Source organism: Haliotis rufescens, unplaced genomic scaffold (genome assembly GCF_023055435.1).
Source record: "Haliotis rufescens isolate VD_foot unplaced genomic scaffold, xgHalRufe1.0.p SCAF_22, whole genome shotgun sequence".
Classification (NCBI taxonomy): domain Eukaryota; kingdom Metazoa; phylum Mollusca; class Gastropoda; order Lepetellida; family Haliotidae; genus Haliotis; species Haliotis rufescens.
This window is the reverse complement of record NW_025963913.1, coordinates 13581300-13835785: the sequence shown is the minus strand read 5'-3', so window position 1 is coordinate 13835785 and position 254486 is coordinate 13581300. Positions and strand designations below refer to the sequence as shown.

Sequence of the window (254486 nt, the reverse complement as noted above, 5' to 3'; positions counted from 1 at the left end):
ATAAATTGCATTGTGTCAATGATCCTTATTCATTGTATCACGTTCCGTACCAAAGGTATATTACCCTTATTAACAGTTATCAGCATGACCAGTGCCAAAGTATGGTGGCTTTAATGATCGTTCTCAGCATGACCTGCACTAAGGTATCATTAGCATCAACTGAAGCCTCCCCATTGCCCTTCTACAAATATTAGACGCCAGAGAATAATCAGTCTCGATTATCTGCCGAAACAGATTCCATTTGGCGTAAAAGGCAAAATAGTGGTACAAAATATATGAATGGATCACTAAAAAAGTATTGATGGCACCAGGGGTTCGCGACAAGGATACACATGTCCCGTTCAAGCGGTAGCACAACCCCCCCCCCCCCCCCCACACACACACACACACCCCCCCCCCCCCCCACACACACACACCCTACACCCCCCACCCCACCCCACCCCACCCCACCCCCCACTCCCCAATTTGAATAAAACGTAAGTGTTTGTTTTTGTTTTGTTGCCTAACGCCACACAGCAGTACTCTTGCACTACGGCGATGGCCTGTCAGCATTGAAGTTTAAACCAGACGATTCAGACGTGTACCATAAATTAATGTCACTTACTGATGGATATGATATAATTATACTCTCAAGAAAAGTGGGCGATATTCGAGCATATTGACGTGATTATAGTAATACCTAGGTTTCGAGTGATGGTAATGAATGGATAGGCACAAAGACGCACTAGGTTCAACATGACAATCAACAGAACATGTTGGCGGTGTTTTGTAAGGCTGTAAACAACCAAGAAAGACGACAGGGTGCGTAGTAAAAAAAAACGTTCGAGATGACTTGATCAATAACGGGTCATGCCCCACGATTGGTCAAACATTCCTTCCTACGGCGTGGTCCGAATCAATCCCCAAATGACAGTTTGTGGGAGTCATCACCACTCCTCTTGCAGCACCTGTCCCAGTTCAGCTGACGTAGAGGGTGGCCTTGACATCGGCGTACACGTCTTCCGATTATGTCCCAGACGTGCTGTATAGGGAAAGGCCAGGACTCATGGCTGGCCATTGCAGTCGAGTTTGCTTGCTACTGTCGGTAGTCAGTTATGATGCGTGCACAGTGGGCACGAGCGTTATCGTCTCGAAAGACCGTGGACCACCATGGCACGCAAACGGCACATCCGTTGACGCAAGTATGGTGTATCGGTAGTATTGTTCAGTGACCTTTTCATGGACAATATGCAGTGGCGTTATGTCAGTCATCGTGATCCCGCCCCCATAATTCAGGCCTACCCCCAAAGTCTGTCAAGTTGCTTCATGTGGACGTTCGCATGACGTTCGCATGACGTTTGTAAGGACGTCTCCAGACACGTCCAAGACAATCCAGAAAGCCCAGAATAAATCTGGACTCACCCGAAAACATTACAGGGACCATCGGCGATTCCCAAGTTTCTACGCCCTAAACACCTGGCGTCGACATAGAATGTGTCGATTCGTGAAAGGTGGTACAACACGTGTAGTCGTCTGGTAAGTAACTGGTGGAAGTGAACGGTGATTTGATTGGCTGTTTGGCTTGGTTCCTTAAAGCCTAGTTTCTGATTAAACGACCCTGGACATGTGTTGTTGACCTACGGGGGCCTGTGCGGGGCCGACCATTCACATTTTGTGTCCGCAGAAACCTGTTCCAAAGTCTGCTAATCACAGACTGGGAGACCCGTGAAGATCCGGGTTAGAATAGGTCTTCAGCAACCCATGCTTTCCGTAGAAGGCGACTATGCTTGTCGTAAGAGGCGACTCGCCGACTTGGTTGATGCGTGTCATCGTATCCCCATTTCGTGGATCGATGCTCATGATATCAATCACTGGACTGTATGATCCAGACTCGATTATTTGCAGACCGTCATATAGCTGGAATATTTGCTGAGTGCGGCGTAAAACAACCAACCAACCAACCAACTAACCAACCACAGACTAGGACACATTGAACATATTGGCTATCTCGCACAGAGCTCAAACAGTTTCAAACATGACAATCAGGCGTCCATCACGTTGTAGACGACGCATTCCCAATCCGATCACACATATTGTATTAAGGCAAGAGAAGAGACCATGCTTGTAACTGTGGATAAGGAAAATCAACAATGCAATTTTTGACGGAGAGTAAATATGTTTTTCAGCTTGAGCTGCAAAACCAGACATATATGTTTAATTAAAATAATAAGCCCAAATCAAGCAAAATTTAAAACACATCTTGGAACAATGTATTGTCTGTGGCAGTCCTACCTACACACGTGCTTTCACGAATGAAGTGCGTGGGCCACGTGCAATGTTTCGGGTGTGTTTGGGCGTTAGAATTTGTTTCTGTCTCTGGTAGTTATTTTTTTAAAGCTGATTTTTCTTCAGACGACCGACCATAACATTTATTTGTCAATACCCCCTATCGTATTCGAAGAGTATAGAACATTTCTTTTTCTATGTTTACACATGTTACCTCTTAATAACTGGGTGTGGCCAAAACCTCTGACAAACTATGCGCTCACAAAGCCTGACAACACCCAGGCGGCAAGCGGGTGAACCCTCGTCTTATCACAATAGACTGTAGAGGTTTCCTACTGTTAATTATAACATTAACTAAATATATAACATTAACTAAATATGTAAAATATGTCGCATAGGAAAATAGGGTTAATGTAAATGACAGCATAAGAAAACTGTCCTGGTTTTTTGCACCGCCAAAAGGTGACTTAGAGACACGGAGGAATGTTCGGGCTCTGCTTCGTTATTTGATTCAATGAGAGGCGCTGTCGCCTCGTTAACCTCGTTAAGGTATTGGTGATCTCACACGCTATGTTTTCTGCCCTGTAAAGATCATTTTGAAGAACAGATATACATGTTTCTTATTAACGTGTCAAAACATAAAAGTATAAAAAAAATCTGCAATATATTTTATCGTCAATGTACGCAATTTCTGTAGTGATTGACCAATATCCATAACTTTCATGACGCTTCTCTAAAGTTGTCCACTCTTTAATTCTCTAAATTCCAAAAATCGTGAAGTAAAAAGCATCTGTCTTTTCTCATAGCTACAGCTTCAGTACTTCAGGTTTCACAAAATGTTAAAAGTGCATGATAGTGCGCTTTAAATTCATTTGATCATGTAAAGGTTACCGGTTTGCTGAACATTGCTAAGCAAATATCACCCCAACGTAATTAGCGTTCTTTAAAGCTCCCAAGAGGATGGTTGACAACGACCCTGACCCGCTGTGCGGCCTGGGGTGGGCAGTTAACGCTCCTGTCATTTCGGTAAAAGAAAAGACCAAGCATGAAACATATTCAATTAGTTAAAACAAAAATGTCGGTTAACACCGACAGGCGTCAAATTGAACGTTATATGTCAAAGATGAAAGGGGCGAAACCAAATTATGAAGAGAAGAATTTCTTGTCAAACAAAATTAACAGAGTGTATTATATGCTAATGCACTCGTACTGGTGTTGACCTACACAGCTACCAAGTAAATGCGATGTTGTCACAAAAACAACATGGAGTATGCCAAGGTCTTATGTGGGTGTGTAGGTACGAATATTCCCTGTATATATATGTATATATATTTGATGTAAGTTCGTGAATACAAGTCAGAGATATATTACAGAACATCGGAAAGTCATAAACGTGTTAAGAATCAAAGGCAAAAAAAATAACAAAAGTTTCAACTAAACTGACATTCTGACAACATGTTGAAAATTACACCATGGTACTATTGGCAGCCACAGCAGTAGACCATAAAGTTCAAAAGTTAAAACTGTGACAAATATCCAGATACATAGCAATATATACTCTGTAAAAAAACACAAATGTGATTTCAGATGTATATTTTATATATCATATAAATAATCAACAGATGGTAATCAATTGTCTCAAATTGTCACACATCATTGCCATTGACCCAGGTTCCATATGGCATACATGGAACAGTAGATTTTCAAGTGGAATGTAATATGTTCTAAATATCTTTATAGCCACGATTAGAGTCCAAAACTGACTGGCATCATCATCCATTGAAGCAATCCCGAACTGTGGCCTTGGGAATGTTCACCCACTCTACCTGCGGTGCTTGTGTCAACTGTCGGAGGTTCTGTGGTTGTTGCTGGCGTGCTCGCAGTCGTTGATCCAGTTTATCCCCGCATTAATGTTTGATTAGGTTTAAATCTGGAGACCTGGAGGGCCATGTCAGGACCTGGATGTTGTGAATCCTGGAAAAGGCTGTTGTCAGACTTGTCGTGTGAGGTCGAGCTTTGTCTTGTTCCAAAATGACGTTCGCTTAGTGCATAATATGATGGACGTGTGGTCGAAGAATCTCATCCGTGTAACGTTGTGCCGTTAAATTCTCCAGAATTTAAAGCAAGTCTGTTATACCAGTGCAGGAGATGGCTGCCAACATCATCACACTAAACCCATCAAATCTGTCCACTTCCTGTATGTAGGTTCGTGTATAACGTTCCCCGCGACGCCTGGAAACACGACGTCTGCCATCCGCATTGCCAACCAAAAACCGTGAATTGTCAGTAAGCCACGCTTGTTTCCATCGCAGTTATTTCCATACTCTGTGACCTCGATACCATTGACGTCACAGCCAACGATGCAGGTCTGTCAACATGACACCTCTTACTGTTTGAGTTAGAGTAACGGTTCCTCACTGGGCTGATATCCTCCGTAATCCTGGCATCGCTATAGTTTGTAGAGATGGCCGTGGTGGCTACGTGACGTAGCCGTATCAATCTGTCCTATGCTGGAGAAGTCGACCGGATCTGGGACGGTCGTGCGTTGTCCCGTGTGTCTGATAACGGTTCCACAGTCTTGCAATGGTGCTTGGTGCTACGTGGACAAACCTGGCTACAGCTGAAGACGATTCTCCTGTTTGCAGTCGGCCGATGGCGTCGTTGCGTTGGGCTTCCTTCAGTCGTGGCATGTTTTCGCAGTTCACTTGGTGTAAGATTGTGATGGCATGCAAATGAAATCCCAACGTTTTTTTAATCCAAGTGATGTTGCACGTGCATGTCATGTTGGTGTGTTTCAGCGCAAGGCTCTCACGTGGTTGTGTTTTTACAATTTCCCCATCTTTTCACCAATTTCTGTAGTACCTCATTTTTTCCAAACAAATCAATTCCAATCCAATCAGAAAGAACTAATTCATTTTGGGTATTAATTTTGTATGGATATCCGCGACACAGATATTTATGATTTTACTTCTTTTGCGTTTTTTGTTGTTATTTTAACCATTTGTTATATTTACTATTTGTGATAATTATACATCAAGAAATGACTAAACAATGGGTAAGAAATAGATTTTTCATATGATATATTTAAAGTCGGATCAAAGTGAGTGAGTGAGTGAGTTGGGTTTAACGCCGCTTTTAACATTATTCCAGTTATATCACGGCGTGTCAGCTTAATGTGGGAGGAAAGCCCGAAGTGATGCAGGTCTCAGACGTTTACCACTTTGGTGAAACCCACGAGCACGGGTATGGTGCTGACAAACCTAGAAACATAATCGGGGCGAACCGGGATTCGAACCCACGATCATAGGTTTCTGGCGTGCCCAAGGGACGCAACTCTGCACAGCGAATCGCGGCGCCTTAGACGACTGGGCCACCCGTGCCCCCAAAGTCGGATAACAAATCTGTGATCAAACTTTAGAGACTACATAGAGATCACAAACATAAATCTTCACATCATAAACCCGGGGGTTGGGGGCAAATGTCGAACATGCTGCACATCTTGATAAGCGAGGTTGTTGAGGTCACGCAGAGATCAAAGGTCGTAGCTTGATCAGAATCAATACATACCAAAAGGAATATCACATGTTTTTGCACATACTACCTACCACCTGCATAACATAAGACATGGAGTAACGGCTGAGTAACTGGCGGGGTGATTGTTTTAATATGGCCACGATGCCGGTCATGTTTGAAGACGGATGGGAAATGTATGTGCATACTTTAAAGACACTACAGCTGGGATTATTTATACAACATTTTCAGCTTCAGTCTACCGCCTTACAGTCAGATGAGATCAAACATCATTTAATCTGGGGTAACTCGTAATATGTTAGGAATAACAATGACTTATTCTAAAATATTCTTTGTTAATATCGAAGAAATATATTCCCGAATTCCTCCCTGCCGACAAAGTGTAAAACCATTTGTCAGACCATAAGGATGTAAGGGGTTTCATTGTAGAAGAGTCTACTTCATTGTTTGCTGAAGTCTAAAACAATCTTTACAAGTAAACACACTCATGCGTTCTTGTCGTAGTAAGCATAACATGTCTTAAGATTGTCCGTACATTAGCGACAAATATTATTTGAAACAGCGACATATTATTTTGCTACACACCTTTGCAACTGTACTTTTATGCATTATAACCTCACAGTCATAGTTTGATCACCGTTGTTGTCGTGAACCTTTCAGTGCCTCTCGCCCACTCGCCATCACTCCAATCCACTAACCTATATATCGGTCCTTATATCATTCAATAAAGAACTACGTCATCTCCAAATACTCCCCTCTCATACAATTAAACACATGTGACGTTTCGTCAATGCAGATGAAACATGTGTCCGCGAACAAACACTCCCTATGAAATAAACCATTTACACATACATGTCCTTCGATTCTATCTTGTCCGTTAAAAGGGAAAAAAATGAGTCCCTCCCAAAATCTACGCCGCCCCCTCACAAGTACCCCATCCCCCTACAGTCGTTTAGGAAGGGGGTGCGAGTCGATAACGTACCCAGTTAATTGCTAGTATAATATCTAGAAGAATTGTATGGATTGTTTCATGTCAAATGTAACGTAATGTCACGCTTAATTTATCAATAGTTTCCAAAATAGCATCACCTGGCGAAGCATGAAATATATAGAATCTATTTGCAGGCCAGGACAAAGGCATGCGATACGAATATAATTGAATCTTAAGTACCTCGCCAAATGGCCACTCCCATATACTCAATGCATGCATCTATATTCGGCAGTTACGCCAGCGGTTTTCGTTTATTCAATACTACAGAGAAACAATTTTCGTGGCGATGTCAAATATCATTAATTCATTCTACTTGAATGGTTTTCTGACGTCTTTCATGTTAAATATTTTATGACTACTAACACCTATTGTTCCTGAGCACTAGTTTTGTGATGTATTCCATCCAGTAAAATCATACAATTAGTTAGTCTTCAGTTTCACTCTAATCACAGCCGGTAAATGAGTTGAATTTGTAAGAAAGAAAAAACCATTTTAAAATGCATTTTATACTTTCCTATCATCATTTTCTTCAATAACACATTTTCTGCAATAGCACAAACACGAAACTGTTTCAGTGAAATGCGTCTCATTTGTTTCTAAATGAAGGACAGATCTATATTTTAGAAGCTTAAATAAAACACCATCCTTCGCTATCAGCATATTTAGAATAAAGATATAACCTTTTTTTATTTATCTTACCTTAATAACACGAATGTTTAGTATTTATCCGAAAGTGACATATCTTTAGCAAACAAACATGTGTTTATGTCATGGCATCGAGGTGATTGAGCATTGCTGAGAACCGAACTGTGTAGGACACATATCACGAAACAAAAATAATTGTTAAAAAGAGGTGTCAACTGTTGTGTACCTGCGATTGTCCTTCTTGTTTTTACTTAAGTTTTTTGTCCCTTTGTGAGAGCAGGCCATTTATGAATATTAATATGACATATCGTTAGAACCAGTGATTTTTAAAAAAAAGGTTTTATGGCTCTTCCCTCGCAAGTACTGAGTTTGAATACACTTCCCCCGCATGTACCCAGTCACATTTGCACATATTTAGGGGAGGGTAATCGTCAATAGTGTACCAGGATAAATGATCGTGTAATACCTTCAGAAGGAAGCTACGTATTGTTTCAGTCCGTACCTATTTTTTTACAACAACAGACGTATCAAGAAATCAAAACATGTGGTTGCTCAGTAGACCACGAACTATGCCCGACGTAATTGCCGAGGTTGTAGATAAAAATAAAAGCCTTTGTAGTCATCTATAAAGGTACCTAAAATATCAATACATCATACTAACTGTATTTGTGGCGACCGGATCGCGTGCTGAACATGTTCCTACAGTCCAGATTGCAGGGATACACAACACAATGATTCAAGTTGTCTAAAAGATAGCATGTTTGTTTCAATCACACAACAGTACTCGGGCTGCTTTCGGTGTTAGCAATATGATAAAACCTTGTCATATGACGTTGATGAATGTTCATCGGAAAAACAGAGTAGTTTCTCGTGTATATATTGTTGTATCGCCAAACATCAGTCAATGTATTGCTGAGAGTTAAATACTGTTATTTCATCGTGTGTTATTGACAACACTTGTTGTACAAAGACAAAAAAGGAATGCATATTTTCTGAGTGAATGAGTGAGTGATACGTTTTAAATTGATGCCGAGTAAAACTCTCTGCAGAGGATGATCTTCACGAACTCTCATAACCACAATTTAATCGAGAAATTGAACACACACACATTAGGACAATATCTACCATTCAGTTGGAAAGTCATACACGTTAATTTGAGAAGTTATACGCGTTAGTTTGAGAAGTTACACAAGTCATTTTGAGAAGTTATACGCGTTAGTTTGAGAAGTTACACAAGTCATTTGGAGAAGTTATACGCGTTAGTTTGAGAAGTTACACAAGTCATTTGGAGAAGTTATACGCGTCAGTTTGAGAAGTTACACAAGTCATTTGGAGAAGTTATACGCGTCAGTTTGAGAAGTTACACAAGTCATTTGGAGAAGTTATACGCGTCAGTTTGAGAAGTTACACAAGTCATTTGGAGAAGTTATACGCGTCAGTTTGAGAAGTTACACAAGTCACTTGGAGAAGTTATACGCGTTAGTTTGAGAAGTTACACAAGTCACTTGGAGAAGTTATACGCGTTAGTTTGAGAAGTTACACAAGTCACTTGGAGAAGTTATACGCGTTAGTTTGAGAAGTTACACAAGTCATTTGGAGAAGTTATAGTAAGTATGGTTTTACGCCGCATTTAGCAATATTCCAGCAAAATCACGGCGGGGGACATTAGAAATTGGCTTCAAACATTGTCCCGTTATTGGGAATCGAAGTTATACCAGTTGGAGACATTATACCAGTCAGTTGGAGAAGTTATACCAATTCAGTACGAGACGTTATACCAGTCAGTAAGAGAAGTTATATAAGTTTGTTAAGTACTGGCTTCCATACTATCAGCGCTAATTACTGTAAAGTGTTGGCTTCCATTGTCTATTTTCAATCACCTATCAGAGCCAATCATCTGTTGGCTTTCCTTGTCGGGTTACATCCCTTGTTAGTTTCCAACTTTTGTTATCTTATTAATTTTGTTGTCCTTACATGTACATAAACTGACGTCCAAAAGAAACTTTACCAGAGTTTGAAATCACTCTTGCTCAAAAACAACAAAACATACATGCATGAAGTAAAGTGTATTGAGAAGATCAATATATCAACATAATCAACACTGAAAATGACAATCATACCGCGACCGAGAATGACGTCAGAGCCCCCCAAAGTTGGGTGTGGTACAAAACTCGAGCTTTCAGAATCATGGACAATAGGCAGAGTACATAAACAATCGCTCACGTTCAATAACAAGTCATTAGTAGCGAGTGTGACCACCAAATGCCTCAATACACGCAAAAACTCTTCGACGCACAGAAAAAGTCAGTCGTCTGATGAGGTCACGTGGGATTTGACGCCATTCTTCTTGGAGGGCCAAGATCAGTTCTTGCCGGTTGGCTGGATAGTGTGGTCTTTGTCGAACACGACGATCAATCAAGTCCCAGAGGTGTTCTATGGGGGACATGTCGGGTGAGCGTGCAGGCCACGGCAGGACGTTGACGTTGTTGCCTGCAAGGAAGTTAGTGACAATTCTGGCTGTATGGGCTCTAGCGTTAACGTTGTCATGCTGATAAATAACAGCACGTGGCTGCTGTTGGAGAAATGGTAGGAAAGCTGGACGAAGAATGTTATCCATGTAATGCTGAGCTGTCAAGTTTCCGTCAACGATGACCAGCGGTGTCCTCTCCTGCCCACAGATCCCTCCCCGCACCATGACACTCCCTTCACCATATGGTACGACCTCCTGCACGCAACACGCCGCCGTTCGTTCACCCCTTAGGCGGTAAACACGTTGTCTTCCATTAGCCCTAAACATACAGAATCGACTTTCGTTAGTGAAAACAACCCTCTGCCAGTCACGACGTTGCCAACGTCGTACATCCCGGGCCCATTTTAATCGCAGACGACGATGTTGCGCTGTCAATAGCTGTCCTCTGTATGGTCTAAAAGCCCTGATTCCATGAGCCCTGAGTCTCCTGGCCACTGTCTGTCGACTAACCCTGTGACCAAAGGCATTTGTCGCCGATGACGTCACTGTCAGGAAGCGATTTCGGAGGTGCAAGGTACGCAAGTACCGGTCATCCTTGGGCGTTGTCTTGGGGCGTGCCTGTTCTTGGCCTGTCAGCGGTCCGCCCTGTCTGTCTGTAACGTTGCATCAAGTTGGTAACGGCAACACGGGAGCAACCGAAGGTTCGTGCAATATGGGCGTGGGTGGCTCCCATCTGTACCATACCCAAGGCTCGTTCACGTTGTTCGACTGTGAGTCGTGGCATTTCTTTTGTGTTTTTTATCACTGTGGATGTCTGACTTGCCGTTGCAAACGTTTTATACCCTTACCCGCACGTGCATTTGCAGTTGTCCGTTGTGCACGTGTTTTCACCTTTTCTCGTGTTATCTCGCAAACATGCAACAGACGATTAACATTTTCTGCATCCACTATTGTTGTATTTAGGTTATGTGTTTTAGATAGACTTCATCGAAAAAAATTCATACTTTGTCTGAAATTTATATTTTCAGTTGGTAAAGTTTCTTTTGGACGTCAGTTTATATATGCTCCCTGCCTCATGGCATTCACTCACCTGATGTTATTACACTCAGTTGGGGGTTATACCAGTCAGTTGGAGGTGTTATTACACTCAGTTGGGGATGTTATACCAGTCAGTTAGAGATGTTATTACACTCAGTTTGGGATGTTATACCAGTCAGTTGGAGGTGTTATTACACTCAGTTGGGGGTTATACCAGTCAGTTGGAGATGTTATACCAGTCAGTTGGGGATGTTATACCAGTCAGTTGGAGGTGTTATTACACTCAGTTGGGGATGTTATACCAGTCAGCTAGAGATGTTATTACACTCAGTTGGGGATGTTATACCAGTCAGTTGGAGGTGTTATTACAGTCAGTTGGAGATGTTATACCAATTCAGTAGGAGACGTTATACCAGTCAGTAAGAGAAGTTGTATGTCTGTTGGAGAAGGTCTACACGTGAGTTGGAGAAGATATAAACCTCGTTTGTAGACATTTACACTTCTGTTTGAATATGATTTACATGTGCAACACAACTGATGTCATATCAAATATTATGACGTCATGGTATCCGTACACGTTTAGAGCCAACTTGTATTTGTTTATCCTAGACGACAAGTGGCCAATCACGTAGCTAGATTTTTTTTAAAGGGTAATGATATAAGTTATCATGTGGGTAAATTGGAGACGGTGTACCTTTCAGCTGGAGAAGTTATACCAGCAAGTTGGAGAAGTTGTAATTGTTTTTGTTACGTTATGCAGTCTTGAACATATATTACATTGAATTGAGATTTCAAATACCAGTGACAATGAATTTTATCTCAAATGCTCTTAACTGTTGTGAATCAAATGATTCAATTGACTACTGCTACCTTATCTTGTCCAACTGCAAGATTTCACCAAGAACAGCATATTCAATTTCCTATTGCATCTTATCCTCTTTTAACACACCAGACAAACTTCAAATATCACAGGGGCGGTCGGGTAGCCTAGTGGTTAAAGCGTTCGCTCGTCACGCCGAAGGTCCCGGGTTCGATTCCCGACATGGGTACAATGTGTGAAGCCCATTTCTGGTGCCCGACGCCGTTGTAATGCTGGAGTATTGCTAAAAGCGGCGTAAAAGCATACTCACTCAATTATCACAAATAATAGTAACGCACAATCTTTATGTTCTTTTTCAGCAACAATGTGAGACTTAATAGTCCAAACCCAAGCATCCTGTCCTCAAACACATTCTCACATTTGCAAACGCAAATCCGATTTTGCACCGGAATACCAAAAACGATACCACACCATATTTAATGCGAAAACATTAAAGATCACCAGTCTAGAACATCCCAGAAATGACAGTCACAAATCAGATTGGATGACAGTTAGAGAGACCATGACAATGACCAATGACACAGTATCTTGTGTGACCACCATTGGCCCGCGCACATGCACGAAGGCGACAGCGGGAATGTTTTTTCTACTTTGTTTGCAAAGCCTGAACGAGATCGTGAAGGTCATACGGGGCTGGTTGATGCTGGCGCATACTACATCCCAAGATCTCCAACAGATGTTTAATTGGGTTTGAGTCCGGAGGAACAGCTGGACAGGTCATGACACTGATCCCTGCTTGTTGGAGAAAGTCTGGGGTAATCCTTGCGGTGTGAGGTCGAGCACTGGCATGCTGAAACCACATCTGTTGACGAAGTTGGTCCCAACATTGCGTTGACAATGATATGATTTGCGTTGATTGATGTCCAAATCATGATGCTGCCACCACCAAAACCCGCGTATTTGACGGTCCGGTCACGGACACTTTCTGTTTGTAGGTATCGGTCAACCATACGACCTGTTGTTGAGGGCACATTCTGGTCGCAATGACGTCCCCGTCACCACCATGCGCCATGCCTAGAGCTCTTTCTGCCTCAGTGAGACATGACATCTTTGCTGAATGATACCATCTGACGGATTTGAACCAGGACCTTTTATAAATATAACGTGTTTACCGCATAAAAATATCATATTCATCCACCTTCACAAATTATGAACCCCCCCCCCCCCCCCCCATCCATAAAAGCAATGTGTTTCTTAGTGTATGAGCCAATTTCGGAAAGCTTGCAGTACTTTTAAACACATAATTAATTATGATGTCTAATTCTAAAAAAGTCGAATTCTGTAGGGTTTTTTTAAACGATTTTGTTATCTGTGGTCGTCTTCATACGTGGCGTGGCCGAAAGGTTTGCGTGTGTCAAATATAATACTTCCCATGCTTACAGGCTGCATTTGAACCAAATACACAACCAGGGAGCATATTTCTCCAGGCATCAACATGACTAGGTATTCTCTGTTGATGAAAATGGACAAAATTGGTCACAGCGATGTCATCAAGTGTCTCCAGCCGAAAGGTCTAACTCCAACAAGCATCCATGCGGACATTGTGTGGATAATGCTCACTCCTTTGCCACTGTTACACAGAGAAGGGACAGCCTCGAAGATGATAAAAGATCAGGAAGACCTTGAACAGACACCAGTGTGGAAAATGTTGATAAAATACATGATATCATTATGGATGATTGACGACTCACCACACGTCAATAAAACCAATACAGTAGGCATCTCCAACGAGAGAGTTGAGAACATTCATGGGAATGAACTGGCTTTGACAAAGGTTTCAGCACGCTGGGGTTTAAAGGCTTTTGTGTGAGTGAGTGAGTTAGCTAATATTTAACGTCACATCGGCAATGTTCCAGCCATACTGTGTAAAGATTTTAACTCCTGATCAGGAAGGCTCCAGGTTGATCATGTCTCGTGAGAATTTACGTCGTTGTACAGCACACCCAGGTGACTTTGTTGTGCGATCGGAAACAATGAATGAGTCTTGGGTTCATCAATATCAGCCACAGTAGCGAGGAAGAACTCACCAAAGGGAACATTCAGGTGTGTTGTTCCGCCAGGAATATGCACATGTGCACAAGTGTGCCATAGCTATTGCTTCAATGGATGGCTGGGGCTCATTGAAAACCCTCCGCAGTCACCAGACTTTGCATCGTTTGATTCCAACCTCTTCCACGACGAAAGAACTGTCCGGCCAGAATTCCTATGATGACGTCATTACATCTGTGGACACCATTTATACCACGAGGTAGCCTTATACAACAGTGGAATCCAGGCTCTCCAGCATCGTTGGCAGAAGTGGGGATTTTGTTGAAACATAATTAGCAAACAACTCCATCAACGCAGTTAGGTTCATACATTTTCAGCCACCCCTCGTATATGCACCTTAATAATAGGCAACGCTATTTTAAATTCGGTTATCTTGAATTTTGGATTGTTCTTCTCTATGTTGGAACTCAAATTTTCAGATTGAGTCACAAAACCACTCACGCTTTTAAAAACCATTATTATTGTATATTCAAACCACTGGGGGTGTCTTCACTTTTGCATCATAGTGTTTTACACGCTTGTGGTGATCATAAACCACCATGACGCGAATTCAACACCCAGTGAGTTACAAAGCCACCATTATTACTTGTTTGTTTGTTGTCTACGGCCGCACTCAGCAATATTCCAGCTTTATGACGGTGGTCTGTAAATAATCGAGTCTGGACGAGACAATCCAGTGATTGACATCATGAGCATCGACCCACGCAATTGGGATCAATGGCATGCATCAACCAAGTCAGCGAGCCTGATCACCCGATCCCGTTAGTCGCCCCTTACAAGCATATTCGCCTTTTACGGCAAGCATGGGTTGCTGAAGATCTATTTTACCCCGGATCATCACGTGTGGCCACCGCTATTGAGAAGTCCCTACTGATATATGTATGTGAAGGGTTTGTCACGTAAACCGCCTCTCATAGACGAAAGTGGCATATGGAACTTAAATGAAATCTACTTTATCACGTTCTATGTTGGAATGATTAATAATGAAAATCAAAATGGTAACAATTCGAAACCACTAGCCTCTCCCCAGGTAGAATGTGTCCAAAGCACCCAAGTGCTAGTCGTGAGAGGCGACTGAATTGGAAACCTGTTTAAATTGCGGGTAAGAACTAGGCCCTAGCTGCCTTTTCTTGTCGTAAGTGGCGACTTGACGGATCAGATGTAACAGTGACAGGGAAGAAGATAGAAATCGCGAACACATGTACTGACTATTACGTATAATTCTGAATACAAAATAACATGTGGCGGATACAAGACAGACGGTGAATGGATATATACAAACTAATCAATGACCATGTAATAAATAGAATTTCAACCGATAAAAACTTATTTGGTTAACGTATTTGAGTTAATCGCACGCAGAGAAGTCATTTTCTCTTAAAATCTAGCTGTGAAATTATTAATGTGGAAGCTGTTATCCCAACATCCTTCCGGAAGAGTAGATTTGATAACAAAACGTGTGTGCTGTTTACTTAAGTAGGTGGAGTGGTCGGTTCATCAAAGCTGTTTAATCAAGAAAGACTCGACTAGACGCTACACTATACACTGATTGACCTGGTCTATTCATACACTGTAGGAGTGTGGTTCCAATGCCAGCATTCTTTTTAGAAGTAAATTATCGATATATATAAGCGCTCAATTTAGTGTTGCAGAGTGATTATACATGTCTAACCCCCGCATTTCGTGCAGTGAGGAACAAACTAAGATATATATTATAGTAAATAATATCCGTTATATAACAACAATTATTTTCACTCTACTTGAGGCAATAATTTAAAAAAAATATATTTAAACATTATTAAAATGAGAATGGTTTCGATTATCTTTAATGTAAAGAATTGGGTTAAAATATGAAACTAGTCATTTCGTGAATTTCATTATTTAAATGTTTCTATTACGATTCTTCATAGAATCGTGCTTCACATTGTATTTATAGTATTACAAAATATTTTCCCAATACCAACTTACAAATGTTGTGAAATCACACACGTACTTATTCACCTAAACAAAACTGTGGCTATTAAGACACAACGGTATAAGTGATCATGTTTTAATTTGGAATGTTGTAGGTTTTATTTGATTTTGTTTGTTCTAAAACCCGATGTTCCAGGCGTTCGAAACTTAGTAAATTAGGGAATACAATGGTAAACAGAAATAAGAAACTGGATTTATCTGAGATTTAACGCAACAGTGGCAGTGATGATGAGGGACGCATAGCATACTTTTTAAGGAGGCAACAATGACACCTCGCTCATTTCTGAGGGTCAGTGCACAAAGTATCTTTCTATTGACGATGTATTCCCATGCGTAGCTTGTTTCTCCATCACTTGCATCAACCGTTTGCAATGTATCATCTCCTCCAAACAGACATTTTAGGATATTATTTTCATTTTTTTCAACACAAATGACCCAACGATACAGATGCCATTTTGTATAACATACTTAAATGTTGTACTTAAAAGTCTGACCAATCACCTCTTATTGACATCACTATCTATTTTCGAAATGTGGCTTTGCCGGCCTGTAACCAATCAATCAAGTAGAAGAAATTTACCTATTAGCATCACTTATTGAAGAGGTGTCAGTATTGACCTCTGATGATATCACTTGTCAATCAACTATCAGAATTGTACCTATTAGCTTCACTTATTGAAGAGGTGTCAGTATTGACCTCTGATGATATCACTTGTCAATCAACTATCAGAATTGTACCTATTAGCTTCACTTATTGAAGAGGTGTCAGTATTGACCTTCAGTGATATCACCAGAGAATCAATTATCAGAGATTACCGTTATCATCAATGATTGAAGAGGTGTCAATATTGATCTCTAATGATATCACAAATCAATCAAGTATAAAAAAATAACCCATATCATTACTGATTGATTTGGTGTCATTTTAACCTCGTTTGACAATATTAATATCTTATTGATTTAATTAAATGGTTTATCAGATGGACACTGATGTATCACTAATGAACTTTATCAACATCAACATTGATCAGTTAAAACTTCACTTTATTGATAACATATAAATACTGATTCCTTTCAAGACATTTACATCGATAAAATCACAGCCCATCACCCCAGAATATGAAATGGTCAGTGCCATACCAACGGTATAGGATTTCATCTCTCAGGTTGACATTTCTTTCAAATTTCCAAGGTATTTGTTTTCTTAAGTGATATGTAATCTATCGATGTACTAGGTTAAATATGTGACTTTAACTCTTCCCGTCTCTATTTCTTTCGAAGGCATGGTGTATATTAGACAAAATACTTGATCCATTGAAAAAGGATACCTGCATATGATGCCTTACAGAATCTTTCATGACAAATGAGTTTGGTAGAGGACAGGCTTGCTGAAGGATGATGCCTATTCTTTTCCTGTTATAACTGCATGTGAGACGCAGTCTCTGCCTCATGCTCTCTTCATCTCTCATGTGCGACTATTGCTCTAGGTTAGAGCCCTTTGATCCCCGCATCGACCCTCGTTATTGGGTGCCAAATGGATGTCCTCATCCTTGACTTTAGCCGGACGGGTCTGCTTGCTTTGACAGTCGGTCTGACAGTGACCGCCAGTTGTTCCCATCTTATCAGCTTATTGGAGTGTTTAATCTCTATCCCTTATACAGACGCGATATCGACTCTCTCCCTCTCTCTCCACTATTGATTCTGGCTGATGCGGTGCGGGGGTGGGATGACGTCACGAACGCGAATTGAACGCCCGCTACAAAGCGATGGCTGGACGGCCGCGTGTCCCGAAGAGTTCGGTGTGTGTCTTATTACGCACCGATGGATCAGACACCGTCAGTGAGACCGCATGCAAAGGGGGTGGCTTGGAGGTGATAACAGGCAAATTAACCCGCTGCACGTTCCGCTATGTATCAAAGACAGGGTGATTAAGTCCAAGAGACCAAACTTAGGCTAGGAGTCAATCACTGCTTATTGGATGGGCGTTTAAGAATTCCACCATTCCTAGTTGAAAACAGTCTATTTTGGGCTGAGTTTTGTTATGAACGTATTGATCATGGGTGTTTGACAATGACTCTTTCTAAGTGGGACCTTAGCTTATGAGGTAAAGATTAAGACGAAGTTCTCCCCAGCCCTATGTCGGATTATGCTTTCAAATCAGAATCAGAAAACTTTTGTTGCCCAAGTGTTCAATCGAACTCTCACAATGTCTTCGTGAGAGACCTATTATGACATTTCGATCCAAACTTGACAGAAACATCAGAACCCTTCACATAAGACCACCATGCAAGCTTGATAACACGTTATAACATACGGTGGCATATGACAGCCGTTCAAATACTATCAATTACCCCGTTGCGATGGTTCTGTTGTTGCTATATTGGGCAGATAATTGAACATTTCGCCAGGTAATTGTGACTAATTGGTCACCGAGGCCATGAAGATGTCAGAGTAAATAAACTACCCCACCCTGTAGGTGGCTGCCGTTTCGGACGGGAAATCGGATTACAAATTCTAACAACGTCCCCAAACCTAAAGATCAATTCATCAACACAGTAAATTGTAGGGCGATTTGACGGAAGAATTATTTTGGGATAACTGTGCCAAATGAACTGCTTAATGGTGTATGTACATGTTGTCAACAACAATACAGGAGAACATTATGAATCTATGTTAGCCTGCTGGTGAACGTATTGAATAGCACATGCACATTTGAAAACAATCAATTACTCTACGCAAAACAAGCCTGAAACTCGAAAATATTGAAAATGAAATTATTCACTTTTTTGTGTGTGCATGTGGTAATGCAACGCGACCTTTGTCTTGCAACATATTTGCAACACTTTGCTTTGTTTTCCAGTGGCTCTTATGTGTGTTCGTTGGTATCCCTTTGGGTGTCTCGATCCAGAAAAAATAAATTTAAATTTAATAACTGCATGCATAACTGTTGCCAGAAAGCCAATTTAGTGCAACACCCTGCTGTAATGTCATATTTCATTCACTCCAGATTAATGTGATTATTCTAATGTTTGACCGAATTTTCAGTCAGTTACAAACAAGTAGGTTTACTGAGAACAAAATTCGGTATTAAGACATCATCTAATAATGAGGAAGAATATGAAATAATTTGCCAGAAGGCTGTTCCAGTGTCTTTAAAATATACACTCTCCTCTTACAATTGTAATTGTTGCCTTACAGTAGACGCAACGTGAGCACGTAATCCAAAATCATCAACTATTAGCCCAAATATACATTAGCAAATCCTTTTGTGTACGCATATCATATCTTTATCGTGACCTTTATATCATTTGTAATTTCACCACCCTTTAACAATGCTTGCCGCGATATCAATAATGTTCTATCAAACAAAAACTAATATGCAATAATGATTAAGTGTCAAAGACACTGCGATTAATGTGATCATGAAGAGAAGATCTGAAGGTAATGTAAACCGTTTCTATACGTAATGCATTGGCAAGCTGACGTTGAATGTGTAAGATCTATGTCGACAGGTGATTAGTATTCTGAAGACAGTGGTAATCAATACTATATCTGACGCACGTGTATCCATTGATAACCGAGCAACTTATAAAGGACAAGATACATTGATTGGTCAGATCGATTTGTCGTATTTTATCTATCTACAATGCGCACGCTAGTCACGGAGCTGACATGGTTATTGCGGTTTTAGAAACTACAGTACATCTTCGCCAAGAGTAACAACTGTGTGGCAGACTGCCTTAATGTATGCATTCAGATTTGATAGTTTCACTACTTTTTGCGTCCTGTTCCAACAAAATCAGTGCAATACCGTACACATACATATGCTATCCATGCTCGTCATGAACACGAAATATGTACTTTCGTTTAAGGGCACATAGGGCGGTTGACGAAGATGTATTTTTCAGTGGTACCGTAATTGACATAGCCATATTTGAATAGTAAGATACTTCACTGTGTTGACAAATTGAGCCTTGAATCTTCACATGGATCAGTGGTACATGTTCTTTAGTCTCATCTTTCACATTATTGAAACGCCGACAAAACGCCCTCGCCTACTTGCGTTAGTCTTAATACCATCCCGAACACAGGACAAAGAAGAACTCCATAGCAACCGCTGAAAACAAAGTTGATTACAAAGTTAGAAGGCGGCAGTCGTCACTGAAGTGTGTGATATTTTCTATAACAACAATACGGTAGGTTATTACATGTGAGCTCTCCTCTCAGTTTGGCGCTTCGTTCTCTGCCCCTCCCTGTCTGATCGACTGGCCCCTCCCAAATACTCCCCGTGCGTCGCTATGCGGGCTTGCTATGTCCCCTCCCGCCCACGACTGACAGCCGTAAGACTGACGACAAACTGAACTAAGGCCTGAGTAGTTTATTTCCATCCCAACAGATAGACTTCAATCATCAAGTGTGTGCTTTCCCCGTTACTGCATTCCCAAACAGTGTTGACAATAAAATATGGCGTCATGAATGAAGTCACGTGACTGGAGGTACCCACTGCCCATGCAGCAACAAGTTCGCTAAGTAGCAATCGTTCAATAACGTGACTTCTTACAGACGATGCCAATTATTGGCAATATATGCGCGTTTTTGTGTGTACTAGCCTGTCTGTGGCGAGGTTGGTAGTGGGTGGGCGGCGGCGGGCTGAACCTGCTCCAAGCGATAAGCAGCACCGATCATCCGTTGTCAGATCAGCTCGCTCATGGAACCGTTGATGTTAATAAATCGGTCAGGACATAAAGTCACCAATGAATATATTCCGAATGTAAATTAGTTGTAAAGTAGTTAGTATAGAGCTAACATGATGACTTTGTTCTGTACGTGAGATTATACTTCAGGGCGGGGTGAACCAATTTCTCCACCATCAGTGACCGGGCGAGATTGTGACGTAGTTGTCCTGCCCATTGTCGGTGCTTTAGAAATCTTGACATCCAACTTCTCACCACTTGAATGGAAGAGCCAGTGACCGGAACGCCGAGCTGAGACAGGTTTATTATAATCCAGTAACATCAATCCTGGTTTATAATCATTGGCCGCTGTGAAAGACGGCTGGTCTGACGGACGGACATGCGGACGGTTCATGCCGCCGGCTACCTGTAAACATGAAGTTAGCAAAGTTTGTGGTGGTATCCCCAAGAGAGTAGCCAGAAGTTGAACACCACGGAGAGAACAAGACGCGCTCATCTCGCAGGTAAGATGTGCATACAACATTGCATACAAAGAATGGTATAAGTTATCATAAGAGATCAACACCATGCACCTTTACTTCAGATCCATGTCACCATAGTTGGAACTCCATATGAAGGGTAATATCTATTTGACCTGATATGTGTGATGATATAATTAAAAGTTATTTTTCGGATTATATAGTTATACTTTATAATCTTATTAAGAAATGTTTGGTGTATTTTATTAACGATAAACATCATGGCTAACCAACTAAGTATAGACAGCATTGTCTAATATAATGTTGTTATCTAATATGACACTGTGTTATAATGAATGTATAATATAACGTATATGAATATATTTACTACTCCCAGCTGGTAAAAATGTAGAGTTTAGCATAAAACTGATGAGTATGTACATTATAAGGTTTAAAACAAGCAAGTGAAGAGATTTACTCTTACAACATTCCCAGGATAGTGCTCTGTGGTAGTAGTTTCTTCCATGTGTAGTATTGTCACTCAAGTAATTGCATGGTTGATATAATAACATCGTTCATACATCCACAGAATCAATATCCATAGATGTACTTCTAACTCACGTGTTGCTTGTCCTTCACACATCGATATGATTCCCAGTGTATAACACTATCAAAGACCAACTCTTCACCAGACAATAGCGCCATATTTCCACGGAAATCCACTGATTGTATTGTCTCGGCCTTGATTTACTTTCAGCCATTTGCTCCTTTATAAAATGGTATGATTTATCCAGTTTCCTGTCTATAAGAACAGTTGGTCTCATGCGATTTCATAAGCCTCCAAGCTGATCATAACATCAAAATATCACATGGTGTGTATGTACGGTACATTCAGTTACAGTAAATATGTATGATATTAATTCATATAGATCATGTGTAAGTACATCATGACCAGCCGTTCCTACTGTTGGGTTCTACACTTTACCAAGGTGACTATGAATACCGTGGATGATGTCTTAAGCGATCAGATGGATAGCGCAGTCTTAGTGTTCATAGTAGATTACAATAAATGCACGGCGTCTTCGATTCTAAGAAGCAACAAGACATGGCGTTGTAACAATAATGTTTATTCTGAGCAAATTATCGTAGGCAGAAAGAAAACATGGCGCCTGATTCATCATCTTTGAATAAGAGATTAGATGTCACACTTGTCTGCATGACTTCACGATACACATCTGTTACTGTATATGACAGGTAGGCCGACAACACGAGAAATAACCGTTAATCATAGCAGTAGACTAAACAACAGTCAGCATGTCCATTCATCTTTGTACGAGATTGTTCTGACGATACGTATTCGTTAATTAAAGTTTGACAAGATCCATATTATGCACTATTGATGCGCCTTGGTACACGACACAACACAATATAACTTTCTAAACGGAAGTTACTGATGTTCTCCATACGATGCAAAAGTTTTACTTTCTCCAACGTTTTAGCGGGGAAAAGACGTTGGGGAAAGTGCATTTTTATATTGTTCTCACGTACGCATATTTCTCGCAGACGTCTTTCTGGAACATAAGTGTGAAGTTTTGGGTACATAATGGCTTTGAAAATCACTTGATATGATATTAGTACCTTTTCTCTGGCAACACGTATTCCTTTTGAGAACACTAAAATATGTTGTTTCTAACTTTCATGAAGGAAAGGGACCGTCCGTGGTAGATGTATTTCCTGTAACCTGTATACACAGTTGTATTATCATACAGACATCATGTGTTGAATATACATGTGTTGACTAATACCGTTTGTCAATCACTAGAATACAGACCCCTGGCTTAAAACATATATGATTATATGATACAGCCAAGAATGGTAGCTTAGTGGCAGAAGCGTTGACTCTTCACGGGCTCGATTCTTCACATGGGTACGTCTTAAGTCATTTCTTGCCTCCTCCCTAATATTGTTGGAATATTGCTGAAAGGAGCGAAGAGCCATACTCATACATTATATCAAATACTAGTAGTTATAACAATTACTCGAAATAAAACGCTATCTAGTTGAGGCCTGAAGTCCATCAAAATATATTATAAACATGATAATTACGTTATTATCTGACACAATGCACTGGCACTGCGCATTTATTAGAAACAAGTGGTTCTTCAACCAATTATTTCAATTTGAGATGTAAAAACCAAGCTGAGATTGTACTGCCGGTGACAAGCGCCGATCCGCAGAGAAAATGAGTGACAGACATACTGCTAATTACCCATGTTGAGACACTGAGATAGCCCCACCAAAATATATTTCGCTCCCATGCAAATTGATACCAATAGGCAAATACTCCCTCTTAAACATCTATTGTAATTATATCTTCCAACAGACAGACATATAGTTTATAAAATGTTTCTTAACCAAGGGTATGGTGGGTGGACGTGACCCCTATGCCCCAAAACACATTGATTTTTTCCTATTTGTCAGCGATGAGCTAAACACATTTAGTTGACAGTATGTGTTCCACTCTTGTACTGTTTTATTTCATTGTTAAGCCTGTGCTATCATAGATGATGTGTTAAAGTCACAAATGATTACCTTCTAAATCTCACTTCATTCCTCATATCTCAATCGATCAAGACATCAAATATCTGTTTTAAGCTTTATGTAAAGACCTGTAAAAGTACGTTTCAGAAACATGAAACTCATGAAATGATAGAACATGTGCTAGTTATATAGAGAAGTGAATGAGAAATATTTCAAGCACCAACAGTGGAACTTGAGCATTGTGTGTCATCTGGTACCGTCAAGAAACGGGATACTGTGATGAAATGACAATGGATATGTTCGGTTTCAAAGGAAGAAGTATTCTTACATAGCACCTGGTTCAGTTGTACATTGCAGACTGTCCCGAACTGACGCCTTTAATGCACCATGCCTGCAACACAATTAAGTACCTATCAGGTCTACCAGTCCATTGGTAAAGCTCTTTACCTCTTCCCCCTACTGACAACATATTGCTCCAGTAGGTACTAAAGTGTCTTCAGATTATACTATTAAGGTTTTACGAGGAAATTTGAATATGCTTATACTTCGTGTTCTCTTTAGAGCCATGTGCTTCAACTTGGCATTAGACGGAGAATCTCATGCACACACAAACACTCACACACTTGCACTAACAAACACACACGAACACAAGAGCACTAACAGATACACACAGACACGCACACAAACACACACAAGCACACACACACACACACACACACACACACACTAGCACTAATAAACACAGAGACACAAATACACACACACGCACGCACACACACACACAAAAACAACACACACACACACACACACAAAACACACCCACATATCTCTGAAATTGTCGGCCCCAGTTAGTTTGGACTTTTCATCACAGAGGCACATACACCTGAGGTGAGGTGAAACGGGGTTTAATATCGCGTTCAAGAATATTGCACTTATATAGCGACGTAGCATGCAGCTGTGTGTGTGTGGCTGCTTAAACTTGTCAGAACTAATCCCGATTTCATAGTGCTAGCACACTGAGATTCCATACCGCAGATTCACATGAATACCCCACTCAGACACTGTGTACTGACTCCGAGCCGACCAGGCCTTGTCATAGCCTCTTAAAGTCAGGCAGGGTAACAACAAGTACCATCTTTTAACGTCTTTTGGTATGACGTGGCGGGGATCGAACCCACGACCTTCCGCTCTCCGGACAGACGCTCTACCACTAGACTACGAAGGCGATTCAAATACACCCGAAGCTTCAACGTTTTGTAAAACCACATGGTTATGTGTCATGACAATTCTACTGTAATGTTTATTTGCCAAAGGATAATTTTGTAGAAATCATTAATAAAGACAGAACGTATTTCCCTATATGGTCGAGATATTCTTGAGGTATTCCATCAAATATTCAAGAAGTTCAAACCTCACTTTCAAGAGATGTGAAACTTAAGTTTTATGATCTAAAGTGAAATACGATTTTGACAAAAATAAATCACTTTGGCTGGATACAAGCCTTTTTGTCATGCATTTCTTTCACATTAAACCACAGAGCGCTGTTTATAAATCATACGAAAAAAGCAACCTTTATAAATAAATTACTTAGGCGTATTATTTCTTGCATATCTGTCTTCTGAAAAGTACCAACATTTTAACGTCGATATCCTAATTGCATAATTGTGTTAACATCTTTGGTCACACACATCCTCTGTCATTAATCAGGAATGATCGGATAATAAGACCTTTATGTATCCTCTCGCGCACGATGTCTACTGCGAGGCATATCTGTAACATGGCTTCGCACATGTGATGTTTATTATGTATCACACATATCCAGTCAGTCTTCTTTCTCACTACGAAGTCAGTATTGACACATGACAAAGATTCCGTAAAGATTTTGTTTCTCGGTAAGAAAAATAGCAACAAAGTGACAAATTGCGTGCTGAAATTGGAATATCACCTGGCATATTCAGAAACGGTATAAGCAGCACGTAATGAACATAATCAGCAAACAAGAAGGGTTTCAAGAATCTAGAATGCTCAATAGTCAGGGAATGGGATGTTTAATCACTGGGGGGGGGGGGGGGGGGGGGGTGTTTCAAATAGACGTTAAATGCATCCACAAAGATAGTTGATCAAACATCACAGAACAATGAAACTAGATAAAAAGCATTGGCTCGTAACATTATCATTTACAAACGTTTACCAGTTTTAAATTCATAAGAAAAAGATCGAATGTTTTATAAGTGGTTTAAAAAGCCCACTCCATATAAAAACAATGATAATTAATGTTTTCAGTATGTGAACTTAATGTTCCTTAAAATTGGGTTGCTTTCTATGTACACCTATCACAAGTTACAATCTTAAAACCGTGCTCACAAATCATACTCCTTAAAAAGGTTGTAGGGATCCCACATCAGTCTTCTTTGTTGCAACTAGCATTCACTGACTGCAAAACACTCCTCACCGTCCTTATCTTTTGTCAACTATATGATGGGGCCCTCCTGTTATATTGCAGCAAGATGACATTGTCCATTGATACGATTGTAGAAAGTGTCTTTTAAAATGACTGTATTGAAAATATTCCTAATTTAGTTCTGATAAATCTTTCGAAGTTAAAAATATAAAAAAAATTCCATCTCATAAAATATTCTTTTTCTTTGTCACCAGAGTTTATTTACTACAATTATACCTTTACAGGAAATCGCCTTTCGGGGATTTTGATAGTGAAGGGAATTATGTATCTAAAACAATATCTAAATGACCTAAATAAAAGATTCCCGTAAAGGACTTCAAAACCTATATAATTAAAGATAATAAAAATCAACCCTCAGGCAGTATACAGATAAATATAAAACTTAAAGGAAATTCGTCCTTATATAGGCGAGCGCTTCAGTCCAACGAGCCACTTCAGGCCATACATAACGGATACCATGTTTCTGTGTGTGACGTTATAACATCAAAGATTTCTTCACATTCTAGAATTTAACTTCAGTGAAAACAGTTTAATGAACCCGTCTTCATTATTTTCTAACAGGTAATCGTGACAAAAATAAGTTTGTACATTGGAAAAATTTAAATCTCCCGTTTCCACATTTTTAAAGGAATAATGCGATTTGAGGCTGATTTATTGATTTTCTGATCTGATCAAATTCGGGATTAATTGCAGTTTAAGTTTCCAAAGTAATTTTCATTACAACCGGAGCTTATAATAACATATACACTAGTTTTGCTGTTAAATTACGATTTTGTTGATCGAAGTAATAAATTGGTTACATAGGTGGTCCTTCAATGACTTTCACGTGTCAGGCAGTGAATCACCACATTTCGAAACTCACCGAATTTACAGGACGTTCACGGTTGTCTCAAATGTTTTCTGTTCAAACGACTGTTTTCTATCTGACTTTTGGATAACAGTTTTCCCATTTGTTCTGCTTTGGGAAGAAATGGGTACTAGTTTTGATGTATGATAGACATAGAACTTTGATGGTTATGATCAAACGTCGACACTAATGTAAAAACGTTTTTGTCGTCAGTGATTATGATACAACATGACACTTTCATAATGCTGTCTGAAATTATCATTTTCTTGATAATTATTCGGTTATAAAAAATGTTTTAATATTTCAATCGCCCTTTCCTCATACCATCACTGGAAACAATAGTACGTACTCTCAGGCATAGTGAGGTAAGGTGACATGAATGTCTAAGAACTGATGCGTGTCCGTGTCTTTGTAATATAGGTCAGTCTATAAAGTTCCATCAAGTTCTAACTAGGACTGTTACATCAAGAAAACTTAAGCCTGTTGAACTTCTTTCCTCGGTGAATTTTATGGATGGATGTAAAGAGTCAATTATATGATGCAATGTTGCAAGCTCCCGCTCACTTCCATTAAATGGCAGGAAGCAATGATGGTTACATCTTTTTCCGAACTTTTTCAACATGTTTCTGCATATTTTGCCAAGTACCTGTCTGACTTCATGTTACGCTGAATCATTTTCTCGAGGTATCCAAGTACAAGCGTCACATAAGTAGGCTGCATCTTTAGTTCCCATAAAGTCCCTTAATGCATTAAACCCTTGTTGAAATTATATTGTTACATACAACTAGTCCTAGTGCTTCTGGAATGAACTTATGGGAGAATCTTTGGGGAATTCCACCCCGATCATTTTTCAACCAATACTGTATAGCTTCTAATCCTTGTCAATATTATCATACAAGTTTAACTATATCAAATCTTATAAACACATTGCTGGGTTATATTAGCTTAGGAGGAAATTTACACATGACATCTATGTCGGATCGTTAATAACTAGTAAGGTTTTAGGTTTATATTGTCAATGAACTTACTAAGTCTCTGAGTGCGATTTGTTGGTCGGAAAATATCTCACTGATCTTGAACGGACACTGCAGTGCTTCCCGTAAATACATTTTAGACGCTGCTAAACATGGATATCAAATCTAACATTTACTATGGAAACGGATCCTACTAATAAAATCGCATTTCTTGACACTGAAATTATCAAGAATGACACTAAAGTGGATACTGACCTATTCTAGAAATCAGACACTAAGCAGTACCTCATATTTTCGACCTGTCATCACAGAGACACCAAAAGACTCAGTTTGAAAACAAAGGGGCTACTTATTGATGACAGGATATCCGATAGCACTCATGGAAGATGGAATATCAAACAGAATAAATCGACGGAAAAGAATTATGAGCAGTAAAAAGGAAGAACGACAAAGACAATAAATCAATTACCTTTGCATCCACATATAATCCACGAAATTCAAACATATTCCACAATATTCAGGCAAATTGAAGTATTTTAGAACTGACCGGGAGAAGAAAAGCCCTTTGAACTCTGTTAACATTGTGAACAGCTAACGGCCAAGTTCGAACCTCTTACCCAAAGCCCGTTTTGATTCAAGTACTCACAATGAGTGGATTTGGTTAAGTGCAAGAGAGGCAACTTTGGGACTTGTCAACATATTATAGACGGTAGCTCAGTAACACTTAAAAACAAAAGGATTTTCCATGTTCGATGTGATCTAAATTGCCAGAATTGATATATATATATATATATATATATATATATATATATATATATATATATATATATATATATATACTTGCGAGCCCAAATCAAGTGCACAAGCGGCATATAAAACACCCAGTACTTCCTTGTATGACCCTTATTGCATATGTCGGCACATGTGCGCGGGAAAGGGAAATCAAATGTATTCCTTTCCATATAATGTCTATAAGGGACAAACTGAAAACAATTCTAAAAGAACACTGTTGTATTAATAAATACTATCGGGCATTAAATAGATCATATATACATCAAAAGCGCAGTTTTGTTGCTACATAAAAAGCACTATCCACTTGCGCCGTACCCCGCTATTCGTGTCATCACAATCAGTATAACTTCCTTCTCCTTGATGATGAGAGCGAAACAAGATCGAGAACGTATTCAGCGTTGTGTGTGTGTGTGTGTGTGCGTGCGCGCGTGCGTGCGCGCGTGCGTGTGTGTCTCTCTCTCTTCCAGTGTGTGTGTATGTCTGTCTAGTTGTGTGTGTCTGTGTGTGTTGTATAGTTTTGAGAACATAATGTAAAATAAATGGCCTAGAATAAGAATGCATGAACACATAAATCTATGTTCTGATTAATAAATATAATCCGCAATGCCACACCTTGTTACTACCTGATCATGCATCAGTCGATTGTTGCGGCAAGCTTTGCACACTTCAGATCAAGTCCCATATCGTCGTTTAAATCAATGATAAAACTAAATGTTTCGGCTTCGTACAATCCCTGTGCGTTAATGAATATTAGATGATGTTCATATTGGAGCCAGTGTGGTACAGCATGATAGTTTTATAGTCACTGACTAGAAACTGTCTAAAAACCCGCTTTTGAATGCAGTGATAATTAGGTATTTCATAAAGTAGTCTTGCTACACACAGTTTACCATACGAATACCCTCGCCATCATATAACACAGGTAATATAAAACTTTCTAAAATGACTATCATTACTTAAACACATACGTCGGAGTATTGTGCTGGGCGTGAGCCTGTGTGCTTCAGTGGTTTACGTTGCTTAGAACAATATTTCAGATACGATTTGTCAATTCAAGGCGAAAGTAATACCTGTCACATAGAACTGTTTGATTGGCCCTTTTTGAGTAAGTATGATGCGACGTTTCGATATAGATCCTTATACCATTGTCAAGCAAGTCATCCAAAAAATGTTGTCTTTACTGTTACCTGTCACATAGGTTTACTACTTTGGTGAAACACACAAGGGTATGTTGCTGACAAACCAATGATAACGACCAGTCCAAATCTGTGTTCCGAATTTACGATCAACGATCCTGGCGAGGAGGACGGACGCCTCAGGCTACCCATCGATGTGAAAATATTAAGATGTGCTCAAAACGTCTTGCCGCAACCGGATTAAGATCTGATCGTTACTTGATCGTCAGAGATGAGATGGATGATATTAAAGGATCGCACTCCTTACATGAATCGATCACACCCTATCTGATCCGATGTGTATTTCGATGCTCAAGTACATGGAATATCACGATCGCGATGTAGGGGAAGACAATTTTGAGGGTATATATTTCAATTTCACTGTGACGTAATCAAAATATACACGATGAAAACAAATGTATTCTCGACTCGTCACGTTTTACCGTTTTACAACTTGTGCAGGAATAGAACTGATTGTTTTAAAACAAACAAACTCTGCTTAGTGCATATCAACATTCAAGGAAAATAATGTTTTCAGAATATTTGAAATATAGTCTTTAGATAAAAACAGATAACGGTGTTTTATATATACAGTATATATAATTATGAACTGACTTTCACTTTGTCACAAGCCCCGACGTTCATACAGTTTGACCCTCATTCTATGAAAATTCATACACCAATGAACTCACACAAAGTGAAAGTCAAAGTCTAACAATATTTCAGTCACAATAACAGAGCGTCGTAATTCGTTTACATCAAGTACAAGACGTCCAAATGGCCAACACGATAAATTTGACGGGAGAGATTTCAGAAGCTGTCAATGCGTTAGTCATCACTGATCAGTTGGCCGATCACTGAATGGTGATTATGAAGATGTGTCAAATATATATTAAGGTAAGGTTAGGGTATGTATTCGTGGAATGTGGAGTGCTCCGTCAGTGTTTGCGTTTTTTCAAGAATACAGTCTCGTGAAAAACGTATGAACATCAAATTGTGTCGTTCATACGCTTATTAACGTCATTTTCGCTGCCATGTGACCGGCCTCTCATCCCATGGACAGGCCATATGTCGTGTAAACAAGTTAAAACAGTATATGTTAATAGTGTAAGATGAATTTAAATGTAAGTCGTTCATTTTGATGCTGTAGTCATGGTAGGATACTCCCCCGTATCCTGTAATGTAGATGAACAAAAATATAATAACAATCTATACCTATTAGTTTTTTTCCTGTTTTTTTCTTTGTTTGTGAACTATAACAAAGGAATTGAAAAAATGGTTTAATGGTTATCTCTATTTGCAGAATCGTAATCCACAGTAATCTATAAAACCGAAACACCAAGTTGATTGTGGTTTGTTCCCAGATTGATTTCCTCAGCATCGTGATTGGTGAAAACAATCCGTTGAATATGTTCATTGCCTCAACATGAACAAGTCATTAAATCAGCCCACAAGGAGGTCCACTGTCTGAATATCATGGCTTAATTGTAACTGGTGGTTATTTAATCATGAAGTATATTCATGAAGTTCGAAAATAGAAAGTAGACTTTAAATGTATACCTTGAATTCAGACGCTACGTCATTCATATTGTTCCTTTTGCCACGTGTGACTCTATTCTGACAGGAGAGACTCATCCCTGTAAAATAGATGCGAGTAATTGATTCGTAAATATATTTGGAGTTTGATTTTTTTAAATGAGGCGGTCTGAACAGACCAGTAGTCGAATTACATTTGCCTAGAAAATACGCGCAAAAGGACATATGTCTTGATTGGGACGAAATGCATTTCTGAATGTAATTTCCTCCGATCAGATCGCATGTAGTCACGTTTTACCGCGAGATTTTAATGTAGATGTAGTATACAAAACCACTATTTTGATTTATTACACAATAATAAAATCGACATATTCAATATATATCTGCTAAAAGCAGAGATTTACACACGATTAATACTTATCACACTTTTAACATATTACTCTAGCAGCAGTTCATGTTTCTGTTTATTCGTTAATGATATGTGCGGTATGATAACGTTGGGCAAATAGGTGAGGTGAAATGTGGTTTAACGTCGCGTTCAAGATTATTGCACTCATATAGCGACGAGCATGCACGTGTGTGTGCGTAGCTGCTTGCACTAGTCCGGACTGATGCCGATTTATAGTGCTAGCTATATCCCACTCAGATACAATGCCGCAGTTTGACATGAATACCCCTCCCAGACACAGTAAACTAACTCCGAGCCGACCTTTGTCTTGGATTTTGCCCCGTTTTAACAAGAAGAACTTTTAACGTCTATTGGCATGACGCTGCAGGGGATCGAACCCACGACCTTCCGATCTCCGGAGGCGGTCGTTGACAAATAAGGTCATATTGACACATATGTGAAAAAAACTTGTCAGTAGGTAAGCATATATACTCTCCATAATGTATGGCCGGTGTTGTCTTGGTAATGCCTATAGCATGTTAGTATCGGGTATTGTCGGTTTAATTATCGATAGAGGAAAGTGTTTGACCGGAATTAGGAATATTCTTTGAGCATATGGTTCACGTCTCATGTTGCAAATTTACATATTATCACAGGTAGCATAAGCTGGAAACTGTGCATAGTCTTTGACCGAAAGTTAAAAAAATAGCAAGCCAAATCCAAGAGATGAAAGCATGTCGTGTAAGAGCTGTATGAATTACAAAGAGAGCCAATCTGCAAAGTTGTTTCTATGACATGCTAATCAACCGTGGACACAAATAATCGTGAAACGGTACACATATTTAACATTTGAGACATTGTTATTCCTCTGAAGTCTCACTTGGCATGTGAAACAGTCATTATATCCTTCACTGAACATCGTCGTCACTAATTGTTCTATATGCAAATTGGATACAGTACTCCGATTTTTGAAACTACACATACTACTACTACTACTACTACTACTACTACTACTACTACTACTACTACTACTACTACTAACAATAATGATAAGAATTTCTTTAGATTGGATTACAAATGAATGCAATATTACGTTTTCAATATATATGAAAACTGTCATACTAAAATTCTTCCAAGATATCTGTTGAGGGAGCATGTTCCTTGATTTGCACACGCCCACGTACACAGAAGGTAAATATAACCACGTGGCCCATCTCTTTACAATATCAACAATCTCTATTTATAATGCACTGAAATAATACATGTGCCACTTTTACAAACGCGAACAGGACTTAGACGTGCGCTCAACTTGGTAAGCTATATTTGATATAGTTCCATTTTTTATTGTTGTCAGATTCAGATAAATAGGTAACCTATGTTGTTTTCGCCTACGAGAACATTTCTTTTCATGAGTACTGTTCATAAACATGACTGTATTTACTGAACGAGAATTTCTTTTGTCAAAAAAATGCATTGTTACGACGGTTTTTGTCAGTTTGATTATGTCAAATCATTCTTGACATTTATCAAGATTTTTGTTTTAAGATATCCGACATTTATACTGTTGTATGTACAAAAATACCGCAGCTCTCTGTAAAATGTATAGTTTACCTTAGACACGGCTTTTATCCACTGCGCACATATATTGTGACTTACACTGTCACTCAAACCGATCACCCTTGTAATGGGGATGTTTGATTACTGGTGGTTACATCGTTCGCTCGTCGGGCGATCGTACAGTCGGTGTTTCCCCGATCGCAATATTGCTGCAATAAGGTCCTTAATCTCACGTAAATCCTGTCAACAGACAGTCAGTAAAGTCATAGTATGCTTATGTCGCATGATTCCGTGTAATTGACATATTTTAGTATTACACACCTTTGTCTTATTTTGCGATTCTTTTATCTAACAGAATCAGGTAAAATGGTAAGGATCGTTGACCTTAGCACGTGTCAAGTCCTGTTCACCAACAAAAGATATCTTGTAAAGAACAATAAATCGAAATGTCATTAACCTAAGGCTCGTTATTTCCCTTTGAAATCCCATACACCACACAGCGTGTGGGAGGTCCAATCCCTCTCTGTCCAAACCTTTACCCATGGGCATTAGTCCAAAGCATTGCCAGAGTCTACAACTGAAAGTTAAGACTGCCTTCAAGGCTCCCTCGCCTTGTTTAACGACTGATCGTGAAATATCTGTCGCTGCCGGAGCTACAATTATTTCCGAAATTCTGCACTAGCGCTGTTGTACTGGAGGGCATTTATCAGTAGTGTTAAATCCGTATTTGTCGTGCTGAGTCGCATAGTTGTAGGTTCTTGTGCGTCTTGTCTGAAAGGAGTTTGCCGCGCTGTCTTTTTCTTTATTACATGCTGTTAATCAACAAGGTTAAATGGTTTACGTTGTTGGATTTTGAATGACAGACAAATTTTCTTCTTGTAATTAAAAACGTATTACAACTGTCAGTACTACAAGAGACAGCGCCTCGCTGTTATAATACCGCCTTTTGTGCTATACATACCAGCGATGCTAGTGCACGATAAACACAATATTCGCTATGTCTGCAAGGAAGACCTCTTTAGACTGACATTACAACAATTGGCAATATGATGCACTGACCACCACAAACAAAATGTGATGTACCTTACGCCACCGGCAATGAGATCTCGCCATCCTTGGTGTCATGACACGATACCACATGTACCGCTACATCTCGCGAACATCTGACGTCATTGCATCTCGATACAACCTGGAGCAGCCACATCTCGCAAACACCTGACGTCATTGCACCTCGATACAACCTGGTGCAGTCACATCTCGCAAACACCCGATGTCATTGCATCTCGATACAACCTGATGCAGCAATATCTCGCAAACACCCGGCGTCATTGCATCTCGATACAACCTGGTGCATCCATATCTTGCAAACATCCGACGTCATTGCATCTCGATACAACCTGGTGCAGCCACATCTCGTAGACACCTGACATCATTGCATCTCGATACAACCTGGTGCATCCATATCTTGCAAACATCCGACGTCATTGCATCTCGATACAACCTGGTGCAGCCACATCTCGCAAACACCCGACGTCATTGCATCTCGATACAACCTGGTGCATCCATATCTTGCAAACATCCGACGTCATTGCATCTCGATACAACCTGGTGCAGCCACATCTCGTAGACACCTGACGTCATTGCATCTCGATACAACCTGGTGCAGCCACATCTCACAAACACCTGACGTCATTGCATCTCGATACAACCTGGTGCAGCCACATCTCGCAGACACCCGACATCATTGCATCTCGATACAACTTGGAGCAGCCACATCTCGCAAACATCTGACGTCATTGCATTTCGATACAAGCTTGTGCAGCCACATCTCGCGAACACCAAACGTCATTGCACCTCGATACAACCTGGTGCAGCCATATCTCGCAAACACCTGACGTCATTGCATCTCGATACAACCTGGTGCAGCAATATCTTGCAAACACCATACGTTATTGACCTCGATACAACCTGGAGCAGCCACATCTCGCAAACATCTGACGTCATTGCATCTCGATACAACCTGCTGCGGCAATATCTCGAAAACACCTGATATCATTGTGACTCGATACAACCTGGTGCAGCCACATCTCAAAAACACCCAACGTCATTGCATCTCGATACAACCTGGTGCAGCAATATCTCTCAAACACCCGACATCATTGCATCTCGATACAACCTGGTGCAGCCACATCTCACAAACACCTGACGTCATTGCATCTCGATACAACTTGGAGCAGCCACATCTCACAAACACCTGACTTCATTGCATCTCGATACAACCTGGTGCAGCCACATCTCGCAAACACCTGACGTCATTGCATCTCGATACAACCTGGAGCAGCCATATATCGCAAACAGCTGGCGTCATTGCATCTCGATACAAGCTTGTGCAGCCACATCTCGAGAACACCTGACGTCATTGCACCTCGATACAACCTGGTGCAGCCACATCTCGCAAACCTCTGACATCATTGCATCTCGATACAACCTGGTGCAGCTACATCTCGCAAACACCTAACGTCATTGCACCTCGATACAACCTGGTGCAGCCATATATCGCAAACAGCTGGCGTCATTGCATCTCGATACAACCTGGTGCAGCCACATCTCACAAACACCATACGTCATTGCAACTCGATACAACCTGGAGCAGCCACATCTCGCAAACATCTGACGTCATTGCATCTCGATACAACCTGGTGCGGCAATATCTCGCAAACACCCGACATCATTGTGACTCGATACAACCTGGTGCAGCCACATCTCGCAAACACCAAACGTCATTGCATCTCGATACAACCTGGTGCAGCAATATCTCTCAAACACCCGACATCATTGCATCTCGATACAACCTGGTGCAGCCACATCTCACAAACACCTGACGTCATTGCATCTCGATACAACTTGGAGCAGCCACATCTCGCAAACATCTGACGTCATTGCATCTCGATACAACCTGGTGCAGCAATATCTCGCAAACACCTGACGTCATTGCATCCCGATACAACCTGTTGCAGCCACATCTCGCAAACATCTTAAGTCATTGCATCTCGATACAACCTGATGCAGCCATATCTCGCAAACACCTGACTTCATTGCATCTCGATACAACCTGGTGCAGCCACATCTCGCAAACACCTGACGTCATTGCATCTCGATACAACCTGGAGCAGCCATATATCGCAAACAGCTGGCGTCATTGCATCTCGATACAAGCTTGTGCAGCCACATCTCGAGAACACCTGACGTCATTGCACCTCGATACAACCTGGTGCAGCCACATCTCGCAAACATCTGATATCATTGCATCTCGATACAACCTGGTGCAGCAATATCTTGAAAACACCATACGTCATTGCACCTCGATACAACCTAGAGCAGCCATATATCGCAAACACCATACGTCATTGCATCTCGATACAACCTGGTGCAGCTACATCTCGCAAACACCTAACGTCATTGCACCTCGATACAACCTGGTGCAGCCATATATCGCAAACAGCTGGCGTCATTGCATCTCGATACAACCTGGTGCAGCCACATCTCACAAACACCATACGTCATTGCAACTCGATACAACCTGGAGCAGCCACATCTCGCAAACATCTGACGTCATTGCATCTCGATACAACCTGGTGCGCCAATATCTCGCAAACACCCGACATCATTGTGACTCGATACAACCTGGTGCAGCCACATCTCGCAAACACCAAACGTCATTGCATCTCGATACAACCTGGTGCAGCAATATCTCTCAAACACCCGACATCATTGCATCTCGATACAACCTGGTGCAGCCACATCTCACAAACACCTGACGTCATTGCATCTCGATACAACTTGGAGCAGCCACATCTCGCAAACATCTGACGTCATTGCATCTCGATACAACCTGGTGCAGCAATATCTCGCAAACACCTGACGTCATTGCATCCCGATACAACCTGTTGCAGCCACATCTCGCAAACATCTTAAGTCATTGCATCTCGATACAACCTGATGCAGCCATATCTCGCAAACACCTGACTTCATTGCATCTCGATACAGCCTGGTGCAGCTACATCTCGCAAACACCTGACGTCATTGCATCTCGATACAACCTGGAGCAGCCATATATCGCAAACAGCTGGCGTCATTGCATCTCGATACAACCTGGTGCAGCCACATCTCACAAACACCTGACGTCATTGCAACTCGATACAAGCTTGTGCAGCCACATCTCGAGAACACCTGACGTCATTGCACCTCGATACAACCTGGTGCAGCCACATCTCGCAAACATCTGACATCATTGCATCTCGATACAACCTGGTGCAGCAATATCTTGCAAACACCTGACGTCATTGCATCTCGATACAACCTGGTGCAGCCACATCTCGCAAACACCTGACATCAATGCATCTCGATACAACCTGGTGCAGCCACATCTCACAAACACCATACGTCATTGCAACTCGATACAACCTGGAGCAGCCACATCTCGCAAACATCTGACGTCATTGCATTTCGATACAACCTGGTGCGCCAATATCTCGCAAACACCCGACATCATTTTGACTCGATACAACCTGGTGCAGCCACATCTCGCAAACACCAAACGTCATTGCATCTCAATACAACCTGGTGCAGCAATATCTCTCAAACACCCGACATCATTGCATCTCGATACAACCTGGTGCAGCCACATCTCACAAACACCTGACGTCATTGCATCTCGATACAACTTGGAGCAGCCACATCTCGCAAACATCTGACGTCATTGCATCTCGATACAACCTGGTGCAGCAATATCTCGCAAACACCTGACGTCATTGCATCCCGATACAACCTGTTGCAGCCACATCTCGCAAACATCTTAAGTCATTGCATCTCGATACAACCTGATGCAGCCATATCTCGTTAACACCTGACTTCATTGCATCTCGATACAACCTGGTGCAGCTACATCTCGCAAACACCTGACGTCATTGCATCTCGATACAACCTGGAGCAGCCATATATCGCAAACAGCTGGCGTCATTGCATCTCGATACAAGCTTATGCAGCCACATCTCGAGAACACCTGACGTCATTGCACCTCGATACAACCTGGTGCAGCCACATCTCGCAAACACCTGACATCATTGCATCTCGATACAACCTGGTGCAGCAATATCTTACAAACACCATACGTCATTGCACCTCGATACAACCTGGTGCAGCCACATCTCGCAAACACCTGACATCATTGCATCTCGATACAACCTGGTGCAGCCACATCTCACAAACACCTGACGTCATTGCAACTCGATACAACCTGGTGCAGCCACATCTCGCAAACACCCGACATCATTGCATCTCGATACAACCTGGTGCAGCCACATCTCACAAACACCATACGTCATTGAACCTCGATACAACCTGGTGCAGCCACATCTCGCAGACACCCGACATCATTGCACCTCGATACAACCTGGTGCAGCCACATCTCGCAAACACCTGACATCATTGCATCTCGATACAACCTGGTGCAGCAATATCTCGCAAACACCCGACATCATTGCATCCCGATACAACCTGGTGCAGCAATATCTCGCAAATACCTGACGTAATTGCATCTCGATACAACCTGGTGCAGCAATATCTCGCAAACATCTGACGTCATTGCATCTCGATACAACCTGGTGCAGCCACATCTCGCAAACACCTGACGTCATTGCATCTCGATACAACCTGGAGCAGCCATATATCGCAAACACCTGACGTGATTGCATCTCGATACAACCTGGTGCAGCCACATCTCGCAAACACCTGACGTTTTGCATCTCGATACAACCTGGAGCAGCCATATATCGCAAACATCTGACGTCATTGCATCTCGATACAACCTGGTGCAGCCACATCTCGCAAACACCTGACGTCATTGCATCTTGATACAACCTGGTGCAGCAATATTTCGAAAACACCCGACATCATTGCATCTCAATACAACCTGGTGCAGCCACATCTCGTAAACACCTGACATCATTGCATCTCGATACAACCTGGTGCAGTAATATCTCGCAAACACCCGACATCATTGCATCCCGATACAACCTGGTGCAGCAGTATCTCGCAAATACCTGACGTAATTGCATCTCGATACAACCTGGTGCAGCAATATCTCGCAAACACCTGACGTCATTGCATCCCGATACAACCTGTTGCAGCCACATCTCGCAAACATCTTAAGTCATTGCATCTCGATACAACCTGATGCAGCCATATCTCGCAAACACCTGACTTCATTGCATCTCGATACAGCCTGGTGCAGCTACATCTCGCAAACACCTGACGTCATTGCATCTCGATACAACCTGGAGCAGCCATATATCGCAAACAGCTGGCGTCATTGCATCTCGATACAAGCTTGTGCAGCCACATCTCGAGAACACCTGACGTCATTGCACATCGATACAACCTGGTGCAGCCACATCTCGCAAACATCTGACATCATTGCATCTCGATACAACCTGGTGCAGCCACATCTCGCAAACACCTGACATCATTGCATCTCGATACAACCTGGTGCAGTAATATCTCGCAAACACCCGACATCATTGCATCCCGATACAACCTGGTGCAGCAGTATCTCGCAAATACCTGACGTAATTGCATCTCGATACAACCTGGTGCAGCAATATCTCGCAAACATCTGACGTCATTGCATCTCAATACAACCTGGTGCAGCCACATCTCGCAAACACCAGACATCATTGCATCTCGATACAACCTGGCGCAGCAATATCTCGCAAACACCCGACATCATTGCATCCCGATACAACCTGGTGCAGCAGTATCTCGCAAATACCTGACGTAATTGCATCTCGATACAACCTGGTGCAGCAATATCTCGCAAACATCTGACGTCATTGCATCTCGATACAACCTGGTGCAGCAATATCTCACAAACACCTGACGTGATTGCATCTCGATACAACCTGGTGCAGCCACATCTCGCAAACACCTGACATCATTGCATCTCGATACAACCTGGAGCAGCCATATATCGCAAACATCTGACGTCATTGCATCTCGATACAACCTGGTGCAGCCACATCTCAAAAACACCTGACGTCATTGCATCTCGATACAACCTGGTGCAGCAATATCTCGAAAACACCCGACATCATTGCATCTCAATACAACCTGGTGCAGCCACATCTCGCAAACACCTGACGTCATTGCATCGCGATACAACCTAGTGCAGCTACATCTCGCAAACACTTGACGTCATTGCATCTGGATAGAGCGTCTGCCGTGACAGCGGAAGGTTGGGAGTTCGAACCCCGGCCGTGTGATACCAAAATACGTCAAAAGATGGTACGTGTTGTTACCTCAGTGGGCTAGCACCTTAAAATCGGCATTAGTCCGTACTAGTACAAGCAGCGGCACAAGCACCCACGCACACGAACGAACACACACACACGATTGTAATTCATATTCAAGGGATGCGTTTAATGCGTTAATGAGTTAAACATGTTTGACACGATAATTTTAAAACATTTATTGAATTAATGTTCACCAAACAATATGCTTTGATTTTTACATTCAAAATTTTGCATGATAAATAACGAATCCTTGAAATGTAAGGAACTGCGGAAATACTAAGACGATGATGACTTGTCCCTGTGATTGAGTCTCCTGTTACCACTGGGGCTACTTGATATCAGATATTTTAATTTCTTCGCATACTGCCATTGTTTAGGCTCACTACTTGCAACTGTATTTGTAAAGGAAACTCGCGTATTGAATGATTTGGCAAGTATAGATTGCCTCGGCCTGAAATTAAGGATGTCATGTGATTGTGATTGCTGTTCAACGTCGCACTCAGCAGTATTCCAGCTATATCACAGCGGCCTGTAAATAATAGAGTCTGGAGCAGACAATCAAGTGATTGACATCATGATTATCAACCCGCGTCACCGGAAGTGTATACAATGACCCGACTGTTTTGTTTTCAGTGCCAGAGAGACAAGTGTGAATGTGTGTTCAGATTTGTAGCGAAACAAATTCTAAATGTTATTCCTTGGAATTGGGTTTAGTTTGGTGCAGGTATTTGATGATGACGATTCCCATGGAATTGAGTATAGTCGGGTACAGGTATTTGATGATGACGGTTCCAATGGAATTGAGTATAGTCGGGTGCAGGTATTTGATGATGACGGTTCCAATGGAATTGAGTATAGTTGGGTACAGGTATTTGATGATGACGATTCCAATGGAATTGAGTATAGTTGGGTACAGTAATTTGATGACGATTCCAATGGAATTGAGGATAGTTGGGTACAGGTATTTGATGATGGCGATTCCCATGGAATTGAGTATAGTTGGGTACAGGTATTTGATGATGACGATTCCAATGGAATTGTGTATAGTTGGGTACAGCTATTTGATGATGCCGATTCCCTATATACAAACATATTCACAGGCTTCCTTTCTTTTTTGTCTCTTTGTCTTCCACCCGTTGTATCTTTTTTCATTTAACTTCGATCGTACCACAAAAGTAATATAGTGGAAATTGGTTCTCGCTATTTCCGTCAATCAATGCTGAGCCGAGTTTGTGTAGATCGGAATTGTTTGAACAACACTTGTACAATACCTTAAGTTCAAGTCATTCTTCGATGAGGCCATCAAGCCATTGCCAGTATTTTCATAATGGATATTTCGACCAGATACGAAACTGTATCACGGTAGCAGTGTTCACTAATGAATTACTGTACATAAGGGTGCATGTGTTCAGTCGCAGTTTGGTAAGGAAGCACAGCAACAATGATATACATAATTTGATACTGTTAATCACGATAACAGTACATTTCACGTGGAACGGACAGTTGAACGGATTCAAAATGTCAAACCATGAAGGAAGTGTGCTGGGTTTCTTATATCAATAAATAGGAATGAAACACTCTCCTCTTCCGTCCGCGATTTGTATCATCAACCATTATCAGCGATCTATTCGGGCTCAGTTTTACCGATACAGATCTTTGATGTCAGCTGGTTTCTCAGCCAGGATCACTACTGTCTGTATCGAAACAGCTTTGCACCAATGTACATCAGGTCTCATGGCGCATAAACTTGGGCTATCGCAGCGATCAAAAGACGCTCAGCCCATTACACAATCCCGATTAACGACCCGAGGTCGTGTGATTGGTGTGATGGCTTAAATTAGACCTAAGCCGGTATGTTTCCGAAATCAAGTGTTAAAGGATTTGACGCAATAGTGTTGACCGACAAAACGTCAACTTAGATGCCTCTGTAACGGTTCATAAACGATTTGAGGGCGATACATTTCGAGAGTGTATGACAGTAGCTTTGACCTGTAAGTGTAGGGTAGGAAAGCTGCTTGAACTGTATGAACGCCGGATAATACGAAATTGTTCATACATTTTTTGGCGCTATTTATATAAAGGTTCACACTCTAAGAACTCAAACACAGTGAAAGTTGTTATGATCCTTATATCATTAAATGTAGGATCTGTACACAATTTCACTTGATACTGTGAGCGTGCGTATGCTACACATGTCCTGCATCAACATCTTTAGTTGCTTGGTTACAACAAAGATATTTGAACAATATCATCTTTGGATGGGCAGTTGTTGTTAGGAACTACCTCAGTGCGTTATTATTGTGCGTTCACAATGTGTGGTAATACACTGACTTGAAGTAAATGACGTCAAAATGGATGACACGAACATTAGAGATTTACCGTTAGTCAACATTGCCGAAAGAGCAGCTCACATGAAGGTGCTCAAGTAAATGCATAGCGAAATGCAGAATGTTGTTGGCTGCTACTGACCCGGTCGTATTTACTTCGCATACCATTCCCGCCCACCAAAAATATTCAACCACCGATATGCATTAATACCCACTCTTTCAAATGTTTGCAGCTGGTACTGACAGCTTTAACCACCAAACTTGCAGCGATCGGCACGGTACAGTCTGCCCATACAGCTTATGCCTATGGCCGTTTTTCAATCATATTTAGTTTCATCTACGGTATAAAACGCAGTCTAAACTCACAACTATTTTTGCATTAACAAATCCAGACATATACTCTTAACTTCTGATACAAGAATATCGTGGTAACGTTGTCATCAAAAGGCGAATCAACAACTGAATACTCCTTTGCTCACTTTGGTTTTCTGTCATTGAACATTGTTGAATTATAGTGGCTGTTGGCTTCTGAAACTGATGCCGTCAATATGCGCAGAACAATTGTACAGAAACGGCAACGTCTTTGAAATCATTGAAATCGTTGTTATTGAACCAATACAAACAAGCTGCAGGCGCGCACAAACACTCACTTAGGGCCTTTTCTACAGAGAGGTCGTTAAGTTATGGCAGAGGTACAACTACAATTGATTGCAGCGTAGAGCCCAGTTACATAATACATATATTTGGCTTTGTAATACTCCACGTGCAATGTGATATACGATTCAAGTCCCCGGTGACATCGCTCGCCAGAGATGTCATAAAATGCTACACAACACACCTTACATCACGCATGTTACACTTGGATTGAAGCAAGGTGCACCACAATACATTACGTCAACATGGTACAATAAAACGTGCAATGGTACATTACAACATATCACTACCAGATGGTACAATACAACATATCACTACCAGATGGTACAATACAACATATCACTACCAGATGGTACAATACAACATATCACTACCAGATGGTACATTACAACATATCACTACCAGATGGTACAATACAACATGTCACTACCAGATGGTACAATACAACATATCACTACCAGATGGTACAATACAACATATCACTACCAGATGGTACAATACAACATATCACTACCAGATGGTACAATACAACATATCACAACCAGATGGTACAATACAACATATCACTACCAGATGGTACAATACAACATATCACTACCAGATGACACATTACAACATATCACTACCAGATGGTACAATACAACATATCACTACCAGATGGTACAATACAACATATCACTACCAGATGGTACATTACAACATATCACTACCAGATGGTACAATACAACATATCACTACCAGATGGTACAATACAACATATCACTACCAGATGGTACAATACAACATATCACTACCAGATGGTACAATACAACATATCACTACCAGATGGTACAATACAACATATCACTACCAGATGACACATTACAACATATCACTACCAGATGGTACAATACAACATATCACTACCAGATGGTACAATACACCATATCACTACCAGATGGTACATTACAACATATCACTACCAGATGGTACAATACAACATATCACTACCAGATGGTACAATACAACATATCACTACCAGATGGTACAATACAACATATCACTACCAGATGGTACAATACAACATATCACTACCAGATGGTACAATACAACATATCACTACCAGATGGTACAATACAACATATCACTACCAGATGGTACAATACAACATATCACTACCAGATGGTACAATACAACATATCACTACCAGATGGTACAATACAACATATCACTACCAGATGGTACAATACAACATATCACTACCAGATTGTACATTACAACATATCACTACCAGATGACACATTACAACACATCACTACCAGATGGTACATTACAACATATCACTACCAGATGGTACAATACAACATATCACTACCAGATGGTACATTACAACATATCACTACCAGATGGTACAATACAACATATCACTACCAGATGGTACAATACAACATATCACTACCAGATGGTACATTACAACATATCACTACCAGATGGTACAATACAACATATCACTACCAGATGGTACAATACAACATATCACTACCAGATGGTACATTACAACATATCACTACCAGATAGTACAATACAACACATCACTACCAGATGGTACAATACAACATATTGCCACCAGATGATACATTACAACATATCACTACCAGATGGTACAATACAACATATCACTACCAGATGGTACAATACAACATATCACTACCAGATTGTACATTACAACATATTGCCACCAGATGATACATTACAATATATTGGCACCAGATGATACATTACAACATATTGCCACCAGATGGTACATTACAAGATATCACTACCAGATGGTACATTACAAGATATCTCCACCAGATTGTACATTACAACATATTGCCACCAGATGACACATTACAACATTTCCCCACCAGATGGTACATTACAACATATTACCACCAGATGGTACATTACAACATATTACTACCAGATGGTACATTACAAGATATCACTACCATATGGTACATTACAACATATCCCTACCAGATGACACATTACAACATACCCCCACCAGATGGTACATTACAACATATCCCCACCAGATGGCACATTACAACATTTCCCCACCAGATGGTACATTACAACATATTACGACCAGATGGTACATTACAACATATCACTACCAGATTGTACATTACAACATATCCCCACCAGATGGTACATTACAACATATTGCCACCAGATGGTACATTACAACATATTACCACCAGATGGTACATTACAACATATTACTACCAGATGGTACATTACAACATTTCCCCACCAGATGGTACATTACAAGGTATCACTACCAGATGGTACATTACAACATATTACCACCAGATGGTACATTACAACATAATACTTCCAGATGGTACATTACAACATATTACTACCAGATGGTACATTACAACATATTGCCACTAGATGGCACATTACAACATTTCCCCACCAGATGGTACATTACAACATATTACCACCAGATGGTACATTACAAGATATCACTACCAGATTGTACATTACAACATATTACCACCAGATGGTACATTACAACATATCCCCACCAGATGGTACATTACAACATATTACCACCAGATGGTACATTACAACATATCCCCACCAGATGACACATTACAACATTTCCCCACCAGATGGTACATTTCAACATATTACCACCAGATGGTACATTACAACATATCACTACCAGATGACACATTACAACATTTCCCCACCAGATGGTACATTACAACATATTACCACCAGATGGTACATTACAAGATATCACTACCAGATGGTACATTACAACATATTACCACCAGATGGTACATTACAACATATCCCCACCAGATGGCACATTACAACATTTCCCCACCAGATGGTACATTACAACATATTACCACCAGATGGTACATTACAACATATCCCCACCAGATGGCACATTACAACATTTCCCCACCAGATGGTACATTACAACATATTACCACCAGATGGTACATTATAACATATTACCACCAGATGGTACATTACAAAATATTACCACCAGATGGTACATTACAAAATATTACCACCAAATGGTACACTACAACATATCCCCACCAGATGGTACATTACAACATATTGGCACCAGATGGTACATTGCAATATATCACTACCAGATGGTACAATACAACATATCACTACCAGATGGTACATTACAACATATCACTACCAGATGGTACAATACAACATATCACTACCAGATGGTACAATACAACATATCACTACCAGATTGTACATTACAACATATCACTACCAGATAGTACAATACAACACATCACTACCAGATGGTACAATACAACATATTGCCACCAGATGATACATTACAACATATCACTACCAGATGGTACAATACAACATATCACTACCAGATGGTACAATACAACATATCACTACCAGATTGTACATTACAACATATTGCCACCAGATGATACATTACAATATATTGCCACCAGATGATACATTACAACATATTGCCACCAGATGGTACATTACAAGATATCACTACCAGATGGCACATTACAACATTTCCCCACCAGATGGTACATTACAACATATTACCACCAGATGGTACATTACAACATATTACCACCAGATGGTACATTACAAAATATTACCACCAGATGGTACATTACAAAATATTACCACCAAATGGTACACTACAACATATCCCCACCAGATGGTACATTACAACATATCCCCACCAGATGGTACATTGCAATATATCCTCATCAGGTGGTACATTACAACATATCCCCACCAGATGGTACATTACAACATATCCCCACCAGATGGTACATTACAACATATCCCCACCAGATGGTACATTATAACATATTGGCACCGGATGGTACATTACAACATATCCCCACCAGATGGTACATTACAACATATTGGCACCGGATGATACATTACAACATATCCCCACCAGATGGTACATTACAACATATCCCCACCAGATGGTACATTACAACATATTGGCACCGGATGGTACATTACAACATATCACTACCAGATGGTACATTACAACATATTGGCACCGGATGATACATTACAACATATCCCCACCAGATGGTACATTACAACATATCCCCACCAGATGGTACATTACAACATATTGGCACCGGATGGTACATTACAACATAAGTAAGCCTGACTACCCGATCCATTTGGTCGCCTCTGACGATCAGCATTGTTTGCCGGGGACCAATTCTAACCCCGGAATACCTTCGGGGATACACACATGATGCAACATATTACACAATATACCTCATGGTGCATAATGTAGAATAATTAAATTTCACACACAAACAATACTCGACAAACATCATTCCATACATTTACAAACATGGTATAATACATGACACTTAATATGCCTTTCATTGCAACAAATGCATGACGTGAACGATCTTTTACATTGGATGGTGATACAATACATTACACACAAGAAACTGTACATTATATAGCAATGTATAGTGCGTTACATTCAGTGAAACATCGTTAGTGCGGACCCGTTAATCCGGAAACCCCGCTTTCCAGACGCTTAAAGGAACATCAATCTATATTTTGGGGCTTTAATTCGTATTTATGCTTCGTTAACCAAGAAATGCGTTTATCCGATAGGAACGGCACGGATTAACGTGGTTTCACTTTAATACGATATTCTACATACCTGATACAATGCATTCTATACATTAAATAATATATTACGATTCATTTAAGTTGGAGAGAGACAAAGGAAAATACTGACTCGAGTCAGCTAGCATAGATCGGGCATCAACAGAAATGTTTCGGATTTTCTCTCCCAAAATTTTAGTTACGTGGCAATCACTCCATCCTTTGCATGAAAGTTAGGATATTAGAGAATATATACCATCCCTTTTATAGAATTAAATGCAGTCGATCCAATCCGATCCAAATGATTGGATTCGACTGTTGTGTAAAGCAATGTTATATGGATGTAATAACAAAAGACGTTGGCAGCCTCTCTTACCAACGAACTGCCAATGTCAGTGTCTGTTTCTGGTTTCTAGCCATGGTCATAAGAAAGGACGAAGGCCAAATGATACCATTGATTTGGAAGATTTGTTGTCCCTTCTTCTGTAACCATTGGAACACAAAGTAAGAACAAGACTATACTCTGTGTCGTTGAAGAAATCAAACGACTCAAGCAACTTGCTGATAGATTGATCTATAAACAGTAAGAGCCCTCAGTATCGACTAGAGGGTTTAGTTCTTGATATTCAGTGAAACCTTTAGCCGAGCCAGAAACATGCTCCACTAAATCACAAAAGACCCAATGTACCTGAATGGGAAATTTGCGAACAAGGGAATTGATGCTTTAAACTTAAGTAACATTCCCAGACAAAAATAACTTTCCTAAAATGCCCAACAATATTTCAACCACCAACTGTTTCATTTTCCAATACGGACACCATTTCATTCAAGTTGTTCAGTTACAGGAACGTGTTGCAGAACGTTGCTCGCGATGTAAATTCCACTACTAGTGGCTGCCAATACGCATCATATAACCTGTGGGTTATATAATCACAGGTGACTTCTCTATTGTTGAAAATAACAACCTTCGCCAATTATTCAAATATGACCCAAAATATCGTGAACAGCCTCCTATCAATTGACATCACAACATTCAAATCATTACGGATGGAGCAGGGGAAAAAACACGGGCCAGTAGGGAATATGAACCTGTTGACTCCCCCAGAGAGGGTTAAACCGATGTGTAATGTTGCCATTGGTAACATACTCAAACTGAAGAAGAGGTAACCGAATTGGAATAACCCCATCCTGTCGCAGCCAGCTGTCATCCAAAATATGGCTGCCCTACATAAAAAAGTGTGTAATTGTTCCCACTTTCAAGGCCTTAAAAACAATACCACTCTATGTAAGCATCAGTACAATAATTGTTTGGTCAAAGAACTTGGTATAAGTGACATATCAAATAATGCCACATATAAGGCATGTACGTTAGCTCCATAAAAGCCGTTCAAAGAGAGAGATATTGCTGGATTTAGCAAATGTACCGTGAAATCACTGGCTCAATGATTAACCATTATCCTTCAACCAAACTATATTTACAGAAAGTATATGAGACACACGGAATACAAATACATGTGGATTCCCAAAATTTCAAAGGATTTACTTGAAGTTTTGCAATGTCAGAAATCAAACCAGGTTCATATATTTCAAAATATTTGATTTTCCACGCAATACACCACTATCCCACATGGCAAACAGAAAGAAAAACGTACAGATATCTCTCTATCTGTGAAATTTTGGGATACGAGATTCGGCAAGAAATAGGCATCCTCATGGAGCAATTGTTTTCCCTCACTTGCTGATGTTTTGGGTTTTTTTGCACATGAATCGGAATTTCTACTCGGATTGGCAAAATGAAAACACGGGAATTTGGTCAAGAATTTTTACTGAAGCTTCAGGTATGTCGATGATCTGATATCGTCCAATACTGTTTCTGTTTGATTTAGATCAATGCTTCAGCTTTCCAAAAGTCAACTTTCCTTTCTCCCGAGCAATATTCCAGCAGCACTAGCCTTTGATGTCTGCATTTCACAATCGAGCATGCTTTTTCTACGAACATTTCAAAGAGCTTCTGCTTAAAAGCTGTCTGATCAAGGTTACACCGTTCAAGGCCCCAGACAAGGTGTCAAGAGGTTCATGGTAGACATGTGGAAGACATTTCTAAACTTGACGAATCAGTGACAAATATGACGTCTGATGTAATTTTCAATTTTCACACGTTATCTAGTCCAGCATCTCACAGTTTTCTCAGTAAATTTAAGATGACTTTTGCTTTCATTTTTGACAAATTGTCCTGAACCTTCGAAGACAGATGTTCCACGTTCCGTGACAAATGCCCACTGGATCAAGGAATGAAGTTATTCCCTGTTTGTCGTGTGGGATAGTGATGTACAAAGTGGGAAAATAAAATGTTTTGATACACCTGTAATTGAACTGGGTTCTTTTCTGAGATTGCGAAAATTCAAACAAATCCTCTCAGTCTTTTAGAAGATTTTCCTTCATTGTTTTAAGGATTATGGTTATTCTTTAACACAGATAGCTGATGGTACATTTGCTGGACCCTGCAACATCTCTCTCTTGATACGGACTTTAAAGGAACTTTGTACAAGAGAGGAATGGACATATCTTCACGTTTTATTTTAGAGTCAAGCCATAAGGTGATAGTCTTCTTCCTCAGATAACTTACTGGCCTTACCTGTGATGTGTTACTTTACCAAGTTCTTTGATCAAAACAATGGCAATGGCTTATGGAAGCCAGCTGAATAATTGCACAGACAATAGTCAAAGCAGTAAGTCTCAAGCACTGGGTAGATAGGTTCCCTGGTCACGATTTATAGCTGGCTGGTGTCACCTGATGTCAATAGCTTCTTGTAGTTTTCTTTGTCGCCAGTTGTCGTTGTTGGAAGACAGGTGTTTGGTGGCTTCCCACATGATGCTATGGTCTTGGTTCTGGAGGATGATTATTGTCTGTGCTGCTTATCCGGCTGGCTTCCATCTGTCCATGGTTGTTGTTGCATGAAGTGTTTGAGAGGTCGCCTTCTGCCTCAGCAATTTCGGCTGACCTGTCCCTCTTTGGGACTCCTGTGTGTGAGTAGGGTACACATATCTATTGTGAGTTTGGTGTTCACATAATTTCTGTTTTTGTATTGGTATGAATTCTATTTTCTTATACTGATATGATTTCATTTTTTTCCTTGGCTGCTCTGTTTATTTACGTTCGATTAGCTGTCCATCTCTCAGAAATAGAGTTAGTTTGGCCCTCGCTATTGCATCTCTTGGCTTTAGGAGACCTATGACAGATAGCGGATCTAACTGCAATTCTTGTTTTAACCTAGCCCGGGCTGGGGCATGGTCTTGACATTCTAGTAACACGTGAGCAATGGTTTCAGCCTGATTGCAAGATGAACAAACCTTGTCATAGTGCTTTTTGTCACCGAGTCTGAGGCGTGAGATAGCAATTTCAGTTTTCCTTTCATTTGACTATGAGTTGGGCTTTTGTTGGACCTCGGGTTGAATTTTGTATAGCCATCTGTCGATCTTACTTGCGTTCCATTGGGCTTGCCATCTTTCTACTATGGAGGCTTTGATTTTGCTTTTTATCTCTAGTTTACTAAAGGGAATAGGCTGTATATCCGCTTTGTCTAGAGCTAGCTTCGCCAGTGAGTCTGCTTTTTCATTTCCATGAATATCTATGTGAAAGGGGATCCAACACAGCTCCACCTGTTGCCCTTGGTCCGATAGTTTTGTATATTCGTATAGAATATTGTTGACTGTGTTTGGCCTGGAGTTTGAGTTTCTGCCACTGATGACTGGAAGTGCACTTAGCACTTGTCCATGGGCATTTCTATTCTGTTATATGTCAGTGCTAATTACTCCCGGCCTCCTGTTTGTCCATTGTCCATTACCTATTACCAATCAGTGATAATTTAAGTCCTGGCTTCCAGTTGTCCGCCGCTATCACCTATCAGCGCTAATTAACTGTTGACTTCCCTTGTTAGGTTTCCCTCTTTGTTATCTTATTACTTCTTTTGTCTTTAGAGGAACATATATATGTTCTCTGCTTCATAGTATTTATTCACCTGATGAAGAAGCTGGTACATATTCCGAAACGTTGTGTTCCTCATTATAAAGAAGCTGGCATCCATAAATCCTCTCCCTTAATGCATGATCCACATGGTAAAATACAAGACACACATGAAACAAAATATTACGCACGATGCACACGGTACAATACATTACCAAGACTTATAATCATATACCGCACGCTACAATGCGTGACACATATAATGCAATATAGTGCACATACGGTATAATACATAACACATGAAATATATATGCACAAACATCTTACAAATAGTAAGAACATATCACACACATGGAACACAACATTAAACATGTCATGCAGCAGGACTAAATAAGGTTCTTGCACCTGGTTAAAAAAATAAAAAACATCATCGCTAGGTTATATAACCTGTCCCAATTCTCCGCCGAAAGAGATTCTATTGGGCGTAAAGGCAAAATAGCGGTGAAATGTCTATGTATAGATAACTGAAAATCGGTGCTTGAATGGTTAGTACACCCACAAAGATCAGCACCCGAGGTGGCTCCACTCAGGCCCACACCCCGAGCTTCACCAATAAACTGCTAGAGAAGACGCCGGTCCAAACGAATATACCTTCTAACAAAGATGATTGTACAGGTGGTGTTTTTCATTATCTAACTAAAGCCTAGAAAGTCGAGTGAACCCGAATATGAATGCCTAAAAACTTACTTGCTAGGGGTCGTCTGTAAATATGTTCAAAACGATTGAAATGCCAAGATCATATTTCACATTTTATGACAAAAAGGTTTTATAAATTTTACAACCAATGTTATTCTTGACGATGTCATTTGAATCAAGTATTATTTTAAGAAATTGTTGATATTAATAGTAACCCATATACTTTAACATTTCTATGTAGGAGTGCTACGAAGTGTACTAAGGCTTGTGACGCGGAATGTGTATTTTTAGGATTCCTAGAGGACGTTAAAAACAGCGTACCATTCATCTCATGGATTTTCCATCGGGGGCCGTGTCCAAACCATTTTACGCCAAATTGAAACTCAGCTGATAACGTATTTCAAACCTCAGTGCCTTCCAAAACGACTAACAACCTAATGACATAGTCATAGCTGGTGCAACAAAATTACATATATAAGCCCATAAAGTGCTCTTATTCTGGATCAAAACAATTATCGTCGTTTGAATTTTTAAGCGACCCCTATATTTACAGCACCTTTATTTCCAGAGAATTTTATATTCAAACGACTGAGAGTAGGGAAAGGGCGAGGTAAGTTGCGCTTGACAATACATTTCCAGTTTCCATTTTTTGATACATTTCCAGTTAAATACAGAGTAGGAAATACCTCCATAAATGTGATTAATGTAATAAATTCCAGCCATTGGTCAAGACGAGGTTAGCTAGGCAGAAACGCCGGGTGTTCTTTACCTTTGATAAGATACCTTGTGGCACTGAGAATGTTTTCGTATTTCAACAGGCAAGGAGATCGGGTGTATTTTCAAAATGTCGTTTATTGGGAGTATTTATCATGGAGGGTTATATTTTCAAGAGCATTTATCTTCATGTCATTTGACGATCGATAGTTTCCACAAATAGTCAAGTTGGCTTAAAAGTCAATTCTCTCTTTAGGTTACTGTAAACCAAAATCAATGGATCTGACGACCGCGAAACTGTGTGTGACCAACTGTTCTACAAATCCATTACTTACATCACTGTAAATGATGAATGCGTTGAAAGAAAGACCTATAGATTACAGCGTCATACTAACACAATCCCAACTGATTTGATTTTAAAGAGTCATTCAACCTAGATGCAAACATCCGATTTGTTTGGAACAAGTTAAACTGATATTGATAATACAGCTGAACCTATAGTTAGTTGGATTGTTCCATGCAATTCCTGACCAATGCGACGTGGAGAACTATTTGAGGAATCAGTATAATCCAAATGATAATTGTTTGGTGTACCTAAATGGACATGGTGGTGGGGTCCCTGTTACCCTGTCGTAAGTCCCTGTTAACAAAAATCATCTCCTTCTCCCTTTGTATAGAAAATAATCCAACCGGTGTTTTCAATATTCAATACATAAAAATGATACTTTCGGTAAACGTCATGGAACATGGAGCCGCTTAGCTCTTTATCTTTCCTTAATGTTCTTGAAAATATGCAACATTATGGATCACATTGTTTGAAACTAAAGATAATAAAATACAAAGGTCCAAAATAGATATATGCCCCCCCCCCCCCCCCCCCCCCCCTATGAAGGTTTATAAAGGTCTTACGAGGGTGAAGTGTCAGCAAACCCCAAACCATATCTCAACAAAATAGGCTTGAGCACTCAGTCTGCATCCTGAATGAAACAATGTACTCAGATAGCTCAAAGCAGACTGACGACTTCTATAGGCATATATTACAGACGCCATTACTTGGTCCATAACTAGAACAAACAATTACATCTTCATGAACACACATTAGATTATTAGATATCTAAAATGGTGACAATAGATTCACGGGGTGCTATTGCTCACCTAACTGGTGTGGAACGGTCTGGTCTTTAAAACGGTCTTTATCATAATGATAGTCAATGGCAGGGCCAAAATGTTTAAAGCTTAAACGTAAGCGCAAAGATAGAGGCCTTTCATTTTCCCAAAAGCCACTTCTAATCGTCCCCTGTGCAATAACAGCGTTGTGGCGACCGAAGTGTGTGTTTTAATGTGTTGTCAAATTTATGACGATTTACGTTTTAACCTTTTTCAACATGCATCTTATTTAAACCCAGCGTTTTATACTTCATCACTTTCAGTACAATGTACATGTTTACTGGCCAGTGAAAATCGGCAAAATGAATTTGGTCGAAACCTGATAGTATCATTACAACGAAGAAACATGTTTTATAGTTAATGTATTTGCTTAAAGTTCGGAATAACTTATGCATAAAATAAAATATGTTGTATGTATCTTAAATTTAAGTATGTACATTGCGTGAGATTCAACTAAAATATCGGTCCAATCTGTGAAACATACACTTAGCTAGAAAGTCACAAAGGACGGGGCAAGAGGTGCCTGTATAGACGCTGACATCGCGCCCCGAAACAAGCTCATTCTTCATAGCTCCTCTCGCCGTAAGCCGTGGCATCCAGTCTAATTGCGGGGGAGGTAGCTGAGCAGTGAACGCCGCCAGTCAACGGCACTGACGGTGACGCAAGCCGTTGTCGGTAAGGCCCCGGGGAAAGAGGACGACACGGCACTCGCGTTTGAGCGGTAACGTCAGTGGCCTCAAATATCACTTTACTGGGAAATCGTTACGACGGTGAACATTTCTTGAAGATAATGACATTTGTGACAGAAACAAATCTGATTCTTGTGGCGGAGAACACGCACACACGAGACCTTGACGAATTGTCATTGATTTTCACAAATCCGCCGATCTGTTCGGACTTTCTAACGTTTGGTTTCTCCCCATTAAGACCACAACTGACCAGCGCTATTAACAGCAAATGAGGAGTGTGAATTTATAGGAAGTAATTTGCACGAAATACAGTAATTCAAGAGCTCATGACTGCTGATTGTGTTATTTGTTAACAAGCTTTGCTACCATATCCAAACTGCAACGTATGGTTAAATGTGGGCTTGGTGTAGTTAAAAACGATACATGGTTGAGTATGCTTTTGTTCGAAGGGGTTGGGAGTAAGACATGATGTGGAGTTGAGTAGGTTTTGTTTGACAGGGTTGGTAGTGTGACATGATATGGAGTTGAGTATGTGTTGTTTGACAGGATTGGCAGTTTGACATGATGAGGAGTTGAGTATGTTTTGTTTGACAGTCAGGGTTGGTAGTTTGACATGATATGGAGTTGAGTATGTGTTGTTTGACAGGATTGGCAGTTTGACATGATGAGGAGTTGAGTATGAGTTGTTTGACAGGGTTGGTAGTTTGACATGATGTGGAGTTGAGTATGAGTTGTTTGACAGGGTTGGTAGTTTGACATGATATGGAGTTGAGTATGAGTTGTTTGACAGGGTTGGTAGTTTGACATGATGTGGAGTTGAGTATGTGTTGTTTGACAGGGTTGGCAGTTTGACTTGATGTTGAGTTGAGTATGTGTTGTGTGACTGGGTTGGTAGTTTGACTTGATGTTGAGTTGAGTATGTGTTGTGTGACAGGGTTGGCAGTTTGACATGATGTGGAGTTGAATATGAGTTGTTTGACTGGGTTGGTAGTCTGACATGATATGGAGTTGAGAATGTTTTGTTTAACAGGGTTGGTAGTTTGACATGCTGTGGAGTTGAGTATGTTGTGTTTCAAGAGTAGGTAGTTTGACATGATATGGAGTTGAGTATATTTTGTTTGACAGGGTTGGCAGTTTGACATGATGTTGAGTTGAGTATGTGTTGTGTGACAGGGTTGGCAGTTTGACATGATATGGAGTTGAGTATGTTTTGGTTGACAGGGTTGGTAGTTTGACATGCTGTGGAGTTGAGTATGTTGTGTTTCAAGAGTAGGTAGTTTGACATGATATGGAGTTGAGTATATTTTGTTTGACAGGGTTGGCAGTTTGACATGATGTTGAGTTGAGTATGTGTTGTGTGACAGGGTTGGCAGTTTGACATGATATGGAGTTGAGTATGTTTTGGTTGACAGGGTTGGTAGTTTGACATGCTGTGGAGTTGAGTAGGTTTTGTTTCAAGAGTAGGTAGTTTGACATGATATGGAGTTGAGTATATTTTGTTTGACAGGGTTGGTAGTTTGACATGATATGGAGTTGAGTATGTTCTGTTTGACAGGGTTGGTAGTTTGACATGATGTGGAGTTGAGTAGGTTGTGTTTCAAGAGTAGGAAGTTTGACATGATATGGAGTTGAGTATGAGTTGTTTGACAGGGTTGGTAGTTTGACATGATGTGGAGTTGAGTATGTTTTGTTTGACAGGGTTGGCAGTTTGACATGATGTTGAGTTGGTTATGTGTTGTTTAACAGGGTTGGCAGTTTGACATGATATGGAGTTGAGTATGTTTTGTTTGACAGGGTTGGTAGTTTGACATGATGTGGAATTGAGTATGTTTTGTTTGACAGGGTTGGTAGTTTGACATGATATGGAGTTGAGTATGTGTTGTGTGACAGGGTTGGTAGTTTGACATGATATGGAGTTGAGTATGTGTTGTGTGACAGGGTTGGTAGTTTGACATGATATGGAGTTGAGTATGTGTTGTGTGACAGGGTTGGTAGTTTGACATGATATGGAGTTGAATATGAGTTGTTTGACTGGGTTGGTAGTTTGACATGATATGGAGTTGAGTATGTTTTGTTTAACAGGGTTGGTAGTTTGACATGCTGTGGAGTTGAGTATGTTGTGTTTCAAGAGTAGGTAGTTTGACATGATATGGAGTTGAGTATATTTTGTTTGACAGGGTTGGCAGTTTGACATGATATGGAGTTGAGTATGTTTTGTTTGACAGGGTTGGTAGTTTGACATGATATGGAGTTGAGTATGTTTTGTTTGACAGGATTGGCAGTTTGACATGATGAGGAGTTGAGTATGTTTTGTTTGACAGGGTTGGTAGTTTGTCACGATGTTGAGTTGAGTATGTGTTGTTTGACAGGGTTGGCAGTTTGACTTGATGTTGAGTTCAGTATGTGTTGTTTAACAGGGTTGGTAGTTTGACATGCTGTGGAGTTGAGTATGTTTTGTTTCAAGAGTAGGTAGTTTGACATGATATGGAGTTGAGTATATTTTGTTTGACAGGGTTGGCAGTTTGACATGATATGGAGTTGAGTATGTTTTGTTTGACAGGGTTGGCAGTTTGACATGATGTTGAGTTGGGTATGTGTTGTGTGACAGGGTTGGTAGTTTGTCACGATGTTGAGTTGAGTATGTGTTGTTTGACAGGGTTGGCAGTTTGACTTGATGTTGAGTTCAGTATGTGTTGTGTGACTGGGTTGGTAGTTTGACTTGATGTTGAGTTGAGTATGTTTTGTTTAACAGGGTTGGTAGTTTGACATGCTGTGGAGTTGAGTATGTTTTGTTTCAAGAGTAGGTAGTTTGACATGATATGGAGTTGAGTATATTTTGTTTGACAGGGTTGGCAGTTTGACATGATATGGAGTTGAGTATGTTTTGTTTGACAGGGTTGGCAGTTTGACATGATGTTGAGTTGGGTATGTGTTGTGTGACAGGGTTGGCAGTTTGACATGATATGGAGTTGAGTATGTTTTGTTTGACAGGGTTGGTAGTTTGTCATGATGTTGAGTTGAGTATGTGTTGTTTGACAGGGTTGGTAGTTTGACATGATATGGAGTTGAGTATGTTTTGTTTGACAGGGTTGGTAGTTTGACATGATGTGGAATTGAGTATGTTTTGTTTGACAGGGTTGGTAGTTTGACATGATGTTGAGTTAAGTATATTTTGTTTGACAGGGTTGGTAGTTTGACTTGATGTTGAGTTGAGTATGTGTTGTGTGACAGGGTTGGTAGTTTGACATGATATGGAGTTGAGTATGTTTTGTTTGACAGGGTTGGTAGTTTGACATGATATGGAGTTGAGTATGTTCTGTTTGACAGGGTTGGTAGTTTGACATGATGTGGAGTTGAGTAGGTTGTGTTTCAAGAGTAGGAAGTTTGACATGATATGGAGTTGAGTATGAGTTGTTTGACAGGGTTGGTAGTTTGACATGATGTGGAGTTGAGTATGTTTTGTTTGACAGGGTTGGCAGTTTGACATGATGTTGAGTTGGTTATGTGTTGTTTAACAGGGTTGGCAGTTTGACATGATATGGAGTTGAGTATGTTTTGTTTGACAGGGTTGGTAGTTTGACATGATGTGGAATTGAGTATGTTTTGTTTGACAGGGTTGGTAGTTTGACATGATATGGAGTTGAGTATGTGTTGTGTGACAGGGTTGGTAGTTTGACATGATATGGAGTTGAGTATGTGTTGTGTGACAGGGTTGGTAGTTTGACATGATATGGAGTTGAGTATGTGTTGTGTGACAGGGTTGGTAGTTTGACATGATATGGAGTTGAATATGAGTTGTTTGACTGGGTTGGTAGTTTGACATGATATGGAGTTGAGTATGTTTTGTTTAACAGGGTTGGTAGTTTGACATGCTGTGGAGTTGAGTATGTTGTGTTTCAAGAGTAGGTAGTTTGACATGATATGGAGTTGAGTATATTTTGTTTGACAGGGTTGGCAGTTTGACATGATATGGAGTTGAGTATGTTTTGTTTGACAGGGTTGGTAGTTTGACATGATATGGAGTTGAGTATGTTTTGTTTGACAGGATTGGCAGTTTGACATGATGAGGAGTTGAGTATGTTTTGTTTGACAGGGTTGGTAGTTTGTCACGATGTTGAGTTGAGTATGTGTTGTTTGACAGGGTTGGCAGTTTGACTTGATGTTGAGTTCAGTATGTGTTGTGTGACTGGGTTGGTAGTTTGACTTGATGTTGAGTTGAGTATGTTTTGTTTAACAGGGTTGGTAGTTTGACATGCTGTGGAGTTGAGTATGTTTTGTTTCAAGAGTAGGTAGTTTGACATGATATGGAGTTGAGTATATTTTGTTTGACAGGGTTGGCAGTTTGACATGATATGGAGTTGAGTATGTTTTGTTTGACAGGGTTGGCAGTTTGACATGATGTTGAGTTGGGTATGTGTTGTGTGACAGGGTTGGTAGTTTGTCACGATGTTGAGTTGAGTATGTGTTGTTTGACAGGGTTGGCAGTTTGACTTGATGTTGAGTTCAGTATGTGTTGTGTGACTGGGTTGGTAGTTTGACTTGATGTTGAGTTGAGTATGTTTTGTTTAACAGGGTTGGTAGTTTGACATGCTGTGGAGTTGAGTATGTTTTGTTTCAAGAGTAGGTAGTTTGACATGATATGGAGTTGAGTATATTTTGTTTGACAGGGTTGGCAGTTTGACATGATATGGAGTTGAGTATGTTTTGTTTGACAGGGTTGGCAGTTTGACATGATGTTGAGTTGGGTATGTGTTGTGTGACAGGGTTGGCAGTTTGACATGATATGGAGTTGAGTATGTTTTGTTTGACAGGGTTGGTAGTTTGTCACGATGTTGAGTTGAGTATGTGTTGTTTGACAGGGTTGGTAGTTTGACATGATATGGAGTTGAGTATGTTTTGTTTGACAGGGTTGGTAGTTTGACATGATGTGGAATTGAGTATGTTTTGTTTGACAGGGTTGGTAGTTTGACATGATGTTGAGTTAAGTATATTTTGTTTGACAGGGTTGGTAGTTTGACTTGATGTTGAGTTGAGTATGTGTTGTGTGACAGGGTTGGTAGTTTGACATGATATGGAGTTGAGTATGTTTTGTTTGACAGGGTTGGTAGTTTGACATGATATGGAGTTGAGTACGTGTTGTGTGACAGGGTTGGCAGTTTGACATGATGTGGAGTTGAGTATGAGTTGTTTGACAGGGTTGGTAGTTTGACATGATATGGAGTTGAGTATGTTTTGTTTGACAGGGTTGGTAGTTTGACATGGTGTGGAGTTGAGTATGTGTTGTGTGACAGGATTGGTAGTTTGACTTGATGTTGAGTTGAGTATGTGTTGTATGACAGGGTTGGTAGTTTGACTTGATGTGGAGTTGACTATGTGTTGTGTGACAGGGTTGGTAGTTTGACATGATATATAGGTGAGTATGTGTTGTTTGACAAGATTGGTTGTTTGACATGATGTGGAGTTGAGTATGTTTTGTTTGAAGAGTTGGTAGTTTGACATGAATGATGTTAAGTATGTTTTGTTTGACTTTTTTTGGTTTGATTTGTCTGTTGTTTAATGCCGCATGCAGGTGGTCAGGCCCGCTGACTTAGTTGATGCATGTCATCGTGTCCCAATGGCGTGGATCGATGCTCTCAATGTCAGTCATTGGATTGTCTTGTCCAGACTCGATTATTTACATACACCATATTGCTGAGTGCGGCGTCAAACAATACAATGTTCATTTCTGAACATACCACCCGAGCACAGTCAACTACTACATTCCACGATAAATCTGTTTTTTTAAATGTTTTCTCAATTATGAAAGCCTTTTAGCTGTACCATTATCGCTCCCCATTATCTACCTAGCCTAATGTCATATAGCTATTGATTTACAAACATGCAAATAAAGCTTAACTTTACCTAAATAATCACTCGAAAAAAACTTGTGACGTTTCCGATTTCCCGTGAGATATTACTTCAAGTGGAAAAGGCTAACATTCTGATATTCAAACAAACCAGTCCACGATCTACTGATGCTGTTGTGTAGCAAGTGATAACTTGCCAGATAATTGTGCTACTATCTTCAAAGAAACGTCGCAATCATTGTAATAACGAAATTGAATATCAATAGAACTATCTCCCGTGTTCAAAACCAGTCCTAAAACTAACACGAGATTTCCACTCATATAATCGTCACGATATGGCTGAAATATTGCCCATGTGACGTTAAATAATAACTCACTCACTCCACTCATATAAGATTTTACCCTTGGATTTCTTCACATAAGCCCCGCCACTTTAACAGGGTTACTATATGTGTGGTGAGACAAGGAAGAGCGTGTAACCATGAAGATGGGGTGTCTTGCACTTATCGTATGTTTTGTATCCTCACAGTTGTTTGATATTATCAATATTGTAAACTGTTATCTGTGAATATGATAATATAAAATGGATTTAGCTTCTTTAGAAGTAGTCACTGTTCTGTAAAAATAAAAACTTGAAATTATTTTTCAGATTAAACGGTGACAAGAACGACAACCGTGTCCAAACAATATCAACTCGCTCACTGCGTCGTCGTCGTCGTCAACATGAGGAACTACCCCCAATGCATTGCAAGGTCACCCGTCATTACATATGCTGTTTTCTTCTTAGCGGCTGCCCAAATACCATGCATCTGCAGTGTGATTATCTCCCTTGATGTTACCAAGCTTACTGTTTCCAACACAACCGAGCTTCCATCTCTATCCTCCATCCGTCCCTCTTCACTTCAAAAAGATAGTCTCCTGCGTGATATGTTTAGTAGATTATGCAAGTTTCATAACAACATCCTCTGTTCTGGTCACTACCGACCATCCTCCAAACAGATCGCCTTACATAAGCCTCGTTTTTCTCGTGATTGGTTCAATAATGACCTGAGAACAAAGAAGCGTAAACACAAACACGATTTCCAGTCATCTGTCAAACATTTAACGCTGGGAAAACAACATGTGACTCCAAAACCAGCTACTCTGCGAACAATCCTAGACTTTACACCCAGTTTATCTGCGAAACTTCGCCCATTTGGAGATAAGGGAGGGTCAATGCCTACAGACCTCTCATCTTCGTTCCTTAGTGTTCATCTGCCAAAAATTGGTAAACGAGGACCTTTCAGGTACAACAAGAAAGTGTTTGTTTATGGCGAGGACGACCGCTCCCCTGTGTTTGCTTCAAGTATGAGGCGATATCCTTACTCTAACGTCGTGCGCTTGTCTAGTGGATGTACTGGGACGCTACTGACGCCGCTTCATGTCCTAACTGCTGCTCATTGTGTTCACAACGGAGAGGAATTCAGGAACAATCTTCAGATGCTGAAAATTGAGGTACCGGATACTATGGGTTTCCGTGTGTATTACATTGAGAAAATCAGCATTCCCAAGCAGTGGTCACGCCAGAGTTTTATGGGGGAGACGGCAAGATCTTCTTATGACTACGCCATCGTAAAACTCAGTTTTGCTGTAGCAGGAAGAAAACGTTTCATGCCTTTGTCAGTACCTAAAGGCAACATTTTGAATGAAGATACATTTTTTCTGGCATTTAAGTCACTAAGTGATCCAATGCTTTGGAGCTCGCAATGTCACTCTCGTTCCAACATGGCGCTGATGGACGGACACCTTCTTCTGACGCGATGCGACTCTTCTGTCGGCAACTCCGGTGCTGCTGTCTTCACAGATGATCCTAGAGAGGGAAAGAAAATAATCGGCATAATCTCCAACACCAGATCCGTTGCTAGTATGAGTTTCGTAACACGCTACAGCATCATCACAGCTCTGACATTGGGGAAACTTTGGGAAATTTGTTCCATGATGGCTCCGTACGGTCAGCGATATCGTGTGTGTCCAACCTTCAAATATTTACCTTATGCCAGAAATGAACCAGTAGACAACAGAATTATACCTTTCTTCGGCTGAGGTCTCCACCACAGAGGTAACGATGGTTTTTTCACACTGACTCGCAGTCAGAATCTTTGTCTGCTTCTCACCTAATCTCATAGACGAGACAATTCGTGAGCAGACGAAAAGAGGTGTTCAAACTGCAGTACACCATGGCTTCTGCTTCCGGGAAGGTTGATGGCCTGAGAATTGACCAGATGTCCAAGGTCTGAAGTCAACAATGCGTTTGAATGACAGTTTCGTAATGACATGAATATGACTGCATCCTTTGAGCTTTCATGTGATCTGTTAGAATATAAATTGTACCTGACACAGGCGATGCTTTTGAATTGATATATGAATACGATCCTATTGAAGGACGAGGTTGTATCGACCAATATGTACAGAATAGTATATATATAACTTGTACACTAGCTGTCTGCTTCATTATATGTCACTTTGGTTGTTTTGTTCTTGCGTTATATATGTAAATTATATAGTGACACAACTAACAATGGACACTTGTGTATAAATCAAACATACATTAATATACATATTCCTTTCAAAATTGGTAGCATCTACATGAATGAAAAAGAAAACACACATCTTGTCATTTACTCTGCCAAAGCAGCAGTGTTGTCTTTGGTATCGGAAGCATTATTTCGATGAACATACACTATCGAGAATGCTTATATTCGGGCTATATTTAGTTAGTAATGGTGAGTGGTTCACAATCCCTCAGTTATGATAACAAGACGGGTTTTTTTATAAAGTATAATTAATTTTCGTCTACCGCTGTGAATTGTATGTGGTAACTTACAAAACTTAAGAAGACAGTTGTTTTTGAAGTGATAGATTTGTCTTTGTAAGGAAAGTAATAATTGCCTTTGGTGTCCCTCAGCAAACACTATTCAACATGCCGCCGTTAGAACGCGGGTTTTATACAAACGCTTTCTTGGGATTTTGCCAACATCTGTTTATTCCAACACATCCCTTACAACTGAGGAAGTTCCGTCCAGAGGATGGATAATTGGAAATGTTCCATTTGGTCACAACAAATAATCCATGTTTCATCCAGGCGACAATAAGAAAATAGTTTCTGATTAGCTACAGGCATTTTTAAAATGTATAATCAAATGGCAGAATGCCAATGAAAAAAGCAGAGTTGATATCTGTTTCCTTCATTTGAGCTTTAGGAGAGATGTTTTCGATATATAATTCAATCCAGTACATGCAGTGGTACTTCTTTTAAAAATTGAATATGACTTGGGGTGGTACAGTATAGGCTATAGTGAAAGGAAGAGCAAGAACTCAAGGATTGTCATCTGTTTTTGTTTTAGATACATTTGGAAGCAGTGTCACATATTGTTTTTCACTAACTATTTGTTTACGGGAAACTCACAAATAAATATAATAAAGAAAAATAAATTGATACGGACTAAAACGAACATTTAACATACATTACTTACAAAATATTTAATTAATGACAATCAATTGATAAACAATTAAATATGCGATCTTTTCGATCTTTGGAGTACTGCTATTATTTTTGATGCAAGTAACAGAATAAAATAAACTATCTGCTTTTAAGTGGCGGCAGTTGACTAGTCTGCAGATTGATTTAGTTCTAAGTAAAACACGTACAACATGCCTTGTGCCAGTCTGTATACGACACCATACCTCAACAATCCAGTCTTAACATGGTCTTGTCCACGCCAACTAAAAGGTTCTAATGACATGTATGTACATACTTATTTTGTCATTTTTTTGTTTTTGTTTAATCAACTGTACTGGATGCTAAATGCGTGGGGGTATGCCTTATATAAAACATCCTTAAGTATACGAGCTTTGTTATTTTTGTCTAAATGTCTTTGACCACTGAGGCGTTTTCAATCTACACGAGTTCTTGTGAGACAAACAACATGTTCAATTACGACGGTCTTATTTTAGATATCAATTCCATGGTTGACAAATCTGCAATATTGTTCAAACGACATGGAGATCGATCAGTCGTTGCGTGCGTGTAATCTGTCCAGTAATTTTGGGGAATAACGTTTCTTATATTTCTCATTGTCACATATGATGATATCAATATCCGTACTTATGGTTCTTCTTAACATAAAATGCAAAATGCAGATACATATAGTGGGTCACCACCTTTTAAAGTGCCAGTTCACTACAACTATTAATGACATGGTGGAGAGTACACCTCATCCAACCAATACACAATGCGAGTGCATTTATTTGTGTCTGTTAACATCGTTGGTCATGAACAACATAAGTGTATACCTGTGTTGCTTTGCTGTCTCTAATATTTTAAGCAAGAGCTGACTACAAGCCCATGCTGCCCGTCACTGGTTTAGAAGCCGACAAGATATAGTCCGATTATTCTGTTTGATTACTATGGGCGGACAATTTTAACAAATACTTACTACAATGGAAACACTGAACGTTCATGTAAACCTAACCATTCCTTGTGCACGCATATTGCACTTCGCAGTGTTAACACAGATGGTGAACACGTGCCGACTGCAAGCACTCGCCCAGTTATGTCTAACGCTATTATGAAGGCAACACAAAACTCACCCTTCTTCACCCTCATGTCTACATCAGTGTTAATTCTTTGGTCTGCTAACTGCAAAGTTGATGTACATAGCTGAAGCCAACGGCCACGTGAACACAATGTATTCGGCAAAGGATCTGGCTTCTACGAGTTTAATATTTCCTTTTTCTATTTTCGATCATTTTTTACCTGTGTACAACATCTGTTGCTTGCATCCACAAACGTCAGTTCCTAGGCACAGTTCCTCCACTATAAGAGTTCATACTGGAACGTTTTAGTTATTTTAGTTCTTGCAATGCAAAATATGGATGTTTGAAAACAATTTGGGGGGATTTCTTATACCCGCGATTAACTCGATCTCCCGCCTAAAAACATTCCTACTCCAAGAAATCCGCCGTAGCAGACAGTGGTAGAAACGTGTGTTGTGTGTGATATATATATATATATATATATAGGGGGGTGGGTGGGTTGTGATACAATTTTATGCTGACAGGACTCAAACTCTAAGTCGAACCCATTTTTATGTTTATCGTTTGAATCTGTTAAGCTTTGATATCATATCGATTTTAAACGGCCATTCACGTATGTGTGCATGAGAATGTATTAATAAACCTTCGGCTAATTACAATTTGCAACAGCATTGATGATCCAACTTAAAGCAATATTCGCCCAAATGCGAACATACAAAACGAATCATTATCAAAATGTAAAAAAGTATAAGTTTTTGTTTTCACATGTCAATTTTTAACTGACGATGGATGCTAGAAGTTCCGGTGAAAATTGTCAACAGTAGAGCAAAGTCATTACCTCATTACTTCTTGTATCAAACCGTCTCAGAAGTTGCAAAATGTCAAAGTTAACACTCTTCGGCCAAAGTGAAAGTGCAATTCCATCGAATGTCCAAATTACAAATACTGTGCTGGCGAGAATAAATTTGTTGTTGACACAGCAGAAACGACATGAGAACTTCGTGTGTGTAATAATCTTATTATCACTGAAAAGTCTTCCGCCGCGTCATTATTGCCTCGAAAAAAGGCGAACGTAGACCTAAACACAGTTATCCAATTAACCTGGTCTAAATTTCTACCAAACAGACGAAGGTGGGGCAATTCCCAATGATGAATAGTTCTTCACCCACGCTTCGAAATATTCCAGTGAAAATTAAACGTAACCATATGTAATGATTCTATTTAAAACTAGTCACGTTAACTTGTTTCCTTTGAATCAGTTTTCCTAGTGTGCGTGGGATGTTATATTTTATATTTATAGAAATTCTGACCTTTATAATCATTAACTCACTATTCTACATTCAATTTGAATATTTTACATCATATGTCTTCAGAGTTAAAAAAACCCAAACTAACATAACAAACAGATTTATTCATAACCTTATTTTCACCTTATATGTAATACAATCATCTTAAGGAATTGTTCAGCAACAATGAATGATAATATATTGGTCAAACAAATTGCCATTAGGGAAAGTTAACCGAAAAAAATGTGAGTTGATTTGTGACACTTTCAACAGTGTTTTAGTTCAAATGAGGACGTGTCAGCTTGATGTTGGAGGAAAGCTCTAAGGGACACGACTGTATGGACACAATGCGTGCGTGCGTGTGTACTAGTGGCGGTTTCACAGTGCTAACCTACTTTCTTTCTTTGTTGTTTAACGCCGCACCCAGCAATATTCAAGCCAGCGGTCTGTAAATAATCGAGTCTCGACCAGACAATCCAGTGACTGACATCATGAACATCGATCCACGTAATTTGGATCGATGACATTCACCAACCACGTCAGCGAGCCTGACCACCCGATCCCGTTAGTCGCTTCTTACGACAAGCATAGTCGCCTTTACGGCAAGCATGGTTGCTGAATACCTATTATTGTTACAGGGAGGGTGACAAAAGTAAAATGTTTTATCGTCCTGGTCGAAATTCATTTAGAGGAAGAATCTTTATCTTTAATATGCAAGTCCCTCGATTGCCTCGAGTCCCAAACCTCAGTTTGTAAGTTTTCGTTAAATATGATTCAGTTTTCCGTCTTTTGCGTTTCAAATCCCTGACAGCTCGAAACCCCGACGGCATCAACAACCAGAATGACATCACAGAGACAGGACCGGAGGAAATACAGGAGCCCAGGCTCCTGTCGGCGGCCATTCAAGAGGGACGACACAGACCGGAGGATCCATTCGGCCCCGCCCCGACGAAGGCTAAGGGGAGGTGGATAATACGCTTAGTGGTTGCACTTGCACTGGACAGTTTGTTTGTGGTTGTGAAATATTCCAGCTACATGATCGAGTATGGACAAAACAATCCAATGATTGACATAACGAGCATCGATCTACGCAAGTCAGCGAGCCTGACCACCCGATCCAGTTAGTCGTCTCTTACGACAAGCATGAGTTGCCGAAGATCTATTCTAACCCAGATTTTCACGGGTCTGCACTGTACTGACCCACACTGACTACATGGAGGTGTGTATGAACATACGTGTATCAAAGACCGCCAACACAAAACTACGCCTATGAGCAGTAGTTGTGACATACAATACAGTATTCAAAAGACTAAAATGGTCTCAGTTATTTGACTCAAACTGTGCTTTTATGCTGGAATGTCGTATGAATTTTTCCCCACCTTTAATATGATTAATTATAACCGAAATAACTCTTTCAATGGAATTACTATCAAATAGTGAAAATACCAGATGTTTGCGAAACGTTGAATTGGATCGGACATATTTTTGTTCAAATTTGTACTCCACATATCTACCATAACACTTTATGAAAGCTTTGCTCAGAAAATAAATGCTGTAATTCTGACAAAACAACTGTTGGGAAAGAGTCGTATTACGCTCTTTGAAATCATCGTAGAAGGAGCATACTCGATTGTCGTTGTGAAATGGAGACACCACCCAGAATATCAATGATCGGTCCCAAATGGGAAAGTTGACTATTGGAAAGTTGAAGTCATCCCTTTGTTTACATAATCTATACTAGACTTCCTATGTCAATAATACACGACATCACATGAGTACATAGAGAGACAAAAACGGTAATTTCGACGAGGGGACAGTAGACATTGTTGACGTATTGTATAGTACAGAAACATCCCGTGTTTTCCTTTTGCCACCCCGAGTAGAAATTCCGATTCATATGCATCAAGAAACAGACCAGGAAGAGGAGGAGCGCACCTGGTGGCCTTGGAGCATGTAACAGATTGTATTCCCAGTACATTTCAGATGACATTTGCTTTCATTTTGTTTTTAAACTCGCCCTGAACCTGATAGGGATGTAACTATACCTATGTTTACTACTTCCAGTGGCAAATGCCCATGAGTCAAGGAATGTAGTTAATCCTTAGGTTAACGTGTGGAATAAAGGTGTAATCGAAAATGGTTTAACAGAATTGAACTTGGTTCTTTTCTGAGATCGCAAAGATTCTAGCAAATCCTTTGAGAATCCACATAGTATTAATTCCACTTGTCTCAAATACTTTCTGTGAATACAGAGAAAGTCCTTTGGGGGCTGATTTACTCTGTTACTCACTGAGATATGGGATTTCGGGGTATAGTTGCTGAACCCTGCCATATATCTCTCTTTTCTCGGACTTTCATGGAACTGTGGACGTTTCAGGAACTGCAGGAAGGGTTTCTTTCAATTCTGTTTCTTCTTTTTCAGTTTGTGCATTTCACTGATGTCAACATAACGCACTGACTTACTAAAAACGTCAACGCCAGAGAATAATCACTCTCGATTTTCTGCCCAAAATGACTCCACCAGGCGCAAATGACAAGACAGTGGCGAAATCCACACGAAAGAGCACAGCGATGACACCAGGTATTCGTGAAAAGGGTAAGCATATCCTGCTCTACCGGTACCATCCGCCACTCACAAACTCCGAAAGACATTCAACAGGTTCAGCCCATTTTTGACCATTTTTGGAGCACAGCCTTACACTGCATTGATGGTGATTTTAAAGCTGTAACCACAATTGTTAGGCTGTTTACGATATTATGAGTAGTGCAAGAAGTTCGAACTAGAGACAAATGTTATGGCGATTGACGATTGAAACATCGACAGCACACAACTACATCCAAATTTTTAATTTAAAACATTCAGCGATATATGCTTGTGTTGTGACGGTAGTTATACATGAATACAGTTCATCACTCGTGTGTGTTGATTATACAGTAACATTACCTCGTCCAATTAAACAGTATATATCTCACCGAAAGCAAGTCATTTACGAAAACTAAAAACAGTCCTAGTGAAGAATTATATAAGTCGCTTCTCGCCAAAAAGATCATCAAGGTTTAATTCACTACAATTCACGATAACAGTTCAAAAGATAGTCACCATTTGGTTCCATCAGTCTTAATGGTCAATCTTAGGCACAGTTTAAAACCTACCTTCATCGGCGCTCATTATGAAACCTGACCGCCCTCAACCATCAGTAATATACGAATTAACGATCAGTTTTCACCTCCTTAAAGATTAGTCATAATCTCATGTCACCAAAAGTTATAGCTTTCCATCTCAAGCATCTATCACCTTCTGTGGCCATCAGTAATTATCTTCCAGTACGTGCCATAACTGTTCGACATATTATTACAGATAAATTTTACAAAGGGACAGCAAACGTCTGCACAGATGATCAAATGACAACACACAAAGTTGCATTATTTTCAAGTATAACAGTGTGAATAAGTTAATACGTTATTATCAAGATTGACAATGACTAAATCTAGTTCGGAACGGACAGTCCTAATACTAACAAGTGGAGAGCCACGAATGTCTTAAGCGATAGAGATACGTTTTTGGAATGGATCCAAATTTAAGCACAAACGCCACGAGTGCCTAATTTAGCGCGAACCTTTACGCTGAAAATAGCTGCCTATCAATGAATGTAAAAATAGACCCCTCATTGGCTGAACACTATCGAATATCTCTCGATCTACCTTGGAATCCGCTCAATCACGAGAAGTTAAACACCACTTGCCTCAGAAAACTAAATATTAGTTCGACATTATTATCTTGAATTATCCACACCATTAGGCACTAATGTAACCCGTCACTAACATATACGACAGTATTGAATGTTACAGTTCAGGTAGATATTTGGTCATGTTCATTAAATAATAACACCAACAGTAAACCTTATCCGTTAACCATAGCTCTGTGTGAAAGGAAAACGAGGGATAATCTTGGTAGGTTTGCACCAAATGTGTGATCAACAATTGGCTCGTTGATGACCATGTTGGACATTCTGTTAAACATTGTGAATGTAGTGTTCGATATTGTGCATCTGATGGCTTAAACGTATCATACATAATACTGCTTATTGTTGACATTTAGATCAATATTCTTGGAGCGGAAAAGTGCACATGCATAAGACTTAACAGCGAAGCGGGGCATACGTACAGCTACAAGTTTAAGTAGGTGGTGGAAAGGCAGTGCAATATACTCCGAACAGTTCCCATTATCGTGATCAATGATATCGAACTAATGGTGCGTCGGATTAGCGTTAATGAAATTTGGTGTTCCTATTGTGTTTATTGTGAGTAAGTGTTAGATTTAACGGCGCTTGAAATCAATAACCTCTCAGTGTCAACGTAATATGCGGGTTGAACCCAAGGTGACGCTGGTTCTTCGCACTGGCTTCAGAAACACCTATGCTGGTTACACATAAGACGAATACGTAAATTTGGAAAAGAAACTGAGCAACAGGAAACATGGAGCGGATGAAAGGTGAATACACCACCCAGCGTGGATCGTAATCGTTTGGTCTCGTTATGTGGGTGCCATATGTGTCTATTACTTGCACATTAGTGTACTGACGAAGACCATTCATCTTGTCCCCGACGTGATGGCATGAATAATACTAAAAGCTAAAACCCCAAATTACCCAATCAATATGCTGTGTCAAAACTAAGTGACACTTTGATATGTTATAAATATATAAATAAATACAACCCAATTATTGTATTGACATCAAGCATCACTTCGATATGAAACATAAGTCTGAAAATATTCTTGAGTAACTGACTGAACCGTTTTAAACGGCAGTAGGCAAATATTAACAAGGGTGGTATGTAGATTATTATACGAGCATGTGTGGCATACTGATTTTACGAAACGAGCGTCGGGACTATTGTATATCCCGAGTGGAGCGAAGGTAATACGTGAATTCTCACATGAGTTTCGTTAACTTTGTATGACGCATGATAGCGTGACAGTTTCTTTATAACCCATTATTTCTTAATCCGTTTGAGTTTCCCTAAGAAAAATGCACCGATCACGACCGCCATTAGAAAACCAGAAGTGTCGAATGACGTCGACACTCTTCAGCTTTGACGTCGTTGCTAGTTTGACGTCATTTCGACCTTAGACGTAATAAACTTGATGATATAAACTTGGTGAGCTCGAAGGGATATTTGCATTTGTGCACATACGATTTATATTGCCTCGGTTATTTCTAACTCTGTGAGTAATAAACTGCCTTATTATGCTGGTATAACTTCATGCAAAATCAATGTTATGTTAAAACCCAACATAAGTTCCAAACTTCTAGACAGTAAAAAAAGGTTTATGTGACACTGGAATAACGTGGAAATGCGATGAGCAACCTGTCAAGTGGTAAACATCTGTCTATGCAGTCACCGCAAGTTTCTAAGATGTGAGACTTTCTCTCGGATGTGTGTACGAATGCCATATGTCATATATGCCTATGCCTATGCCATATACCATTTATTAAATACGAACTCATCGTTGGAATATGACGCACACTTTTTCAGAAATAGGTTGCAACTGAATCGGATAAGTATCATCAAATCCACTTGTCGATTTGGTCGTCTGCTTCATAAAGGGGAGGTTACTCTAAAGCAGTGCTCCAAGTAGACGGACGTATCATGACCTTTGTGAGTTTAGGATTGCTGCATATGTAGGTTGTTCAAGTCATAACACCAAAGTTGTGGAAGGACAATGTGGATTTTGTTTTTCGCCACAGTATATCCAAGGGCTGGATTTTTTTATCGAAATTCTGAACGCGTGAGAAAGGACTTATTCGGTGCTGACATGAGGGTGTTGGATAACACACAGCTGGACGTGAAACCCAACTCACTCACTTTCACCTGTCAAACTACAACATGACAATACAGGGTCAGGATATTTTGTTGTTGTTAGTTTGTTGTTTAACGCCGCACTAATATTCCAGCTATATGACGGCGGTCTGTAAATAACCGAGTCTGGATCAGACATTCCAGTGAGCATCGATCCATACAATTGGGATATGACACGAATCAACCAAGTCAGGGAGCCTGACCACCCGATCCCGTTAGTCGCCTTTTACGAAAAGCATTGGTTGCTAAAGACCTATTCTACCCCGGATCATCACTTGTCTACAGAGTCAGGAGATACATTCCTAAAGCATATATGTAAAGTGGTCAAATATACAGTGTCGGGAGATATATTTGACCACTTTACAGATATGCTTTAGAAACACGAAAATGATAATGTGTGTATTCCTGTTACAATGTACCCACGTGTAAGTGTCAAAATGCTGAGAAACACATTTTATACGCTTCTATTTTAAAGTGAATTAATAGTTTATATGTATTTAGGGGCACGGATATAGGTGACATTATTATCAGTAGTTCTCAACGAGAATTATAATTTTACTTAGTGCGGATTGGCCAGTTCCAGGCGCAGTGATGACCTAACATTACAGATCATTATACCACGGCTACATACTGATGTGAATATCACCTTAAGGAAGCCTTTAAGTGGGGTTTGCAGATTGGATTGCATAATAAGAAATATGACGATGACAATATCTTTGCACATCAAAGTGACAGTATCACCATCTCTCTATTACGTGTAGATCTTCAATGTCTGCTCGTGGAGCCGTACAACCATTGTAAACAAATGATACATATATGCACATGGAAATTGTTTGAAACTCTTTATGATATTTCCCCAATGAAAGCAAACCATTTCTGGACATATGTGTATCTGAAGGTGTATATAGAAAATGAAATAGATAATAAAACGAATGTATTTTGTTGAAGGGCATGTGTTAGATGTGAGGAATCTTCACATCTCGTTGGCCTGTGGCAGAGGTACTGGGTTGATAAACTGGTTCCACAGCTGGTACGAGCTCCAAGCTATGCGCTTTACGAGTTGAGGTAGACTGGCGTACAGCAAATCAATTATACTCTTCAAATAAAGTGGGGGGCCATGAACTATACATGTTATGATGGATCGTCAGAAGAAAGATCCGTTTTGAGAAAATGACTTCAAGGAAAACGGTTATGGAACCAAAACCACACCCAAAACATGGCACGTTGTCTCCGCAATTCCTCCGCGCACGTGGGTTAGGGTCATTCTTGATTGACACTTCAGTGAAAGGTCGTCAAATCGCTCTGTGCCATTAGTATTGTTGTTTTTCATTATCCACGGTAACACGTAAACTCTCTACTCTTGCTTGAATGCTGTATATGTAATCAGATTGGGTATACGCTCAATATATTCAACGAATATGTTCAATGTCTCTCAGTCTTTGATTTGCGGACTTGAAACAGCCATGCTTTACCACGATTTGTGTATCCTTACTGACTACCTTCAGCAGCCAAACAGCAGCAGAATGCAATGGCAGGTCATGCGTCCCTAGCTTTCCCCTATACAGCACGTCTGGGACATGATCGGGAGTTGTGGACGCCAACCGCTACGTGAGCCGAACTGGGCGCTGCAAGGGGAGCCTCAAATTGTTACCGTGAGATATATTCGGACTCTACTCGAATATACGAATGTCGGGGCATGACTCATCATTGATCAAGTCATCGCAAACGCTCATTTTTCACAACACACACCTGTCGTCTTTTCTTGGTTGTTCACACCCTCACCAAACAGCGTCAGCATGTTCTGTTAATTGTCATGGTACACCTGGTCCTTCTTTCTGACTATCCATCCATCACCATCACTCGATACCCCTTTGTACTTTTGTAATCATATGCTATTTTCGAATATCCCGATTTTTTGGAGGGCATATTTTGACTAGGAAATCTGGGTCGGAGTTGCAAGCTGGGCCCCGTCTCTTCATATCACAAAATGACACAAGTTTTCCTTAGGAACGTGACGACATATGAAGGCGAATAAGTTAAGATGACATCAACATTATGATGTCACAAACGAGTTGAAGTGGCGTCGAACCAACAACTAAGCTAATGCCTCCACGTGAAAGGAAACCCACGATTTTTCGTCATTACTCTAAAAAAAGAAGGCAAGTTTGCTGGCTCTCAAGGCTCTGGACTCGCCGGAATTATGAAGAAAAAACTGTGTTGTAACCTTTTGTTTCCCCCATGTGATGAATGGGTGTCCAATCTCACATGCTACCGACTTTAGTTATCAGCAAGCTGAAAGTGATCTTTATCTCGCCCGCATTCATCGAATTCGTTTCATACTGCGACTTAGCTATTGTAAGGTATCCTGATGCATTGTTCTTGGGATCTTATCGCAAAAATGTCCCCGAAAATTCTTGAAAAAATTATATTTGCTTCAGGCCGGTGAAAAAAGAAATTGTCTGCCACAAATATACAATGCGGCATCTGTTTTAATTGAAGAAATACCTGGTTTTGCAGATGTAGCTGATAAAATATCATGTCCACGTGGAAGCGTTTAAAATCGGATCGCAATTCTGTGCCATTTTAGACATTATACCTTGGATCATTCGGGCAGAAGACGCTTGAAGATCCGGGTTAGAATAGGTCTTCAGCAACTCATGCTTGTTGTTAGAGACGATTTGCTTGTCGTAGGAGGCGACTAACGGGATCGGGTGGTCAAGCTCGCGGACTTGGTTGATGCATGTCATCGTATCCCAATAGCGTGGATCGATACTCAGGATGTCAATCATTGGATCGATTATTTACAGACGCCGTCATGTGACTTGAATATTGCTGATTGTGGCGATAAACAAACAAACATTCGTGCAGTTTCAGCTTCGTAGCCCTTGTAATTTCAGAGGTGACATCGACAATGCTTAAGTAAACGTCGGACGGACTTTCATTCAGGTGAGCTCACAAGCTCGTCATCTGGCCTGAATTTCTTATGTGTACCATTTAGTCAGAGACTGTCGATAACCCGGACATTTAGTATAACAAGCAGAGTTCAGTGTGAAAAGACCTGGAAGCATCACATCAACACCATAAAAAATCGACCAAAGGGAACATTATTTCGGGGCTATTTTATTAATGGGGTATTGCCGACAATTCACCATACTTTTGTCTCCAGTGAAATTGATCCATGTTCCGTACAATGATCATTGCAGCACAGAATTAAAGGAATGGCTAGAAACACAGTGAATAATGTTCATTTGGCACCTTTATCTGGGATACATTGTAATAGACCTAAGATACTGAGGCTCAAAAGTAATTCAACAACTGTATGTCTGAGTTGAGCGTAACACGTTTCAATCCATTACATACTCTTAAAAAAGTGTAGGGGATCACGAAATATGAATGTTAATACAAAGTATTTGAACAAAGACTGTGTTGACGACAAAATTCCTATGCAAGAACGTTTGTCTGTAAAACTTAATACCAAAACACATCCTGTTGTTTGCACGTGCTGCACTCAGTAGCGCCATACACGTGCGTAGGGTGTCATTCCTGATGTTGACACTTTCAAGCAAGGAGATCATTATTTATGTCAATTTTATTGATTCTGCTTATCACACAGTTGTTATATATACACATGCACAAAAGTTAAGCGCCACCATATTCATAGTCTCATGATTTCACGTGTGGGAATCAGAAATACGAAATGTGATGATGTATGACTGAATTAGGCTTCCATAGTTTCATGAACCCAAATTTGTCCAGATACCACAAGGAAAGCGTGCTTTACTTGTTGCTGCAGTTCCCCTACCCTATAAATAGTGAAATTCAAGTTTCAGACACGTGGTTGCATTTTGCTCCTGTGTGAGAATCCCCTTCCAATAGAGGTTGAAAATCAGCCATGGTGAGGAGAAAGTTAACGAACGCTGAAAGATGGCAAGTGATAGGCATGAAAAATGCTGGCATGTCATGCAGGGCCTTTGCAAGACAAATGGGTCGTCATCACAGTGTTATCACTTGTTTGATTGTCAAACATGGTCAAACTAATGATGTCAATGACAGGCATAGGTCTGGTAGGCCAAGAAAGACCTCTAACAGAGAGGATAGACGTCTTTTCAGGATAGTCAAACGAAATCCATTTGCCACTTCAACAGATTTAAGACTGCAGTGGATTACCCATCAGAGACTCTCGACGATGATGACCGTAAGGCGTCCTCAACTGACTGAGAGGCACATGCGGAATCGTCTGATATGGTGTCGTGCCAATAGTCGATGGAACTTGGCCAACTGGAGAAGGATCCATTGGTCTGACGAGTGTCGAATGCTGCTACGAACTGTTGATGGTCGAATATGTGTTTGGAGGCAACGTAACACTCGTTTTGCACCAAGGAACATCCAGAAGACCTTAGCATGTGGCGGGGGGTCTGTCATGATATGGGGTTGTGTTTCCTTCGGCTGCAAACTTCCGCTTGTGACAATTCGTGGAAACCTGAATGGCCAACAATACCAAGATGCCGTTCTTCGTCCTGCGGTAGTCCCTCATTTTTGTCAACCATCCTCTTCAGACCTGTTTACATGGACGACAATGTTAGACCACACAGATCTCGGGCAGTTTTGGCTTATTTGCGTCAAGAAGCTATTGCCACTCTTCCTTGGCCGGCCTGTAGTCCGGATCTTAATCAGATTGAGCATTGATCCTGTATGAGAGCCAGTCTCAGTGTTCCTGTATGAGAGCCAGTCTCAGTGTTCCTGTATGAGAGCCAGTCTCAGTGTTCCTGTATGAGCGCCAGTCTCAGTCTCACTGTTCCTGTATGAGAGCCAGTCTCAGTTATCCTGTATGAGAGCCAGTCTCAGTGTTCCTGTATAAAACCAGTCTCAGTGTTCCTGTATGAGAGCCAGTCTCAGTGTTCACTGGTTACAAAGTCGTCTAAGGCGTCACTATGATCATGATTTTGAATCCTGGTTTGCCCTGATTATGTTTCTTGGTATGTCAGCACCATATCCATACTCGTGAGTTTCACGAAAGTGGTAAAGGTCGGAGACTTGCATCACTTTGGGCTTTCCTCCCACATTGAGCTGACACAACCTAATATAACTGGAATACTGTTCAAAGCGGTGTTAAAACCAACTCATTCACTATCAAGTGTACCAGTATCAGTGTACCAGAATGGCCAGGCCAATTTCGGCACATCAGTATAACCAAGCCAATCTTAGTGTACCTGTAAGGCAAAGCCAGTCTCATTGTTCCAGTAGCAATGTCAGTGGAGGTCAGCAGGTTATGACACACTAAATCACCAAACTGTAACCCGATTCCTGTTAAATCACCCTGTGAACAGCATCTACAGCCCTATTCAGCCATGGAACACTCATGGGGACTATGTTGCAGCTGCTGGAACGTGTTACTCATTAACCTAGATCTCATTTGCTAATTCTGGCTGCGGAGTCTGTGTTTCATATTGAATTCCAAATTATTCATAAGTTTAGGTGACCAATTCAAATATGCAATTAACATTTATGTTCCAGAAATATGAGATACTTGTTATGCCCTGTCTTATTTATCAGAGAAATGTCAGAGGTACACCATATATTTTATACAGAAATAAATCCGCGACACATTGTATTGAATAACAAATCATGATAAACAGATAGACATAATGGTTATCCTATTCTGCCAAGGTTCAAATCTGATACTTACTTTATCTTCAACTAACTTGTCAAACAAATAGGTACTGGTGTACCTGGCCTTTTTCATTCCCCAAAGGATTCAGTCTGGAACCTGATGCTGTCAAGCAGGATCAGCATTTAAGAAGACAAGCAATAACTCAAAGGGCAGAATAAATAATATTTTATGTGATCATGTCATTCCATAAAATTCTGAAGATATTTTCAAAACATCATTAAGCTATAATTTGGGATACGTTGCAGTTTAACCTCATAAATCAGCCGTTGGAGAGCGAAATGTTATTTCTGTACTTGCAATTTCGTGCAGGAAAGGAAACCAAAGGATGCTCATTATGCAGTGTACAGACCCAGATATCCAGATGGCAGTCTGTAAATAATCGAGTCTAAACCAGACAATCCAGTGATTAACATCTTGAGCCAGGACAGAAAACTTCCAGTTGTCGACAATACTCAACATTTTACTAGCATTTCAATCATTAGCTGCCACTGACAATTACTTCCAAAAAATTTACTAGTTTCCACTGCCACTAACAATAATGACATCATGTATACACAATATTTATTTCACATTAATTTACAAACAACTGCCATAATATATATTTACAATTTCAAAGGAACACATTTGTATAGAAAATGTTATCTTCCAAGATATTGCATTTCATAAAGAGTATCTTTGCTTTTCACAAAAGTGTACAAACAATATAGAAAAACTCTGAAGGATATTTTCTTCCATTTATCAAACTGACATACTACCACCTGTTTGTATAGATAATTAAGTCTTGGTGAATATATACTTCAGATGCAAACACGTGAGTGCGCAAACAGTAGGTAAATGTCATTTTTGCATTGTTAAGGTATATCTTTGTTTTAATCATCTCCTTAGAAAATAATCGGTTGTGGTATGCTCAGGGTTTTTTTCAATTTCAATTATTAAGAATATTTCTAAAATGGTTTTCTACTTGTTTTTTGCCATTGTTACATAAGGTGACCTCCCATGATCTTCTGATTCTTGTATGCTGCTTAAGTGGTCCTTGTATTTCATCAGCATAGCCCTGTCAAGTACAAAAGTGTAAATTATGGTTAGAAGTGAATACATCTGTCCTAAAGACGTCATGTTACACAGGGTGTCCAACACAAATTAATTTGCTGCTAGCCAAAACATATTCCATCACACATGTCACAAATTAAGTCAATTAGTACCATAAGTGTGGAAAACAAATCAGGTTATGAACTAATGACACGTCAGTATGGATAAGCATCTTGTTTATTAAGCAGGTGATGTACAAAATGAAGAGATGAGCATTAGGTAACATGTAATTGGTAAAAAAAAAAGCTTCAGGTGAATGAATTTGGCACAGCAAGCGAATGGATGTCATTTTAGGCCATGAATATTACAGCTTTATCACAATAAGCTGTAAGGTATTGATGTCCCTTGTTAGCAGTCCATGAGTGGGCGAGTGATTTGCTAGTGGTTGATGGTAACGATCCATGCTGTAGGGGCCCTGTCATGATTTTCCCCTTAGCAGTCTCAGACAAATGGGTGACAGAGTGAGTGAGTGATTGAGTGAGTGAGTGATTACCACAATATTCCAACTATTCCACAGCAGCGTGTACATGTTACAGTCGATGTCTATAATCAGGCAATATGTATATTGACTGATTCACTGAGGCTCTGTACATATTGATTTAAATTTTCAAACAATATACATATTGCCTGAAAAATGAGACTGGATTTTAAACAGATTGACTGCAATGAATAAGACTCCTTAACATAATCTCCTCTCCTCAATTTAGTTTGAATATACTTTCATCTCACAAAGATCAAAGTAACTTTTCTAAGTAAGCAGTTTACACAATATATTTAAATCATTATGATGTTAACAAATGTCATCACATCACTATTTATCTTGGTTTTCTTAAAAAATAAACAGTAAAACAGATTAGAAGCCAAATTTTGCAGAGTGATAGTGGTGGTGAATTTACTGCATGTGTTATCACAGAGCTCAAGTTTCTATGGCCTGACCTGATGGTCCATCTACACCTAAAGTTCAGTTGAATGTTTAAACTGTGATGTAAAGGACATGCTTGTTGCAATGATTCAACAGACTGATTTAGGAGACCTCGCTTTGTACAATTCCCAAAAAAACAGCAGCCACTATTCTGGTTTTCAAACAATCACAGTACAAGCCTTCTTGTACTGAAGCCAGAGTTGGACTTTGTTCCAGTTCCCTAGCTACCAACAGAACTTCTCAAGAGAATGGTGTCTGACACCATCTTATTGCAACATACTCTCTCACAAGCCAGACAAGTGAAATCGACACATGTGAAATACCAGTTTGACCTGTGCAACTATGCATGTTTGGAGAACAAATAAATTCATCATAATTACTTACAGAAGTTACTTTGACCTTCGTAAGATCAAAATAGATCCTAAATAAAATGAGATTAAATTAAGGAGTCTAAATTCATTTTAGTCAATCTGTCTAAAATCCAGTCTCATTTTTCAGTCAGTATGTATATTGACTGAAAATTTGAGTTAATATGTACATCGCTCAAGTGAATCAGTCATTATACTGAGTAGATGTTGATGCACCACACCAAATTGTCAGCAATAGTTTTGGATGAATGTCCACCTGTTTCATATTACAATTGTAACCAAAGTGTTACAAATAAAGCACAAAGCATTTTTATTCCTCTTCTGATCTGGAAATTTGGCAAATAGCCTTCTTCAAGCATTCTTGACCTTTAATATTTTTCATTTTACAATAAGAGTAAAATATTTAGCTATTAGGGTAATAAACCCCACAAATTCCTGAAGTTTACGGAAAACACAAGGAACACTGCAGAAAACATAAATGAAATAATATAAAAGAGTGAGCCTTACAGTGAGAGGCAACATCTTACACAGTATCAACGTACAAGGATATAATGTAAGACGAGTTCTATGGATGAACAACTTCTTTATTACAATTGGTGCGACGTTTCGGTGTAGGTCCTAACACCTTTATCAAGCAAGTGATGGATAGGGCTTACTTACTTACTTACTTACTTTGGAGATTTAACGTGCGCTTTCCGACTGATGCGTATTTCGCACACAGGCCCGGCCAGGCCATTTAATGTGTTTCCGAAAGGGGCGAAAGTGGTCTGTGCAACCCAAGAGGGGGGTTTTAGGGGTTGCTTATATAGAATTTGGGAATTTTGAGATTTGGAATAGATGCCTATGGGATTGGGGAGGAGAACTAAGGGAGCTGGGTATGGTGGATGTTTGTTTATGTGATTTTGATTTGGTAGGTTATTGTGTTTTTAGATGCGTTTTATTAGTTCCGTTTTTATTAAGAATACGCCTAAGGCCTTGAAGTTTTCTAGTTTATTTTGTGGGTTTAGTATTGCTTCTAGAGTTAGAGCCTTGTTTAGATTGAGGGTGGTTTGTAATGCGGTTCGATGTGTTAGGTAGTGTGTGCAGTGGATGAGTGCGTGTTCTGGGGTTTCTGGTTGTTTGCAGTGTGGGCAGTTACCTGTAGTGTGTTTTTTAATTTTTTTTAGGTGGTTATTTAGGTTGGTGTGTCCTGTTTGGAGTTTAGTGATTACTCTGTCGATTTTTTTCGATGGATGGAGAATTTTGGGTTTGGTTAGTGGTTTGCTGAGCACTTTTTTGATTTGGCTATTTGAGTTTAGATATAGGTTATGCCATTTTTTGGTGATTTTTTGCTTGTTTACACTTTTAATTTCTGATTTTGAGATGGGCAAGTTTAAGCTTATTTCTGGGATTTTGAGGGATAGTTTAGCTGCTTTATCGGCATTTTCATTACCGTATATTCCTACCTGGGCGGGTATCCACAAGAAGGTTATTTGTTTGCCTGCCTTAGTTAGGTCGTTGGAGCTTTTAAGTATTTGATTTATTAATTTAGGTCGGTTTTTGGTAATTTTGTTTTGGAGGGCTTGCAGTCCACTTAGGGAATCGGTAAGTATTAGGATTTTTTTGTGTTTTTTTTATTCTTGATTATGGAGGGCTGAGGCCATGCCCATTAGTTCTGCCGTGAATATTGATTGGTTGTTTGGGAGTCGGAAGGATTGTGTGGTTTTAGTTGGTTGTGTGGTATGGACTCCGAAACCTGTGTGTTTGGAGGTTGGATCTGAGGATCCGTCCGTGTAAATGTGACACCAATTTGGCCAATTTTCGTGTATGTATGCTAGTGTGGTAGTTTTAGCTATGTTTGGGTCGGTTTGTTTATTTATTTGGCTAGCTAGTGTTGTGTCTATTTTGGGTATTTTAAGTTTAGGGGTGAAGATATTTGATTGTTTGCAGTTTTGTTTAAGATTTTTAATTTGGTGTTCATTTAGGTAGTTTGTTATTCTTTGGGATATTGGGGTAAGTAAGGGGTGTTTACGAGCTAGAGCTTGGTATTTAGGGCTGATGTTTTGGTTTATTAAGTTTTGGATGAGAGGGTTTGATTGGGACGCGGCCCAGAAATTTAAGCTTAGCTGTTCCCTGCATAGACTTAGTGGCATTTCTCCTGTTAAGGCCTGAAGTGAGGTGTAGGAGGTGCCATGTTGGGTGCATGTAATTAGTTTGAGAGCCTGATATTGTATTGAGTCAAGTTTTTTAGATAGAGAGTTGTTTAGGGTGTTGTATATGGCGCAGCCATAGTCTAGTTTTGATCTAATTAGTGATATGTAGAGAGAGAGGAGGGTGTCTTTGGATGCTCCCCAGTTAGAGCCAGTTAGGCATCTTAGGGTGTTTAGGTCTTTACTGCATTTAGTTGTTAGGTTTTGGATGTGAGCATCCCAGGTGAGATGTTCATCGAAAATAAGTCCTAAGAATTTGGTTTGTTTTTGAAATTTGATTGTTTGATTGTTTAGCTGGAGGATTGGGGAGGCGGGTTTCATGTTTTTATGTTTGAATACTATTCCTGTTGTTTTTTCTGAGTTAAGGGAGAAGCCCCATTTGTCAGCCCATTGTTATATTTTATTAAGAGATTTTTGGAGTAAATTTTGGACCATGTTCATGCTTTTAGTGCGGATCCAGATGGCTCCATCATCCGCGAATTTTGATGTGTTTACTTTAGGGGATAGGCCCTCGAATAGATCGTTTATCATTATATTGAAGAGGGTGGGGCTGAGGATACTGCCCTGTGGAGTACCATTTTCTAGGGGACATTGGTCCGATAGAGTTTGGTCTATACCCACGGTTATTGGATAGGGCTACTTACTTACTTACTTACTTTGGAGATTTAACGTGCGCTTTCCGACTGATGCGTATTTCGCACACGGGCCCGGCCAGGCCATTTAATGTGTTTCCGAAAGGGGCGAAGGTGGTCTGTGCAACCCAAGAGGGGGGTTTTAGGGGTTGCTTATATAGAATTTGGGAATTTTGAGATTTGGAATAGATGCCGATGGGATTGGGGAGGAGAACTAAGGGAGCTGGGTATGGTGGATGTTTGTTTGTTTATGTGATTTTGATTTGGTAGGTTATTGTGTTTTTAGATGCGTTTTATTAGTTCCGTTTTTATTAAGAATACGCCTAAGGCCTTGAAGTTTTCTAGTTTATTTTGTGGGTTTAGTATTGCTTCTAGAGTTAGAGCCTTGTTTAGATTGAGGGTGGTTTGTAATGCGGTTCGATGTGTTAGGTAGTGTGTGCAGTGGATGAGTGCGTGTTCTGGGGTTTCTGGTTGTTTGCAGTGTGGGCAGTTACCTGTAGTGTGTTTTTTAAATTTTTTTAGGTGGTTATTTAGGTTGGTGTGTCCTGTTTGGAGTTTAGTGATTACTCTGTCGATTTTTTTCGATGGATGGAGAATTTTGGGTTTGGTTAGTGGTTTGCTGAGCACTTTTTTGATTTGGCTATTTGAGTTTAGATATAGGTTATGCCATTTTTTGGTGATTTTTTGCTTGTTTACACTTTTAATTTCTGATTTTGAGATGGGTAAGTTTAAGCTTATTTCTGGGATTTTGAGGGATAGTTTAGCTGCTTTATCGGCGTTTTCGTTACCGTATATTCCTACCTGGGCGGGTATCCACAAGAAGGTTATTCGTTTGCCTGCCTTAGTTAGGTCGTTGGAGCTTTTAAGTATTTGATTTATTAATTTAGGTCGGTTTTTGGTATTTTTGTTTTGGAGTGCTTGCAGTCCACTTAGGGAGTCGGTAAGTATTAGGATATTTTTGTGTTTTTTGGATTCTTGATTATGGAGGGCTGAGGCCATGCCCATTAGTTCTGCCGTGAATATTGATTGGTTGTTTGGGAGTCGGAAGGATCGTGTGGTTTTAGTTGGTTGTGTGGTATGGACTCCGAAACCTGTGTGTTTGGAGGTCGGATCTGAGGATCCGTCCGTGTAAATGTGACACCAATTTGGCCAATTTTCGTGTATGTATGCTAGTGTGGTAGTTTTAGCTATGTTTGGGTCGGTTTGTTTATTTATTTGGCTAGCTAGTGTTGTGTCTATTTTTGGTATTTTAAGTTTAGGGGTGAAGATATTTGATTGTTTGCAGTTTTGTTTAAGATTTTTAATTTGGTGTTCATTTAGGTAGTTTGTTATTCTTTGGGATATTGGGGTAAGTAAGGGGTGTTTGCGAGCTAGAGCTTGGTTTTTGGGGCTGATGTTTTGGTTTATTAAGTTTTGGATGAGAGGGTTTGATTGGGACGCGGCTAAACAACAGGGCTAAACAACATAGGTATATATACACTTATTGACATCTAAGTTGTTACAGTGACTAGTTGATGGGCACAGAGAGGTGATTATGCTAATTGGAAGCCAGTGGATGACTGATGAACACAGAGTATACTAGCAGAGTAGACAAGCTAACTGATGGAGATGATGGAAGCCACTGTATTAATTGGATGGACAAAGGGATTGAGCAATTAGGTGATGGTAAGCAGGCGGGATGTAATAGCCTTGGTCTCTGTTCATTGCTGGCTGGATCCTTTTGATGTGGATGGCTTCTAGGAGTTTCCTGATTTTGTAGTCTGATTGGTTGTTGGCCAGGATCTTGATGTTGTTCCACTGGATGTTCCACGCCAATGGCAAGCCCCCTACATCTAAGAAAGAAGACCCAGCTGGAGCCGTATATCACATACAATGTGACTGTGGCGACTCCTATGTAGGAGAAACATCCAGGCCCCTACCCATTAGAATAAAAGAACACAAGACCTCAGTACAAAAAAATGACTCAAAATCAGCCATCTCCGACCAAACCCAAACCCAACCCGATCACAACATCCAGTGGAACAACATCAAGATCCTGGCCAACAACCAATCAGACTACAAAATCAGGAAACTCCTAGAAGCCATCCACATCAAAAGGATCCAGCCAGCAATGAACAGAGACCAAGGCTATTACATCCCGCCTGCTTACCATCACCTAATTGCTCAATCCCTTTGTCCATCCAATTAATACAGTGGCTTCCATCATCTCCATCAGTTAGCTTGTTTACTCTGCTAGTATACTCTGTGTTCATCAGTCATCCACTGGCTTCCAATTAGCTTAATCACCTCTCTGTGCCCATCAACTAGTCACTGTAACAACTTAGATGTCAATAAGTGTATATATACCTATGTTGTTTAGCCCTATCCATCACTTGCTTGATAAAGGTGTTAGGATCTACACCGAAACGTTGCACCAATTGTAATAAAGAAGTTGTTCATCCATAGAACTCGTCTTACTTTATCACTCCAACTTCTAAATGCCACTCAAAGAAGTTAAGGATATAATGTTCTGCTACTCCGGGCTACATGTCACTAGGACTAGACCATACATAGCTTTTAAGATCATAAATGACTTCTCGAGATAAAATGCAAACAAAATAGTTGCCATGGGAACCACCTTAATCATCCAAAACGACATCAAACACAAAGCAGAGATGCCAATAGCTTTGTAGCTTACCTTGACACTTATTGTCATTGAGTATATTGAGATATTCTATTTGTGGATTGGGTTGTTGTTGATTGAGTGAGTGAGTGATTACCACAATATTCCAACTATTCCACAGCAGCGTGTACATGTTACAGTCGATGTCTATAATCAGGCAATATGTATATTGACTGATTCACTGAGGCTCTGTACATATTGATTTAAATTTTCAAACAATATACATATTGCCTGAAAAATGAGACTGGATTTTAAACAGATTGACTGCAATGAATAAGACTCCTTAACATAATCTCCTCTCCTCAATTTAGTTTGAATATACTTTCATCTCACAAAGATCAAAGTAACTTTTCTAAGTAAGCAGTTTACACAATATATTTAAATCATTATGATGTTAACAAATGTCATCACATCACTATTTATCTTGGTTTTCTTAAAAAATAAACAGTAAAACAGATTAGAAGCCAAATTTTGCAGAGTGATAGTGGTGGTGAATTTACTGCATGTGTTATCACAGAGCTCAAGTTTCTATGGCCTGACCTGATGGTCCATCTACACCTAAAGTTCAGTTGAATGTTTAAACTGTGATGTAAAGGACATGCTTGTTGCAATGATTCAACAGACTGATTTAGGAGACCTCGCTTTGTACAATTCCCAAAAAAACAGCAGCCACTATTCTGGTTTTCAAACAATCACAGTACAAGCCTTCTTGTACTGAAGCCAGAGTTGGACTTTGTTCCAGTTCCCTAGCTACCAACAGAACTTCTCAAGAGAATGGTGTCTGACACCATCTTATTGCAACATACTCTCTCACAAGCCAGACAAGTGAAATCGACACATGTGAAATACCAGTTTGACCTGTGCAACTATGCATGTTTGGAGAACAAATAAATTCATCATAATTACTTACAGAAGTTACTTTGACCTTCGTAAGATCAAAATAGATCCTAAATAAAATGAGATTAAATTAAGGAGTCTAAATTCATTTTAGTCAATCTGTCTAAAATCCAGTCTCATTTTTCAGTCAGTATGTATATTGACTGAAAATTTGAGTTAATATGTACATCGCTCAAGTGAATCAGTCATTATACTGAGTAGATGTTGATGCACCACACCAAATTGTCAGCAATAGTTTTGGATGAATGTCCACCTGTTTCATATTACAATTGTAACCAAAGTGTTACAAATAAAGCACAAAGCATTTTTATTCCTCTTCTGATCTGGAAATTTGGCAAATAGCCTTCTTCAAGCATTCTTGACCTTTAATATTTTTCATTTTACAATAAGAGTAAAATATTTAGCTATTAGGGTAATAAACCCCACAAATTCCTGAAGTTTACGGAAAACACAAGGAACACTGCAGAAAACATAAATGAAATAATATAAAAGAGTGAGCCTTACAGTGAGAGGCAACATCTTACACAGTATCAACGTACAAGGATATAATGTTCTGCTACTCCGGGCTACATGTCACTAGGACTAGACCATACATAGCTTTTAAGATCATAAATGACTTCTCGAGATAAAATGCAAACAAAATAGTTGCCATGGGAACCACCTTAATCATCTAAAACGACATCAAACACAAAGCAGAGATGCCAATAGCTTTGTAGCTTACCTTGACACTTATTGTCATTGAGTATATTGAGATATTCTATTTGTGGATTGGGTAGTTGTTGTTGGTTTGTTGTTTAACGCCGCACTCAGCAATATTCCAGCTGTATGACGGTGGTCTGTTAATAATCGAGTCTGGACCAGACAATCCAGTGATTGATATCATGAGCATCGATCCACGCAATTGGGATTGATGACATGCATCATCCAAGTCAGAGAGCCTGACCACCCGATCCTGTTAGTCGCCTTTTAGACAAGCATAGTCACCTTTTACGGCAAGCATGGGTTGCTGAAGGCCTATTCTGCCCCGGAATTTGTGGATTGGGTGTCAGATAGGTGAGGATGTTTTAACTCAATATAATCTGACTACATACTTGGTTGGACTGAAGTACTATTGTAAACCAGTATTATAGGTTGATGCTCACAATGTCAATCATTGGTTTGCCAACCCATGTACACCAGAATGCACAAATTGATGACTATGTATGTTACCAAAACATAGGGAATTGTTTTTAAAAGGATTAAAAGGAACATGTTTCAACATTGTATAAAATAGATTTGTTATACCCATAACAACCAGGACCTAATACGCATACCCAGTGATGTGAGGTGAAATGGGGTTTAACGTCACATCCAAGATTATTGCACTTGAATAGTCAGGCAGGGTAAAAACAAGTACCATCTTTTAACATCTTTTGGTATGAGGCTGCCGGGGATCAAACCACTGACCTTCTGCTCTCCAGTGGGGCACTCTACCACCAGACCACAGAGGCAGTCACATACCTAATGAACCTACAAATCTCCCTATGAGGTAACCCAATCAAGGTTTAATGGTCACCCATTCCAAATTTAAGAGTCCCCTCCTAAATCCAGGCATGGGGTTCTGCGGGATAATAACGCCCTTGATTCAAGGTACAAGTCAAATGGATGACATATACCTAAGCTGTTTTACAACACTAGTAAAAAAACAAAAATCAATAGGTGTCTTTTAACTGAATTTGTGCACTAGACTGGATCAGTTACCTTTTATACACTTCTGTTTCCTTGACAAATTATCTTTGACTTCAGTGGTTTGGCATTCAATGGAGACCAAACCTACTGCACACAAACAAGCACCTCGCCTGGTGGCCTGTTCCCGTCTGTCAATATCATATATTGACTCAGCATATAATGGGAATGAGAGTGAATGGCAAATACTTGCCTCGTTTGAATTTTATAGTCCGACAATGGCTGTGCCCAATTGGAATCTCCTTTTAATATGGCCGTTACTTCCCACGCAAGCTTCAGGCCAGGAAAGGAAAGATTTGGTTTCACATGCCCATATCAACATAAAAGTCATGTTGCCATACTCTGAACACCAGTTTTACCATTTCACCAAACAAATGGGAGAAAATGTGTAACAATGTTTGTCAGCTGTAACCTTGAGATGCCTGGCCTCATTCCAGCAATTACTAGAATCTTTGTTTTCTCTCCTTTTAGCTTGTGTGGAGATGCACTTAGCTGAATGTGACTTTGAAGGTGGATCTCGGGCAGAAAAAATGTGAATGAGGGGCAAAAAGGAAAGGATGGATTGAACATATGTGAAATGGAGAGACATTGAACAGTGAGCAGGAAAGGAGAGAGAAAAACTGGTGCAGTTAGGCCCTGTAGTTCACCTAGATTTTTTGATTTTTCTTCAATAAAGATTTCTTTGACAATTTTATGTAAAAGACAAATTTAAACAAGAAAACATCTTCTGTTTCTTGTCTGTTTTTCAATTTCAACAGTGATGCAAATTATATTTTTGTGACATTTTTGCAGGGGGTGTTTACTATTTACGATATTTATTTTACATTAGTCGAGAAAAGATACGAGGCCCATGATACAATACATCGATTTACAATCCCTATATCGCGATACATGATGCATTTCATAACATTTTTGTTTGTTGTTCAACGCTGCACTCAGCAATTTTCCAGCTAATGAATGCAATCTGTAAAGAATGGAGTCTTGACCAGACAATCCAGTGATTGATATCATGAGCATAGATAAAACACTAGGGATATGATAACATGCATCAACCAGGTCAGCAAGCCTGAATACCCCATCCCATCACCTCTTACAACAAGCATGGGTTGCTGAAGACCCTGTAACGTCATGGGAACATTTCATTACATGTTATATTGGAGTAAATGCATGTGAATAATAACAGAAACTGTCCAACCACCAGCTTATGCACATTCTCTAGTATTTCATGGTTTGACATAAACAGCATAACATCCAGTGCCCTCTAGCCAATATGTTTCTGCCCTACAATATCCCATCTTTGATCCGTAAAATTAAATAACAATTGCCTCAGGGTTGTGATTCACCTGCCAAAAGAAAGAACTTGTGAAATAAAATGTATTGTTACATCTCCATATAAAAAAAATATGTTTCTTAAGTTTGATTTATGATGTTTTTTAGATGCTGAGAAATGTAATGACAGAAAAAAACAAATTTATAAAAAAGTGCTATCATATGTAATCACATCCTTAACATGATGGTTCCTGCAGTTGTCACAGATTGACCACAACCAGCACCCACTTGTCAGACACATGACAAAGATTTGCACAAACCACACACTGACTATGTCTGCAGAAATTACTGATGACTGGATAAGAACATCATTTTCAGAAAGTGCCAATATCAGAAATACCTCAGGTCTCAGCAAACCATTGTTCACGTAAAAGGGCGACTATGCTTGGCGTAAGAGGCGACAAACAGGATCAGGTGGTCAAGCTGATGCATGTTATTGTATTCAAATTGCGAAGATCGATGTTCATGATGTCAACCACTCGATTTTCTTGTCTAAACTTGATTATTTACAGACCACCATCATATAGCTGGAATATTTTAAACAACAGACAAACAAACAAAGAAACAAAAAACAGCATGAAGTTCATCCTAAATCCACTCCTGGACTAGGTAAACATATCCGTACTGAAATAACGACATATAAACTATACATGTGTCCAATTACCTGGAGAAAACAGGAAATGGATGAAAAGGAAAACCTTGACTTTAACCCCCGAGGTTCAAGTTTAAATTGACCGCCTTCGTGGTCTAGTACAGAGTGTGGGTTTGATCCCCAGCCGTGCATACCAAAACATTAAAAGATGGTACCTGTTGTCATCCTGTCTGGTCCTCATCATTAAGGGGCTTAAACAAGGACTGGTCAGCTCGGAGTAAGTATACTGAGTGGGGTATTGATGTTAAACTGTGGCATGATATCTCAGTGTCTCAGCACGCACACACTCATGCACGCACACACACATTGCTTTAAAAGTGAACAAATCTTTGACGGTCGTTAAAACCCTATTTCATCTCACCTAACCTAAAGTTTAAATTAACACATCTATGTAACTAGCAGATGCTACAGCATTTGTCAACTGTTTGGCACATACCTTATAAGATATGTACATCCAAAAATGGAATGGTTCCTTGTCCAGCTCTAGAAAAGCAAATTACTGCACTACATTTAGACTACTATAATACTAGCACCTTATGTCTTACGTATAAATCTAGATAAGTTTAGAACAGCCCTTTCTCGAGGCAGCTCACATGATCTATTTATTGAAACAGGCAAATGTGTAGTCATTGCAAGACAACATACACTTCGTAGGATTTGTAAAACTGATTGTATTGAAAAAAGATAACACTTTTTATGTGCATGTCCAGTGTATAAGGATGTTAGAGCAGAATATCTAAATAACTATTTATACCAGAACCGAAATGTTAACAAATTTGGTTAATTAATGACATGTGATTGTACAGAAACTATGAGAAATTTATCAGTGTTCTTTTATCATGCCATTAAACTAAGAAAACATATGAATTTGTAACATGCCCAAGACAATGTACTATTATTTGGCCTCATTAGTACCATCCATAAAGATAAAGACTGATTGAAGCCGATGGGGCTAGAGACTTTGCAATAAATAGAATGCCAGCATAACTGTGTTCAAGAGAATACAGTCTACTCCACAACACAAGGCAGGCTTCCCTTGTGCAACAGCTATTTTGTGTCTATTTTCAGCTATCTTTACTGTCATCCACCAACCTGCCTCACTATCACCAGCCTTACATCACTGAAGTAACAGATTATTTATTTTTTACAGATTCCAATCACCAACGTTGATCCCTCATTCCACCCATAACCTGATCCATGTCTTTGACCCACCGTAAATGTTCCAACGATCTGTTTCCCATGTATGGCCATTTAAAACGTCCCTCAATGGGCCTTGATAGATCGACCACTATGACTGGTCTTGGCATCCCTCATCAGAGTGCGCTGTCATCCAATATTGAAATAAATTGCAATCCAACTTGTGTAGATGAATGGCAAGGACATCTTTAAGTGACTCCGAGTGGATCAATTGAGCAGAGTCAAGGAGCTATATTGCTCGTATAGAAATATCGCAGCGTAAATGGAGGACAAAATTGATAATCAGTGCCGCGTGAACTACAGTTGTCAGGGGGGAGATATTGCAATTAGGTAGAGCACACAATTTACATGCTGACTTGAGTGACGGGTAATTCAAAACAACGTACTGTGAGAACCGATACATAACAATAACACAAACGTCAGTGATTACATTATGTGAGGTGTGCCACTAGTAGTTATATTTCTGTCTTTCAAACGTCAGTCAAGAATGTGATTTAATCCTTCAATGAAACCCCTTCAGAAATAAAATATGCATATAGAAAATATGTCAGGACAAAATTACATTTACAGTCGTTCTATTTTGAAACAAGCCATAACAGCCCAGCGCAGCAGGATTAGCCTATTAAGCTACAGATATTAGGCATGTCAACATGGCAATCACATCAACGCCGATTGTAATCTGGAGGATGCAGACAAGTCCATGAACCCAACAGTTCTTTGACAGAAGTTTCTTGTCTAAATACTTGACTCAGGCGTGGGAGGACAGACCCACAATGCACCAGTGACTTGTGACGGGGTTATGACAAACATCAATGAATAAATCAAACCCAAAGCTTCCTGCAAGGGGCAGAGTGATGTTGAAGGCCATGGGACGAAGCGGCGCTGCCGTGCTGGTACAGACGACGACAACTCACTATCATAAAACCGTCTCGTGCAGAACATGATTCCAGAAAATTACAGGAAGTCCTAAATTGGTATTGGTAAGGGGAAATTGGAGGTGATGAAAAAATATCACATAAACGATAGAAATAAACTCAATATCAAAAGCTATTCAGAAATAGACGTCAATGATGGGTAAAGATTTTTGAAAGCTGATGCTGATGCCATATTTTGCCCATATCAAATGTCACACTAAGCTGCTGCATCGGCCATGCTGTGCATTTCAATCATGAATGATTCTGAAAGAGATATATCAATCAAATACATTTGTCTTGTTGTGTCAAAAGGACTGGACACCAAGCAACATTTGGGGAAAGAGGCATGCAAATTTTGTGACCACAAAACAATGTCTATTTATGTCAATTTCAGATAATTGCTTTCACCCATAAGGTCCTGTAGCTCACCTTTTTTTCTGAACTATTGGTAACTTTACATTACAAAATCCATAATTATTGCATGACAAAGTTTGTAGTGATGCTTGCAAAAAATGTGAAAGTCAGAAATCAGTAATAAAAATGAAAATGAAAATTTATTTATGGCTGTTGAGGTATCCATGTTGAAAATTAGTGAGCAAGCTTGGATCAACATTGTAGTTGCAGCTTCATAGGCTTCATGGGGTAAGATGTCATACGTGTGAAAGTTCATAATGGACAGGAAAGATGTCAGTTTATTTCAGAATGATGAGTGAGTGAGTGAGTTTGGTTTAACACGGCTTTTATCAGTATTCCAGTTATATCATGGTGTGTCAGCTTAATGTGGGAGGAAAGCCTGAAGTAATTTTCAGAATGATGATAACACTATTTTAAGATAACAATAAATTACAGGATAATAGACTATTTCAAGATAATGTATTTCAGGACAACTATTTTAGGACGAAAGTGAAGTTCAAGATATTTAACAGAATATTTCAAGAAAGTGTATTCTAAGATAACAGTGTATTTCCAGATAACAGTGAATTTCAAGTTATTAAACAGTGTATTTCAAGAAGTTGTATTTTAAGATAACAGTGTATTTCAGAAATATAACAAGGGCAAAAAAGAGCTTGGCTAACTAATACCCCCGACCCGCCTAGTGTGTCAGTAGTTTCAAATTAAATAGCTAAAAAATAGTGCCACACGTGGCCCTGTAGCTCACCTGGAAATACCAAGTTTCAGTGAAATAACTGAAAAAGTGAAAAAGTAAGCTGAGCTTACTAATACCCCCAACTTCAACCTTTTCAGTGTCAACTCTGCTTTAGTCATGCAAGCTATTTTCACAGTGTGTAGAGGTGGCTGTAGAACCAGTCCATCACGCACTACTTGCACCGTGTGAGATGCCTGGTGGAAGTCACTCTGTTTCATTAGAAAATGAATAGGGTTAGGGTTTGAAAAAATCATAAACAAATGCAACATTAATAAAAACAATTTTTTTCTTTTGACTGCACCCCTCCATATGACACAGATTATATGTACTAAGTTTGAGATGAATCAACTGAATAGTTTACGAGAAATCGCGCAGGCAAAGTTTTCAGACAGACGGACGGAACCTTGGTATAACTATATAACAATGTATTTAATGATAACAGTGAATTTCAAGATATTAAACAGTGTATTTCAGAAAGACCTTAACAGATGGAATATTGCTGAGTTGGATGGTTTGTTGTTTAACGCCGCACTCAGCAATATTCCAGCTATATGACGACAGTCTGTAAATAATCGAATCTGGACTAGACAATCCAGTGATTGATATCATGAGCATCGATCCGCACAATTGGGATATGATGACATGCACCAACCAAGTCGGCAAGTTGACCACCCAATCCCATAAGTCGCCTACGACAAGCACAGTTGCCTTTAAGGGCAAGCATGGGTTGCTGAAGGCCTATTCTACTCCGGATCTTCATGGGTCCAGAATGATGAGATCTGATTGGTCCCCATGATCTTGATAAAATACTATGTATCGCACCTTGGAGGGAAATATATTTCTCAGAGGGAGAATATATTCCTTATACCCTGTCACGAACAAGACTGCCTGCACGTGAATTTCTGAGAGGCAGAATCAATCCCATCTAGCCCGCTTTGAAGCAAAAAGCCGCACGCTTTTTCCAAGGCAATGGAAGTCACGTGACATAGCACAAGTTAACCTCCACTCAACCGAACAGCTGTTTTCTATCAATTTTGAATTTGTTTTAATTCTTTTACAATGTCACATTTAAACATGTCTGTAAGATAAATTTGTTGTAGCAGGATCACTCGGGGTACATGGGGTTTTATGCGTCCTGCGTTTTATACCACGGAGGTTTTATATGTAATTCTAAATGCCACTAAGAAAACAACGTTTGACATTACAAATGTCAACTGAATGGAAAATCAATGAATATACTGAAGGACAAAAAAAATGTAACAATTTATGAACTAAGCAAAGAGCAAGTGATGTCAGTTGCGTTAGAACCTATATAATGACCCCCTTTCTTTTCTGACAGTGAGCATGGTAAATATATCATATAAATTCTCATAGTGAAATCAATGGTTAACGTTTCTTGTAGAAAATAGTATCAGGCCAATTCTCCTTTTTATCTCCATGTAATTACAAGCTTTCCTGCATCTTTGCTCTTCAAAGCTAAATGTTTAATATAGCAGTAGTGTTCCCTGTCTTGAGGCACTCTTTGTTCACCTTACTTCCCACTTTCACCATACCTTTCAAAGCATATTTCGCAACTTTACCAAGTTGAATACAGTGACATTAAACATTGTCTTCACTTCTCAACAGCCAAATGTTGACTTAGTCACTTCAAAGGCGCTCGAGAAAATCAGATAACAACAAAATACTGGAAAATTCCCATCATTGTATTGATAATTATCTGCTACATCCCTGGTCCATCAAAAGCCAGCCGTGAGCCGTTGAGATCATTTGTAACAGTAGGATATTGTTAAAGATGAGATAAAGTCTACAAGACATGGTGCTTTAAGGCAGAGATTTATTAGTGATATTCAATATTTGACGTGGGTGGGAGGCAGAATCATTACGGAGCTACTGGAATCTAATACCCCTCTCAACTAGCGTGCTTTTATGACAAGATTGTCAATGCAGCGGCTATGTAATATACAATACCTTTACCAGAAACCAATAGGGCATTATCAGGACGTCCCTGTCAATGTTCAACTCCCATGTGGCCTGTATGAAATGGGAGTTAATTCTGCGGTGAGCAACTAAAGGTTTTATGAGAGGGTTGTCAGTTACAGTTTAACACACATTCATTGTTCTCAACTAATTGTTGTTTCAGATGGCTAAGGTTAAAATGGCTTCTTGATGACTGGTGTGTATGTTGACTCTGAATACACTCCCTGTAAAGCAACTTGAAAATATGTCTTAAAAAGCGTCTTTTAAGTTTATTCTGGTGGGGGGAAATGGGGCATGAGGTTTCAATCAATTTCTGCTTATTTACTCAGGCCAAAAAATATGCTTTTTAAATTTGTTTAAATGTCTAAATGTAATATGAGATCAATGTATATGTGTTTCAAAATAGAGCTGCAAACATAATGTCAAGAAATCAAAAAGTGGGAGAAATCTTGATTCAAACAATTGGAATTTCGATCACAGTTTCTTTCTTCATAACAATCTGTTAGCCTGAACATCATAGGAGAACAAAAGAGTAAACAACTGGTGAAGTCACTGATTTGCCAACTTTGTCAACCCAGATAGCAAGGTTGGACAAGGACATTAAAATATTAAGGCTTGAAATATTATCCCAATTCCTTTAGTTCTTAGTCTCTGACAAAACAATTCCTGGCATACAGTAAATACAAATGGAACTGTCTGGTAATGTTTTACTACAAATTTCTCATTTTCATTGATCAAGATTGTCATCTACTGTTTCTTCACATGAAGTGATACAATGTAGTTTCAACTGCACACAACAAATGAAATATCATTTTTCTTGAAACCTGTACCCAAGCTGCACATTAAACTCAAGTGCATACTATACTCAACATTACAGAACATGTTCCAACTCCACTTCACGTTTCAACTGTACAAAGAACTATTTATGAAAGATGAACATGTTTACATTTTAGAAGTAATATCAATTTGTTCACTGTGTTACAACTTCCCTAATATTGCTGATATGAATGCTTGCAACATACAGCTTTGGTGATTGTATGTCATTTGGAGCCACAGTCAACAATATTTCAGCTGTATCAAGGTAGCCTGTTTTTTATTTGTTAGTTTGTTGTTTAATGCCGCACTCTGCAATATTCCAGCTGTATGACGGCAGTCTGTAAATAATCAAGTCTAGACAAGACGGATCCTCCTGTTAATCCATACTTACGACTAGCGTGTGCTGGAGACCTATTGTAATAACGCTATCACTCTCGTCCTACATTGTGGCCATCGGATCCTCCTGTTAATCTATACTTACAAATAGCGTGTGCTGGAGACCTATTGTAATAACACTATCACTCTCGTCCTACATTGTGGCCATCGGATCCTCCTGTTAATCTATACTTGCGACTAGCGTGTGCTGGAGACCTATTGTAATAACACTATCACTCTCGTCCTACATTGTGGCCATCAGATCCTCCTGTTAATCTATACTTACGACTAGCGTGTGCTGGAGACCTATTGTAATAACACTATCACTCTCATGGGTGGATACAGAGGAGGGGTGCGGGGGTGCGCACCCCCCATTTTTATTTCGAAAAAAATCTTTATTTCTGCATAAATTACCACCAAAGACAATAAATAGATCTTAATTGTGCACCCCCCTTTTCAAAAAAGCTGTATCCGCCCATGACTCTCCTCCTACATTGTGGCCATCAGATCCTCATGTTCGTCTATTCTTTTGTGCCCTGGAATCTCCACATAGTAAACACAAATGGAACTGTTTACATGGCCATGTGGAGATACTTGAAATCAGATTCATTGCAGCAATATGAAAATTTCAGCTCCTTAGAAGTTGTGGCTTAAGGGAGTGACCATTTGATATTCTGTAGTGGGGCCTGGAATTTTTAGCGAAACTAATAAATTGCCCCAGAAAATTCTTTAAAAAAAAATAATTTAGCTTCAGAATGATGCAAAAGAAAATTGTCTCCCGACAAAAATTACATTGTTTTAAGGAGTTTTTCTTTTAAAAACACTTCAGGCTAATAGTTTAAAAAAAATATTTGGTTTTATAGGTGAAGCTGAAGAAATATCTTATCTCCAGACAAACCATTTGAAGAAGGCAACAACAAGGTAAACACGGGGCTTATTTGTCGCTCACAGACTTCCAACAACCACAACATGTAGCCAATAAACAACCATGCGGTCTGGCATTTCAAATATCAAATTGGTTTTACAGGTAAACAACACCATCCCTATGTTGTGTTGATCAGACATTACGATGGATTGTAAATGTCACAGACTAAATATTACCAGTCTGACCGACTAGTTTTAATATCACCACAAACTTGCTGAAAGCAGCATTGTATTTCATTATTAAGTATGTATACATCAACTTCTATTTTGACTTAAATGCTACCTTACCAAGAGACTTGATAGATGTGATAGAGTTAAATTATATTGAAAGATATGAGAGCTATGAGCGTCAAGGGTTGAAATATGGGAGTTCTGATCGTCTAAGTCAGATATTGGGGCCACATGTGCAATATCAGGCCGAACAGATCTGTTCGATGCATAAATCTGTCTACTGGATACAGAAATTGTTTGTGGTCTGATTTCAAACTACTGTCATCTTCACTTTGAAACTGTAAGGCGCAGCGAGGTGAAATGGGGGTTTAACGTCACGTCCAATATTATTGCACTACAGCAACGTATGTACGTACGTATGTGTGTGTCTACTTGTACTTGTCAGGATTAATGCCGATTTTATAGTGCTAGCCCACTCTGATTCCATGCCACAGTTTAACATCAATACCCCACTCAAACATAGTATACTGACCAGTTCTTGTTTTAGCCCCATATTGCTGAGCTCCAGGCAGGGTGACAACAAGTACCATCTTTTAACGAGAAACTGTTAGGAAAATGCAAATATTCATTGATTGCAGGTGCTTATGGATAGCCACAAATAGCTTGCATAGGAATTCCTGACTTGCGAGTTATAAGGTATATCACATATAGTTTATTGTGTCTGTAGTGAGTGAGTGAGTGAGTGAGTGTGTACGTATGGTTTTACGCAGCTTTTAGCAATATTCTAGCAATATTATGGCGGGGGACACCAGAAATGGGCTTCACACATTGTACCAATGTCGGGAATCAAACCCGGGTCTTCAGCGTGGCGAGTGACCACTTAAACCACTAGGCTACCCGAGGTTCGAAATCACAGTATCGATATTGAAAAATCCATTCAGGACAATTACTCGGCCATTTTTGTACAAATTCTGATGAAATTAGGTATCTTTTGCAGTGTTGGCTGAAGAGCGCGTTTTTGCGTCTTGGGCGCACAAAAATAAGTTTGAACGCACCTGCGTAACATGTGTTGGTCTCGTGGACGCAGTGACTGGGGCTATATTAATTTCATATCGAATTGACACTGTTATCGTAAATCAAAGACGTACATCTTTGCGTAAAGGTATTTGTTGCCAAACAAGACAGCGAAGCATGTTGATTAACACTTCCGTTTGCTAAACCAAACCAGTTTCATTATTCTCTCCCTTTTTATGACAAATACCCAAACCGGTTTCTTGACCTATATCTATTGTCGGTTTTGCATGTATTAATTTTCGGTATGGTCCGTAGCTTTGCTTCAGCCACATATTAAGCAAGTCGGATATAGTCATAATTAATTTAGCTTGCTGATTGCTCGAAAATATCCTGACCTTGTGTCAAACTAAAAATAGCCAGGCACATCAAGGGTATACTTCAGAACGTGGTAACAGTGACCCGCGAAATCGAGCGACCGTGTAGGATGATATGCTATGTTATCGCGGTAGTTACTTTATAATGGATCGTAGTGAGGCACGCTTACAAACTTACTAAATATGTGATTCACAAAATGTTTGTTGTTCATTGGATTGATTGATGCTGATTTTTTTACCGAGTTCGGTAAACAAAGTACCTGTCATTGGTGAATCTTACCGCAGTAAGTAAGGCTGTGTGGATTTTATGGTATATCACTTCCTGTTTTGAATTTTGCATATGACCGAGGTTTGGTCAAGGGACTTCGTTTGAACAAATGGGTTCTTTTTCTAATCAATTTTGAATGGAGGTAGGGGTAATTCCACTTCAAAAACATCCCAGGAACTGTCATAAAAAAAGTTAATGTGTGTACAAGTAGCCTTGACATACCGCAACGAGTCCTGTATTCGATCATGCGATGAAATATATCGTGCTTAGATTTGCATAAGTAAACAGCCGACTGGTTGTGTTGATTACGAGATTTATCAATACCGCAATACTGTATATGATAAAGAATGAATGCGAACACTTGAATGTACAATGATGTAAGCATTGTTTTTATTTAGCGGACTCTGAATATTTAGTTATTCTACAACAGACTTATCAAGCTGATAATAATTCAATCTCTTGTGAGTTATATTAAGAATTGCAAAACACATTTTGCCAGGACCGTTATTGGTGTAACTGACATGTTTAAACATTTATAGCACCTGAAACATGTTGACTAGATTTATCAAGGAAATGCTGGATCCTGAACATACTCTTACTAAAAAAACGTTCGATATGCCAATTATATTTTATGACTCATTGATCATTGTCACAGTTACAACATGAACTCAATACTCAGTACAGTAGCATCAGAACAGCCATTGAACTTAACTGAATCCATAACTTCAAATCATTGGTAGATCTCGGTAAAAACATTCACAAATGTCTGTCACAATGACCCCTTACCAATGGCTGACCCGATTGAGTCCTTTTCATATACGAAGTTAGATATTAACATGGATAATTTTGTGTTATAATATTCATTAATATCAAATGTCCCTTTTAAGAAATTGTTTGTCCCTTAATGTAAACCTCTTGGTTATGAGAGCAGGATGTGCCCTGATGTGAACCTTTCTCTCACTTTGCCTGTTTATTGATATTTTGCAGTTGTGAAAAGATTTCTTATTTTTCACAACCATTGTGTTCTGTTGTTAATGTTATGTTATGTTATAATGCTATAAATTGGACCCCTCCATTTTTGTTTGGGACCCCTAATTTTATGATGAAGGGGTCCAAGTGACCCCAAGAAAATTTAAGCCAGAGCAGACACTGTTTTGGTTCTTTGTTGGGTTCAACAACACAAATATTTCGAGTTTTGGCAATTTCCTTGCACTGACCATTCTCTTAAAATTCGCTGATAAGTCATGTTTGGCCTTGTAAGCTTATTCGCCCCTGAAATTACCACTACGAGAACGGAACTTTGGGCAGGCATATTTCTCCTTAGGGAGATATCATATTTTATATGAATCCTGATAAAGCAGTGTCTTGAGGTTGAGTCCTCAGTGAGTTGTCTGACCATTGGGCCTCGTACATTCTCACACATGTCAGCCATTTCTAAAAATAGTGCCACTGCACTGAAGAACACCTGGATATCTACTTTAGTCAACATTAAGATTTTAACAAAAACAGCCAATAATCACAGGTTGCTGTCAGCACTGATATTCAAATATTTTCTGCATAAATACCGAAGACAAGAAACTGACACTAAAACCCTAATGATTTGGACAAAATAGGATGACATTACATAATGGATACATGCCAAACTTCACCTTCTTCAGTCTGGCAATTTCCAAGAAGCAGGGTCAAAAGACGAAAGTCAAATCAAGGTCAGAATTCCTATTATTTAGATATGATTCCATTACATTTTAAACAAACAGACCTGTGAAGAACGGGGGTAGAATGGGTCTTCAGCAACCCATGCTTGCCATAAGAGGCAACTAACAGGATCAGGTGGTATAAATAATCGAGTCTGGATCAGACAATCCAGTGACTGACATCATGAACATCAATCTATGCAATTAGGATACGATCACATGCATTAATTGCAAGGACAGGAATGGATAAGGGTTGAGCACTACCAGTCTTGCAATAAATTGTGAAACAGTGATAATATTGTGATCTAAAAAGGGCTTTAACTTCTTGTTCAAAATTATTTTACATCAATAGCAAGGTGCATACAAGTGTGTGTGTGTGTGTGTGGCCGCTTGCACCAGTTCAGTTTTATAATGCTAGCCCAATGAGATACCATTCTGCAGTTTAATACGATACCCTACTTAGACACCTCATACTGACTCCGATCCTATCAGTTTTTGTTTTATCTCCTTAATGCCGAACACCAGGGTAACAACAAGTACCATTTTGTACCGTCTTTCTGTATGACGCGGGTAGGGGATCAAACCACAGACTTGCCAATGTCTGGGCAGATGCTCTATCCAGTACGCCACGGAGGTGATGACAGTACTGTGATATCAAACAAAGCCTACACAGTCACTTCCATTGATTGTGTTTGTTGCACCCCCACAATCATTGATTTCAGAGTTAATATTCATTTTTGTTGATTAAAAGATTAAAGTAGTATTTGTCATGTACTTGATTAAGTTGAAAACTATTGATAGTTTCAGCATCAAAACAATACGATCAGAACCATACTATTAACATTCACAGTCATTTACCCTTCACCATCATCCTGATGTAGGATTTTGTCATTATCTGGACAAATATTCAGGATGAACTACAGGGTGAGGGTGAAAACAGTGGGTCATCCTGTTACTGCAGGACACTAATGAAGAGGTGTTTGACACACTCTACACTTATGACAAGTCAAGATTAACATCTGACAGGGCAAGTATTTGGATGTCAGTTTCACAAATAGTCAAGTGTCATCATTACTCTGGGAGTTGTGAAACTGCTGTGTGGGTGATCCGTGCAGGCTACAAAGTTGGCTTAATATCATACTGCCTGACACAGCCCACCAAACTACAACAAGACTTGATTTAAGGAATTTGATTTAGCATGCACCAGGTGCATGTTGACACGAAAACCTAGTTGCACCAGACTAAACCAGGTTGCAGACTAGTCCCTTATATTTATCAATGTTGAAACAGAGATGACAGATGCATAAACTGGTCTAAATAAATACAATCTCAGCCCTCTGATGACTGTGTAATGATTTTACATAAAAACATAAAAAACATATGTTGCTAAACATAAAAATGATATATGCACATATTTTTGAAATACCCACGGTTTGATGACGTCAAGGCCAACACTAATTACAAATAACAGGGGTTAGAAGTGTCATAAGGTTCATAGAGTTTAGAGGTATTGAGTGTGTTTCAAGATCATTGTTGTGTGGAGTAGTAAGGCACAAAAAAGACTAGGCTGCACTTTTCAATAAAAGGTTGCACTGGTGCATGTTTTACACAGATAAGTCCAGCCCTGTACACTATATAGTCCAAAAACTATCCTTATTATACAACCAGAACTACTTCAGTCAACATTTGTTTTATTAAATTTCTAAGGCACACACAAGGTTATGATTACATTTCCCAAACATTTTTCTGTAATAATAAGACAACAAATAAGGGTGCGAGGTATTACCAGTATATAGGTGAATTTAGGTTCATTCTTTTATTTGATACATATTACAATATCATTTTTTATTGTTTGGTATAGGTTGATTTCTAACAGTGATTTTTATCAAGTGTTTAATGTTATACACTTGCCAAATAACCAGAGTGTGCATCCGTGATTATTGAAGGATTAAACATTATGTTTTATCAGCATCTTGTTTTGTTCCATTTATGAACTGCAATTCATACACTGGTGTTTCAAATTGCTTCTGAATTAAAAATTTAGAATATTATATAAATTTAGAATTATATAATATATTGTGATACGGCCTTGGGCATAAAAAAATATTGTGAAACACTTTAAACCTCCAATACCCATGCTAATAACAAATGAATACAGCATTAACAGTTCACTTTTACCAAAAAATAAATTTCAACCATTTCAAACACAAACCCATTGTCTACTTAATCTATAACTGCCTATGAAGACCCGGGTTAGAATAGGTCTTAAGCAACCCCCAGTTTTTGTTGGAGACGACTATGCTTGTCGTAGGAGGCGACTAAAGGGATCGGGTGGTCAGACTTGTTGACTTGGTTGATGCATGTCGTACCACAATTGCATGGATCGAAGCTCATGATATCAATCACTGGATTGTCTGGTCTTTGACTCGATTATTTACAAAAGAGCACCTTATTTCAGGTTTCTCATAATTTGGGGTCGGCGGTTATGTGAACCAATACAAAATATATGAGGTGATGTTAAACAGGAAACAAGAACATGCACAGACAAGTAACAGCTACAAAACAGCATGCATAAAGGAAGAATGGCACAGTAATCACAAACGGACATTTCCAATGTGACTGGCATGATGGTAATGTTTAAAATTTGATTAAGATTTTGGTTGGTTTTGGCCGCACTCAGCAATACTCCAGCCATATGACGGCTGTCTGTAAATAATAGAGTCTGGACCAGACAGTCCAGTGATCAATATCATCAGCATCGATCTACGCAACTGGGATCGATGACATGCATCAACCAAGTCAGCGAGCCTGACCACCCGATCCCATTAGTCGCCTAGATTGAGAAAGCCAGTGAATACGAGAAGCAAAATTTCAGCTTCAAACACCCAGAGATTTTGTAAAACTCAATAAACAGGAGTGTGTGAATGACATAGACCGGCTAAATATAACAAAATATCAAAACTACATACATAATTGATAATAATGCATATAGAAATAGATGAGTAACAGGCAAAATTGATATTTCCAATAAGTCTGCCACGGGGACCATGTTTAAAATCATATAGGGTTTTTGTGAGCAGTCTGTTAGAGACACCATTACTGGAGCCATCCTTACAGAGAATCAGCTTCATTATCAGAGGAAAAGTCGAACATGTAAATGTTAATGCAAGACAGACATAAGGCCAACGTAGATGATGTGCCATACCCTATGCTCACGAGAAATGACATTTCAGGCAAAGAAAGGCATAACATGACTTCTATGTTAAGCCACCCCCATCCCAGGCAGACTTCTATTCTGTGTCTCCCCCCTACCCAGGGCAGACTTCTTTCTGTGTCTCCCCTCTACCCCAGGCAGACTTCTAGTCTGTGTCTTCCCCCTACCCCAGGCAGACTTCTAGTCTGTGTCTCCCCTCTACCCCAGGCAGACTTCTATTCCGTGTCTCCCCTCTACCCCAGGCAGACTTCTAGTCTGTGTCTCCCACTACCCCAGGCAGACTTCTATTCTGTGTCTCCCCCTACCCCAGGCAGACTTCTATACTGTGATCCCCTCTACCCCAGGCAGACTTCTATTCTGTCTCCCCCTACCCCAGGCAGACTTCTATTCTGTGTCTCCCCCCCTACCCCAGGCAGACTTCTAGTCTGTGTCTCCCCCCTACCCCAGGCAGACTTCTATTCTGTGTCTCCCCCCTACCCCAGGCAGACTTCTATTCTGTGTCTCCCCCTACCCCAGGCAACCTTCTATTCTGTGTCTCCCCCCTACCCCAGGCAGACTTCTATTCTGTGTCTCCCCCCTACCCCAGGCATACTTCTAGTCTGTGTCTCCCCCCCATCCCAGGCAGACTTCTATTCTGTGTCTCCCCCCTAACCCAGGCAGACTTCTATTCTGTGTCTCCCCCCTACCCCAGGCAGACTTCTATACTGTGATCCCCTCTACCCCAGGCAGACTTCTATTCTGTGTCTCCCCTCTACCCCAGGCAGACTTCTAGTCTGTGTCTCCCCCTACCCCAGGCAGACTTCTATTCTGTGTCTCCCCTCTACCCCAGGCAGACTTCTATACTGTGATCCCCTCTACCCCAGGCAGACTTCTATTCTGTCTCCCCCTACCCCAGGCAGACTTCTATTCTGTGTCTCCCCTCTACCCCAGGCAGACTTCTATAATGTGATCCCCTCTACCCCAGGCAGACTATACTGTGATCCCCTCTACCCCAGGCAGACTTCTATTCTGTGTCTCCCCTCTGCCCAAGGCAGACTTCTATTCTGTGTCTCCCCTCTACCCCAGGCAGACTTCTATTCTGTGTCTCCCCTCTACCCCAGGCAGACTTCTATTCTGTGTCTCCCCTCTACCCCAGGCAGACTTCTATTCTGTGTCTCCCCCCTACCCCAGGCAGACTTCTAGTCTGTGTCTCCCCTCTACCCCAGGCAGACTTCTATTCTGTGTCTCCCCTCTACCCCAGGCAGACTTCTATTCTGTGTCTCCCCCCTACCCCAGGCAGACTTCTATTCTGTGTCTCCCCTCTACCCCTGGCAGACTTTTATTCTGTGTCTCCCCTCTACCCCAGGCAGATTTCTAGTCTGTGTCTCCCCCCTACCCCAGGCAGACTTCTATTCTATGTCTCCCCTCTGCCCAAGGCAGACTTCTAGTCTGTGTCTCCCCCCTACCCCAGGCAGACTTCTAGTCTGTGTCTCCCCTCTACCCCAGGCAGACTTCTATTCTATGTCTCCCCTCTGCCCAAGGCAGACTTCTAGTCTGTGTCTCCCCCCTACCCCAGGCAGACTTCTATTCTGTGTCTCCCCCCTACCCCAGTCAGACCTTCTATTCTGTGTCTGCCCCTACCCCAGGCAGACTTCTATTCTGTGTCTCCCCCCTAACCCAAGCAGACTTCTATTCTGTCTCCCCCCTACCCCAGGCAGACTTCTAGTCTGTGTCTCCCCCATACCCCAGGCAGACTTCTATTCTATGTCTCCCCTCTGCCCAAGGCAGACTTCTAGTCTGTGTCTCCCCCCTACCCCAGGCAGACTTCTATTCTGTGTCTCCCCCCTACCCCAGGCAGACTTCTATTCTGTGATCCCCTCTACCCCAGGCAGACTATACTGTGATCCCCTCTACCCCAGGCAGACTTCTATTCTGTGTCTCCCCTCTGCCCAAGGCAGACTTCTATTCTGTGTCTCCCCTCTACCCCAGGCAGACTTCTATTCTGTGTCTCCCCTCTACCCCAGGCAGACTTCTATTCTGTGTCTCCCCTCTACCCCAGGCAGACTTCTATTCTGTGTCTCCCCTCTACCCCAGGCAGACTTCTAGTCTGTGTCTCCCCCCTACCCCAGGCAGACTTCTATTCTGTGTCTCCCCCCTACCCCAGGCAGACTTCTATTCTGTGTCTCCCCCCTACCCCAGGCAGACTTCTATTCTGTGTCTCCCCCCTACCCCAGGCAGACTTCTATACTGTGATCCCCTCTACCCCAGGCAGACTTCTATTCTGTCTCCCCCTACCCCAGGCAGACTTCTATTCTGTGTCTCCCCTCTACCCCAGGCAGACTTCTATACTGTGATCCCCTCTACCCCAGGCAGACGTCTATACTGTGATCCCCTCTACCCCAGGCAGACTTCTATTCTGTGTCTCCCCTCGGCCCAAGGCAGACTTCTATTCTGTGTCTCCCCTCTACCCCAGGCAGACTTCTATTCTGTGTCTCCCCTCTACCCCAGGCAGACTTCTATTCTGTGTCTCCCCCCTACCCCAGGCAGACTTCTATTCTGTGTCTCCCCCCTACCCCAGGCAGACTTCTAGTCTGTGTCTCCCCTCTACCCCAGGCAGACTTCTATTCTGTGTCTCCCCTCTACCCCAGGCAGACTTCTATTCTGTGTCTCCCCCCTACCCCAGGCAGACCTCTATTCTGTGTCTCCCCTCTACCCCTGGCAGACTTCTATTCTGTGTCTCCCCTCTACCCCAGCCAGATTTCTAGTCTGTGTCTCCCCCCTACCCCAGGCAGACTTCTATTCTATGTCTCCCCTCTGCCCAAGGCAGACTTCTAGTCTGTGTCTCCCCCCTACCCCAGGCAGACTTCTAGTCTGTGTCTCCCCTCTACCCCAGGCAGACTTCTATTCTATGTCTCCCCTCTGCCCAAGGCAGACTTCTAGTCTGTGTCTCCCCCCTATCCCAGGCAGACTTCTATTCTGTGTCTCCCCCCTACCCCAGTCAGACCTTCTATTCTGTGTCTGCCCCTACCCCAGGCAGACTTCTATTCTGTGTCTCCCCCCTACCCCAAGCAGACTTCTATTCTGTCTCCCCCCTACCCCAGGCAGACTTCTAGTCTGTGTCTCCCCCCTACCCCAGGCAGACTTCTATTCTATGTCTCCCCTCTGCCCAAGGCAGACTTCTAGTCTGTGTCTCCCCCCTACCCCAGGCAGACTTCTATTCTGTGTCTCCCCCCTACCCCAGGCGGACTTCTATTCTGTGTCTCCCCCCTACCCCAGGCAGACTTCTATTCTGTGTCTCCCCCCTAACCCAGGCAGACTTCTAGTCTGTGTCTCCCCCTACCCCAGGCAGACTTCTATTCTGTGTCTCCCCCCTACCCCAGGCAGACTTCTATTCTGTGTCTCCCCCCTACCCCAAGCAGACTTCTATTCTATGTCTCCCCTCTGCCCAAGGCAGACTTCTATTCTGTGTCTCCCCCCCTACCCCAGGCAGACTTCTATTCTGTGTCTCCCCCCTACCCCAGGCAGACTTCTATACTGTGTCTCCCCCCTACCCCAGGCAGACTTCTATTCTGTGTCTTCCCCCTACCCCAGGCAGACTTCTATTCTGTGACTCCCCCTACCCCAGGCAGACTTCTATTCTGTGTCTCCCCCCTACCCCCGGGCAGACTTCTATTCTGTGACTACCAACCTCCTTATGGTCAAAAAGTAGGCCTCACCTCTCAGCTGTTCATGAAGACCTGACCTCCTAAACTGCTGAGGAATTTGACTTCATCTCCTCTCAGACATAGCGTCTCACTTTCCAACTTTGGGCCGGTCTTTTCCTGGAACAGAGGAACAGCAAATCAGACAACACTCATCACTGATATGGGCAGAAATCTTGCACACACAGCAACTGTGTCAATCAGAATTCATAATAATATCACTCAAATTACTTGATGTATGGCAAACATGATAAAGTATGACAAAACAAGGAAGATTCAGAAAGCAGCTTTCATTTTCAACTTGCTGTTTAACAAATATCTGAGGGGACATTGGATTGCGTGCATCAATCCTCAGCATCAAACTGACACAGAGGATGTGAAAACTACTGTAACCCTATTACCAGAAGTGTCTGAACAAATCACAGTAATTGCTGGTGTTACAAGTCATCTCAATCACCTCTGTGATAGCGCTGACCTAACACTGTGACGGTATCAAACATGCCTCAGGATACAATGGGATAAGTTTTAGTCCACATAAATATCTTCAAGGTTACTTGGTTCCTTGAATTAGAAATAGTTGAGATTATATCAGATTTTTGCAGGATGAAGTTGCTATTTTGGAACAAATGTGTAGGAAATTACTCATGACACTGTTCTTGCGCTAAAGCAAGTATCTTCTTAGGTGCTAGATGAAATAAATGCAAACTGCTGGTGCTTCTTAAATGGGATTACTAGCCCACCACCAACCGCTAGTCAGTCGTCAAGAGGATTACTAGCCCACCACCAATCACTAGTCAGTCTTCAATGGGATTACTAGCCAACAACCAACCGCTAGTCAGTCGTCAACGGGATTACTAGCCAACAACCAACCGCTAGTCAGTCATCAACGGGATTACTAGCCAACAACCAACCGCTAGTCAGTCGTCAACGGGATTACTAGCCAACAACCAACCGCTAGTCAGTCATCAACGGGATTACTAGCCAACAACCAATCACTAGTCAGTCTTCAATGGGATTACTAGCCAACAACCAACAATGTCTTTATTATCTTACCCGAGCCATTGAAGTTCTTTCAAATGTTGAACTGCCACAATTTCTGAAAAACATAAAAGGATGTCCAATTTGAAGGTAATCATAAATTCGAAAAGTTTGTTTGACTCAAGGGCTATACCAATTATAATTGTGAAAGAAATGTCAGCCTGAATGTTGTTTGATGCCGCAGTCAAAAATATTCAAGCCATATCATGGCAGACAGAGTTATGAAGTCTTAGCCAGGCCAGTGCCTGAAATAACAGCCTGCATGCCTGCACGTGACTGGTTACTTTTCTGTCGGGCTGCCTGAAAGTTTCCTCCATCAGCCTGACTGTTTGGCAGATAATTTTAAGACTACTTAGGTATTCAATTTTATTTCAACTCCTTGTGGGTTCTCAAGTGTGATTGTTTGCATTATTTTACCTGAAGACAAGATTTGTCTCTTAGTGTTTTGCAATTTTTTAATATTTATAATGTCTGAAAGCAGGCAGGTAACTTTGAAGATGGACAGGCAACACTTGTTGGTCATCGACCCGACTGTCTTGTTGGGTTATAAAATTATTTCAAACACTGGGGCAGGTAAACCAGTGACTAGAAGCATGGGCAGAGATCCATGCCATCAATGTACAATGACATGCAGTCAGCCAAGCCTGGCCAACCAATATCCATTTAGGTTAGCTAGCTCTCATGACAACACGCATGAGGTACTGGGGACAACAAGCTAATCATGAACCCTCACATCGCCTTTCTTACAGTATTGCCTGACTTAAATAAGCATAAATAATAATTGAAATGAAGAAGAATTTATTACAGTAGGTTATTGACCTTTTTCCCACTTTCAGTTTGAAAGCGAGGCTTGGAGCACGCAACATGAAGGTTGGACAGAACATATCGCGACATCAACAAAACATGCAAGCACGACAAACAGTAACAATGAACTGAGACACTAGGTATCACAGCAACATTTATCATCAATATGTAACAGCTCACATTCTTAACATTGACAACATATATCTGTATTGAAATAATTTAGTAAGATCAGTTCTGTTGTGATTTCCAATGTCCATGACCAGCTGATGCTACCAGTGCAGTAGTAGCTCAACACTGACTTAACACAGACCCTACTGGCAGTGTGCCATGAAGAGTTCACTGTATCCCTACACTTGCTGACTGACCCTACTGGCAGTGTGCCATGAAGAGTTCACTGTATCCCTACACTTGCTGACTGACCCTACTGGCAGTGTGCCATGAAGAGTTCACTGTATCCCTACACTTGCTGACTGACCCTACTGGCAGTGTGCCATGAAGAGTTCACTGTATCCCTACACTTGCTGACTGACCCTACTGGCAGTGTGCCATGAAGAGTTCACTGTATCCCTACACTTGCTGACTGACCCTACTGGCAGTGTGCCATGAAGAGTTCACTGTATCCCTACACTTGCTGACTGACCCTACTGGCAGTGTGCCATGAAGAGTTCACTGTATCCCTACACTTGCTGACTGACCCTACTGGCAGTGTGCCATGAAGAGTTCACTGTATCCCTACACTTCACCCAGAACACAAGTTCATTTTATGCACAGGTGGGTATATCTCTCATATCTCACAATCCTCAGGTCGACTACCTGTACCTTTTCTCCCAATACCAATTGTCATACACCTAGATCTCTCCCGCTACTGGATGCGATCATTCGGCCGTTGCCTTTAACTGTGTTGCCAAGCTACATCTATGGGGAACAACTGACTAGACACTCCCCTCTCAAAAATAATGACATTCAATATACAACGTCATCAAGTTGCGAGCGCATCTCCAGAAATGAGAACATTTTTTATTGTGAAATAAACCACACCTAGTTCTTGTTTGTTCTTTGTGATTTATCGCATATCTATCTTATATATTCAAATAAAATATTAGGCCTTTATTAATTATTCTGAAAATAACAGTAGTTATGTTGTCAGTGTTGACAGATTAGATAGCCAGATGTTTTAACTGAGTTATTATATAGAGGGTGTGGACATATTTAAAATGAACTACAGTCTGATCTGAAATTATGTGAACAATGTTTTACCAAAATAAAGTCACGAAATGAACAAATGTCCGGGATATTGCCCAATTCTCTCTTTTATACTCCACAATATATGTGTAATTACATTTATGTTGACGTCGAAACTTTAAGGTCAAGTAACAATACAAATTATATAATAAGAAGCCCACTCATGTAACTAAAACTACAGTCATATGTGTATAAACTCAACATATATTTATACTCTATGTACAAACCAACCAATATTTTCCATAAAATCATGGACAGACAAAGGTATGTTATGGTTTACATCTCTTGTTAAATCCTTGTCACCATACAATGCTGTTTTCAGATTAAAATTCTTTATGTAGACGTAATGTTAAGAAAAGTAGGACAAGTGAGGAGGAAGTGAAGTGGAGACTCCAAATAAAAACCACACTGACAAGCTTCAATATTTGAAATATGTCTTTCAATTCTATGACTATTAATGATAATATAGTATTGAGTCCCGTTACTTAAGTCAAAGTACAATGTATATATACAATATTCAGATGTATCCAACATGGACATGTTGTATATGGATAACAAACAGTTTATACTTTGTATCCATGATTCAGGTCCCTTCACTAGATGACCCATACTGAGTTAATATAAATACATGCTGATAGTAGGTAGGATTAATAAACAAAAATTACAATATTATGACCATCCTGTCTATATTTCCTGGCCACAAACTAAAATTCTCCACACCAACATCAATCACTGGAAAAAAAGGAAACTGCAAGAAACTTTTGAAACACAAGTATTTGTCACAGAAGTGACGAAATGTCCCCCGCCTGTATACACCAAAATACCAAATATGAAGACAATCCAGCGATTAGTTCTTGAGATATCGCGGCAACACCGTTTTCCAACTCCAAAAGCAGATTTGCCTGCTGTGACCTTGAAAATAGGGTCAAGGTCACCAAAACCGACTGGTGCCTGCGGTGTCTGTATATACACCATAGTTCCAAATATTAAGACAATCCTGCGATTAGTTCTTGAGATATCGCGGCAACACCGTTTTCCAACTCCAAAAGCAGATTTACCTGCTGTGACCTTGAAAATGGGCTCAAGGTCACCAAAACCGACTGGTGTCTGCGGGGTCCGTATATACACCCTAGTACCAAATAGGAAGACAATCCAGAGATTAGTTCTTGAGATATCGCGGCAACACCGTTTTCCAACTCCAAAAGCAGATATACCTGCTGTGACCTTGAAAATGGGGTCAAGGTCACCAAAACCGACTGGTGTCTGCGAAGTCCGTATATACACCCTAGTACCAAATAGGAAGACAATCCAGAGATTAGTTCTTGAGATATCGCGGCAACACCGTTTTCCAACTCCAAAAGCAGATATGCCTGCTGTGACCTTGATAATGGGGTCAAGGTCACCAAAACCGACTGGTGTCTGCGGAGTCCGTATATACACCCTAGTACCAAATAGGAAGACAATCCAGAGATTAGTTCTTGAGATATCGCGGCAACACCGTTTTCCAACTCCAAAAGCAGATTTACCTGCTGTGACCTTGAAAATGGGCTCAAGGTCACCAAAACCGACTGGTGTCTGCGGAGTCCGTAGTACCAAATAGGAAGACAATCCAGTGTTTAGTTCTTGAGATATCGCGGCAACAAACAGGTGGGACGTACGGACGGACGTACGGACGGTCGTGAATACTATATCCCCCGCTTCGAGCTTTGGCGCGGCGGGGGACAATAAAGAAAGAAGCCGGCCACTCACAGAGACAAATGCAAAATTAAAATTACAAAATATCATTTCAATGTCATTTAAAACATAACATCACCCTTACGATCGAAATTATTTTTAACAACTAGGCTACCCGACAGCCTTAATCATGATTAGAAGGATGTTCCGAAAATTTACTTGCTAAATATGTTATAAATATTGTGGTAAAGAATGTAGTCAAGAATTAAGTGAGGTACAGTCACATTCAGGGAAGTGCATTTGTCTATAGTATTTTAGGCTATAGAACATAAGGGGCACAGTAAATAATTACCTTTTAACATGATAAATTAATAACACAATTAAACTTTTATGATCATGTTGTGGGACAAAAATAGCATGACTCTGTACTTTCCCCACACAACACTTTTTTTCTTTTCTTTTGTAAGTATTAATAATTAATAGTCTGGTTGGGGACTCCGGATATCTTTTCAACGGGTGTTTTTCTATCACATACCACTAATTATAAAAGGATATTGGAAATGACTTTACACTGCCTTGTTGTCTGACGGAAGATAGGACTTGTGATCTCAACAAACACCGTATGTAACCATGTGGACAAGATCTCTTTAGAGTTTGTGATTTTTACCATACTGAATATTGGTGTTTGGGGATACCAAAGGTAACAGTTTATTATTAGAGGAAATTGGTAGTGAATACTTGTAAATACCATGTGGGAAGTCACTCGTCTCAAAGACGACCAGACTTTGTTAGAATCCAGCTGGTGACATTTTAGTGAATTTAACATGATGATCTATTGTAATATTCATAGTATTTTAGTTTGTCAAATTGTGAAGAAAATTGTATGAATTATTTATATATACCATGTGCGGAAAAGATTATACCAGGAAATGTATTATGAAGCATCCATTATGTTTTCACACCAAACATGGTTTTGAAAGCCTCAACTCAACGTAACAAGATATGAAACATAAAAATTCAAGGCCTTTTCAAGGCTTTTCATGGTTTCCAACTATCATTTTCAAGGCTTTTTAGTGGGGTTATTAGCCTTGGTCAGACTCCAGCATACAAAATATCAGTTGTAAGACCTAAAAAACATAATGAACATTACAAACTTTACAACAATTTCACAACCAACAAATAAAATATTCCTACTCTTATCTACAAGCATGTCATTTTGTACAAATTCAATGCTTTTCAAGCAGATTTGGTTATTTTCAAGTATTTTCAAGTTTGACACCGAAAAATAAAGGCTTTTCACGAGGGACCTTAAAATCAAGGCCTTTTTATGTCTGTAGGAACCTTGCTTTAATAAAACTATAACTCATTTGTCACGTTTGTCCTCAAGGAACTTGATGATGTTACACATGATCAAACAGCTTTATGTGTTTGGGAGGCATTTAGAAGTTGGAACAATAATGTGTTTATGTGTATTTGTTATCTCTTAAAACCAAAACATGATTAAGATTTTAAGATAAGAAAAATACATTAAAAAATATATTTATTGAGTAGAAGTGGCAAGGGATTGGCTGTGTACTGGACCATTTTGTTGTTATACAAGTTGCAATGGCAGACAGATGGCTTATTTAAGTCTAACCTGAGGTACAGCTATATTATAAACAGGTTAAAACACACTACTGTACACAGTCAGAGACTACAGTATACAGTGTGAAACAATACCTTTCTCTACATGAAAGTAAAAATATCTATTTAAAATATTCACATAACATTCACCAAATCTTCAAGGCACTAGATATACATTTAAACCAATAATACATTAATGTGCAGATGTGTCGAGATAGCATATGATAGAGGGTTCTGGCAATGTTGAAACACGTTTCATTTGACACTAGAAAGCCATATTTGTGTACATGAGTTAAAAGATAGTGTTTGTAAAACAAGCAAAATATACAAGATAAGAAGGGGACATTCAGAGAGTTTGGTGAATGATTACAATGATAAAATGAACACCCATATCTGAGGTATTCAAACAGGCCTTTTGTTATCAGCGACTGGAGTGTATATCCGCCGGAAGTAATATTCTCCTAAAAATCTGCCGCTTAAAGCATGCAAATCTGAAAAGCAGATAAGTATGTTTCTAATAGACCCTATAACAAATGGTACTACAGACCAGATTGCTACCTTAATTGACTGGGTTTCGACTGACATACTGAAATTAAACAACTAATTAATTATTGTCCATCTACTACAATAGTAAACTTTTATTTGGTATTCAGAGTAATGTCATAAAGACAAATCACATACTTTAACCTCTTCACAGGCATATCTATTTTCTGTACTTGCTCTTTGCGTTGTCTCATTCCGCAGACATAATTAATACATTCTCTGTCATCCTGCTTGATAACTGGTTCAAGTTGATTCCTTAATATCTTTTTATTTTATCAAGATATTTTCCGTAGTGCCGGATATCTGTAGTAATATCTTACATTTGGATATTAATTAGCTATCATATTGTAAGCTCAGGGTCTTCAAGAAGTGTTCTATTTCATAGGATATTTATACTAAATTTTAATTTTAACCAATTTTAACACAACACACATTTTTACTTTGTCATGCATAATAAAATTTTATTCTGTTAAGTAAATAGTGATTGAAGGGGCAGAAAGTTTTCATCTTTCATAGAACAAACTGAACAGATTATTGCCCCTTTTGGAAAGTTAGTTTACTATTTTCATGTTCATTCACATTGTAATATTTTTGGATGAAAAACGTATAAAAAAAAAGCCCTATGTCTACTTAACTGTGGTGCAATGAAAGTACATTGCGAAGCAAACACGACGACTTGTGGAATAAACACGACAATCTGCAGTTTCCCAAACAACAAGCCACTCGTCACTGAGCGAATGAGGAGAATTCATGGAAGTATTGCAATAAATGCTGTTTATTCACAATACATAAATTCTATCACTGAGCATACCATCACATTTTTTTACCATTAAATTCACAAGAGAGCCCATTTCAGAAATACACATCTCGACATGCACCTTTCACTTTCCAGCAGAAAAATGTAAATTCCAATGTATTATGAACACATTTTCATTCGACTTTAGCTCTTAATATGCAATATCTTCTGTATTCCACAAACAGCATATAATTTTAAGGTTGATATGTCCATCAGTGAAATGCGGTGAAATGGAGTTCCCCATCATAACAAACTCTCTGATACCGATTAGCTGATGCGATTCACTCTGCATGGAGCTATGCACTCCAGCCAATCAAAGATGGCAAAAGAGTGGTAAAAGTCAATAGTATGGTTCTACGCTATTTTTAGCAACATTCAAGCAACATCATGTCAGGACAACCCAAGAATTGGCTTCACACATTCTACCCTTGTAGGATCTCAAAACGGAAATGTCATCTTGCACATGTCATCTTTGGATTCAAGTGCAGCCAGGCTTGTCCTTGATGCTTAGTCATTTATCACATGCATAATAAATACCCATCTTTATCCTTAATCACAACCTTTAAAAAAAGTGCCACTGTAGCTCACCTGGGTATGTCTTGGTCTAAAATGTCAACAAATGAATAAAATATGATATCTCCCTAAGGAGGAACATGCCTGCCGAAAGTTCCACTCACGTAGTGGTAATTTCAGGGGCGAATAAGTTTACAAGGCCAAACATGACTTATCAGCGAATTTTAAGAGAATGGTCAGTGCAAGGAAATTGCCAAACCTCGAAATATTTGTGTTGAACCCAACAAAGAACCAAAAGATACCTAATTTCATCAGAATTTGTACAAAAATGGCCGAGTAATGGTCCTGAATAGATTTTTCAATATCGATACTGTGGTTTCGAACCTCGGGTAGCCTAGCGGTTAAAGGGTTTGCTCGTCACGCCGAAGACCTGGATTCGATTCCCAACGTGGGTACAATGTGTGAAGCCAATTTGTGGTGTCCCCCGCCGTGATATTGCTTGACTATTGCTAAAAGTGGCATACTCACTCACTCACTCGAACCTCTTGAACAAGTTTAGGTATCACCTTTGGAAGGAACAAGCATGTGAAGTTTCAGTGGTGTCTGAGGTTATGATGTGTACAGTACATGGAAATGTATGCCAGACGTTGGTCAAACAGGCCACGAAATTAGCTTTCAGTCAGGTGAGCTTATGAAAGGCCACATTTTGGGATAAGTTGAGGTTTGAATATATGGTTCATAACATCGTAGTCAAGTCAAAGATCATGTTCTCCTTGAACCGAAAAAATCCATATAATCGGTGTTCAACTGCATCTTTATAACCATGGTCTTGTGACAACTTCAACATGAAAAGGAGAATTATCACACAGAGATGTCTATCTGAAAGAGCTTACTTGCAGGCGTCCTTAGGGTATTTGTCCAGGGAAACTGTCCTGTGTTTACACTGTTTACACTTGAAGAATCGCTTGACGCCTTTATGGCGATGTAGATCATGGCGAGCGCTCTTGCAGGTCTCCGTTGCGGAGAATGCTGTGTACTTGCACTGGAAACAGAACCACCATCCAAATCTGTGGTCAATAAAATGGTAATCATCAATCTATTTCAAATATTTGATGGACTTGAAACATCTCAGGATCTTGTACAAGTTCCTGCACGTCGCAGCAATACATGTGAGAATGGCAGCTTTTCTTATCAGTTTTGTGGAGGCAATGCTCTTTTTCTAGAAAATCATTCAAATCCTTGGTCAAATATTGGCACGTATTCATTTTGTTTCAAGTGTTTTAAAAACAGAAAAGACCTTCTTTGACTTCTTAGGACCCCTAAACATGAAGGCTGCAGGCTTTAGCTGAAGCTGTAACCACTTGAACCAGAACCAAATTGCCAATATTGAAAAATCATGCATTTTCCATGTAAGAGAATATTCTTCAGATTGTCAAATATACTTTTGTGAAATATAATCAGAGTAACATCTGGGTTTACACATTTCGCAATCAAACACAAATAACAATATTAGGTCACTACAGAAACATGATAATCCGAAGTTGTCGTAATTGACAACAGTTGCCTCTTATTGCAGCATCACCCCAAAAGTGTTTTCATTACTGTATCACAACACTGTGATGGAAAATAACCAGGAGACACCATCAATGGTTCATGTGTCCACGTTGAGAATCAAACCAAGACAGTATGAGCAGCTAGCCAACACTATTTCACCACTAAAATAGAAAAGGGAATCGTTCAGCTTTTTACACTGAGTACGTGACCATTGTGAAAGGTATACGCAATATATCCAGGTCATGTCCACATGATGACAAGAACTAGAAATAAAAAGTAAAGTCAATTTTTTTTACTAATTCAAAAAGAAATACTTTTATATTATGAAATTACAAAATATATTGCTTATTCAAAGTGTAATTATGCAAGTTTCCTTGCTGGTCTTTTTTACATATATTATTTCGAAACCTTGTATAAACTATGATATATTATCTGTCCATGCTATAAACATGCGCATATTGTATTTTTGTTATTTTGTTGTTATTATTTTGTATTTTGGCCTTGATGACATCATTGGTAATTGGTACAGTAGTCAATGCCTGGTCAACATGTTATTCTACACACATGGAACAAACAACATTGTTCTTTAAAAGTGTACATTACAATGTAACACAAAGTTGAAAAATCTCTTGTTATCTTATAACTTGAACGCACAATATTCATGCGCAAATTCAGGTAAATTCGGTTCTTGTATTCATTAGTTAAAATTCTGCGCAATTTTCCATGCTTTTATAAAACTAATATCGTATTCGACATAATTAGCGCCCAGGGTGCTCTCAAAATTAGAAATAGGGGGCTCTTATTAGAATAATATTTTGGTGAAAAACAACAGAGTTGAAAGATCATAAATTTTGTGGTTTATGCTGACAGCCTGAAATGATACTAAAAAAAGTCTGTGTGTATTATACACGACAGATATATTTTTCAAGAATTTAATTGCCCATAATTAAGGGTGCATATAACACACGAGTGTGTATTTACACGAATAAATAAGTCTTGTGTACATTGATCAATCCAAAGGAATTGGAATTGTTCACAAGACAATATATTAGCAAATATTGCCGTGGGCGCTTATAACGTTGAATACAGTAATAAATAAAATTAAAATAAAAGCCATTACATTCAACAATCATTGATAAGATGCCATTTTTTGTAATACTGCAATTTGAGACTAAATAGGAAATCACTGTGTCCCAAGTTCCCAATTATTTCAACATGACAGAATTGATCCATGCCTAAATAGTGGGGGTCATGGGTCTGCTAACCTAACCCACTAAGAGCAATGCCAGGTCTTCTGTCATCACCTATCCTGTCACCCTAAGACATCATAGAGACCAGAGTGTATGTCATTAATGCTGCAGTCGGCAATATTCCAGCTATTGTAGATTGTTGAGGCAAGTCTTGGCCAAGCAGACCAGTGTTTGCTACCATGGCAGATCAAGTCTTCAAGATATGTTGATAAACCATCAGCCAGGTTACAAACTGTAGCCATCTAATCCTTGTGTAAGTTAAACTTTACAAGAAGCATTGGGTTGACAGATCAGCATTGTACACAATCATAACATCTGTGCTCACTGTTATGGCCTAAGCCATTTTATTTTTCAATATGAACCTTCAGACAGTCAGGCCGAAACTGTATGAATGTCAGCTTGATTGGCCCTCACTCTATGAAGTTTCATACTCCAAGGAAGTCACACAAAGAGAAAGTCAATTCTTATAATTGTTCATATCACTATTTTATACCACGAGGGATGGATTACACAATTTCATTTAGTATGTGTGACTTCATGTTTACACTGGCAGCCACACAACGACCAACTGTAACGTGGAATAAAATAGTTCATCAAAAGGAGACATGACATGATTGAATGTATGCTCAACTTGCTGTACAGGAACATCGTTTGTAGCTGGCTTGCAACAAATAGATCCAAGTGACATCAACACTAGATGAAAATGGTCTCTTAAGAACTACCTCAGTAAGTCGGTCACACTGACAGTGTGTCGTAATACATGTACATCAAAATCAGGGAGTCAAAATGGCGGGAGAGATTTCTGAAATAGTCCATGAACCTGTGGCGATTATAAGTGTTAGTCCTGATTGATCAACTGGCTTATCATTGAAAGATGATTATAAAGATGTGTCAAGTAGATACTAAGGTAAATTTACAAGATTGCTGAAGAGAGGCACAGATCAAGAAACAGATCAAGTCCATAGTTTGGATGTGCATTTCTTTCATTTTGTGCACTAGGATGGCGTGCAGTGAGGATATTCTTAAAATCGGCATTCAGTTTAAATCTTTGACTTATCCCAATGTAGGCTAAAACGGTAGGTTCAAGGGTCTTAAATGATCAGAAACAACACTTCTGTTTCCCCAGGAATGTGGAAGTAGTCTGACAGTGTTTAGGCTATTTCAAGAACACAATCTCGTGAAAAACATATAAACATCAAAATGTATCTGTCATACACTTATGGATGTCGGTTTCATGTTCATGTGACCAACCTTTCGTGCAAAGGAAAATCGCAAATTTTGTAACCTTCACATTAAAAACTTCACAAACACTAAAATGTCAAATGGTGTTTCTCCGTTTTCCTACAGTTCCAGTGGTATCTAATGTATCACTGGCAGCTCCATAACGAGTGCTTGATTGTCTCAAGTCACCAGTGACCTGCCCCGCAGGTCCACCTCCCGTCAGATCCCCACCATGTTCTGGTGCGGTAATTGGGCAAAGCTGTGATTAGACAAACATGATACACGTAGAGTGGTGGGTGGTATTTAAGCCACTGAACCCTACTACTTTAGGAGATGATGAGCAACAAGCATCACGCTACTGGCATCCTGCAGTACAACAGAGGAGATTATTCAATATCCTGGGGCACGGTTCACTGAAACAGTGCTTGTGATAGACATGCGACTGCAGACTGCAGACTAACTTGGCCTATCATACTCAAACAAAACAATACTAATGACCATTTGTGTAAACTATCATATATTATATTCTGAGTGATACTTTCCACAAATCTTGATATATATATAAATATAACAAAATTTGTTTGCTAAATGCCTCAATCAGCAAAATGCCAACTATGTCTCAGTGTTGTTTAATGTCACACTCAGCAATAGTCCAGCAATATGACAGCAGCCTATAAATAATCAAGTCTGGACCAGACAATTCAGTGACATGAGCATCAACCCAAATTGGGATACAATAACATGCATCAACCAAGTCAGTGAGTCTAACTACCCTATCCCATTAGTCTTGCAACAAGCATAGGTTGCTGGGGCCCCATATACTTATCCGGAATCCCTATGGGATTCCAACTGTATGACAATATCATATAATACTGTCATAGGCGACAGAGGAAATGTTTTTTAACACTGCAGTCAGCAACATACCAGCCATATGAGGGATTTATCAGGGAATTTTTACTGACATGTGCAGCCCCATGAAGATCCAGGTTAGAATATAGGTAGATCCGGGTAGGTCTTAAGCAACCCATGCTAGTCATATGAGGCGTTTCACGGGAGCGAGTAGTTAAGCTCGTTGACTTGGTTGATGCATGTCATCGTATCCTAATTGCGTGGATCGATACTATGACATTAATCACTGGATTAAACAAACTGGATAAAACACTGTACAGTCAAGTCCCGTTAATCCGACACTGATGGTTGCATATGATTATGTCGGATAAACGAAATTAAGTAGTATCAACGTTCGTGATCGAAAATCAGACAACTACACGATAGATATAAGGATTTAAACACGTAATACAAAATATAAAATAAATATTTATACTGTTATGTTACATTGTTGGCGGAATATGTTTTCTGATCATGCAACCTCGAAGGTTTAACACAAAACAACTGTTACGGACTGTATGACTTATTCAAAATACTTTAAAAAGCATAGTCTGAAATGGAAGTCGCAACTTTGAAACTGGTACCTAAAGCTTAAGAAAGCTGCTTTCTAAGTGGCTAACGTCGACTTCCTCTTGGCCATTTCATTGGTAGGTCATAGTTCGCGAAAGGTTGTTCTGACGTGACCTGTAATGAGATGTCCTCGTCGAGAACTTGTATCTGATTTTAATGAGATTGAGGTAATCTAAGCATGTGATTTATCCTGTTTTCATTTAATTTAAAGCATTAATTGTTTATTGTTAGGCAAGTTTAATATTGTTGTTGTAATATGCAGCTACCAGCCTATTCGTCTCGCATCAAAACATCAAAACACGGGCTGTGCGGGCAGATGACCACGGAGTACGCTGATGACTGTGTCAGATTAACGAGACTGATTAATGAGTGATTTCGGTAATTCGTTGCAAATTAGGTGCGAGACTGTCAGATTAACGGGTCTAAATAGCACTGATGTAATCGGTTCCCATCATTAGCTTCGGATAAAGCCGATTGTCAGATTAACGAGTGTTGGATTAACGAGACTTGACTGTATATTAAAACAGCCTGTGAATAATCATGTCTTGTGATCTGTTTGTTGATTTGAGCCACACTCATCTATGTGACAGCTGCCTGTAAATAATCCGGACCAGACAAACTGTGACAGTGAACAGTGATCCACACCATAGTTGCACAATCAACCAAGTCACAGAGCATGACCATCCCATCCAATATTTTGCTTGTTTGTTTGTTGTTCAAGGCTGCACTTAGCAATATTCCAGCTATATGACGGCGGTCTGTAAATAATGGAGTCTGGACCAGTGATTGACATCTTGAGCATCAATCCACGCAATTGGGATATGATGACATGCATCAACGTATCCTGTTAGTCGCCTTTTATGACAAGCATAGTAGCCTTTTACAGCAAGCATGGGTTGCTGAAGACCTATTCTACCCCGGAATCTTCACTGGTGCCATCCCGTATAGTCACATCTTAAGATCAGCAACAGGTGCTGGAAGGCTACTTTAAACTACATGCCAATGGTTAAGAAGCACCATCCTTACCTTACCTGTAAGAGAAACCATGAATATCAAGAGTGAGTGAGATAATTGGGTTTAATGCTGCTTTATAATGCCTGGTGTCATGTGAAAAACCAGTAGCAATGGTGACGTGTCTGTCAACAGGTGACTATTGATAACAGGAATACAATCAGTACCCATGGTGACAGGTCTGTCAAAAAGTTCATGTGAGTGACAGTAAACATAATAAACAAACAATAACCATGGTAACCCATCAGGTATGGCTATCATGTGTACAAGCAGTTACCATGATGATCTATCTCTGAACATGTAAATACAGGCAAGAAAAGTAAAGCTAGTTATATGCCAGCATGGTAAACTGTTATCATGGTTACCAAAGGTAAACTAAAGTGACTCACCTGGCGACAGGTAACTACAGTCACCTCAAGCTTTGTAACTGCCAGCATTTTTTCTTCCATCATTTCTTTCTTTTCAAGTTCAGTGAAATACTTCTCTTCCCGCTCTGCCTCAGCCTAAAAGAGCAGCATGGGGCTAATGTGAAAAGATTTCCATGTGCAAACTAACAGAAAGTTTACTTCTTCCTTAGGTACTTTGAAATTCACTTAAAATCAAATTCAAATGAAATATCATACTGCATTTGGGATTAATTCATCAAGACCACAGTGCAATCAAGTTACAGGTGATGAAGAAACATAAAATCTTTCAGTAGATAATTACTAATTCACATAAGAGTTGTGTCCCTTGTTGCATGTTACTAATCTTTTAGAAACTGATCACAAATCCCTTCACTGGGAAAGAACCAGTACTTGACACCAACAGTCTCTACATGTGACATGTCAACACCAACAGTCTCTACATGTGACATGTCAACAACCAACAGTCTCTACATGTGACATGTCAACAACCAACAGTCTCTACATGTGACATGTTAACACCAACAGTCTCTACATGTGACATGTCAACAACCAACAGTCTCTACATGTGACATGTCAACAACCAACAGTCTCTACATGTGACATGTCAACACCAACAGTCTCTACATGTGACATGTCAACAACCAACAGTCTCTACATGTGACATGTCAACACAAACAGTCTGTACATGTGACATGTCAACACAAACAGTCTCTACATGTGACATGTCAACACCAACAGTCTCTACATGTGACATGTCAACACCAACAGTCTCTACATGTGACATGTTAACAACCAACAGTCTCTACATGTGACATGTTAACACCAACAGTCTCTACATGTGACATGTCAACACTAACAGTCTCTACATGTGACATGTCAACAACCAACAGTCTCTTCATGTGACATGTCAACAACCAACAGTCTCTACATGTGACATGTCAACACAAACAGTCTCTACATGTGACATGTTAACACAAACAGTCTCTACATGTGACATGTTAACACCAACAGTCTCTACATGTGACATGTCAACAACCAACAGTCTCTACATGTGACATGTCAACAACCAACAGTCTCTACATGTGACAAGTCAACAACCAACAGTCTGTACATGTGACATGTCAACAACCAACAGTCTCTACATGTGACATGTCAACAATCAACAGTCTCTACATGTGACAAGTCAACACCAACAGTCTGTACATGTGACATGTCAACAACCAACAGTCTCTACATGTGACATGTCAACAACCAACAGTCTCTACATGTGACATGTCAACACCAACAGTCTCTACATGTGACATGTCAACAACCAACAGTCTCTACATGTGACATGTCAACAACCAACAGTTTCTACATGTGACATGTCAACACAAACAGTCTCTACATGTGACATGTCAACACCAACAGTCTCTACATGTGACATGTCAACAACCAACAGTCTCTACATGTGACATGTCAACACCAACAGTCTCTACATGTGACATGTCAACACCAACAGTCTCTACATGTGACATGTCAACAACCAACAGTCTCTACATGTGACATGTCAACAACCAACAGTCTGTACATGTGACATGTTAACACAAACAGTCTGTACATGTGACATGTCAACACAAACAGTCTCTACATGTGACATGTCAACACCAACAGTCTCTACATGTGACATGTCAACAACCAACAGTCTCTACATGTGACATGTCACCACCAACAGTCTCTACATGTGACATGTCAACAACCAACAGTCTCTACATGTGACATGTCATCAACCAACAGTCTCTACATGTGACATGTCAACACAAACAGTCTCTACATGTGACATGTTAACACAAACAGTCTCTACATGTGACATGTTAACACCAACAGTCTCTACATGTAACAGTCTCTACATGTGACATGTCAACAACCAACAGTCTCTACATGTGACATGTCAACAACCAACAGTCTCTACATGTGACAAGTCAACAACCAACAGTCTCTATATGTGACAAGTCAACAACCAACAGTCTGTACATGTGACATGTCAACAATCAACAGTCTCTACATGTGACATGTCAACACCAACAGTCTGTACATGTGACATGTCAACAACCAACAGTCTGTACATGTGACATGTCAACAACCAACAGTCCCTACATACAGTCTCTACATGTGACATGTCAACACCAACAGTCTGTACATGTCAACACCAACAGTCTGTACATGTGACATGTCAACACCAACAGTCTGTACATGTGACATGTCAACACAAACAGTCTCTACATGTGACATGTCAACAACCAACAGTCTGTACATGTGACATGTCAACAACCAACAGTCTCTACATGTGACATGTCAACAACCAACAGTCCCAACATGTAACAGTCCCTACATGTGACATGTCAACAACCAACAGTCTCTACATGTGACATGTCAACAACGAACAGTCTGTACATGTGACATGTCAACAACCAACAGTCTCTACATGTGACATGTCAACACAAACAGTCTCTACATGTGACATGTCAACAACCAACAGTCTCTACATGTGACATGTCAACAACCAACAGTCTCTACATGTGACATGTCAACACAAACAGTCTCTACATGTGACATGTTAACAACCAACAGTCTCTACATGTGACATGTCAACAACCAACAGTCTGTACATGTGACATGTCAACAACCAACAGTCTCTACATGTGACATGTCAACAACCAACAGTCCCTACATGTAACAGTCCCTACATGTGACATGTCAACAACCAACAGTCTGTACATGTGACATGTCAACAACCAACAGTCTGTACATGTGACATGTCAACACAAACAGTCTGTACATGTGACATGTAAACACCAACAGTCTGTACATGTGACAAGTCAACACCAACAGTCTCTACATGTGACATGTCAACAACCAACAGTCTGTACATGTGACATGTCAACACCAACAGTCTGTACATGTGACAAGTCAACACCAACAGTCTCTACATGTGACATGTCAACAACCAACAGTCTCTACATGTGACATGTCAACACCAACAGTCTGTACATGTGACACGTCAACACAAACAGTCTCTACATGTGACATGTCAACAACCAACAGTCTCTACATGTGACATGTCAACAACCAACAGTCTCTACATGTGACATGTCAACACAAACAGTCTGTACATGTGACACGTCAACACAAACAGTCTCTACATGTGACATGTCAACAACCAACAGTCTCTACATGTGACATGTCAACAACCAACAGTCTCTACATGTGACATGTCAACACAAACAGTCTCTACATGTGACATGTCAACACCAACAGTCTGTACATGTGACATGTCAACAACCAACAGTCTGTACATGTGACATGTCAACAACCAACAGTCTCTACATGTGACATGTCAACAACCAACAGTCCCTACATGTAACAGTCCCTACATGTGACATGTTAACAACCAACAGTCTCTACATGTGACATGTCAACAACCAACAGTCTGTACATGTGACATGTCAACAACCAACAGTCTCTACATGTGACATGTCAACACCAACAGTCTGTACATGTGACAAGTCAACACCAACAGTCTCTACATGTGACATGTCAACAACCAACAGTCTCTACATGTGACATGTCAACAACCAACAGTCTGTACATGTGACATGTTAACACAAACAGTCTGTACATGTGACATGTCAACACAAACAGTCTCTACATGTGACATGTCAACACCAACAGTCTCTACATGTGACATGTCAACAACCAACAGTCTCTACATGTGACATGTCACCACCAACAGTCTCTACATGTGACATGTCAACAACCAACAGTCTCTACATGTGACATGTCATCAACCAACAGTCTCTACATGTGACATGTCAACACAAACAGTCTCTACATGTGACATGTTAACACAAACAGTCTCTACATGTGACATGTTAACACCAACAGTCTCTACATGTAACAGTCTCTACATGTGACATGTCAACAACCAACAGTCCCTACATACAGTCTCTACATGTGACATGTCAACACCAACAGTCTGTACATGTCAACACCAACAGTCTGTACATGTGACATGTCAACAACCAACAGTCTCTACATGTGACAAGTCAACAACCAACAGTCTGTACATGTGACATGTCAACAATCAACAGTCTCTACATGTGACATGTCAACACCAACAGTCTGTACATGTGACATGTCAACAACCAACAGTCTGTACATGTGACATGTCAACAACCAACAGTCCCTACATACAGTCTCTACATGTGACATGTCAACAACCAACAGTCTCTACATGTGACATGTCAACAACCAACAGTCTCTACATGTGACATGTCAACACCAACAGTCTCTACATGTGACATGTCAACAACCAACAGTCTCTACATGTGACATGTCAACAACCAACAGTTTCTACATGTGACATGTCAACACAAACAGTCTCTACATGTGACATGTCAACACCAACAGTCTCTACATGTGACATGTCAACAACCAACAGTCTCTACATGTGACATGTCAACACCAACAGTCTCTACATGTGACATGTCAACACCAACAGTCTCTACATGTGACATGTCAACAACCAACAGTCTCTACATGTGACATGTCAACAACCAACAGTCTGTACATGTGACATGTTAACACAAACAGTCTGTACATGTGACATGTCAACACAAACAGTCTCTACATGTGACATGTCAACACCAACAGTCTCTACATGTGACATGTCAACAACCAACAGTCTCCACATGTGACATGTCACCACCAACAGTCTCTACATGTGACATGTCAACAACCAACAGTCTCTACATGTGACATGTCATCAACCAACAGTCTCTACATGTGACATGTCAACACAAACAGTCTCTACATGTGACATGTTAACACAAACAGTCTCTACATGTGACATGTTAACACCAACAGTCTCTACATGTAACAGTCTCTACATGTGACATGTCAACAACCAACAGTCTCTACATGTGACATGTCAACAACCAACAGTCTCTACATGTGACAAGTCAACAACCAACAGTCTCTATATGTGACAAGTCAACAACCAACAGTCTGTACATGTGACATGTCAACAATCAACAGTCTCTACATGTGACATGTCAACACCAACAGTCTGTACATGTGACATGTCAACAACCAACAGTCTGTACATGTGACATGTCAACAACCAACAGTCCCTACATACAGTCTCTACATGTGACATGTCAACACCAACAGTCTGTACATGTCAACACCAACAGTCTGTACATGTGACATGTCAACACCAACAGTCTGTACATGTAACATGTCAACACAAACAGTCTCTACATGTGACATGTCAACAACCAACAGTCTGTACATGTGACATGTCAACAACCAACAGTCTCTACATGTGACATGTCAACAACCAACAGTCCCAACATGTAACAGTCCCTACATGTGACATGTCAACAACCAACAGTCTCTACATGTGACATGTCAACAACGAACAGTCTGTACATGTGACATGTCAACAACCAACAGTCTCTACATGTGACATGTCAACACAAACAGTCTCTACATGTGACATGTCAACAACCAACAGTCTCTACATGTGACATGTCAACAACCAACAGTCTCTACATGTGACATGTCAACACAAACAGTCTCTACATGTGACATGTTAACAACCAACAGTCTCTACATGTGACATGTCAACAACCAACAGTCTGTACATGTGACATGTCAACAACCAACAGTCTCTACATGTGACATGTCAACAACCAACAGTCCCTACATGTAACAGTCCCTACATGTGACATGTCAACAACCAACAGTCTGTACATGTGACATGTCAACAACCAACAGTCTGTACATGTGACATGTCAACACAAACTGTCTGTACATGTGACATGTAAACACCAACAGTCTGTACATGTGACAAGTCAACACCAACAGTCTCTACATGTGACATGTCAACAACCAACAGTCTGTACATGTGACATGTCAACACCAACAGTCTGTACATGTGACAAGTCAACACCAACAGTCTCTACATGTGACATGTCAACAACCAACAGTCTCTACATGTGACATGTCAACACCAACAGTCTGTACATGTGACACGTCAACACAAACAGTCTCTACATGTGACATGTCAACAACCAACAGTCTCTACATGTGACATGTCAACAACCAACAGTCTCTACATGTGACATGTCAACACAAACAGTCTGTACATGTGACACGTCAACACAAACAGTCTGTACATGTGACATGTCAACAACCAACAGTCTCTACATGTGACATGTCAACAACCAACAGTCTCTACATGTGACATGTCAACACAAACAGTCTCTACATGTGACATGTCAACACCAACAGTCTGTACATGTGACATGTCAACAACCAACAGTCTGTACATGTGACATGTCAACAACCAACAGTCTCTACATGTGACATGTCAACAACCAACAGTCCCTACATGTAACAGTCCCTACATGTGACATGTTAACAACCAACAGTCTCTACATGTGACATGTCAACAACCAACAGTCTGTACATGTGACATGTCAACAACCAACAGTCTCTACATGTGACATGTCAACACCAACAGTCTGTACATGTGACAAGTCAACACCAACAGTCTCTACATGTGACATGTCAACAACCAACAGTCTCTACATGTGACATGTCAACAACCAACAGTCTGTACATGTGACATGTTAACACAAACAGTCTGTACATGTGACATGTCAACACAAACAGTCTCTACATGTGACATGTCAACACCAACAGTCTCTACATGTGACATGTCAACAACCAACAGTCTCTACATGTGACATGTCACCACCAACAGTCTCTACATGTGACATGTCAACAACCAACAGTCTCTACATGTGACATGTCATCAACCAACAGTCTCTACATGTGACATGTCAACACAAACAGTCTCTACATGTGACATGTTAACACAAACAGTCTCTACATGTGACATGTTAACACCAACAGTCTCTACATGTAACAGTCTCTACATGTGACATGTCAACAACCAACAGTCTCTACATGTGACATGTCAACAACCAACAGTCTCTACATGTGACAAGTCAACAACCAACAGTCTCTATATGTGACAAGTCAACAACCAACAGTCTGTACATGTGACATGTCAACAATCAACAGTCTCTACATGTGACATGTCAACACCAACAGTCTGTACATGTGACATGTCAACAACCAACAGTCTGTACATGTGACATGTCAACAACCAACAGTCCCTACATACAGTCTCTACATGTGACATGTCAACACCAACAGTCTGTACATGTCAACACCAACAGTCTGTACATGTGACATGTCAACACCAACAGTCTGTACATGTGACATGTCAACACAAACAGTCTCTACATGTGACATGTCAACAACCAACAGTCTGTACATGTGACATGTCAACAACCAACAGTCTCTACATGTGACATGTCAACAACCAACAGTCCCAACATGTAACAGTCCCTACATGTGACATGTCAACAACCAACAGTCTCTACATGTGACATGTCAACAACGAACAGTCTGTACATGTGACATGTCAACAACCAACAGTCTCTACATGTGACATGTCAACACAAACAGTCTCTACATGTGACATGTCAACAACCAACAGTCTCTACATGTGACATGTCAACAACCAACAGTCTCTACATGTGACATGTCAACACAAACAGTCTCTACATGTGACATGTTAACAACCAACAGTCTCTACATGGGACATGTCAACAACCAACAGTCTCTACATGTGACATGTCAACAACCAACAGTCTCTACATGTGACATGTCAACAACCAACAGTCCCTACATGTAACAGTCCCTACATGTGACATGTCAACAACCAACAGTCTGTACATGTGACATGTCAACAACCAACAGTCTGTACATGTGACATGTCAACACAAACAGTCTGTACATGTGACATGTAAACACCAACAGTCTGTACATGTGACAAGTCAACACCAACAGTCTCTACATGTGACATGTCAACAACCAACAGTCTGTACATGTGACATGTCAACACCAACAGTCTGTACATGTGACAAGTCAACACCAACAGTCTCTACATGTGACATGTCAACAACCAACAGTCTCTACATGTGACATGTCAACACCAACAGTCTGTACATGTGACACGTCAACACAAACAGTCTCTACATGTGACATGTCAACAACCAACAGTCTCTACATGTGACATGTCAACAACCAACAGTCTCTACATGTGACATGTCAACACAAACAGTCTGTACATGTGACACGTCAACAACCAACAGTCTCTACATGTGACATGTCAATAACCAACAGTCTCTACATGTGACATGTCAACAACCAACAGTCTCTACATGTGACATGTCAACACAAACAGTCTCTACATGTGACATGTCAACACCAACAGTCTGTACATGTGACATGTCAACAACCAACAGTCTGTACATGTGACATGTCAACAACCAACAGTCTCTACATGTGACATGTCAACAACCAACAGTCCCTACATGTAACAGTCCCTACATGTGACATGTTAACAACCAACAGTCTCTACATGTGACATGTCAACAACCAACAGTCTGTACATGTGACATGTCAACAACCAACAGTCTGTACATGTGACATGTCAACACCAACAGTCTGTACATGTGACAAGTCAACACCAACAGTCTGTACATGTGACATGTCAACAACCAACAGTCTGTACATGTGACAAGTCAACACCAACAGTCTCTACATGTGACATGTCAACAACCAACAGTCTCTACATGTGACATGTCAACACCAACAGTCTCTACATGTGACACGTCAACACAAACAGTCTCTACATGTGACATGTCAACAACCAACAGTCTCTACATGTGACATGTCAACAACCAACAGTCTCTACATGTGACATGTCAACAACCAACAGTCTCTACATGTGACAAGTCAACACAAACAGTCTCTACATGTGACATGTCAACACCAACAGTCTGTACATGTGACAAGTCAACACCAACAGTCTGTACATGTGACATGTCAACAACCAACAGTCTGTACATGTGACATGTCAACACAAACAGTCTGTACATGTGACATGTCAACACCAACAGTCTGTACATGTGACAAGTCAACAACCAACAGTCCCTACATACAGTCTCTACATGTGACATGTCAACACCAACAGTCTCTACATGTGACAAGTCAACACCAACAGTCTCTACATGTGACATGTCAACAACCAACAGTCTGTACATGTGACATGTAAACACCAACAGTCTGTACATATGACAAGTCAACACCAACAGTCTCTACATGTGACATGTCAACAACCAACAGTCTGTACATGTGACATGTCAACACCAACAGTCTGTACATGTGACAAGTCAACACAAACAGTCTCTACATGTGACATGTCAACAACCAACAGTCTCTACATGTGACATGTCAACACCAACAGTCTGTACATGTGACATGTCAACACAAACAGTCTCTATATGTGACATGTCAACAACCAACAGTCTCTACATGTGACATGTCAACAACCAACAGTCTCCACATGTGACATGTCAACACAAACAGTCTCTACATGTGACATGTCAACACAAACAGTCTCTACATGTGACATGTCAACAACCAACAGTTTCTACATGTGACATGTCAACAACCAACAGTCTCTACATGTGACATGTCAACAACCAACAGTCTCTACATGTGACATGTTAACACCAACAGTCTCTACATGTGACATGTTAACACAAACAGTCTCTACATGTGACATGTTAACACAAACAGTCTCTACATGTGACATGTTAACACCAACAGTCTCTACATGTGACATGTCAACACAAACAGTCTCTACATGTGACATGTCAACACCAACAGTCTCTACATGTGACATGTCAACACAAACAGTCTCTACATGTGACATGTCAACACCAACAGTCTGTACGTGTGACATGTCAACACAAACAGTCTCTACGTGTGACATGTCGACACCAACAGTCTCTACATGTGACATGTCAACACAAACAGTCTCTACATGTGACATGTCAACACAAACAGTCTGTACATGTGACATGTCAACACCAACAGTCTCTACATGTGACATGTCAACACAAACAGTCTCTACATGTGACATGTCAACACAAACAGTCTCTACATGTGACATGTCAACACCAACAGTCTCTACATGTGACATGTCAACACAAACAGTCTCTACATTTGACATGTCAACACCAACAGTCTGTACATGTGACATGTCAACACAAACAGTCTCTACATGTGACATGTCAACAACCAACAGTCTCTACATGTGACATGTCAACACAAACAGTCTCTACATGTGACATGTCAACACAAACAGTCCCTACATGTGACATGTCAACAACCAACAGTCTCTACATGTGACATGTCAACACCAACAGTCTCTACATGTGACATGTCAACACCAACAGTCTCTACATGTGACATGTCCACCTAAACAGTCCCTACATGTGACATGTCCACACCAACATAGACACCAACAGTCAACATGACACTGCTCCATACCTTACATGCAAACATTTACAGTGAGAATTCATTCATGCCAAGGTTTGTTTATTGAGAAAGAGCTGTTATGCTTTGTCAAAACTAAATTGTGTTACCTTTAATTTCTGTACTCAATAGTGTACCTCAGAAAATACTTTCTGCATACTTACTTCAGCCAAAGCTCCTTTATGAGCAGACTTTACTTTTAACAGCTTCTTAAATTCTGCTGAATTGATATCAACATTGCCAAGAAGTCTGGACCGCTTTTTGGGCGGTTCCTTGGATTCGTCATCCTTGTTTGGTTGATCCTCTGTGAATAAAATAAGAGCAGTTAGCGCTGTCGGCAGTGTCAACAATATTTATTGTAATACAGGCCTCCATACATAGGAATAAAATGAATACAAGGTTTTATTGATAAGGATCGTTTTAACTTACAACAACTTATTTCTTTTAATATAATAAGAGTCATCGTTTGAAGATAGAAGAGAAAGTCTTGAGAGATTTACATACTTCTCAGATCACAATGATATAAACAAACAAAGGAAAAGCAAAAAAAATTTTCTCTTGCTGAATTACACAATGGGTACAACCTGTTAGTTTTAGCAATGGACAGTTTTCTTCCTTCATTTATCATCAGGTCTAACAAGCCTAGCCGACATGGAATACACAAATGCCTCAGTAATGCTTGCTCAGTTTGGGGGCACCCTGATATTGGTCACGGACAACTTTTGAGATGATTCAGAACTTGATTTATTAGAGTGAGAATGAAGAATGATAATACAATCTGAATAAATATATGTATGCGTGTAGGCAATCCTTTTTTGTTCTTTTTTTCTTTCTTAAACATGTGGGCAGCCTCTATATTTGTTAATGTGTGTCTAGGCAGGTAGCTTATTGTTTGGAATATTGACTACCAATACTATTGTACCATGTAGCAGTAAGATAAAACTGCACTATTTGTACAGAAAGGGTGGAAGCATCAGTAGAGACATTGTCTTGAGGTTGGATTACTACACCAGTTTATTCCCAACGACTTTCAAACTATCATAGCGGCGACGGGTAGCCTAGTGGTTAAAGAGTTCGCTCTGCACACTGAAGACCCGGGTTCGATTCCTGACATGGGTACAATGTGTGAAGCCCATTTCTGGTTTCCCTGCCATGATATTGCTGGAATATTGCTAAAAGCAACATAAAACCACACTCACTCAAACTGTCATAGACCCGTGAAGATCCGGGGTAGAATAGGTCTTCAGCTACCCATGCTTGAGGTAAAAGGTGATCATGCTTGTCAAAAGAGGCAATAAACAGGATTGGGAGCTCAAGCTCGCTGACTTGGTTGAGCATGTCATCGTATCCCAATTGCATGGACCGATGCTCATGATGCCAATCACTGGATTGTCTGGTCCAGACTCGATTATTTAAAGACTGACATCATAGTTTAGCTAACCTGATAACGAGTTTTCTAGCACTCTTTTTTTCACTTTTTCAGCATTTGGAGACTTTTTCAGCACTGAATTTGGGTCTTCTTTAGTTATTCCACCCTTGGCGTGAATCTTCTCTATTGCCTTGCGCTGAATAAAAGATGGACAAAAATCTCAATATCAAGATTAGTTTAAATATAAACTGTATCATATGCATCAAAAAGATCTCCTTGAGTCAAGTAAATAGGATGTCTAAAGTTACCATATGCTTGAAAATATAGTCCAAAATACATCACAAATGCAAAAATCAGGGCTCATCAATTTTAAAGGTCTTTTCAAGGTATTGTAACAACTTTGAAATACTTGCTACACTCTACAGCCTTCTTATTGATTTAGCGCCCAAAACTTTCTTACTTTGTTCACAGAAACTAGAAGTTCCTAACACGTATGTAACGAAGAAGCCCAATAGTAAAGACTTCAAAGTGTTCATCCTATTTCTTCTTGTAAATTAAAGAAATATTTTCAAAATGAGAAAGAGAAAAATGTTAATTACCGTATTTTCTTGAGTATAGTGCACACCCAAGTATAATGCGCACCCCCCATCTAGCAGATTCAGTATTTTGGAGAAAAAAATTATTTTCGAATATTATGCACAGAAAAAAATTACAACCACCCCTTAAGCGAATGGTAAACAAATCTGAGATAAAAAAAATCACCAGATATGTGGATTTACCATTTAAATTGTATTTTTTGTTCTGCTAGGCATTGTTTTACATACAGGGATTAAGATTACCTTGTGTATTTTCTTGTAAACTAAGCCGGACACAGCAATCAGCTGTGCACACGTTTTCTCGGAATCTACCTGGGATTCTGTCAAAACTTACTAAATGATATAACTTTACAGGATTTTGATGCAAGGATCAGGAGAAATTGTATCTGAATTTTTTTGTTTATCAGGAATAATATATTCCAATATCTTGTTATTTTAGTTGCAGCTTTTACTAATTATATTTAAAATAATCATATCCATAAGCGTAGCACTTCGGTGCTATTGCCGGTTATTTTTTTCACATGGAACAATTTGACCAGTCACCGTCGAGGCTTCCACGCATGTGATCGCGAGAACTACATGTCGACATAGAATTGTCAAACTACATGTACAACAAATTTAGTAAAATCTAAATATTTTTTACATTTGTATACTTATCCTGCATTACTCCGTATTGCATTTACTGCTATGTTTGACAGAGAGACGAACTGTGTGAGATCCAGCTGCTGAAGAAAGTTGTCCCAACCAGCCCAGGAGGCAGCGCCCTCTCACAGTCGGCACGTGACCCGGAAGTCATGACGTCACACAAAAAGACATAACTGCTTTAAACATAACATCTGAAACTTCGTGGGGAGGTAGCGTAGCGAAAGGGAGGGCACTTAGACTTCGTAATGCAGGATAAGTATACAAATGTAAAAAATATTTAGATTTTACTAAATTTTTTAACTTATCCTGCATTACTCCGTATTGCATCTTTATCAGACGGCTTGGCCGGTGGGCATACTTGCAGATGTGAACCATATTAAACCCTCGTCAAGGTCCGATGAATCCGCACCGCATACAAGTGATGACCGGAACATCTACGACCATTCCTGTCTTCAGGAAACAAGAGTCGATGCAAAACGAAACGCCCGAATAGGTAACCGAAATACAATGAGGCGTGTAGCCAAAATATATAACTTACCGAAGAGCGAAAGCGAAACGCAGTAGAACCTAGAGCTAATCTGAGGTGATAAACACCAGAGAGTTCGACGGGCCCCGCTCGGGGAATCGAAGAATCAGCGGCATCGGCGGCAAAATCTACGACCAATCCCAAGAGCGAATGCGAAACGCAGGAGAGCCCTCTAGGCTGGAGGCAAGTAACACCGGTGAGGTCGACGGGCACCGCTCAGGTACCAGAGAAGCAGCGGCGTTGGCGTCGGCGCCGGTGTCCACATCTACTACCATTCCTGTCGTCAGGAAACGAGAGTTGATGCAAAAAGTAAAACCCGGATAGGTGACAGCAATAGAATGAGTCGGGTAACCCAAAACTAAAACTGACCTAAGAGCGAATGCGGAACGCAAGAGAGCCGTCTCGTCTGGGGTGATAAACACCAGAGAGGTCGACGGGCCCCGCTCAGGGTATCGGAGAATCAGTGGCGTCGGAGATAGATGACCTGTTGGGCTACAACCAGGGACCAAAACTGTGAACGCCGGCGACAACTTTCAAGGCTACATCACGGAAGTAGTGGTTGGTGAAGGCGGTGTCCGATCGCCACGAACAGGCTTCCCTGAACGACGGGATGGAACAGTATACCGTGAAGAACCAGTGTAAATACGATCGCCCTGATCTCATTTTATTTCAGGTAATAGCCTTTGGGGGGAGGGTCCAATCCGGCGGCTCATACGCTTTAAGGATGACCGCCCGGAGCCACAGGGAAAAGTATTCCGGCTGACCAACGACAGCGACGAAGGGGAGACCGGCAGAAAAAGGTGTTTCCTAGACTTGCGGCAGTCTTTAGATCGTAGAATAACCTTCAGTGCCCTTACTGGGCATAATGACGCTCATCCTCATCCTCGGCACCCACACTGGACGAGGGGGGAGGGGACAAGGAATGATCTATCAGGCTGTCCTGGGAGTTGAGTCTTTACGCTGACGTCCCAGTACGGTCCATGATGAACGGCGCCCTGGGTACCGCATTCGAACCGGGCATGGGAGAAGTCGAGGGCGTGCTGTACATGGACTCGAGCGGCAGTAGTCAAAACCAGTAGAAACACCCGTCTTCTACTTAAGGTCGTAGAAGGAAGACGAGGGGAGTGGTTCGAAGGGCGTTGAAGACCACATTCAGATCCAACGCAGGCGGTCCGAACTTGGTCTTCAGGTCTTCAAGACTGAACGAGCGCAGCCAGACCCGTAGGTCGGGAATTTTCGTCTTTCTCCGATCGTCCGGGATGGCCAGAACGGAGTAGATGGCGACCAGGTATGTAGGGGTGGTAAGCCCTTCAACCGATGGGTGCTACACAAGTACAGAAGGAACTGATCCAGGATCTGCGGTGACGCTGTCATCGGATCCTGGTGTTTGTCAGAACAAAATGCCTGGAACAAGCATCATTTATCAGCATACAGTCCCCCTGTAGATGGACGGTGGGCTGAAGCAATAGCCTTGGTCGCTCCAGCCGAATAGCCCTTGGCTTTCTGCATGTGTGTCAGGCGTGCAGACGATAACATGCGGGTATGAGGGTGTGGCTTCTCATTCTAACAGACCGTGTGGATGGAGCAGAAGGTTGGACCACACCGGAAGTTCCAGGGGTTGTCTCTGGCTATGTTTCGGAGGTCGATAACCCAACTTCTGGCTGACCAATAAGGCGAGACCAAAGTCAATGGCAGGGGTCGAGTGGCCTGGATCTCTGAAGAACCGTGGGAGGGAGAACCGGAGTCGGAAAAGCGTACGCGCGTAATCCTTCTCAGGAACGATGGAAGGCTTCGACTGCCACAGCGGTCGTATCCGGCACAGGTGGAATGGAAGACGACAGCTGGCCACATTCAGATATGAGGCAAACAGATCTAGGGTTGGGGTGTCGACCGTTTCACATAGTCTGGCCCGAGGCGCCGGAGAGCGTGAGGCGTCGGAGAGCTTGAGGCGCCTGGAACGCCGAAGATGGTGATTCTCGGGTGCGCCGGTCGAGTTTGTGGCGCCGGGAGAGGGGCGAAAGCTCTGGGTCCGCAAACACCACACTACGGTGACGTCGTCAGTGGACACGATCAACAGGGCGTGACCGAGAATGCACTGTCAGCAAGTGCCGTCCTGGATAAGCATTTATCTCGAGGCTGTTGCTGTGCCAATGGTGTTGATCTCTGGATCACAGGTGGTCACAATGTGGGCTGGCGTGGGCCACTAGCCACTGACAAGGTGGCAGGGGAGGTAGTCAGCAACAGGGGTCTGCGATTGCGTACCGTCGGTACGATTCGGAAAAAGGTGTGATCGCCTGCGAGCCAACCTCAAGTAGACCAAGTAAACCAGCTTCACAATCGACCGCCGGGGCATCGACGTAACCGGGTAGTAGGAAGTCGAGGCAATATGGCCATTGCACGAAGTAATGAGATCGTTTTCATCCCTGAAGCGGCGTATAAGTACTCCTGTTCTTATATCGAGGTGACGATGGAGGACGACAACACGATACGAGGCAGGTATGCAACAGGGGTCAGTGGGACGGCCGAGGGACTTTAAGTATCAAATCGACACTGTGTCCGGTAGTCAAGGCGGAAGATAGGAAGGTGTCGTAGTCGAAAAGATCAAACCGGACGAAGGAAGGCTATCTCTTCCATCCCTTGAACGCCTATAGGCGCTATCGTTCTTATAGCGAAGGGTTGATGAAACAAGGTTCCTCGTGACAGCCGTGTTGGTAGAGGAGGTCTATTGTTTCCAACATCCGTGCATGGATGGACTGCGACAGGCGCCTGGTTGAGTGGTATCACCAAGCGTACAGGTAGACATGGAAACCAATCTGTAGAAATACATGGCACCCCTTGCCATGGTAAGTTGACCTAAATCCGGTCGGAGTTGTTGACAGTCCGAGTACTTGACACGTGACATGTAAATCACTCTGCGCAGTAGCCGAAAAAACCGCCTTGGAGTCGGAACTGAGGTGCAAACTCCACACACAGACAATCCTCAATGAACTGTGTGAGAGACGATCAAGTGGTGTACCCGAGTTTTGCGATAAAACACGGAACCCCATGGGCGTCGTGGAAAACCCGGGGAGCGCCGAGGAAGAGTCTCTCTCGGGAACGCTGGCGCTAGGGTAGGGTAGAACAGCGTTGATGTCTGCGATGTCGACGAAGTAAACTCTTTGTAAGTGGATGTCGTCGTCGAATCTGATACAGACGCTGTTCACATGACGCTCTGTTTCGATGGAAACCCGCAGGTCATCTCTCCGGAATCATAGCGCTTTAAACGACGGGATTATGGATAACGTCTCAGTGGGCAAGTTGAATCAGACCAACTGTCTATTGGTTGAAATGATTCCACCCAGGAAGTAGAACGATATTTACGATCCCGAAGACCGACGGGAGAGTAGCGAAAGGAGCGGCGACAGTTGTTTCACCATGCTTCTCCGTGTGACGAGTTATGAGACGGCAGCAAGAGAAGAGGGCAGTGGCGCCGGGGAGGCGATTGCCGATGATGCCCCTTAAGCCGCAGTAGAAGATCGGATGGTCGGCTCGTTGATCTGAGCTTGATAAAGCTTGTTGATCTGAAGCTTGTTGAGCGCCGAAGACATCAGAGGATGCGGAGGCGCCGGAGCGCGGAGACATCAGCGGCGCCGGTGGCGCCGAGTCATCGGAGGCGCCGAGTCAACAGCTTGTCATGAACAAGTCATGAAGCTTGTTGAGCGCCGAGACATCAGCGGCGCCGAGTCATCAGCTTGTCATGAACAAGTGATGAAGCTTGTTGAGCGCCGAGACATCAGCAGCGCCGAGTCATCAGAGGCGCCGGTAGCGCCGAGTCATCAGAGGCGCCGGGAGCGCCGAGACATCGGAGGCGCCGAGTCATCAGAGGCGCCGCGTCATCAGAGGCGCCGGGAGCGCCGTGTCATCAGAGGCGCCGTGGGCGCCGTGAGCGCCGTGAGCGCCGAGAGCGCCGTGAGCGTCGTGTCATCAGAGGCGCCGGGAGCGCCGGAGGCGCCGTGGGCGCCGTGAGCGCCGTGTCATCAGAGGCGCCGGGAGCGCCGGGAGCGCCGTGAGCGCCGTGAGCGCCGTGAGCGCCGCGTCATCAGAGGCGCCGAGTCATCGTGAGCCGTGAGCGCCGAGTCATCGGAGGCGCCGGGAGCGCCGGGGGTGCCGGGGGCGCCGGAGACATCAGCGTTGACGGTGTTGGAGACCGTGAACGGTCGTATGTCGTGCCAGGGGAGGCAGACTCTACGTTGGGAGCGCTGGAGCCGCCTGTGGAGTAGGAGACCGTGAACGGTCGTATGTCGTGCCATGGGAGGCAGACTCTACGTTGGGAGCGCTGGAGCCGCCTTTGGAGTAGGAGACCGTGAATGGTCGTATGTCGTGCCATGGGAGGCAGACTCTACGTTGGGAGCCGCCGTGAAGCTCCGCTGAGCGCTGCTGCCGTCAACGTAGGTGGGGGTCGACGAGCACGTTGAGCGAGGTGTGTCCTGGATACTCGCATGAGCTGAAGGATCACAGCTACGAATGACTGCAACATCGGCACTGCCTTGTGAAAGTACAGGGCGTATATTCTAAAACAAACTACACAAACCTTTGCAATCTCCACCTTCTTGTTAGCTGTTGACGTTGCAAAAGGTTTCCTGCTGGATGAAAAATCCAGAAAAACATCCTGCCCGCTCAGGAGACCTTTCCCGATAGAGGGCGTAGCCTTCAGGGGGTCGACGGTGGGACGAGAGGATGGAGCTGCTGCTGCTGTCTGTGCCGCCCTCGCTTTCCTCCTCTCCATCATATCCTTCTTGTGTTGCTGGATAAGCTCTTTAGGAGTTACCGATATTACCACAGACTTTTCTTTTATCACTGGAAAGAAAAAAATAATTTGTTTTAGTAAAAATATTATTTATACTGATCCTTACTCATACTTATTGCTTATCTCTCTTCCGAATAGTAGTGGAAATGCCCTTGTTGTGTGTTCCTGGAGAACAGTGAAAACATCTCATCCCAACGCACCCTGTGTCCGCAGGCACACAGGAACCATGTGACCAAGACCAGTACAACATCACTCTCTCTTTTACCCTACTTAATGGTCTGAAAACACATCAGTGGAGAGAGGGGAGGCCGGATCGGTGGTCATGCGTATGAGTCAGGATAAGTATATCAAAGGTAATACTTTTACCAAAACATATATACATATTTTGTCTTATCCTGACTCCTACTTATTGCTTGAATCCCACTGAGGTGGTGGTGTCCACCTGTATGTATGATTGACGTCGATCTGTTCTATAAACCCCATGGGAGTGTTGGTTGATTTTCTGCGATGTTTTATTTCTTAGGTAGTCTGATACTTGAGGGAGAGGGGAAAATCCCTTAGATCTTGTGAACTGGTCCAATTCTTCCGTTTATCATCATAAAGATTCCTCATAGACTTGCGAAGTGCTGAGGAGACCTCCTTAGCTGCTCTGATGGAATAACCTTGTTTAATGAGCATGTTTTTAATATGTTCCCTACGTGGAGCTCGAAAAGTTCTGGTCTTGGATGAACTTGGTTTGCGTGAGGATGTAGTAGGAGGTTTGGCCAGTTTGCAAGTTTTAGTATCGGGTTTCCTGCTTGGTTGACAAGATCTGGAAGTTCTCACCAGCCAGTAAGGCAAGACCAAAACCAGTTGCAGATTGGGTACCAGAAAGATGTGAGAATATAGACCCAGGGTTAACTCTGGGGTGTGTAAAATCTCTACAGCTCTTTTTAATCAACAAAACGTCTATGTTGGCTTTTAGTAGCAGATGTTGCTTCCTTGGGTACTTTGAAGTAGGCAGGAGCTGTGGTCAATGGTGGAACTACCGTTCAGTCGGTAGCCGTAACTTAGTAAGTTGAGTACGAAATCGTCCTTGAGAATGAACCTGTACTAGCAGAACTGGGCCAGTCTCCTGCCTACGGGGTTGTCGACAACTGGGAGGACTGTGGGTGGGAGTTCCCAGTTGTGACTGTCCAACACTTTAGTGTTTACCCCTCTTGTCACTTCCCCTGCCCTGGAATTTACCATGGTGGGACTGATAGAAACTTTGAGGTTTACCTCTGCCAAAGTCTCTTCCCCGAAAAGAATCCTGGTCTTGACCTTCTTTGACAGAAGAGCGTCTAGGTTTGAAATTACCTGACCTGCCTGCCTGCTGGGAAAAACTGTGAGAAACATGCTCTAATGCCTTGAGCACGGTCTCGTCCCTAGCATAATTGGAATCCCAGTTTGAAAGCGCTAACTACCCAAGCCTGCGTGTCATGGTAATCTCAGCTAGTGCCGTCCTATGATGGTTCCTCATGTGGTCAATTAGACTCTGTTGTAAGTCAACCACAGTTTGGAAGTGATCTATACGTTTAGGATTATCTTCCGTAAGATCCTGCTCCATAGCACGGGTTGAAGATACCAGTGCTGACAAAAGTTTTAGTACACGCCTGATTTCTGTTTCAATAAACACAAATCTGGTATCTTGGACCATAAGCATGGCTGGACAAGCCCATCATCCTTTGTAAATCCTTATCCAAACTTTGAGCCTGATCTCCTACTGAAAAAGTCTGAATAGGAAAAGCATCTTTCCTGAACTTTTGGCAGTTTGAATGATGGTGCAAGTGTGAGTCTTGAGAAATCATCGTCCTGTGCCCTAACCATTTCTCTCAACATCGGATCCACCAGAATCGAGGTGGGATGTGACCATATGGGTTACTTCTTAAAAAACCTCATTACCAGGGGAAGGCGCACCTGACCAGAGATGGTCTGCTACCCACTCAGGCATTTGTGCTAAGCTAAGACATATAAGATGCGCATTCGACTCAACGGAGGAATCTCTATCCTCACCATTTGATAAGTCCGAAGAATTGGAACGATGGTGATGTGCTCTCCTAGTAGAAGATCGACTTGGCACAAAACTAAGGCGTATGTGTTGTAAAAGAACACACATCAGACGTCTGGTAAATGTTAGACGCCAGTGTAGATGCCTAAGCATGCGTATAAGTTGTAGCTGACGCTGGCGTCTGGTACATAGGTGCATGTGTTGGGTACAATTGTACCATAGACTGCTGCCACATGGATTGCATAAAATTCTGATTCCAATTGCTGTTCTGGTACCGTGCTGATGGCTGAGCTTACAACTTTTGCGCTGACAGATAAGTAGGTGGAACAGCGCTAAGCTGATCATGCATTGCTGACGTAATGGGGTACACTGAAAGCCCTCAGGCTGAAGTAATCAAAGACACTCAGCTCAAGCCCTTGAGAAGCGACGCCCATCTGTGTTCACTGGATCAGTGCAAATCTGCCAAACAGCGGGGATGAGGAAATTTGGAGGATCTTTTACCAGGACAATTTGTACACTGTGCAGCCGTGCAAGCATATGTTATGCAAATAGGGAGTAGTTGATTGAAGAATTGCCAAAGAAGTTTACAAATATCTATCGGCAAATGTTTTACAAGTTGAAAGTGTATACAATGAAGTGATACATGCAAACTCTATGTAACACAAAAGCTACTAGTATTTAAATACACATAAACATGTTATAAACACTCAGCTATGAATTGCAGTCAATTTGACTACCCTTGCAGGTAAACAATTGGAGCACAAATTCAAAATGGTGGGAAACAATTAGCCACATTGCTGGGAAATAAGGCAATGTCTTTTTACACCAAAATCACCCAAATATTAAAACACAAAATAGTGAAGTAATATGAAAAGACTACATCACCCATCACAGACATAATTTAGAGTGATAGCCGAAGCTAAGGGTCTAAAAAATAATAATCCAATTTCAAGAGATCAGCTGAGAGATGTCCTTGCTGTTACGCAACAGGCAGTGATGTGAGGTGACTTGTCATCAAGCTCACATGAGGCAATGGTCCATGCTGAAAGCAGGAGTTGAAAACGGAAACATCTTTTTTTTTCACAAAAGACCATCGCTGAGCACTGTCTTTTATTGTCGTAAGGTAAGCAGTGAATGTATTAAGGAGCACTGCAGGATAAGTATAACATTGATGCAACTGGCACATAGCGGGTGAAGTCCGAAACACGATATTTACAGATGTTACATGTTTTCATCACACATGTAGGGGTAAAATTTAAGTCCAAATTATGACAAAAATTTAAGCCAATTCAAAATAATAATAGTCAGATTATGTTAATAGAATGTTAAAGAGGGTTATCCAAGGAACAAATTTTGTGAAAAAAGGTTAATTTTGAATGAATGGCTTGGATAACTGAGAACAGAAAAACTACACAGATGGCGCGAAAAAATAGTGACAAGTTCCTGGTCTTGGTCACGTGCTTCTGGTGCGCCTATGCAGGCACAGGGTGCTTTGAGGTGAGATGTTTTCTCTGTTCTCCAGGAACACAGAACAGGACGTTTACACTGCTATTCGGAAGAGAAAGAGATTTTTATGGATTTTTAGTTGTTGAACGCAGCAATATTCCATCTATATGTCGTCAGTCTGTAAACAATCAAGTCTGGACCAGACAATCAACAAATTATGGTCATGAATGTAACATTTAACTCGCTATCTCACTGCTGCGATGTCACAGTCACCTTGCTATCTAACTGCTGAGATGTCATACAGTCACCTAGCTATCTCACTGCTGAGATGTCACAGTCACCTAGCTATCTCACTGCTGAGATGTCACAGTCACCTAGCTATCTCACTGCTGAGATGTCACTGTCACCTAGCTATCTAACTGCTGAGATGTCACCTAGCTACCTCACTGCTGAGATGTCACAGTCACCTAGCTATCTCACTGCTGAGACGTCACATAGTCACCTAGCTATCTCACTGCTGAGATGTCACACAGTCACCTAGCTATCTCACTGCTGAGACGTCACAGTCACCTAGCTATCTCACTGCTGAGATGTCACACAGTCATCTAGCTATCTCACTGCTGAGGTGTCACACAGTCACCTTGCTATCTCACTGCTGAGATGTCACACAGTCACCTAGCTTTATCACTGCTGAGGTGTCACACAGTCACCTAGCTATCTCATTGCTGAGATGTCAGTCACCTAGCTATCTCACTGCTGAGGTGTCACACAGTCACCTTGCTTTCTCACTGCTGAGATGTCACAGTCACCTAGCTATCTCACTGCTGAGATGTCACACAGTCATCTAGCTATCTCACTGCTGAGATGTCACACAGTCACCTAGCTATCTCACTGCTGAGATGTCACAGTCACCTAGCTATCTCATTGCTAAGATGTCACAGTCACCGAGCTATCTCACTGCTGAGATGTCACACAGTCACCTAGCTATCTCCCGGCTGAGATGTCACAGTCACCTTGCTATCTAACTGTGGAGATGTCACACAGTCACCTAGCTATCTCACCGCTGCGACGTCACACAGTCACCTAGCTATCTCACTGCTGAGATGTCACAGTCACCTAGCTATCTCACTGCTGAGACGTCACACCTTGCTATCTCACTGCTGAGATGTCACACAGTCACCTAGCTATCTCACCGCTGCGACGTCACACAGTCACCTCGCTATCTCATTGCTGAGGTGTCAGTCACCTAGCTATCTCACTGCTGAGATGTCACACAGTCATCTAGCTATCTCACTGCTGAGATGTCACAGTCACCTTGCTATCTAACTGCTGAGATGTCACACAGTCACCTAGCTATCTCACTGCTGTAGACGTCACACAGTCACCTAGCTATCTCACTGCTGAGGTGTCACAGTCACCTAGCTATCTCACTGCTGAGACGTCACAGTCACATAGCTATCTCACTACTGAGATGTCACAGTCACATAGCTATCTCACTACTGAGATGTCACAGTCACCGAGCTATCTCACTGCTGAGACGTCACACCTTGCTATCTCACTGCTGAGATGTCACACAGTCACCTAGCTATCTCACTGCTGAGATGTCTACCTAGCTATCTCACTGCTGAGATGTCACACAGTCACCTAGCTATCTCACTGCTGAGATGTCTACCTAGCTATCTCACTGCTGAGATGTCACAGTCACCTTGCTATCTAACTGCGGAGGTGTCACACAGTCACCTAGCTATCTCACTGCTGAGATGTCACACAGTCACCTAGCTATCTCACTGCTGAGACGTCACAGTCACCTAGCTATCTCACTGCTGAGATGTCGCACAGTCACCTAGCTATCTCACTGCTGAGACGTCACACCTTGCTATCTCACTGTTGAGGTGTCACACAGTCACATAGCTATCTCACTGCTGAGATGTCACACAGTCACCTAGCTATCTCACTGCTGAGATGTCACAGTCACCTAGCTATCTCACTGCTGAGATGTCGCACAGTCACCTAGCTATCTCACTGCTGAGACGTCACACAGTCACCTAGCTATCTCACTGCTGAGATGTCACAGTCACCTAGCTATCTCACTGCTGAGATGTTGCACAGTCACCTCGCTATCTCACTGCTGAGACGTCACACCTTGCTATCTCACTGCTGAGACGTCACAGTCACCTAGCTATCTCACTGCTGAGATGTCGCCCAGTCACCTCGCTATCTCACTGCTGAGACGTCACACCTTGCTATCTCACTGCTGAGACGTCACACCTTGCTATCTCACTGCTGAGACGTCACACAGTCACCTAGCTATCTCACTGCTGAGACGTCACACCTTGCTATCTCACTGCTGAGACGTCACACAGTCACCTAGCTATCTCACTGCTGAGATGTCGCACAGTCACCTCGCTATCTCACTGCTGAGACGTCACACCTTGCTATCTCACTGCTGAGACGTCACACCTTGCTATCTCACTGCTGAGACGTCACACAGTCACCTTGCTATCTCACTGCTGAGACGTCACACCTTGCTATCTCACTGCTGAGACGTCACACCTTGCTATCTCACTGCTGAGACGTCACACCTTGCTATCTCACTGCTGAGATGTCACACCTTGCTATCTCACTGCTGAGATGTCACACAGTCACATAGCTATCTCACTGCTGAGATGTCACACAGTCACCTAGCTATCTCACTGCTGAGATGTCACAGTCACCTAGCTATCTCACTGCTGAGATGTCGCACCTTGCTATCTCACTGCTGAGACGTCACACCTTGCTATCTCACTGCTGAGATGTCACACAGTCACCTAGCTATCTCACTGCTGAGATGTCACACAGTCACCTAGCTATCTCACTGCTGCGATGTCACACAAGGCAACTATGGAAGTTCTCAGTTACCCTTTTCTGTTTTTTCTTGTTTCACCAAGTGTTTCACCAGATTCATGGACCCCACAGTGGGAGTGGAAATCATGTCCATGCTGCAATGAAAACAAAAACAAGAGAGTCAAGTAGTCAAGTGCAATTACAACAATTATTGACACCAATCAATAAAATGTGTTGTTAATTAACAACCTCAATAAACTCACAAAGCTTGTTCTTTTTCTGATGTTGATGCTTTTTTCATGGTGGTAGGGTCACATGTCTTGAGTTCATGGAGGGACATTGTTGTCACCTTGCTCTTTGTTAATTTCTGCTCAACTTGCAGTTTTCCCAGAGTCACACGGTCTTTCTTGGGAGCACTTGTTTTCATATTTCTGCAACATCCATGGTGTGTGTTATAACAGGAGGACCAGTCAACAGGTGAACAATGCCAACTGACCTTCCTGCTGGTAAGTGGTTGTTTTTAAGGCAGCAGTGAGTGGGCTGGGTTCAATGCCACTGTCAACAGTATTCCAGTTATATCACGGCGTGTCAACCCTATGTGGGAAGAAAGCCTGAAGTGATGCATGTCACGGACATTTACTACTTAGGTGAAACCCAAGAGCACAGGGCAAACTCTGATTTGAACCCACAGTCCTAGGGTTCTGGCATGCCCAAGGGACACAACTCTGCACAGCCTCAGATGACTCAGAAACACACAAACTTTATATGCACAGCAGACTGAGACAAAAAATACTTAACCATTTTAACAAAAAAATACAGAGAGAACTTTTCTTAATCATTTTAACATAAATAAAGACAGGACCTTTGAACGTGAATTCCGCTCCTATAGAGCAATGTTCTATGCAACTCACGGCAAGGATGTAAATGTTTGTCCACCATAGAAGAAGTGGCTGCCTTTCTTAGGGAGAAGCTTGTCTTGAAAAGATTTTGGGGTCAAACCAGTAACACTGAAATCACAAACACATCCTTGCAGACAGACTAGGTTCCTTTAGGAGGCAATGTAAGCAGGTAGAAGTACTTCTAAATACAATGTAATGAAATAAATCATAATGCATACATATATATATATGAGCTAAGAATCAAGAAATCCAAAATGGCTGCCACATCTCACCTGCCCTGCAGCTCACTCCTTGTGGCAGACGTCTTCTTGTAGGCAGACTGAACATGGTAGTTGCAGAAGTCGCCATATTTCCTGGAACAGGCAAAACATGTATCCATCTTAACAGTGGAGAAAAGGACCCTAAAACCTCCCATGTAACCATCTATTCCAAATCAGTCTATTGAGGTGTCCATATACAAGCACAAACTATTGATGTTAAATATTTATGTTGAGAAGTACGAGTCACAGTAACCAACAGAGATTGAACAGTGTTAAATGTCCAGAGCATATATTATACGTGTTTGCATTCCTGCAGTCACACTTTCTATTTAGGTGTGAGGTGATGTCTACAGGAAACGTCTCCTTTGTCTTTATACAGTGCACCTTCACTAGAAAGGTCGACTAGAGAATAGGTCGTAAAGAGGCGACTATGGGGTCGGATGGTCAGGCTTGCTGACTTGGTTGATGCATGTCATCGCATCCTAATTGCATGGATCAATGCTCATGATGTCAACACCGGACTGTTTGGTCTAGAATATTGCTGAGTGCTGCGTTAAACAACAAACAAACAAACAAACAAACAAGCAAACAAAGGTTGACACCATCCACTATGGACAATTAAGAGGCAGATTCTAGTCAATTCCATACATCAACAAGAAGTTGAACTTCATAATAAATCAGACAACAGTTTAACAGAATTTCAAACTTAAAACATCAAAACAGTAGAGTGTCATCTTACAGCAGTCTGCAGCCTGTACAAAGTCAGGACTAGTCAGTTACTTAGTGAGGACGGTTCGTAATATTCCAGTGATATCACATACAGTCTTCACACACCACCCATGTGGGGGAATGAAATCCGAGTGATGCCACTCATCACCAAACAAACCAGAAAGACAAGTGATCGATGTTATGAACAACAATGACGACATGCAATGAAGTCAGCAAGCATAGGCACCTGATCTGTTAAGTTGTCTCTATATGACAAGCATAGTTTGCTGGAAGCCAGTTCTAACCCAGAATACCCATGAGGAAATTAAGTCATCAAAGACTACATCCCTATAAACACCCTAGTACATATCTTGCCAAGCAGGGCATGGCATGCAGTGTTTATGGCACGAGAACCTACTTGTTTATGAAGTGGTTACACCGGTTCCCTTTCCTCGTCCTCCCAGAACACCATCCCAGGTCCTTCGAGCTGCCCATGTGCAGCAGCTGCTTGGGGTTGTTGATGGTGAAAGCCACATCTTTGTTTCCCTGCAATAATAGGAACACTACCACAATCTGTTGTCTATACAATGTCCACAAGTAACTTAATGTTTATACACCAAGTGTTTGTAGATGTGACGAGGTGATGGGGGACTGATTTTATCAGATGCTGGACTGACCTTTTCTGCATTGTCCATGATGCTGGGGTTGAGTATTCCAACAACGGAGCCGACATCGTTCTTCCAGTGTTCCTTGTAGGTCTGGCCGAACAGGAAGAAGCTGACCACCTGCTCACAGTTGTCCATGTCAGACAACTTCCAAATACAGTACGTCTTGCCCTGCAACAGACAGTGGGCTTTCATATGGAGTACTGATTAACCTGCAAGTCAGTGGGCTTTCATGTACAGTATTGCTTAACCTGCAAGTCAGTGGGCTTTCATATGGAGTATTGTTTAACCTGCAAGTCAGTGGGCTTTCATATACAGTATTGCTTAACCTGCAGTCAGTGGGCTTTCATATACAGTATTGATTAACCTGTAAGTCAGTGGGCTTTCATATACAGTATTGTTTAACCTGCAAGTCAGTGGGCTTTCATATACAGTATTGTTTAACCTGCAAGTTAGTAGGCTTTCATATAGAGTATTGTTTAACCTGCAAGTCAGGGGGCTTTCATATACAGTATTGTTTAACCTGCAAGTCAGGGGGCTTTCATATACAGTATTGTTTAACCTGCAAGTCAGTGGGCTTTCATATACAGTATTGTTTAACCTGCAAGTCAGGGGGCTTTCATATACAGTATTGATTAACCTGCAAGTCAGTGGGCTTTCATATACAGTATTGTTTAACCTGCAAGTCAGGGGGCTTTCATATACAGTATTGATTAACCTGCAAGTCAGTGGGCTTTCATATACAGTATTGTTTAACCTGCAAGCCAGTGGGCTTTCATATACAGTTTTGTTTAACCTGCAAGTCAGTGGGCTTTCATATAGAGTATTGTTTAACCTGCAAGCCAGTGCGCTTTCATATAGAGTATTGTTTAACCTGCAAGTCAGGGGGCTTTCATATACAGTATTGATTAACCTGCAAGTCAGTGGGCTTTCATATACAGTATTGTTTAACCTGCAAGTCAGTGGGCTTTCATATACAGTATTGTTTAACCTGCAAGTCAGTGGGCTTTCCTATAGACTAATGTTTAACCTGCAAGTCAGTGCCATATTTCTACTTGTAACTCTCACTATACACAGAAAAACAAGCGATACCCAATTATTCTGTTCAAAATGTCTTCAAAACAAACTAAGCGAGTCGGGTCAGGTCGAGATGACCATACAGCCTTATTCTGTTATTTGTGTCAAGTGTTGCCAAAGACATTAAACCAACTCTTATGATGGTAGTATGAACATAACATTAAAAAAATTCTGTTTGTAAATCTTTCAATAGGAGATTGTTTTCCCCATATAAATCCCAGCATTTTTAAGGACTGTTAATATAGTCAAAGCAAAGTTAAAGTACTTCCATTCCGAAGAAGGAAATTAAAGAAAAAATCATTCAACAGGATTTAATTAAAGCATTTGTCAAGTTGGTATGAACCCTGGATTCACACATTCCATCCATGCTGGGTACCCAACAGAGGGTTCCACTGTGACAAGCGAGTACTTTAACCTCCTTGGCACTCCATCTGACAAATTAGATTTTGGAGAGATCATATTCTTACACTTGAAGACGTCTTTGGTTCGGTTTTCTGCACAACTACTCCAATTGTGACCCAATCACCTTGAAGGTCAGGAGTGTTGACCTTCAGGTGAAGGCGGGAAAGTTTGATGATTTTGCGATCTTTCATCTTCAGCTCCATCTCCCCTGATGACACGAGAGGTCGTCTGGAAAGGTGACACATAGGATAGTCTTCAATAGATTGAATCATAAGGGGAGTTTAAAGTGGAAAGTGATGCGGAAATATCTGTGTCACAATAGACATGATGTGATCCCATATTCCCAGCAGGTGCAGGTACTCAATTCTCAGTTTACTATAAGGGAAGCCTGGTAGAGGGCAACAAATGTTCTGTAATGCTCCCGTGAATTACACTTTTCTAAAAAAAACCTTGACTTTTCATCCGTCACCAGTACTTTTTTTCATTTGGTAGTTCTAAGTCTATCATACACAGAATTAGAATGAGAGAGAATGCCTGCAACTTGATGATGAATAGTCCGCATCCATCCACGCATCATCTAGTGGTGACCAGTATGCATGTCTGGCTTTAATTTTGGAAATTTTACAATAAATTGTATAAACTTAATAAACTTATCCTATTTCACACTATGCATTTCTCTTTCTTCTTTCGATCCTAAGTCGCAATAAAAGTTTCCAGCATCAAAAGTTAATTCACCTGTACAAGTTTCACATCGCTATCATCACTTCCCAGATCTGGGTCATGCACACTTGCATGCTGGTTGACCTACATGTGCCAACACTTTCTTTTTCTTGAGAGTATAGACTAAGGACCTGTACTGCGGGGATGGACGGGTGGGCATATAATGTGTGAGAAAGCATATGTATATAAATAAACAATTTATTGCAAAATTTCTGACACTATGCATCTTATCCCGTAGCTGGAGACCAAAGACAAGTGATTCTATCCTCCAACCAGATACCTAGTCTGGAAAGCCCAAATGAGTACAATAAACACAAACAATCATGACAAGGTTTATTATATGTAGAGGTAGATGTGATACAATGGAAACTGATTGTACATCCCTATCTGTGCAGATGTGTCTTGGAGTCTAGGGCGAAAACCAAGGGTCCGAACTGGTGAAGACCTTGCATGTCCGTCACAGATATGTCTCGGAGGTATTGGTTTGCGAAGACCATATCTGATTTCCTGAAGCTTCCCTCCATTATTGCAGTCAAGGAGTGTAGAGCCAGAGTGGAGGTGACAGCGTGTCTCATGAGGGTTGGATGCGACCGGAGCAGGTAGGCCAGCAAAGGTGTAGGATAGAAGGATGACCGAGCATATCCAAAACAAGATCGTAGTACAAGACACTGTTGTAGCAGCTGTCCTGGAAAGCGGGATGAATAGTCTCTTCTGTAATCCTGGAAGAGGTTTCTCTGCAAAGATAAAGCATGAATTTCACTCACTCAAGCTACCGTCACAAGGTCAGGAAGAAAGTTCAAGAAACACCGTCTTAAACATGATGTGTTCTTCTCGGCCAGAGGTTCATAATCAGCTGAAGTCGATGTTAAGATCCCAGATCAGTAGTCGGAACTGTGATGACTGGTCCGCCAACTTGTAAGTCCTAATCAACCTGACAATGAGCTCCCCAACCAACAGTTGATATGTCGACCAAGAGATGAATGGTCAGGATGAATGGCCTCAAGGAGACTCCTTCACAGACGTTCGATGGAACTAGCCATCATAGGAGATGTGGATGGAAGTGGTTCTGGCGAGAGATTAGAGCCTGACAATATTTGTCCTGAAGGAAGCACTGAATTGGACGTAACTGAAGTTGACCTCTATTGGTGAGAGCCTGTGCTGACGTTAGGAGCCCCGGGGTGTGTCGAAGATGGCTCCAGTGAACTGAGGACACTGTAGGAATCATTTCAGACCTTTTGCTGTTGATGATCCAAGTTAGTTGGTAAAGTAGATGCCGTGTGAAATCGATGTGTCGGAGATGAGTGTTCAAATCCTTGTTGGCTGGAATGCAGTCGATCGACATGTCATCAGTGAGAAAGGAGTCAGAATCTCCATTGTCATGCAGCAAAATAATAGGACCAATGGGGTTTGTTGTATCAGGGCCACTGGCGAGAAGCATCAGTCCGATGATCTAGCATTCTTTATAGGTGTATTCTTCTTCTTTGTCATTTTTTCTGTAGTCTTAGATAAGTAATCTGATACACGGCGCCAACACTTGTGCAGATATCACTTGAATGATTCATCTGGCAAGTCGACGCGGAGCTCTCAACGCTCTGAAATGGTACACATTAAGTATACTTGAAGTGAGGGCCTGGAGGAGAAGATGTGCTGACACGTCATACATACTGGTCACTGCTAGTCCATGATGAAAAAAGTAAACCAACTATCCAGACAGGGATATAGGTAAAGATCTGGCCACAAAACGGAGATTGACACTCAAGAGAACAACGAACGGTAAAGCTGGCGGAGAAACAATACGATACACAAAAGCGAAAACGTGTTGTACAATCTGCGTGGTTGAGTGAATTTGAATGGGCAAAATTTGACGATGATGACAGCGAGTTGTATTGCACTGTCTGTCGAAAATACCCCAAACTATCTGATCCCAAATGTGGACTCGTAACTGGTTTACATCATAATTTCAGAAAAGAAACTTTGAAATTTGACCCCAAAAGTAGGAGGCATATTCAGTGCTGTGAACATGATAAAAAAATTGACAAACCCCAGACTGCGCAACTTGCCAAGTCAATGTAAAAAGTTGACGGAAAAAAAGTGAAGTTTATGAAAAGCTATTCACAACAGCCTACTATGTTGCAATAGAAGGGGAACCATTTTCAAAATTTCCAAGTTTTTGTCAGTTGCAGTCTAAGAATGGTGTAATACTTGGTACAAATTATTTGAATGATCATGCTTGCAAGGCATTCACCCAATCTATAGCAGATGTGTTGAAGAAAGAAACTGCTCAGGATTTGGAAAACAGTAGGTTTGTCAGTATTTTAGCAGATGGTTTAACAGACAAAGGTATCACTGAACAAGAAGTAGTATATGTTAGGTACTTGAGTGAAGATGGTCAGGTGAAAACAAAGCTGGCTGATATTGTTGATCTGGAACATGGTCATGCAAAGGGAGTCAAAGCTGGAATTCTTCATGGACTGAATGCTGTAGGTCTAACTGGAGAAAGTTCCTCACAGAAATTACTTGGTATAAACCAGGGGTCCGGAAAATTTAAAATCCCAATCGGACATTTGCATTTAGGCCACGCCCCCTTCAAATAGCGTATTTTAGGACAACTTTTCACACACATTACAAGTTGTTACGTATTCATAATATGATGAATTATGAATTGTTTCAATTTAAATTGTTAATTCACCAGACAATTAATAACAAATAATATCATTTTAGATATACATGGAAAACCTACGTTTGTTTCTGTTATAATAACGATCTGTTAACGTAGTGAATGGTCTAATTAATATTCATGAGTTATATTCATGAGTCTGCTCAAGTGTACGCATTGTAACATTTGGATCGAGACTATTATCCCATATTTGGTTATCATGTGACCTCACGGGAAAAGGGTTTTTTTAAACTAAAGATTATTTAAAAACAAGACAGATAATATAATCACAAATACTAAAATATCGTTGATAGCAATAGTTATTTGAATACTTTTTTCATCTGTACTTAATTATTGACCATAAAAAAATTATATCGATCGTCACAGAAAGCAAAATGGCGGTCAAACAAGATTCAATATACGACTAGCTACTGAAAACAATAAAATCTGCAAATCCTCATTGTATGTCAACCAAGTGAAAGTCATTAGCCACGACTTACAAATGATCGTCCAGACTTTGAGGGTTTGGCAGATCCGTTCGACTGATCTGCATCGGTCGACTGGCTGTCGTCATGCTTTCGCTACTTGTCTGAGGTTACGTATCGTAGCATTGTGAGGATAATGAGGTACATCAATGATGCAAGGTATTTATGTACAGTTGTAAACACCTTTCACTCAAATTAACAAGATGTTCTCAGTAATTCATCCTCGATTAATCAGCGTCAACTCAGTTTATTACCTATTACAGTGATTGACCGATTGGACTATCATGTAGGTACGATGTATTTACAGCAATCAAAGAAACAAAGCTTGTCAGTGTAGATAATCTTCATTTTGTTACAACTGCAGACAGAAACTGCTCAGTCCTAACTGTTGATCATGTCCGGTCAAAATTTAAGAATGTCTGGACAATACTTTTTAAAATGTCCAGACAGACCAATATTTTAAACCAGACATTTGAGATTCCCAATTGGACATGTCCGGTGCATATGACGGTTTCCGGACCCCTGGTATAAACACAGATGGTGCTAATGTTAATCTTGGAAAGAAAGGAGGGGCAGTGAAACTGATTATTGATGAGTTAAAGGAGAATCACAATGCAAAATCCTGTGAAAATTACATTGTTGTTGTGCACTGTATTGCCCACAACTTGGAGCTGGTAGTTTGTGACACAAAGAAGGAATCTAAATACCTGAAAACTTTTGAGGATGTTGTGAAAGGAATCTTTAAACTTTATTACTAGTCTCCTAAAAGGAGAAGGGAATTGTATGCTATTGCTGAAAACTTGGATAAAGAGTCAAAACACTATGGAGGGGTGAAAGAGGTGAGATGGGTTGCAAGCAAAAAACAGAGCACTCAAATCTTTACTGGATAACTATGAAGTTACCATAGTGCACCTGGGAGAAATTGTATCTGGGCGGGATGATTCTTTTGCAAAAGCCAGAAGTTACCTTGCAGAAATGAAAAGTGAAAGATTTCTGAAAATGCTGCATTTTATGATAGACTTTACTGATCTTGTGAGTGAAGTATCCAAAGTGTTCCAATTACAGAAGACACTCATACCAGAGGTCCAGAGACGAATTGAGGCTTTAAGACAGAAGTTTCTCAAGATGAAGACAAGATGAGGGAAAATGTTTCAGAAATTCCTAGAAGAAAGTAGAGAAGGGAAGTTCAGAGGAGAACAGATTACTACTAACAACTAAGGAGGGAAGAAAAAAGAGTGAGTGAGTGAGTAGTGTTTTACGCTGCTTTTAGCAATATTCCAGCAATATCACGGCGGGGGACATCAGAAATGGGCTTCACACATTGTACCCATGTTGGGAATCGAACCCGGGTCTCCGGCGTGACGAGCGAACGCTTTAACCACTAGGCTACCCGACCGCCCCTTGAAAAAAGAAGAAAGATGAAGGAGAAGATGACCTTAACAGGGACATTGACTGCATGTTGGAGTCAATTGACATAGATCTCCAGGAGAGGTTCATCAAAAACTTGGTGGGGAACCACATTCTTTATTCAACATGTTTGATTTCAAAATGTGGCCAAATTATGAAACAGAAGCAGAGAAATTTAGAGAGTATGGAGATGAAGAGATTTAGAGGCTTGTTGAAATATACAGTCCCCTCCTTACAGATGAAGAGAAGACCAGTGCATTTGATGAATGGCTTGACCTCAAGATGCATATAAAAGATTTGAATGACAGACCAGTGGTTGATGCTTATGAAAGTGTTTTGGACAACTACAAGTCACAAAGCAACATGACACACATCTTGCCTCTGGTATCAATCATGCTAACAATTTCACCAAGTACAGCTGAATGTGAAAGAGGATTCAGTCGGATTAATATGCTGAAAACCAATCTGAGAACATGTATGACTCAGGATACCTTGAGTAATTTGATGCATGTTAGCATTGATGGTCCCTCTCTGGATAAATTCAATCCTCAAAAGTCTATCCTACACTGGATGCAGAGTGGAAAAGGTACCAGGCATGTTAGCGGACACAGATGTCCAGGACCAAGAGTCAAGTCATCAACCATTACATCATGCTCTACAGAATCATCTCCAGGAGTCTCCTCTTCCACAATCACCCTGACAGAGTGACAGGCTGATGTGAAACTTTGGCTCTGAACTTTGGGGTCTACAGTACTGTTTATTGTAACTCCCCTGCAGCTTCATTTAATTTATTAATATCACACTGACAGTGACAGACTGATGTGTCTTTCATCATAACTTAACTGTTCAAAATAACTTGACTTATTATTCCTTAATTTATTCAATATTGTCTTACTGTGGAAATAAAAACACAAAATAAATCTTGAAACAATTTATTTACTTTGTTTTCAGTGGTTACATGGTACATGATACATGATATTGTCTGTTCAGCATTGAGCAATAGGGCAAGTGAAAATTTGGCAGGACAAGTACAAAATACAAAGTACTTGCCCTGCAGGACAAGTAGGGTTGAATTTTTTTTTCGAGCTCTGGGTATGTACGGATGAATTAACTTAAGAAACTGGAAAACTTTATTTCAGACACATTTCCACTTAGGATCGAAAGAAGAAAGAGAAATGCATAGATGAGATACGATAACGGGCTAGTGCTAATTTCTATCCATGTGAACAGTAATCCAGGCACATCAAAGTGATGCATGTCTAAACATTTACAGTTGTGAAACCTATATGCACCCCTATTCCATATACACTGCATCCAGCAAATGCCAACCAAAATCTGTCAGTCAATACTCACACTATTCTGATGCTAGAAAAGGGGTCAACAATGAACTTCTCTTCTGGCTTGATACTCGACTTAGACACAGGAGATGATATTCGATGGAGGCTGTCCTTGGTTGCAACATTCTTTGCTTTCCCTGGCAACATTCAAGGAAAATATTCAGTGCAGTGATTTGATTCTAAAAAATATAGATACTAGATTTTGCTGAGTGCAACAATCAATCAACAATCAATAACTTCTCCAGGTTTGGGACCTGTGGGCTGTGCACAGGATCACATGCCATCATGATGAGCTAGTAAACTAGAAGCCGTGTCATGTACTTACAGCTGACTGCTGGTTTATTCTGTGCTTCAAGGGAGAAGCTAGGGTTATGTGCCTCCCTGTGTTTCGGTCCTGCATTCAGGAGAGTCTTGATTTCCCTGCCCTGTGCACTGAGGCCAGTCTTCTCACCTGCCAATACAAACACTTTCATACCAACACCTTCTTCTTCAAGTTCATTTCTCAGGAGTCAAATCAGATGGGAACAAGGAGAAGAGTACAATGTCATTTTGAGCAATATTCCAGATGTATATTATATGGTTTGTCTATCTCTTAATGATGCATTTACATAATTAGTGAAATCCACAAACATGGGTATGGGGATATCGGATCAAAAGTAGGGAGAATTGGGGACACCGACAATAAGCGGGCCTTATTGATCAAAGATCTGGCAACATGGGATTCATCACCCACATATTTCTAATGCAGTGCCATAGACCACAAAGATCACCCACTCCTTGCTAGTTGATACAGCACTTTCTCAATTTCAGATCACAAAGGCCAATGAATTTGCAAGAGACAAATGGGATATTTTCAAGATTTTATCAACTTTTGTTCAGACAATGTTAATTATCATTACCAACTTTGAAAAATATCTTTAGAATCTTTGAGGAGCAATAAAACCATAAAATTGTTGCTCAACTATTTTAGTTACAAAGACTTAATTATTAGTAAACATTAGATAGTTTCACGATAAATCGCAAAGTGAGTGAGTGAGTGAGAGGTTTTACGCTGCTTTTAGCAATATTTCAGCAACATCACGGCGGGGGACACCAGAAATGGGCTTCACACATTGTACCCATGCCGAGGGGGGATTCTATTCAGGGAGTCATCATTATTAAAAATCAGGTAACTATTTTTAAAGCTTGTACATTTTATCAACATTGTTTTCCTATTATATCATGTATGTGATGTTATGATTTTAACATGTTTACAAAAAGATTTTCTGAAACTCACCATCCATATCCTCCCCCTCACTGTCGCTTTCACCAAACAAATCTCTCTTCATGGCCTGCCGATTGGCCTGCTCTATACAGGACGGCTTGCCGGCAGGTTGTTTGGGGGTCTGTCTATTGCTCACCCCCTGCCGCTGGCCGCCTGAGGGACCAGGAGTTTTAGAACTGTTCTTCTCTTTCTTTGAAGTGCTGGCAGGAAAGAATGGGTTCACCTCTTCAGATTCTGAAGAGAGTATTGGTCATCAATGAAATGAAACACATAGCATACCTCCATGTCAGAATGATGAAATCTGATGGTCCATGAGCTCTTGATAAAGTACTACATGTACTATGTATCCCAGGAAATAAATTTCTCAGTGGGAGAATAAATCCCTTATACCCCACCACAAGCAAGTCAGACTGCACATGGATTTCTGAGAGGCAGAATAAATCCCTCATATCTCACTTTGAACCAAAAAGCTGCACGCTTTTCAGAGGCAATGAAAGTCACGCAACATAGCACAAGTTAAATGCAGCTCAATCAAACAGCGGTTTTCTATCAATTTTGAATTTGTTTTAATTCTTTTTCAATGCCATGTTAAAACATATCAATAAGATAAATTCGTTGTAGCAGAATCACGAGAGGTACATGGGGTTTTAGGCGTCACCTCCATCTTGTGGTATAAATCCTAACGCGGGATGCATAAAACCCCAGGTACCCCTCGTGATCCTGCTACAACTCATAATATAGGTGTAGAACTGACTATCAATATAGATCATAGAGATTGATAATTGCTAAATATAATTAATAATCGACTAAATATCGATCAATTATTAAAAAAATTGTAGAACTTTCCTATTCGGAATATTCTATAAGTAATACATTACCACTGATATACCGAGGCTGTTGTCTCCCACAACTGCTGCTATAGTGAAATCAACCACAGAGATCTCAATTACCTCATGCAGCACGTGCGTAGCCACCTAGCTGCCATGTGACACCCTTCACTCTTGTCTCTTGCGAGAGCAAGTGCTCGGGGGACGGGTGGGCGGGCAGCAGCCCAGTGGTAACGTATTACTTATAGAATATTCCGAATAGGAAAATTCTACAAATTATATTAAGTAATACGTTACCACTGATATACCGAGGCTGACTACCACAGTAGGCGGTGGGGAGCACCTACAACCCGAACCTGACTGCTCGTGTTCCTTCCGACCAGCGGAAGTAAACAACATGGCGGAAGCACTCGATGCGCGTGCTCCTAGCTAGGCATTACCCTATAGGAATACCAAAGCACTGTCAAGCGCATACCGTAAGGCTCAATCGTCATTGCCAAACGATTGGTGACTCCAAACGGCCCCACTGGATAGGTATTTCATCGCCGCAGCGGATGAGAACACAGTATCCGTGTGAGCTAAATCTTAGATCAGGTTAAACAGTCGAAAAGAGGGAAATTAATTTCATCCGGACCGTATATCCCAATGCAAGCCTACTTAAAGTATGCATTAGGCGCTTGACCTAATTCCAGTATTCGTAAGCATGTATCACAAGGTTGGAATACACGACAGACAATTAAATACATAATTGTCAAAATACAAATAAGGACAAAACACACAAAAAGCCGCCTCACCTGTGGTGTGAGCGTGCTTGTTTGCGGGACCCCCACTCCTGTACCCACGGCGATGGGAACATTGGAGACGACCCAGATTGACCACCGTGCAAGGTCTGACGCCTGTGGAGTTCGGAACTGCGCTGGACACACCCCTTAGATGACCGCTTGTGCTGTGATCAGCGGCCCAAGACGGTGCACCCCCTCCACGTCTTCATCAGAAACCTTTCTGAGGTAATGATTGGCAAAAACCGAGTCAGAACGCCAGTAACAACCTCGTAATATTCTGTGAACAGAGATATTCGAGTGTAGGGCAAATGTTGCCGCTAGCGCCCTGATCTCGTGCGGGTTTGACCCCGCTACCGGTAACCCCCGAGACCGGTACGCCAGATTGATGACAGAACGAAGCCAAAATGCAATCGAGTTGCGAGTTATGTCAGCAGTGCGATTAGGGTTACACAATATGAACAGAAAATGACCGCGCCCTTGTCTGCGTTCATTCGAAGCCTTAAGATTATACTTAAGGGCCCTAACCGGACACAGCGATCTGTCCTCAGTATTAGCAGGATGTAAGATTTCCTTGAGTGATCTTACAGTGAATTCTCTCTCCGTTTGACCAAATTTCTGATTCTTGGCGACGAAGCCCATGAGCAGGCCCAGGCGGACCGCTCCTACGTCACCCCTATCGAATTGTACTTTAGCGACATCGAGTGCATGAATCTCAGACACACGTGACGCCGTGGCAAAGGAGAGGAGAAATGCTGTTTTCCAAGTCACATGCCGGAACGAAGCACTACCCAAGGGTTCATACGGAGCCTCCGTAAGTGATTTTACTACTAAGGAGAGATCCCAGGCCGGTGCCCGAAGGCGGCCCTTTTTAAGATCTTGCTGTTTGAAACCCTTGATAATACCCCGAATCACTGGCTCTTTTGAGAGACTGGTACCCATAGCAACGTCCTGTACCATAGCAACGGACGAGACATAGTTGGCAATGGAACCCCCGGAGAGTTTCCGGGTCTCTCGCAAGTGAGACATGAAACGAGCAATATCCTGCACAGATACCTTATCTGGCGAATGAATTTGATGTTTACAACACCACTTCGTGAAAATAGCCCAGCGTGCATTATACACCTTCTGGGTAGAATCACGATACATACTAACGTATGCCCGAGACGCCCGACGAGAAAAACCTTTACTCCTCAGATGCTCGGTGACAACATCCACGCGTGCAGATTGAACTGCCCTGCGTTTGGATGAAACTGACGGGTGTGAGGGTGGATCAGGAGATCCAGTCTCACAGGCAGTGGAAGTGGCGACTGCATGGCCTGGGCTAGCAAGTCGGGGTACCACGATCTGTTCGGCCACATGGGCGCGATCAGTAACATTCGACAGCGAACTCCTCGGAGCCGGCTTAGAATGTGTGGTATTAACGCCGTCGGCGGGTAAGCATAAGCGTCCATGCCCGTCCAGTCTAACGCGAGAGCATCGTGATCGATGGCCCTCGGGGCCGGGACTGGTGATACAAACAACGGGAGTTGATTGTTGAACCTGGTTGCGAACAGGTCGACCATCAGTCGACCCAAACATTCGCACAGCCACTGAAACACTACTGGGTTTAGCATCCACTACGTGGGGCTCGGATCACGAGGCCTCGATAGAGCGTCGACCAGTATGTTCCACACACCGGGGATGTGACGGGCGCGTACCTGGCACGGGACACTGTCCACCAGAGTGTAAAACTCGAACGCGAGATCGAGTAGCGAGTGACTGTGGGTTCCCCCCAGTTTGTTCACATAGGACACTACCGTCGTGTTGTCGGTCGCCAGCATGAGCTGAGTGTCGACTAGACGATGCTTCCAGTGATTGACTGCGTTTATCACTGCCTTGAACTCGAGGCAATTGATGTGAAGACCTAGTTCGTCTATGCACCACAGCCCCGAGCTCCCCTCCCCCTCTAGATGCGTGCCCCAGCCCACTAGAGAGGCGTCTGTATACAGGTTCAACGTGGCCCGGAAGTGCCGCATAGAGACTCCTGATAAGACATTGTAAGGGACCGTCCACCACTCCAGATGCAGTCGGAGCCAATCCGGGAGGGCGACAGTCGCACTGTTCTCCTCCTGTGCTAACAACTGGATTAAAAACCGTTGCTGCGGGCGGAGTTTGAGACGACCCCGATCAGTGCAGTCCTGGGCTGACACAAGTAGCCCTAACAGCTGTTCCCAAAAGTGAACAGTCTGTGGTACGGCTAAGACTTTGGCAATCATCACCTGAATCTTGTGCCACCGGTCTGTGCCATCGGCGAGGATGGGAATATCGGTTTCCGAATAGAAACCTGCCGACGGGGCAACGGCGGATCCGCTTTGAGAAATGCGCTGGTAAGCATCCGTGGTCCGGCGGTCCTTAACCGATAGCGGGAGCAACGGTTCAGGGGAAGGACCGGTGACCACGGGAGCCGCCGCCATACCGGTGGACCCCGCGTCCGAACCCGCGGCCACCGAAGAGGCCGGGGACGGAACAGCCAGCGGCATACCTGAGATAAGGCCGCCAGCTTGGAGTCCTAAAGTTTAGTAAGCAATGCAGCGACGGAATCCCCGGACAGCCCGAGGGCCGCCAAGGGATCCGCCGCAGCCGTGGAGGGGGTACCCGCAAGGGGACCCCGACCGGACGAACCGGCCACCACAGGGGTGGAAACGGACTGCACATACAGCCGGTAGCGCTTGAACGCCGCAGGCCCCAGACCATCGCACAGGACGCACCGGGTGTCCCTGCAAGGAACCCTGCACCGCGGGCAACAATCGTGGGGATCCCGTGACGATAAGAACTTGTGACACACCCCGCAACTCCGGGTTGCAGGGGTAGAGGGGGTGGACAACGGCGACACATCCATGTCAGACATTTTGGTACTATGAACAAAGAGCAAAACATGGTTACAACATATGCACCACAAATATTCACAAACGAGCATTTTCACAAGGAAAATAAACGAGCAATGTGAATATAGAACATACACATAGAACATATGGAGAAATAAGTGATGTTAACCCCCAAAGCATACTATAGCAGGGGAACGTAAGACACAACGTGCATATGAGAACCCTGCGAGTATATAGAAAAAAGGGCGGGAAAGAACTTTCTGTTTTACGGGAAAATTATATCCAAGCGTAGCTACCGCAAACGCCCCGTACAAGCACAGTTTATTAGTTTAATAAACCATAATAAATATCACCGAATTGGTCGAGGAAACAGGAACGCTTCAGCAGTCTATAACACGTCTTGTGAGCGCAAGCGAAGAGACAAGAGTGAAGGGTGTCACATGGCAGGTAGGTGGCTACGCACGTGCTGCATGAGGTAATTGAGATCTCTGTGGTAGATTTCGCTATAGCAGCAGTTGTGGGAGACAACAGCCTCGGTATATCAGTGGTAACGTATTACTTAATGTAATAATGGAGAAGTATCTTTGAGCAAGTATTCAACAAAGTCCCGAAAGAAATTAACATATTTCATGCCACTGGTGAGCAGTGGCACATTTATGCAGGGATTACTTTGTGGACATTTGAGATATATAACAAAAACAGTTGCTTTCCGTCTTTTGCAATTGACATGATTGACAATAACAAGTCTCTTTGAGTAAAGTTGAACTATATTTCATCACAATAGTTTAGGTAAGCTGTTATCGATGACACAATTTTCATATCAATAATTGTTAATATTTCGTCCCATTGACGATAATTCCGATCATCAGTCTTCTTAGCCAGCCCCATATAGGTGTTATGGAACATTTATGACATTTTGTGTGTACAATGTCCTAGCTCAATACAGACTGTATTTAGTCTGATCATTTTGACAGCTACTACAGTGCCTAGAAATCGCCTATACTTTAACACAAACAAAGGTCACGACAGTGGTTACTGGTAGTACCATGAATGTTGCATAGAATGAGGCCAAGCAAACAAAACAATCGTGTCTGGACCAGACAATCCAATGATTGGCATCATGAGCACCCGATCCTGTTGGTCGCCAGTTACAGCAATCATGGGTTGCTAAAGCCCTATTCCTTACGGATCTTCACGGGTCTAATACCAATTGATCACATCAACAATGTTATTCATTATAAGAAATTATCCGGATCAATGTAGTGCGTCGATTCCCAAGACAATAAATGTACATAATGGCTGTTAATGATTACGGACCAGAAAAACCAGTGACTGAAAGCAACAATCCCAGCACCACGGCACAATGACAAGCAATCATTCAGGTCGCCTAAACACCAAGGTAAGCTTAAAGTACTGACACCTTAGGGATTCCACTATAGAATAGGTACCCTACCCATTCCATAAAAGGTAACATGATTAATTGAGTGTCACCGTACATTGATCGTATGGGATGTTAGTCATAATATCAATCACTGGTTTGTCTTGTACAGACGTTATTCTATAGAGGTTGTCATATAGCTGAAATATGTGCAGCATTAAACAAATACAAGTTACTGGGGACAAATTCAATTCCAGTATTGCCACGGGGACATCACCTATTTTCTTTACAAGGCTGTTTTACAATTTCTACAAAAGCTGGAAGCTAACTGAATAAGTATATATGAAGGAGTTGTACACACCATGTATGAGCCGAGTCTGTGTTGTCGGTGGTGTCTGTGCTGGGGACTGACACAGCAGCTGTTGCTGGAGTTCCATCATACGTTTCTGCATGGCTGCAAGCTCCGCTACAACAAACAAAACACATCACAATTTTCTAAGTAGCATATGTTTATCACAGGAAAAGCACACATTCAATCATTTCAGGCTAAGTAGACTTCATTCCTCCATACACCCCAAATTTTGTGTGTGTGTGTATGTGTGTGTGTGTGTGTATGTGTGTGTGTGTGTGTGAGAGAGAGAGACACAGAGAGAGAGAGGAGAGAGAGTGAGAGAGATATGAGAGAGAGATATACCAACCCTGCAGAGATGCTGTGTTGGGATCAGTCGGGGCTACAGCATCAGGCTGCTTCGCTTGTTCTGCAACAGAAACGGCAAAATAGAAAATCATTATCTGTTAGTGGTAAAATATGATTCTATATTACCTCAAACTCTATATTATCGTGGTATTGGTAAATCTCCTAACCCACACCCCCGGTCGACTGTTTACTTATGCAAATCTAAGCACAATATTTCATTGCTTGATCAAATGCAGGACTCGTTGCAGCATGTCACAGCTACTCATAAGTACCGGTATACATGTTAACCTTTTTATGATCGTTTTTGGAATGTTTTGGAAGTGAAAGAACCCTTACCTCCATTCAAAATTGGTTAGAAAAGAACCCATTTGTTTGGACGATGTCCTTTGACCCATTGTTATTAAAGAAACAAGTGACATTTGTCTTCAAATAGGTAAACAATGATAAAATAACCATTGGTAATTTCCTCCGGGTGCAGTGTAAATTCCTCATCGCTGTCATCAGATTCTCCAAGAAATGCAGCAATAGACTCAGGATCACACTCATCCTTTTCCTCAGGAACTGAGTAAATAGAGAATGGCAACTCAAACATCAATAAACATCATACATAGGGTCAATATTATAGCTATATCCAGTACCTTTTGTCAGCAATATTACATCCATATATCCCAATAATCTGTGGTCAGCATTATTTTAAGATAGCTACACCATAAATCGCTAAGAACAATGAAAAACAAAGTGTGGTTTATTTCACAATAAAACATTGTTCTATCATGACGCCATTTCTGGAGATTCGAACATACACTCACTTCGCTAACTTGAAGACGTCGTAGATTGGACAACAAACTTTTTTGAGAGGGAAGTGTTTAGTGAATTGTTCCCTATAGATGAGGCTGGACAAGGCAGATAAACGCAATGATTGCAACCAAAAGTGGGAGAGATATGACAATCAGTATTGGGAGAGAAGGTACATATCATTGACGTGAAAATTGTGAGAATATCTTGGAAATATCGAACTCAACCTCCAGATCATAAAATAGAATCATTTGACATTGCCGAGTTTGGATTGTATTCAGGGAGTCATCATTTTTTTAAAAACGGGTAAATATTTTTAAAGCTTGAACATGTTATTAATGTCTTTAAAGAGGCTGTATATAATGTTGATATCTCATACAAATAGTGTAGCGACAACAAATCCACATCATGATAACGACACACGCCTTGAAGGAATGGAAATTAACCAAGAGTGTCTACTTGGCTGAATAGTGACAACATTTATATAGCAATACACCCCAAATGTTTGAAATTCTACTAGCCCTTAGGATACCTTTAACATTACCAAAACTGTTGGGGGCACAGTGAGTTGGTCCTGATTTCCACCCCTGCTTACTCATGTCACTAGCAGGAGCAGTGCCAGGGACTTCTGCTTCACAGGAATCTTCTTCAAGAAAGGCAGCCAGAGTCTCAGCATTCATCTCTTCCGTCTCAACAGTCTTGCTGCCTCCCCCAGTCATACATTCCTGTGATCCGCCAAAAGCCTCATTGGAATCCTCATCAAGAAATGCTGCCAGCTCATCCAAATCACAATCATCTACAAAATCAAATATATGGCCCGCAGTTGTAGCCTGTCCAGTTCAAACTTAAGCTTGGTTAGTTCCATGAATGAGATTTATTCCTCCTTGGAATAAAACTAAACCTAGATATTAAACCTTGTGGAAAAAAAGTGATGAAACCAATTTCCAATTATTCAGCAATTTATGGAAAATCATATTGATCTACATTTCATGCAGATGTTCACAGAAGTCCAGTTTGCAAGACAGATTCAGACGTTTGTCCAAAGCCTGAGTATCAACATTCGGAGCACCTTTAGAATACAGTACCACAACTTCTCGTGAGGACGGTCTCTGCCGTAGGTCACATGTCTCAAAGACAAGCAACCAGTTTTTGTGAGAATCAGTCGGACGCAAACTCGCGACCTTCGGATTGTTAGCCCGACAGCTAACCGACTGAGCTACGTCCACACTGTGAAACAATGTGCAAATTTACCTAGTCATGCCTACGACGTTACGGAACTGAACGAAAAGGGTTGAATAGGTGACGGACCCTTACGAAGGTTACGGGTATGCATGGTGTCTCGTGACTTTAGCCTATCGACACTTACGACTTATCCGGATGCCATTTGGCACACTCGTCCCATTCCGTAATCTACAAGATACCGAGTGGCGAGGGATGGTCCGATATGGCGCGAACTGAAAACGGCTCCAGGCGTCAGACGTCAAACTCGCGAGTACGCAAGAATGACGTGTTATTTAATAATTCGTCGGGTGGATTTTGTGACAGAAAAGCGTGGTAGGGAACACTGTAACGATGATGTGGATAATAGTAAGGAACGAGGGAGGCATGTGCATGGCTAGTGACGACACAACGGTGAGTTCGCTTTTGAATCAGTACTGAAAAAATGTAGCCGGTGAAAGTGGCTTGTGTGAATGTTCCAGGACAGTTTCCAGTAGAATCTAGCCAAAGTATTCGACACAAAACCATTTCATTCTTTTTACTCGTTCTTTTGTGTGAAGAATATTAGGAGCCGCTATAGAATCTATAATAGAAACTAAACGGATAGATTTACCGATCCCTAATGATCGTGAAGGGATGATTGATCGTAAAGGGGATCCAAGGGCTAAGGACAGAATTCGGGTAATCTAATTGCCACTAAACGGGTACCTAACCCTAATGATCAAAAAGGGGTGATTGATCGTAAAGGGGATCCAAGGGCTAAGGATAAAGTTTGGGGTAACCTACCCTAACACTAGCGATATTTGGATGTGTTCAGCGCCAATATATTATCCCAAATAAACTACATTCTTGTGCACAATAATGAAAATTAATGCACCGAAAAAATAATATATATACATTATTTCCCATGTATAACCCTTTTAGCGAATTACGAGAAAAACGAAATAAAAAATATATAAAAAATAAAAGTGCTTTCCTAAACTAGCGCTTGCTATAAAATGCGCCGCAGCAGGCTATATTCAGTAAACAAATATTCAAAACTCTCCACAGCGCTTGGCGAATTCAATGATATTGCGTGTAGAGATGATAGATCACTGGGAGGAGCTTATGCACACTCGATGACCCCTGACGTCACAGGGCATTGTAACTCCGGTGTGACTGGCAACAAAATACTACAAATTACGTCATAGGGTATTGTCACGTGTTTGAAAAGTTTGTGGTACTGTGTTCTAAAGGTAGGCCCAACATTCTGTTTTGTAAACAGTTGGTCAGGTCTCCGAATATCGTACAGGCTCCTAAGTTCCGTACACTTTGATGTTTCCTTGATTGCTTTCAATGCTTTCATGCGGCGTCAAACTACTTTCGTTGGTTGAAATGTGATAATCCCCAACTCTATTTTCAGCTATCACGTGTATTTGTCATGCGTTTTCTCTTACGAGATATGATTGGTTATCGCGAAGTGCACTTGCGCAGAAGCGGTTCTCTCCATTTCTTGCTGGGTTGACGTCAAGGTCACGATTCGAGAACCTCTACATGTTACAGGTCATTGCAGTAAATTTAAAAAGCACGAACGGTGCGGAAACACGAAATTATGCATATCAGCTGCCATAAACATTTCATATTGAAAATTATTAATAGGGTTCATAAAAGTTATTTTCAAAATTAACAAAATGTGGGACATACGATATTTGATGCCCAAAATATTATAATATTTTGCTATGCTTCTAATCTCGTACAGTGAAATTTTCCATTTTCCATTTGATATACCCTCTTATGAAACACTTGAATAAGCATTGATAAACAAATTAAAATGACAAAAAGAATATATATTGTCACCTTAGTGTATGGTCATTGTTGAAGTCCATTTTGAAGTAGTCGCTCACTGTCATAAGCTTATTTATATGAAATATTAAGTAACAGACATCAGCACACCTTATCCCTGTTTTCATTTAGATCTATCCGAAAACATTGTTTATCTCTTATCACGCGTTCAGTGCCACATTACTACGCAGCCTTAAAGTAAAACGACAACACAAAGACTATACACCTAGTAACTGTACCTGGTTTAAGATATATTACAAAAAGATACTACAAACATTGTCAGGCTGTCTGTATTAATTTTGCCCCGACGTAATAACAAGAGTACCACCATCATTGCACATTCATAAAATGCCTAGATCTTTCTTCAACTACGTGTATTAAAAAGTTGTTTCCGAAAAAAACCCACCTCGAAATACGTCCAACATTAATTTGAAGACTGGTACCAAGGTAGAATATGTTAAAAATTAGTGAAAAGCATTTTATTTTTTAAATTTCGCCCGCCCGCTTCCTTGTTGGTTGAGGTTGGAGATGACAAACACATAAAATAATATAGATGGCCTAACGACTAAAGAAACATGTAGAAAATTTCTAGTCAACACCAAAACTCTATCTAATAAGTGTTGACTGTGTAAGTATTGATAACTGATGAGCAAAATCGGTAAAACAATCGGTATCAGCGAGGTACAACTGTATTATTCATACTGTAGCTAATAAAACATTAGGAATACGTTTTAACCCAATACAAAGATATGTCTGTCTTAATTACAATTATTCAGCTGTTTATACGTTTTCTGTCAACTTTACAGAAAATGGCACTTTCAAATCCGTTCAGCGCCGTGAAATATTTGGAAGCGGACATGAAATAGTGATCGCGGTCGCACGTTCAACTATAAACACCCTAACTCTGGATGATGTTTATTTTGAAAATGAAGCTGAAATAATAATTGGTTTGCTACAGAAATCCTTAGATCATCCCAAATAAGGGTCTGCAGTGGCAAACGTTGTTTGTCGTGTTCTGCATGGCATATCAGAAAGAAATAAACGACCCCGTGTCTGCCACATTTTTGGCAAGACGTGTTCTCGAATATTTCGAAAAGAATGGACTTCATCAATGCTCCAACTTGTTTGTCTGTTTTGATTCAAACGGGGCAGTATTAAAATTTATAAAGTTAGTTTTGTGCTTAATATTTTAGATGGGAAAAAGACGCCAGTACTCTAAGCAGGCCCTGGAGTTTATTAATAAATTAATAAATTCTACTAATGATTAATAATACTGGGATATAGATCTACAAATTAATATAGTTTTTGAACCTAAGCATTTCCTTTCGTGCAATAATTCGAATTTTGATTCAACCAATATATACAAATTTTCATAAGAAATAACAGCTACGGGAGTACCGTTCAGGTGCTGTACGGAATTAAAATACATGTATGATATTAGAAGAAATTGCGTACGATATTACAGTCACACTGTACGAATTTAAGTGATCGTTATTAGCCTCCTTTGACTGAACGTGTGTTCAAAACGGAAATCGGAATGTACAACCGGTTTAATGGGGTGACAAGATGGTTGGATAACCTTTCGTCTGGTATGCCGCATGACGCAGTATCTGCATACAAAGCTTGGTGGTTGAGACCGGCGACCAAAAGTGTACGATATTCGGAGAACTGACTCTAATCGTCTACACAAAAACACGAAAAGCTACTGACAATCATGCTGGGAACAAAGTTTGGACTAACAGTCCATAATATGGGATGTTACATTTACCTGTCATTGTTCCTGATCTTGGCACTTGTCTTTATGTTGGCGTGCGTCCTTCTACTTTTCTACAAAGAAAACATTGCAAACTGCTAGTGTCACGTATCGGCCTAGGGATTAATCAGACTATCAATACAAACTGTTCTGTTAACCTACTCATTAAGAAACAATAGAAGTAACCCAAGAGAAGGCGAGGGCACATTCACAGCATTTGATTTGAAAATGGCATCAATCATTGAGGCTTGATCCGGGAAAGTGACAGATACTGACACAATATAGACCTAAAGGAGATAATCGAGTAAAGCCAGGGACAAGGAGCGAAGCGAAAGTTCAGATTCTTCTGATCAAAGAATACTTTTCAACCTTGTTAATGACAACAACCTACATACGATCACATCAAGCGATCCGGAGGACCAAATACTCACAACGATCTTTTGTTTTTGAAAGATGTATTAGATATATTGTTGTTTCGTTGTGCGTTACCTCGATTTCCTATGTTTGGGACTCCCGCCAGCACATGTAAAGTTATGTGTGCTGGTAGTTTCGTAGAAATGGTTATATATAAATGTAGAATACCTAAAACGAAATATATATGTGGATAATATAATATTTGTCCTTTTCAGACGAAAGATGGCAAGATGATGCTTTTATAATTATTAATAAACACGCCTTTTCTTTGCGTAAAATAAACTTGGCATATAATCACGACTGTGGTATGTTTTTTTTTTATTCTTATTTCGTAGGATATCAGTCAAAATGGAACAGCGCCCAAACGGGCCGGCCAAATGTCCGCTCAAAACGAACCACCTTTTCTTCAAACGGACCAATGAAATATGTCTAAAACAGAGACCATATCTTTAGTTATGTAGAAAGTATGTATGCAGGTGGTACAAAATACAACTACATTGAACCGTTAAAACTTGGATTTCACGTGTTGTTGTTTTAAGGGTTTTAGAGTAATCCTCTGCATCAGCAACTTTGACCTGTCCCTCTTTGGGTCTCATGTGTGTAAGTAGGGTACACATATCTATTGGGAGTTTTAGTGTTGGTATTTCTATTTTCCTACTGATATGATTTCGTTTTTGATTTTTAGAAATTTACAGAATTTCTTTGGCTGCTCTGTTATATATACGTTCGTGGAGCTGACCTTCTAGAATTAGTTTGGCCGTTGCTATTGCATCTCTTGGCAGACAGCGGATCTAACTGCAATTCTTGTTTTTAACCGAGACCTGGCTCGGACATAGTCTTGATATTCCAGTATCAAGTAAGCAATGGATTCAGGTTGATTTCAAGCTGAGCAAGATGAGCAGACCTTGTCCTTGTGCTTTGTTGTGAACGAGTCTGAGGCGTTAGATGGCTACTTCAACTTTACATATTTGAACCAGAGACCAAAGAAAAGATTTTATGGTCTTTGTTTGAACCATTGTTCATACAAGATGAGAAGAGATGCTACTTTATTGCCCGATTTGGGGAATTTGGTTCACATTTAAGAAATTACCCGATTTGGGGAATTTGGTTCACATTTAAGAAATTACCCGATTTGGGAATTTGGTTCACATTTAAGAAATTACCCGATTTGGGAATTTGGTTCACATTTAAAAAAATACCCGATTTGGGAATTTGGTTTACATTTAAAGAATTACCCGATTTGGGAATTTGGTTTACATTTAAGAAATTACCCGATTTGGGAATTTGGTTTACATTTAAGAAATTACCCGATTTGAGAATTTGGTTTACATTTAAGAAATAACCCGATTTGGGAATTTGGTTTACATTTAAGAAATTACCCGATTTGAGAATTTGGTTTACATTTAAGAAATTACCCGATTTGGGAATTTGGTTTACATTTAAGAAATAACCCGATTTGAGAATTTGGTTTACATTTAAGAAATTACCCGATTTGGGAATTTGGTTTACATTTAAGAAATTACCCGATTTGAGAATTTGGTTTGCATTTAAGAAAAGATCATAGATACATGAAACATAAATACCGACACAAATACTGGTTAACATGAAATGTAAAAAGACATAAAATAGTATACAATGACGTTGACACTGCACTTTAAACGGTATAATGTCAACAATAAATGATTGAATAGCTACCTATGAATAAAGGTGTATGACTTCTTTAAAATAGTGGCCATATTTACCAGAAACAAGATAAAAAGGTTAATTCTTAAGACGTTAACATGGCGATAAACAAATAGAAAATTGAAAAACAACTTATGGATAAAAGTATATGACTTCTTAAAATAGTGGCTTTATTTAACATAACAGGATTTAAAAAACGCACGTCCTTAAGATGTTAGCATGGCTTTTAAAAGGCAAATACTGTTGGGAATAAAAGTATGAAAATATCTCAGCATAAAGTTAAGTTTCTTTTGGTTGCATGCGTCTCTTAGCCGGTTATTTTATGGTGTGTGTTTTTTTATTTGTAATATTCTTATTCTTATTACAAACGTATTTTGTTAAATGTAGCAATACTGTAAAGAGCAAACAGCATGCAGTTGTGGTCGAATCGGATGCCTCTGATGGATCTACGTGAGGTGAGCTTGAATGCGGTTAAACGTCGGGTTCAAGATTGTTGCATTTATATGGCGACGTGCATGCACTTGTGGGTGTGGCTCTTTGTACTAACTAGTCCGGACTAATCCCGATTTTATAGTGCAAGCCCACTGAGATACCATGCCGCAGTTTAACATGAATACCCCACTCAGACACAGTTTTCTGACTCCGACCCGACAAGTCCTTGTTTTAGTCCCTTAATGCCTAGCGCCAGGCAGGGTAAAAACAAGTACCATCTTTTACAAGAGTCAACCCAATTTCCCCAGTCGGCTCACTTCATCCAAATACTGCATTGGGCACATCTTGGCCCTATGAGTCAACTGGTCTGAGTCTGCCAAGGCATCAACACACACGGCTCTGGCAGTCTGGGAATGATGTTGCTTCTTTGTCTGTAGAAGACGCTGGCAAGGGAATATAATGGAAGTGAAGGTGCGTCCTGGTAGAGGGCTGGCATGAGCAGGGTTCTTCTCGGGCTTGCTCCCCCCACATTGTGCTGATGAACGTGGCACGGGTTGTGTCAGCTGATGGATGGTTGTGTTCACTGTGTCACCTCACAATGTCACCGACTGTCTCGCATTTCCCTGTGCACGTCTTAATTACACATCTCCACTGAACACATAATTTCCACATCTTTTTCTTGCTGTAGAGTTGATGTTGAAATAGTACTTGGGGTGTACCTCTCTGCGAGGACTTTATTTACTTGGTTTTAATTATACAAAGGATTAAGTCCATTAGTACTGGTCCATTTAAACAACAGGTAAATCTCATATGTTTTGACAAGCCATCTCTTCTCCACTGTCTAATAACTGGGGTGTCTGACAACTGGGGTATGGCCAAATTGTCTATGGTACTGTGAGTGAGTGAGTGAGTTGAGTTTAACGCCGCTTTTAACAGTATTCCAGTTATATCACGGCGTGTCGGCTTAATGTGGGAGGAAAGCCCGAAGTGATGCAGGTCTTAGACTTTACCACTTCGGTGAAACCCACGAGCACGGGTATGGTGCTGACAAACCTAGAAACATAATCGGGGCGAACCGGGATTCAAACCCACAATCATAGGTTTCCGGCGTGCACAAGGGACGCAACTGTGCACAGCGAATCGCAGCGCCTTATAGACGACTGGGCCACCCGTGCCACCCGTGCCACCCGTGCCCCCGGTCTATGGTAGAGGGTACATAGAGAAAATAGAATCTCTACATTATGTAATCTTGGAATAAGTGACGAGTTACATTTCATGTTATATTGCCCAAACTAAATGTCCCCCGAAATCGATATTTTCCAAAATACTATTAGAATTGAAAAATATATATCACTCATGTCTATGCAGTATAGGCATATCCACATAAACTTGTCCAGTCTATCAATGCATCAATGAAATTGTATAAATAATGTTACTTGTATATACTTGCATGTAAATGCTCACACTTTCTATGTACAAATCTTGTACTATTATTATCTCTATTATTATTACTATCAACGCATTCCCACGTATATCTGTATATGTATAAACACACACACACACACACACACACACACACACACACACACACACACACACACACACACACACACACACACATATTTATATATCCTATCTGTATCGCATGTTGGTTATTTATGAGAATAAACTTGGCTTGACTTGCTACAGTTGATTCTACCTTTATCAAGCAAGTGTATATTAGCATCTGTACAAGTCCATCCTCATTGTTGCTAAAACTTGTAAAATGTCACTTAAATGAGGTTATTCCTTCCATCGAGCGAAATACGTCCCCACTTTGACAAGTTTGATCAGAGACCATATAATAATAATAATACATAATATGAACTTGTAGCACGGGCTATAGCCATGCAAGATACTTCAGCTGGTGCAGTACACGAGATGACAGTGGGTGTACAACTAGTACCCCATTTGTCAGACACCCATGTTGTTAGACAGTGGAGTAGAGACCGCACAACTGTATATTCCCCCTGTCAGCATCTCCTTTTTCAACAATAACCCGTCCACACGGACAAACAACCATATCGAAGGTTTTTAGTTTTATAGTTCTAGATATAACACGTAAGCAAAAGGATAATGAATATAAAACGAGCATAAATATAAAAAAACCCCTTGATATTTCATGATATAAAGTTATGATACTGGTCCATTTTGACCAACTGTTGTCCGGCCCTTCGACGAGAGACGTGGGCCGTTATGATCAAATAGGTCGGTCCGTTTTGTCGTTGGTCCGTTTTGACTGGTATTCGTTTCGTTCAACGTATCTACAGTATTTTCACACAACTCTCTTCCACATTTTACATATTTATCACTAATTAATAACAACCTTCCATTATTAATAAATATGCCGCCCCTAAGCCATAATGTGTACGTAACAACTGTTATTATTGTACAAATTCGAAACTAAAGATTTGGTTTGTACCTTGTACTAGTATCCACACAACTAACTATATATGTATCACGTTCGTGAAGACCTCCAACGTATATGCTTCAAACGTGTGAAAATTCATATTCTAATATACTTCTTCGGAAAGTCAAAACCAAACTGAGGGGTTTTGGTGGGCGTGCGTGTGTGTATGAGACTGCCGAGTCATTGTAATTCGGGTACTGATTTATTGCAAGATTTATCTAGGTAATAAAATGTGGCTTTATTTTGGAAGGTAACCAATGATATACGTCTGCTAATAGCAGACGAATATCACTTGCTACCTTCTAATATTCTGGTTCCAATCTGATAGGGAAATCGAATCTCAGATCGCCCAATTTTTTTTCTATGTTTGTAAGCAACCGAGGTGGTGACTGTGTATGTAAGATCTCATACCCTATCAAGCTGACTCGCCGTGATTTCTGATGTACTGTTCATAGCGGCGTTAAACCAACACACTAACTCACTACACTGCTATTTAATCCAATAACTAGTAATCAATAAGACCCGTGAAAATTCGGGTTAGAATAGGGCCTTCAGCAACCCATGCTTGCCGTAAGAGGCAACTAACGGGACCGGGTCAGTCTCGGTGACTTGGTTGATACATGCCATAATTATCCCAATTGCGTGGATCAATGCGCATGTTGTCCAGATACGATTGTTTACTGACCCCTCAACATATAGTTGGAATATTGCTGAGAGCGGGGTTAAACAAACAAACAAACAAACAAACAAACAAAAGTAATCAATCAATCAGGGCCCTTTTGCAGCAGGACGGAAACACTTAACATCCAAAAGATCTAACTTGAAATTTCAACTGTTGTACGTGTCAAGTTGTCATTTTGACCTGACATACTAATAAATTCGTTATTGTGTCTTTTGTTCAGAAAACGGTGTCATATTAGGTAAGCAGAAACAAATATTGGGCTCGGTTGACGCCTCCACGCATGAATATAACACGATTAGCTGTAAAACATATATTATGTGGCGCTTTAACGGAATAATCCGGAAATACCCGAGAGAGGGAACGTTGCAGACGCCATATTCGGCAATCGTAAACAGAAGTAAATACGTGTTTTTAAAGACTGTGACAGTCGTTAGTAAGATGTGATATTCTCATTCAAAGGAACAGTACGTATACATTTCCACTTTTGAATACCATACTGAATTTAACGCTAATTTGTAAGCACAGTGTTAGGTTTTATGTAATTTCACTTCCTATGTTGTTTACGTTTTACACGACTCCACGAGAACGCCTATGATCAACAATTTAACTACAGCGAACGTTTTACTGGTTAATCAAAGAATACCAAAAAATCTTTGTTGTCGGATGAATGTACTGGTACTGCGTTTCATAACAATAAATGTCAACACCGCTATATGTGATGGTTTCATTTTCAAATGACAAAAAAAAATTCTTTCAGATAGGCCTAGTCATATCGGTTTGGCTATGAGGTGGGCCTACAAGTTTCACATACAAGCCTAATGTATTCTCCAACAGGCAACGATTCAGAGCCAAATTCAGTATCAGTATTGATGTGTGTCAGACTCTTCAATGTAACTTACATTTTTTAACAAACGAACATAGTTTGGCACTGCATCTAGGCCTACACTGTGCAAAGTGAAAATCTGTAAGGTGAGTGAATGTTGTTGAATGTCACAGTCAGCAATTTTTAAGCCGTGTGACAACAGAACATAATAATCAAATCTGGACCAGGGCCTACCTTTAGAATACAGTACCACAAACTTTTCAAACACATGACAATACCTTACGACGTAATTTGTATTATTTTGATGCCAGTCACACTGGCGAAACAATGCCATGTGAAGTCAGGGGTCATCGAGTGTGCATAAGCTCTTCCAAGTGATCTATCATCTCTACACGCAATATCATTGAATACGGCCAGCGGTGTTGAGACTTTTGAATATTTGTTTACTAAATATAGACTGTGGCGGTACATTTTATAGCAAGCGCTAGTTTTTATATACTTTTTATTTCGTTTTTCTCTCGTTATTCATGTGGCTAAAATGGTTATAAATGGGAACTAATATACATATATTATTTTTTCGGTTCATTAATTTTCATTATTATGCACAGGAATGCAGTTTATTAGGGATATTATATTGGCGCTGAACACATCCAAATGTCGCAAGTGTTAGGGTAGGTTACCCCGAACTCTATCCTTAGCCCTTGGATCCTCATTACGATCAATCACCCCTTTACAATCATTAGGGTTAGGTTCCCGTTTATTGGCTCTTAGATTACCTGAACTCTATGCTTAGCCCTTTGATCCCCTTTACGATCAATCACCCCTTCACGATCATTCTGGTAAGGTACCCGTTTAGTGGCTATTATGGATTCTATAGCGGCTCCTAATATTCTTCACACAAAAATGGTGAGTTAAAAGGATGAAATGGTTTTGTGTCAAATATTTTGGCTACAGGAAACTGTCTTGGAACATTCACACAAACCACTTTCACCCGCAACATTTTTTCAGTACTGAATCAAAGGTGAACTCACCCTTGTGTCCTCACTAGTCATGCTCATGCCTCCCTCGTGTCTTACTATTATCCACATCATCCTTCTTGTGTTCCCCACCACACTTTTCTGTCACAAAAATCACCCGACGAATTATTAGATACCATGTCATTCTTGCATACTCGCGAGTTCGATGTCTGACATATGATGCCTGGAGCCGTTTTATGTTTGTGACATATCGGATCATTCCTCATCACTCAGTATCTTGTAGATTACGGAATGGGATTAGTGTGCCAAATGGCATCGGGATCATTTGTAAGTGTCCGTAGACTAAAGTCACAGGACACCATGCCTACCCGTGTGTCTGTCACCTATTCGACCCTTTTCATTCAGTTCCGTAACATTGTAGGCATGACCAGGTAAATTTGCACCAAGTTCCACAGTGTGGACGTAGCCAAGTCGGTTAGCTGTCTGGCTAACAATACAAAGGTCGCAGGTTTGTGTCCGACTGATTCTCACAAAAACTGGTTGCTTGTCTTTGAGACATGTGACCTATAGCAGAGATCGTCCTCACGAGAAGTTGTGGTACTGTATTCTAAAGGTGCTCCTGGACCAGTCAAGTCAAGGCCAATCATTGCTTGAAAGCATGATCAATGAATGATAGTGTGATGGTGACTTACAATCAGCTTAGTCACAAAGCCTGACCACTGTTCCACATTTTAATCGGCTCCACACATTCCCCCATTTCAGCCAACACTTACAACAAGTTTGAGGAACTGGAGACCTATTATGTCTAAGAATCATGAATCTCTTGGTGTATATGTTATGTTTTTTCTAAAACCAAAGAATAAGTTATACAGTTTCATAATCTTTTGAAAAGATGTTGTTTTGATGAAAGAAAAAGCAATAAAAGGATCTGGGCCATGTACCTGTATACTGGGGTAATGCATATTTAAATGAACAAATGAATATTATGGTTCAAAATCAGAGTAGTATGATGTGAGGATTACTCCTTTGCAGTGATGAAACTATTCACGTTATCATGTATTAAATTGTTATTATCTTATCAGTTTCAGTATCCTGGCCTTTGTACCAAACCCTGCTTGTGAGGTTTGGAGCAAAGGGATGAAACAAAACATGAGGTTGAAAAAAGGATAGCCAAAAGCACAAAAAGATGGATTCAAATGAAAGCAAACAAGATGAAGGATCAAAAAGTACCAAAGGTAATGGAAGTGGGAAAGATGGCCCAAGTAAACGAGAGGATGGTGGCTCCAAGGCAGGACGTGACAGTAAAGATGCAGGGAAGGATGTGAGTGACAGGAGACGAGATGATTATCCCTCAAAAACTAGCAGCAGAGATGGAGGAAAAGATAGAGGGAGGATGGGAAATGGTGATCGAAGGAAGGAACCTCCTCCCCACAAATCTGTGAGGAAGGGGGCAGGGGATGGACCTGGAGACTACAGAGATAGTCGTGACAGGTAAATCTTGTGAAAAGTGTATGTTATATATTTATAATCTAACTTAGCAGGAAACCTGTATGTTATTAATTAGATGTTGTCATTTGTTGCATGTTATCTCTTAGTTATATATCCTTGGTTGATACTTTTGTTTCTTATTCTTAGTAAGCATGGTAAAGACATACATATGTCTAAGACCTTTTTTTAAAAGTCATTTTGACTGTTTTATGCTTGAGTCTACAGTAAATAGCATATATCAATGACTTGAAAGAAGTATTAGTTTCCTTCTTTCAGTGGATTTGACACTGACTCCTCATATTATTGGAACAGTGAGAAATTTAAGTCCATTGTTACTGTAGGTATGATGACTACTATGATCGCAGAAGTTCTGGCCAAGGCAGACCGCCACCAGATCGGGGTGACCGTAGGCAAGATTCAAGAAAAGGCAGCAGCTTTGTGGGAAAACCTGATAAACTAGATAAAAAACCAAGGTACCTTATATTGTGATTAATCATTATTCATTTGAAATAAAGAGTTAAAATTCATCTTTATGATTTGTAAAACATTTGATGACCACTAATTAAATTCTTTTCACAAGCTCAAAGTTGTATGATTATGTATTAAATCAATATATTTTACTTCAGTACACCAAACAATGGAACTAAAACAAAGGATGTTAAAACTCCAGCTAAGATTGAACAGGACAGAAAAGCACAAAAAGAGAAAGAAGAAGAGGAAAAAAAGAAAAAAGAAGAAGAAAAAAAGAAGAATGAAGAAGAAAAAAAGAGAAAAGAAGAAGAGGAAAAACAGCTAGCTGAACAGAGGAGGTTGGAGGAAGAAGAGAGGAAACTCAAGGAAGAAGAAGAGAGAAAGGTGAAATAATATTTTTTTCTAGTTGCATCCCTTACAATGCGGTAGGAGTGCCAGAAATATGTGATCTTTTTTCAGTTTGAATCCCAAATCTAGCCTGATCATGATTCTTGGTTTTCTTCCTCATGAAACTGACACATGAACAGGGTTCGTACAGGCTTGAAAAAGCGTTGACTTATGAGATCCCTTTGAAAAGCCTTAATGTTTAGTGGCAACCATGAAAAGCCTTGAAAATCACCAAAATAGCTTGAAAAGACTTGAATTTGTACATGATGACATATATTTGTTAATAAAAGTATTACAGCACACAAAAGAATGTACCAAAGATGTTAAGTGAGATTTATCACAGTGAAAGATTTTTGTGCTAAAGACCTTGAAGAACTCATGTTGGAAATTGTGTGATGGTCATATTGCTTTTTAGGTCTTTATAGTATGCAGGATTTATTAAAATATTGAAGACTAAGGCTCATAACCAAACTAAATAAGTCTTGAAAATGACAGTTGGCAGCCTTGAAAAGCTTTGAAAAAGCCATGAATTTTAGTGTTTCATACCGGTATGAACCTTGTTGAAGACAATGAATTCGGTTAGTTTACTCTATGTATCAGCATGATAAGTTACAGCACATTAGCTGACTGAAGGCTACAGTGGTGGCCATCATAACTGTTATATATCCTTCATTGCTCTGTGTCTTTGTTGTTATGTTCAGAGACTTGAAGAGGAAAGAGCAAAACAGCAGTTGGAGGATGAAAAGGTACATACACATAAACTCCATTATCTCTAAGAATGAGTTAGAATAAGGGCCCTTTTGCACCCAAGAGATATGCAAAATTTATGAAAAATATTTACAGATCATTATAAAAGTTTTAAAATGTGTTCGTATGAATGAGAATTAGATTTTGATCAATGCAAACTACGACTTGCTCCTACAAAGATTGTGTCTTGAAGTTCCAAAAAGGCTTGGTGTTACAGTTATTTGAACATGTCTGATAGTTTTCATATCAAGCTTCAAAGGTTTGCAACTTTTAAATTTGACATTTCTAGTGTTACATTAAGGGTTGTCCTAAATGTATTAATATCTCCAACCCATTCCTTGGTCCTACCATTGTTTTATAAACAAAAGGGACCACCTCTGTGGTTCAGTAGATAAAGTGTCTGCTCAGAGAGTGGAAGTTCAGAGGTTTGATCCCCGTCCACGTCATACCAAAAGACGTTAAACAATGGTACTTGGCATTAAGGGGCTAAAACAAGGACTGCTCAGCTCAGAATCAGTGTACTGTGGCATGGTATCTCAAGTGGGCTAGCACCATAAAATCGGCATTAGTCCAGACTAGAACAAGCAGCTACACAAACACATTCACACATGCATGCACATTTCAACATAAGTGCCATAATCTTGAAAACAATGTTAAACCCCATTTCACTACACACCTCATAAATAAAAGAGATGATCATCTCAAAATCATGAATCATGTGCTGTTGTCATGAGCCAATGAGTCAATCTGACATATTTTCCATATATACAGTTACATTTTTTCTCAAATGTAGTCACTTAAAAGCTCATGTAAAATACTGATTGATCACTGATCTTGAGCCAAGCTAACAGCCTAATATTTATAAAATTGAAACCTGGGGTGAGTTACTTCCCTATTTCTTATACTTCCAATAAACTAATCACTTTCTTGTCAAGGCTTTTGCATTTTTTTTATCAAGATGTGACAATTATTACAGGGCGGTCGGGTAGCCTAGTTGTTAAAACGTTCGCTCGTCACTCTGAAGACCTGGTTCGAATCCCGATATGGGTACAATGTGTGAAGCCCATTTCTCGTGTCCCCCCGCTGTGATATTGCTGGAATATTGCTAAAAGCGGTGTAAAACCATATTCACTCACTAACAGTTATGACATTCTGCCATCTTTGCTTTTTCTACCTTGTCCTTATTGGTGATCCATCTAGATTAGTTTTAGAACTGATTTACAAAGTTTGTGTACATTTCTTCAATCACAGAATTGACATTTTATTAGTGTATTTGCTATCAATCCTTTCAACTACTCTTTAGAAAATGTTACAAGACTACATAGAAGAAACCAGGGAGAAACTGACAGCAAGAGTAGCTCTGAGAGAGAAGAATATTGCTGCAGTTGGTGAGTAATTCCACCTTACATCTCAGCTATAGTAGTAGTTGAGTCTAGTCTGTTTGGTATTATTAAAGCAATGTGTAAAATATTTTCTTTTAATCATGTTAATTGCGGCTTTAGATGATTTCTAATTTTGATCTGTTCTTGTGCTGCCCAAGGTGTGTCGTATGATGCATAAGCTCACATCAGTGATTTACATGTTTAAGTTACCACAAGCAAGACATAGCTGTTTGTGCATTGTTCACTGCAGTAGACTTCCTGTCTGCATTATGCCGGGATGTGATCAGTTACTAAAGATCTGAATAGCTATGGTGGGTAATTGCTTGCAGTGTATACTAATTTAGTTTTTATGATTTTCATGCATATTTGTAAGCAAGCAACTTAAAATTAATTTGGTGATTATGATTTATTTAGCTCTCATATGTACTAACATCTATTATTAATTAGTGTACATTTACTGCATCATGTTTTCTTTCCTACAGAAAATAGACCTGATGAGTCATTCTTTGGAAAACTGGATTCAAGCTTGAAAAAAAATACAGCATTTGTGAAAAGACTGGTGAGTGCTGAGAAACTTGCCACCCATTCACTTTTGTTTTGTTATACATTCTGGGAGTATTGCTTTGTTTTTTCAATTTTATACTTATTGGTATTCATCACTGAAAATTAAGTATGTTATGAATACAGAATATTCCTGTTTATGTAAATTTTGTTGTTGTATCTCTCAATCTATTGCAGAGGAACATGACAGAATCACAATTTGAAGGCTTCATAAAGGATTTTGGAAGTCTGAACCTAACAAAGTACATAGGAGAAGCTGTAAGTTGACAAGGATGTTCCCTATTTAGTCTACAGGTCTATTGCATGGTTGAATCATGATTGTAGCCTTCATGCTGCTGCTGTGGTCTTGATCCTTTTTCTAATTTCTATGAGGTGATTTAAATTGGCGACGGTGTCATAGAGACAAGCACAAAGTCACACAATCTTGGATTTACCCAGGACTGATTTAAGCCTTGATAATCACATCAGTAATGTCTGCAAACTAGCATACAATGAATTAATATTGGCCTTGTCAGGAAAGACATCAATCCATGAGTGGCTGCATCTCTCATTCAGGCTTTGGTTATGTCTCAACTAGATTACTGCAATACTCTTCAGTATAGGTTGCCTAAATACCAGATCGCAAAGATTCAGCATGTAGAAACGTAGCTGCCAGAGTAGTAACCCATGCTAGAAAGTATGAACATATTACACCTGTACTAATGCAACTACACTGGCTCCCAATCTCAAAGCGCATCAAATTAAAAATACTTGTGTTGGTATACTAAGCACTTCCTGGCATCGGTCCACCTTACATTCATGAATTCATACAGTAATATCAACCATTAAGATCACTCAGGATATTGGCACTATATAAATGTATATATTTTTACATTGGCATGATTAGATAGGCACTACTGACTTAGAATGATTTCTGAAATGATTCTTGCACACTGATAAGTTGGGGTTTGTTTCTCACAGTAAATAAAACTGTCAAACAAATCATTCAATATTTCTTTTCAGTCATTTCAGTTAATAGACAAAATGTGTATTTTCCAATAATTATTTTTGAAATTCCAAGTTCTACCCTGGTGTGCATATGACCTTGTCAAGGCCCAGATTTGACTCTTATTTATTGTAATCAATACGATTTCACAACATATTAATCCCCATGTACAGGCATCTGCCCTTGCTGAGGTGAAACTGAAGATGTCTGACGTTCAGTCAGCAGTGCAGCTGTGTAGCCTGATGCACCAGAGATATGCGGAGTTTACTCCTGCACTGCTGGAGAACTTTCAGAAGTATCTGCTTAACAAGAAGGATGAGAAGGTACTCACATAGAGGGCACTTGCAGTGTACCAAAAGATATGAGGCAAACATGAACTTATATGATTTTCAGGCAGGGACTTCTGAACAGTTGTGAAGAAAGAAAGATTCTATCATGTGATGAGAATGATTTTCAGTGACTAGAAATAAAATCTGGGTTATCGTTGGTGAGGCACTTATAACTGAGAACTAAGTATATAATGATTGAATCTACCTGTTCTATCCAAATCTTGCATTAAGTTAGCAAGGTGACACAGATACTGTTTTTTGCATATTTTGCTAATATATATATCTATCTATCTAAAGTATTTCACACTCATTTCGACTGTTAGAAACAGGCTTTTTATGATAAACAATGAAAAGTATGGAAATGAATGTTAAGAAATTAATATGTGACTTTTTGAGGAGACATGAAATTTTAGTTGTTAAATAATGTTATTGGATATAAGATGACTTGAATTAAACGACAAGGAATTCATCACTTACAATCACAGGTTGTCATGGCAATACACAAAAAAGGCAAATTGCTTATTGTCGATGCTGATGTGAGTATGTGTTATAATGTTAATGTTATCTATTTCAAAATTCAGTTTTACTGCATGTTTAGTTTGAATCAAAGACAAATGGTGTGTTAAATCTATAAGGCATGTTTGCCAAAAATACAAATCAGATGGTGATTGTTACCTGAAGAGAACTTTGATTAGCTTCTTGTTAGATGACATTTTTTTTGTTCAGCATTACTATGATTATAATTGCTAGTTGATCAAGCATGAAAGACAAATCAATTCATCCAAACAGTGAAAGATACAATTTGACTATGTTGATTTAGAATGGTCAACAGACTTCAAGAAGTACACAATACCAATACTTTCTTTTCTTTCGTATATTGAAGAACTTGAGGTTCAGCCACAAACTCAAAAAGTTTTTTAAATTAATATGTATATGAATAACTGCAATCAAGAGTTAAAGTAGTGGCACAATTTCTTTAAAATCAGATCTTAATTCTTGCTACCACTAAACAAAGATGTGAGGACACCCCATTACAGGTCACGTTACAACCTTTCATCTGACCAATCAAATTGTTGAAAATTTATCAAGAAAGTGACCGTGGGATTGTGTTTTCTAATCATACATACTTGAAAAGCTTAACACTGACAGTTTCGGGTGGTACGACTAATTCCGTCAAAATCATTGTCTCACTCTCGGTTCTGTGGGATAAACATTTAGAAAGAGACTTTCCATACCCTGTCTGAAGCACAACCAACTATTAGACTCTCCAGAATGTTCTTTTCATCAGTTTTCGAATTTTTAATCAATATTTTTCAGAGCATAGTCTGTAATGGAAGTTGTCAGTTTAAAACTAGTGCTGTAAAGCTTGAGAAAGATGTTTTCTGACTTCAAGCATTTTAACTGCAATGAAACAATTGCAGTACAATATATGTCACAATACACCATATATTATTATCTCTGAGATAATGAAGATGTTTGTAAAATAATAGGTGCATATTTTGGTAGGTTTAGGAACAATTTGTGAAATTCTAGTCATTGCCTGCATCGCAAAACTTCAGTTTACAAAGTATTTCATGTTGAGAAAGGTAACCATTTCTCTTATAGATTTCAAATCTAAGCAAGTATCGGGTGGATCTCCGGTTCTTTGCGGAACTGATATCTGTGGGAGTGTTCTCACTGAAGGAAGGCCTGCCAGTGTTGGCCAATCAACTGTCAATACTGGTGAACAACGACAAAGATGAGCACAACAACCTCTCCATTATCTCCAGCTTCTGTAAACACTGTGGAGATGACTATGTTGGTATCATGCCCAGGAAGATCAGGTTAGCTACAGGGAAACAACCCTTGTTAGGAGAAAAAACTGGTGGGGGTTCTGGGCTAGAATTGGTTCCCAGCAAACTGCTGGTTTAAAGGGATACCAAATGGATCAGGTGCTCAGGCTTGGTTCTTGGTTGATCCCAACAGCTTAAATCTTGCTCACAATATCAACCACTGGATTGTCTGGCCCTGACTTGATAATTAATGGGCTGCTTTCATGTTGCTACAGTGTTGCTGAGTGCAGCAAAATATGAGTTAAATATATGAGTGTTGCTATGTATTCAATAAATTGGACTACATAGACCACACAGATATTGTTGCAACATTGTATATGCAAAAGTTATCAGTGTTGTTAGGAGCATGCATTCAAGGGATGTGAAAAGCCCACAATATCATTATCATTGTTAAAAGAATTACCTTCAGTTATGTTTAATCCATATTTTATGAATAGTAAGATAAATTCTTGGTTTCAAATCCCATTCACCAATGTGTTGGAAGCAATTAGATTGCAACTCAGACAGTTAGTGTTTTACAATTTGTCTGTTGCCAACAGTGAGAACCACTTTCTTGTTTACAGGCTGCTTTCCGAGAAGCATCATGGAGCAGGTCTCATGAAAAGCAAGGTTAGCTGAATGTTAGATGATGGTTGTAAGCTTTTACATTTTCAACCAACCATTAATAAAAAAAGGTAATTTTAGGATCGATTCTATAATCCAGTCCAGTCTCAATTAGTAACATGCTACTGTGATGTTGCTGTTATATTGGTGAGTGATGTCATAAGATTTACTTGCATACTTGCTAAAAACGGCACACAGAATTCTTTTTTGTGTCTTGGACAGAACATCATGGTGTCATTTGTTTTGCAAGCACTTGCAACAGACAGCATTGCAACAAGATACCCAGCAACATATGCTTAGAAAATATATCCATCACTGGGTTATGTGGTCCAGACTGGATTATTTGCAAACCTCTTGTCATATTAGTGGAATATTGCTGAGTGTGAGGTTTGTCAACAAACAGCATTAAGATATCTAGAATGTTGTTTCCTTTTGTTAAGTCGCTCATGTTAAAAGAACTCTGTCTCTCCAATAAGTTGCTGCCCCCTGAACGCCAGAAGGCTTGCAGGAACTTGCTGAAAGACTACTCCAGTTCCCTGATGAAACACCTCATCAAAGATCACAAGGAGCTGAAGGGCATGGAAAGACAAAACCGAAGAATCCTACAGGTATCATAGTTCTTATTTTTTACAATTTACTGAATTTGACAAGGCCTTATTTCATAAAAATTGTTCATTGTGATATGTTTGTAATCATAATTACGATTTGTGTTATTATTTCATTTCCACTACATCTCTTTCAAAATAATATACTGCAGCATCCCTAAGACATGTCAGAATAAAGTGATTTTAATCTATGTGGGAAGAACTGATCCTCCAATCCCGTTCTTATGAAGAACTATGTTTAAATCAAGTGGTAAACATTCTAGACCAGCATCACCTTGAGCTTTCTTCCCACATTGAGCTGACACATAGAGAAATATCCTACATACTGTTCAAAGCGATGTTGAACCCAACTCACTCACTCACCCACCCATCAGTTTTGATGTTAATCATAAGCATCACCTGTGTCTTCAACCATTTGTCTTACCATACATTGAGCTCATCCTAATGTGATGCTCTAGCTTCTGAGTTCTCCATGCAATGTTGTTCAAGCTGCTTGTTATCAATTTATCATTTCATCAGACCAAAGGTGAACTGAGCAATGAGAGACGTGATGCATATGAGAATGCCTTGACTACATACCAGAAGCTTCACACAAGTGCAGCAGTTCTAGCTGTAAGTAAGATAGGGACAAGAAACTTTAAGATCTGTCATCAAGACAAGTATTGCTAAAGTATAATTAAAACTCCCAAAGTTATCAGATGGTAAGCCATGTTTTTGACAATGCCAAGATCTGATATTGGAGACATTATTTCAGCATTTTGTATGTTTCATGTTCAATTGAGACATATTGGGAAAGGGAGGTCACTCTAATTTCAAATGGAAGCTCTCTCTGTTGTTTTCGTATTTATGAGAAATGGCGTCAGTCACGCTGTACGTTGTTCTTGGCCTGGCTATTAAATGCCAGCTTATCCCTAAGGTAAAACGTATTCTTAATTATATGTTTGAATGCATTATATATTTATCTTTTCATCCGTACATCTTCTTAGGGGTTTAGTGGTTTAGTGCTGATAACCATTTTCTAAAATGTGGGCCCACTTCTTCCGTCATGTAGTGATCGAAACAGGTGGGCCCACATTAGTAAGTCACTGGTCTTCATTGGGTTCACTAAGTCATTCAGTGGGCTGACATTTGTCATTACTTTGCATGGGTATATAGTGTTATATATTATTCTCATTTTGTAATATTGATGGGAAACGTCTTTGTAAATTATTTAGCGTGACGAAAGTCTTTGAAGTTTGAATAACATCATCATAGCTGACCACACTCGTTCCATAATAGTTTTGCAAAAATAGTTACAAAGCAAGAAACTTAGATCCACTTCAAATTAAATTTACAGAGGCAATACCACTCATTCTACTTTTTCCAGTATAACACATCAATCTAATCATAAGTGTTGGTGGCAATATAAGCCTGAAAATAAGTCTACACTTGAACTGAACTCGGACATGATACAAGCCTATTAACTCAAACCTTTCTGAGAACTTGTTCCATAAAGGGAATAACTCATGAATATTAATGACCATGACCTAGTTTTGCAATGTTCGTAGAAGTGAGTTCTGCTGTAGTGTCTTCGCATTTGTACATTCTAATCCAATTATAAGTTACTTATTTTAAATAAACAAAATAGCAGTTCGTAATGCGGGTTTGTTTACGTAGTACATATTCTCAACAACAAGTGCGTTTAGTTTCGAATGTGGGCCCACCTCGAACTTTTGATTAGGCAAACAGAGTTAGCTCCCTTCTCGAACCACCGATAATGCGGTTTCGCCCTCTGCTATGTCCAGGGGAATCCTGTTAGATGAAGACTGTATGTTTCTACAATTTCATGATTCATATATGTCACATGATCAAGGCTATGTTATCTTTGTGTGTGTGTTTGTGTGTATTTTACTAGCATGATTGTGTGTTTAGTGTATTATATGCCTGCATGTTAATCTTTCCAGGATCTACTAGATGAAGATTTACCCGACCTACCGGATGAAGGTATGTAATATTTTGTGTTTGTGACAGGCTTGCTTAAAATACAATAAATATTCTCTCATTTACAGTGACATATGTGTATGCAAGTGCAAGTGCACATAAATAGATATTTCTGCATTTGGTATGATTGCTTAATCATAAATTGAAAAACACAAATCGGAAAGTCCATTGGTGCAAACAGTTTCAGCTTAAGGCAAACCATTTCTTTCATTTGTTCTTTTGGGTTAGTTAAGAAGCCTGTCATCATGTTCATTGTATTTCATTTTCAGACCTTAAACAAGACGAAAGCGGAGGAATGTTTGACTTTTTCAGTCCAATGAAAGGAGCTGAGGTACTGTCCCAGTGCAAGGCTGAAAAGCTGACATAAGTACATTCAATGCAGGTTAACTAGCCTGCCCAATTCAATCTTAATCCATGGGAGAAATGGAAGTCTCAGTGCTAAGATTGCTGTCTGCAAGCAGGCCCTGGGCCTTGTTTCACAATACAGCCTAGCTAAGGTTAACCTTAACCACTAAGGTTAGAATTAAAGTTACCTTTGTCAGCAGTTACACCGATTTCACAAAGAAACCTGATCTCTATCTTAACTTTATATTGCCAGGTGCTGTTTTAAACAGCAAACAACATTTGCTTGCTCAGTCACTATTTGTTTGCCTTGTATGAATGTGCCTTCCTTGTTTCATCTATCAGTTTTGTGTGTGTTTAATTTGCAGTGTCAGTATGAGGGAGACTGCACTTTGTTTGAAGATGAAGACACAAGAACATTCTATGAATCTCTACCTGATTTGAGGTCATTCATTCCAGGGGTAAGTGCAAGATGAAGCTCCTGGTCCTCCAGGAATGATACATGTCTTGAATATTTAGATATAGCTCAAGTATGTTTGAGATTGTAAAGACAAACTTTGTACCATACCATAAACATATTCAGGTATTGTACATCGTTTTACTACAGATTTTGTACAAGGACAGTGAGCAGTCTTCAAGTAAAGATGCAAACAAGGAACCTGATCCAGTCCTAGAAGAAGGTAAGCTTTCTGCTCTGATGATTATCCTAGGATTTCATTCTACATCCTTTTTGGTTTCGTGCTGTGGCATTACCAATTTAAACTCTTAACAGGGAAACATTCAAAAGGCAGAGTGCAGGAACATCTTGAATTGGTAAATGATGATAAGAGTTTGCACTCTCAGTATTAAAGAGTTTCATTTAGTTTAAAAGTGTGGGTTTGTGCTGATATTATCATCTTCCCATGGCAAGGGAGTTAACTGGCTATCAAAGTCCAGTTTCGACCCTTGCTGAAATTGGTAGGAATTATGGAGTTTTTATTGGCTGGACTAATGAGTTTATGCATAGTCCAATCAAAATCACGTAACAAAATTGACATCCATAAACAACATGGCAACTGCCATGTAAATTTCGTTTGACTGCAGGATTTGCAGAGCACGTATGTGCCAACTGGGTATCAACAGACATTTTCCAAATATTTTCATGTTTTTAATCATAGTGCTCAAGTGATTTGATGCACTTCGCGAGGTAAGACCCGGGTTTTTTTTATACAGATTTTGTTTATAGCAAATGCAAGTGATACTAGAGGTGGCATCTTATTGGTTAATAGAAGGGACATAGAAGGGACATAACTCGTGACAGGCACTGGTGGCTCTAAGATCAAGCCAAGAAAATCCTGCCTAGTTCGGAAGGGTGTAAACTGAACTTTTACAGTCAGTTAACTCCCTTGCCTCGGGAAGATGGATGTTATGGGCCACAGGTGTATCTTCACAAGACTTGACTACACTTTGAGTTATATTAATCATGTGCCCCAAAGCAGATACTGGGGCAGAATAGTACCATCACATGCTTGTAATTAGTCACTGTTTGACTAGGTTGATTATGTTGGTGTTGATGGTGTGGACTATTGCTCATGCTGTCAACCACTGGCTTCTGTAGTCCAGATTCAAATATTTGCAGGGCGATGTGAAATTGGTGAAATTATGGCAGTAAGCCAAACTCACACTGTAGGCACAACAAAAGGGCATGTTTCTTGTACTTGATTTGTTACTTCATCTTCACATTTTGTTTACACTGCCGTGTTTTGTACATTGTATTCCTTGATCTAGTTGTCGGTTCAACAAAAACATGTAGCACCATTTCAGGCTAACCCACGTGGTCAAGACATGTTAGCATGGTTAGATATAACTGCACATTATTGTTGAATTTGGCAATGTCAGGTTTATATTATGCAATTGTTGGATAGATGAACATGTTGCTCACTTAACATAATCATACTTACAAAATTTCTGACCCCCAAATGCCTACAATGTGGTAACTTCACTGCAGCGAAGCACACTGGACCCATCGAACCGCCATTCCAACTTCGGAGTTACCTCCCTTCCCTATGAAGTCTTAAAATGCGGATCACAATCCGAAACAATCAAATCTTTCGGTTACACACTCACTCAGTCACCATCATTCTGATGTTTGGGCATACCAGGAACCTATGATTGGTTCGAACCCCGACCTCATCATACCTAAAGACGTTAAAAGATGGTACTTCTTACCTTGCCTGACGCTAGGCATTATGGAGATAAAACAAGAACTGGTCGGCTTGGAGTCAGTTTTCTGTGTCTGAGTAGGGTATTCATGTTAAATTGCAGCATGGCTAGCGCTATAAAATCAGCATTATTTTGGACTAGTACAAGCAGCCACACACACAAACATGTGCATGCACGTCACTATATTTTTGCAATAATCTTGAATGCGACGTTAAATCCCAATATTTTCTGGTCATTTAAAGGCAAATGTTTTACTTAAAGATTATATTGTAAGCCTAGGATCTTGCCATTGTATTTGTTTTGTTGTTTAACCCATACTATAGGTTACCATTTATCTGGAATATTATCTCCTTCAGTTGACCTGGAGTGCCTAGAGGTGGAGGACCTGGAGGTAGAGCTGGAGGAGAAGCTGGAGGAGAAACTGGCGGTGGTTGATGGTAGCAGCAGTGAGGTTGAAGACAAGGACAGCAGTGTCAGGGAGGAGACAGCAGAGGACACGGCAGAGGACAGGTCCTTCATACCACCTGAAGCTGATGGTGAGAACTCTCTCCTACATCACTGATATGTATTTGTAATCATACTGCATCCTATGCAGGAATTTTCTTACCCTGTGTGTTGCATAGATTCATAAAACTAACAGAGAATGATAAAGAGATTTTTCTGGATTTATCAAGGAATTTTATCTAGGTGCCCATACCAGGAAAATTGTGAAAAAAGGAATTTTAGCACTTTGTTTAAAATAACAATGTAAAACTTATTAGAAATGCTATTTTTTTCGTCATATTTGCAAAACTAAGGCATTACCCAGGGATTATTCATAATGGCAACTTGAAATTTCCTTGTTCCATTTTGGCTTATGAGAATACCTGTACCGGTAAGTCCCTGGTAGTAAAATTGATTTTGGAGCAAATCATTTTAAAATTTAAGTTTCTGAAGCTTTGCTCAACAACAATCATATGGCGTGCTGCCTTGAAATATGATTCAACTTGGGTGTGATCTGGTGAGGCATGTTATGCTGCTATCTATGGTATTGAAACATTTGAAGGCTGGTCGTTAAAGCAACGAACTGTCAAAATGCTCATGCGTAGATGAGTTACTGGAAGCAGGGCTTGGAAAAAGTCTTGTTCAGTATTAAATTATTTATTGTTTCCATATTGCTGTCACAGAAGATGATGGCGAAACAGGAACTTTGATGAAGACACAGTTCGAAGCATACTTGCAGTCATTACCCAACTGTGTAAACAGAGATCTCATCGACAAGGTACCATTGCTACATGATATGAAAAAGACATAATTGACAGATAGATGCAAGAAAACATGGAGTTGAACACAATCATGTTGATAAGTAGAAGTTTTGATCGTTTCCGTCAACAACTTGCACTCTTTTGGTCTTCAGAGCATACTTTTGAGGTCCAATTGACTGTGCTTTTATCCCCACGGCATTGAATGCAGGGAGATATTTTCATCATCTGGGTCTGTCCGTACATCCATGAGCACTCCGCTTCTGGAGCATAACTTGAAAAACTTGAAAAAATTTCATCCAAACATGGTTTCATGTATTAACCTGGGGCTGAAGTGGTGCCTTTTTCAAAATTTCATTTTTCACTGTTTTCGAGGAAACAAGTTAGATTTAGCTGAAGTGGAGGTAGGTGTTTTTCCGTAGCAGAACTAAAAAACTGTAAAAAAAAATCATCCAAACTTGATACTTGTGTTAATCAGGGACTGAAGTAGTGACTTTTGCTGTTTAGGAATTTTAATCAAATTATTTTTTTCTTGTCTCCACGGAAACAAGTTAGGCTTATCTAAAATGGAGTTAGGTGTTGTTTCTGGAGGTGAACTGAAAAACTATTCAAGATTCTTCATCCGAACTTGGTGACTGTATTAACCAGGGGATAAAGTTGTGCCTTTTGCTATTTGGGGTATAAGTAACAGTATTTCCGAATTTCACCAGACCTGGTTGATAAGTAAGGGTGTGCGGTATTACCAGTACACCGGTATATTGTGGTGCAAATTTCAGCAATACGTATTGTGATACGTTTGTAAATGTAGCAATATATTAGGGCAAATATAAATAGGTATATTTATGTGTTCCTAATCGATATGGAGATGGAAAATAGTATCTTTCTGATACAACTTACCTCTGACAATCTTTATATCAATTAGCGCGTACACATCCAGACTATCAAGCTCCTCACAGCGATAGCCTGTTTGCGGAGCTCTCTATACCGAGAGTATAACGAAGGAGCTTGGGAAGGAGCTTGATAGTATCTGACATTAATACAGGGTAAAACTCTGATTAACTCATGAAAATGTAAATTGGCAATATATTGCACTACGTATCGCAATACAGGTTAAAGTATGGCAATATATTACAATACAAAATCCAGGTCACTACACAGCCCTAGGAGTAGCCCTATTTGCATGATTCTAATTTCTTGAAAGAGAAGACAATTCTGTTTTACACATACTCATTATTGACCAATTTATCTTATTTAATTTGGGCCTATCCTGATAACACAGCAATGCTTGAATCAATAGTGTTTGGTATACATTCATAATACAGTATTTGATAACTCCCTATTCATATATTGATTCCTTCAGAGTGTTCATTACTGCACTGACATGGTATATATTTAAAATAAGTGTTGTCAGTTCTATGATTTGTGACACCCCCCTTTATCATGAGACCGCCTCCGTGGTCTAGTGGTAGAGCATCCGCCCGGAGAGCGAAAGGTCCAGGGTTCGATCCCCGGCCTCGTCATACCTAAAGATGTTAAAAGATGGTATTTGTAGCTACCCTGTCTGGAGCTCGGAATTAAGGGGCTAAATCAAGGACTGGTCGGCTCTGAGTCAGTATACTGTGTCTAAGTGGGGTATTCATATTAAACTGCGTCATGGTATCTCAGTGGGCTAGCACTATAAATCGGCATCAGTCCGGACTAGTACAAGCAGCCACACAAACACATAAACGTACATGCACGTCGCTATATAAGTGCAATAATCTTGGACGCGACGTTAAACCCAATTTCACCTCACCTCACCTCACCTCACCTCACCTCACCTCACCTCACCTCACCTCACCTCACCTCACCTCACCTCACCTCACCTCACCTTTTATCATGATGCATTCCCTGTTGTGCTTTACAGGCTGCAATTGAATTTTGCATGAACTTCAACACCAAATCCAATCGAAGGAAACTTGTTCGAGGATTGTTTACTGTACATCGGACAAGGCAAGTCATCTTTTGCCATAGTTTCCTGTTTTAGTATGAACTTCCTTGTGAGTAATAACCTGCCAGGTGAAATCATAATGATATGAGATAATGAAGAAATTTGACAAGCATGTTTTCTATTTCAAGACCTGCCAGGTGAAATCTGTCTGGCCAATGCATCAGTGACAATATACAGAGTATATTTAGTATATTTTAGTCAGAAAAGTGTGATACATTCCAGAATTTAAAATGGACAGGCCCTATTCAATATGTGCTAAAACCATTTCAGGAGCCTGAACTATTCCATTGGCATGATTTCCAGTAGATGTTTGGTGTAAATATTATATAAGGACAGTTATTTATTGATATTACCTGTCAGAACAAAAATTCAGTAGACATTGATTCTACTTAGTAAACAATGTTACAATCATACTCAAGTGAAATGTACCTATTAACAGTGTTTGCTGTATATTTACCCAGGTATGACCTGTTGCCCTTCTATGCCCGCTTGGTGGCCATTCTGAACCCGTGTATGCCAGATGTGGCCACTGATCTAGTGCAGTACCTTAAGGGAGACTTCAAGTGGCATGTAAGTCGAAGCATTCTTAGGACCATTGTTACGACAAACAGGTCTTAGATGTCCTGATACCTGTTGTGATATTGTTTTGTAATGGAACCAGCAATAATTTAGATGGTTGTAAGAGAGATGGGGATGGGTCATGATAAAAGATTGACAGCTGCATTTGTAATTTTCTTTTTTTCAGATTAAAAAGAAAGACCAGATCAATATTGAATCTAAACTAAAAACTGTCAGATTCTTAGGTGAGTGTTTATTGCCTTGATTATTCTGATTGATTTTACAACAGCGTTTGTCAATGGATGATTAAGCCAGTGTTGATGCATGTGATATTTAGAGAATAGCATATATTATGAGGAATTACAAGTTATCTGTCCAGAGTGAACTCATTTTGTAAGTTCCAAGCCTTGGTATGCTTAATGTGAGGGCAGGCCTGGTGGATGGCTGAGTGTAGAATCCTTACAAAGGTTGTAGATCCTTCCTTATCATGTGTGACAGTGTGTTCATGTGACATCATGTGGAGACTTCTTTCTACAATGAAAACAATGGAACATTCTCTTTCAGATTAAATCCTCCTTGGGGCACCTATTGCATTTTCCTTGCTCAAGAAAATCTATATGACATAGTTGTAACCATTTTCCTTGATAAAAAATGTTACCACACAAAAAACTTCGTTTTTGTATGATATACGACCACCCTTACAGGGCCTCACCCTCTACGGCGTCTCACGCCAAGGGGAGTCACTCTCACCCAAATCACTTTCCTTATGTCATCTGTATGAGACAGACGTGCTGTTTTCAACAAGACAAATAAGAGAAATCTAATCGTTCGACAAGAACCATGGTTGACCAAACTGTATGTATGGTACATTTCTTTCATTGCAAAGGAGTAATACCTCGCATTGTAAAGTTATAGAGTTGTAATTCTACTCCACGTGCACGGTACATTTAAATTCAAATGGCCGTAATGGCGTCCATATTGTAGTTCCACGGTCTGATACATGTAACACCAAGGCCATTAAAAAAACGGGTTCGGGTTTTGTTATATCATACAGCATTGGACTACAGTTTTTTCCTTTACATAAACCCAAGGTGGTGCCTTAATTTATAACTACACTTACCTTTTTTACGGGTTTTACACCTTAGCACGTAAACGCCCCTTTGGTGTTATAATTATACTACGACATTGGCTATTAGTATCGCGTTACAAATCGCATTCTACATTACGCCTTTGCTTCTGGTTTCACAATTTTGCATATATCTTTCCAATCTTTATATCGCACTGATTCACTTCAATTCCCTTCCCGCCCAACTCAGAAATTACGGTCTTTTTTACAGACCTTCAAACTGTGTCCGCAAACATCCCTCCCCAAGACCGACACGAACGCTGTCTTAAATGTCTGGCGGAGGACGGGCATGATGATGGGTCATGCCCAATATGCATAGCGTTTACCCCCCGGGCCCAAAAGAAAAGACAAGTGGACTTGCTCCACTTTAAAGGTCGTCTGCTTCAACTCTCGGGGAAAAGTCGATTAACTTCGGTTCTGAATCGAGAGAGGAGGAGGGGGGGGGGAGGAGGAGGAGACCTCGGGGACGTTTTCCTTCGTTTCCTCATTGAGGCACGTACGGGACAAGGTTGTCCAGGTAATGCCTCAGGTGGCTGCGCCCATGCCCGTTCCGCCTTCTGGGGGACGCTTTTGCACCTAGCAAGGTGCCCAGGTGCTCCGTGTTCTATCCTCCCTGGTGCATGAAGTCATCAACCCTCTGTTGTTGGTTGCCCGCAGGAAGTTCGACCTGCCCGAACTTATTAAGAGGTACCCGTTAGCAGAGGATAGTAACTTTGAGGTAACAGTGGTCGATGAATGCGTTTGGACTTCCATTACCCTGGGGGGGGGGGGTCGAAGTTCACAGTCATCTTCCGCGGGACGCTATTCGTAGCTGTGCCTCGCAGATGATGTGCGCTGTTATGGGTATGCGCAGGCTGTGGATGTCGGTATCTAAATACTCGACTTCCACACGCCAAGACCTCCTTGCTTTGCCTTATAAGATGGGTGCCACCCTCTTGCCTGGGGCTCAGTAGGTGGTCCGAGAGGCCGCTCAGTTGTACGCTTCAATCAAGGACTCTAAGGCCTTGTTGGAGGTACCCAGCGCTAAGCCGCGTAAGCGGACCTCTCCACTTGACTCCTCCTACGCTGACGCTTCCTTCAGGTAAGGGCGCCGGGAGGAGCAAGAGAGGTAAGGGCCGGGGCAAGGCAGATGGTCGAGGCCAGCAGCCTTTTTGCGGGGCCAGGAACCCATCGGGTTCCCATTAGCGCCTGAAGAGCCCCGGGTGGACCCACAGTCGCAAGTTATCGAACTGCCGACAGCCGGGGTCCACTGCCTCAAGCCGGATGTCCCCATAGGCGGCCGACTGGCTCTATTCCTGAAGGAATGGGAGACAGTTACATCCAATCCCTGGACCCTGTCCACTCTAAGGGATGGCCATTTGCCTCGGTGGAAACACCATCCGCCCCCCTTCTCCGGGATAAAGCACACTCCGGTGCCTGCTACCCGAGAGAAGGCAGAATTCCTCCGTGCCGAGGTTGACGCACTTCTAATGAAAGCTGCGATCAAACCGGTTCCCGAGGGACATGAAAGCGAGGGTTTCTACTTGACATATTTCCTAGTCACCAAGAAGGACGGAGGGTTCAGACCTATTCTCAATCTGAGAAGGCTGAACAAACTCTCAGGATGGAGACACTGCGCTCAGTGATCTCAGCTGTCGAGACAGGAGAATGGCTAACGTCAATAGACCTAAAAGAAGCCTATATCCACGTACCCATACACCCCGAGTTCAAGAAATACCTGAGGTTTTCTTTCGACGGGAGGTGTTATCAGTTCAGGGTTCTACCATTCTGGATCTCCACGGCCCCGAGGGTGTTCACCAAGCTGATGTTGATTCCTGCCCAAGTGGCCAGGTCGAAAGGTCGGTTCTGCCATCCGTACCTCGACGACTGGTTACTAAGACCTCTATCGCAATCCCTGAGTGAGATAGCTACACAAGAAGTGTTAGATGGGCCTGCTATGCGCGCTGGTGTGTCGATAGAGGGATTGCAGATCCCTTTTCTGCAGATCTCTTTTCTGCAGATCTCGTAGCCGTGCTTGAGTTCCTACAGTCGAGACTAGATGACGGCTGCATTGACAGTCCGGGGGTACTCTACAGCTATTGCAGCTTTTCACGTCCCTGTCTACGGGGCACTTCTGGGTGCACACCCATTAGTGCAGCGTTTTTTAGCAGATGTGGACAGGATCCGACCGCCTGTCCGGCGGATCAGTCCCCGATGGGACTTGTCAATCGTTCTTGATTGGCTGTCCGGTCCTTCCTTTCGGGATCTGTCGTCTCTCTCTCCCTTCAGCTGTTGAGCTGGAAGACGGCGTTCCTTGTGGCGGTAACGTCCGGCAGACGGGTAGGCGACATTCATGCTATGTCAGCCGATCCCGAACTAACTGTCTTCCACCGGGACAGTCAGTATTCGACTACCGGACTCTTACCGTCCTAAGGTCGCACACGCCTTCCACGTGACGGCTCCTATCGAGCTACCTGCTCTTTCACAGCCTTCCTCGTCGGGGACCACTGCAAGACATGCTCATGTCTTGGATGTCCGCAAGATTCTCAAGGTCTATATCAGCAGAACTAAGGGTATCCGTAAGGATAACCAACTATTTTGCTGTTACGGCGGTAGGAAGGCTGGCTCACCTGCGAGCAAACAATCTATCTCGAGGTGGATAGTTTCAACCATTTGTACAGCGTATACGCTTACAGGAAGAGACCCCCCTACCAGGTTGAAGGCTCATTCGGTTAGAACAAGTGGCTACATCACAAGCGTACGCCGCGGCTCTACCCATTGAGGAGATCTGCTCCGCGGCTATTTGGAGCCAGCCGAGCACGTTCATCAAACATTACCAACTCGACAAACACTCAAGCGAGCGTGCTCGGTTTGGTCAGTCAGTTCTCCGAACTGGGCAAAGTTCTTATCTCTAGTGGATTGAGCCTTCGAGATTTTAGACAGTCCTCCGGTTATACTGCTCAGTAATGGTCCGGATTTTATCTTCTGCGGTCGATAAATATCAGTTCTTACTACTCGATAACTACTTGTATTTGCACACGCACTCCTTCGATCCTTGGGGACCCTCTGCCTAGCTTAGCACGGGTTATAGTCTCTCGTGATCTACGCCCCTATATCACTTGTTAAAAACAGTGTGTGTGTGGGGGGGTCTTTCGAGTTCTCAACTTATGACAAGCCGCAAAAACAGGCTTTATCATAATATATGGTCGACCATGCCCTGTCTCTAGCCCCCGCCTCTCGACGGTGGTGCCTCACGATAAGGTTGGTTCCATTTTATTTTATTCTGTTGAATACGAAAGTACGATATATTTATTTACGCCTGTTGCTGACGGATGCCACTTCCTATATTATCTTTAGGAGTCTATCTTGATGCAATAGGTGCTCCAAGGAGGATATATCTGAAAGAGAATTTTACAAACCTGTAGAGGTTATGAATTCTCTGATGAAATCCTCCTTGGGGCACGGACACCCACCTGCCCACATTCCGTCAGCATTAGACATATGGAAAGTGATTTGGGTGAGAGTGACTCCCCTTGATGTGAGACGCCGTAGAGGGTGAGGCCCCGTAAGGGTGGTGGTATATCATACAAAAACGAAGTTTTTTGTGTGGTAACATTTTTTATCAAGGAAAATGGTTACAACTATGTCATATAGATTTTCTTGAGCAAGGAAAATGCAATAAGTGCCCCAAGGAGGATTTCATCAGAGAATCCATAACCTCTACAGGTTTGTAAAAAAATTTATAATGCTCAGTGAGCATTGTGTCTGTATGGATAATGTTTATGTTTCTCTGTTGCAGGAGAACTTGTGAAGTTCAAGATGTGTCCCAAAGTAGAGGTCTTGCACTGCCTGAAGGTAGGATAAGGATATGGAGATCTTGAAGAAATTTCACAAGCACGTTTCCCATTTCAAGACTGGAAAAGCATGTCTTATCTAAGTGTTTTGTTGCATTGCTGAGTTGGTGTGTTCATTTAATGTTTCATGTATTCATGACCATTCTTGTTTGTACTCTGGTAAGTACATTAGGATTTCAAAACATTTTTTTAAAAAGTAATATTTGTTTTCCAGATGTTGATGTTTGACTTTTCCCACCATAATATTGAGATGGCCTGTGCTCTTCTGGAGTCATGTGGCAGATTCCTGTACAGATCTATGGACTCACATCACAGGACAAAAGCATATTTGGTAATATAACCTGGATGTATTATTTATTACATTCATACTTCACATAAGTGTCTTTTGAGCTGTGGAACTGTTTGCTAATTACAGTCTTGTCTCTCTTGTACGTCTTGACAACCACCACATTGATTGAATATTTTGTTTAGGATGTAATGATGAGGAAGAAGGCTGCTCTTCACCTAGACAGTCGGTACACAACTATGATAGAGAACGCCTACTTCTACAGCAACCCTCCAGAGTACCAGCAGGTGGCTCGTATCGAGAGACCTCCCATGCATGAGTACATACGCAAGCTGCTCTACAAAGACCTATCTAAAATTACAACTGAGAAGGTAATGTAACTTGTTAAGGTCTTTGTTTGTATATAGAGGATATGACCCGTGAAGATCCGGGTTAGAAAAGGTCTTCAGCAGCCCATGCTTGCCTTAAGAGACGACTATGCTTGTCATAAGAGGCGAGTAACGAGATCAGGTGGTCAGGCTCGTTGACCAGGTTGATGCATGCCAATTGCGTAGCTCGATGCTAATTATGTCAGTCACTGGATTGTCTCTTCCAGAATCAATTATTTACAGATCGATAGCATTCTCGGAACCCATCGGGCACAAACCTTTGACATGTGTAGGTGTCCATGAAGGCTTGTTTCTAGTGACTCATATGAGGAGTCTGTGGTCTCCTCTCATTTGTGGAGTGTAATACTCCTATTTTTCAGTACCAGGTTATGGATGGCATCAATGTTTTCTCATTTGTGGTGCTGGATGTGGATCGACAAGGGCAGGGGTCATCTTCCAAAACCCTCTCTCACATGCTGATATTCTTATCCCAACATTAAATTGAATTAGCTGTTCATCAATATTGTTTGGTGATTGACCCTCCAGGATAAAATATTTGATCTGTTCTCAGTTTTGTTAATTTAATGCAAAGTACCTCAGGGTTGAAGTCAGTTGAAGAATTATCAGTAAGTCACTTGACTGAAACATGCCAAATTGTGAAAGACGACTCAACAAGGTCAGGTCAATACTAATATCTGTCACAATAACCTATATTTCTCAGGCTCAATACATTCTGAAATTCCATTATATACATGTGCATATTCCTCTTTGTTACGGAAATTTACATAATTGTCATGGTGAATGTATCTATTTTTAAAGTTTCATGAAAGAAATATGTGAGCAACACTGAAATTTTGTGACAAATTTTTCAGGTGCTGAGACAGATGAGGAAGTTAGACTGGGACGATGTAGCTGTAAGTCAAACATTCTTTTTTTACATCACAATTGTACTTCTCATAATAAGAATCATATGCTGTATACTGTGTTCTTCAGACTTGACAGGTAACATAGCTCTACCTTACGCACAGGTATGAGAGGCATTGAAATTGTTTAGTGCAGCAACTTTCTAAAGCAACTAGCCATGCAATGGTTAGTTCTTGACTGCACTATTATTATGTCACACAGCCTATTGTGACACAAAAGATATGACGTCATAGTGCGAGATGGAGAAGTGCCAATTTTAGAGCACTGTTTCAAGTCTGTTGAACTTAAAACTTGACAAATACTTTCTTTGTTGATTTCTGTTCTTTCCTGCCCTAAATGTATTGCAACACATTTTCTGAATATTGTTGTTACCTCGGCTCATTTTGTAGCCTACACTTGTACGGTACATATTTCAGTTTCAAGTTCATACCGACAATGATTGAGAATGACATCCTACAAATATAAATTGCTGTGGTGATATGTCCGTGAAGTCAGTTGTTTCATTCAGAGGTGGTCAGTGTGATTTGATTGACAATGTTTTAGTTTTTCCATTGTTGTAATAGTATAATGCTTCAATTAATTTGAAACATGTTCGAAGGTGACAACTTGTTTATGTCTCCACAGATTGCCTTCTACACAACCAAGTGTCTGACAGCAGTGTGGAACATCCGCTACAACTCTGTACACTGTGCTGCAAATCTGCTGGCTGGACTTGCACCATATCATGTATGTATCCTTCTGCGTGGTGTTCTTCGTTTAATTCTCTGATTCAAAGGAACTTGTGATTTAGATGTCTATATGGGTTCCCAATGTTCAGCAACGTCCCAGTAGGCCCCAGTGATAGCTGAGATATTTTATAGTACCTGTATGGATACCACGTGGAAATAACAAAAATGGCAGTATGTATGTAATCCAGTCTGGATTATTCAAACGAGTGGTTGATAGCATAAGTAAAAGTAACAACCTTAGCAGTCATGGCGTGTTGGTGACACAGTGGACACAATCAGCAAGGTCACACATTGAGATCCATACTGGTGTCAGGCCCCTGCAAGCCTGATCTACCCCTTCTATCCATTTATCTTTGTCATTAGAATATATAATCATGTTGTTGTATGCTTTCTTGCAGGAGCATGTTGCTATTCAGGTTGTAGATGGAGTATTGGAGGATATAAGGCTAGGAATGGAGGTAAACATTCTTTAACTTTCTTCTATATTTATGGTTATTAAAATTATCTGAATATATTTCATTTTTGCCATTTTGGGTGAAAATGGGATTCTTCATGCTAATTCTCATATTCATTACCTTCTCTTACATGATGTTACTATTACACAGTTGTATTTACTTTTTTTTTTTTTTAAATTTTCAGACAATCTGTAGAAAAAGTGTTCCAAAGTCTTTGTTTATTTCCGCTCACATTATTGTTATATTCATATGTGAGTCGTAGTGGCAGAATGCCTTTGTTAACAATAGTATATGTCATGGTAGTGAATCAGAGGATGAAGAAGTCATTTTTGTATAAGTGTCTTTGTATTTGTGACCACTGATACCACTTACAAACCTGTCATGAAATCTAGGGCTGAACGTTTTCCAAACTTGCAGGTGAACCACCCAAAGTACAACCAGAGGCGAGTTAGTTGTGTCAAGTACCTGGGAGAGCTGTACAACTATCGCATGGTGGAGTCAGCCGTCATCTTCAAAACACTCTACTCTTTCATTACATTTGGCATCAGCTTGGATGGTAAGCTTGTTCAGCTGCCTCAGTTTAGAATAAACAAGGAGACATAAGTGAAGAACAGTTTTGAATTGTAAGATTATTTTTATAGAAATATATTTTGTTTAGCAGTGCACTGTACAGTACATAAATGATCATGATGTGAATATCTTTCAGAAAATCCTACCCCCTTGGATCCTCCTGAGCACTTGTTCCGAGTGAGATTGGTGTGTACACTCCTGGAGACGTGTGGTCAGTACTTCGACAAGGGATCCAGCAAGAAGAAACTTGACTGCTTCCTCGTATACTTCCAGGTGAACAGAATCACTACAAATGGCTGTATTCTCTTTCAGATTAAATCCTCCTTGGGGCACTTATTGCATTTTCCTTGCTCAAGAAAATCTACATGACATAGTTGTAACCATTTTCCTTAATAAAAAATGTTACCACACAAAAAACAACGTTTTTGTATGATATATGACCACCCCAACGGGGCCTCACCCTCTACAGGCGACACACGCCAAGGGGAGTCACTCTCACCCAAATCACTTTTCCTTATGTCATCTGGCAGACAAGATGTGCCTAAAGACTCAGAGAACACCTTCACCCAACTTATACGTTGAAACTTGAAGACATGGCTGACCAAACTGTATGTGTGGTATATTTCCCTTTTCTTCCTTGCAAAGGCGTAATTCCTCGCATTTTATGGTTTATTAAATGTTGTAACTTGGCCGCCACATGCACGTGCTACGTTCGTTTCAGGTAAAGGCGTCCGCTGTGTAGCTTATTCTGTTCTGATAAATTCCATGCTCGTGTACCCAACATGGCTTTCTTATTTTAACATTATTTCACTCCATTGTTTCCTTTCAAACCCGTCTGTAACTTTATGGGCCCAACGGGCGCACATTACTGTGCGGTTTTCCGCTCGGGGGTGGTGGTTTACTACGCTACCTTTGTATATTACAAATGTATACACGGACCTTGGCTATCGATATCGCGTTGTTGCATTTTCGTTACGCCTTTGCATGTGTTTGTGTCGTAATTATGCATGTATCTTTCTGCAATTTCATCAATTTCGCACTGATACATATCCCTCCCCGTTCCCCCTCCGTTTAGTTTTAACGGTCTGTTTGCAGACTTTCAAAGTTTGTACGGGGTGTGAGGCGGCTATCCCCCTGCAAGATCCACACCCCAGATGTCTACGTTGCTTGGCGGAGGATGGGCATGACGATCAGTCATGCGCGCCATCTGTGGCAATTTCACCCCCAAGGCGAGAAAGAGACGCCATGCTGATCTACTCCATTTGTGGGTTTATTGGAGGCGGGGGCCGACATCCGTTCGTCACAGACTGTCTCCCCCCCCCCCCCATAGTCTAAGGCTAAGGGCAAGAAGGCTAACTCTTCCGCCCCGGTAGCTTCAACCCCCACTGCGTCCTTATTGCAGACCGGGGGTGAGGGCTCTCGGGTCCCCGAGGTTCCCCCCCCCCCTGCACCACCAATAAACCTTGTGATATTTCGGCGCTTCTGCAGTCGCAGATGGCGTCGATGTTCGAGGATGTCAAGTCCCAGCTTCGAGAGGAGCTGCGGGTGGGGCTTCCCCGAGCGTCGGCGTTGGATGCGGCCGCGGGCCCTAGTGGAATGCCCGGTGTTGGCCATGGCAGGCCGCTTGGCCTCGGGGACGACTCGCATCCGGGCTTCGGCTCTGGTTCATGATCGATCCCCAGCGGAGGGGTGGCAGGCGCAGGTGGAGGCTTTTCTTGAGCCCATGCTTCGACCAGTGGTAACCCCCAGCACCTCGGGACCGGGACCCGGTGTCAGACAGGGGACAGTCGGGGGATGCGAGGGCCCAGGCCTTCGGGCGCCCCCTTCCTGTTCCGTCTACTTCCTCTCTCGCCGACAGGGATGTGAAATCTCCGCGGAAACGCGGAAAATCGCGTTTTTTAGCACAGTAGTCCTCGGGAAAAATCATCTTCCACGTAAAAATATAATCAAAGATTTAAAAAAAAACACTCCGAAAAATATGATCGAAAGCCTGACTCGTCGCGGATTGTCCTGTTTTCGATCAGAGCTTTCAGCAGCATAGGTTTTCGGACATCATACGTTTTCTATCACGAATACTTGCACTATAACGTGGGGTGTGGCGTCACACAGAAATTTTAAATACTCAGCTTGTTTTTAAGTTGTCTTTAAAGTTGTCTTTAAGCCTGTAAGTGAATGAGATGTTTTACAGTTGTTCATGTGATTAGCGAGAAAACTATGAATGTTTCTTCAGCGTTCAAAAACCCATAACATGGGGATATATGTTATATTAATGTCTTATGTTTGCAATTGAGTTTTGTTTTTTTCAACTAAAGGTAAGTAAGTACAAGGTAAGTTTTTTATCAATATGCTTCAACATGGGGAAAGGGTCAGACATTGCATGCTTGTGACAGTTGTCCTTGTGTCTGGGGGATGGGGTTTGAAGTTTATGGCAGTATTGCTCCCAGACCTGGCGGGTAGCCAGGTGCGAGGAAGCTATGCCCGATTTTTTAGAAGTACTGATTTAACTTCGAAATTTTATTGCATCTGCCATCTTGTTTATTTGACTTACTGACTTTTGCCATTGACTTATTACATTTCTTGGTGTGAATGTTGTCCAAACTGCACGAAATTGCTTAAAATGCAATCAAATGTTTAAACAATTTCTGGGGGGGCATGCCCCCAGACCCCCCTAGACTTTCCTCTTTTTTCGCTAAAAAACCTGCTCACATCCCTGCGCCAAGGAGTCGGAGACCACCTTCGGCTCAGAGTCGAGAGATGAGGAGTGGATGGAGGAGGGAGGGGATGACTCGGGGAGCTTCTCTTTCACATCCTCACTGAGGCATGTCAGGGATAAAATTGTCCAAGTACTGCCTCAGGTGGCTGCCCCCATGCCCGTCTCGGATCCGTCTTCCCCGGGGACGCTTTTGCTCCGAGCAAAGCGCTCCAGGTGCGGCTCCGCATTCTGACCTCACTTGTACACGAGGTCATTAATCCCCTGCTTTCGGGTGCCCGTAAGAAGTTCGATCTTCCCGAACTTAATAGGCGGTACTCCTTGGCAGAGGACCGTGACTTCGAGGTGCCGGTCGTGGCAAGTACGTCTGGACTTCTGTGACCCTGGGGGGGTCTTCAACCTCCAACTTAGCCAAGGCTAAGCAGGGCCGGCGGTTGCCACTCTTCCCTATGTGCGGGGCGGAGTTGAAGGCGGCTTATGTTTGCTTCGAGGAGCAATATCGTAATGCTTGCCAACAGCTCTGTATTGCCGTCCACTCGGCTTACCTGTCTGCGGTGCAGCGGGAGCTGGTGGGGGATGGGGCAGTCTGAATCTTTGGAGTTGGCTGGCCAATTCACCGAAATTCATAGCCATCTGGCGAGGGATGCTATTCGTAGCTGCGCCTCCCAGATGATGTGCGCAGTCATGGGCATGCGCCGGCTGTGGATGTCCATGTCTAAGTACTCGGCGTCCACACGCCAAGAACTACTTGCGCTCCCTTATAAGTTGGGTTCTACCCTCTTCCCTGGGGCGCAGCAGGTAGTTAGGGTTCCCAATAGCTCCTGCTCTGCCCCAGATGGCCCCACAGTTACCAGTCCTCGGGGTTTCCGACTGTTGGGGTTAATTGCCTGTCGGAATGGGAGAAGGTCATCCAATCCCTTGCTAAGGCCACTTGCCTCAGTGGAAACTTCTTCTGCCACCCTTCTCCGGGATAAGGCGCACACCGGTGCCCGCTACCCGAGAGAAGGCGGACATACTTCGGGCCGAGATCGTAGCACTGCTAGACAAAGCTGCTATCGAGCCGGTTCCAATGGGACAGGAAAGCGAGAGCTACTACTCGACTTATTTCCTCGTCACCAAAAAAGACGGAGGGTTCAGACCTATTCTCAACCTGAGAAAACTGAACAAACTCATAGAGGTACCGTCCTTCAGGATGGAGACACTGCGCTCAGTGATCTCTGCTGTAGAGACCGGTGAATGGCTGACGTCGATATACCTCAAAGAGGCCTATCTCCATGTACCTATACACCCCAAGTTCAAGAAATACCTGAGGTTTTCTTTTGACGGGAGTTGTTATCAGTTCCGGGTTCTACCCTTCGGGATCTCCACGGCCCCGAGGGTGTTCACCAAGCTGATGTTGATTCCTGCCCAAGTGGCCAGGTCGAAAGGTGGGTTCTGTCATCCGTACCTCGATGACTGGCTGCTACGAGCGCTATCTCATCATATGAGTCAGATTGCTACACAAGATGTGTGATAGACATTCTGGTATCTCTAGGGTGGATAGTCAACCTAAAGAAGTCAGATCTGAACCCTGCTCAGACCCTGGTCTTCTTAGGGGCGAATTTCAACACACAGAGCGGGCTTCCTCTCCGCAAGACCAAGGCCACCTTCAGTGGTGGACCGAGGACGGGAATCTGTCCCGGGGGCTCCCCCTCGACACTCCCGTTCCGTCTCTCACAGTTCAGACAGACGCGTCACTCTCCGGCTGGGGAGGCGTTCTGAACGATCACACTGCCTTGGGTCTGTGGTCCCAGCAGGAGATTGCGCTGCACATCAATGTGCTGGAACTGAGAGCTGTCAGGTTGGTGTTGCAACGCTTCTTGGATCTGCTTCGTGGCAAGGTGGTTTGTCTAGAAATGGACAACCAAATGGCGATGACTTACATCCGGAAGCAGGGGGGAACGGTGTCTCCGTCGCTTCTCCAAGAGACGTGGCAGTTCCTCCTATGGTGCGACCTTCACGCTATCAGGATGATACCTGTTTATCTCCCAGGGTTGGACAACGTCCGTGTGGACGCTCTGTCTCGCCGGATCCTCGCTCCTCATGAGTGGAGGCTCGACCCGGGGATATTCGGGATTATCTCCCGATTGTACGGGTCGTTCCAGGTGTATCTGTTTGCATCTGGGGTGAACCACCAGACACCAGTGTTCTGCTCCCGAGTCCCCGACCCGAGGTCGGCGGCACCAGACGCCTTCCAGCTAGATTGGACGGACAGAGTTCTGTGGGCCTTCCCACCAGTTCCTCTGATTCCCAGGGTTCTTTCTCAGCTAGCCACACAGCCTGCGCAGCTTCTTGTGCAACTGACACCCCTTTGGTCGGCGCAGAGTTGGTTTCCCGTAATACTCAGGTTTCTGGCTCAGCCTCCTGTTCTATTACCTTTACGACCGGACCTCCTATCCCAGAACGGGGCCCTCCACCCGAACCCCAGGATTCAGTGGGTGGCTTGGCCACTGTCCAGAATCGCCTCCAGAAGACAGTATTCCTGCACGAGTTGCAGATACAATACTGGCTTCGCGGAGGGATTCGACAACGTTCAATATGAGGATAGATGGGCCTGCTATGCGCGCTGGTGTGTCAATAGAGGGATTGCAGATCCCTTTTCTGCAGATCTAGTCGCGGTTTTAGAGTTCCTCCAATCATGACTTGATGCCGGCCTGGCCGCATCAACAGTAAGGGGGTACTCAACAGCCATTGCGGGACCTCTGCAAGACATGCTCATGTCTTACATGTCCGCAAGATTCTCAAGGTCTATATCAGCAAGACTAAGGATATCCGTAAGGAGTTTTCACTTGCTTTATGATAGCCCATTACTGAGGCTTTTTCATAGCATATGGTCTGACCACGCCCTGTCTCAAGCCCCCACCTCTCGACGGTGGTGCCTCATAATAAGGTGGGTTCCATTTTTTTAATTCTCTGTCATCATGTAAAATGATGTGTTTATTTACGCTTGTTGCAGATGGATGCCACTTCCTTTATTATCTTTAGGAGTCTATCTTGATGCAATAAGTGCCCCAAGGAGGATTTAATCTGAAAGAGAATCGTACAAAGAGGTTATGGATTCTCTGATGAAATCCTCCTTGGGGCACGGCCGCCCTCCTCCCCACATTCTGTCTGCTATGAGACATTGGAAAAGTGATTTGGGTGAGAGTCGCTCCCCTTGGCGTGTGTTGCCTGTAGAGGGTGAGGCCCCGTTGGGGTGGTCATATATCATACAAAAACGTTGTTTTTTGTGTGGTAACATTTTTTATTAAGGAAAATGGTTACAACTATGTCATGTAGATTTTCTTGAGCAAGGAAAATGCAATAAGTGCCCCAAGGAGGATTTCATCAGAGAATCCATAACCTCTACAGGTTTGTACGAATTCTTGTGCACTGGTGCATGTCTGAAGTTATCAAAGGTTCACTTTAAATGAAACAGTATGCATGTGGCTTGCAGGGATAATGCTATGAATGCTGATCTTGGGGTCATATATTTCCTAAAGGATTCAAACTGGATTTCATTACTGATCTTTCTATGTTTTGTTACAGAGATACTACTGGTTCAAGATGAAGAACCCTATCTGGACAGTGCATCGTCCATTCCCTCAAGATGTGAAGAATTTAGTGAAGGACACTCTGGAGATGATCCGACCCAAGCTGAAGATTTATGTCAGTTGGGAGGAGGCTATCAAAGCTGCAGAGGATATTGAAAATGAATACAAGACAAAGATTGGTAACGTTTTCTTGTCAGCTTACCAGAACTGTTCATGAGACATTAATTCATGGATCCATACCATTTTTAGCTCTCCTGACTGAAGGTCAAGTGAGCTTATGTCATGGCCTGTGTGTCGAGCATCTCCTCTTCAAAAACCACTGGGCCAATGAAGTTAAAAATTCACATGCTTGTCCCCACCATATGATAAGACCTCAATTCAAAAGTATCGAATCTGATTTTCAATAGCTACTACAGTAGCTATGAGAAGCCGAATGTATAGTCCTCAGTGTATGCAGACAGTGTCTGAATATCAGTGCTGACAGGAACTTTTGTTAAGTGGCTATCTATTTTCTTGCCATTATAAACTACAGTGTCGTGGCACTTTTTTTTAACATCTCTGACAAGCACATGTTCAATAAAGCTGAAGGTTTGAACAAAAGTGTGATTAAAATGCTGTTCAACTCCAAATAAAAACACTTTCCCACTGAAAATGTCATTTGGCTCATTGTTCATTGCTTCTTATTGCATGTAGTATGTGATGTGTGAATATGCTGTATATAAAACAGACATGTATTGGCGAAAATTACAAGTTTGTATGAGGACATGTATGTTACATATGAATATATATAGTTACAGAGCTGTAGCCTAGAAACTACAAGTTGCATGACTTAAACCGGCATCATAAAGATAACTCTATGTAAATTGTTGCAGCTAACCTGTTGCCAATCTTCGAGACTGGTGATGAGAGTGAGGTGTCAGAGGAAGAAGGACTGACCCCAATACAAGAAACTGATGAGGAAAGTAAGTACACTGTCAGTGGTGAAAAGCTTTGAGGTCTCCACTTTCCCTTTCCTCCATATCTCCCGGGTAAACCTACAGGAACCCATCCTTGTTGTTCTCACAGCATTACTGACCAATCAAAGGTTGACATAAGGAAAAAGAAAATGGGTAAGGGAGGTAACTTGTATTGCCTAGGAACCAAAGCCAACGCCAGTTTTGATGGACACGAAGACATCCTTTCCATCAAAAATATTTTTGAGGGCTTCCTTTTGCGTGTCAGTCAGTTTTTTAACATTGAATTTCTCGTAAAAACTATCGTAACGAGTGGGACTGGCTGCTATGTTGTTGATATCACCATCCCAACATCGAGGCTGGTTTGTAACTCGCCTTCTTATTGGTATGTTATACCTTGTAGCCTAGCCAATCAATTTGGCTAAAGGAAATCAAGGGCGGGTAATTTGAGATTGCGAGAGCCACAGAGATGGGTCAAGAGTTTAATCTAGGTTTACTGAAATGCTAGCCCAGGTGATATAGAGGATGTCACTTTACTGACTCAGCCAAAGTCAAGGACAATATACTGGCAAATGACCTACAATGAGTTGGGAGAATGGGTTGGGAATCATCAATCATTGGTCATTGGGAGAATAGCTTGTTCCTTGTACATGATTTACGCATCGTCTTTTTTCTGAGAAATTGCAACACACTGTGGGGTTCCTGATCTTAAGAGGAGACATCACCTCAGTTGGCCTATTGTTGTACCATCACATTAAATTGTTTGTGGTTCCATGAACAACAGATGACGTCTTCTTAAATTATTTTACGACAATGCGTTCTTATGACGTCACATTGCTTTTTGCAAACATTGAAAACAATGAAACAACTTCCAGTTATAAAAAATTTGCTTGGTTAGCCAATCGAATGCCATTGAATCCCTTGTAATTTATTATTATAGATTAAATGAATGGTTGAACATTTTTATGATTGCTGCATTTAATCATGTGAAATGTGTACGCTGTCTTATCTGATTTAATGGTTTTCTTATGACAAGTTAGAGATGTTGGCATATATACTGAACCACAAGTTGGGTTTGGGTTTCCAGAGCTGTTAATGACAGACTTGATTTGTAACCAAAAATGATAAAATCATTGCTGCATTTCAAGTTTATGTGTGATATGTTTGACATAACCTGTTGTATGATAAACAACAAGATCTAGTCACTGTAACAACATTGTTGCTTTCAGTTGATGAACTAAGCCAGAGCTTGTCTCAGTCGCACCTAGAGGATGGCACAGAGTCCAGCCAGGATGACCAGAGTGGTCAAAGTCGCAGCCAGACTGGAAGTCAGGCAAGAGATGTGAGTCTGTGTTTGGGTCATCTTTGATATAAGGTTTCAAAAGAGTTCTAAATTTAAATATTGTTTTGATGAATGAGATATTTTTGTTAAATATTTTTTGGTATCTTGATCAGTTGAGTGCCATGAGTGTAGCTAGCTTAGGAAAATTGTGCAAGTACAGCCATAAATCTTTAGAAACTTCAGTTTGATTATGTGGATTCTTGATAATGTGAAATAAAGGGACTATTTCCTTATTGACATTATTGAGCAAAGTTGTTTTAATGTCCATTACATAATGTAAAGAATAATTTTGTAAACAGTACTAAACATACTTCTAAATTCTTAAAACCCCACCTTGCTGCAGTGATAGAATTTGATAATATACAGAGGAATTTAAGATGACACTGATACTGGCTACACCCATGAGCATTGTTTGAAGTGTTGATGTTAGTTACTGTTGATTGTTACTGTTGATGTTTGCTGATGTTCAGGGCGAGGATGAGAGTGAGGACAGTGATAGAGATGAGTTCCTCGAGTCCGCTGGAGAGGATGAGACCGAAGACCAGGTAGTGCAATTTCTCTGTTAGCTAGATTTGGTTAAGTATGTCTTTTGATATGGTTTTGTGTTCACTGAACAAATCAAACTGCTGTGTGTTGAGAGGCCTTTAATGACAATTATTTAGTCAGTCTGTTGCCTTTATGAAGCTTAGGCTAAAAGTCAAATCATCAAAAATGTGGCATGATGTACAAATAAATTTATGAAGTCTTTAAACTGTCCTGATGCCTTCTTGTTTTATAGCAGACGAGTCAATATTCATCACGTGACAGGTCAATACTGATCCTGTGACGAGTCAGTATCCGAGGTCAGTGTCAGTCACATGATTTTGGGGTCAACATTGAAATGTATTTTTCTGTCGCGTGGCACAGATTAACCAATGGAATTGCAAGATTCTAGTACAGGTATTACAATATACTATACAACAAGGTGAATTAGGTCCCATTTTACAAGAGGTAGCATATTGCTTACGGCTTATTGCTTACGAGAATAGAGAAGCGCCTCAAGGTTCATAGACTATGACATCACTGCATTGTAACAATGTGATCTTCATGAGGAAGAAAACAAGTGTGCCTTGCACAATAAATTACGCACTAACTCCATTCTTTCTTTATATGGGTTCAGAAAAAAATTTCTTTGAATTAGTTTAATATTCTTACAGACGAGCGGACATCCTGAACCTAAACCTTATGTGGGGAGACATGGCAGAGTGGGTCCACACTACCCCGTCAGTGTTTACACAAACTTGAAAAGTGCTGGAATGTTACTCTGTTCAATGAAAAGTATTGACATTTACTATTTTTTAAAATGCTTGAATTTTTTCTCACTTTCTTTTCTTGTTGATAAAAAGAAGTACCTGTTACATAAAATGGGCTTCCGCCCATGGTAGCAGAAAGCCCATGACATAAAGCACAATTTATCAGTACATGTTAGATTTTCTACGGAAAATAACATACTTCTCACTCACACATTTACACTAGTTATACAGATATGCTGCATATACATGTAACAAGTATGCATAAACTATTAAACTAAAGCTTATATATCATATTGCAGTGCAGGAAAGTACATGGTCTCAAACATTAAAGTCTTAAGTCTTAATAAAGCTAAAATTATAATGAAAGCTGCTCCTCATTTTCAAAACATTTATGATACAGCATCCAAGCTTCATAGAATTTCTGCTGATTACTTGTCTTGAAGCCATAGCATTTTCAATTTTAAATCGTGAAAAAGCTTCCTTTTTTTATAAACATGAAAATAATATTTTGTATTTGCATCTATAAATAATATCAGTTTCAAGAATTTTGATCTGTTGGATCAGGTTTTGTTAATAACTTATTTTCTTGAAGGAAGAATTTCCAGAAGCAGGACTTCAAAAAATAATTGATCATATATATTAAACTGAATTTCTTGAATAGGTATATCATTAATATTGTGAGTATCACCGTACATTTTAATATACTGTGATTTAACCATTGAAATAGTTTCTTTCACTAGATCTATGTATTTAATTTCCAGTATGTATTACGCTTTGGAGAATCAGTTCTATAACCTACAGTGATTATTGCTGTGTGGTGAAAGTTTTTCTGAAATGAGGAAGAAATCTAATCCTGCTTGTTTTACAGTAAACCTTTTGATTTCTGGATTGAAATCTCCCCACACATCTGCCAAATTAAAATCACCAATTAATATTAATACTTTTTCACGTGCATGAGGGTGGTTGGTATTCTGGTAATTAGGAACATCTAGTGACTCATTCAAAACAAGCTTCCAATCTGCAGCTGAAATATAATCCTCATTTCCCATGTCATGAGCTTGTTCTTTAACCTGCTCATAGAATTCTGGTGCTTCCCAGTGGATCACTAATAGTTATATCTAATATAAGTAAATTACCATTGTCATCCATATGTCTTATGAATCTTATTGTCTACATTTTTGTATAACAAAATGGCAACATCCCTGGACAGACTATTTTCGGAATTGAAGAGGCAATCAAATCCCCATTGTGGTCCTATTCTTTTGTAAAATGTGTTTCCTGTAATAGATGAAATGAGTATGCTTTAGATCGTAAAAAAAATAAAAACATCCTTTCTCTGAGCATTATCTTACAGCCTCAACAGTTTATAGAGCAGCAGGTAAAACCTAAGTTAGCCATTGTCAATAAAAGAAGAGACCATATGAAAGATTGAATTTTCAAACTTTCTACACATACATACACTTTCTCAACTATCTGAAGGAAAAGCTTTAAAGCAAAAAATGACTGAAATTAAGCTCACACTTGCTTCTACAAACCTCAAGTAAAGCATTGCATGATACAAACTGGCACCATGTGGCCACCGCCAGATGAAGGGGTAAAACATACACACAAAAACAAAGTATATAACATAGAGAGAACTGAGATCAAAAATAGTTGTCATAATGATAAAGTAAGAAGAACACAAGCGCCAAACCAACATACTACTAGATACTGTCAAATGAGAGGATGAAAGTAACATTCACAGTTACTAGTGATTTGGATGAACATTTCCTCATACAATATTCAATTGACGCATATCACTATAAACTAAATTAGACTGTGGCATACAGAGAGTAGGCACTGACATAGTAATAAAGAAAAAAAAGTCGAAAATAGGCAAACCAGCACACTGTCCAACATGTAATTTACGAGTTTTATGCATTCACAAGTTCTTTCTTGGTCAAGAGTTTAACTGATGAACTCTAATATTATGCAAATAGGTCTCATAATTATTATCGCATACAGTAATTTTACAATATATCTCGTTGTATAAAGCTGACCTCCCCAAAGAAGGTTGTCTCAATAAAATATTTTTCACAACTTGTTCGTGAATAAATATTTTAACAAAATTGTCCCTTCCACAAGTCCTGTGGGTCGCCATTTTGATTGATCACGTGAAAGATGTACACATTGATCACATGATATGCAACACACCAATGATCATAGTTCATGAAGCGTCTCTGGTAACACTGTGAAACAACATGACAGTGGATCTTCACATGTCCAAGAGTGAGACCAACAAACCCGAACATGTTGATTTGCACTAATAACACTAGATTTTGTGTTTTAAAACAAACAAATAAAAATTTATCGAGAAAATGGGTCCCTCAACATCCCACACCTAGACTCCAGCTTGGCTAGATTCTTGGTTCCTCGTCCTCCTTGAGAGGTCTTGTCAATATCTGTGATTATATTAGGCACACATAGATAAGTAAGTTGGATTTACGGAATACATCAATGAGATCAGAAGCTTTTCTCTGAGCTTGTCGATAGTGACAGGAAGGCGTTTTTCTGACGATGCCATTTTGTCATTAAGGTCATTGATAGGTTTCGATGTAAATTTCACCGACAACTCCACTGTAGATACCCGTTTGAATAAATCGGCCACTTCAATCAGAAGAAAATATCTGACAGGTCTGTTTGTCTTATTCCTTGCGAAGGAATGCTTTCAGGTCGCTTGATGCATCGTCAGCAGGTGGGGAGGACGAAGGTGAATGTGAGCTTATCATAAGAACCTTCCTCCTCATCTGTTAGCTTCAGGCATAAATACGAACTGTTTTTAGGTGTAGGAGGAAATTGACATTGTACAGTGGGGGAAAGTATCACGTGACTGTCACTGACTCCACATGCAAGGAATACTGAAAGGTTTAAAACTGTTGAACTGATTATGTTGAAGTTGGAAATGATTCATTTGAAAGTTCAGGGGCCTATTTGTGGATGCATAAAAAAGTCCTTGAAAGAAGGTTTTTGTCCTTGAAAAGTGCTTGAATTTTGACCTCAAAGAGGTTTATGAACTCTGTCCATGATTGTTGGATAGATGCCAAGAATGAGATTGAGAAAGCTTTAATTACATTAAGTAATACGTTACCACTGTTATACCGAGGCTGTTGTCTCCCACAACTGCTGCTATAGCGAAATCTACCACAGAGATCTCAATTACCTCATGCAGCACGTGCGTAGCCACCTAGCTGCCATATGACACCCTTCACTCTTGTCTCCTTCGCTTGCGTTAGCAAGACGTGTAATCCTCTGCTGAAGCGTTCCTCGAATATTCGGTGATATTTATTATAGTTTATTCTCTAATAAACTGTGCTTTTATGGGGCGTTGCGGTAGCTACGCTTGGATATAAATTTCCCGCCAAACGGAGAATTTTTCCCGCCCTTTTTTCTCTATACTTGCGGGGTTCGCGTATGCACGTTGTGTTTTACGTTTCCCCTGTTCTTGTATGTTTTGGGGGTTAACATCACTTATTTCTCTATATGTTATATGTGTATTTTATATGTTCACATTGTTTGTTTATTTTCTTGTGAAAATGCTCGTTTGTGAATCATTGTGGTGCGTGCGTTTTCACCATGTTTTGCTCTTTGTTCATAGAATCAAACAAAAATGTCTGACATGGAAATGTCCCCGGTTGCAACCCCCTCTACCCCTGCTCCTCGGTGTTGCGGAGTGTGCTGCAAATTCTTGTCGTCCCGGGATCCCCATGATCGTTGCCCGCGGTGCAGGGTTCCTTGTGGGGACACCCGGTGCACCCTGTGCGAAGGTCTGGGGCCTGCGGAGTTTGGGCGTTACCGACTGTACGTCCAGTCCGTCTCCACCCCTGTGGTACCACCTCCTCGGCTGCGGCGTATCTCTTGGCGGCCCTCGGGCTGTCCGGGGATTCCGTCGCTGCATTGTTGTCTAAACTTGTGGACTCCAAGCTGGCGGCCTTATCTCAGGATAGGCCGCTGGCTGTTCCGTCCTCGGCCTCTTCGGTGGCCGCGGGTTCGGACGCGGGGTCCACCAGTAAGGCGGCGGCTGCCGTGGTCTCCGGTCCTTCCCCCGAAACCGTTGCTCCCGCTATCGGTTAAGGACCGCGTGGCCATGGTTTATGACCTCTTCGAGGACATGCCCAAGCCCCTGCCGATACCGCGGGGAATCCACGGCACCGTGGGTTCCTCCGAGGTGTACGATGAGTCGTCAGACCAGGCTTTCCTGGCATCAACCTTGCTGCTCGGGATTAAGCCTTTCCTGGAGAAGGCCTTCGCGGCTGCCTCCAGTCGGGGTCTCCCGTTGCCTCCACTGTCGTGGAGAAAAGGGTCCTTCCCGGTGCATGACCTTGCCTTTCCCGAGGCTGGTCCTACCGCGGAAGCCCATGTTGAGCATTTGGGTGTCTGTGCCCCACCGGCTGCCACGGTACCACAAGGTACCTTGCAGCAGCTGGACACCCTTGCTCGACACAAAATGCTGGCAGTGTCTCACGGAGACACATACCTGGCTGCAGCGGCCAGTCTGGGTGAAGATTCTCCCACGGACAGAGACCGGCACACACTGGATCTTGTGGGGTCCTTGCATAGGCACCTGGGTGCCGCTCCTAAGCGGAGCGCGCCCCAGGATGCTGCGGCCGGCAGGCCTAAGGGGTCGGGTTCTTCTTCCTCCCGGAAGAAGCCCCGCCCTGAGGGCTCCGGTAAGGGCCATCAGCAGCCCTTTCGCGGGAAGAAGGGGAACTGGGGGAAGCCCAAGTCGTCTAAGGACGGCAAGGGCCCCTCCAGGTGACTCTCATTGGAGGGGTTCGTATGCCGACAGCACCAACTTTGGTTGGCCCGTAGGCGAACCCGAGTCACTTGGCCCTGGACAGTTGCGCCTGCCGCAGCCTGTCAGGCCCCCCTCTCCTTCCCCAGTGGGAGCCAGACTCCAGACTTATTGGGAGAATTGGACCCAAGTGTTCGACGACCCGTGGGTGGTCAACACGATTCGGTACGGCTATCAGCTCAATCTCAAAGCAAATCCGCCGCTCACCGTTGCCCCGTCGGCAGGTTTCTATTCGGAAACCGATCTTCCCATCTTCGCCGATGCCATCGGCAGGTTGGTGGAGAAGAGGGCAGTTCGGGAGTTAGCTCTACCAGAAATAACACCGGGGTTTTACTCCAGGATATTTCTCGTTCCCAAGAAGGACAGTGCCGAACTCAGAATGATTCACAACTTGAAATCGTTCAACGAGTTCTACCTGCACAAGCCGCCCAAGTTCAGAATGTTAAGCTTGGCAGACCTGAAAGCTGTGATCATGCCAGCCGACTGGCTCGCTTCGATCGACCTGAAGGATGCTTATTTGCATGTTCAGATTCACTCGGATCATCACAAGTATCTCAGGTTTGTCTTTCAAGGCAGGCACTACGAGTGGGTTGTACTCCCATTCGGTCTTTCATCCGCTCTCTGGCTGTTCACCCGGTTAACCACCCCCATAGTTGGGTTCTTCCACAGGAGGGGCGTCCGTTACTTTGCGTACCTGGACGACTCGCTAGTAGCAAATCGAATGACAGACACGCTGTCTCGGCAGCTCGATTTCGCACGTCGGCTCTTGGAGCAATTGGGGTGGATTGTAAATCTTGCCAAAGATTGCCAAAGTCTTAGCGGTGCAACAGACTGTTCACTTTTGGGAACAGCTGTTAGGGTTACTTGTGTCAGCCCAGGACTGCACCGAACGGGGTCGTCCCAAACTCCGTCCGCTGCAACGGTTTTTAATCCAGTTGTTAGCACAGGAGGTGAACAGTGCGACCGTCGCCCTCCCGGATCGGCTCCGACCGCATCTGGAGTGGTGGACGGTCCCTTACAATGTCTTATCAGGAGTCTCTATGCGGCCCTACCGGGCCACGTTGAACCTGTATACAGACGCCTCTCTAGTGGGCTGGGGCGCCCATCTAGAGGGGGAGGTGAGCTCGGGGCTGTGGTGCATAGACAAACTAGGTCTTCACATCAATTGTCTCGAGTTCAAGGCAGTGATCAACGCAGTCAATCACTGGAAGCATTGTCTCGTCGACGCCCGGCTCATCATGGCGACCGACAACACGACGGTAGTGTCCTATGTGAACAAACTGGGGGGAACCCACAGTCACTCGCTACTCGATCTCACGTTCGAGTTTTACGCTCTGGTGGACAGTGTCCCGTGCCAGATACGCGCCCGTCACACCCCAGGTGTGCGGAACGTACTGGCCGACGCTCTATCGAGGCCTCGGGATCTGAGCCCCACAGAGTGGATGCTGAACCCAGTAGTGTTTCAGTGGCTGTGCGAACGTTTGGGTCGTTGGTGTTCGCAACACGGTTCAACAATCAACTCCCGTTATCACCAGTACTGGACCCGAGGGCCATCGATCACGATGCTCTCGCGTTAAGACTTGACGGGCTTGGACGCTTATGCTTACCCGCCGACAGCGTTGATACCACACATTCTAAGCCGGCTCCGAGGAGTTCGCTGTCAAATGTTACTGATCATGCCCATGTGGCCGAACAAATCGTGGTACCCCGACTTGCTGACCCAGGTCACGCAGTCGCCACTTCCACTGCCTGTGAGACCGGATCTCTTGATCCACCCTCACACCCGTTAGCTTCATCCAAATGCAGGGCAGTTCAATCTGCACGTGTGGATGTTGTCACCGAGCGTCTGAGGAGTAAAGTTTTTTCTCGTCGGGCGTCTCGGGCATACGTTAGTATGCATCGTGATTCTACCCAGAAGGTGTATAATGCACGCAGGGCTATTTTCACGAAGTGGTGTTGTAAACATCACATTCATTCGCCAGATAAGGTATCTGTGCAGGATATTGCTCGTTTCATGTCTCACTTGCGAGAGACCTGGAAACTCTCCGGGGGTTCCATTGCCAACTATGTCTCGTCCGTTGCTACGCCCGTCTCTCCAAAGAGCCGGTGATACGGGGTATTATCAAGGGTTTCAAACAGCACGATCTTAAGAAGGGCCGCCTTCGGGCACCGGCCTGGGATCTTTCCCTAGTGTTGCAATCACTTACGGAAGCTCCGTATGAACCCTTGCATAGTGCTTCGTTCCGGCATGTGACTTGGAAAACAGCATTTCTCTTCTCCTTTGCCACGGCGGCACTCGTATTCGAAATTCATGCACTCGATGTCACCAAGGTACGATTCGATAGGGGTGACGAAGGAGCGGTCCGCCTGGGCCTGCTCATGGGCTTCGTCGCCAAGAATCAGAGAATCGGGCAAACGGAGAGAGAATTCACTGTAAGATCACTCAAAGAAATCTTACATCCTGCTGATACTGAGGACAGAGCGCTGTGTCCGGTTAGGGCCCTTAAGTATTATCTTAAGGCTTCGAAGGAACGTAGACAAGGGCGTGACCGTCTGTTCATATCGTGTAACCCTAATCGCACGGTTGACATAACTCGCAACTCGATTGCGTTGTGGCTTCGTTCTGTCATCAATCTGGCTTACCGGTCTCGGGGGTTACCGGTAGCGGGGTCAAACCCGCACGAGATCAGGGCGCTAGCAGCAACATTTGCCCTACACTCGAATATCTCTATTCACAGAATATATCGAGGTTTTTACTGGCGTTCTGACTCGGTTTTTGCCAATCATTACCTCAGAAAGGTTTCTGATGAAGATGTGGAGGGGGTGCACCGTCTTGGGTCGCTGATCGCGGCACAAGCGGTCATCTAGGGGGGGTGTCCAGCGCAATTCCAAACTCCGCAGTCGTCAGTCCTTGCACGGTGGTCAATCTGGGTCGTCTCCAATGTTCCCACGCCGTGGGTACAGGAGTGGGGGTCCTGCAAACCAGCGCACTCACACCACTGGTGAGGCGGCTTTTTGTGTGTTTTGTCCTTATTTGTATTTTGACAATTATGCATTTAATTGTCTGTCGTGTATTCCAACCTTGTGATACATGCTTACGAATACTGGAATTAGGTCACGCGCCTATTACATACTTTAAGTAGGCTTGCTCGGGGATATATGGTCTGAATGAAATTAATTTCCCTCTTTTCGACTGTTTAACCTGATCTAAGATTTAGCTCACACGGATACTGTGTTCTCATCTGCTGCAGCGATGAAATACGTATCCAGTGGGGCCGTTTGGAGTTACCAATCGTTTTGGCAATGACGATTGAGCCTTACAGTATGCGCTTGACAGTGCTTTGGTATTCCTATAGGGTAACGCCTAGCTAGGTGCATGCGCATCGAGTGATTCCGCCTTGGCGTTTACTTCCGCTGGTCGGAAGGAACGCTAGCAGTCAGATTCGGGTTGTAGGTGCTCCCCACCGCCTACTGTGGTAGTCAGCCTCGGTATAACAGTGGTAACATATTACTTAATGTAATTTGTAGAATTTTCCTATTCGGAATATTCTATAAGTAATATGTTACCACTGGGCTGCTGCCCGCCCGTCCGTCCCCAGAGCACTTGCTCTCGCAAGAGACAAGAGTGAAGGGTGTCATATGGCAGCCAGGTGGCTACGCACGTGCTGCATGAGGTAATTGAGATCTCTGTGGTAGATTTCTCTATAGCAGCAGTTGTGGGAGACAACAGCCTCGGTATAACAGTGGTAACGTATTACTTATAGAATATTCCGAATAGGAAAATTCTACAAATTTTGTGTCTTTGGTAGTCCCCATATAAAACCTCTCTAACATGTGATCATCATTTTTGCTGATTAATGCAGTTTTATATGAATAATGGAAATTGAGTTGCTCTCTATGAGGATTACAATAATGTCCCTTGTGTCTGAGACTATGCTGATTGTGTATCATCATACCTGATAGGCATGGATTGATACAGATGCTTTCGGTCAGTGGTTTGTCCTGACCGGATTTGATTATTTACAACAGTGATATTGTTGGAGTAATGAGGACTCCTGAGTAATACAGCATTGGCTCACTTGTGTCATGTCAAATACTTTCATTTTTGAAATAATATCTTTCATTGGAATCATGTTTAATGCGAAATCACCACTTTATGTCTAAAACTGCCTATTTCAGATAACTTTGGTGACTGGTGCTCCTAAACGCATTGTATGTCAAGAAGATGATGACTTCATGACTGCCTTTGACAAAATGATGTCTGAAAATATTCAGGTGACTCTCTGGATCTAATTCATATTTTCATAATGGCTCTTTTTATCACATTGTTTAGATATTTTAGAAGTTAATTTTTGTGCATTGTCATTCTTGTAAGTATTTGGAAAGTAGATATCCCTGAAAAAAAGTTATGTAACACCAAGTTACCAGGTGACATTTTGATACAACCAGTAATATATTTATGATAGTTTTGAAATGATACTGGCAAGTGAGTTCAGACGTTGATAATTATGATAATGTTAATTCTTCTGTGTCGTATTAATAGTTAATAATTGATTGCAAGATATGACTGTTTCAACTGTATTTATTTTTCTATCTGCCGATAGGCTCGAGCCCAGGAATCTTTGAAGGTTCCCCAGCTTGACATTGCTATGCCTGTTCACCTGCGCAGCAAGACTAAGAAGACAGTTCCTGGCACAGGCACAGGTAAGCCAATTCTCAAAAACAAACAATATCTATTGTTTCTGTGTAAAGCTGTGAGAGAAATCTTGATGTGATGTCTCCTTGTTTTATGATGTTGATCTTAATATCTTTTAATATTCCTTTCTGTACATCCCATATGCAAGATGGACCAGGCGTGTCTGCTGTACCCATGGTTGAGTTGGGAGAATATGATAAATGGACCTCAGCTGAGTCGTGATGAACAAAATTAGTGGATATGACCTCATTCATTTAGGGGGTGGAAGGGTAGCCTTGTGGTTGAAGCATTTGCTTGTCACGCCAAAGACACGGGTTCAATTACCCAAATGAGTTCAATTTCTGGTGTCCTCCACCATGATATTGCTGAAATTTTTCCAAAAGCAGCGTAAAAACATACTCACTTATTTTTATTAAATGTTGGTTCAGGTGTTACACAACCTATTCCCGAAGTGGATACAGCCATTAACTTTGTGTTGATGACAAGGAAAGGCAACAAAGCACAGGTTAGTACTTTCAATTGTTATTTTGGTCAGAAGATCTTGTCATCTAATCAGTTGGCTTTGACATACTGTAGCCAAAGAAAAGTCATTTTCAATGCAATTCTGTATACATTGATTTCCAGTATAAAATATTGACATATTTGGCCAAGTTTGGTGTATAGATGTTTATTCAAACTGTATTCTCTCAACAGTTCACGAATCTGAATGTACCAATATCTGCTGAGTTTGCTGCCAAATTCAAGGAAAGAGAACAGGTATGGAAACTGAAACAGTCAAACATTGTAATAATTATACAGACATAATGTAAATCAGGAAATTAATGCGAAAAGTGTGAGTGTCTCTTGATTTTTCATGATTTTTATCTAGACATATTGGAGTTGGAGTGATCACATTTATGTTACATGGGCAGAAACAATGACATTAAACCTCACTTTAAACAATGTAATTGAGCTCAAGATTTAGGCAGTGTTTCTAACCAAGTTCAGGGTCAAGTGTGGTCAGTTTTTTACTTATGTTGATCAAGCTGTTCTGATGGCAGCTTTGCTTTTGGTAACCATGTCAAATAATTGAATAATGACAAGCAAACTAGTGCTCACCCCCGTACAACCAGTTGTGGTGAAGAAAGAACACATTAACGTTCAAACTTGTATAACAACATTTGGAACCTGTTCAATCTTCGTCGGTGACCCGACTTAACTCATTTGAATATTCGTTTTTTTTTAATTTTCCTGGTTTTGATTTCTTAGCAGCAATTGAACTTGAGTTTTTAAAGATGGCAAATATTATTATTCAATCAAACTTCTAACACCAAATTGTAGTTCATGGAATTCTAAATCTACACTCTTGGTATTATTGTTGATTAGTTTTTCAATTCAAAGGCAGGGTTACTTTTGTTAATGCGTCATAAAATTAACAAAAGTAACCCTGCCTTTGAATTGAAAAACTAATCAACAATAACACCAAGAGTGTAGATTTAGAATTCCAGGGATCAACTCTACCATTAATTTGGTGGCATATTAATTTCATAAAGTTCAGTAAGCAGACTTGTGCCTTGGCATGGAAATATGTTTTTAACTTCTGAACAAACTGTTTTTAAGGTTGAAATGTTCATTCCTCACACCAATACTCCAGGTTCAATTCCCCTCGTGGACAGTCACTGTGCTATTGAAGCAATGCTGCTAAAAGTGGCGCAGTTTAAGTCCTGGGCACATTTGTTATCAGTAGTATCTACTTATGTGTTTGTGATGGATGACCACTAGAATGTGCTGTTGTTGTAGGCAGAGAAGATGGAGAAGGAAAAGATGAAGCAGGTTGTGTTGGGCATACAGCAGAGGCAGGAGGAGGAGGACTATCAGGGTAAGATACACCATGTATACCAGGGAGCCAGACTAGTTTCCATTAAAACTTCGATGTGAGGTTCCAGGGAGGAATAAGTCCACAGTACCCCTCTGCTAGTTGCAAGAGGCAAACAAATTCAATCTGGTGATCAGCCTGTAATCACATATCTACATGGCCTGGTCGCATGGATCTTTGCTCCTGTTTCTTTCAGTCACTGGCCTCCTTTATTTGTGGGATGCAGGATATTGCTCGATGTAGCATCAACATCATTCACTCATTCACTCACATGAAATCCATTTGGCTATATCTCTGTCATCTTCCCAAGGCAAGGGAGCAAGCCGAGTTCGTCAAGGGTGGAAACTGGACTTTTACAGTTAACTCCCTTGCCTTGCATCTCTGTATGCAAAGGACCCTATATCTCAAAAATAGCAAGGCAATGTTGTTAGTCCAGAACAGTGTATGTGGTTGATCCTTGTTTTAAAGTAAATCTGTGAGGATTCCCCAGAAACTAAACAGATCAGGTAGTCTTCTCATTGATTTTTTTGTTGTGTGTCTTTCAGGGTTAGAACTTAACACTAGCCCACTAGTCTGCTAGCCCGGGGCTAGTGTAAATTCCTGCAGGCTAGTACAAATTTCCAAATTTCCCCATTATTTTAACAGAGCATTTTATCTTTACCCGGTCTAGTAAAGCTTCAAAGTTTAGTTCTAACCCTGCATAATCATACCCCAACACTGTCAGACATTGCTCATGTTATGAAATCACTGGTTTGTCTAACCCAGAGTCACATGTATTATAAGTCGTTGTCATAGAGCTGGAAAATTGCTGAGAGCTGCATTAAACAAACACAATAAACCTTGTGAGTGCACACTTCTGATTACAACCAAACCTTGTGTTTTAGTCATTTTACTGACCAAGGTGACAGTGTAATTTCAGCATGTTTACATGAGTTTTTATTATGTACAGCAGAATTATTTTCAAATTGAAAAGTTGCATTGACTGTGGTTGTTGTATTCATGATATATGGAATGTTTCTTCCATAGAAATGATGGCCTCCCTCAACAGACCAGTGCCTGTAAACACAAATCGTGAGCGTCGTATCCGATACTCTCATCCTAAGGGAGCCCCTGATGCAGATCTTATCTTTGGCTCTAAGTGAGTTTGAATGTCTCGCAGTCTCAATGGTTTATCTAGATCACAGGTATTTATCTTTTATTTTATTAAGTTGCACTAGAACTTTTGCATTATTGTTGGGTGTCTCGTTTCCATACTAATAAATTTCCTTCAGTTTCACTAACCCTTTTAAAAGGGCCTTGTAGCAAGAGTTAGATTTTGATGCTTTATTATAAATATTGCCATTATAGACTGGCTAAAAGAAAAAACAATAATAGGATTAACAAACCAATAATTTCTTACAGAAATTATACCAAGTGCATGCAAACTGTTTTAAATATTTTGAAGATATATGAAGTGCCTATTATCTCAAATTGGCTATTAATGGAATTATTACACATTTATCAATACCAAGTACTGGCAGATAAGGGAGCATGCTGCATTCATCTGTATGAACACATTCATCATGCAATAACTTCTATGAGGCACATCATTTTTCAATTGTTTGAACTGATTTGTTGACTTACATACACCTTTCTATTTAGTTAATTGAATTATGGGTTCTCCTGCACAAACTCTCATCACCAGAATGCCCAGTTACTAAACTATTATGCTTATACTCTTGGAGATATATATTGTCTGCTAAAGTCATAGAAAGGCTTTTCCCTATGGAAGCATGTCTGTAGCAACTTTTTATGCGTGCAGTAACTCTTTTCTTTCAAGTTGGATAAACAATTTAAATATTTACAGGGCATATTTGTTAGTGTGGCATATCTGTTAGTGTAGTTGCACAGTAGTTAGATTTTCGTTAGCTTTATAGGTCTGTAGTATAACTTTATTATCATACCTTTCTTGCTATTACTCAACTTATGTACAAATATCTTGCTATAGGATTAGCACTACATGCACAAAACAGTTGAGAAATAGTCACTTAAGATTTAATTTGCCCATATGTTAAAAATGTAATGACATTTTGTATATGTGTAGTTAGTAGTGGGGCTGTTTGTGACCCTTGTGTTTAGACCATGGTCTTAAAGTCTCTCAAAATGCGTATTTAACTCTGTAAACTTCTCTGATATTGCCAGTTGAACTTTGGCATGTATGCGTCTCCTAATTATGACATCATATTTTGTTCATGTCATCAGATTTTAGTGTTTGTCCTCAGTATTCTGGCAGACAACATTTCAATATCAATGGCAACAGCAACTTTTGTTCAGTGGCTGCCCTTTTGAAATGTTGACTACATATCCAGACCCCCATGAGATTGCGGGTTAGACCATTGGTCCCAGCAACCTATGCTTGTCATAACAGGCAACTAAATGGATTGGGTGGTCAGGCTTGGTGACTTGGTTGATTGTGTGTCTGATGGCATGGATCGCTGGTCATATAATTGGATCACTGGATTGTCCAGATTTGATTATGTACATTGCTTGAATATTGCTTAGTGTGGCATTAACAACAAACATCCAGATGAGCTACAGTACCATGGCACTATTTTCAGCACTATTTTTAACACTATTTTAAATGCATATTCAATTATTTGTAATACTTGGAATAATTAACAGAAAAATCATTTTTTTCTGATTGCGAGTTAAAGTTGATATACAGTAATTCAAAGAAATAGTCATAGGTGGAGTATGAACCTTCATAAAATGAGGGCCAAACATTGCATGGACGTCGTCTATGAAGGTTTATACTCCAGTGAATTTCAACAAAGTGAATGCCAGTTCTTATGATTAAGTACATGTGACTTCATGTTTACACTGAAAGCCATACAAGAACCAGCTGTATCATGACATAAAATAGTTCCTCCATGTAGAGGTGACTTGTCTTAATTTAATAGTGATCTTGCAACTTGATCTCTGCTGCTTGCATTTTCTTACCTAGTTCCAGAAGGGCTTGCAACCACTCAGATATTACAACCAGTGATATTTCACCAACCCTCAAATACAAATCTAGTGAAATGTCCAACGTTGGCAATATTTCTTATTTTCCTTAATGCTCTTGCTTGTGGAATCTTGGTTGCCAATTATTAATTCACTATCTTTATATCTTCAAGGATGTTTTCTCAAAGTGTGCGATGTAGTCTATCTGTTTTTATTTGATATATTGCATGTTGCAGGTTTGTTTTTACAAACCATTGAAAAGAATGTTGCTAAATTTGCTACCACAATTAAATGATTGCAACACTACGACATATTCAAGACATACTTGTGATGTTATGCAAAGCTCCCCGAGAGCAAAATGGGTGTTGTGACATGTTGCAAGCTTGTGATGCATCCTAACTAATTTATGTAACAGACCCCTGAACAGGACTCAAACTTTAATGATACATTAACATTTCATTAAACTTCCGGGTGGTGGGGTAGCCCAGTGGTTAAAATGTTCACTTGTCACTCTGAAGACCCGGGTTCGATTCCCCACATATGTACAATGTGTGTCAACAGCCATGATATTGCTGGAATATTGCTAAAAGTGGCGTAAAACCATACTCACTCACTCACTCACGCATTAAACTTCCATCAATTAATGTGCCATGAAATTTGTTTTATCAAACCTGTAATGAACCCCTCTGTACATTAACGGGTCATTAACCTAATGGAGGTTTGGAGGTTTCATTAAAACTAAACATGCCAAATAATATGTGCTTGTATGTTGATAAAATGCAGGGTTTAAATCAAAAGCTTTGTGATTTGTGTGGAAACCTCCAAGACATGTAAGACACATCACACAATGAACGTCAGAGGTGATGCAATTCTGCCTAACCAAACCTTTGAGTCAAGTGAACTGCTACTACACATGCTGCTTGGCAGATGGCAGGGAGAAGAATTTTATTAAATATAAGGGTTTATGAACCATTAGATAATGACATTTTGATACAACTGTGTCCAGCTCATTAAAACCTGTCTTATGATGATTGAAGCCCAGAAAATTTGCTTCTACGTAGACATTATTATCCAACAGTTTGAACTCATTTTTTAGTTTATATGTGTGGAACCTTCATTTACAATTGTGACGGAATATTGGTAATTGGTCACCAGCACAAACTATAAGCAGTGGAATGCCCGATTAAACATATACTCTCCTTGTTATGAACACAAACATAACATGCAGTGCAACTTTTTGAATGCAACAAAATATTTGGCAGCTTTGAATCCTTGAAACGAGTTATTTTGCTTTATCTTACATGGTTTGAAAGTTGTCAAGATAGTGAAAATAAGTTACGTTTAGAGGATAATTTCAAATATACTGAAGATAATTTCAAATATACTGAACAACAAAAGTTCCTGTGACATTGAGTAATATTTAATGCAAAGTTATGTTTTTTACCAAATCTGAAACAATTTCGGTTTGCAACAGATAAAAGACTCCTATAAGTGTTCAAATGGTTTAATTTGCCATACTGACTTCAGAAAATGCGTGATTTCATAAAAAACAATGAACATGCCAAAATGTCAAATCAATAGCGTGTGTGTCCACCTCTGGTTGCGATGCAAGCAACACATCTTCGTCTCATGGAATGGACCAGGCATCACACAAAGTCCTGTGGGATATCTGTCCATATCTGCTGGAGCGTGTTTCGAAGTTCCTGGAGTGTCTGTGGAACACATGGTTGACGTCAAAGTCGCCGATCCATCTTATCCGACATGTGCTCGATTGATGAGAGATCAGGGGAGCGACCCGGGCAGGGGATGACATTCACAATGTTTTGTTGAAGAGAATCCTGAACAAGTCGAGCAATATGAGGCCGGGCGTTGTCATGTTGAAAGGTAATGCCTGGGCCATGACGACGCAAAAACGGTAGAACAACAGGGCCAGTGATCTCGTCGCAGTAGCGCTGTTCATTGAGATTTCCCTCTACCACTATCAAACGGGTCCTCTGTCTTGCTGTATGTCCCACCCCATACCATAACGCTGCCGCCCCCGAACCGATCTTCTTTTATGACACAATGACTGACATAATGTTCACCTCGACGTCGGTACACTCGAATCCATCCATCGCTGTGGCTGAGGTGAAAACGAGACTCGTCAGTGAATAGAACTTGTCCCCACTGCATGGCCGTCCAGCGTAGACGCTTTCTTCACCACCATAGACGTGCTTGATGGTGGTTTCCTGTCAAAATGGGATATCTGGCGGGTCTCCTGGCGACAATCCCTGCACATCTGAGGCGACGTATGGTTTGTGAAGATATTCGTCGAAGGCCAGGGATGCTTCTTGCAGTCACTGTTGCTGGCTGGAATCGATTTCGTAGGTGTGTTGTTCGAATTCAGTTGTCTTGTCGATTATTGGTTACATGTGGCCTGCCACTCCGAGGATGGTCTCTGACTGCATTCGTCTGTTGCCAACGTTGCCATAAACACCAAAGGATGTTTCTGTGGACGTTAAATTGTCTTGCAACATCACGTTGACTCGATCCTGCTTCAAGCATACCAATGGCTCGCAGACACTCATTTTCGGACAGGCATGACATTTCGTAATGTTGAATAATTGCGTAATTCTGTTGTTTTTCTGAGTGGTTGTTTTCATCACGATGCTAAACAATGCATATGGAATCCCGTTAAAGCACATGTTTTTATACCCATTCTTGGGTAGTGAAATGCATTGGGCTTGCATAAAAGTCAACTTTTGCATGGAATGTACGCTTTTCTGTAGCAGTTGCGTTATTGCGACTTGATTCCATATATGTGCTTCAATATTGAAAACCAAAGTTAACTTGTTTGAAAAATACACTAAAATATTGGTGTCACAGGAACTTTTGTTGTTGAGTATATAACCATTGAGCTACAGCGAAATAGTCACTCTTTCTTTTTTTGACGGTAATAAATTTAACAATGTTGAATCATTTGGTATTAATAATTATTCACCTGTTCTTCCAAAACATTGTCTATTGACTATAATACCAAATATTTTAACTCTCACAGCTCTTTCTCTGTCAAGAACAAGCAGTAAATGCATTAAGGAGTAATGCAGGATAAGTGTACAAATATAAAAAATATCTAGATTTTACTAGTTTCATGAAATGATTGAATAGTTCTGGTATTGATGAGCAAAAGTGAGTTTAGTATTTTATTACTTGCCTTTCATAACAGGAATTCCTGTCATAAACTGTGTCAAGTGTATGAATACAATATTTCACTTTCCAGAGGATAGTAAAGATATTATCAAACTTAACAACTGTGATTTAAGTAAGGATAAGATATATGGATGAACAACTTTATTACAATTAGGAGCGATGTTTTGATGTAGGTTCTAACACTGTTATCAATCAAATGATGAATGAATGGTATTGTAATCTACACCGAAACGCCGCTCCAAATTGTAATAAAGAAGTTGTTCATCCATTTATGTTATCCTTACTTAGTACTCCTACTTTTAAATGCCTTTCAAAGAAGTTTACTGTGATTTAAGTTCTGTCTCTGTGCTTAACAGATGTTAGCCTGTAAAGTGATATTTTTCAAGTGATTAAGATTTTATGTGATGAATGTCATAAATTAGGTCAAGCATATGAATACAATATTTCACTGTCATGTTTAAGTAGGCAGACAGTGATGGGATCCACAGCATAATCCAATAGAGTTGAACAAAACTCAACTTCAAACACATTTAAAGTTGACAAGTATTAACTTAATACCATTCAATGGCATACCTTTAGAATTCAAGCACAACAAAGTTTACAAACACGTCACAATACCCTGACATAATTTGTGAAATTTTATTGCAAGATACAATGGAGAAACAATGCTCTGAGGGTCATCGAGTCTGAATAAGCTCATCTCAGTGATCTATCATCTCAATGTCATTGAATAAGCCCAGCCATGTTGAGAGTTTTCAATATTTCTCGTGAAACCTTGTTCCGGCAGTACATCTGCACATACTGTGGTATTAGACACCAGCTTATTGGTATTAAACAGAGGTAACGACAACGAGTAATGAATGTTTGTTTTATGACAACATTCTGACTAATTATATATATCAAACTGTATCAAGACAACTTTCCTTTCAAATTATAAATAATTAACTACTTTTCTCTTAGCTCAATGCAGTGATCATTATCAAATGGCCGATGTTTCTGTACATATGGTAGACCCTTTCTGAAAATTGATTTGCAGAAAACGCTGAGAACAAGCGGAGCATGGTCTTACACAATGACCTGGAACCAATCCAGTGCTCCGAGCCAGACAAACAACCGACCGACCGACCAATCAGAGATGGGATAGAGAGCTGCCAGTCTAAGGGCAAGGATGGTGAAAGAGTGGCAACTACCTGTAACTTGTTTCTATGGCAGTGACTGCAGAAGGCTCAAGGAAACATGCAAACACTTCAAATGATCAGTGTACTCTGACAAGAATTTACTTTCTTAGTATTCAAGCAAATTGACTAAGGTATGATTCATCACAAAAACATGATTCATCGCAAGACCTCACTTCTAGTATGTGAATGAGAATTGAAGACTGGATTTGCAAAGTAACCATCCACTGGGTCATACTTGCTCCAACTTATAAAGCCCTCATAAGATTGCTGATAATCCTCAATAAGAATGGAAATTAATATTGGTTGTAGACACCTGCAAATGTGTTGGATACCCTCCAGGAGAGGATAGTAAAGATATTTTAATTATCAAACTTAACAACTGTGATTTAAGTAATGTCCGTGCTAAACAGATGTTAGCATGTAAAAAGATATTTTTCAAGTGATCAATTTAAAGATGTTTGTCCTTTGTTGATGTTAAAACACTTTCTATTTTTGATATGGTTCATTTTCACAAGTTGTTCCATTACATGTCATGTAGGGCTCGATTTAGCTTTATAAAACATACACCCGTGCAACCCACTATTGAAAAATGCAACATAATACTAAAATTTATGTCTACATGCACCAAGTGCATATAAAAAAATTCAAATTTGTTTCTGACTAACCCTTACTTGTTCAGACAACATCGATCACTGAACACTCAGTACCTCTAAGTTTTATGTACCATACTACATCACTAATCCCCGTTATGTATACTTTGTCATGCTTTCTTGGGTTTGACGTCATCAAACTGGGGGTACTTCAAGATTATTGCATGTTTCACTTGCATTTAGTAGCAATATGTTTTTAATTTATCTGACACTGGCAGAAGACCAGCCTTTGTTTCAACTTTGATAAATTTATAGGACCAGGGTGCAACTTGGTTTTTTTCGGGTGCAACTAGGTTTGTATGTCAACATGCATCTTGTGCAAGTTTAATCAGGTTCCTTTAAATCGAGCCCTGACATGCAGCGTTATCAAGCATTTACATATACTATGCTTTTATGTTATCGAGCAATAGACTGTTTTTGCCAAATGATTAAGTTCAATGTTTTATGAGAATGAGGAAAGTCAAATATGTCAATAATTTTATTCTCAACAAAGTTGCACAAAGTGAAAAGTTATATTTTAGCTTTGTACATCATTTTAGACTGTTTATGAATGCAAGACAAAAGATTATGTTGCTTTCAGTTCTATCCTCTATTATTCAGTGATATGATCAAATAGGCATGACATCTTACAGATTCAAATTAGTTTGAAATGTAACTCAGTTTTTAACCTAACATTATGAAATAAACGTTCGAATGATTCATTTAGATTATTTTAAAATGTTACAACAGATAAAAGCCATGGTTATTTTATTGGTTTTATTTATCAGCCAAAAGTAAGCGAAGGTGAAAATTTTGTCCGAGTTTTATGTTATCTGGTAGAAGGTATTACTAAAGCCTGGACTGTGAAGCAGCATTGTGGTTCTATTGTTGACTCTTACCGTTATGCATGTTTCCATATAAGGTGTTTAGTTTTAATTACTTGGTTTACGGATTGGCCAACCCAAACTTTTACAAATAAAATTAAAATTTTGAGTACTCATTTTCTGAAGTACATGTATGTTGATGTCTGAAGGGAGGTAACTCTTTGGCTTTTCAACTGACTCACCTTTAAGAAAATCTGAAAAAATGTTTTTAACATCTATTTTAATTTAATTTCGACAACCGAGCCTATGTGTCTTTTGGAAAATATGTAAACCAAGTAAATAAATCAAAGAGGCCTAAGATGCAGAAGACTGATTCATTTCAGTAGTTGTACTACATGTAGGGATTATCGGGGAGTGATGGGGGAAGAATGGGCCCATTAGCAGGATGAGACATCAAGTCTGATACTTTCCAGCACAGCTTTACATGGTGTTCCTAGCCACTTGAGACAGTGGAAAATACTTAATTACAAGAAGTATATAATCATTTCTTTTTATTTGACAGGAATTGGTATGTGGACTTGCTTTACATGTCCTGCATGAAATCATTTGTCTTTCACTGGTTGTAAGACTATGCCGGGAAAATAGCAGACTTGATTCTTTTTGCTATTTGCAGGTGCAAATAAAGTAAGTGGTTGCACACATTCATGTGTTTGTTTTATTTCTGTATATATAAAGCAATGTATACAAAGACATAGGAACTGACAAACAGAGACAAACTGCAGATATTCTCTTTTACAAATGTTCTTGTTCTTGACATGTTCTTGTCAGACTGAGCATAATAAATGTTTCAAGAATTGTGAACACTGTATGGTGTGGGATACTCACACTGACAGGTCAATCCATCCATCATCGGTATGTTTCATGTATCTACATGAAAGCTTATACCAACTTATACGCTGGATGCCTGAAACCTTTGGGAAACTTTTACAACCTTATTAATTATGTAAGATATGGCCTTGTGGCATAAAATGTTTATTTTGGTTTGTACAGACTGACCCCAAAATTCCTCTATACAAAACAACATGTGTAGTATTGCCTTGGTAACTAATCTGACTATTTACATACTCTGATGACTTTTATCTTGGAATATATGATTTTGATTCATCACCATGTTTTCTGAAAATGTAAAACTATTCATACATAATATTTGATCTTTTGTTCAATGAGATAGTTTCAAGAGTTAGGACTCGGAACTATAACAACTTTTCCTGTTGATTTTCTGGATTTCACCAGGTCAAATGCTTCATTTACCTGAAAACAGACATAAAGCATCGATCAAAATTTCTTTTTCTTCAAGGCATAGACAGAATTACGATGATGATGACAGTGAATATTTGATTCTGGACCAATAAAGATTGTGAATTTAGATATTTCTGTTCAGAACCAACAAAACATCATTTTGTTATAAGATATCATCCTCAAGAATGTCATAGGATTGAAAATGAAAAAAATATATGTAATCATTCCAGATATAGAGGTTATTATACAAGCAAGTGTATCATACTGATTTTACAAAACGAGTGTCTGATTTCTTGTATTTCCCGAGCAAGTGCAAGGGTGATACATGAATTCTTACACAAGTTTCATAAAATCCGTTTGACACACATGTGAGTAATAATTTCTTTATTATTTCTTTATTACCCATTATTCTTAATCCTTTTGAGCTCCCCTCTAAAAAACAATGCACTGATCTCCACCACTGTCCTAGAAAACCACAATTTGTCATTCCATCCCAATAAGATTCTTGACATCAACAATGACGTCCGGATGATGGAAACAATGCACTGGTGTGTGAGAACTGATATTTGCACTAGTGAACTTTATGAAATTTATATATCCTGTTTAGTAATAAAAAGCAGATATATGATGATTCTGTGGTCAATGAGCAATTCGACAACACAAACCTGATTGAGAGGAAATGTTTGTCCACAGTATGGTTTTATTTTCCCTTGCTGAAGTGCTGTCATTGTGTCCTGTATGGACCTGAAGAAAGCTGGGGGGTTGGTGACGGAAGTGTTGCCCCAAAACACACCATGGACAGAGCAGGACTTGAGCAGCAGCAGGTTAGCAGGTATTGATGGTATTTTCCCTGATGCATAACCAACAGTCACCAGTCGTCCTTCCTCTGCAATACTTCAAGGGAAAACAATTGTTTAAATGAGGATATGAATGTTGAAATGCTTCATCAAGTAAAAATACAAATACCTAGAACAATATGAAATGAAGACTTGTTGAAGTCAGACAAAGTAAAAATTAGAGCATCCACAGATAATGAGTTAAATCAAAAGCACCAGTCTGTTGCCTAGGAAAGTTTAATGACAACTGGTAAAACTAACCAGTATCATATTCATTATTGCAAATAGTATGAGAAATGAATTGATCTGTCACGATATTTATCCTAAAAGACAACAGTTTGCGTGAAAGAGAATATAAAGAATTGGTCATAACCTGTGTGTGTCAAGCAAGTAATCTGTCATAAAAAGAAGTAAAACAAACCTTTTTAGACACTGCAGAAAGATATCTCCCCCAACCTGATCCAAAACAACATTCACTCCACGACCTTGAGTGATTTCCTTGACTTTCTCCCTCAAATTCTCACTGTTATAGTCTATTGTGTGGTGTGCTCCTCTTTCCTTGGCAAGGGCACACTTCTTAGCTCCTCCACAAACTGCAATCACCTGGTCACAAGGTACTTAGACTTAACTATCCTAGCCAAAGGCAATCTTTTGCTATTTTAGTTCTATTTTAAAGTAAATCGGACAAGGGCCATATTTGGCCCAATGAAAATGTCAAATTTTAAAGTTGCGGAAAACTTTCAAATATTGGTATGAAAATTATCGGTCATGTTCAAATGCCTGACAACTAGCCTTTTGTTTCTTACACTTGCAAGTTTTGGACTTCTGACAGGATCAAATACTGTGTGGCTAAAATGAGTGAAAAGGGCTGATTTTTTTAAACTTCAAAGGAAAATATACGTATTAGCAAGTTTGTGTCTCAAGATGAATTTTTTAGCATTATGTTTTGAACTGTGTTCTCATAAAAAATTTGAAAAACAAATTCCCAAATCCTCTAAATTCAGCCTCGTTGACACATTTATCCTTACCTTTGGCTTTAGCATTGTTGTAATTCCAAAACATGCAATTGTTGAAATGAAACAAAGCCTAGTTCTCCTTCACATGAACACTGATAACTTTCAAAACAATTTCTAAAAGTTTTGTTCAGTTGATAAATTATGCAGATAGTGTGGGCCAAAATGAGCCCTTATCCCACCTCGTCTTTTAGGATGGAGATATTTATGCAAACCCAAACTTCTTCATTATTCATTACATTTATGCATAAGTCATAGTAAAATCTACCAAAGATAGGATATTTTTTCAGAGATCTTCCACCATGAGTCCTACCATAGCTCTTCATCTTGCCTAGGGAATAGGCTATGGAACAAGTGGTTTGATGTTTCGTTTGATAATAGGAAACTTGTCCTCACACTCAAGATAAGGATTATATGTACCATATCAGATGTATTAAGTGTCCTGTTCCCAAAAGCACCCCCTGACCAACCTCTTGACCAATCTGTAAGTAATCTTTATAAGCTCCTGTTACAAAGCTCCAAAATTGACATGACAATTTATATTTACTTGTACATATTAGGGCAAACAGCAGAGTAGAATGGATATGTAACTGCCTAGTAAATAGTATCAAATACATTTTAGTTTCATACGCCTTTGGACTTATTCTGTTCCCGCTCAATCTCTGACAATCTCTTGTGTATGGTGTCAAGTTTTTATGCGTTTTGGTCTCTTATTATGTCGAAATCGGTATATTAAGATATGAGAATGGTTTGTTTGTTGTTTAACGCCATACTCCATTATTCCAGCTACATGACAGCGGTATAAGATAACGGAGCAACAATACCTCTGTACCCAGGACATGAGCTGCAATATCCATGGCTGCCATCCCTGTTGCCCCAGCTGCTGCTGTTACCAACACCGTCTCACTAGAACATACATTCTTTTTACAGTGGACAACCTCATTAACCATCCCACCACATTTAAGAGCCCCCAGTTACTAATATAGTGAGGTTTGACACTTCCTTCGTGCCCATGTTCTTGTCCCAAGTTGTTAACTTCCAAAATCCATCCACAAAAGAACAAAAGCAAAATCGAAACCGCTCATGATGTAACTCATTCTGAAAAGGTTCCAAATGTAGCAATTCTTTAAAAATATTCTTTTAGGTATTATTCATGATTTAACATTGTAAGTGTCCCCAATATGATTTCTATCATATATAAACACAACATTGGATTCTGTCATGGGGAAAATATTTCACACCTACCCAGCCTTGACCTTGGCTGTGCGGGTCAAAGCCATCATGGCAGTTCCATAGGAAATGATCATGGAGGCACCTGTTACTGGTGACAAGGCGTCAGGCACTGGAAGAACAGTCTACCAGGAACACACAACATTGATCAACCTCATTTGTTTCACAAAATATGCATTTTTTGCCTTTACTTAAGAAAGCATTGTTTTTTCGAAAGCCAAAATGGTTGCATAGAAATATACAAAGGTGCATATCATAAACTGGAAAATATGTTTAATATGAAGTTGAAATGATAACCAAGGTACCTCAAAGTGATTGAAACAGTTTACCATACTAAAAGATAGCACCAAAGGAAAATCAATTATACAAAGCATGTAAAAGGAATTGTAAGTTTAATTTTATGCCACTTTGGGAAATATTGTAGCAGTGTCACAGTTGATGATTGTGGATGTTCTTACTGATTTGGTCTGTGGGGTAGCCTAGTAGTTAAGGCGTTCGCTCGTCATGCCAAAGACCCAGTCTTATATGCATCTTCCAAGGACAAGGGAGTTAACTAACTATAAAATTCCAGTGTCAACCCGAGCTGAACTAGGCTGGAATTAGTGATTTGGCTGGACTAACGAGTCTATGCATAGTCCAATCAAAATCCTGTAATGAAATCAACATCTGGTTCATAGACTGCCATGCAGATTTCGGTCGATTGCATGATTTGCAAAGCATGTGTACTACCAACTTAGCGTCAACATATTTTTTCCAAATCTTTTCATGTTTTTAATCAAGATGCTCATGTAAGTTGATGCACTCCGCAAAGTATGACCCGTTTTATTACAATATAGATTTTGGTTATCGATCAGATCGTGTTGATTGGGCGCCGCCATTTTGTTTGAAGCAAATGCAGTGATATTAGAAGTGAAATCTGATTGGTCAATAGGAGGGACATAGAAGGGACATAACTTGTAGTTGCCACAGGTAGTGCCCAGAAATTCCTACCAAGTTCAGGAAGGGTGGAAACTAGACTTTTACAGTCAGTTAACTGCCTTGCCTTGGGAAGACGTATAGATGGGGTATTCGGGACCTACCCTGCCACAGAATACCAATAGGGGCACAGCTGGTGCAGGGCAAGCTATGGATGCTCTATTAAGGGTACTGTCCCACCTTTGTATGCAGAAGGCAGTATTCAGCAAATGCTCCATCTCCCTTAGAAGCCAAACCCACAACCTTCTGTCCTATGTGGAAGTTTTTCACCCCTTCACCAACTGCTCTCACACGACCACAGAGCTCAGCACCTACAGAGAGACAACCATGCCCATCTTTGATTAGTTCATTAGGAATAAGTAAAGATAAGGTATATAGATGAACAACTTCTTTGTTACAATTAAGAGCTACGTTTCAGTGCAGGTTAATCCATAAGGAATGGTTAAGGGCTATAAAGACAAACTTTGTCATCATAAATCCTTATCACAACATTGTGACAGCGTAATACTTGTGTGACGTGTTCAACATCATTTTGAAAAGTATTTCATTCAAGACATCGTGTGTCAGCTTAAACATAGGAAATAGATATCCCTTGTCAGATGAACTTTCTCATCAGCTAAACGCAGTACTTAATTCTGCTCTGATTTCTGTATATCTGATAAATGACCAAAAATAGTGCTGCACTATTATAATGTGGATATTTATACATCCTGTTTGTGAGCACCATGGCATCTACACCCGAAAGGGTTAATAAGGAGAGTTATTGTGTTCTGTGGTGGTGTTCTTTGTCAGTGATTGAAATTTCCGAATTGTTTTTTAAAGCTGACATCTGACTGGCTCAAGGACCCACTAACCCTTATTTCGACTGGGCGGTCAAAGTGCTCTCAGGGTCTCCTGACGTGACCTATAGAGGTGCTTCCTGATCTTGATGCTGACAAGTATCATGTCGGTGTAAAAGATCTGATTTTATAAGATTGATGCAGTGAGGAAATATGTATTCATTTTCATCTATGCAAGGATCATTACATATCCATACATATGACCATTTTGTATTGATATTTGACAGCGATACATACAAGAAGTAATGAGCCCCGTGAAGATCCGGGTTAGAATAGGTGTTCAGAAACCCATGTTTGCTGCGAAAGGTGATTATGCTTGTCGTAAGAGGCAACTAACGTGATCAGGTGCTCAGGTTCGCTGATTTGGTTGATGCATGTCATCATATCCCAATTGCATGGATTGATGCTCATGACATCAATCACTGGATTGTCTGTTCCAAACTTGATTATTTACAGACCGCTGTCATATAGCAGGAATATTGCTGAGTGTTGCGTTAACAAACAAACCACCAAAAAACAAGATTCTGTTGGAATCTTTACCTGGAACATAGGGCACTGTGGCCTTCACCTGATATTGTCCGGCTGCCTTCAGAATGTCAGAAAAGTTGACTGCTGCCGCTTCAACCTCCACCAGTATCTGTAACCATGACAGTGAATACAGTCTACAATACTCCATGTCAGGGGTGAAACGCTACATCAGTGCACTGGTAGACTGGCAGCCCAGAGCACTTTGGTCAAACGAACAAGGTACCAATATCCGAACACAGGAACATTTACTGTGTAACCCAACATATTCATATATGGATGTCTGCCGGGGACCCCCTGCTGTGTGTGTCCCCTGGCCCCCCAAAAGAAGGGACCATTCAAGGGCTGGATCAAACATTGGAGGTACCACAAGAAGGTACATATGTAAGTGTAAATGAACTGGTTCATCTCGCAGAGTACAGAATGGGCCACACCAGACAAATCTTCCTCTGCATAAGGCCTACCAGACACCCCCAGAGAGGGTCCCAAAATTTGGGCTGGGATAAACATTGTAGGTACCACATGAAATCAACATAAAATGAACTATTACACTCTAAGTATAAAATACCAAATGCCAGACAAATCGTCTGCTGCATAAGGCCCGCCAGACGCCCCCAAATGTTGACCCTTAATGCACTCAGTGGACACTCCGGTAAAATTTGACAAGAGTATACATTCAAAGTACCAGATGAAAGTAAGTTTAGATGAACAGGTATATGTTACTGTGTACAAAACGGCCCATACCTGACAAATTTTCCTCTGCATAAGGTCCGCCATACCCCCCAGAGAGGGTCACAAAATTTGGGCTGGGTTAAACATTGGAGGTTCCACATAAAGCCAACATAAAATGAACAATTGCACTCTACTTATTGCACAATACCCATTGCCAGGCAAATCATCTTCTGCATAAGGCCCGCCAGACACCCACAAAAAGTTGACCCTTCAGGTATACACGGGTTAAATTGGGCTGGAATATTTATATCGATTGTACGACATTAAGGTAAGTTTAAATGAACAGGTTCTTATCACAGAGTACAGAATGGGCCACACCAGACAAATTATCCTCTGCATAAGGCTTAAACATTGGAGGTATCACATGGAACCAACATAAAATGAACTATTACACTCTACTTATTACAAAATACCCATTGCCAGACAAATCATCTTCTGCATAAGGCCCACCAGACACACCCTTACCCCACCCCACACAGTTGACCCTCTGTAATCCCAGTGTGCATAATGAAACATAGGAGGCCAAAGAGCATTGGACATCAGCTCTGAGAGTCAACAAATGGTCAAATTTATGTTTTGTTCTTAAAGATGGAAGGATTTTATTGAGATTAAAATCACGTATTTATAAAATTAGGATTCTGAATACTAGTATTGATATCATAGATTAGGCCTATCGTTGAAATGTAATGAAAATGGCATGAATCTGATTCTTGTGAATATATATCTGATCAGCTATGAAGTCCTCAAAGCCTGCTATAGCCTGATAGCTTGGCTATGGATTCCTACAAGCCCAAACATGCTCAGATGGGCATATGATTTTTATATACTGAACAACAAAAATTCCTGTGACATTGAATAAGTTTTAATGCAAAGTTATGTTTTTTACCAAATCTGAAACGATTTCGGTTTGCAACAGATAAAAGACTCCTGTAAGTGTTCAAATGATTTAATTTGTCATACTGACTTCAGAAAATGCATGATTTCATAAAAAAAACCATAAACATGCCAAAATGTCAATTTACAAATCAATAGCGTGTATGTCCACATCTGGTTGCGATGCAAGCAACACATCTTCGTCTCATGGAATGGACCAGGCGTCGCAAAAAGTCCTGTGGGATATCTGTCCATATCTGCTGGAGCATATTTCGAAGTTCCTGGAGTGTCTGTGGAACACATGGTGGACGTCAAAGTCGCCGATCCATCTTATCCCACATGTGCTCGATTGGTGATAGATCAGGGGAGTGAGCTGGCCAGGGGATGACATTCACTTTGTTTTGTTGAAGAGAATCCTGAACAAGTCGATCAATATGAGGCCAGGCGTTGTCATGTTGAAAGGTAATGCCTGGGCCATGACGACGCAAAAACGGTAGAACAACAGGGCCGATGACACAATTATTGACGTAACGTTCACCTCGACGTTTGTACACTCGAATCCGTCCATCGCGGTGGCTGAGGTGAAAACGAGACTCGTCAGTGAATAGAACTTGTCCCCACTGTATGACTGTCCAGCGTAGACGCTGTCTGAACCACTGTAGACGTGCTTGATGGTGTTTTTTTTGTCAAAATGGGACGTCTGGCGGGTCTTCTGGCGACAATCCCTGCACATCTGAGGCGACGTATGGTTTGTGAAGATATTCATCGAAGGCCAGGGATGCTTCTTGCAGTCACTGTTGCTGGCTGGAATCGATTTCGTAGGTGTGTTGTTCGAATTCAGTTGTCTTGTCGATTATTGGTTACGTGTGGCCTGCCACTCCGAGGATGATCTCTGACTCTATTCGTCTGTTGCCAACATTGCCATCAACACCAAATGGTGTTTCTGTGGACGTTAAATAGATCCTGCTTCAAGCATACCAATGGCTGGCAGACGCTCATTTTCGGACAAGCGTAGTATTTCATAATGTTGAATAATTGCGTAATTTTGTTGTTTTTCACATGTTTTTCTTCTTTGGTAGTGAAATGCATGTGGCTTGCATAAAAGTCAACTTTTGCATGGAATGCATTTTTCCTGTAGCGTTTTTGTGACTTGATTCCATACATGTACTACAATAATGAAAACCAAAATTTACTTGTTTGAAAAAATACACTAAAATATTGGTGTCACAGGAACGTTTGTTGTTGAGTGTTGCAGAATGGTTAATGATAGCCCCTAGTACCACTTGGAAATGTTTTAGGAGGATAATCTGTAAAATGTGGTTGATAATTGTGTTTAATAACCTATGATCTCCATTTATTTAGAAAGTTTTATCATCTAAAAAGCTGAATTCAGGCCAAATATATCTCCATATTTATCAATTTTACATAGACGTCTTTTCTTCGTTGACGAGATACTATTGCGTCTGGAAAATTAAGTCTAACCCAATGCAAACACAATTATCACCAAGAGATTTCCAAATGGTATTAGGGACTATCATTAACCATTCTTATAGCAGGCTTTGAGGACTACTTGAGCATGTTTGGGTTTGTAGGAATCCATAGCCAAGCTATCAGGCAATAGCAGGCTTTGAGGACTTCATAGCTGATCAGATATATATTCACAAGAATCAGATTCATGCCATTTTCATTACATTTCAACGATAGGCCTAATCTATGATATCAATACTAGTATTCAGAGACCTAATTTTATAAATACGTGATTTTAATCTCAATAAAATCCTTCCATCTTTAAGAACAAAACATAAATTTGACCATTTGTTGACTCTCAGAGCTGATGTCCAATGCTCTTCTGCCTCCTGTGTTTCATTATGCACACTGGGATTACAGAGGGTCAACTGTGTGGGGTGGGGTAAGGGTGTGTCTGGCGGGCCTTATGCAGAAGATGATTTGTCTGGCAATGGGTATTTTGTAATAAGTAGAGTGTAATAGTTCATTTTATGTTGGTTCCATGTGATACCTCCAATGTTTAAGCCTTATATGCAGAGGATAATTTGTCTGGTGTGGCCCATTCTGTACTCTGTGATAAGAACCTGTTCATTTAAACTTACCTTAATGTCGTACAATCGATATAAATATTCCAGCCCATTTTAACCCGTGTATACCTGAAGGGTCAACTTTTTGTGGGTGTCTGGCGGGCCTTATGCAGAAGATGATTTGCCTGGCAATGGGTATTGTGCAATAAGTAGAGTGCAATTGTTCATTTTATGTTGGTTTTATGTGGAACCTCCAATGTTTAACCCAGCCCAAGTTTTGGGACCCTCTCTGGGGGGTATGGCGGACCTTATGCAGAGGAAAATTTGTCAGGTATGGGCCGTTTTGTACACAGTAACATGTACCTGTTCATCTAAACTTACTTTCATCTGGTACTTTGAATGTATACTCTAGTCAAATTTTACCAGAGTGTCCACTGAGTGCATTAAGGGTCAACATTTGGGGGCGTCTGGCGGGCCTTATGCAGCAGACGATTTGTCTGGCATTTGGTATTTTATACTTAGAAGAGTGTAATAGTTCATTTTATGTTGATTTCATGTGGTACCTACAATGTTTATCCCAGCCCAAATTTTGGGACCCTCTCTGGGGGTGTCTGGTAGGCCTTATGCAGAGGAAGATTTGTCTGGTGTGGCCCATTCTGTACTCTGCGAGATGAACCAGTTCATTTACACTTACTTTCTTGTGGTACCTCCAATGTTTGATCCAGCCCTTGAATGGTCCCTTCTTTTGGGGGGCCAGGGGCCACACACAGCAGGGGGTCCCCGGCAGACATCCATATATGAATATGTTGGGTTACACAGTAAATGTTCCTGTGTTCGGATATTGGTACCTTGTTCGTTTGACCAAAGTGCTCTGGGCTGCTGCTCTATGGTGCATCAGGAGTTTTCATGCTAAGATATGACAAACAATATGTTTTATTCTGCATCGAAACAAGACAATACAATTGCTAAAATAAATTACTTACTATATTAACCAGCATTTTTGTAAGTCAAATATTGCAAAAATGTGTTTTAATTAGCATTTCAAATTCACTACTAAAAGTAGCCGCTATGAACATGTGTCTACTGGTCTGAAATATTTATAGTCAAGAACTCTCTATGTGATTTCACATAAATATGCATATCGTATCATGACCTATGTACCGTGACTTTGCTGCATCGTTTCAACCCTGCTATTTTACAGTGGCCAGTTCAACCAGATCCTTAAAAGTCACCTCTTACAACAAAAATGAGCGCTGTTGATAATACCTAATCTCTAGTGAGTCCCAAAGAAATGTTTAACATAGCACTAACAGTTGAAGGAAGTTTAGATTGACCCATGTGTCTTGAGTGAGGGTGTACCTGATCTCTCTTGATGTCTGTGGGCATGGGCAACCTTTGCACCACCATCGGTTGTCCAAGGTCCTGCAGCACCGCTGCCTGGAAGTGACTGGGCAGTCCACTGACACTTGAAGCAGTTCGTGCTGCTGTCACGGACTTGTGTCTGGTATCACCGACAGTAGAACAACAAGTCAATGTCATTCATATCCCTTGATATATATATACAACTGACATAATTATTGATGACTAAACCAAACGATACCCTCTATTCTTTAAATGCTTTCACAACGGCAGATCCTGCATTTTTAAAAGGGAGGGATCCAAAATATCAAAATCCTACAACATACTGCATTTGGTTTTTAAGAGGGAGGTCCGGACTACTTTCAGTTGTGCTCTGGAAACGATCCCAACTCTCATTTGAACAAAAATCCAACTTGGTGCCTTGGAAAAAAACAAAACTAAATATTTCAATGAATGCCTGATGTGTATGCAAAGCATTATTGAATGGTTTAGGAGTTCTGCTCCGGAAATGAAACATGATGGACGGAGCCCATTTGAGCATGGGATAATGAAACATGATGGATGGAGCCCATTTGAGCATGGGATAATGAAACATGATGGATGGAGCCCAGTCAACATGGGATAATGAAACATGATGGACGGAGCCCAGTTGACCAGTGGTTAATGAAACATAATGGACAGAGCCCAGTTGACCATGGGATAATGAAACATGATGGACGGAGACCAGTTGAGCATGGGATAATGAAACATGATGGACAGAGCCCAGTTGAGCAAGGGATAATGAAACATGATGGATGGAGCCCAGTTGACCATGGGATAATGAAACATGATGGACGGAGCCCAGTTGAGCATGGGATAATGAAACATGATGGACGGAAGCGGAGTTGAGCAAGGGATAATGAAAACATGATGGAGAGAGCCCAGTTGACCATGGGATAATGAAATATAATGGACGGAGCCCAGTTGAGCATGGGATAATGAAACATGACGGACGGAGCCCAGTTGAGCATCGGATAATGAAACATGACGGACGGAGCCCAGTTGAGCAAGGCATAATGAAACATAATGGACAGAGCCCAGTTGAGCATGGGATAATGAAACATAATGGACAGAGCCCAGTTGAGCATGGGATAATGAAACATGATGGACGGAGCCCAGTTGAGCATGGGATTGAAACATGATGGACAGAGCCCAGTTGAGCATGGGATAATGAAACATGATGGACGGAGCCCAGTTGAGCATGGGATTGAAACATGATGGACAGAGCCCAGTTGAGCATGGGATAATGAAACATGATGGACGGAGCCCAGTTGAGCATGGGATAATGAAACATGATGGACGAAGCCCAGTTGAGCATGGGATTGAAACATAATGGACAGAGCCCAGTTGAGCATGGGATAATGAAACATAATGGACAGAGCCCAGTTGACCATGGGATAATGAAACATGATGGACGGAGCCTGTTTGAGCAAGGGATAATGAAACATGATGGACAGAGCCCAGTTGAGCAAGGGATAATGAAACATGATGGACGGAGCCCAGTTGAGCATTGGATAATGAAACATAATGGACGGAGCCCAGTTGAGCATGGGATAATGAAACATGACGGACGGAGCCCAGTTGAGCAAGGCATAATGAAACATAATGGACAGAGCCCAGTTGAGCATGGGATAATGAAACATAATGGACAGAGCCCAGTTGAGCATGGGATAATGAAACATGATGGACGGAGCCCAGTTGAGCATGGGATTGAAACATGATGGACAGAGCCCAGTTGAGCATGGGATAATGAAACATGATGGACGGAGCCCAGTTGAGCATGGGATTGAAACATGATGGACAGAGCCCAGTTGAGCATGGGATAATGAAAAATGATGGATGGAGCCCAGTTGAGCATGGGATAATGAAACATGATGGACGAAGCCCAGTTGAGCATGGGATTGAAACATGATGGACAGAGCCCAGCTGAGCATGGGATAATGAAACATAATGGACAGAGCCCAGTTGAGCATGGGATAATGAAACATGATGGACGGAGCCTGTTTGAGCAAGGGATAATGAAACATGATGGACAGAGCCCAGTTGAGCATGGGATAATGAAACATGATGGACAGAGACCAGTTGAGCACGGGAATGAAACATGATGGACAGAGCCCAGTTGACCATGGGATAATGAAACATGATGGACGGAGCCTGTTTGAGCAAGGGATAATGAAACATGATGGACAGAGCCCAGTTGAGCAAGGGATAATGAAACATGATGGACGAAGCCCAGTTGAGCATTGGATAATGAAACATAATGGACGGAGCCCAGTTGAGCATGGGATAATGAAACATGATGGACGGAGACCAGTTGAGCATGGGATAATGAAACATAATGGACGGAGCCCAGTTGAGCAAGGGATAATGAAACATGATGGATGGAGCCCAGTTGACCATGGGATAATGAAACATGATGGACAGAGCCCAGTTGAGCATGGGATTGAAACATGATGGACAGAGCCCAGTTGAGCATGGGATAATGAAACATGATGGACGGAGCCCAGTTGAGCATGGGATAATGAAACATGATGGACGAAGCCCAGTTGAGCATGGGATTGAAACATGATGGACAGAGCCCAGCTGAGCATGGGATAATGAAACATAATGGACAGAGCCCAGTTGAGCATGGGATAATGAAACATGATGGACGGAGCCTGTTTGAGCAAGGGATAATGAAACATGATGGACAGAGCCCAGTTGAGCATGGGATAATGAAACATGATGGACAGAGACCAGTTGAGCATGGGATAATGAAACATGATGGACAGAGCCCAGTTGAGCATGGGATTGAAACATGATGGACAGAGCCCAGTTGAGCATAGGATAATGAAACATAATGGACAGAGCCCAGTTGAGCATGGGATAATGAAACATGATGGACGGAGCCTGTTTGAGCAAGGGATAATGAAACATGATGGACAGAGCCCAGTTGAGCATGGGATAATGAAACATGATGGACAGAGACCAGTTGAGCATGGGATTGAAACATGATGGACAGAGCCCAGTTGAGCATGGGATAATGAAACATAATGGACAGAGCCCAGTTGAGCATGGGATAATGAAACATGATGGACAGAGCCCAGTTGAGCATGGGATAATGAAACATAATGGACAGAGCCCAGTTGAGCATGGGATAATGAAACATAATGGACAGAGCCCAGTTGAGCATGGGATAATGAAACATGATGGACAGAGCCCAGTTGAGCAAGGGATAATGAAACATGATGGACAGAGCCCAGTTGAGCATGGGATAATGAAACATAATGGACAGAGCCCAGTTGAGCATGGGATAATGAAACATGATGGACGGAGACCAGTTGAGCATGGGATAATGAAACATGATGGACGGAGCCCAGTTGAGCAAGGGATAATGAAACATGATGGATGGAGCCAAGTAAACCATGGGATAATGAAACATAATGGACGAAGCCCAGTTGAGCATGGGATAATGAAACATGATGGACGGAGACCAGTTGAGCAAGGGATAATGAAAACATGATGGACGGAGCCCAGTTGACCATGGGATAATGAAACATAATGGACGGAGCCCAGTTGAGCATGGGATAATGAAACATGACGGACGGAGCCCATTTGAGCAAGGGATAATGAAACATGATAGATGGAGCCCAGTTGACCATGGGATAATGAAACATGATGGACAGAGCCCAGTTGAGCATGGGATAATGAAACATGATGGACGGAGACCAGTTGAGCAAGGGATAATGAAAACATGATGGAGAGAGCCCAGTTGAGCATGGGATAATGAAACATGATGGACGGAGCCCAGTTGAGCATGGGATTGAAACATGATGGACAGAGCCCAGTTGAGCATGGGATAATGAAACATAATGGACGGAGCCCAGTTGAGCATAGGATAATGAAACATGACGGACGGAGCCCAGTTGAGCATGGGATTGAAACATGATGGACAGAGCCCAGCTGAGCATGGGATAATGAAACATAATGGACAGAGCTCAGTTGAGCATGGGATAATGAAACATAATGGACGGAGCCCAGTTGAGCAAGGGATAATGAAACATGATGGATGGAGCCCAGTTGACCATGGGATAATGAAACATGATGGACGGAGCCCAGTTGAGCATGGGATTGAAACATGATGGACAGAGCCCAGTTGAGCATGGGATAATGAAACATGATGGACGGAGCCCAGTTGAGCATGGGATAATGAAACATGATGGACGAAGCCCAGTTGAGCATGGGATTGAAACATGATGGACAGAGCCCAGCTGAGCATGGGATAATGAAACATAATGGACAGAGCCCAGTTGAGCATGGGATAATGAAACATGATGGACGGAGCCTGTTTGAGCAAGGGATAATGAAACATGATGGACGGAGCCCAGTTGAGCATGGGATAATGAAACATGATGGACGAAGCCCAGTTGAGCATGGGATTGAAACATGATGGACAGAGCCCAGCTGAGCATGGGATAATGAAACATAATGGACAGAGCCCAGTTGACCATGGGATAATGAAACATGATGGACAGAGCCTGTTTGAGCAAGGGATAATGAAACATGATGGACAGAGCCCAGTTGAGCAAGAGATAATGAAACATGATGGACGGAGCCCAGTTGAGCATTGGATAATGAAACATAATGGACGGAGCCCAGTTGAGCATGGGATAATGAAACATGATGGACGGAGCCCAGTTGAGCATCAGATAATGAAACACAGCCTCACAAAACATGCTGCTCAATGAAAGTACCTTGTGTTATCCCAAATCTTTCATTTATTACAAACAAAATTCAATGCCAATTAAGAAAATTTTACCTGAGAACATTTCTGAAAAGCACTTCTGGAGGTGTCTGGAAAGCCATCTTGGCAGCTTGAAACAAATGTCGTGTACAGAGCATCCCACAACACAACGTCCTCTAAATGTATTCACTCAGCAACACACCAACCTTGTTGCTATCTGAAAATAATTCACCAGATTGCACATTTACATCTGTGATACAAACCAACTATACCACCATGGCTAATTTAGCTCTTGACTGCATATATAACAGCTAGTATTAACCTAGATCTTGTCAGTCTCCATCAACGTGTGAAATGACTCACAGTGAATTAAGATATATATACAACATTAGGGGCAATGCCAGGTAAGATTGCATCAAGATATATTGTACTGACTGTCTTACGAGAAGTATCTATAATTATTAGAAATGTGTCTATTTATCAATCTGTGTGCTAAGTAAGAACAGACTTTAACTGCAGCCGTGTTCCCTTCCATAGGGATGGTCTTGTGAAGGGGTCTCATGCTAGCTGGACTGAGGGTTGTAGTTGTAGGTCCTACATTATCATGTTTGTAATGTGGCCCAAAATACAGATTAAATGCTGTCAGTATGCTGGAGATCACAAAGTACTGCAATAGGAGTGTGGGTCTCACTTTGTTTGCTTGTGTATGTACAAAAACAAAAGCATTAAGCATTTATATAGATTCATTTTCATAAAAAAAACATTAAATGTTCATCAGATCGTTGGTGCTTATCACGACATAAGGAAGTATCATCAAAATGTTATATGGTATACAACTATACACTATACAAGTATTATTTATATTTTCCAAATGAGGATGTCACCAGTGAAATGAAATGTTGGGCTAAACAAAAAGGCTAATATTAGACAGACCACTGATTAGCGTTTTGAAGTGTTTTCCTGTCGTAGTCACGGCAATGGCATACTTGTTTAATATGCATGAGATGTAATCGCTGACATTATAAGTGCTTATTAGCGTGTCGCATAAATGAGACTAATATTCGCTTTCAACTCACTCTCCAGTCTTCCTGCTATATGGGGTCAAAGGGCAACTTTACAAACATGGAACTAGAGTTGCCCCCCTTACACCGGAGACATTCATGACGAACTCGATTAGAGACTCGTGCGTCCATCTGAACACGATCGGCGACCAACTCGTGTCTAACCAACCTCGCCCCTTTCCGAAGCCGATCCTGATCTGATAGCAAGACCGATAACTCTCTTTGAATCCACTGGTTTGTTTGTTTGTTTGTTGTTTAACGCTGCACTCAGCAACGAGTCTGGACCAGACAATCCAGTGATTGACATGAGCATCGATCCACGCAATTGGGATACAATGACAATGCATGACCATCCTGTTAGCCGCATAGCTCTATAGTTATTATACGGTTAATTTTTAAGTCCCTAGATTTGATTTGCACGGGGTACCAATTAATCTAGTTTAAATTATTTTCAGTTGCTTAAATATGTTTGTAACCGGCTTTATTTGAAACATCATGATCACATAACGTGATACTTTACGTTTTACGTAAGCATAGTTACATTACCAACAAACTACTCTGGTCTAATTTAGAAGAATACACTATTATAATGACAAAGATGAGGATAGTTTCTGAGACCAGGGTA

General features: G+C 40.8%; 4 protein-coding genes across 13 annotated transcripts; 2 read left to right on the top strand and 2 right to left on the bottom strand.

The window, feature by feature from the left end:
* The first annotated feature begins 20545 nt into the window (after positions 1–20545).
* Positions 20546–65202, top strand: LOC124140114 (serine protease 23-like). Its single transcript, XM_046507498.2, has 2 exons — positions 20546–21040; positions 61969–65202. Exon 2 carries the CDS (start codon positions 62043–62045, stop codon positions 63399–63401), a length of 1359 nt encoding a protein of 452 aa, XP_046363454.1. The 5' UTR covers positions 20546–21040; positions 61969–62042; the 3' UTR covers positions 63402–65202.
* A 13661-nt stretch (positions 65203–78863) lies between these two features.
* On the bottom strand, positions 78864–173370 carry LOC124140113 (protein MCM10 homolog). 5 transcript variants are annotated; one of them, XM_046507492.2, is made up of 24 exons: positions 173308–173370; positions 172834–172892; positions 168559–168822; positions 167685–167792; positions 167233–167292; positions 166896–167000; positions 160696–160917; positions 159745–159870; positions 159436–159556; positions 152880–153042; positions 151348–151506; positions 151089–151216; positions 149975–150055; positions 149715–149810; positions 149067–149234; positions 148879–148958; positions 142290–142555; positions 136025–136148; positions 134748–134887; positions 124060–124173; positions 118070–118218; positions 109997–110039; positions 108959–109063; positions 78864–79767 (listed from the first exon to the last, which is right to left on the bottom strand). In XM_046507492.2, the coding sequence occupies exons 2-23, from the start codon at positions 172838–172840 to the stop codon at positions 108962–108964; spliced, it is 2826 nt and encodes a 941-aa protein (XP_046363448.2). In that variant the 5' UTR covers positions 172841–172892; positions 173308–173370; the 3' UTR covers positions 78864–79767; positions 108959–108961. The 5 variants fall into 5 exon arrangements, with proteins under 5 accessions (XP_046363448.2, XP_046363450.2, XP_046363451.2 ...); XM_046507494.2 differs by having other exon boundaries at positions 168571–168822; XM_046507495.2 differs by having other exon boundaries at positions 168622–168822.
* A 5439-nt stretch (positions 173371–178809) lies between these two features.
* On the top strand, positions 178810–237025 carry LOC124140109 (regulator of nonsense transcripts 2-like). 5 transcript variants are annotated; one of them, XM_046507486.2, is made up of 42 exons: positions 178810–178942; positions 181361–181769; positions 182108–182239; positions 182393–182621; positions 183326–183370; positions 184675–184759; positions 185236–185312; positions 185492–185572; positions 186473–186622; positions 187114–187164; positions 188234–188451; positions 189024–189069; positions 189540–189671; positions 190188–190280; positions 191612–191651; positions 191918–191979; positions 192359–192451; positions 192598–192670; positions 194549–194728; positions 195359–195453; positions 197340–197425; positions 197885–197993; positions 198169–198226; positions 202886–202941; positions 203155–203271; positions 203412–203597; positions 204467–204508; positions 205143–205244; positions 205645–205704; positions 206119–206257; positions 206408–206544; positions 212549–212732; positions 213426–213515; positions 214736–214848; positions 215319–215393; positions 225151–225246; positions 225576–225675; positions 226096–226172; positions 226361–226423; positions 227447–227525; positions 228549–228660; positions 234730–237025. In XM_046507486.2, exons 2-42 carry the CDS (start codon positions 181465–181467, stop codon positions 234737–234739), a joined length of 4278 nt encoding a protein of 1425 aa, XP_046363442.1. In that variant the 5' UTR covers positions 178810–178942; positions 181361–181464; the 3' UTR covers positions 234740–237025. The 5 variants fall into 5 exon arrangements, with proteins under 5 accessions (XP_046363442.1, XP_046363445.1, XP_046363441.1 ...); XM_046507485.2 differs by lacking the exon at positions 178810–178942 and adding an exon at positions 179259–179447; XM_046507489.2 differs by lacking the exon at positions 187114–187164 and having other exon boundaries at positions 228549–228706.
* On the bottom strand, positions 235810–254000 carry LOC124140111 (quinone oxidoreductase-like protein 2 homolog). 2 transcript variants are annotated; one of them, XM_046507490.2, is made up of 10 exons: positions 253877–254000; positions 252876–253017; positions 248039–248180; positions 243057–243153; positions 241858–241988; positions 240718–240827; positions 240297–240378; positions 238881–239062; positions 238289–238517; positions 235810–237635 (listed from the first exon to the last, which is right to left on the bottom strand). In XM_046507490.2, exons 2-10 carry the CDS (start codon positions 252956–252958, stop codon positions 237558–237560), a joined length of 1134 nt encoding a protein of 377 aa, XP_046363446.1. In that variant the 5' UTR covers positions 252959–253017; positions 253877–254000; the 3' UTR covers positions 235810–237557. The 2 variants fall into 2 exon arrangements, with proteins under 2 accessions (XP_046363446.1, XP_046363447.1); XM_046507491.2 differs by lacking the exon at positions 253877–254000 and adding an exon at positions 253734–253752.
* Between the last annotated feature and the right edge of the window lie 486 nt (positions 254001–254486).

What these genes read in the sequence shown, in the direction of transcription:
- LOC124140114 (XM_046507498.2), top strand. Translation starts at nt 62,043, where the DNA reads ATGAGGAACTACCCCCAATGCATTGCAAGGTCACCCGTCATTACATAT.
- LOC124140109 (XM_046507486.2), top strand. Translation starts at nt 181,465, where the DNA reads ATGGATTCAAATGAAAGCAAACAAGATGAAGGATCAAAAAGTACCAAA. An exon ending in ACCCGACCTACCGGATGAAG is followed by an intron (nt 191,652 to 191,917) that starts GTATGTAATATT and finishes TTTCATTTTCAG; the next exon opens with ACCTTAAACAAGACGAAAGC. An exon ending in TAGACTGGGACGATGTAGCT is followed by an intron (nt 204,509 to 205,142) that starts GTAAGTCAAACA and finishes ATGTCTCCACAG; the next exon opens with ATTGCCTTCTACACAACCAA.
- LOC124140113 (XM_046507492.2), bottom strand. An exon ending in TCATGGACAATGCAGAAAAG is followed by an intron (nt 151,217 to 151,347) that starts GTCAGTCCAGCA and finishes CTATTATTGCAG; the next exon opens with GGAAACAAAGATGTGGCTTT. An exon ending in TACCCTAAGGACGCCTGCAA is followed by an intron (nt 110,040 to 118,069) that starts GTAAGCTCTTTC and finishes TATGTTTTTCAG; the next exon opens with AAATTGTGGCAGTTCAACAT.
- LOC124140111 (XM_046507490.2), bottom strand. Translation starts at nt 252,958, where the DNA reads ATGCTCTGTACACGACATTTGTTTCAAGCTGCCAAGATGGCTTTCCAG. An exon ending in CTTTTCAGAAATGTTCTCAG is followed by an intron (nt 248,181 to 252,875) that starts GTAAAATTTTCT and finishes CGGTGATACCAG; the next exon opens with ACACAAGTCCGTGACAGCAG. An exon ending in CTCATGTCCTGGGTACAGAG is followed by an intron (nt 239,063 to 240,296) that starts GTATTGTTGCTC and finishes CCTTGTGACCAG; the next exon opens with GTGATTGCAGTTTGTGGAGG.